The 288,358-nt window shown below is 40.7% G+C and overlaps 2 protein-coding genes across 2 annotated transcripts; one reads left to right on the top strand and one right to left on the bottom strand.

The window, feature by feature from the left end:
- Positions 1 to 72,581: 72,581 nt before the first annotated feature.
- On the bottom strand, positions 72,582 to 73,393 carry LOC124711431 (cytochrome b-c1 complex subunit 6, mitochondrial). Its single transcript, XM_047241500.1, has 3 exons — positions 73,241 to 73,393; positions 73,035 to 73,138; positions 72,582 to 72,873 (listed from the first exon to the last, which is right to left on the bottom strand). The coding sequence occupies exons 2-3, from the start codon at positions 73,128 to 73,130 to the stop codon at positions 72,700 to 72,702; spliced, it is 270 nt and encodes an 89-aa protein (XP_047097456.1). The 5' UTR covers positions 73,131 to 73,138; positions 73,241 to 73,393; the 3' UTR covers positions 72,582 to 72,699.
- LOC124711430 (histone-lysine N-methyltransferase SETD1B) lies at positions 73,369 to 247,057 on the top strand. Its single transcript, XM_047241499.1, has 15 exons — positions 73,369 to 73,699; positions 74,041 to 74,291; positions 116,221 to 116,313; positions 144,053 to 144,230; positions 176,653 to 178,004; positions 182,208 to 183,031; positions 184,181 to 184,310; positions 184,492 to 184,659; positions 194,710 to 194,820; positions 197,907 to 198,145; positions 212,606 to 213,345; positions 218,302 to 218,423; positions 218,730 to 218,915; positions 221,942 to 222,199; positions 244,771 to 247,057. Exons 2-15 carry the CDS (start codon positions 74,043 to 74,045, stop codon positions 244,942 to 244,944), a joined length of 4,824 nt encoding a protein of 1,607 aa, XP_047097455.1. The 5' UTR covers positions 73,369 to 73,699; positions 74,041 to 74,042; the 3' UTR covers positions 244,945 to 247,057.
- Positions 247,058 to 288,358: the final 41,301 nt, after the last annotated feature.

Raw genomic sequence — 288,358 nt, 5'->3', positions numbered from 1 at the left:
CCATCATCCATGTATATAAGCTACTGTGCTGTGTATATGTACTTTATGTGTTAAAACAGTTGAAAATCATTTTGTGAAAATAGCAATTCCCACGAAAAAACAGTTGAGGACAGCCATGTGACTTGAGATCACATGACTTGAATCGATTTGAAATGTCGTGATGTGATGGACAGTGTGAACTGACCTTCAACATTTCTCTTCAGAACGAAAATTTCGACATTGATGCTTGTTGGTGAATGGTCTTTCAGCATCTGAACTTTACCTATTTTCATCGCACTTTTTACTCATGTTATAGTTGTAGATATTGCTACTTGCGTCTTCAGACTACTTACTTCATTATTTTACTTTGTTTTGTGACACATTGTAAATGTTCAGCGATGACTGATATTCTTTTCCATGAGTGTTCTTCCACGAGAATACCCAAATATCTGACAGTGAAAAATAATTTAGGAATGGAACCACAGGCAAACTCACTGTCAAATGGAGGTGCGCTGACACGACATTGAATGCCAATACAGGGTCACTTTGCCAGCTTTGCTTTTACTGAATAGTAAAAGCGAAGTTGTGAGACATTATTTTTAACACCTGTTCTAGGCTGCCAGTCCTTCCCTCTTCAAGCATGTTATGTATGCTGTGTGTTATATTGTGGCCTACTGAGTGGCACTATATTATTTTCAAAGCTCCTCTATCATACGAGACGATTCTTGGACAAATAAAGATAAGTAAGTAAATAAAAATCAAAAGCTTGGAATACTGTATCAGTATTAAGGAACCAGCAATGAAAAGATTTATTAATGGCCAGTGAAAACCTCATAACCAAAGTTCTGCTATGTTTTGTGGTAACCTGCTGAGGCGTGAAACAACAGGAAAAGAATCCTCATCACATTTCAAAATATTGACATTTATTTGATAATGAGACTAAAATAATATTTTTAAGGTAACCTATAAATCCAGCTTACCATATTCTCTGTGGTTATTTTTCTAGCGTGGGAAATAACTTCAAGAACAACTGTATTTTTCTCCTTCAAGAGAGCTGACTTTACACATAAAAACTACTTTTTAATATAACTTGCTTCATCAGTTTATATTATTATTTGTGCACAGTGTAGGTATCAACTCGTTTCAGTAATTGTAAAATTCACATCAGTTTACACCTTCTGATAACTGTCCCCTCTTGTGGAAGAACACTCAGTGTAAAAAATATCCAGGCTGTCGTAAAACGTTTGCCATGTCTCACGAAAGCAAAGCAGAACATTAAAAATAAATATCAAGAAGACTCAAAAGTACAATATTCACTACTATCACTCGAGTCAGTGCGACGAAAATAGGTTAACTTCCGGTGTTAGAAGACGACGACACCCTTCTCGCCAATATCAACGTCAAAACTTTCTTCCCAAGAATGCTTGACTTTGAAGTACCGTTCTGTTCCGGTTCGTTCACACCCTGTCAGAATTCCGCTTTTGAAAGTTAATGTGGATTGTTTTGATGATCCTTTCTGTCTAGAATGAATGACATTCATTTGCGTTAAAAGTGAGTCAACTTTAAAGGGGCCAAGTCAGTGTCATGAATTACGATATGAAGGCTGAAAGCGAGTGTTGAAGATTTAATACAAATTGAGAATATAATATTAAGTATATTCTGGATAGAAATTAAGGTGTGAAAGCGTTATAAGGCTGAGGAAACAAGATGCAGTATTTTAAATAAATAAAAACTTAAGTCAGCATAAAAAATACTGTTTCATTTGTTAAAAGATTTGCAGAGAAATCTGTATGACATTTATTCGTCGTCTAAGTAACAATATATGTAAAAATAAACTCACAATTTACACTTTTAATCATTCACTTTTTGTTATTTGATTTCTTAAGTAACTAATCTAAAATAAATCTTAGTTGTGAAGGAGGAACTCACTCTACCTTCGAATCAAGTCTCATACATTCAGTATAACAAAAATGTATGGTATAAATTACAGGACACATTCCTCACATGTAGACAAAGTAATTATCTTATATGAACATGGACCTGGAAATACTTTGTTTCCATGTTACAACTCTTTTTGTCCACCTCATTACTAACGAGAAACACACAAGAACATAACGTTAGAATCATGGGGAACATCCACTCTTGGTAGCATCTGGTTATGTTGTGCAGTGCCAGTGCAGTGCAGTGTCCCTACCTGTTGCTATGCAACGTACGTCATTAATTGTTGACCTGAAAGGTTCGTTTGAGCAGTTGGCTGTGGGCTCCTGCGCATATGCAGAGCTGAATTCACTTATGAGCAGTGCTTTCTCCCATATCTTGCTACTGGAAGTGTGACTTTTTGCTGTATGAGTAGTAGCAGCAAGCAGCCACATGCTCCCCAGAAAAATTTTTCTGCTGCGCCCAAGCTGCCAGATTCCCACATGTGCAGAGCAATCTGAGTTATAGTGGGGGGGTGGGGGGAAGGGAGAGGAAGGGGGTTACTCACCATATGACCAGTGTATGTGTTTCGTTATATTGCTGTTCTCTCTTTGGTAACATCTCCCGCATCACATGAAAACAAAACATTTCTGTGGCCAGGAGCCATCAAGTGAATTAATATACATTCCCATAATCAGGGCAGACTAAAATAAGTAAGTAGATTCAATTTTATGATTTTATATTATTTCCACATTATTAGCAATCAACCATTAATCGTCTTAAGTTATTTTTGTCGGTTTGGTAGAGAAATTAGCTTCTATTAATCTTTTCTGCCAAAGCAGTCAATTTAGTTGAAATGAAGCCTTTCATTCCATACCATTTGCTGGTTTCAACTTCGTCCAATTTCAAGTGCACATTTTCATTTTCTAGCACGAATGGCATTATACCGTAATAAAGAACCAAACATGAGATAATATTGTAGTGGTACTCCAAGACAAATGGTATCCCAAAAACCATACGGAAAAGCTCAATATCATATACTCCAGTGTGAATCTGCGCTTAGAAATGTGCACTTTGAGCCTGGTTAAGCATTTTAGTATGGTTTACGAAATTCACTTGAAGCTCACTAAGCAGGCAAATTTGGTCAGTATTTTTAAATTAAATATTTTGTTTCAAATGTATAGCCAGCTGTAGCAGAAGTTTACAAATCTGCCTTCTGTGAAACACAATGTTTTTCGATCACAAACTCTTGTCTAATACTTCCTCCAGGCTTGACGTTATTTCTTAATTTGTGTTGTTTACATCTTAAATTTATGGAATGCCATTCTATGCTAAATTGTAGAATGGCTGCATACCGTGTTTTATCTTTTTAACTCCCCACATGGCTTTATATTTATTCCTAGAGTAGATTATAAACTGTCAATTACACTATTTCTTTGTCACACAGACCACATTGTTAATTTTTTACACATTTTGCCAGCCATGAAATAATTTATTGTCCTTTATACTGGTATAAGATACACAAGAAACTGTTTGCTTTATTTTTGCAAGAAATTTGTATTACTTTTTACTAGATTTTTGCAGTGCTGTGTAGATGTAGACCTGACTGGAAGTGAAGCATAACAATATTGCAGAGCACAAAAAAGAAAAAAAAAATCTATGGTAATGTCATGTCGTAGAAAAATGTTAGGGAACTTTGAGCTGTAGAGTCCAGTTTTGAAATGAATATTACGCCAGTAAGTGCTTCCTTATTTGCATTCCTTAGCTGGTTAGAATATGGTAAACCAATTGCTCCAGGTACAACTCCCTAGGTCTTCGACGTACAAAAAGCGAATGAGCAGAACAAACACCAAGGACGGGTTGCCTACGTCATAGTATTTGCGCATGCACAGTACGGCCTGTTTTCTGGAGCTCTCTGGCAGCTGCTCAAACCAACCTCAGGTTCATTCGAATGAACCTATCACAACCAAGTGCAACAGTTTTCAAACTGTCTCTACTGCACATGCACAGCTTCGTGGTAGCATTGACCCTCGCTGTGGAGCCGGCCAGTGTGGCCTGCGGTTCTAGGCGCTTCAGTCTAGAACCGTATGACCGCTACTATCGAAGGTTCGAATCCTGCCTTGGTCATGGCCATGTGTGATGTCCTTAGGTTAGTTAGGTTTAAGTAGTTCTAAGTTCTAGGGGACTGATGACCTCAGATGTTAAGTCCCATAGTGCTCAGAGCCATTTGAACTATTTGATACTCACTGTGGGTTTACTCGAGCGCATATTTCGTAGCGCTAGTTGATATCCCTACCACAGTCTAACATAACAGTCGCGACATTTCGCCTCGATTTTGTTGCCTATTGCGCCAGCAACCCGCCAAGCGAATAGTAAGTTAAACTGTTGAGCTCGGCGCGATCGTGAAAGCGAATAGTAGTTGTGTGTTTTGGTACGTAGAATGGTTTTTACAAATGGGAGCGTAGCGCAGCGCAATAAATTGCAGCAATAAAAAGAAGAAGATACCACATCTCTCTTTTTTTAGATTTCCTAAGGACGCTGAGAGGTACATACCACCATGTTACTAAACTACATCGCTTGCAAATTACATGTATATTGATGATTAATGTTTCATTTTAGGAGTAGAAAATGACTAGTGAATAGCAGACGAGAAGATCTTATGGAAAAAGACCCTGTTCACCTTTATAATAACGCTAAGTTTTGTACACATGAGTGCAGACAATAGCGAAATCGTATGGAATGCAGTTAACCACATTGTTTGACATTCCAAATACGCCACCTCAACTGACGATGAAGAGGAAACTGCCACAAATGTTCGACATTCCGTCTAAATCTGTAAAACACACCTAAAGATGCCCTTAGCTTGTTGTCAAACCAGATTAGCATGCCATCTGCAAGATCGAAACACAAAACTAAGCTGTTTTCTCTAAATTTATTATTTTACAGCACTCAGGTATACAGGTTTTGTCAGAATGTTTATATTTCCGTCAGTGTGTACATTACAGAGATATGTGGAAGGCATACAGATAAAATGTGGGGTAAGTGACAATTTGTTCCACCTTTTAAAGCGTAAGGTGAGCATTTCTCTGATACTGATAAACTAGTGCATATTTCATTGGACAAAAAGTCTCTAACGGCAAATTTAACATTTGACAGCATTTCTGTCAGTGTTATTGGCTTTGAGGACTTGGGGATTACACTCACAGTATATTTCTCTCACTATTTGACAGGTGCTTGTCGCACTTAGAATAATATGAAGGTGAAGGTCGTACTTGTGGCAACAAGCGACAATGACTAAAACACTGTAGGTCTGTGGAACTATAAATGGGGCGTCGATCCCTTTCGCATGTAGAGGTTCAAAAATGGTTCAAATGGCTCTGAGCACTATGGGACTTAACTGCTGAGGTCATTAGTCCCCTAGAACTTAGAACTACTTAAACTTAACCAACCTAACGACATCACACACATCCATGCCCGAGGCAGGATTCGAAACTGCGACCGTAGCGGTCGCGCGGGTCCAGACTGTAGCGCCTAGAACCGCTCGGCCACCCCGGCCGGCCATATAGAGGTACATGTCTGTGCTTCTTATGTGTGAATCTATGTCTTTATGTTCCGTTGATATCAACATGGTAAGCTGCAGTTCTATCCAACGTCACAAGTGTTTCTTCACGAATGTATTGTACTTCCCACTGGAATTACGAGTTTTATCCCTACTTGCGCTTATTATATAATCATTTTTAGAAACGTCTATGTCTTCTGACATTACACAAACTCTTGCGCTTTACTTCCAGAATATAACTTAGCGGCTGACAACTGGTCCTTGCTAGTGTAGCGATCTGGCCAAAAGTTTTCTATCAAAATTTCATTTTCTTGGATACACCAAGACGATAATATGTAATGTTTCTCACCCGTTATTCCTGTTAGTCGTTTATTTCCATTCTGGTGGTTTGAATCTATGGATTTCGCTAGTAATTATAACAATGCTGATCATTCGCAAACCCAACGAAACACATAATCAAACAGCAATTGGCATTCATCCGTTCGGCTTTACTCCGCTCAGCTCATATAGCCCTGTCACTTTTTGCCTGTGGAATGTTTATTTCTAGATGCGATGAGGATTCTCATGACAGAGACATCACGTACACTATGCACGCATTCAAAAATCAACTTATGATTCATTCAGAAATCAACTTAACATGTGTTCAAAACTGTTCAAAAACCAACAGGGATCCGTTTCAAAATCGTATCAATAATTGATAGACCAACGTGCACTGGATGCTAGGCCCTTTGTGAAACATGTTTTTTTCCCTAAAAAATATGAATTTGGCGCCCCCTTTTCCCGTTAGCATCTAGCTGCTTGCTGCGACTCCTTGCACAGCCAACAGTTACATTCTTGTAGCCAGAAGCAGGAGAATCTACTACTCAACTGCGCCTGTGCATGAGCCCGCTCGTAACTTCTAAAACGAATCCAATGTAAACAGTTGTGACTTCACGCACATTGGAGGTAATTTGTTGTTATGAAGCATTGCATAGTCTTCCTAAGGCCTTTGACACATTTTGCTGTTGGCACACGCTTGCATGAGCACTGTGTGTCGTCGTTGTATAAGGCGCATTTCCTCTGCAATTTAAGTTATTTTCGTTTTTTTCTCCTGTTTATATTTTATTTTTGAAGTGTTTTTCTGCAGTAGCGGCATACAGTAATATCCATTGTTAGAGTATAGGTTCTTACCAATCAAAATTACAAAAATTTAACAGAAAACTAAAACAATGAACAATTCCCAGAATTCTAAAAAATTCCCGGGTTTTTCCCGGATCTCCCAGTTGTCCCGGGTCGTATACACCCTGAACTTTATATCCACACTTCACTGCTTTCACTGGCATATGTTGTTTGAGTGTTGACTGTCCTTTGAAGGCCACCATACATTCGTCAGCTGCTAAAACAGAAGATGGTTTGTACACTTTACCAAGCTTATTTGATATTGCGCTGATGACAGGTCAAATTTTGTGTAACTTGTCATAACCTGGTTTTTGTATTTTGACACACGTGCTGTTGTCATTGCAATGCAGGTTCTCAACAATTTTTTGTATCGAAGCTTTGTCATGAGTGATGAGATAGCAGTTACTCCAAGAATAGGATCATGCTCTAATAATTTCCGAGTTGTGGAAGCTGATGAACACTCATCAAAATAAGCATTCCCAAAAAAGCTTTTACCTCAGGAATAGTAATGTCCTGTCAGTTGGAAGATACCTTTCCTGCCCTGTATATAAGTTCGTCTGATTGCAAATATGAAGCAACAGCTCTTCTGTAAATATACACTTGAAATATTTAATTTCTTTATCAGACTTCGAGAAATTTGCAATATTTTCTGCGCTTTCTTCTAATTTCAGTGGAAGATTTTCAAAATAAGAAATATTCTCATTCCACATTTTATCAGTAGAAGAAAATGTTGCAACGGCTGTTTCTGTGGTTGAATAAGATACATTTGCCTGACAAGGAGACATGTTTCCAATTTCACTAGTTTCTATTGTCAAATTGAAACAGTTGTCTTCATTTGAAACAATAATGTTATCACTATTTTCGTTCAAAATCTGTGAAGTATTTGGTGACTCAAAATCATCATCAGAGTCAGCATCGATATCTGAATCTTCTACATCTTCTGGTAAAGCGTACAAAATTCTGAAAATCTCTTCTGGCGTCAGTCCAGGCATTCTAACCAATAAGAAACAAACAATAACTACGATGCCGATTGCGCAGCCATATGCATTGCGCTTCACACAAGTTCAGTGGGAAAAATAGTTCCCACCAGCGTATCTTGTAATATTTACGTAATTTTCAGTCAAATCCAGCAAATATACACGAATACTATCTCCCTCGTAAATATAAAAGTAGATACAACACAAATCACTTCACACGCAAAAGGAAAGCACACTATACAAAAAACGCTGTAGCGATCGAAACAGAGTGGCTCATTTTCACGTGGGAACTACGCTTCTGCATTGATTGACTAACAAGGTAGAAAAACAACCGCTTTCGCACACCTGTTGACAATCTACATGTAGTTAACATACTCTAACAGAGATAACAGCACGAGTTAGAATTGGAAACGCGGGTTATTACCACTGAACTTACAGCGAAAACAAACAAGGGGGAAGGTCAGTAAAGGGTTAAATCTGTTACCCTTACGAGGTCAACACAACCAATCACTCACTGGAATTCTGCGTACAATAATGCCAAACGTAAAAAATATACAACAAATTGAAGGCTTGGAGAAATGTAATTTACTCGTTCTCCCACCAAAAAATCGTCCGCCCCGGTAGCTGAGTGGTGAACGCGACAGACTGTCAATCCTAAGGGCCCGGGTTCGATTCCCGGCTGGGTCGAAGATTTTCTCCGCTCAGGGTTTGGGTGTTGTGTTGTCCTAATCATCATCATTTCATCCCCATCGACGCGCAAGTCGCCGAAGTGGCGTCAAATCGGAAGACTTGCACCAGGCGAACGGTCTACCCGACGGGAGGCCGTCGTCACATCACATTATACCAAAAAATCGAGCAGTTTTCCAAACGTATTTTTTCTAATAGCGACCGATAACCTACATACATATAATACGAAACACTAGTAGAAATGTACCGGATAGTTAATTAGATTAGGTTATGGTTCGATTCATACGGCATTCCTGCCACCTACTCGCAGTTATAATGATAACTAAACTGATGGATTCCACCTACTTCGTTATTGAATTGTAATCCCGTCTGAGGTATTCAGTAGTAAAAAATAACTGACAGTTATTTATAACCATTAAAAATAGCGGATATAAAAAAATAACTGTAACCGTAATAATCGTTTGAGCCGCCTCTACTCTGCACATGCGGGTGCTGAACTCTTTGGGCTGGCTTTCGATAGGCTTTGGAGCTATTCAGAAGAATTTCTTCGAATCAGTCGAGACTGGTTGCAACTGTCAATTGGCCGCAACTCGAACAGTTTTCACCCAGTCAGAAACCAACGGAACTGGGAGAACGACCACTCAGAAAGCATACTCGTGGTTGCAACCATCAGGGGGGGGACAAAATAAAGATCACTCTACACAACATAGAAGACTACAACACCATTAAAAAGGCCCTCACAGACAAAAATTTACCGCATTACACGTTCCGCACCACCAAGACAACAAACAAAAACATCGTCATTAGGGACCTCCCCAGACGGCTCTCGGCACAGGCAGTCAAAACAGATCTGACTGCCCAGGGATTTGTGGTCAAAACTGTCGAGCAGATGGGCAAAAATGGGGCAGAGAGTAAGTGGACATTACTTCAAGTCACTCTGCCGGACATACCGCAGAACAGGTGCGAGATCAAAGCTGTTCTGGAAGTCCTAGTCACCACCGAGCCGCTCCGCCGCAAGAACAAGGTGGTGCAATGCTTCAGGTGTCAGGGACTCGATCACATAGCTGCCCACTGCCAGATGCCCGTGCGCTGTAGAAAGTGCGCCGAACCCCACGACACCAGGACTTGCACAATAAAACACATGGACCCGCAGATAAGGTGCGCGTTGTGTGGGAAAAACCCCACGGCATGGTACCAAGCCTGCAAGGTCCACGAAAAACACACAGAAGGCAAGGGGTGCGAAGGCTGTCCCCCACACACGAAAGCAAGACACTGCCACCCGCCGGCCGCAGTGGCCGTGCGGTTCTAGGCGCTACAGTCTAGAGCCGAGCGACCGCTACGGTTGCAGGTTCGAATCCTGCCTCGGGCATGGATGTGTGTGCTTAGGATAGTTAGGTTTAATTAGTTCTAAGTTCTAGGCGACTGATGACCTCAGAAGTTAAGTCGCATAGTGCTCAGAGCCATTTGAACACTGCCACCCCATCAAACCACACAGGGAGACAAAACAGGACAACACACATAGACAAAACTTAACCAAGGCCTGACACTCCAAGGGCAACATATGCAGAAGTGATCTCTCCACCAAAGAGCCACGGAAACGTCGAGATATCGACTCAAGCCCTGTCACCACAACACCAGACACACACACAAGAACAAGACCGGGAAAAAGACAATAACGACTAGGTCCATCAAGACAGAGGAAGCTCTAGGGAACCCCACACTCACTCCACCCCTTCGGATCAGTTGTTAGGCATTATGGTCCATGTGGTGTCACCGCCAGACACCACACTTGCTAGGTGGTAGCCTTTAAATCGGCCGCGGTCTGGTAGTATACGTCGGATCCGCGTGTCGCCACTATCAGTGATTGCAGACCGAGCGCCGCCACACGGGAGGTCTAGAGAGACTTCCTAGCACTCGCCCCAGTTGTACAGCCGACTTTGCTAGCGATGGTTCACTGACAAATTACGCTGTCATTTGCCGAGACGATAGTTAGCATAGCCTTCAGCTACGTCATTTGCTGCGACCTAGCAAGGCGCCATTACCAGTTACTATTGATGCTGTAAAACATGTACCGTCAAGAGCTATGTTCACCAATTATGGATTAAAGTTAAGTATTCCAGCAGCTTCGTACTTTATTTGCTAGTCTCAATTGCTGTTCCAGACCTCACGCCAGCCTGCGTGAGCTTAAACGCGTGCCTTTCGGCTTCCTCATAGTGGCTTGGCTGTCTTGCCAAGCCACAACAGTCCATACCATGAATCTCGTCATGGAAATGATGAAGGATTTCAGGGAGGCCCAGAAGCAGAACACTCAGATCCTTGTTGCCCTTCACACAGCAGTCCAGCACTCACTTCCCTCTGCGACTTCTTCAGTAGTTACAAAACCCCATCATGGATAGACGACCAAATATCCAAGGCCTGACAATGTGCGTCTTTAATGCAGACGACACTGTTAATCAAGAGATCAGAGAACTCATGAAGGAGTTCTCCATCAACGTACGCATGATGGGGGAAACCCATCTAAAACTGGGAATAAAAGCAATAGTTCCCAACTATGTCAGCTAGCGTAAAAATAGGCCAATCCAAGCTGGAGGAGTGGCCGTATACATAAAAAGAGGGATCCCCCACCACTAAGTATTCATACCAGCTACCAATAAAATCGAAGCAGTGGCCTTGGAAGTAACCACTGCCACTGGTTCCCTAACAATCATTGCTATGTACCGACCCCCACAAGACGAGATAGACAAGGGTGACATAGCTGCTCTAGGGAAAATTGAAGACAAACTCATAATAGGGGGTGACTTCAATGCCAAACAACCCCATTGGAACTCTAGAGTAGCCTCCAGAGCAGGTGCCAAACTGCAACAACTAGCACGTGACTACCACTTCGAAACATTCGATCCCACACATTTTCCAAAAAATGGAGGTAGGCCCGACATGTTAGACATAGCCCTCACTAGGAGGATCGTGGGGTTTGTGGCCGCAAGGACAATCAACAGAATGTCCTCCGATCACAACCCAGTGATTCTAGAGGTCGATGTGGAAGAATGGGTGGCACTCCCACGGTACCAGGTGTCCTACAAACGTACAGACTGGGAGCAATACCGAGAAACTGTCACCTCTGATATCGCTCGCCCTCTGCCACCTACTGCCGAAACAGTAGAACAAGCGCTAACAAGACCTAACAGGAAACATCTTGCAGGGAGGGGAAGATGGCACTCCCCCACAAAGGGATGGCCCGCCCCCGCAAGTACAACTCCCATAACATTTACTAGCCCAAATCCCTCCCCACAAAAAAGGCACGAGGGCACAACAATGTCACCAACCAGCTCGTTAAAAACCTCCCACCCTCGGCTATCGAACACCTCGTGAACGTCTTCAGTGAGATTATTCGTACCCTCGAGTTCCCAGCTTACTGGAAATGAGCGGAAGTGGTCGCGATACAGAAACCAGGGAAAGACACTTTATTCCCGCAGCACTACAGGCTGATTAGCCTCTTGCCAACTCTCAGCAATATCTATGAGTACCTGCTTATTCCCATACAAGACTACATCACCAAAGAGCGACTTTTGCTGGATTTCCAACTCGGATTCCGACAGAAGCACTCTTCCCCACAACAGATCATGAGACTGGTGGAAGCAGCCACAGAGGGCTTCAATCCCAGAGGCTACTGCGGGATAGTGCTACTTGATGTAGCCAAAGCCTTCGACTCAGTATGACAAAAAGGGCTACTGTACAAGTTACACACACAAGGTTTTCCTGGGAGCACAGTCATGTTAATCCAAAGCTGTCTCACGAATAGAACCTTCTCTGTAAAAGGTAGAAACAGCCACCTCCACCAAAAGGCGTATTCGTGCTGAGGTGCCACACAGATCAGTCCTGGGGCCCATTTTGTACAGTCTGTACACTGCGGACACTCGCATGGCCCACCTGGTACTCACCGCACAGTTTGCTGACGACACTCGTTTCACACTCGTAATGCGAAGAAGGACCTGGTCATTCATAGGCTACAAAGGGTTTGAGATAAAACAGAAACCTTGGCCCGTTCCTGGCGCATCACCATCAATCCTGAAAAGACACAGGCTATGCTGATCACCCGGAGACTTGGGAGACGTGGACCCCCTCAACGGCCCCCCCTCCCCCCCCCCCCCACTTCACCTGCACCTACATGGGTCCTGACTCCCCTGGTGCAGATCCGCCAAGTTTCTTGGTGTAGCCTTGAACTCAAGACGAACGTGGAAACCCCATATAGATGAGATCCACATGAAGGTCTGCGCCAGAATGTCCATCCTATACCCAGTCCTCAACACAACCAGCTCCCTTCCCTGTTCTGTAGGACTAAACATCTATCAGGCCCTTATACGTCCAGTAATGTAGTATGCGTGCCCTGTCTGGGGATATGTGGCAAAGGAGCACCTGGACAAACTACAGAGGCTGGAAAACTGCGCCCTCAGGAGGGCACTGCACCTACCCATGGGATTCCCCACAAACAATCTGCACGCCACTGCCGAAATCCCACTCCTCAAAGAAAGATTCCAAGATCTGGCAAGGGCTTTCTACAAGAGATCTTCCAGATATGGAAATAATCTCATTCACTCCTGGTATGACATGTCCCGCGATAAGCACAAATGCCCCATGATGATCTTCGACTACTAAGTCAAGAAGAAAAATCCCAAAAATCTCCAAATCCTAATACCAATCCTTAAAATACCCAACATCTTTCCAAGTACTAGACACTACCAGAACACCACCACAATACACAGACAGCCAAAACAGTCACAACACACATTGTGAAGTAAAACCCAACAGGCTATGAACTCCTCCATACACTTCCTCAAGGAGGGGAAAGTAAAAGGTGAGCAAGCAACCGTATCTCGAACGAATCAGTCCTCTGCTCCAACAATCAATACCAAAATCTGGGGTGAATTGATACAATGGGATGCACTGAGACAAAATGCAACATTTGTTATAATATGTCTCTGTATTAGCAACTCAAAGTAAATACTGGCAACAATGATGTTTCTCTGACCATCTAGGTGTGCTCTGAAGTCTGTGACAGTGAACTGTTTTCCTGGAAATTTTTCTGATCAATAGTAATGTTTACTATGTCAGGTTATGAAGTGCTTTTTTTAAGGTACTGGAAACGTTATTCAACTAACTAACACATATCCAACATTTGAATGAAGCCGAATTTCTTGTAAAAGGCAAGGAATATGTCTGACATGATTAATGTGCTATTGTTATTACACATTTAAAAAAGGTTTAAAAAAAAATAAATAAAATAAAGAAAAATCGTCTTGCCAGAAGTAAACATAAATTGTACGGGATTCAATTTTTTTTAATTTTTGGCTAGAAAAAGATGCCTAGGTTTTACAAGAGGCTGCCCAAGACAAAACCTTTGATTCAGTACAATGCTGATCATTTGGATAAAGCTGTAAATGAAGAAAAAGGTGAAAAATCAACCTTCAGAAAATAAGCACATAGACATAATGAAGATATATTGAAAATGTAAGAACATCCACCAAAAGTCTCATGATGGGAAGGCAGCTTTGAGTTCTGTGGAAGAGTCTGTTTTGGGAGGTAGATCCTATGAATTTGCTGCACTAAGGTACAGTAGAGCACCGGTTTCATTCTAAGTTATTAAACAGTTACTGCAGGTAATTAAAGTTCCACTACCAGTACCATAATTATGGATACCATGTTTAGGCAGAACCCATCTAGGCCAAGTGTACTATACTATAATTAAAGTATCTAATAAGACAGACATACCATGTTATTTAAACATTTTTCATTTTCAGATAAAATAATTCTTCTTGGAGAACAAGGTTTTCCATTAACATACATGGATTTGTATGTTGTTATTAAAGGATATCTGGACAAGCAAGGCAGGACTGTAAAGAAGTTGAAAAATAATCTACTAGGTGAAGACTGGGCCATTTCCTTTCTGACAAGGCATTAAGACTAGATTAGCTCAAGAATGAGCCATATATCAAAAGGGCCAGAGCGGGCACTTGAATAAACACTTAGTGGTGTAGAGTCTTGCAGTATTGCAAACTATAATGAGACAAATTTGACAAACAATCCAGGAAGCAAAATAATTATTTGTAGATGGAGTAAAAAGCACCCTGAAAAAGTAAATGACTTTGCAAAACCAGCAACAAGCTTGATGTTTGCTTGCAGCAGTGATGATAAATTGCTACCAATTTACGTTGTTTACAAAGCTGAAAATTTGTATGTCTCATGGCACATTGGAGGGCCTGAGGGCACATGTTATGGGTGTACAAAGAGTGGCTCGTTCGACCAAAAGCATTTTGAGGACTGGTATTTTACAATAACTTTGGCTTATCTGCAGAAACAGCCCAACCAAGAGTTCTCATTGGTGACAGCATCTCAAGCCATTTTTCTGTTACGACATCTTGTGGAGATAATGGAATCACATTTACAATGCATCTCAAACACTCACCTCATGTGACCCAGGCTCTAGTTGTGGCCTTTTTTAAGCCTTTGAAAATTGAGATCACTCATCCAAATGTGGAGAAATCAGGGTAACTGAGGTTCTCTGACTAACAAACATTTTTCACCTATGTTGAAAAAACTCATTGAAGAGCTGAGTGAAAGTTGTGGAGACAACAATAGGAGTGGTTTCAGAAAAACAGGTATTGTTCCATTAGATCACCAGGAAATACTGCATCTGCTGCCCAAAAAAGGAGTGGATGCAAATCCCGTTGGTACTGAAGAAAATGTGGCTGTAACTGCATAAAGGTCTGCTTCAGGAGCTAAGCTATGGGACAAAAACCAAGACAAAGAACCAGGTGGATGGAAAAGCTCCATGTTGAACCAGGGAGAACTGTTGTGAACGTTGGAGGCAATGAACCAGAATCAGAAGAAGAGTTGGAGACGTCACATGACAGCAATGACGAAGATGAGAATTACTATATGGCTGCCTCGGAGAAAGTGAGAAATAAACTGAAGTAGTTGAGCCAACCACAGAAGTTGATTACTTGACCCTCACTGTAGGAAACTTTTTGCTTGTAAAACTAAAAGACTAAATGACAAAAAAGGACAAGGTATATTGTTCACAGGTCTCAGGTGTATCAGAAACAAGCAGTGGTAGTAATAGGGTTATGGAAGTAACTTTTCTAAAACAATACAGATGCCATAGAGACACTTTTGTATGGCCAGAAATCAAGTAGACCCTCATGAAGTTATTACATGTCTTCCAAAGCCTGCGACTCTTCACTATGGTCGCCTTCGATTTCCAAAAAAGTTTTTTAATTTTTTGTGAATAAATAGTTTTTTAAAAACATACTATGTGTTTCAGTTCCCAACACTGATAGAACATGAGACAGCAGCCATTTCATATGTTGTATCATTTACCCCTTTATCTGGGGTGAAATGATAAAAGAGGTCTTTTAAAAAAATAATAAATAAAGAAAATAAAAAATGAAAGAGGATTATATGGGCAGATACTCCTAACATAGATCTAATCAGTGATTGGTATAAATAGATTTAAATTGTTTTTATGTGCGTTAATACGTTTTTGATTTGCAAACTGTATCACTTCACCCAGTTTTATGGTATGACCATTGCAACCACACAGATTACTATGTAGAGTTGATCACAGACTTGAGCTTGTGCAGTGGCAGTGTACACAAATACAGAGATGGCAGATGCCCATTGTATGGCTCAGCTAAAGGCAATGGCGCTTCTGCTCAACATTTGTACCGGGCCAGATTTCCAGGACGAAGGTGCCCCGAAGAAAACATTTGATATGATTGATCATCTCTTAGGGAACATGGGGCATTTAAGCCTGATACAACGGGGGAAGCCCTAGAAGAACAAGGACACAGCAACAGGAGGTGACAATCCTTCAAGAAATTGACAATGACCCTATTATCAGTTAGGACATGTAGCTGAAAGACAGAATGTTGACCACATGACTGTCAGATGAGTGTTTATTTATTTATTTATTCATACGTAAACAAATTTCTTTGTGTGGATGTCGTCATTATACATACATGTGTACAGTATTTTATCATATAAGGTAATGAAATACAAGCTGTATATATTAAATTCATAATATATATATGTATATTACACACACAATTTATCATTGCATTACATAATGCAGGAGAACCTGCTTCAATCAAAATAAATATATCACAAGACTCCTCTAATGCTTGTATGGGTAAATTACAATCTAGAATGTCCACTTTATAATTTTTTAACCTGATTCTTTATTTATGCCAATTTTATGCTGCATGAATTCTCTAATTGAGTAAAAACTATTTTTTAATAAATATTCTTTAAGGAATGCTTTAAATTTACAGAGTTCCTTTATGCTTTTGATTTCTTTTGGCAATTTATTGTATATCTTGACACGTTGGTAAAACATAGTGATTTGGGTTTTAGTTTTATTAATTCTGTCTAGGTACACGCAATTACTGTTTCTGGTTTGGTGATCATGTATGCAGCTGTTTGCTAAGTATTGCTCAATATTTTTGTGAATAAAAACTGTAGTTTGCAAGATATATTCAATTGGGATTGTCAGAATACCCCACTTTTTAAATAGCTCAGTGCAGTGTGCTCTTTTGTGATTCTTGCTCATTATTCTGATAGCTCGTTTTTGCAATCTGAACACATATTTCACATTTTGGGTATTTGCACCTCAGAATATTATGCCGTAACTTATTATAGGATGTATGTGTTGTGACTCGCCGATGATTCAAAGCGCCGCCGCGCAATTACGCGCGTCCTCTACGTGTGGCGCTGTCTGCCAGCCATGCAGCAGCTGCGCCACCTAAGCGGCCAGCCGAGCAGCGGCCACTAGACTGGGACTCAGTGCTCATTCGAACGTTAATGTGCACGTCTTGCTTGTCAACTTACTCTGTGACTTATATGTGTTGTGTCGTTCTAAATATACACTCCTGGAAATGGAAAAAAGAACACATTGACACCCGTGTGTCAGACCCACCATACTTGCTCCGGACACTGCGAGAGGGCTGTACAAGCAATGATCACACGCACGGCACAGCGGACACACCAGGAACCGCGGTGTTGGCCGTCGAATGGCGCTAGCTGCGCAGCATTTGTGCACCGCCGCCGTCAGTGTCAGCCAGTTTGCCGTGGCATACGGAGCTCCATCGCAGTCTTTAACACTGGTAGCATGCCGCGACAGTGTGGACGTGAACCGTACGTGCAATTGACGGACTTTGAGCGAGGGCGTATAGTGGGCATGCGGGAGGCCGGGTGGACGTACCGCCGAATTGCTCAACACGTGGGGCGTGAGGTCTCCACAGTACATCGATGTTGTCGCCAGTGGTCGGCGGAAGGTGCACGTGCCCGTCGACCTGTCACCGGACCGCAGCGACGCACGGATGCACGCCAAGACCGTAGGATCCTACGCAGTGCCGTAGGGGACCGCACCGCCACTTCCTAGCAAATTAGGGACACTGTTGCTCCTGGGGTATCGGCGAGGACCATTCGCAACCGTCTCCATGAAGCTGGGCTACGGTCCCGCACACCGTTAGGCCGTCTTCCGCTCACGCCCCAACATCGTGCAGCCCGCCTCCAGTGGTGTAGCGACAGGCGTGAATGGAGGGATGAATGGAGACGTGTCGTGTTCAGCGATGAGAGTCGCTTCTGCCTTGGTGCCAATGATGGTCGTATGCGTGTTTGGCGCCGTGCAGGTGAGCGCCACAATCAGGACTGCATACGACCGAGGCACACAGGGCCAACGCCCGGCATCATGGTGTGGGGAGCGATCTCCTACACTGGCCGTACACCACTGGTGATCGTCGAGGGGACACTGAATAGTGCACGGTACATCCAAACCGTCATCGAACCCATCGTTCTACCATTCCTAGACTGGCAAGGGAACTTGCTGTTCCAACAGGACAATGCACGTCCGCATGTATCCCGTGCCACCCAACGTGCTCTAGAAGGTGTAAGTCAACTACCCTGGCCAGCAAGATCTCCGGATCTGTCCCCCATTGAGCATGTTTGGGACTGGATAAAGCGTCGTCTCACGCGGTCTGCACGTCCAGCACGAACGCTGGTCCAACTGAGGCGCCAGGTGGAAATGGCATGGCAAGCCGTTCCACAGGACTACATCCAGCATCTCTATGATCGTCTCCATGGGAAAATAGCAGCCTGCATTGCTGCGAAAGGTGGATATACACTGTACTAGTGCCGACATTGTGCATGCTCTGTTGCCTGTGTCTATGTGCCTGTGGTTCTGTCAGTGTGATCATGTGATGTATCTGACCCCAGGAATGTGTCAATAAAGTTTCCTCTTCCTGGGACAATGAATTCACGGTGTTCTTATTTCAATTTCCAGGAGTGTATGTGTTAAACTTGACGTTATAACAATTGGCGACGAGGTATAACAATTGGCGACGAGGTAGTGGATTTTTCCTTTTCACCGTTGACCCACAGGTTTCCATGGCTACTGTCGAGCAACTATTGCAAAGTCTCCTTGAACAGCAAACGCTTCTAACGGCGGCGATTCGCGATTTCGTCGCGGCGTCAAATGCGGGGCGTTTCTCGTCGTGGGCTATACCTCCTTTTCCTCCTTACAACGAGACGACGGAAGACTGGTCTGATTATGAAAAACGTCTTCGACAGCACTTCTTGGCATTTCATGTCACGGACGAACAACCATGTAAGTCTCTGTTCCTTTCCTGGATTTCACCTCAAATGTATCGGTTGTTGTCGCAATTGGCTCCTTTGAAGGATCCTGCGTCTTTGTCCTTTGCTGAAATGTGCTCACTTCTGTCTATTTTCAAAAGCAAACGCATGTGGTAGCCTCTCGTGTTGCCTTTTATCGTTGTCAAAAACAGCCGCATCAATCCTATCGCGCTTGGGCTGCTGAACTTCACGGCCTCAGTCGAAAGTGTCAATTTGTTACTGACGTTCACAAAGAATCCTATGCCGATTCCATGGTACGGGATGCTATTATCCGGTCGGCGCCCGACAAAGGAGTTCGGCAACGCGCCCTTCAGTTGGCAAATCCGACTCTAGATGAAGTTCTCTCCATTGCGCAGTCTTTTGAAATTTCTCGCGCCGCTGGGGCGCAAATAGAGGCGTGGGGTGGTGTCGGGGAAATAAAACCTCTGTGCGCTGTTGAGGACGCGTGCGGCGCGTCCCCGCCGGCCGACGTGGCCGCAGTGCGCTCCCACGCGCAGCCTCGGCCTAGCCGTAAACAACCCGCTAAGAAACTGCAGCAAAACCCCCGGCAACTTCCTTCATGTCCGCGGTGTTTTACGAAACATTCACGCGAGGATTGTCCCCAACGTTGGGCTGTGTGTCACAATTGCAAAAAGAAAGGTCATGGGTCTTCCGTTTGCAAATCCGACCACATACATGATGTTCATGAACCTGACGCTGATTCTGATTCTGTGTTGTCTGTCAATTGCACTTCTTCCCTTTCAGAGAAGTTATTCCTCAATGTCCAAATCCTTGGTCGAGATGTCCGTATGCAGGTGGATACCGGTTCTGCTGCCACTATAATTAATTCTCAGACGCATCTTCAATTGGGTTCTCCAGTCCTGTCACCTGTCACTCGGCAATTACGGACGTACAATAAGCAGAAGATTTCTCTCTTGGGACAATTTAATGCTGAGATATCTTACAAATCCGTCGTTCACACTGTTCCCATATTTGTGATCGACCAGAGTAACGCAGAGAATCTTTTTGGTTTCGATGCCTTTCGTGTTTTTTGGGTTCTCCACAGATGACTCTGTCAATATCGACGCTGATGCTATTCCTTATGCTGAATTGGATACCTTGTCGACGACATTTTCGTCCCTTTTTTCTCCTGGGTTAGGCCGTGCAAACGACTTTGAAGCTCATATCACGCTCAAACCCACTGCTCGGCCTAAGTTTTTTCGGGCTCGGCCCATTCCTGTGGCCCTTCGTGATCGGGTAAAACGGGAGCTGGATCGTCTCACTACTTCAGGGGTCTTGCTTCCTGTCACTTCCAGTGAGTGGTCCTCCCCTGTCGTTGTCGTTGCTAAGCCAAATGGTGATATTCCTCATCGACACTTACGCTATGTCCCGACCTGAAGAACTGTTCACTAAACTTGCTGGAGGCCAGTATTTTTCTAAAATTGACCTGTCGGAAGCTTATCATCAATTTCCTCTCGACGCTGCTTCCCAGCAGTTTCTGGTCCTTAACACGCCTTTCGGCCTCTATCAATACCAACGCTTGCCTTTCGGGGTTGTTAGCGCCCTTGCTCTCTTTCAGCGATTCTTGGACCAATTATTGCTCCCTATCCCTGGGTTTATTAATTACATGGACGACATTGTTGTCACTGGCCCCACCACTGAAGAACATCTTCAAAATCTCCGCACACTTTTCATGTCTTACAGACTGTCAGTCTTAAGTGTAATCTTCAGAAATCACAATTTTTTCAGGCATCTATCACATACTTGGGGTTTCAACTCTCTTGGGATGGTATTTGTCCGCTTCAGCAAACTGTCGCTGAGATCGGTGCCCTTCCTCGCCCTACATCTGTTAAGGAACTGCAGGCCTTCTTGGGGAAAATAGCATACTATCACAAGTTTTTACCATCTGCGGCTTCGGTGGCTCAGCCGTTGCATCTCCTGTTGCATAAAAACGTGCCTTTTCACTGGTCCGCGTCATGCGATGCAGCTTTCCAGAAATTGAAGACTATGCTGTACAGGTCCCATGCCTGGCTACTTATCGACCTGGCCAACATCTTGTTCTTTCCACAGACGCCTCTCAATACGGGGTCAGTGCAGTCCTTGCGCATCGTTTTTCTGACGGTTCGGAACAACCCATTGCTTATGCCTCCAAAACGCTCATGGATGCCCACCAAAAGTATTCTCAGATTGAAAAAGAAGCTTTGGCCATTATTTATGCTCTTCATAAGTTTGGTGTTTTTCTCTATGGCTCAAAATTTCATCTTGTTACGGATCACAAACCACTTGTTTCCTTGTTTCATCCATCAACGTCCCTTCCCGACAAGGCTGCACACCACCTCCAGCGTTGGGCTCTTTACTTGTCTAGTTTCAATTATGAGATTCATTTCTGGCCAACGGCTCAACATGCAAATGCTGACGCTCTGTATCGCCTTCCCATGGGTCCTGATCTGGCATTCGATAGGGACGAACTTTTGTGTTTCCACCTGGATGTTGCCGAGCAGCAGGTTGTGGACAGGTTCCCCATCGCTGGGGACAGGCTTGTAGCTGTTACAGGTTCAGACCCTACCCTCTTCCGGGTATTATGCTGTATTCAGAAGGGTTGGCCAGATCGCCTGTCCAGTAAGACTTCTGATCCGTTGCAGAACTACTACGCTTTGCGCTACCGCCTCACGGCTAGGGATGGTGTTATCCTCCTTTCCACTGACAATGCTTCGCCACGTGTTGTGGTACCTGCATCTTTGTGTGCTTCGGTCTTGCGCCTTCTTCGCCAAGGGCACTGGGGCATGTCTCGCGCAAAATCTCTGGCGCGCCGTCATGTGTACTGGCCTGGCATAGACTCTGAAATCGCACACATGGTCGCCACCTGCGGCCCTTGTGCGTCACAAGCCGCTGCCCCGAAGTCATCTTTGTCACCGTGGCCTTCGCCTGAGAAGCCCTGGGAGCGCATTCATGCTGACTTTGTGGGACCCTTTTTAGGTACTTACTGGCTCCTTGTAATTGACGCCTACTCTCTTTCCTTTCATTGTCCGTTGCATGTCGCCTACCACTGCGGCAACCACAAGTGCTCTCGCCTGCATTTTTTCTTTGGAAGGCCTCCCCTCTACTCTTGTTACTGATAATGGTTCGCAATTTGCCTCTTCCGAATTTGCGGATTTTTGTGCTCATCACGGTGTTATGCATGTAATGGCCCTGCCATTCCATCCACAATCAAACGGTGAGGCTGAACGACTGGTCCGCACATTTAAGGCTCAAATGCGGAAACTTCTGACTTCTTCTGCTGCTGATGTGGCGCTTCTCCAGTTCCTGGCGTCTTACCGTTTCACCCCCATGGGCGACCACAGCCCGACGGAGCTCTTACATGGCCGACAGCCCCGCACACTACTTCATCTTCTGCGGCTTCCCACCTCATGGCCGCGGGTGCCTTCTCTTGGCCGGTTCACCGCCGATGACCTCGTCTGGGTACGGAGATATGGCAGGCGGCCATAATGGAGCCCGGGCCGCATCTTAAGACACCGTGGCCGATGCCTGTATGAAATCCAGACGGACACGGGTGTCGCAGTGCATCATTCGGACCAGCTTCGGCCTCGTGTGCCAGCAACGCCTGTTCCGAATGCCACTACACCACCTTCGGCTCTACCTGACGCTCGGGATCTTGGCATCTCTCAATACCCACAACGCAGCCCTCTGTCATCGCGATGCCAGCACAAGAACGGATGCCACCAGGAGACGTGCCCATGCAGGAACCAGATGACCATCCTCTGTCAGAGCCAATCTATTCGCCTCCTCCTCCTCCTCCTCCTCCTCCTCCAACGGACACAGACACATCGCCCATGTCTCCTGTTATATCAACTGGACTTGCCGCAATGGGCAGGTTGGTGCATGGGGCCCCAGCAGATTCGACCCCTACGTCTCCTGTCATTTTGACCCGTTATCATCGGGGACACTGCCATCTGTACAGGAAGCCTCCTCCTCGAGACTTCACGGCGAGTCAAACAACGCCTGTGGACGTTAGCCATCTCCAGGACACCTCCATCAGGACCAGTGCAACAATTTCAAAGGGGGAAAAGTGTTGGGACTCGCCGATGATTCAAAGCACCGCCGCGCAATTACGTGCATCCTCTACGCGCGGCGCTGTCTGCCAGCCATGCAGCAGCTGCGCCACCTAAGCGGCCAGCCGAGCAGCGGCCGCTAGACTGGGACTCAGTGCTCATTTGAATGTTAACGTGTGCACATGTCTTGCTTGTCAACTTAATCTGTGACTTATATGTGTTGTCGTTCTGAATATGTGTGTTAAACTTGACGTTATAACAGTATGTGTGCAAAGTATGTCATTCTCTGGCATGAACTATTGCACACAGTGACTAATATTTGTAAGGCATAGCATGCTGTGCTATTTTTTTCCCAATCATCCTAATATGTTCATCCCATTTTAATTGTTGATCAACATACATATCCAAGAATTTTGTGCTGGCTACACACTCTACAGTTTCATTTTGAACTTTAAGTTTTGCCATATTCGGTTTTTTCTTTATATAGAAGTTTGTTATTAGTCTTCTACATATTAAGGGTTATTTTGTTGTTATTTGACCAGTTATGAACTTCCATAAGTGCCTTTTCAGCTTTTACATTTAACTTTTCTGGTGTCCTGTCTGTAATTATTATATTGCTGTCATCAGCAAACAACACTGTTTCTCCTTGTGTTACCCACTGTGGGAAGTAATTAATATAAATAAGAAATAGTATTGGGCCTAACACACTCCCTTGAGGTACTCCAGTGTTCAAATATTCTTCATCTGAAAGATGTTTCACTAAATAATTTGAGCTACTTGAAATTTAAGATATCTACACCCTCTGCATTCTGTCTGCAAGGTAAGATCGAAACCATTTATTTACAACCCCCTATTCCTAGTGCTTGAAGTTTACCTAGTAGTATTTCGTGGTCAACTGTATCAAATGCTTTGCTGAGATCTAGGAAAATGCCTCTTACTTGTTCTCCTTTATCTAGGGCTTCTAGAACTACTCTTGTAAATTTATCTATAGCTGCTTCTGTTCCCTTTCCAGTCCTGAAACCAAACTGTTCTTTGCATAGGAGTTGGTATTTATTTAAGTAGTCCGTAAGTAAGCTGCATCAAACCAGTTTCAGGACTGAAGACCACAACAACAACAACAACAGTCTGTAATTCTGTTTTTCATAATAGTTTCCATTATTTTTTAAAAAGAAGACAACAATGAAACTGGTCTGTAATTCTCTATATTTTCTGTATCACCTTTTGTGTATGGGAAGAATTTCTGCGTGCTTTAGATAATTAGGGAAGCAACCTGATGAGAATGACTCATTTATAATGTCTGCTAAGGGTTCTTTTATGCTGCTAATGCACTCTTTTAGTATACACATTGGAACTTCATCTAGACCTGTGGATGATTTACTCTTGAATTTATGTACAATGCTACTGATTTCTTGTAACTTTGTAGATATTTTAAGTTTTGCACTTTGACCAAAGTGGTCTGATATCCCAAGATTTTTAACAGTTACCTCACAGCATTTGCAGTTAATATCTGTTAGAATATGGTCAATTACTGAAGATGAGTGTTTGGTTACTCTTGTGGCATTTGTCACCTGTTGTGAGATACCATAACTGTAAAATATATTCAAGAACCTGGCGCTGACTTAACCCATTTTCAGCATATTGATATTTAAATCTCCACATCCAACACTTGTATTAATTTAGTGAAAAAGGTTTCGACGTGAGGAACAGTTGTATCCATATTATTTACGGTGTGTGCAGGCACTATCAGCAGCTGATATTCCTGCACAGATACTCTTCTGAAAATAGTTTTTCAGTTAAGTGTCAACCCTAATTTTAGTACAACGGCGTCATTTCAGTGAGACCAGACTGTAAATTTTCACAATCGGCATGTATGGGCAGTTGTCAATCTCACAACTGTTGAAACGAGTCATCAACAAAGATATTCTGTCAATAGTCCATGTTTGAGCTGCCATTGTGAGTGGTAGGGCATCATTTTCTTCCACTGAGACTCAGTGGACAAAGTTATCATAATTTCATAAGAATGTTCTACCTGATCTGTTAGCAGATGTGCCTCTTTGCGACAAAACACGTACTTCATGCACAATGAGCACATTCTCATTTTAGTATTAATGCCTGTTGGCTTCTAAATAACAGATTCGGTGACAGATTGATAGAGGTGAACCAATTGCCTGGCCTCTATGCTTTCCAGACCTAAACCCACTGGTCTTTTGTTTGTGAGTCATTTGAAAGCTCTTGTGTATGGAACCCCAGTACAAGATGTTCAGAGTTCCATGCCCATATTATGGGAGGCTGCAAAACCATACTGGTATGCACTATGCCAGGGATACATCAGCTCATCCAAGATCCATTACAACGGTGTGCTGATGCATGTAACAGTACCCACAGAGGGAATATTGAACATCTCCTATTAGAAACAGTTGCATGTGGTATGGTCATGGATTCTGTTCGTGTTTGTTTCCCATGATTAATGAGTTGGAGGAAATGATTTGTAACATGGAAACAAATCATTTCCAGACCCTTGTTCATGTTGTTGTTGTGGTCTTCAGTTCTGAGACTGGTTTGGTGCAGCTCTCCATGCTACACTGTCCTGTGCAAGCTTCTTCATCTCCCAGTGCTTACTGCAGCCTACATCCTTCTGAATCTGGTTAGTGTCTCCCTCTATGATTTTTACCCTCCACGCTGCCCTACAATGCTAAATTTGTGATCCCTTGATGCCTCAGAACATGTCCTACCAACCAGTCACTTCTTCTTGTCAAGTTGTGCCACAAACTCTTCTTCTCCCCAATTCTATTCGATACCTCCTCAGTAGTTGTTGATCTACCCGTCTAATCTTCAGCATTCTTCTGTAGCACCACATTTCAAAAGCTTCTATACTCTTGTTGTCCAAACTATTTATCATCCATGTTTCACTTCCATACATGCCTACACTCCATACAGAAACGACTTCCTGACACTTAAATCTATACTTCATGTTAACAAATTTCTCTTCTTCAGAAACGATTTCCTTGCCATTGCCAGTCTAAATTTTGTATCCTCTCTACTTCAACCATCATCAGTTATTTTGCTCCCCAAATAGCAAAACTCCTTTATTATTGTAAGTGTCTCATTTCCTAATCTAATTCCCTCAGTATCACCTGACTTAATTTGACTAATTCCATTATCCTCGTTTTGATTTTGTTGATGTTCATCTTATATCCTCCTCTCAAGACACTGTCCATTCCGTTTAACTGCTCTTCCAAGTCCTTTGCTATCTCTGACAGAATTACAATGTCATCGGCAAACCTCAAAGTTTTTTTCTTCTTCATGGATTTTAATGCCTACTCTGAATTTTTCTTTTGTTTCCTTTACTGCTTGCTCAATATACAGATTGAATAACATTGGGGAGCGGCTACAACCCTGTCTCACTCCCTTCCCAACCACTACTTCCCTTTTATGCCCCTCGACTCTTATAACTGTGATCTGGTTTCTGCACAAATTGTAAATAGCCTTTCGCTCCCTGTATTTTACCCCTGCCACCTTTAGAATTTGAAAGAGAGTATTCCAGACAACATTGTCAAATGCTTTCTCTAAGTCTACAAATGCTAGAAATGTAGATTTGCCTTTCCTTAACCTTTCTTCTAAAATATGTCATAAGGTCAGTATTGCCTCATGTGTTCCAACATTTCTACAGAATCCAAACTGACCTTCCCCAAGGTCGGCTTCTACCAGTTTTTCCATTCACCTGCAAAAAATTCACGTTAGTATTTTGCAGCTGTGACTTATTAAACTGATAGTTCGGTAATTTTCACATCTGTCAACACCTGCTTTCTTTGGGATTGGAATTATTATATTCTTCTTGAAGTCTGAGGGTATTTCACCTGTCTCATACATCTTGCTCATCAGATGGTAGAGTTTTGTGAGGACTGGCTCTCCTGACAAAACTCTACCCCTCCCATGATCCATGGACCTTGCTGTTGGTGGGGAGGCAGCAGCCTTTTCAGTAGTTGCCGGGGCAACAGTCTGGATGATTGACTCATCTGGCCTTGTAACAGTAACCAAAACAGCCTTGCTGTGCTGGTACTGCGAACAGCTGAAAGCAAGGGGAAACTACAGCAGTAATTTTTCCCGAGGGCATGCAGCTTTACTGTATGGTTAAATGATGATGGCATCCTCTTGGGTAAAATATTCCAGAGGTAAAATAGTTCCCCATTCCAATCTCTGGGCGGGGACTACTTAAGAGGATGCCGTTATCAGGAGAAAGAAAACTGGCATTCTATGGATTGGAGCGTGGAATGTCAGATCCCTTAATCTGACCCTTGGTCATGTAACATATTTCATCACCTCCATGTGAGGAATGTGTTCTGCGAATTGTGCTGTACTTTTGTTACACCTTGTATAATTAAATTAGTTATAAACAAGTCATATTGCTGTTTACTGCTTTTTCCTTAAGAAAAAATTACCATTATGTATATTCACTTGTTATGAATGAAGAATTAAAGAAAGGACATTGTATCACTCAATGTTGAATAATATTAATATTACTACTACTGTTATTATTATTATTTCATTACTTTTATCATCATGTCTCAACCATTGACTCTTTTAGGCCTATTTGGCAGGACAAATTATTCTAATTTCTGTTGTCTGCATCCACTGAAATATGATTATGTACTAAGTTTGGACTCCACTCTCAAGGCAATGCACTATTTTAAGTGTTAATCGATCAGAATTATACATTTTGACATGAGAGGCCCATGAACACAAGCCTTGAAGGGATAAAAAAAACCAGATGGTGCACTAGATGCCTAAAAGTGTCATAGTTGCTCATTCATGCAAAAAAAGTGCTTAACATAACAAAGTGAATGATCTATGGAGATAAGCTAAAAGCTTACAAGTTGATTTACCCATAATCTTTTGTTTGCATTTTGCTTTAATATTTATGAAGCCTATTAAAGGATAATGTCCAAGTTTCAACTAATGATAATGATTTCAGGAGGAAATACTGTACTTTGGAAATTCACTCTTTGTAACATATTTTCATTCAGATCTGTAACTTCTCTCTAAATGTACATCAGTTACTAGAAGTGTCAGTGAGTGTCAGTGAGTGAGTGAGTGTCAGTGAGTGAGTGAGTGTCAGTGAGTGAGTGAGTGTCAGTGAGTGAGTGAGTGTCAGTGAGTGAGTGAGTGTCAGTGAGTGAGTGAGTGTCAGTGAGTGAGTGAGTGTCAGTGAGTGAGTGAGTGTCAGTGAGTGAGTGAGTGTCAGTGAGTGAGTGAGTGAGTGTCAGTGAGTGAGTGAGTGAGTGAGTGTCAGTGAGTGAGTGAGTGAGTGAGTGTCAGTGAGTGAGTGAGTGAGTGAGTGTCAGTGAGTGAGTGAGTGAGTGAGTGTCAGTGAGTGAGTGAGTGAGTGTCAGTGAGTGAGTGAGTGAGTGTCAGTGAGTGAGTGAGTGTCAGTGAGTGAGTGAGTGAGTGAGTGTCAGTGAGTGAGTGAGTGTCAGTGAGTGAGTGAGTGTCAGTGAGTGAGTGAGTGTCAGTGAGTGAGTGAGTGAGTGTCAGTGAGTGAGTGAGTGAGTGTCAGTGAGTGAGTGAGTGAGTGAGTGTCAGTGAGTGAGTGAGTGAGTGAGTGAGTGTCAGTGAGTGAGTGAGTGAGTGTCAGTGAGTGAGTGAGTGAGTGTCAGTGAGTGAGTGAGTGAGTGAGTGTCAGTGAGTGAGTGAGTGAGTGAGTGAGTGTCAGTGAGTGAGTGAGTGAGTGTCAGTGAGTGAGTGAGTGTCAGTGAGTGAGTGAGTGAGTGAGTGTCAGTGAGTGAGTGAGTGAGTGAGTGTCAGTGAGTGAGTGAGTGAGTGAGTGTCAGTGAGTGAGTGAGTGAGTGTCAGTGAGTGAGTGAGTGAGTGTCAGTGAGTGAGTGAGTGAGTGTCAGTGAGTGAGTGAGTGAGTGAGTGTCAGTGAGTGAGTGAGTGAGTGTCAGTGAGTGAGTGAGTGAGTGAGTGTCAGTGAGTGAGTGTCAGTGAGTGAGTGTCAGTGAGTGAGTGTCAGTGAGTGAGTGAGTGAGTGAGTGAGTGTCAGTGAGTGAGTGAGTGAGTGAGTGTCAGTGAGTGAGTGAGTGAGTGAGTGTCAGTGAGTGAGTGAGTGAGTGAGTGTCAGTGAGTGAGTGAGTGAGTGAGTGAGTGTCAGTGAGTGAGTGAGTGAGTGTCAGTGAGTGAGTGAGTGAGTGTCAGTGAGTGAGTGAGTGAGTGTCAGTGAGTGAGTGAGTGAGTGTCAGTGAGTGAGTGAGTGAGTGTCAGTGAGTGAGTGAGTGAGTGAGTGTCAGTGAGTGTCAGTGAGTGTCAGTGAGTGAGTGTCAGTGAGTGAGTGTCAGTGAGTGAGTGTCAGTGAGTGAGTGTCAGTGAGTGAGTGTCAGTGAGTGAGTGAGTGTCAGTGAGTGAGTGAGTGTCAGTGAGTGAGTGAGTGTCAGTGAGTGAGTGAGTGTCAGTGAGTGAGTGAGTGTCAGTGAGTGAGTGAGTGTCAGTGAGTGAGTGAGTGTCAGTGAGTGAGTGAGTGAGTGAGTGTCAGTGAGTGAGTGAGTGAGTGAGTGTCAGTGAGTGAGTGAGTGAGTGAGTGTCAGTGAGTGAGTGTCAGCTCAATTGAGTATCATTCCTGTCTTTCTTGTCCCTTTTCAGAATTAGAAAGAAAGGAAAAAGGCATAACAGAAGACAAAGATTAGAGTCCTCATTACCAGTGACAAACAGCTTCAAAATTTGTGTAATCATATTAAGTAAAATGGCAGTTTGGGAGTGTGTAATGTTACAGATTTCATGCAAAACATTCCAGAACAGTGTATGCATTAAAAGTTAAAGGAAGAAACTGAATATAGGAGAAATAGTACAAGAAACAATCAGAATGGACACAGTGAAACTGCTCGATGGAACTACATGAACAAGACAAGATAGATTGTACAAGAATGATACAGTGAAAAAAATTCCCGGCAACTCTGTTTTGGCTCCAAATACTAATAATAACTGCAAAACAACAAAATGCAGGTTATACATGCTTGCAGGATGAGACTGCTTGTAGTGAGATCATATTTGGAGTTATTACTATTCATTAAAAGGTACTATTGGTGTTTTGAATTGTGCATTGAGATAGATTTATGTGGCATTCAGTAAGCTTATTCCTTAGTGAGCATGGATACTAGACCCTTATTGTGACCATTCAACAGTACAAATTGAATTTAGCATAACAGAAATTAGATGAACCTTCAAATACCACCTATTGAGTGATTGGTTAATTGTTATTTGGTCCTATTTGATTACACTGTGCACAGACTATGTACTTGTAATACAGGATAGGACAACATAACCTAATACTTTAAAGTATTTAGTCTACATATTATGGTATAAAACAACATACTGTGCTTCAAATTATTTACATACATCATACTACAATATTTTCATCTGATTACTATATGCACAAAAATGTAATAGCATTTCTCATTCTTTATATACAGGGTGTTACAAAAAGGTACGGCCAAACTTTCAGGAAACATTCCTCACACACAAAGAAAAGATGTTATGTGGACATGTGTCCGGAAAAGCTTAATTTCCATGTTAGAGCTCATTTTAGTTTCGTCAGTATGTACTGTACTTCCTCGATTCACCACCATGACTTCATACTGGATACTCTACCTGTGCTGTAGAGCATGTGCCTTTACAAGTACGACACAACATGTGGTTCATGCACAATGGAGCTCCTGCACATTTCAGTCGAAGTGTTCGTACGCTTCTCAACAACAGATTTGGTGACCGATGGATTGGTAGAGGCGGACCAATTCCATGGCCTCCACGCTCTCCTGACCTCAACCCTCTTTACTTTCATTTTTGGGGGCATTTGAAAGCTCTTGTCTATGCAGCCCTGGTACCAAGTTTAGACTCTTCGTGCTCGTATTGTGGATGGCTGTGATACAATACGCCATTCTCCAGGGCTTCATCAGGAATTCCATGCGACGGAGGGTGGATGCATGTATCCTCACTAACGGAGGACATTTTGAACATTTCCTGTAACAAAGTGTTTGAAGTCACGCTGGTACATTCTGTAGCTGTGTGTTTCCATTCCATGATTAATGTGATTTGAAGAGAAGTAATAAAATGAGCTCTAACATGGAAAGTAAGCGTTTCTGGACACATGTCCACATAACATATTTTCTTTCTTTGTGTGTGAGAAATGTTTCCGGAAAGTTTGGCCATACCTTTTTGTAACACCCTGTATATATATCCTGTACTTCTATACACTATAAACTTCTTTTTTTATCAAGTAATTCTTTAGGAGTTTCTGATGTGTCCTTTCACTCATACTGTCCTGTAGACCTTCAGAAATTGTACATCTGAGTATCAGGGACCTTTTGCAGCAGCTTTTAGTCTGGGAGGTGTACTTCTCAGCTGGCTGTATTTCTTGTGGCATATAAAAGAATATCTGGATTTTTTTCTAGTGATGTACTGCCATTTATTAATAAAATTATTGTTTTGTATATGCACATGGGTGGAAAAATCTAGTATCTGATGGTGATTCGGATTCACCACTTAGCTGGAGTGTTGATGGAGAGAAAAAGTCAGAGGTACTTGGGCTCCAGGCAACAGCCACAGCTCACACCCACATGGGATGCAGCCACTGTAATGAGCATGTGAGGTGGGGCTGCCCTTTGATGAGTATTTACCAATATACTGCAGCCCAGTAATTGCAGCCAGACTCTTGCTAGTCACTGGATAGCAGATTACACTGATCTTGACTGATTAATGTTTTGTGATTTGGACTTTTCCCTGGATTGTGGTAAATGCTTAGATGACTCAGTTATGCTCTGGTCTTACATTGCTTGTTAATTCAACTTGTTATTTCTACTGTCAGTCATCACTGGAACCACTTGTTTTGTCCCAGCAACCTCCTCATTAGCACCAGTGTGAGTAATCATAAATTGTTTCTACCTATGCAGACTAAGATGGAAAATTGGCAGTGAGATCTTTCTCACTGAGCATCTATTTCAGTGTGGCATGGATCCCAAGTTTCTCAAGTTGTGGCAGCAGCAGTTGCAACTGCTACAAAAATGGCAACAGCGCCTGCAGCAACAGCAAAACAGGGATTGAGAACTGCACACACATCTGTTACACCTTCAGGAAAACCAACATCAGTTGGTGGCTGCAATGGGCTCACCTCCCTCTCTTCCCTTTGCTTGTTTTGACAAGGCAAACGAGAGTTGGGAGGGCTATTTGCATTATTTTGTTCTTCACTGTAAACTAAATGGTACAAATTTTTGTTCCACTTTGACATATTATCAAGATCTGGCTGAATATATACTGCAGCTTTACCTCTGATAGTATTTCAATATAGATAACTGCTTCTTTTACAAACTATTCATATTGTCTGCAGGCCATTAACATGTAAAAGGAACAGCAAGGGTCCCATGAACTTCCATGAGACACATCTGAAGCTACTTCTATGTTTGTAAATGACTCACCATCCAAGATAACATCCTGCATCCTCCTTACCAAAAAAATCCTCAATCTGGTTACAAATTTTGTTTGATATCATACATGACGTAATCATGTATTTGTTGATAAGGATTGGTATGGAAATGAGTCAAATGCTTTTGGAAGTCAAGAAATATTGGATCCACCTGATTGCTTTTATCCATTGCTTTCAGGATGTCATGTGATTTTTAAGAGTGTGAGTTGAATTTCGTGTAAGCAGTTTTTCAGAATCCTTAGTGATCGGCAAGGAGGTCACTCTGTTTCAGATACCTCATTATGTTTCAGCACAGAATATAGTCTATGAATCTACAGTAGATGGACATCAATGATATTGGTCAGTAGTATTGTGGACCACTTCAATTACCCTTCTTGAAACTTATTTACTACCTCTCCATTTGAGTTTCATAAAATATTGACTATAGATAAGCTATAAAGATCTTACAAATGAAGTCCTGGCAAGCACATTAATCAAAGGCTAAAACTCAAATAAACTGCAGACAACCCTGCTTGTAGCTGAACAGACCTGCAACTGTTTTCTAGCAAACACCATTAAGTCTTAATGCCACAAAGATTTATATTATGTAGTTTCAAAAAATAAAAGATGTGCTTGTACCACAAACTGGCATTAAGTCATGTGAGGTCTGTCAAAAATTCTGAAACTTTGTCAACTAACTTTTTCTGCACTTATCTTTTACTCATTTTGAAATACTCACCTCCACCATTGATACACTGCTCCCAATGCCATTTCCACTTCCTGCAGCAGTCTTGGTATGCCTGTAGCTGGATTGTGTGAAGTGCCACCTAAAAATTTTCTTTTATCATTGCAAATCTTCATCCTTTCAGTAGGGTTTTCATCTTTGGGGGGGGGGGGGGGAGGGGAGGGGAAGGAAGTACACAGGGTACAGATCTGGAGAGTACAGAGGATGAGGCAGCACAGTGATTTCGTTTTTTGTGCAATAGTCATGCACCAATAGGTATGAATGTGCAGGTACATTATTGTTATGCAAGAGTGATGAATTGTCTCGCCACATTTCAGGCTATTTTCTTCTCACATTTTCTTGCAGGTGTCACAACATGTCCTGATAGTACCATCGATTAACAGTTTGTCGCTGAGACACGAATTCATGATGAACTAATCCTTCAAAGTCAAAGAAAATTATCAGCATGGCTTTGACATTTGACCCGACCTGACAACTTTTCTTTGGTTTTGGTGCAACAAGTTTTCTTTAGTCTATGAGCACCCTTCCCGACCCATTGTGAAGACTGAACTTTTGGTCATGACATCATAACCATAGACCCACATCTCATTATCAGTTATGATTTTCTTAAGGAACATCTCGTTCTCATTTGCATGAAATATAAGCTCTTCACAGATAGTGAGGCAAAGGTCTTTCTGGTCTTGACTCATGAGCTGTGTGATGAACATGCCAGCAACACAATGCATTCCAAGATGCTGTGTCAGAATTTCATGACGTTACATTTTTCTGCAATGTCTCATATTGTCAGCCTTTGATTGGCCTGCACAATTTCATTGATGTTTTGACATGAACATTGTGGGTAGATGTCGAAGGGTGTCCTGAACAAGCGCCATTTTTAATGCTCATTTGGCCATTCTTAACTATTTCCGGAAGGCTTTTGGTGCTGTACCACACAAGCGGCTCGTAGTGGAATTACGTGTTTATGGAATATCGTCTCAGTTATGTGACTGGATTTGTGACTTCATGTCAGAGAGGTCACAGATCGTAGTAACTGATGGAAAACCATTGAGTAAAACAGAAGTGATTTTTGGCATTCCACATGGTAGTGTTATAGGCCCTTTGCTGTTCCTTATCCATAGAAATGACTTGGGAGACAATCTGTGCAGTCGTCTTAGGTTGTTTGCAAATGATGCTGTCATTTATTGACTAATAAAGTCATCAGAAGATCAAGACAAACTTCAAAACGATTTAGAAAAGATATCTGAATTGTGCGAAAATTGGCAGTTGACCCTAAATAACAAAGTGTGAGGTCATCCACATAAGTGCTAAAAGGAATCTATTAAACTTTGGTTTCATGATAAATCAGTCAAATCTAAAGGCCATAAAGTCAACTAAATACCTAGGAATTACAATTATGAACAACTTAAATTGGTAGGAACACATAGAAAATGTTGTGGGGAAGGGTAACCAAAGAGTGTGTTTTATTGGCAGGACACTTAGAAAATGCGACATATCTGCTAAGGAGACTGCCTACACTATGCTTGTCCATCCTCTTTTAGAATAATGCTGTGTGATGTGGGATCCTTGCCAGGTAGGACTGCTGGAGTACATCGAGAAAGTTCAAAGACGGGCAGTACATTTTGTATTATCATGAAATATGGGAGAGAGAGTGTCACTGAAATGATACAGGACATGGGCTGGAGCTCGTTAAAAGAAAGATGTTTTTCATTGTGATGGAATCTTCTCATGAAATTCCAATCACATAGGAAGAAATGATCACCACGATAAAATAAGAGAAATCAGAACTCATACGGAAAGATAGAGGTGTTCATTCTTTCCGTGTGCTGTATGAGATTGGAATAATAGAGAACTGTGAAGGTGGTTTGATGAACCCCCTGCCAGGCACTTAAATGTGATTTGCAGAGTATCCATGTAGATGTAGATGTACATGCCAACCATTCATAACACTGAGTACAGTTTAAGCACTCATCTCTGTAGGCTTCCTGCAACACTTGGTGTGTCTCTGTCAAGGTTTCCTCGAGTTTCATGCTAAATTTAATGCAGAAGTGTTGCTCCTATAACGCTGCCACCTCAAAATTCACAAACTGTGCAACACAACATTCTACTCAATACAGCACTGAACAATAAGTAACAGACTTACAACAATGTAACTTCCAACAGTTATACAATAAACATAGGCACATGTGGGGATGCCAATTGCATTTGTCTCCAACGCACCTTTGGTGTGAAATTATGAATGTACTGGAATTTTTTGAGCAGACTGTATACACTAAATGAAACACTGTGAAATGTTGCATCCCTCTTATCTTCAGAGCTTTTATGGAGCCATAAGTGTCACTCATGGTCATGTCAGAAGCCACATTCTCATTAGGATATGTGATGAGCTGGGTAAATTACACAACACACTGTTCTGCAGAATTACTTGGACATGTTCTGTGAAGTGGCTGGTTTAATCCACAGCACTGCAGTACTATTAAACCAGTCGAAATAAAGTGACTGCTTAATTTTGACCTGTAAGACAGGATTAACATTATCACAACTCTAATACCACTAACAAATGCCCTACATTAGTTCAACTGTTTGCAAAACAGATCATTACACAGGGAAAAGAGCACACAAACAGTCACTACACTGCCTCCAGCTGTTTGTTTAGGAAATCCTGCTAATAATATCCTTGATAAAACATATCCGGATAACAAAATGTCAAAAAGGAGAAGGTTGGTTGGTTGGTTGGTTGGTTGGTTGTTTCGGCGAAGGAGACCAGGCAGCGAGGTCATCGGTCTCATCGGATTAGGGAAGGATGGGGAAGGAAGTCGGCCGTTGCCCTTTGAAAGGAACCATCCCGGCATTTGCTTGGAGCGATTTAGGGAAATCACGGAAAACCTAAATCAGGATGGCCGGATGCAGGATTGAACCGTCGCCCTCCCGAATGCAAGTCCAATGTCTATAAAGGAGAAGGACGCACACAAAATATCACACTTCAAGTTTCCACAGAAACCACTGGAAATTACAAGGGGTGGACAAGAATATGGAAACATGAGAAACACAACACATTGCCATGTCTAGTGCAGTGTAGGAAAATGGTTTGCTCTGAAAGTGGCTTCCAGTCATCTTGGAAAGTATAATCACAGATCCTGCAAAACTGGCAAAATCAGGTAATGATGAAAAGTGATGCTTGCAAAATATTAAGAACATTGCACAGCTGTCATTCATGGTCAGGTACAACAGTGCAACCTGCAAGCTTGGATAGCATTGCATTTATGTTTTAGCATGAATTTCTTATGGTGCTTCCATATTTATGTCCACCCCTTGTACATTTGGAAATACTATCTCAATTTCAGACAGCATAAAACTGATCTCCTACACCTCATGAGGTATGCTGGCTGACACCCAGTTTCTACTAATTGCATTATATTTCACAAAATTATTTTAAGTCCAGGCTCTCCCGCTAATCAGCTTCAGCGACTGAATGCAGGCATTTACATTGGACCATTTCCTGTTCCTATGTGTGCTGCTTCCTACCAGGCCTTTTGGAAGTGTCTTTCAGAAGAGTGCTCCTTTCTCCCCACATACATGACGATTCTTGTATCACATGCACTGCCCAGTGACATTAATGTAGCCACCTGTCAAAACCCTGAATAACCATCTTTTGCATCACAGACCACCATGAGACATGCAGGAAGAGAGTCAATGAGGTTCTCAGAGGTACTGACAGAGATTTGGAGCCACGCTAACTCCCATGCCATGGCCAGTTGCGCTAGGTTTCGCACCTGAGGATCAAGTCCGATCGAGGTGGTCCCACAGATCCTCAATTGCTTTCAAATCTGGGGAGTTTGGTGGTCAAAGGAGCATGGTAAACTCATCCTGGTGTTCTCTGAACTGCATGCATACAGTTCAAGCTGTGTGACATGTTGCATTCTCCTGCCAGTAGGTGCCATCATGCCACGGAAAAACAAACATCATGTATGGGTGGACACGGTTCCCAAGGATAGAAGCATACTTCTGTTAATCCACTGTGCCTTCCAGAATGATGAGATCACCCAGTGAATGCCACAAAAAATACTACCCAAGCCACAGCACTCCCTCCTCTTGCCTGGATCTTTCTGACAATTGTTGCAGGGTGTTTGCTTTCAGATGGCCAACTGTCCAATGGAGCATAAAACATGATTCGTCTGAAAAGGCCAACTATCACCACTCAGTAGACATCCAGTTGCAGTACTGGTATGCAAATTCCAGGCTTCATTGCTGCTGAACAACAGTCAGCATGGATGTGTGGGAGGCCCACACAGCAACATTCACTGAACGGTCATTGAGAAGACACTTTTGGTAGCCCGTTGGTTCATCTGGATGCTCACTTGCTCAACAGTTGCACATCTATTCATCCATACACATCTTTGCAGCCATCATTCAGCCCTGTCATCTATGGCTCATGGTGCTACAGTTGCCTTGGCATTGTTTTGGATAGTGCCATTTAGCCATGCACAATATATTTAAACTGCTGCAACACATAGCAGTTTACAAATTTAGCTATTTCAGAAATATTTCCACCTTTGGCCCAAAAGTCTATGATAATGCTCTTTTGAATGTTGGCTAGATTGCTCCATTTCCATGTTAAACAATGACTGAATTGTTTTCTGCAGCCCCCTCCCCCCCCCCCCCACCCCCCTGCCCCCACTGATATGCTTTATATACCTGCCTCTCCTAGTGCTTCCACCTGCTGTCTGTGAGTGGTTATATCACATTGATATTGAACATAAGCAATGATCACATTAATGTAGTGGGACCATGTATATCATTATACAGATCAAAATTAGATTAAATGAAATATGCATGACATCCCAATCCAGTCGTGTATGCAGCATATGAAGGGTGACAGCTTCAATACCTCGGTATATATTGTTGTCAGCCTGATCTCGTCTTTGCATTATCCATGGTGGGAATATTTAGGAGGCTGAAGAATTTTTCTACTTTCTCCACTTAGTGAGGGATCTTGAAACTTTGTAAGTGGCCTTGCTAGGGATAAATGGTGTGCACCTTCAAGTGTCTGTGAATTCATGTTTTTCAGCATTTCCATGATGCTCCCCCTTGGGTCTAACAAATATGTGACCATTTGTTCTGCTCTTCTTGGCAGACTTTCAATATCCCCAGTTAGCCATGTTTAGTATGTGTCCCACACACTTGAGCATCTTTTAAATGTGGCACACACAAGTGGTATGTAAGATCACTCCTCTGTAGACTCTTTATACTTTCCCAGTTTCCACCAATGGATCAAAATCTGTCACCTGCTTTACCTTTGACTGAGCATATGCGATGATTCAATTTCATATTCATTCAAACTGTTAAACTCAGATATTTTTATGAGTTGACTGATTCCACCTGTGACATTGTTAGTCATAGGATACAACTTTTCTGTCTTTTGTGACATGCAAAATTTTAAATTTCTGTACATTTAAAGCAAGTTGCTAGTCTTTGCAACACTATGAAATCTTATCAGCTTCTGACGGGATATTTATGGAAAAAGAAAGGGGGAATGGTTATATATTCCAAAAATTAAGTTACGTTCCATGCCCTTCAGGCAAAGAAATATTGTGCTGAACAGCTTTTCAAATGCTGTGCCACAATAGTGGACTAGGAAACACACAAGCTCATAGTAGTGACAGCTTACAGACCACTGGCAGTTAAGTACCTTAAGCTTCATTAAAATCATTGTTTGTGGTGACTTTAATGTTGATCTTCTGTTAGTACTGATCCAGGGCACCTAGAGTTGTTAAAGTCCAATTTGGGTTACTCTTTGTGGTAAAATTTCCTACGGGGCTTGAAGGACATCATGCAAAAGGTATTAATAGTTATTTCTAGACCCAACAACCTGCAGTGATTTTGCTGTAAAACCAACAGTCAATGGTTTATCTGACCATAAAGGTCAATTGTTAGCATAAAATTTACTGAACAGTTATGTACAGATCTTAGGAGCAAAGTATTATATTCTAGAACCATGAACAATGACTCAATCATGTGTTTTGTGTGAAATTATGGAGAGAATGCAGCAGATAAATTTTCTTTCACATATTCTTACAACATGCTGAGCCTAGTTTTTCCCAAAAACAAATAAGGACAAATTTGATTAAAAGTGAGGGTAAGGGGCAATTAACTCCTGGGATTAAAGTATCCTGTGCTAGGAAGAGAGAGCTCTACATAATTCAGAGAACAAGCTGTAAGCAAAATTTCAAACTCCATAACTGCCAGTATAGTTGAAACCTCCATTCAGTCATTCAAAAACTTAAATGCTGCAAGAACAAAACTAAACTATTTGGAGTATTGTTAAACAAGAAACAAACAAAACTAGTGATACCAGATGTACAAATGAAATTCTGACCAAACAAAACAGCACTAGCAGAAATGTTGACACTTTCAAATCGGTGGTTCACACATTCAATGATTACTTTCTTACAGTGGTTGCAAACACTGCATCAGTAATAAACAACCAAATAAAGGTGTGTTAGATTTACATGTGCAGACGCTGCAAGCACTACTAACAGACATTAGTTTCAAAAATACAACTCTTAAGGAGCTTACAGAATTCATAAAGTCATCAACTTCCAGTAAAAATCTGTGGAGAGTATCCAAGCAGGGACACTGATAGAGAATAATGTAGACAGCATGTGCAGATAATGCACACTTTATTTTCTGATGTCCCAGTACCCTGGAGAGTGTGTCTGCACAAAGCTACTATTCAGACCAATCAATTAAGGATAGTGCCACAGTGGAGCTCTGCCCCACTGACCAAAGAGTTTGCTGAGGCAGTCAAAGCTTGAGTCACCATAAAGCCCATAAGGAGGGGGGGGGAGGGGCACTGTCAGGAGGAGGTAGCCTTAGGTTGCTGCAGATGACATCTTCATGCAAGCATGGGGGACTAGCTGTGCCATGACAGGCTGCTTCTGAAAGGCATGGTTGGACTATTTCTCAGTGTGGCGGTGTAGAGGGCACTACATATCTGTCTGTGTCGTGTATTAATACAGATGGTATTGTGTGAGGTGAGAAGAGAGATGATGCGGTCATTCATAGCATGTTAGTTGGTCTGCATTGGAGAGGTGTGGGAGAGGCAGGGAGCTGGGCTTTGGGGACAAAGAAGTCATAGTTGGAGTTGTATCGCACACTGTTTGTGTATACTGAAGTGGAAGTTGTTTCCTTGCCGCCATGGTGGTAAGGGTTCCATCAGAAGATAACCATGATGTAATCATGTCTGGCCCAAGGTCATAGTGGAGCTTGTAGCTGTGAGGGAACTGTTTAGGAACAGATCCTTAATTAGCCTGCCATTCCCCAAACTGTCCTTTGGTGATGAGGAAGTCAGTGATTAGTTTCACCAAGACATCCTCTTGTTGAAACTGCTGCATATTAAGTTGCACTACAAAGGTGTCACTCTCATCTGAGGCATCCAAATAACTGATGATGTCTTGGCCAGGTGGTTGATGTGTTTTGTCTGAGGACAAGGCACTTGGCTGCCTTAAGATAGCAGACTTAGCCTCTGGCACGGCCTGGGTGGTGCGGTTCCTCTAGAACCTTAGCTAGTAAGCCTGCACTCTCTGCTATACTCCACAGCTTCCACACCAAAATGTCTGCATCAGGGAAAGCTTCAAGGCCACCACAATCTGCATGCTTAGCCCATACAACAGGCAAGGTCAACCATGTACTGCCTCCAAAGACAGCTGATACCTCACACATGAACCGCATTCTTATTTTAGTTCACAAAAGACATTTGGACAACCAATAAGCCACACTTGTGTTAACGTACCACTGCAACACCTGTGCAACGTTGTTATCATCACCATTGGCCCAAAGTGTTCCTGTGTATAAGTCATTGAAGGCAATGGACATTGATCTTTCTGGCCAATTCAATAAGCAGCAACTTATTGGTGGTCCAAATGTCTTTTGTGGACTAAGAATGCAGTTCACGTGTGATGTATCAGCTGTCTTTGGAGGCAGTACATGGTTGACCTTGGCTGTTGTGTGGGGTAACCGTGGTCACCTTGAAGCTTCCCCTGATACAAACATTTTGGCTTGGAAGACGTGTAGCGGGGAGTACTGGCCTACTAACTAAGGTTGCCTATGGTACTTTGGTTCCAGACAAGACCTTTACATTCTCTACAAAAAGAAAGAAGAAGCTGAATGCAGATGAATATCTGTTTATATAGGTCAAAGCAGGCAACAACAATTGTAAAATAAAGATTACTGGTGACTGTATGTTGTATTACAGACAATAAAAATTCCTTATCTCCTTCCCTAATTAAAAAAAATAAATCATTCACTTATGTATGCTTTTAGTGTATGGTTACGTGCTAGGCGTAGTGTGACCTTGAGGCAGCTGATATGTTTTGTCTGGTGACGATACACTTGGCTACCTTAAGAGAGCGATGTTAGCCTCTGGCGTGGCATGGGTGGCAGGGTCCCTCTAGTATTACTAGGGATGGTATGCGCTATTGCTCCATGACTGGAAGTTGATAAGCAGGCAGGAGCTCTGATCTCACAGTGTGCTCTTGCTTCTGATGTCACACTTCCGGCCTGCCAGTACTGGCTTGCGCCACAGCACATGGTGTCATTTGCTCCGTGACTGTTGACGTGTGCGGATGCTTTGATCTCAGGTGTCACTGGGTATTGTTTGCTCCTGGTAGCTGAGTGGTCAATGCAACAGAATGTCAATCCTAAGGGCCCAAGTTCGATTCCTGGCAGGGTCAGAGATTTTCTCCACTTAGGGATTGGGTGTTGTGTTGTCCTAATCATCATTGGGTGTTGTGTTGTCCTAATCATCATTATTTCATCCCCATCGACATGCAAGTCACTGAAGTGGCATCAAATTAAAAGTCTTGCACCCGGCAAGCAGTTTACCCAACGGGAGGCCCTAGTCACACTGGGTGTTGGCTTGCAACATTCACTTGTGTTAACATACCACTGCAATGCCTGTGCAACATGGTTATCGTTGCCATTGGCGGTGCAGTGTTCCTGTGTATAAGTCATTGAAGGCAATAGACATTGACCTTGCTGGCCAATTCAATAAGCAGCTCCAAATGTCTTTTGTGGACTAAGAATGTAGTTCACGTGTGATGTATCAGCTGTCTTTGGAAGCAGTACATGGTTGACCTTGGCTGTTGTATGGGGTAACCATGGTCACCTTGAAGCTTTCCCTGATTCAAACATTTTGGCTTGGAAGATGTGTAGCGGGGAGTACAGTCCTACTAACTAAGGTTGCCTATGGTACTTTGGTTCCAGACAAGCCCTTTACTTTGTCTACAAGAAGAAAGAAGAAGCTGAATGCAGATGAGTATCTGATGGTATCATGCTGGATCCACAAAGACTTGAGATGATTCACTGTTCTGTTGTTAGTTTTCCATGCAGTAGATAATCAAAGGTGCTGTAGCTTTGTTTTATCATTCTGTGGGGGCTGGAATAAGGTGGTTGCAAGGCAAGATGGAGTGTGTCATCCCCCAGTATGGTGTTGTCACAGTCTTTTAGGGCTTCATGAAGAAAGATTTTGTGTGATTCATGTGTCTGCAAGGGTGGTATCCCGAGATGCTTAATCTGCTGCTTGACCTTCCGGACAATCAGAGGGAGTTCTTGTTTGTTGGCAGTTGTGTTTGTGATACAAAGTCCACCAGAAGTATGAGAAGTTCACCATATTGGATTTCCACTAGGGAGGTGTGGAGGTCTTCCTTATATGTTGAACACATGCCTAAGAGCACTCACGGCAGGGATTCCACCCCATCACCTCTGGGACACATGAGCACTGTTTTAAGCTGTACCAACTCTCCACTACAACACTGCTTTGAAGGTGACATGCTATGGTTTGGAGCACTAAATGCAGTACAAGTTGCAGAGTTGAATGAAGAGTGCCAGTCTGGGTTGGTGGCCTTAATCAGTCATGATAGAGGTAGGGCAGCCAAAAGAGTAAATCCACAATGGAACAAATGTGCTTACTGTGAATTCTGCAATGATATCAGAGAGTGGCATAGCTTCCACCCAGAGAGTAACTCAATTGATAGCTGAGAGAATATAATGAAAGCCTCCGGATTGAGGAAGGAGTCCAATGAAATCCAGGTGAACAAGCTGGAAGCAGCCCCTGGGTATCGAATAGCAGCCATTTGTGGCTGTGTGTGCCAGACTATTTTAGAGCATTGGCAAGATTTACAAGTTTGGACCAATGTTTACAATCACGTTTCATGTTTAGACATACAAAATGGTCCATGACTAGTCTAGTTGTTGGACAGACAACAGGACGTGACATTCCATGCAGTCAGTCACAAATAACCTTCCATATACTGAGTGTGATGACGAGTTTAAGGTGGTTCTGTGACACATTGCACAAAACTTTTGCTTATGAACCAGGAATGGTGGGATGTTGGATTTGGATCTCAGCTGTGGTGTCACATATGAGGTCAAGTAAATGTGTGTCCTGTAGTTGTGCCTTTTCCAGCTCTTGGTAATCAGTATTCATTGGAAAAGCAATGATCCAGGAGAGATAGTCTGTGATGATGTTGTCTGCCCTGTGAAGATGTTGGACATTGATAAGAAATTGTGCAATATAATCTAGATGTTGAAAACACTGAGGACAGCAATCTTTTGACAAGTTGTTTTGAAAATTCAAGTGCAATTGCCCATTGTCAGTTACTATTGTCTGCTATTGGAATGGTTGGCGATCAGTGTAGATGTTAAGTTACCTGCCTTCACTATCATCTTTCAAATGACACACTGTATCATACACTGTGAATAGTTCCCTATTGTATGCTGACCACATGAGCTGAGAATCAGTAGGTTTGTGGCCATGGTAGCTGGTGGATTAATAGTGTACATTGTGTCGGGGGCCATATGCTATCACTGTTAACAAACAGAATGACCAACAAAGGTAACTTCAGATTTCTGCAGCTGAGACTTGTTGTCACAGATCACAACACCAATATGTTGCAGTGTTTTGAAACTGAATTGAAGATGCTCCTCATAATCATGTGGGAAAGAGTAAGGTATAATTGAGGTATGCATAGCAGAAGGTGAATTTGAAGATAACATTGTTTCTGGATCTCTGTCTAGTCTGCTCCACATTTTTCAGGCCATAGGGCATGTACAGAGTCCAAATGTAATGATAGTCACAGTCTTGAGTATGTCCTCCTTGTCCATGGGGATCTGCAAGTAAGCCTATGATCTAAGACACTGACTACAGAGGCATCTGTTAGGGTATAGGTGAAGCCCTGAATGTTCAAGATTGGATAGCTGTCTGGAATCACACAGGTGGTTAGAGCCTGGTAATCACTGGACAAGCTTTATGTGCCATATTTTTTTGGGAGAAGATGGGTGGGTGAAGCCCAGACACTATTAGACTGACTGCTGATTCCAGCTTTTGATAATTTGTCTACAGCTGACTTGGCAGCATGAAATATATCCAGGGCCAGTTGCCAAGCTTTGTGGCAAACCAGGGGGCCCAGCACAGTAGTAATCTTATGTACAGTTCCATTTCAGATAGGACTCTGTCATAACATCACATGTAAGTCCTGAGGGGTGGGGGAGTCGCACCACATGTGAAGTGTTGCAGGTAAGAATGGGCAGTGTTAAGTTCTTCTGCAATTGAATGAAATTTGACTCACAGGATGTGGTCCTCTTCACGTGAGTGAGTGTCTCTCATCTGTTGCCATCATGATGCTGGGTGATCTGTCATAATTCCAACTCTATCTCCTGGCAGGCTTGGAGGATCTGTCAGTGGTTACAAGGTGTCCTGCAAGGTTCAATATTAGGACCACTATTTTTGTATTACATTATGATATGTCATGCCAGGTCAAGTCAGATACCATACTTTATGCAGAGAACTCAACAGTGATAGTCTTCTGCAAAACTGATGAAGACTTAATCCACTGTACTGAGTAGCCACTTGGAGAAGTGGAGGCATGGGTAAAAAATAATATTTTGATATTAACCATTGAAAAAACTGAAATTGTTCACATCACTGCAAAACTATCAGCACAATGTATAAGTGAAATAAGCTATAGGGATAAAAAATTGGACACTACAAGCTGTATTAAATTCCTTGATGTATTAATAAATAAAAATATCTTGAGAGTGATTATGTAGACAGTATTCTTTGTTGGCCATACAGTCTTGTGTGTTTTATGATTGTCTTATCTAATATCACTGATTCAGCAGTTAAAAAAACTGTATATTACACATATTTTGTTTATATAGTTTAGTATAGCACAATTTTATGGGGGTCTGAGAGAACTAATCTGCTCAAAGCTTTAGATTACAAAAAAGATAATCCAAGCCATGGTGGGAGCTAATAAGTGTCACCGCTGCAACCCTCTATTTGAAAAGTAGATCTTATGTCCATTCCAAGCATATATATATAATAGAGGGAAACATTCCATGTTTCCCATTTGTAAAGGCAAAGAGTTTGGGCAGAGATGTCAGTCGAGGTGGAAGTACAGAGGCAAAGATGTTGTTGAAAGACAGGTGAGGTATGAGCGGTGGCAACTTGAAATGAGCGGAGGTTGAGGCCTGGTGGGTAACGGGAAGAGAGTATATATTGAAGCGCAAGTTCCCATCTGCAGAGTTCTGACAGGTTGGTGTTAGTGGGAAGTATCCAGATAACCCGGATGGTGTAACACTGTGCCAAGATGTGCTGGCTGTGCACTAAGGCATGTTTAGCCACAGGGTGATCCTCATTACCAACAAACACTGTCTGCCTGTGTCCATTCATGCGAATGGACAGTTTGTTTCTGGTCATTCCCACGTAGAAAGCTTCACAGTGTAGGCAGGTCAGTTGGTAAATCATGTGGGTGCTTTCACACATGGCTCTGCCTTTGATTGTGTACACCTTTCGGGTTACAGGACTGGAGTAGGTGGTGGTGGGAGGGTGCATGGGACAGGTTTTACACTGGGGGCCCCCCAAACCACCTTCCCTACCCTCTGGCTCCTACCCTTGTAACCGCCCCCTGTGTAAAACCAGTCCCATGCGCCCTCCCACCACCACCTACTCCAGTTCTGTAACCCAAAAGGTGTACACAATCAAAGGCAGAGCCACGTGTGAAAGCACCCACGTGATTTACCAACTGACCTGCATACACTGTGAAGCTTTCTATGTGGGAATGACCAGCAACAAACTGTCCATTCACATGAATGTACACAGGCAGACAGTGTTTGCTGGTAATGAGGATCACCCTGTGCCTAAACATGCCTTGGTGCACAGTCAGCACATCTTGGCACAGTGTTACACTGTCCGGGTTATCTGGATACTTCCCACTAACACCAACCTGTTAAAACTCCGGAGATGGGAACTTGTGCTTCAGTATATACTCTCTTCCCGTTACCCACCAGGCCTCAACCTCTGCTCATTTCAAGTTGCCACCACTCATACCTCACCTGTCATTCAACAACATCTTTGCCTCTGTACTTCCACCTCGACCAACGTCTCTGCCCAAACAAAAACTATGAGATTCCGGAGGTGCTGTGCAACAGTGTAACTAACGAAATAGTCAAGTATTTAATGCAACAGTGTAACTAACAAAATAGTCAAGTATTTTAATGAAAGCCATCTAAATGTAAGTGCTTCAAAGACTGCAATGATGGAATTTAACACAAGGAAACAAACAGAATTTGACATGAAATTATCCATAGGAAATGACATTGTAAAAAAGCAAAAATGGACAAAGTTCTTGGGAATTAGAATCCAGGACAGCCTCAAATGGGACATGCATATCGATTCCTTAGCATGTAAGCTGTCGAAGAATGTGTTTGCTATAAATATGATTAGCAAATATTGTAAGGACATGTGTGTACTAAAAACTGCTTAGCATACCCTATTCTCATCAAATGTAAACTATGCTGTAGAAATATGGGGTGCAGCAACTCAAGCCAACCTAAGCACATTATTAATACTACAGAAAAAAGTTATCGGAATTATTTGTGGTGCCAAACCTCGAGAATCATGTTGGAATCTGTTCCCAAAATTAGGTGTGCTTACCATTATAGGTGTATACATATTGAAAATTATATTGCTTGTGAAAACAATAAATCCAAATTTCAACTGTGACCTGCACCAGTACAATACAAGGCAGAAGTTCAGATACCATGTAAATAGCCACAGAACAGCTTTATATGAAAAAAATGCACTTCATGCTGGGCTGAAGCTAGCCAATGCCCTACCAAAAAGCCTCACAACGCTTCCTACTAACAAATTAAAAGATCAGCTTAAAAAATTGTAATTGAAAACCCTTTTTATTCCCTAGATGTATTATATCTGTATTAAAAGTGCTTCATAAGTATGTCAAGCTCATAGTTTTAAGTAACCTACAACTAATATAATGTTGATAACAACAATATTTGTAATATTGTAATTGTATACTACCAAATATAAAATGCATCAAAATGTAAAATTTATTAATACAAACAAATCTTTGGTTTTTAATTTAAACTGACATATTTAGAAGAATAATCTGTATGATGTCCTGAAACCGTATTTTTTATTGGGATTGTATTTGATTATTTGATGTTGAATAAATATTATTATTATTATTTCTATTTTTCTCAGACCTTAGGTCTGGTTAAAAATGGAAAGTGATGCTGACCTTCATCAAGCGTGACTTCCTTTTAACTGTATGGTATATGTTACATTGTATTTAGAAACTTTCGGGTTATTGAACACGGATCAATAATTACGGATTTCTGTAGTTGTATATATACGTCTGGATGTAGCTGTATTGCATTGATGTACTGGTGGATATATTATTATTATTATTATTATTATTATTATTATTATTATTATATGTGAGAGAGTCTCATTTTCACAAAGAGGGCTTCAAACTATATGAAAAAGCTCCACACTACTGGGCAAGAAATTTGTAAACAACTCTGTAAACAGAAAAGTGATCCAGATCTAAAAAATATGGAAGGTGACCTGGAAAAATATTTTAAAAGTAAATGGTACTATAGTGTAGAAGATTTCTTGAATCTGTAATGTAATATGTCTCTTAAGAATGACACCATATATATTATGACCATAGATTTAAAAAATGATAACCATGTAAAGTAATACATTTGTATTGTCACCTTAGGTTACTTTTACTAGCTCATATGCTAGTCTTAAAATTGAAAAGTCACGTATGTCACAATCTTTGATTGTGTGAGGCATGTTATGTGATAATAAAAAATTTAATTTGATTTGATTTGCAGCGACGGGGTGAGATGTCTGCATGTCAGTAGCTGTCAAAAGCAACTGTGTGAATGGTGGTGGTACATCAAAGTTACTGGAAACAGGTTTTCTGCTACTGTGGTGTAGGAGAATTCCCCATACCAAGTCAGGAGAAAGATGGATATGTTGGAGGAAATCTGCTCATAGTACAGGCTCTCTGATGTTGGTACTGAAAACTGCCTGAGGTCCACAGTTTAAGAGGCAGTTCCATAAATTGCACTGGATTAATTGTTTGCATGAAGCTGGATGGTCATTATACTCTGCTCCATCAATGGTTCCTCACATAGAGTAGACTCACCCCTGCCCCCATGCCATGTCAATAAGAAAGTATTGGTTGTGCAAATGATCTAACATGCAGAGTCTTGCAACACATTGTGTAATTGGAGTGAAACTAGTTTGGTCCACGTGTATGGTTTTAATTGACTTGTACTAGTGCAGTGATCCTGGGCACCTATTGCAGATCACCTTTATTGTCTGTATGATCACAAGGTGTTGCACAGTTTGCTTTGTCATTGAAGCATGTGTGAATCCAGCTGAGGTGTGACCGAGTCTGTCTGCTGGGTCCATGCTCACTCAGTTCAGCTTGGTTGCCTGTGCCACAATGTGATCCCTGGCCAGGTTGTAGGCAATAATTGTTGTCTGAGAAATCCATGTAGAGTTGATGCTGTAACACAACAGCCTATCACTGAAAAATAATTTCCATTCAATCATTTCATTCTCATGTGAGATCATGGCCATTTGTACCTATGGTAGTAACTCGATGATCCACAGTGTCCATAATGAGTGGTCCAGCAATAGGGATGAGTCAATTAGGATTTGTAGTCACCTCCAAAGTTGAGAGCGCAACATGGTGCCTAGATGCTCATAAATGACTTGGCATACTGTTGCTCTGGCATCCTGCCTATCCAATGAAGCAAAGCTTCCATCACCATGTTGTGTCTGATCATAATCGCAGGTATCTCAATGATGTCACTGATGATGTTGAGGTGCTCAGCTATAAAGCTTGCTAGTGTGACAGACTTGGAGCTGTTGTCAAAAATGCCATAGATAGGCAGAAAACATGTGATAATAGCAAACCATGCTCTGATTGTTCATGGTTTAATAGTTACCTATATAGAATCTTCAGCTCTTGTATCTAGATGTAAGAAGTCTGGAGAAGTGACTAGTATTTATATTAAAATGTGGGAAAGAACCAGCCACTATTTTTGCAAACATTGTTCAATTCAACTGGCAGGCTGTGCAGTTCTGTTTTACATATGATCACCAGAACAACCTGTGGACCTACAGAGCTATTATACTGATAATAATTTAAAATTGTTGATTGTTTTGTGCTCAAATATGATAATTTATCCAGGAGATGAACAACTCGTCTTTAAGAACAAGTATGAACTCCTCATGAAAACCACATGCGAAAGTCATCTCATTATATAGGTTGTCTCCTTTATCCATGTTTTAAATCTACAATTCTATGCTAATTTTAATTTTAATTTGTTAGGTTCTGCGGGACCATGTGAACCAGAGATACTTTACCATGGAATGAGTTACTATATAACTCACAGAAAGATGAAAAGAAAATTCAAAAATCAAAAAAGAAGACAAAAATTTAAAAAAAAGTAGAAAGAAATAATATACAATAAGTAATATAAAACATAACTGCACGTGGAAGACACATTGCACAGATGACTGAGTACTGTGCACAGATCCTCAAGTCTTCTTTATACTTCACCACTGTCCTGTGAGTCATTACTCTTATTTCATTTAAAAATTGAATCAATGTCCTGGCTTGTTAAAAAACTGATTGAGATTTCCAGCTGTTAACAGAAAACAGTTATTATATATTTTGCACAACTCTGGTGGATCACTAATAGTATCAATCTCTCCACAAGTTATTCCCACATATTAGCTTTATATTACTTTAAATATTACCAAATAGTTTTAATTTTGATCTGAGAGATCACTGTCCTACTGATGTAATGCTTTGTTTCAGCCCCCTCTGATGACTTTATTCAGCACTTCGAATTTTTTTGTGTAGTGTAATTCTGTAACTGCATTGTATTTGTTCTTTATATGACAAATACATAATAGATGGTGTCTCTGGAAAGTAATTCAAAAATTTTTTCCCCTGCTTTTATTGGCCTAGGCTAGTCCGAGCTGTGCTGCAGGAATATCGAGACCAAGGAGTGTGTAAATCTTGTGATAATGATGTGCCATGACACTTAATCTAATCAATACTCAAACAATTGTATGTGATCAAGTTCTGTGCTTAACTCCACATAAGCTTGCTGACATCAATGAAACGATTCTTAACATCAAAGGGGACTCTGATTTGACCTGTCGTTAAATGTCATCATGGGTGAAGTTAGTTAAGGTTGATCAGGACAAGATAGACAAAGACTCCTGCTCACTTAGAAAATGCATCTCTCACCCAAGTATGGACAGTCAATGGTGCTTGCTATGTGGATATGCTCAAGAGATTGAGGAAAAGGGTTTTCTGAATGTGAAAGGAAATTGTCAATATCTAGCAGCTGTACCTTGATGACATTCCAAGCAAATCTCTCTGTGTGTCTGGGAGTTCCTGACCATACACAATTTGGCAATGGTGCCCCAGCCTTCTCACACCCAGGCTTGGATCTAAGGGGCATAATGAACCACAAAAGAAAAAGCTATGTACTAATGACAGATGTAAACAATTTATTATGATTATGTTAAAACATTTACTATATTTTAATTTTTGTTATTAAAATCCCTAAACCCTGGAACCACACTTTCCTACAGTCCTGACTGGGCTCTGGCAAACTTTGTCCTGTTCCTGAGACTGAATATTAGTTTGAAAGCAGTCTGCTTTGGGACCATAAAAGCTTATATGACCATTGATTATCACAAGATTGATTGTTGCATAGTGGTGTTACAGGCATATGGGATGGTAAGGAAAGTATATGAGTGGAGCAGAGACAGCAAATGGGGAGTCGTTCTAGTAATAATATGGGCTGCATATGGGGAAATCCACTGACCTATTATTATGGCCTGATGCCTGGTAATAAACACCTCAGAAATGATGAAGCTGGTTGGCTGCTCTCTTGACACTGTTATGAGCATCTATGGAAAATGGACTATGGATGGGGAATCCATGAGTAAATGACAAGGTGGTGGACATTCCTGTCTCATCACAGAAAGTGGACATTGGAGAATTGTCCAGTCTTAAAGCATAATAGGCAGCAATCTCTGGGAGGTCTGATTGGCACAGTACAATTGTGGTGCTGGCACTGGTCTTTCACACCACACAATTTAGTTGAACATGAGGCTCTTCACAGATGACCTCTTTTTATTCCCTTATTAACCCAACACCACTGTCAGTTATGATTGCAGTGGCTATGGGATTATTGAAGTCAGACAGTAGACCAATGGAAAGATGTTGCCCGTTCAGATGAATCACTTTTCCTGTACACCAGATCAATGGTCATTTCCGGACATGTTGTCATCCACATGAACATGTACTGCACAGTGGGCAGAGGCTGATGGGAGTAGTATTATGCTATGAGGGGACATTCATCTAGAATTTCATGGCACCTATGATAGTAATCAAAAGCATCAAGACAGCTGTAGACTTCGTGAACGTTACTGCAAACCACCCACATACCTTCATTCTTGTTGCCTTCTCTGACTGTGATGGAATTTTCCAGCAGGATAACAGTCCATGTCACAAGGCCAAAATCATGCTCCAGTGGCTTAAGGAGCACAATAGTGAATTTATGTTATTGGTCACCAAATTCACAAAGTGGGTTATTATTGGTACTGGATTTCTGTTTACAACTTCTTAATAGAAAACTAATTGTATAAGAAAATAATGAAGAATTGTTGTATGTACAGCAAAGTGAACCTTTTGAGATTGGGTTTTAATGTATTTAGTACAAGTGGACCTGCATATTTAAATGATTTGTGTACATCCCTGGGGTGAACTCTTCCTTGATAAGTCTAAGTGTTACTATTTGTGCATCATGATATGACAGATCTTCTCCTCCCCTCCTGTCTGACGATCTGTCTATGAATATATTTTCTGTTATTTTCTGTAGCTGTTTCCACATACTCTAATAGGAAAATACACTGTTTGTATCTGACTGTATCGCTCAAGGAAGTAAATTAACAAACTTTTACCTGTACGGCCATTCAGCAACTTAATATTGAAATCCCCAACTGATATTACATTGATGAGTTCCTTAAGAACTAGTTTAGCACATACCAGCATGGCCAGGAAGTTGAACCTTGAATATTACACACCACAATATAACATCTTTTGCAGTCAACCTTTGATCTTAAATAAAGTATCCTAATGGTACCTCTATTTCTTTTTCACCTCTTCACAATGTCCCGCTCTCTATAAGTTTTTGAATTGTCACTAAATCTACTGTATTCCCTCTGTCAAAGACTAGTATATATTCTTGTTACATATAGAAATCTTCACGTCTCTGGCACATCTTGTGTGTCGGAGAACTTATGTGCAGCAAATGACATTTCTGATAACAAACATTAGACTGGGTTTTCATATCACACTATAAGGACTCAAGAAAACAGCTAAAATGGCCATCTGCACACTATAATGAATACCATCAAGGCAAATCACAACAAATTATCCACATTACACAAGAAGTATCAATATAAAACAAATGAGTGGAGTCAGACAAATAAATATAATGTCACATATATATTTAAAAGTTCTTTGCAGACTATGGATACAGATTATAACTCAAAAGCGAGTTTCAGAGCATTTTCACTGTCTACCTTTTGGGGCAATAATCAGTTCTATGAAAAATAATTTATATGGCACATAGAGGGTAAAAACTCCTATATTTAATTGTTTCTGTTGGGAAACAAATATGAAACTTCTAAGAGATACACTATGTGATCAAAAGCATCCGGGCACCTGGCTGACAATGACTTAAAAGTTTGTGGCGCCCTCCATCGGTAATGGTGGAATTCAATATATGTTGGCCCACCCTTAGCCTTATGACAGCTTCCAATCTCACAGGCATACATTCAATCAGGTTCTGGAAGGTTCCTTGGGGAATGGCAACCCATTCTTCACAGAGTGCTGCACTGAGGAGAGGTATCGATGTTGGTCAGTGAGGCATGGTACGAAGTCGGCATTCCAAAACATCCCAAAGTTGTTCTATAGGGTTCAGGTCAGGACTCCATGCAGGCCAGTCCATTTCAGGGATCTTATTGTCATGTAACCACTCTGCCACAGGCTGTGCATTATGAACAGGTGCTCAATCATGTTGAAAGATGCAATCCCATCCCCGAATTGCTCTTCAACAATGGGTACCAAGAACATGCTTAAAACAAAAATGTAGGCCTATGCTGTGATAGTGCCACGCAAAACAAGGGGTGCAAGCCCCCTCCACAAAAAATACGACCACACCATGACACCACCATCTCCGAATTTTACTGTTGGCACTACACATGCTGGCAGATGACTTTCACTGGGCATTCACCATGCCCACACCCTGCCATCAGATCGCCACATTATGTACGGTGATTCATCACTCCAAACAATGTTTTTCCACTGTTCAATCAGCCAATGTTTACACTACTTACACCAAGAGTTGTACCCGTGGTCAAGGGGTAGTGTCTTTGATTCATAATCAAAACGTCTTCGGTCCCGGGTTCGATCCCCGCCACTGCCTAAATTTTGATAAATAATCAGCATTGGCGGCCGAAGACTTCCGGCATAAGAAGTCAGCCTCATTCTGCCAATGGCCTTGTCAATGAGGGCGGAGGAGCGGATAGAGTTTCAGGGCACTCTCTTGTCCTAAGGGTGGGAAATTGCCCCTAAAGGCAGAAGACATGAAGATGCAGAAGGCAATGGAAACCACTGCATTAAAGACACGTAACGTGTATCCACAGGACATGTGGCCTGTAATTGAAGAAGTGTCATGATGATCTCTCCAATCTCTCCATTGGCAAAAGATTCCGGAATAGTCTCCCGTTCGGATCTCCGGGAGGGGACTGCCAAGGGGGAGGTTACCATGAGAAAAAGATTGAATAATCAACGAAAGGATAACGTTCTACGAGTTGGGGCATGGAATGTCAGAAGCTTGAATGTGGTAGGGAAACTAGAAAATCTGAAAAGGGAAATGCAAAGGCACAATCTAGATATAGTAGGGGTCAGTGAAGTGAAGTGGAAGGAAGACAGGGATTTCTGGTCAGATGAGTATCGGGTAATATCAACAGCAGCAGAAAATGGTATAACAGGTGTAGGATTCATTATGAATAGGAAGGTAGGGCAGAGGGTGTGTTACTGTGAACAGTTCAGTGACCGAGTTGTTCTAATCAGAATCGACAGCAGACAAACACCGACAACGTAAGTTCAGGTATACATGCCGACGTCGCAAGCTGAAGATGAACAGATAGAGAAAGTGTATGAGGATATTGTTAGAGTAATGCAGTATGTAAAGGGAGACGAAAATCTAATAGTCATGGGCGACTGTAATGCAGTTGTAGGGGAAGGAGTAGAAGAAAAGGTTACAGGAGAATATGGGCTTGGGACAAGGAATGAAAGAGGAGAAAGACTAATTGAGTTCTGTAACAAGTTTTAGCTAGTAATAGCGAATACCCTGTTGAAGAATCACAAGAGGAGGAGGTATACTTGGAAAAGGCCGGAAGATACGGCAAGATTTCAATTAGATTACATCATGGTTAAACAGAGATTCCGAAATCAGATACTGGATTGTAAGGCATACCCAGGAGCAGATATAGACTCAGATCACAATATAGTAGTGATGAAGAGTAGGCTGAAGTTCAAGACATTAGTCAGGAAGAATCAATACGCAAGGAAGTGGGATATGGAAGTACTAAGGAATGACGAGATACGTTTGAAGTTCTCTAACGCTATAGATACAGCAATAAGGAATAGCGAAGTAGGCAGTACAGTTGAAGAGGAATGGACATCTCTAAAAAGGGCCATCACAGAAGTTGGGAAGGAAAACATAGGTACAAAGAAGGTAGCTGCAAAGAAACCATGGGTAACAGAAGAAATACTTCAGTTGATTGATGAAAGGAGGGAGTACAAACATGTTCCGGGAAAATCAGGAATACAGAAATACAAGTCGCTGAGGAATGAAATAAATAGGAAGTGCAGGGAAGCTAAGACGAAATGGCTGCAGGAAAAATGTGAAGACATCGAAAAAGATATGAATGTCGGAAGGACAGACTCAGCATACAGGAAAGTCAAAACAACCTTTGGTGACATTAAAAGCAACGGTGGTAACATTAAGAGTGCAACGGGAATTCCACTGTTAAATGCAGAGGAGAGAGCAGATAGATGGAAAGAATACAGTGAAAGCCTCTATGAGGGTGAAGATTTGTCTGATGTGATAGATGAAGAAACAGGAGTCGATTTAGAAGAGATAGGTGATCCAGTATTAGAATCGGAATTTAAAAGAGCTTTGGAGGACTTACGGACAAATAAGGCAGGAGGGATAGATAACATTCCATCAGAATTTCTAAAATCATTGGGGGAAGTGGCAACAAAACGACTATTCACGTTGGTGTGTAGAATATATGAGTCTGGCGATATACCATCTGACTTTCGGAAAAGCATCATCCACACAATTCCGAAGACGGCAAGAGCTGACAAGTGCGAGAATTATCGCACAATCAGCTTAACAGCTCATGCATTGAAGCTGCTTACAAGAATAATATACAGAAGAATGGAAAATAAAATTGAGAATGTGCTAGGTGACGATCAGTTTGGCTTTAGGAAAAGTAAAGGGACGAGAGAGGCAATTCTGACGTTACGGCTAATAATGGAAGCAAGGCTAAAGAAAAATCAAGACACTTTCATAGGATTTGTCGACCTGGAAAAAGTGTTCGACAATATAAAATGGTGCAAGTTGTTCGAGATTCTGAAAAAAGTAGGGGTAAGCTATAGGGAGAGACGGGTCTTAAATAAGGAGATAATTCAGAGGCTTCCTTTACCAGGATACAGGTTGGCTGGCAGCTTTTCTAGGAGCTCTTTGCGGTGTGGGGGAGTAGCCATGTATGTGAGAAACGGTATCCCATTTGAGTCAATTGATGTTTCAAAGTACTGCACTGAAAAGGTGTTTGAATGTTGTGCAGGTGTGGTTAAATTTAGTGGAGCTAAACTTCTTACTGTTGTTATTTATAGATCCCCAGACTCCGATTTCACAACATTTTTGCTAAAGCTAGAGGAGGTTCTTGGTTCACTTTATAGGAAATACAAAAAGTTAGTTATATGTGGTGACTTCAATATTAATTGTATAAGTGATTGTGCAAGGAAAAGGATGCTGGTAGACCTCCTTAATTCATATAATCTTATGCAAACCGTATTCTTTCCAACGAGAGTGCAAGGGAACAGTAGAACAACCATAGACAATATTTTTGTTCATTCGTCATTATTAGAAGGGCATTCTGTTAGCAAAAAGGTGAATGGCCTTTCAGATCATGATGCACAAATTTTAAGTCTAAAAGATTTTTGTGCTTCAACACATGTTAAATATAGTTACCAACTTTTTAGGAAAGCTGATCCAGTTGCTGTACAGACTTTTGTAAACCTTATCAGGGAACAAGATTGGCAAGATGTTTATAGTGCTGATACAGTAGACGATAAATATAATGCTTTCCTCAAGACTTTTCTCGTGCTCTTTGAAAGTTGCTTTCCGTTAGAACGTTTAAAACAGGGTACTAGCACAAACAGGCAGCCTGGGTGGCTGACTAAAGGGATAAGAATATCTTGTAGAACAAAGTGGCAATTATATCAAAACGTTAGAAACAGTCAAAATCTAAATGCAGCAGCCCATTACAAACAGTATTGTAAGGTGCTTAAAAAAGTTATTAGGAAGGCAAAAAGTATGTGGTATGCAGATAGAATAGCTAAGTCTCAGGATAAAATTAAAACCATATGGTCAGTCGTAAAGGAAGTGGCTGGTCTGCAGAGACAGGTCGAGGATATAGAATCAGTGCGTAGTGGGGATGTCCGTGTTGCTGATAAGTCGCATATATGTACAGTACTTAATAATCACTTTCTGAATATAGCAGGTGAACTAAATAGAAACCTAGTCCCAACAGGGAATCATATAGCGCTCTTAGAAAAAAGTGTTCCGAGACTGTTACCTGAAATGCTCCTCCATGATACTGACAAGAGGGAGATTGAGTTAATAATTAAATCACTAAAGACCAAGAACTCTCATGGATATGACGGGGTATCTAGCAGAATACTGAAGTATTGTTCCACGTATATTAGCTCAGTACTTAGCCATATCTGTAACTTTTCCTTTAGCAGTGGTCGGTTTCCTGACCGATTAAAGTACTCGGTAGTGAAGCCACTTTATAAAAAGGGAGACAGGGATAATGTTGACAATTATAGACCTATTTCTATGCCATCGGTGTTTGCTAAAGTTATCGAGAGGCTTGTATATACAAGGTTACTGCAGCATTTAAATTCACATAATTTGCTGTCAAATGTACAGTTTGGTTTTAGAAATGGCTTAACAACTGAAAATGCTATATTCTCTTTTCTCTGTGAGGTTTTGGACGGATTAAATAAAAGGTTGAGAGCGTTAGGTGTTTTCTTTGATTTAACGAAGGCTTTTGACTGTGTTGACCACAAAATATTACTGCAGAAGTTGGAACATTATGGAGTAAGGGGAGTAGCTTACAATTGGTTCGCCTCCTACTTTAAGAACAGAAAGCAGAAGGTAATCCTCCGCAATATTGAGAGTGGTAATGATGTTCAGTCCCAATGGGGCACTGTTAAATGGGGCGTTCCCCAAGGGTCGGTGCTGGGGCCACTGCTGTTCCTTATTTATGTAAATGATATGCCTTCTAGTATTACAGGTGATTCAAAAATATTTCTGTTTGCTGATGACACCACCTTGGTAGTGAAGGATCTTGTGTGTAATATTGAAACATTATCAAATAATGTAGTTCATGAAGTAAGTTCGTGGCTTGTGGAAAATAATTTGATGCTAAATCACAGTAAGACTCAGTTTTTACAGTTTCTAACCCACAATTCAACAAGAACTGACATTTTAATCAGACAGAATGGGCATGTTATAAGCGAGACGGAACAGTTCAAGTTCCTAGGCGTACGGATAGATAGTAAGCTGTTGTGGAAAGCCCATGTTCAGGATCTTGTTCAGAAACTAAATGCCGCTTTATTTACCATTAGAACAGTATCTGAAATAAGTGACATTTCAACACGAAAAGTAGTATACTTCGCATATTTTCATACGCTTATGTCATATGGTATTATTTTTTGGGGTAATTCTTCTGATTCAAAAAGGGTATTTTTGGCTCAAAAACGGGCTGTTCGAGCTATGTATGGTGTAAGTTCGAAAACCTCTTGTCGACGCCTATTCAATAGTCTGGGAATTTTGACATTGCCCTCACAGTATGTATTTTCTTTAATGTCGTTTGTTGTTAGCAATATTAGCTTATTCCCAAGAGTTAGCAGCTTTCACTCAGTTAATACTAGGCAGAAATCAAATCTGCATGTGGAATGCACTTCCTTGACTCTTGTGCAGAAAGGAGTGCAGTATTCTGCTGCATCCATTTTCAATAAGCTACCACAAGAACTCAAAAATCTTAGCAGTAGCCCAAACACTTTTAAGTCTAAACTGAAGAGTTTCCTCATGGCTCACTCCTTCTATTCTGTCGAGGAGCTCCTGGAAGAGATAAAAAATTAAGCAAATTCCAGTGTTACATTCTTGATTTTCTTTATTTAAACTAACGACTTGTTTCATTTTATGTGTTTCTACAATCGTGTTATAATTTCATGTATTGACTCGTTCCATGACCATGGAGACTTCTCCTAAATGTGGTCCCACGGAACAATAAATAAATAAATAAAAATAAATAATATGTACAACAACCAAGAGGGAATAATAAGAGTGGACGATCAAGAATGAAGTGCTCGTATTAAGAAGGGTGTAAGACAAGGCTGTAGCCTTTTGCCCCTACTCTTCAATCTGCACATCGAGGAAGCAATGATAGAAATAAAAGAAAGGTTCAGGAGTGGAATTAAAATACAAGGTGAAAGGATATCAATGATACGATTTGCTGATGACATTGCTATCCTGAGTGAAAGTGAAGAAGAATTAAATGATCTGCTGAACGGAATGAACAGTCTAATGAGTACACAGTATGGTTTGAGAGTAAATCAGAGAAAGACGAACGTAATGAGAAGTAGTAGAAATGAGAACAGCGAGAAACTTAACATCAGGATTGATGGTCACGAAGTCAATGAAGTTAAGGAATTCTGCTACCTAGGCAGTAAAATAACCAATGACAGACGGAGCAAGGAGGACATCAAAAGCAGACTCGCTATGGCAAAAAAGGCATTTCTGGCCAAGAGAAGTCTACTAATATCAAATACCGGCCTTAATTTGAGGAAGAAATTCCTGAGGATGTACGTCTGGAGTACAGCATTGTATGGTAGTGAAACATGGACTGTGAGAAAACCGGAACAGAAGAGAATCGAAGCATTTGAGATGTGGTGCTATAGACGAATGTTGAAAATTAGGTGGACTGATAAGGTAAGGAATGAGGAGGTTCTACGCAGAATCGGAGAGGAAAGGAATATGAGGAAAACACTGATAAGGAGAAGGGACAGGATGATAGGACATCTGCTAAGACATGAGGGAATGACTTCCATGGTACTAGAGGGAGCTGTAGAGGGCAAAAACTGTAGAGGAAGACAGAGATTGGAATACGTCAAGCAAATAATTGAGGATGTAGGTTGCAAGTGCTACTCTGAGATGAAGAGGTTAGCACAGGAAAGGAATTTGTGGTGGGCCGCATCAAACCAGTCAGTAGACTGATGACCAAAAAAATCGTTTGACATTTATTGGTGTGATGTGTGAGTTATGAGCAGCCACTCAACCATGAAATCCAAGTTTTCTCACCTGCCTAACTTTCATAGTACTTGTAGTGGATCCTGATGCAGTTTGGAATTCCTGTGTGATATTCTGGATAGATGTCTGCCTATCACAGCCTCTTCGACTGTCAGTGATCTCTGTCAGTCAATGGACAAGGTCAGTCTACTACGCTTTTGTGCTGTACATATCCCTTCATGTTTCCACTTCAGTATCACATCGGAAACAGTGGACCTAGGGATGTTTAGGAGTGTGGAAATCTCGTATATAGACATATGAAACAATTATATCTAAAAACAAAGATGATGTGACTTACCAAACAAAAGCGCTGGCAGGTCGATGGACACACAAACATACACACAAAATTCAAACTTTCACAAGCAACTTTGCTAGACTTGTCTAAGGCAGAACAATTTTTTTCACAAATTCATTTTTATTGTGTCTATTGTGTTTTTGCCTTTCTGAAAGCCATATTGATTATCTGACAGTATGTTTGATTTTTCTATAAATTCTTTGATTCGCATTACTACCACTTTTTCAGATATTTTGAGGATATTGGGAAAATAGAGATTGGGCGGTGGTTTCCCATACCTTCTCTTGAGCCTTTTATGAACAAAGGTTTTACCTCTGAATGCCAATGGCATCTGGAAAATGGCCTTCTACAAGTGATTTATTGATTATTGAGCAAAGGGGGTGAGCTATTATCCTGACAGCTGATTAACTACTTTAGTAGGTATGCCATCCCACCCTGTGGAATCTTCTTTTTTGAGCTGTAATATACTGTTCTTCCGCCTTCTGACCTAATTGTACTTTTTCAGTATAACCATTTATATCTGCAACTGATTTTGATACATTTATAAAAAAAATTGTTTAAAGCTTCTGAAATCAGAGCAGGATTTGTTCTAGTTTTATTTCCCACCTTAATTTTGGAGATAACTTTGCTGTTAGTTCTCATCCCCAGTTGTGATTTTACGACAGACCAGACTGCCTTTGATTTGTTTTGATGAGCCAAGATGTATTTATTACTTACCATTTCTTTTGCAGCTTTCACTACCATTTTAAATAAGTCTTTATACCGTTTGACATAATTTATGAAAACAGGATCTTTGTTCATTCCAACTCCTTGTGCAGTTGTATGTTCTTCCAACTGGATATTTTTATTCCGGCAGTGTACCAATTTAGTTTATTTGACACCTTTGTGTGGAATATTCTAAGTGGAAATATTTCATTAAATACATGTAAGAAACTTTCTAGAAACCTGTTAAATTGCGCAGAGATTGGGAGTATCATCTTAAACTTGCCACTCCACCTCTTCTAATTTAGAGCAGAACTGTTTTAAATTTTCAGCAGTAAAATGTCTTTTCCTATAAGTATTTTTAGTGCTTGGTTCATTTGCATTTCCTATTTCAATGAACAGAACATTGTGGTCTTAGTGTCCTAATTCCACACATAACTTCTGTGCACCATCAAATGTATAATTTGTTAAAATGTTATCAATACAGCTTCCTGCAGCATCAGTGCATAATATGTCTTCAAGTTGGTGAGAGTGACCTGCTTCTGCTAACAAGGTTGTAGCTTTTGGTTTAAACCAATCTGTAATTCATGTTTTTCTGGCGATTTTTAAGCTTAGTGTGTGTGTCCTCATAACACAGGTACTGGTAATTAGTTTTTCTGCTAGAAGTTCTTTTCCTAATTTATTTAAATGGAGTCCATGAGCTGTGAAAAACCTTCGACCTAAGCCATGTATGTCAATAACTTCTACATTCTGACAGTCAGAACATATTTCAGAGATTTGTTTGCTAACAGCACAAATTTCATGGTTTACACACGACCAGATAGGCAAGTCATAACAAAGTGGTATGTTTACTACGCGAATAGTGGTGTGTATTAATTTGTTTGAACAGTTCTTTTATTAACTTGTGCCTTTCACTCCGATAAACATCATTTGAGCTACCTAAAATTACGACAAAATCATCTTTATTTAAGTGGGATATCTGAGCAGAATTTGTTTGTCCTGCTATCTCACGAAACAGTGCTCCTGGTTTGACAAATCCTGATACCTTTAAATTACATTTTTCTGTCAACAGTGCAGAAATTTGACATCTGTGGCTGTCACCTAACACACAAAGATCATTTTTTACTTTTCTTGCACTCGATGTTATGGAAACATGTATTTGCCTAGAAGTCATGTTATGTTTCTGCACATTTCCTACAGGTTATATCTTCCCTACTTTAGCCTCCATATTAGATATTATTACACATTGTCCACTGTTGTTTACACTGGTAGGTATGTCTATTTGATATGTTTTGGCCGTTATTTTCACTCAGAAGTGCGAGTGCTTTTTTTACGCACTTTTGACTATAATTTCCCACTGACTCACTCTCAGGAGCAAAGGTTTGCATTTTCATTGCTGCACCCTTGGATTGCTTTCCTTTTTGAACTGCATTCTGTGTTGTGGTATGCATGCTGTGTTGTGAATCGTGTTTTATGTTGGATGCCTCAAATCTGTTAATGATATGCCCACAGAACACAACAGCAAGATACTTAACTATGCGGATGATACAACCGTTGTTAACTGGGGAACCAATGAGAATGATTTGGCCCAAAATTGTTCCGGTGACTTATTTGGATTGAAGAATTACTTCCAAAACAATAACTTAAGCTTGTTGTTGTTGTTGTGGTCTTCAGTCCTGAGACTGGTTTGATGCAGCTCTCCATGCTACTCTATCCTGTGCAAGCTTCTTCATCTCCCAGTACCTACTGCAACCTACATCCTTCTGAATCTGCTTAGTCACTTAAGCTTAAACATCAATAAAGCAAATCTAATGGAATTTCAAATACACCACAAACATGATTAAATGCAATGTAGTGTTGTGTCTGGTGATGGTTCAGAAATAAAATTGAAAGATAAAACTTCCTTCCTTGGTGTAATGTTAGATCAGCATCTCTCTTGGGAGCATCATATCGATTTCTTATGCCAAAAACTAAGCAAATCAATTTATGCAATGTGGACAATGTCACAATTTCTTAAATATGAGCAAATGAGTATAATCTACTATGCTTTAGTGTATCCATACCTCACATATGGAACTGAAGACTGGGGATGTGCTGCTGCCGAGCATGTAAATAGGGTATTTATTCTTCAAAAAAAAGGCAGTTAGGATCATGTGTAAGTTTAGATATAATGAGTCCTGCAAAGCGATTTTCAAAATTAAGAAACTACTAACACTTCCATCGCTATATATTTATAAAACTGTTCAACTGATGCTAAAATACAAACAGTACAATCATCTGAATAGAGAAGTGCACATGTACAATACTAGGAGGGATGATGATTATCACCAGGAAAGAAATAATACAAGAAGTGCAGACAAGAGCTTCTATTACATGGGAATCAAATTTTATAACAAACTCCCAAAAAAATTAAAAAGCTTAAGTGGAAGCTGCTTTGAAATTGCCTTGAAGGAGTTCCTCAGCAATACATGTTTCTATAGTATTGAGGAATTCCTCTCAGAGGAGTAGAATACTTTCATTTGTATAAATAGTATTTACATGTTTAAAAAAAAAAAAAGTTATCTGTAGGCCTATTGTATATAATTGTTTCCCACAATGTTATAACGGGAAATGATCAATATGTAAAAAATCCAAAACAAATCCTTATATTTGTCCATGGAGGATAAATAAATAAATCAGTGTGAAGAATGATTGTTTGAATGCTATTGAACCAGTTATTCGGGTTTCTTCTCATTTCGCTCATGTGTGGAGTGCAGGAAGAATGATTGTTTGAATGCTTCTATGCACGCTGTAATTATTCTAATCTTATCCTCACGACCACTATATGAGTGATACATAGGAGGTTAGAGCATATTTGTAGACTTAAACTTTGTTAGTTCACTTTTTGAGCATAGTTTCTCTGTCTTCAGGAGTCTGCTAGACAGTTTCTTCTGTATCTCTGTGACATCTCCCACAGATCAAACAAACATGTGATCATTTGTGCTGCCCTTCTAGGTATACATTAAATAACACCCCCTGTTAGTCCTCTTTGACATGGGTCTTGCACACTTGAGCAATGTTCTAGAACTGGTCATGTAATGATTTGCAAGCGATCTCATTTGCAGATTGACTGAACTTCCCCAGTATTCTACTAACAAACTGAAATTTGCCGCCTGCTTTACCCACAACTGAGCCCCTAGGTGATCATTCCATTTCATATCCCTAAAAAAGTGTTACACCCAGGTATGAGTTGGGCGATTCCAGCTGTGACTCATGGATATTATAGTCACAGAATACTATGTTTTTTTTCCATTTTGTGAAGTGCACAGTTTTACATTTTTGAGCATTTAAAGCAAGTTGCCAATCTTTGCACCATTTTGAAATCTTATCAGGATCTGATGGAATATTTATGCAACTTCTGTCACACAATATTTCATTACAGATAACTCCACCATCTGCAAAAAGTCTGGGGTTGACCTTGTCTGCAAAGTCATTAACATACAACATGAGTAGCAAGGGTCCCAATACACTTCCCCCAGGGTACACCTGAAGTTACTTCTACATGGCTACGATGACTCTCCATCCAAAATAACTAACTTCAGGATTGTGCTATCGATGGCAATAACCTTAACTTTATGCATTTATTTATTTATCAGGTTCTGTGCGAACATGTGAGGCAGAGCTATTAGCTCATACAACAAGTTGGTACATAATTTACAGAACACCAATTTGAAAATTTATAAACAAAACATTTCAAAAATTAATAAAACATAAAAAATTGGGAGAGTTTAATAAATAAAAGAACATTACAGATAAAAGTTTTGAACTTGGAATAGTGGAATTCCTGTATGGCTTAGGTGTGTGCTACTTTTCAACTTACATTCAGATACTCAGCATTTGTCATCCAATTTTTTTCAGTCTTTCTGGAAGCCTGCTGAAAATGAAATCTATTGGATACCATACACGTTTCTGTGCAATGCTTAAAGAAGTTTTATCCAAGTGCATATCGTTTTTCCATATAGTATTCACTGAATGAATATTGTTCGATCTTCTGAATAAGTCACTATAGTCACCATCAAATCCCATGAAGGAATGTACAGATTATATGAGAATGCAGGCTTTCTCAGCAAATATCGATGATAAAATCTTCTTGGGTTGACAGCCGAGTCAATGCTTTGTTCTCCGGCAATGTTTCAGCACGTTTCTTACTAGCCATCTTCACCTGGAGATGGCAAGTAAGAAACTTGCTGAAACAGTGCCAGAGAATGAAGCACTGACTCGGCTGTTGACCCGAGAAGATTTTATCATCAGTATTCAGATTGTTTCACAATTCCTATTACACCTTCTAGGGGAATGAATAATCATTCGGAAATGTACCATTTGGATATAAAATAAGTCTGAAGATCAGATTGCTTTCATATCTTCTGCTTCATGGTACCACACAAAATGAGAAGATGGTGCCATCATCAGTACCTGTTGTAATAATGACATCACATACCATTTTCATCTGACTACAACAAAAGTTTCAAGAAGCTGCTATGTCCACAACTCCTTCATCACATACAAGAGAACCTGACGATGAGTACTCAAAACATTACCCATACCATGGGTTCCTGAAAAGCACAGGGGTCAGAGCTCATTTTCCCTGTCGTGTGTATCGTGAAGTGGGAAATCTGAAAATCCAATCTTCAGATTTATTCTATATCAAAATATTGCATTTCCAGACAGGGGTTCTTTATCGAAACATCATATTTCTGACAATGTCCTACATAAAGTTCATGAACTGACATTGCAGATCAGTCTGACAGCCTTTTTCTGGGCTAAGACTATTCTTAGTTAATGCCCAGAGTTGCACAACATGTACCATCATATGAGGTAACACAATTAAAATAAGCAAAGCTTTTGCATTTCAGTGTCAGTAACAATGCAGAATATTTTTATAGCAAAGACAGCAACATTCAGTTTCAGCACATAGCCTTCAATGTAATGCTTCCAAAAAAGGGTGGCATTTATCATCAGTCCTATGATTCAAAAATCGTCAGCTTCACACGTGAAACACAAACTGTGTCCAACAATCTGTGATTTAATTATGTGAGGCTATCAGCGCAACAGATATTCACACAGAACATCTCTTTATGCCCTACCATTACGTCCTACAATCGCTGGATCTGTATTCGGACACCATGGACAATGTGGCAGTGTCAGATGTTGTTTATGCACCATGCAGTGCCATACAAAACAGGGCACAATAGTGACCTATGCTACATAGGCATAGCTCACAATTGCACCATGTATGCATAGCGAGTAGGCCGGTGGGACAGTGTATCATACGCCATACAGCACATGACAGCTGGCCGAGGACACAACTGCAGTATAGACTCTCAGTACTGTGGTCGACACACTACTGAACGGTCATTAGTGCATGTGTACTACAGAACGACATGTGCAGCAGCCCTGGTGACGATGTCGAAGCCGCATTGCGAGGTAAGGTCGATGTTATGTTCCCTTGTTGGACTCATATGATTTGATACGGACACCAGTGCAGGTAAGGAACATTTCCATTTCAGACCTATTTGGATCGGACACTACTATCGATGCCTCAGACGTGGAATGTGCACCTGGCCAATTCAGCCAGCATGCAAGTGGTACGGCAGATGAGTTATGTGTCATGGTAGCAAAGCCCGATCTACCCAGTACATCAAAGGGTACCACACCCACTGTGTCAACCATGGAGGGGATTGTAGTCCTGGTACTGTAATTGCACCGCAATGAGGAAGAAAACAGATCTGGAGTGCACCCCTGTGAGCACAGAACATTCGAAAAGAAAAGTGATCGAAAGGTGAAGAATACATTAACGTGAAGGGAAATGTAGTGCCAAGGAAATGTCCCACCCCCAGAGCATGCGCGTTTCAGAAGGAATGTGGTCAACATTTTTCACCTGAACACCAGCAACATCTATTTGACTCTTTCTATGCATTAGGTGCACAGGATAGAGTAGCATGGAGAGCTGCATCAAACCAGTCTCTGGACTGAAGACCACAACAACAACATGCATTAGGTAGTTTTGACTTGCAGTCAGCATACATTTTTGCTATGGTGAAGGTAGTCCCTATGGCATGCACATATTCCTCTGGTACTACAGAGTCACGACAAGTAACAACACGCCTACACCATTTCCAGAATGAAGAGGGAGTGGACGTAAAGGTGCGTAAAACATTCTTTAAGAACAATTTGCAGACATCAGACAGTAGGATTACATGGGTTCTTTCACACAAAGTGCAGCACCAGACCCCATCCATCGATAAGCAAGGCACATGCCCTGCTAAAAACAAAACAGCAATAGCAAAGACGGTTGCGGTAGAGAACTTCATAAAACGGTTTCCAGTATATTGGAGCCATTATGCATGAATGAATGAAACAGTGGATCAGAAGTATTTGGCACCAGACCAGAGAATGGGGAAGTTATACAATTTATATAAAGCTGAGCATGATGATCAGGTCTGATACTACATGTTTGGTCAGGTATTTAATACAAGATTTAATCCGTCCTTTCATCCCCCTGTAAATGTGACCTCTATAACATCAAACACGCTGCAGCTGACTTTGCGCAAGAGAAAGGTAAATGGGAATGTGAAAGAGAGTTTCATTAACGAAAGGCCGAGAGCGCACGGACGGGAATGCATCACGATGCAGCATAAGAGTGTCATCAGGACAACGATAGGACTGTGATTTGATGAGGACTTTACTGACACCAGTACTTATGACAGATATCTGTTACTACAAGCGGCAGTTGTGGACATACTGCCTTGGAATACACGACCTATGTACCAAGAAAGCTACCACATGTGTATGGAGCGAGGGCGAAGCATCCCGAGGACCACAAGAAATTGGATCGTGTCTTATGCATTTCATTAAACATAACGCCCAAACAAAGCCACTGATTTACTCAGATCAATGTGGCAGGCAAAATCAGAATATAAAAATGGCCTTACTTTGTCAATTCATGGTTCTGCATGTAGACTTCACACCGGAAGTAATCCACCATAATTTCCTAGTCAGTGGGCATTCATACCTACCATGTGACCAGGACTTTGGTATAATTGCGAAGAACAGGAAATTTCACCCGAAGATTACACACCCTCTGACTGGATGAATGTCATTATCACTGCACAAAAACGGCAACCCTTCACCGCTATACTGAACACAAGGAATGATTTCATGTCCACAGTACGTTTAGAGAGAATAATTCGTGCCTGTAAAGTGTCGACACAAAATACCAGGGTGCAATGGTTCCATATTCAGTGGTTTCAGTATAAAGCATCCTCTCCCCATATGATGTTTTGTAAGTACTCCAATGAGCCAGATGTCCCGTTTGGCGACGTGTTTTGCTAAACGAGGGTCGAAAATAATTGAGACTCTGGACCTATTATACCCCAATGAACACACTATTAGCACGTTGAAAAAGACCGATTTAATGACCTTGCTGCAACTCATACCCGTGGTGTACCATGGTTATTACTGTAAGTTGAAGACATTTGCACAGCTGTGTGGCAACACCATCCCTGTAAATGATGATGAACATTTAACGCCTCTTGTGTATCTTGTCCAATGTTTGACTACAGTGTGTAAAGCAATAAACAGCCTATCCCACACATTTCGTGTATTACGGCAAAGTGTGCCGAAACAATAGTGGCCTAACCCACACAAAAAATAGTCTAAAAACACTATTACGGTTAACTCCACGTATAGCCGATTAATGGACACCATACGTCATGTATACCACAATCATTACTATATGCTGCAATTATTACCTTACACATCAATTCTGCAAATGCCAGTATCTTCCAGTGGCCATTCCCACAAACCAGTGTGCTGTGGGTTAGGCCACTATAGTGCTGATAGCCTCATTTGAGCTATTTAAACAGAAGTACAACTAGACAAAATACATTATAATTGTAGTAATTATTCTAAGTAGTAATTACTCTAATCTTATCTTCATGATCCCTCTGTGAGTGGTACTTAGTGGGTTGTAGTACATAACTAGAGTAATCATTTATAGCCAGTTCTTGAAACTTGGTCAATAGATTTGCACGGGATAGTTTACGCTTATCTTCAAGAGTTTCCCAGTTCAATTCCTTCAGTATCTTTGACACTCTCCCAGGGATTAAACATACCTGTGATCACTCGTGCTGTCCTTCTCTGTATACGTTCAATATCACCTGTCAGTCCTGTACCAGTACATGTTTGACGTGCTTGAGAAATATTCTGGAACAATCACCTGAGTGATTTGTAAACAGTCTCCCTTGTGGAATGATTGCACTTCCCTGGTATTCTACCAATAAACTGAAGTCTACCTCCTGCTTCACCAACGACTGAACCTAAGTGATTATACCATTTCGTATCCATACAAAACGATACATCCAGGTATTTGTATGAGTCGACCAATTCCAAAAGTGATTCATTGATTTTTTTGTGAAGTGCACAATTTTACATTTCTGAATGTTTAGAGCAAGTTGGCAATCTCTGCACCAAGCTGAAATCTTATCAAGATCTAACTGAATACTTATACAGCTTATTTCAAATAGTACTTCATTATAGATAACCGCATCATCTACGAAGTGCCTGATTTTACTGTTAATATTGTCTCCAAGGCCATTAATATGCAACATGAATAGCAAGGGTCCCAACACATTTCCTGTGGGCACACCAGAAGTTACTTCTACATCTGACGATGACTTCCCATCGAAGATAATGTGTGTCCTCCCTACCAACAAGTCCTCAATCCAGTCACAAATTTCACTTGATACCTCATACACGCAATTTTTGAAAATAAGCTTAGATGCAGTGATGAGTCAAATGCTTTTTGGAAATCACAAAATGCTGCATCTGCCTGGTTGTCTCGATCCAAAGCTTTCAGTGCATCATGGGAGGAAAGTATGAGCCAGGTTTCATATGATCGATGTTTTCGAAATCCATGCTGGCTGGCATGTAGTGGCAAGTACTTGTTAATACAGTGTAGGTATTTACATCCTCTTTTGTTATTATAATGTATGTCGAGATTTATTCCATATCTCTAAAGCTTCTATTTCACAAATGAAATTGCAAGACATGATGAATGAATTAGTCATGCACAGCTTGCACAGTAAGCTGTTAACATTTATTTGCCATTAAATAAGTTAAAACTTTTGATTAGGAAACACCGCCTTCTGTCTTCTTACTGCTGTTTCTTTTACTCTCACTTAGCTTGTAAAATTGTCCTATAAAACAATGCTCCAGAGATTTACAGTATCTTCCTTTCATATTGAAACCTGTTTTTTTTTTTTCAGTGAAAAGCAAAGTAGAAACTTTACCTTGAAGTTGTCCGTACAACTGCAAATGAACAAAAAATTTAGTCTGAACCCATTAGAACAAAAAACTCCCAAAACAGCTTCAAACATACTGCAATGAAGGCCTGTAACAAATTACCACTGACAGCTAAGCAGTTTTCTGACAAACATTTTCAGATTTAAGTAAACTTACTTGCTCCTCATAATTTTGAATCATTCCAAGGTACTGCCTACTAAAAGGTACCTCTTCACTTGCAATATTTAATTTAAGAATTATGACTGAAAAACTTACATTTGTAATACAGATAATGTTCTAAAAATACGTGGACCTCAAAGTGTTTCACTAGACTCATATAAAAAAAATGTCTCAATCTTGATAATGCCTTCACTTCATAACCTTGGTTAAGACAAACTGATCTACTGCATGACTCGATGACTACGTTTACTCCATGCTGAACACACTTTTCTCTATAAACGTCTGAAACTATAAGGTAAGTTCAGAAAAGCCGTATTACGTAACAGACAAATCGCTGACAAGTTTGTTGGGGGATAATGTTTAATTACAAAATATCAGGTATGAAAAATTGAGATGGGACACTATGTAATACTTATCCAAAAATTAACTCATTTCAGATACTATACATTGAAAACTGACTCCAGATAACTCTATAGTAACAGAGAAAGTCGTCAAAAGTTCAATAATACATAACAATCTGACGTGACAAGAAATCCCTAACTTACCTAAAAGAACCTGTATTTTTGTCTCTCTACTGTTGTCCACCAACCAGTATGTGCAGCCATAGTGTTGGTTTAATAGCCCAAGTGATTCAATGCTCCACAAAAGAAAACATTTTTAGTTTCATATCTACTTCATGTTTTGTAAGCTTAGTTGCTTTTAGCTCTATTATGACACCTATATTGCACTACACTTGCTATTTCGCGATTAGTTATTCACCACAGGATTAGAACAGCAACTGCTACAAATAAAGACCTCAAAGCAAATACTGTATTAACTGTCGGTCCAGTACCCACCTTAATGAGGTGAAATTCCAGTATGGCACACACACACACACACACACACACACACACACACACACACACAAACAGTAAAAACTAATCTATTAGTTCCATCTTCAGGTAGAAAAGATGGATATGCTGAGGAAAGAGAAGCAGGTTACTCACACCCCTGGGTTAGAGGTAAAAAGTTGATTCATTTTCTATAACTGATGAGCACTTTCACATTAAATGTTATTTATACTAATAATGTAACAGCTTTGTTCAGTGTGTTGCTTCTACTGATACTTTATAATTAGGCAACAGCAGGAGAATTAGTATACTTTCATCATATACTCTGTTTTTCAATAGAATATGGGACTTTTTCTATTAATCACATATTGAAAACAACACCCATTTTGCAAATAAGCAACATTTACCAACATAGATAAATTAATCTAATGCTCAATCACAGTTCACCACTGTTAACAGCTATTAAAACTTGTACACTATTTTCTTGTGGGGAAAGATATTGCTGTTCTTCCTCATCCTACATGTATCCTTCTCACCTTTTCTTGATTACATATCTCAGAAAGAATAGAAAAGAGACTGATAAATGTTTTGTTCTCAACTACTAATCTATCTCTATCTCACTTTGGCGCTTTTAACTCTCTTCTTACTCAGAGGCAATGCATGAATATATAATACTCCATATACCCACATTAAGTGAAACATCTTCAAAGCAATAAGAGAACAATGTATGGTTATTTCCAAATACTGTTAAAGTATGCTACCACAAATTATCATACTGAATGTTGCGTTGATTGATACAACAAGTGATATGACTTTAAAGTAGATTGAGGAAAGGTGTTGGAGTACATATCGTTAACAACTCCCAATAAAAAATAATTATTCTGTTTCACTGCCATTCATAACTCTTACGAACACAGAATCATAGTGGATTATAATACATAAATTAGCCTTGGCACCAATATGTACACTTTTATTTCTATATTTGTACAGAAGCCAGTAGATGCTTCACTATACACAATGCTCTACAGCAGAAATTGAATTACATTCTTCCTCAGGAATTCTCATTTAAGGAATTTAAATAACTGTTTGCTGACACAGACATCCACACAATGAAGGTAATCGAACAGTTCTTCAGTGCAAGTCTCCGTCGTTTTACTTCTTGAATTTACTCTATCATTGCAAGCTTGATATCTCTCATACATTGCAGCACACTTCTTCTCTTCTCCACACTGTTCCTGTAACACAAGTAATTAAAATACAGTGAGAACTGCTCCAACTGTGGTCATTATTTTTGCCGTAACGCCGATGGCGTGGCAAAGTCCTAACTTAAAACTTCCTTTAACGCTATTATATGCAAAAATGTATGTTACTGCTCGCATGATATATATATATATACCTTTAGTGACTGTTGAGGATCTACTAGCTCCTGCTCTTCCTCCTCTTCGGCTTCTTCCTGGGCTTTAACATTTGGTACAGCTACTTTCAGCGACATGGTGGTGCCTGGGACAAGTATGTGGATTTAATTGAACAGGAACACGAAATAATTTCCCAAACACTGGGTTAATATACAACAAAATTGCTTAAATATTACAAACAATTCACCTGATGACCGCAGAACCACCTCAACGATTCCACTCGAAGGCAAAGTGAGAATACTTTCGTTGCTTTGTACGTAAGTTGATGATTGGAGCGAATGCCTGTCTCGAATGTGTTTCGACCAATGGTCGACTGGTTTACTCAACAATAACAAATCTAGTCACGAAAACATTTAAAACCCTGACAGTGAAGCTGTAATAAAATATAGTGATAAGTGTTTCATAAATGCTGTAAATTGCAAAAATCTAATATATTTATTTTCCGGAGGGGATTTTACACGAGTGATGTCGAAAGTATTTCGTATGAAATAATGCTGTAACCATGGAGTTGATGGAGGTTAGGAGTGAATGATGATGGAGAGACTGATGTCGTGCTCTTGTTAAAAAGCTAAATGAAACCTTAGAAGATATGTATAAACAGTCAGAAATAAGTTGTCACGTACAGGACACCTCCATTCTCATGCAGGTAAGTAAACTTCGCTGAAGATACAGATATTACCTACCAAATTCTCCTTAACAAATATCGCACCGCTTGATGTCTTAAAAAATGAACATCGTGACCAGTTTACGGTTGTTTACCAATATTTTTCTGCCGTGACAGGGTTTAAGGTGAAAGCCCAGGTTTCGAGTGTGTTAGCGATGTGTATTGTCTGAGTAAATAGTTGTATGTCTCAAGTTTCTAGTGTCATTCGTACATTTCTGTAGTTATTGGAGGTTTATTTTTGTATTCATTGTGGTGCATGCTCTAGTTTGCCGTCTGAAGAGCCTGAGAAATTTGTTTATAACATTAAAGTTTTTCTATTACAGATATGAGTGTGATAATGGAGCAAACGCATTCGAATGCACGACCAAGTTCACATAACCCTAACAAACTAAGAAACTACAAGCTCGTTGTTGATCCCTGTCTTGTGAAAGGTGCGTCAAAGTTGTATAGGTACGATGGTACGGTGCTCAATGATCCTACGTACCCTCCTGTCCAGGTTCGAGATCCGAGATCGCAAATTACAAGAATATGGACAAGACTAGAGCCACTAGACATCCCAGTTCCCAGATTCAAGGTTCGTATGTGCACCAGTTATTTAGCAGTGCTTAAATATTGAGCTGTTCTGTGTTGAATTTGTAACTTTTATATTCTTTCCGTTGACAGTAGATAGACTCTCTTTTGACACTCAGTAGGTAAACCTTTTTAGCATTAGTGCATTCGAAATAGTAAACAGTTCTGTCATTATACTTCTGCAGTTGTTATGCGAAACACATGCTTTGCATACGATTGCCGTAAAGGAACCTGACAGCTGTTTACAAGGAGCAAAACTGTTCTAACAACATAAACACCTTGTTGACAAATGAATCGTAGGAAACTCGCCCACTAACATCAGTGTCGGTGGTCTCTTGCTTGATGTTCATTCTGACAGCGAAATTTTGGTGAATATGAAGTCGTAGACACTTCAATATATACTTGTCAACTTTGATTATCTAATAAACAATGACTGAATGCAAAACGTTGTCAACTAACAGGACGAGATTGGCTCAATTTTCGACAGCAGTTGACTTTCTTCCTGAATTCTAAGTTAAGAGTATGTTATCCTCTACAAAAAATATCAAAACAGTTATAAATTTTTGCACCGTGTTTGGGTTTATGCAAGTTAAAAAGCATTTTCGATAGTTTTCTCGTTTTCATTTCCGTTCTGCCTCCTAATATTAATTGGTGGCCCATATTATGACGCCAGACTCTTACATTAGTAGCATGTTGTTGCAAATTCTCAGTCTTTTGCTTTCCAATGTCAGTCACAAATTTAGATAAGGAAGTAATACACCATTAATGTGATTGCTGTTGTTGTACTACTGAGAACTTTGAAATCATGGGAGCTTTTCAGAAAAATTTAATACTGTATATTTGTAGAATATGTGATTTAAATTTCTACTTTCTGTTAAGAGGATATGGTGTGTGTAACTTCATAGCTGACATTTTGAGGTTATGTTGACTTGTTTGCAACTCAAAATTTTGTGAAACATGGGTAGTAAGTTGGTCTTTTCCTTTTTAAATTGGAAGAAAATTGTGGAAGAATACAGGTTACTAATCTGATCATCATATATATAATGAAGTCACATAGCTATTATTAAAACTGTAAACTAGTAGCTGTGATTATATTGTGGTACAGTGATATTGGATTGTGAGTGCAGTAAATATTTTTAGATAATGTCAGTTGAGTAACATTCTAAAGCTGGCAATGGCATTAAAACTAATAAATAAGAAATGAAATATTAAACTTGAATGTATTATCATACATGCAGTTTAAGATCAGCTTACTCTGGGGGAAAAAAGAAATGATCAACCAAAAAGACTGTGTGTTACACGTAAAATTTAAATTAAATTAGGTAACGGTGGGAAGGAGGAGGGTGAACCTTACAGTACACATAGTGCATCTGTTAAATAAATTTGTGGTAGTAAGGCTCCAGTATAAACAGAAAGTGATTTTGGTAATTTCTGGGCACACACTATGTTTACAAATCTGTGGGTTTACCGTAAGGTCCTAGTAATAAGTCTTACGACTAATACGTATGACTGTTACATTAATTGACATAGTTGTGAAACAGAAGCAGAAGTAGAGTTGTAATAGTAGGCATATAATGGTGGACCTACAGATTTTGAAAGGCACTGATTGCACGACCACAAAATATGATTTGCTACCAGTATTTTTCCCTTTCACCGTGTCTGTTTCAAAATTCATATTGTGTTCTTCCATGGTATAGGAAAATGTTAAAAATATGATTTTTCTGACACCAATGAAATTAGGCCTCAACTGAAACATGCAGAACTTGCTGTAAGTTTGGACTCGCATCATGAGTGCTATGTTACGTGGTGTCATGGTTGTTCAGTGCATTTGAAATTGATCATGTTTATAAAGGATATTTTGTTGTGTGTGTTGGCACCCTCTAGAGTTACATGTCAATATTTTGGAGGTGGTTTTGTTTGAAGAGGGCATTTTGTACCAAGTGGTGGCTCTCTCTTTAGTGTTGAATGTCGATGGTACACAATTGAATATTGTTAGTGACTGGACAGGTGCAGTGTTATCTTTTAGGTGTATTATATTACTTGTCTGCTTCATGTTACTTTTGCGTTTGTTAGTAGTTATTGGCATCAAATTTGTGGCAAGCTAATTGGAATTGGTAGTTTAGTGTATTACTAATATTTGGATTTTTAATTTTTGCTTTGCATTTGTTATTAGTTACAAATTTGAATAGATAATTCCATATTAGATTGTCACATGATGAAATGAGTGGTGGTATGGTGACAATGATAAACTTCTTAAAGTTGTATGGTTTGCTTGCCAAGTATGTGTGGTGGCAGGAAAAGGGGGGGAAAGAGAGAGAGAGAGAGAGAGAGAGAGAGAGAGAGAGAGAGAGAGATGTTGATTTCTGCTTTGTTGTCTTCATTGTATACTGAATTTCATGTTAAAGAAATTTTTAATGACTTTGTGGGTTTGATTATTACTTGCAGTTAATAATGGTAAAGACTAATGAATATTGTAGAGTTTGTTCTAGGTATTTAGGTCCGGTGTGGTTTTCAGTAACAGATAGATCAAAGAGTTTTGGTTTTTTGGTATCACTGCTTTTGCTCTAGTAGCCATTTTGGTTAAACGAGGTTTTCGATGACAGAGCAATATGTTTTGGTTCTTCAAACAATGAATGGAAAATCCAGGATGCAATGTAACAATATTAAAAACAGGAAAGTTGCCACTCACTATTTAGTGGAGATGCTGAATCGTAGATAGGCACAACAAGAAGACGGTCACAAATAATCTTTCAGCCAACAAGGCCTTTCTCAGAAAATACACACACACACACAAATGCTGATGCGAACGCTACTCGCACACACATGAATGCAGTTTCTGGCAGTTGAAGCCACACTGCGAGCACCAGGAGCAGTGCATGATGGGAGTGGCAACTGGGTGAGGGTAAGGAGGAGGCTGAGGCAGGGAGGGGGAGGGATAGTAGGGTAGGGGTGAGGGGCAGTGGTCTGCTTGGCAGGGGAAAGGTGGGTGGGGTAAGGGGAAAGGTGGGGTGGGGGTAGTGGAAAAGGAGAGAAGCAAAAAGACTGTGTGTTGGTGGAATGAGGACTGTGTAGTGTTGAATGGGAACAGGGAAGGGGCTGGATGGGTACATCTACATTTATACTCTGCAAGACACCCAATGGTGTGTGGCAGAGGGCACTTTACGTGTCACTGTCATTACCTCCCTTTCCTGTTCCAGTCGCATATGGTTCGCGGGAAGAATGACTGCCGGAAAGCCTCCGTGTGCACTCGAATCTCTCTAATTTTACATTTGTGATCTTCTCGGGAGGTATAAGTAGGGGGAAGCAATATATTAGATACCTCATCCAGAAACACACACTCTCGAAACCTGGACAGCAAGCTACGCTGTGATGCAGAGCGCCTCTCTTGCAGAGTCTGCCACTTGAGTTTGCTAAACATCTCCATAACGCTATCACGCTTACCAAATAACCCTGTGACGAAACGCACCGCTCTTCTTTGGATCTTTTCTATCTCTTCTGTCAACCCGACTGGTACAGATCTCACACTGTTGAGCAATACTCAAGTATAGGTCAAACGAGTGTTTTGTAAGCCACCTCCTTTGTTGATGCACTAAATTTTCTAAGGACTCTCCCAATGGATCTCCACCTGGCACCAGCCTTACCAACAATTAATTTTATATGATCATTCCACTTCAAATCGTTCCGTACGCATACTCCCAGATATTTTACAGAAGTAACTGCTACCATTGTTTGTTCCGCTATCATATAATCATACAATAAAGGATCCTTCTGTCTATGTATTCGCAATACATTACGACAATGGCTAACGTAGGTTGAGCCCAGGAAGGTTACAAGAATGTAGGATATATTACAGGGAGAGTTCCCACCTGTGCAATTCAGAAAAGCTGGTGTTAGTGGGAAGAATCCATATGGAACAGGCTATGAAGCTGTTATTGCATTAAAGGATGTTGTGTTGGGCAGTGTGCTCAGCAACATGGTGGTCCACTTGTTTCTTTCTTGGCTGCAGTTTGTCAGTGGCCATTCATGAGGACAGACAGCTTGTTGGTTGTCGTGCCCACATAGAATGCAGTGCAGTGGTTGCAGCTTAGCTCATAGATTACATGACTGGTTTCATACGTAGCCCTAGCTTTGGTGGGATAGGTGATGTTTGTGACCGGACTGGGGTTGGTGGCAGTGGGACGATGTATGGATCAGGTCTTGCATTTAGGTCTATTACACAGATATGACCCATGAGGTAAGGGGTTGGTTGCAGGGGTTGTGTAAGGATGGACGAGTATATTGTGTTCGATGGACAGCGGAATACCCGTGTAGGACGTGTGGCAAGGATAGTGGGCAGGACGTTTCTCATATCAGGACACGACGAGAGGTAGTCGAACCTCGGCGGAGGATGTAATTTAGTTGCTCCAGTCCTGGGTGGTATGATTATGAGGGAATGCTCCTCTGCGGCCGGACAGTGAGACTTTGGGATATTTTGGGAGACTGGAAAGATAAGGCACAGGAGATCTGTTTTTGTACAAGGTTGAGAGGATAATTATGGTCTGTGAAGGCTTCAGTGCAATCACATCAGTGTATTTCGAGAGGGACCGCTTGTTACTGCAGATGCGACAACCACGGGTTGCTAGGCTGTGTGGAAGGGACTTCTTGGTATGGAATGGGTGTCAGCTGTCCAAGTGTAGGTATTGCTGGTGGTTAGTAGGTTTGATATGGAGTAGACTTGGCCATTGTTTCTATGTTTTGATACAGTGTATCGATACGTGGAACTGTTTCAGTGTTTCGGAACGACTGTGGTTCACTGTTTCGAAACAGTCGTGTTTTATTCCGCCCCTGTCTCGGATAACCGGACCAGATTCGATCTCGAGCTAGACACAGAAACTGTATCGTTGTCTCAAAATAAGGCTGTTTCAGTCCACCTGTGCTTGAAACTGACTAATTGTATCGAAACAGTGATGTTTCATTCCACTCTGTGTCAGACGAGATTCGGCCTCGGCACTGGTACTGAAACACAACATCCCACTTCATGAAACACTTTCAAGAGTGTCGAAATCTTTTTGACAAGCAATAGCGTGAAGCTTACGATATCCGAAAATAAAGCTTCGTTTCTAGCTGACTGTCATATTCCGAAATGGCATAACATCTGCTTTATAAACACTAACCAAACAATAAAACAATGCATACTATTCACATTCATAATAGTAAATATGTGAGAATCATTCAGTTAAATTACACTTTTTTTATAACATACGCTTCTCTGTTCATGTGCAGTAATCATATTAAGAAACGCATATTTTGAATAAAAAAAGGCGTAGAGTGACAGTTATTATATGATGTAGGTATAATTGCAAGCAATATGTTTGACATATCACTGATAGTGTTATGGTGAACTGGAAGGGCTGGGATGTATGGTGAATTTATAGTAATGGTTTGAAACACCTTGAAAGACAAAATTTTTTTCTGTTGTATTCTGTTATTTATTCGAATTATTTGGCGTTATTTGTGAGTCTATATTCACTGTGCCTATTATCCACAATGATTCCCTTTGTGTGCAGGGAAATTAGCAAGATGGGTATATTACCCATACTAACGGAATGTAGGAATCCCAGTAGCAAATCCGTTGTTTCTGCAGTTTGCTCCCACCTCCAGTAACGTTCGTGGTGGTTCTTCTGTCTTCAGCTATGGCTGTCCTCAGCCAATTGAAAAGTATGAAAGTCACACGACACGAAAGGAGTGCATTTGCTGCAGGAAATACGAAACTGCTAAGACACCTAAGTGATAGTTTCATACTTCCTGCAATATGATTAGCGCTCTCGCACCTCATGTGTGTTTATATGGACATACGTATACAGTAGACATTCAAGATGATAAAATGTGTAGATTTATTAAATTACAAAACACACACTGTTTCACTGTTTCGAAACAGCGTATCGAAACATTACATTGTACTGTTTCATTTGTTTTGAAACAGTTACTTGTTTCAGTTTGCCCATCTCTAATATGGACAGAGGTACTGATGTAGCCATCTTAGAGGTGGAGGTCAATGTCTAGGAAGGTGACATTTTGGGTTGAGTAGAAACAGGTGAAGCAAATGGAGGAGAAGCTATTGAGTCCTGGAGGAATGTGGATAGGGTATCCTCACTCTCGACAGAGTTTGCAGAGATGCCATCAGTTAATCTGAACTTGGTGAGGGTTTTAGAATTCTGGGTGATTTGGAAGGTTTCCTCTAATTGGCCCATGAATAAGTTGGCATAAATGGTGCCCTGCAGGTCCCCTAGCTGTACTCCGGATTTGTTTTTAGGTAATGCCTTCAAAGGAGAAGTAATTGTGGTTGAGGATGTAGTTGGCCATGGTGACAAGGAAGGAGGTTGTTGGTTTGGAATTCATCAGGTATTTGGAAAGGTAGTGTTCGATAGTGGTAAGGCCATGGGCATTAGAGATATTAGTGTTAAGAGAGGTGGCATCAGTAGTGATGAGCTGGGTAACATGTGGTAAAGGGATACGATCTGTAGAGAGTTGGTGGAGGAAATGGTTGGTATCTTTTATATAGGAGGGTAGGTTCCGGGTAATAGGTTGAAGATGTTGGTCTATGAGAGCAGAGATTCTCTCAGTGGGGGCACAGTAACCGGCCACAATGGACCATTCTGAGTGGTTCATTTTATGGACTTTAGGAAACATATAGAAGGTAGGAGTGTGGGAAGTGGTAGGGGTGAGCAGGAAGATGGATCCCAGGAAGAGGTTCTGGGATGAGCCTAAGGATTTGAGGAGTGACTGGAGATCATGCTGGATTTCTGGGATGGGATTACTGTGGAAGGTTTGTAGGTGGATGTATGTGGCGGAGTCCTTGTGCCATGTAATCCTTGCAGTTCAAAACAACAGTGTTGGAGCCTTTATCTGCAGGTAGGATTATAAGGTCGGCATCAGTTTTTAGATAGTGGACTGCAGTTCTTTCTGCAAATGTAGGGTTAGTTTGCATGTTGAGGGATTTGGGGAATGATGGTGAGGCAAGGTTGGAGGTAAAGAAATTCTAGAAAGTTAACAGTGGGAGTGGATCACTGTTGGATGGAGGAGTGAATTGAGTCAGGCAGGGATCTTTGGTTGAGTCTGATTGATAAGGTTAGTGGCAGAAAAGTTTTTCCACTGTAGGGACTGGGAGGAGGAGAGAAGGTCTTTAACAAGTCCTGCATGGGTGAATGTGGGAGTGCGGCAAAAGGTGAGGCCTTTTTGAAAAGAGTGATATTTCTGTGGGGCTAAGGCTTCTGAAGGTTCATGACTATGTTTCTGATGTGTTTAGGTTCTGGATCCTGTGTGGTGGTGGGAGGGAGTTTTGGAGGGGTGGGGTAAATGTAGTAGGTCCACAACACAGGCTCTGTCAGCTATGAGGGAACATGAGGAAGGTTTGGAGGTTGTAATGGTGGTGGACTGTGGTAATCCAAAGCGGGAGTAGGAAGTAAGCAGGATGGAGAGTTTTTTGAGGTGGCATTGTGCATGTTGCTCTGGTTCCTGGAGGGAAAGAGTTTCAGTGTGTGTTATAGGTTCCAGGAATTTGGGATTGCATAGCAGGTGAATTTTGCAGATGGAGAGAAAGTACTGCAATGAGGTTGGGGCTTGGTTGATATGGTTTTGCAGGGCTATGTTGGTGAGGGCTAAGGATTGGTAGAATCTGAACAGATGGGGGTCATTGTGGAAGTAGAATTGGCAGCCAGAGATGGATAATTTGATGGTAAGGCCATTTGGAAGGATTCCTTGAGCCAAGCAGCAATGCAGGACCAGTATGTGGGGCAGGGTTCTGGATAGGGATAAGGAATCTCTTCTGTATTGATGCAGCTGGAAGGAGGAAGGATCCATGGTGGTGGAAAAAAACATGTAAAATTGTGTAAATAATCTAGAATTCTGTCCAAAAAAATTCACAAAAATACATTCAAATACGTGGTGAAAATCACGAGAAGGGTGAAAAAGCAGGAAACAAGATGAAATCTGGAGGAGTTGGTGATAGTGAAAGGCAAAAACTCATTAAAATTGGCGTGAAGTCATTATGAGATCAAAGCAAAGATATAAATAATAAAAAAAAATATGTTACTGTGGGTAGCAGGTCTGAGAATGAATAAGTGTGAAGAAAGGGGGCAGCAGATGTACCTGGATGAGGTGTAATTAGTGGGTGCAACAGCTGCCATCAGTTCCATACCAAGAAGTCCCTTCCATACAGCGTAGCCACCGGTGGTCACTGTATCTGCAGTGACAAGAGGTCCCTCTCGAAATATACCGAGGGTCTCACTGAAGCCTTCACAGACCATATTTATCCTCCCAAACAGATCTCCCATGCCTTATCTTTCCAGTGTCCCACCATCTCCCAAAGTCTCACCGTCTGGCCACAGAGAAGCATTCCCCTCATTACTCAGTACCACGCAGGACTGAAGCAACTGAATTACCTTCTCTGCCAGGGTTCGACTACCTCTCGTCGTGTCCTGATATGAGAAATGTCCTGCCCACTGTCGTTTCCACCACTCCCACAATGGTTTTCCGCAGTCCACCGAACCTACACAATAGTCTCATTCATTCTTACACAACCCCTGCTCCCAACCCCTTACCTCATGGCTCATATCCTTGTAATAGACCTAAATGCAAGACCTGTTCCATACATTCTCCCACCACCACATACTCCAGTTCGGTCACAAGCATCACCTATTCCATCAAAGGCAGAGCTACCTGTGAAACCAGTCATGTGATCTACATGCTAAGCTGCAACCACTGTGCTGCATTCTATGTGTGGATGTTAAGCAACAAGCTGTCTGTCCGCATGAATGGCTACTGACAAACTGTGGCCAAGAAAGAAGTGGACAAACCTGTTACTGAGCACGTTGCCTGAAACATCATCCTTCATTTCAGTGACAGCTTCACAGCCAGTGCCATATGGATCCTTCTCACCAACACCAGCTTTTCTGAATAGCGCAGGTGGCAACTCTCCCTCCAATATATCCTACATTCCCGTAACCCTCCTGATCTCAACTGTCATTAGTCATTGTCTTTAACCATCCAGGCCCTTCCCTGTTCCCATTCCAGCACTACACAGCCATCATTCCACCAACACACACAGTCTTTTTACATCCCTCCTTTACTGAAACCCCTACCACCTCTCCCCTGCCCTCCATCTAACCTCTTGATTGCAGTTAGCTGCCCTACCCTCTCTCCACATTGTCTCTGTGTGCTCCCCAGCAGCACACCACTGCCCCCCACCCCTACCCTACTATCCCTCCCCGCTCCAGCCTCCTCCTTACCCTCACCCAGTTGCCACTCCCATCATGCACTGCTGCTGCTGCTGCTTGCAGTGTAGCTTCAGCTGCCAGAGACTGCAGTCGCGTGTGTGTGTGTGTCGTTTTTTTTTTTTTTTTTTTTTTTTTTTTCTCTCTATTTTTCGCAAAGGCGTTGTTGGCCAAAAGCTTATTTGTGATAGTCTTTTTGTTGTGCCTGTCTGGTACGTAGCATCTCCACCGTATAATGAATGGCAACTTTCCCTTTCATAATATTGTTATGGTTTTTTGGTATTGTAGCGTTTGTTCTAGATACATGGGTGAAGTTTTCAGTACCAGTTTTTAGAATAATTTGTGCTTTCGCAGATTTATTTGTGTGTTGGTATCATAGAGCTCAGTTTATTTATCTAGATTTACTGAAGTTGACAGTATCAATTTTGTGGATTTCATGTAATCTAGTCTTTCCGGATTTGTTTGGAATGTCGGTATATGTTTGTAGATGAGGCTCAGTGGTTCGGTAATATAATGTCACACTACAAATCCAAAGGTCTTGGGTTCGATCCCCCATTAGTCCTAAGATTTGTATTTGGCTTTTGCCCTTTCTTTTACTCTGGCAGTATTTGTTGATGTGAAAAATGGAGAGTTGCACCAGGGTTCAGATTCCATGTTAAACTGTAGGCCCACCTATAACTGGCTGGTTAAGTCATTTTGAAGGTTGGAGGAAGGCAACAGCATATCACCTCCAACAGGGCCATGCCTAGTAAAGTACTGTGGTGGTCAAAATAATCTTAGGATTGATGACTTTTTTTTACTTAGAACATCATATGTTTTTTTTTGTCCTTGCACAATACCCCCTAATTTCCATGATTGTCTCAATAGCTTCATGTTGCTCTTCAAATTACTTGGTTCGATTTTGTATAATGAAATTGTTTTTGTCTTTCCACATCTAGAATGTTTTACAGCATGGTCCATTATGTTTGATGGTGTCACAAGTCAGAGCTAACGGCTTGTATTTAATGTTTTGGTATTTCTGAAATTAAGGGTTTGTTATTGCGATAAGCCTTAAAGAGATTAATTCACCCCATCTTGGTATATGTGACAAGAAAGCTGTTGATCTAAACCTTTCTATAGCTTCTATGTCCACCATAGGTGTTCCTTATATCCACCATACATGTTCCTGGTTTGTATTGTGAATATGTTGTTGATAGTATCAGTTTGCTTTAAAAGATCATTTCAAGTAAAAGTGTTCTGTCTGTAGGCTATTCTTATTATCAGCAGTATTAAATGCCCTGTGCACCAGAGTTTTAAGGTTGCCCGTGGTGTAGAAAGTGGTGAAATACATTTACTTTGAAATTTGGGTATGTGCACATCATTTTACTGTATACTGACTGCTAAAAGGTGTCATCATTTCAATTATAAACAATCAAGGCTGAGTGATCTGTTGCCCTTCACTTCATATGTCAGTTCTAATGTTTCTGCCAACTATAAAATGATTTTCTGTTCAGAGGAAACTTATGAGTCACAGCTGCCCCTTCCCCACCCCCACCCTTTCTCTCAAATATTCCTTGTCAGAAGTTAAGTACAGGACATGAATTACTTATCAAGAGTGTGCTGGTCATCAGTGGTAAACTTACCCCATACAGTCTGATAAATTCTCTGTGACTGAGTGTTGGTTCAGTACTGGCTCTTACGTAATCTATAGCATCAAGATCTTTTCTTCATTTCAACTTAGTTTTGTGAGTGGTCAGCATGGCTGACTGCCATCTCTTTGATTCTCACAAGGGAACCTCCCCATCACACCCCCCTCAGATTTAGTTATAAGTTGACACAGTGGATAGGCCTTGAAAAACTGAACACAGATCAATTGAGAAAACAGGAAGAAGTTGTGTGGAACTGTGAAAAAATAACCAAAAATACAAACTGAGTAGTTCATGGGAAGATAGGCAACATCAAGGACGCCGGAAACGCATGAGCGCCGTGGTCTCGTGGTAACGTGAGCAGCTGCGGAACGAAAGGTCCTTGGTTCAAATCTTCCATCGAGTGAAAAGTTTAAATTTTTATTTTCAGTTTGTGCGACAAACTCTTATGTTTTCATCACTTTTTTGGGAGTGATTATCAAATTCACAAGAAAACCTAAATCGGGCGAGGTAGAAGAATCTTTTTACCCATTCGCCAAGTGTACAAGTTAGGTGGGTCGACAACATATTCCTGTCATGTGACGCACATGCCGTCACCAGTGTCGTATAGAATATATCAGATGTGTTTTCCTGTGGAGGAATCGGTTGACCTATGACCTTGCGATCAAATGTTTTCGGTTGCCATTGGAGAGGCACGTCCTTTCGTCTACTAATCGCACGGTTTTGCGATGCGGTCGCAAAACACAGACACTAAACTTATTACAGTGAACAGAGACGTCAATGAACGAACGGACAGATAATAACTATGCAAAAATAAAGAAAGTAAAATTTTCACTTGATGGGGAGACTTGAACCAAGGACCTCTCCTTCTGCAGCTCCTCACGCTACCACGAGACCACGGCGCTCGTGTGCTAACTGTCTCCATGATATTGCCTATGTCGCCCATGGGCTACTCAGTTTGTATATTTTGCTTATTTTTTCACAGTTCCACACAACTTCTTCCTGTTTTCTCAATTGATCTGTGTTCAGTTTATCAAGGCCTATCCACTGTGCGAACTTATAACTAAATCTGAGGGGGGTGCGATGGGGAGGTTCCCTTGTCAGTACTGCCTGGGATTTTTCCTTGGCAGAAGAACTGGTACAGATGCAGTCAGCTTTGTGAGGCCAACTGAGGAGCTACCCGACCGATTAGTAGCGGTTGAAGGATGAAGAGGTTAAGAAATTCAACAACAACCAGGAGAGCAGTGTGTTGACTGCATGCTCCTCCGCTCTGCGTCTGATGGCACTATTGGCAGAGGATGACATACATGTTGGTCCAACAGGCCAGGCCTCATTGGCTCATCAGGTTCAGATGTGGAACTTTACCTTCTACCTTTGTAATGGTGGGAAATTTGTTTTGTTAATGGCCTTGTGAATTGAGATAATGGTTTCAGTATTGATAAATGTTGGAATTAGGCCCTTGCTCTGATTAGCTCACAAAGATATCATTGCAGTGCCATTTCCATCAGTATTTCTACATAACAGCACAACTCGTGTTCTGAATGTGAACTCTGTTGTTCATCCTGTTACAAGAGAGAGGTAATGAATGGTCGTGGTTGTAGTTCAGCAGTGCTTTGGGCAGTGTGTGCTGAGTTTGGTAACTATTTTATATAGTTGTGAGTTCGCTAGTTTTTGTCAGTTGGCTCACTCAGAAGACGGCTGGAATGTCATTGGAGGAATTAGAGACAGAATGGAAATTCATGTTATGAAGGCCTACTTGCGAGAGTACTGAAATGAGCCGTTACCAAGTATTGGTCCAAAATCTCTCATTTATGTATCTTTCCAGAAGAGCCCAGCTTGCTTCCAAGGGTAGCCATGTACGCAAGGCATTATGTGCTGGACATCTATCGTGTTGATACCACATAAGCATTCTGGTTCTTAGCGGCACTTCATCCAGTAGAGGGGGAAGAATTCATCTGAGGAAGTTGGTATACGCTGTGCCATTTAGATTACCATTGATGAAATAAGGGACAATAATTGTAGTACCAAGCATTCCACACCAGCTGTTAACTCTCCATTGACACTGATGTTCCACGTGTGTAAGCCATCATGGGTTGACATTGGACCAATAATGCATGTTCCTTGTATTTACCTGTCCTTTGTTAGAGAAGGAACATTCATCGGTAAATAGAACATTGGAGAAGAAGTTCGGGTTGGTGAGAATTTGCTGCTGTGCCCACTGACAGAACTGTACACGATTCTGGAAGTCATTCCCATGCAATTCTTGATGTAGGTGTACACGGTAAGAATGGAACTGGTGACTTGTAAGAATACGATGTACACTGGTTTTAGGAATGCCAATCTCGTGTTCAAGCTGTGTGTGCTCACTTGTGAATTCATAGCAATGGAAGCGAGAACAGTAACTTTGGCAGCTCCATCTGTGCGAGTGCTACAACGATTGTGTTGTCATGGGTTGAAACTTCCCATTTCCTGAAGCATCGCAACAAGATGAGAAAACATCCGTCGGGAAGGTGGGTTCTTGTCAGTATATCGCTCTCTGTACAGTTCCGATGCCTGCATAGCATTTCGCCTACCTTCAGCAACAACAATAAAAGAAATGTTATGTCGATGCAGTTTGTAGGAAGGACAGCTTTTTCTGTATGCCTACTCTACACAACAGTATTTAAAATGACTACACTACTGTACTAAATGTACCCGTACATAAGAAAACAGTATTGCAATTACTGTTCTGCCAACTTACATTCCCCATAGATGAGTAGCATTTCTACCTTCTCTTCATTGGTGTTCATTCTACTCACAGAACTCTTCAACTGATGATGGTTGACGGAATGACTGTTGTGCATTCTACTTACGTTTAAATTTGCCCTCTGTCAACGTCAGCATGTGGATATGTTCCATTACCCCGATTATTTGCATTAAGTGCTGGGAGCGTCAACGTCAATTGTGTGTTATGTAATTAATAACATTATGTTCCAGTGAATGTTTCACTGTGATACATTTTTGAATAGGTCTTTAGGAGAGGAAATCAATTACTGAATAAAATATGCAGGGTGCCATTTAAAAAAGTCATACCATTGTTCATATCTTTGTACAGAACAAAGCTACAATGAAGGCAATCATGCTGATTGATGTCCCCCTGATGGCATGCGGAACTTGCTGTAAGTTTGGACTCGCATCATGAGTGCTGTGTTACATGGTGTCATGGTTGTTCAGTGCATTTGAAATTGATCATGTTTATAAAGGATATTTTGTTGTGTGTGTTGGCACCCTCTAGAGTTGCATGTCAATATTTTGGAGGTGGTTTTGTTTGAAGAGGGCATTTTGTAATTTGCATCTGAACAAACAGCAAGATAAATGAAACACCCTGTATATGCTGATGTTGGTCTTTTGCAGAACTTTGGACTGTGTGTTATACCTGTCTATTATGAACTTTCTGAAGGCCAAAAATCTCCTTTGTAGGAATCCACACATAATTGTGTGAAACTCAGATTCCTCTATTCATCCATGAGTATTAGAAGGCAATAGATAACAGTGCCCATTTTGATACCATGTTCTTCGAAGTACGGATGGCATTCAGTAAAGTTCTGCACTTCTGCATAATGAGCAACATATAAGCGTGCTTGATATGGAACCAGCGTTATTGGATTAAAGAGTTTATAACAAATACACACATCAAAAAAAGTTTTGCGTCACGTCGGTTCCGAGAGTTCCGGAACCTGTACAGAAAATTGGAATAGAGATGAACATAAACATCATTTCCACCCTCTTTATTGCTCATGAAAGCCACACATTGCATGTTGTACCACCATACAGTGAGACCATCAGAGGTGGTGGTCCCAGATTGCTGAACTCACCGGTACTTCTAATTTCTAGTAGCACGTCCTCTTGCATTGATGCATGCCTGTATTCATCGTGGCATACTATCCACAAGTTCATCAAGGCACTGTTGGCCCAGTTTGTCCCACTCCTCAACAGTAATTCGGTGTAGATCCCTCGAATTGGTTGGTGGGTCAAGTCATCCATAACTAGCGCTTTTCAATCTATCCAAGGCACGATCGATAGGGTTCAAGTCTGGAGAACATGCTGGCCACTCTAGTCAAGCGATGTCGTAATCCTGAAGGAAGTCATTCACAAGATGTGCGTGATGGGGCCACGAATTGTTGCCCATGAAGATGAATGCCTCGCCAATATGCTGCCAATAGGGTTCCACTATCGGTTGGGGGATGACATTCATGTATCATACAGCCGTTACGGTGCCTTCCATGACCATCCGCGACATATGTCAGCCCCACGTAATGCCACCCCAAAACAGCAGGGAACCTCCACCTTGCTACCCTCACTGAACAGTGTGTCTAAGATGTTCAGCCTGATCGGGTTTACTCCAAACACGTCTCCGACGATTGTCTGGTTGAAGGCATATGTGACACCCATTGGTGAAGAAAACTTGATGCGAATCCTGAGTGGTCAATTTGGCATTTTGTTGGGCCCATCTGTACCATGCTGCATGGTGTCGTGGTTGCAAAGATGGACCTCGCCATTGATGTCGGGAGTGAAGTTGCACATCATGCAGTCTGTTGCGCACAGTTAGAGTCGTAACACGACGTGCTGTGGCTGCACGAAAAGCATTATTCAACATGGTGGCATTGCTGTTAGTGTTCCTCTGAGCTATAATCCATAGGTAGCGGTCATCCACTGCAGTAGTAGCCCTTGTGCGGCCTGAGCGAGGCATGTCATCGACAGTTCCTGTCTCTGTATCTCCTCCATGTCCAAACAACATCACTTTGGTTCACTCCAAGACGACTGGACACTTCCCTTGTTGAAAGACCTCCCTGGTGCAAAGCAACAATACAGGTGCGATCGAACTGCAGTGTTAACGGTCTAGGCATGGTTGAACTACAGACAACATGAGTCGTGTACCTCCTTTCCGGTGGAATGACTGGCTGTCGGTGGGGCATGGAGAGGGGGGGGAGGGTGGGGTGACACTTGAAGTACATCTAACGTGCTCCATAAGATGGCTTTCAGAGTGCAAATGTAGGTATAGATTGAAAACAACAGGAGATTATGAAAAGTTCCTGAATACAATTAATCATTGTAGTAATCTGTCCATATGGGAGACCATGAAGAGTATTTTAGGGAAAGATGAGAGTATCCCCATTAATGTTATAATAAAGAGAACAACACCAAGGAAACTTTGCCCAGAGTGTGGTGGAGTATTTTACATAAATTGCTGATACCATCAGGTGGTATCCAGCATTCCATTGTCATCGAACAATTGCTAACAGTAGTGGTTTAGAGTTTGCTGGGGAGTGTGTGCTAATATGAAACTTCCTGACAGATAAAAACTGTGTGCCAGACTGAGACTTAAACTTGGGACTTTTTTCTTTCACGGGACAACTCACAACCTGTCCTCACAGCTTTACTTCCATTACTACCTCGCCTCCAACCTATCAGACTTCAAAGAAGCTATCCTGCAAACCTTGCAATACTAACACTCCTGGAAGAAAGGATATTGCAGAGACATGGCTTAGCCACAGCCTGGGGGGATGTTTCGAGAATGAAATTTTCACTGTGCAGCAAAGTGTGCACTAATATGAAGTTTGGATGGTAGGAGAGGAGGTACTGACAGAAGTAAAGCTGTGAGGTGGGGCATGAATCATGCTTGGGTATCTCAGTCGGTAGATCACTTGCCCACAAAGGCAAAGGTCCCGAATGTGAATCTCGGTTCAGCACATAGTTTTAATCTATCAGGAAGTTTAAAGTATACAACTACCTCTTCCTCTTGTGGGAAAGTTATTCAACAGTAACTGCACCTAATGACTTGTGCTCTGGTATGTGACACTTCTCTGGGAATAACCCCTTCATGGGACTTCAGGACTCCTTTGTGAGGATGCAAGTGGCGAACTATTGCAGCAGCTCCTTCCTTTCCTGTGCTGCACTCTCTTATCTCTGACTATTCACATATCTTACATTCATACCCATGGTGGAAGTCTTTGATGTTGGCCTGGCTATTTCTCTAGTAGGTTTTGCCCTCTACATTTTCCTATGAGTTGTGATAAAAAAAATCCTTTATTTTCATGGGCTTCAAGCATCAGATTTTCATATATTTTTTTAAAATCTTGTTGGTACACATGTATGTTTGCGTAGTCAGCTGTTTTGAATATTTAGTTTATTGTTGGCAGGCGAAAAGGTTATATGTCCTTGCGAGTGCTCAGCAAATTTCGATTTTCGAGAAAGGTGGATCAAAGAATTTACACTAAATGTTGCTTGAAAAATAGAATAAAGTGCAGCACTGCATTTGAAATGTTGACTGTGGCTTTTGGCAAATGTTCTATGAATAGGACGAGAGTTTACTAGTCATATAATCGTTTCAAAGAGGGTCAAGAAGACCTTGAAGATGACGACTCTCACCCTGGATGCCCTAGCACGTCAGTCACTGATGACGCTGTGGAAGAAGTAAAGGAAATAGTTATGGAAAATTGCCGAATCACCATCAAAGATGTTGTGCATGCCAAGCAATGTTTGTGGATATTTTGGGCATGAAACACGTAGTGCCAAAGTTTGTTCCGAAATGGTTGAATTTAAGCGAAAAATGATGTCTTATAGACTTTGCTCAGTAATTGCTGATTGAAGTCGACAATGATCCACAACTTCTAAAGAAGATTATAACAGATGATGAAACAAGGCTGTATGGGTATGATGTCGAAATCAAGGCCCAATCGCCCCATCGGAAACTGCCTGAAGAACTAAAGGGGGAGGGGGGGGGGGGAATCAACAAATTTGATCACATTTTAAGGTTCTTCTCACTGTTGTCTTTGATTACAGTGTGAGAGTGCATTGTGAGTTCCTGCCTTATGGTTGTATGGTCAGTAAGGAATACGACCAGGAAGTTATGTGCCATTTGCACTTGGAAGAAAATGACCAGTATTGTGGCTAAACCACTTGTGAAAATTGTGTCACGGTAATGCTCACACTCATTCGTTGACACTCGTTAGTGATCTTCCGGCAAGAAGCAAAACTGTTATGTTGCCTCAGCCTCTGTGTTTATTGGGCATGACCCCCTGTGATTTCTTTTTACTCCCGAGGCTGAAGAGAACCATGAAAGGACATTGTTTTGGCACCATGGATGAGATAAAAACGGAATTTCTGAAGGTGTTGAATGCCATAATGAGAAGTGAGTTCCAGGAATGCTTCCAAGATTGGAAAAGGCTGGCCTAAGTGTATTATATCTGAGGGTGATTACATCTCTAAAATATTTCCGTTTTTGGGGAAAGTGTTCATAACTGCTTCACAAGACTGACTGTTGTACCACCTGCAATGTTCCATATAGTCTGTACTCGGCAGATTAAAAAGTTGTCTCCAACTAATATTGCATGATTGGGATATTTCCACACTACTGAGTGTAGACTTCCCTTGAATCGTTCAACAACTGTTATGGACAATGGGTTAGCCTGTAGAGACATCCCATGATTAACTTGTTTTCACCTATTCTCTCTAATGAGGTTGAAATTGAGTCTAACCGTGAAGTTATCGTGTTCCGATAGAGAGAGAATATTTCTGTTGACTGCAATGATGTTCCATGCCTTGTTAAATATTTCAGAGCTTTCTACTTTGGGTTTTATCCAGCCCTCAGTTTCAAGAATTTTGTGGACAGGAACTTTCTTGGAGCATGGTAATTCAGGAATTTTGTTGCGAATGCTTCTGTTATGTACTATTATGATTTGACAACTGAATCTGATTTTGCTATCTGGATAAAAATTAGAGAACCTGAGACTATTGCATAGTCTAAAAAATACTTGTATTATGTGCACTCCACAAGTACTCTGCTACCTAGGTAGCTGCTTTTTATGCTTACTGCACTTCTGACCTATGAAGGGAACCGTACAATCCTTAACCCCTTAACATGAGTCCAGAAATCTGCAGCTATGAGTGTCACAGACTCGACGGAGCCTCTGGTTGAGACCCTCCACTCAGCTCCAAAGCAAAGAACCCCAATCAGTTCTGAGTATGATACTGCAGATTGTGAGCTCTGCTCGCATCTTGCGAGATAGGCTAGCACTACTCTGTGTACCCTCAATAGCCACAAGCAGGGCCTCCTCCAGATCTTGGGTGAGGCCCACTGGCGAACATATCGAGCACACACTGGATTTCATTCCAGTGCTGCTTGCTGTTTACCTAAGGGGCTCCATAATACACTTAACATTGGAGCTTTTGGCCTTGAGTGATATGAATGTGTTATAAACTGCCACTCACCATTTGGTGAGGGTACATCCTCCCCATGTCCAGTATGCTGTAAGGTGAGCTGGTACCAGAGCCTGTGGGTGAAACACATGAGATGTGCGATGCAATGTGCCAGATTCCCCACTGTCATTACTTCTCGAGACAGTGGTCTGGAGATGGCTGATTGTGGCCATTACCATCTTTGTGACAAAACCAATACTTTTTGTGGAACAAATGTGAGATAATTTGGAGAAGTGTATTCATCAGGAAAATTGCAAAATGGCTCACTTTTGATTAAAGGATATTGTGCTACACAATCTCAAGCGCTTCAGGCATGTGAAATGCTGGGTTACATAAAAGTGACTTGTTCCACGTAAAACTTTGATTATGGTATAGGAAATTACCTTTCACAAAGACTTTACACTCCAGACAGCTCAGTAACTATGAGGTGATTTGGAATGCCAAAGTGTACATACAAAAAGACCTGAAAGGTAACCGAGTAGATACAGGTGTTTCCATGTTAGCTTTTGAAGGAAGTGCCCTCCCAGAGAAAGTTAAAGTTATGGTGTATAGATGTGATGTGAAACCTTAACAGCTGACTATCCATGAGATGGTTCTAATTTTTATGCTTTGGTCAAATGTCCTTCCTGCTACAAAGCAGACCCAAAATGAGGAAATTGTGGAGGATCACAGTATGAAGGTCATCCTTGTTAAAAACCTCCATGTTCATGAGATGGCCCAGTATTTAAAAAAGAAAATAAAAACAAGAATATATATCAATTGGTCACCTGTCATATACTGAGGCAAGGAAAAAATATGAAGGTGTGCATCTAGTCAACATGATGACAAATTATGAAAAAGTTATGGCTATCAACCTTCCTACATCAACTTTTTCAAAATTAAATCTACTATCGCCTTCTCCTCGTGTGGTTCCTGAGGCACCACATTCAGGAACCATACCCTGTACCTGGCTGGAGAAGCAGCTTCCTCCTCTGGCATCTACTGGTGACAGGGCTTCCATTTCGGACCCCTCTCCATGGAAATCTACAGATCGGACACCCAACACCAGCCTGTGGCTGAAGGACTCATAGACTGTGGATCCCAAGGCAGCTTGCTCTTTCTTCGTTCCTATACCTACAGGGATAGTGATCTCATGGCCAAAAGTTGCGAAAGAGGAGTAGGAGGATGAAGAGGCGATTCTGGTGATCCTGGAGGCACCAGATTCTCCCCACACTGTCAGATTCATTGATGTTGTTCCACCCATCTCATGGCCAAAAGTTGCGAAAGAGGAGTAGGAGGATGAAGAGGCGATTCTGGTGATCCTGGAGGCACCAGATTCTCCCCACACTGTCAGATTCATTGATGTTGTTCCACCCCCGCCAGCGAAAGACAATAGTCCTGGGACCTGACTTGTCCTCCTTGGCCCCTTCATGCTTAACCAGGACACCCTCAACATAATAATCCAATGAAACTGTAATGAATATTAATATCAGCTGCTGGAACTACAATAACTAATTTCCTCTTGTTCTGCGATCTGTGTTGCTTCCAAGAAACAAACTTCACTGATGGCCATTCCCCAATGCTTAAAGGTTGCTGTGCATCGTATCAGAACCATACTAGCCCCGATAGGGCATCTGGAGGGGTCTGTTCTTTGGTTCACACAGATATCATCAGTGAGTGGATTGCCCTCTGTACAACATTGGGAACTTCATCGATGCAAGTGCGGATGACCCCAGCGATCACCACTTGTAATATTTATTTACCTGATTTAGAGATGACCACCTTAATACAACAACTCTACCCCTTCCGCTGTTTCTTTTACATGAGGATTTCAGTGTGCACCATGCCCTGTGGAGAAGTACCACTTTGTTTGGTAGGTGCTTTCTGATTGACCAGCTTCATTTTGAACTTGATCTGTCTCTCCTCAATGAGGGTACTCCTACCCACTTCACTGCTGCCAATGTCACCTTTTTGCAATCAGCTTTATGATCTCTTCCCCTTATCTTGTGGCTTCACTCAGTGGCTGTTACGCTGATTGTGAACAGTTTCTGGTGGTCCTGTCACTTCCTTGTGATTGTGCGGTGGACCAATTACCACATAGGACGCTTCAAAGAGCCAGCTGGCAGTAGTTTATCTCTGCTGTTATTTTCACCCCCTCTGGTTCAGATTGTTTAACAAGGTTGTGGGAAATGCACTCACCTGCACTTCTGGAGCTGCTATTCCCCTTTCTGCAGACACTCCCACTACCATTTGGTGTCTTGGTGGATATTGCAACAGTTATTAAGGATTCCGGAAGAGCCCCATAGTTTTTCAAGTGACAACCTCCACAGACCCCAACCTCACTTTTAACCGATTTGATGCTATGACTCACAATCTAATAAAACACAGTAAGAAGGAATGCTATGATTTCTACATGTCCTCACTGAGGACATGTGTCATCCCAGGCATGGGAAAAGTTACACCGTCTTCTGGGCCACCGTAGATCGACATCTATTCCAGGTCTTGTCCTTCAGGGTTGTCTTTATTCCGATGCGTTGGTTCTTGCTGAACATCTTGTGAGCCACTTTGCAACACTGTCTTCCTGGCTACCTTTTTAATGCATAAACAGCAAGTTGAAGATACCTATCTATTCTTCAACCCCCCCCCCCTCCCCTCCCCTGCCACGTCAAATTATATAATGAACCTTACGCTGACTTGGAACTACTTCAGGCTCTTGGCTCTTCACATGATATGTTTGAGGGCCCTGATTGGATATATAATCAGATGATCTCATATCTGAAATGTACTCAAAGGCTCCGTCTAGTCAGGTCTCCAACTGTATTTAGCTCAAAGATGTCTTCCCTTCATGTTGCCTTCATGTTGGACAGACGATATCATCATACCTATCCTTAAGCCAGCAAAAAACCCACTGTCTGTCAATGGATATTGTATGATTAGCCTCTCCATCATGTTTTGCAAACTGCTTGAATGGATTGTTGCCCAGCGACTATGCTGGGTTTTCAAATTTTGGGTCCTTTTGACCCCCTATCGGTGTGGTTTCTGGGAGGGACAGTCAGTCAACAGCCAACCCTCTAGTTAGGTTGGAATTTGCAGTCTGACAAATTTTTGCTAAATACCAATACTTCATTGCAGTCTTATTTTGACCTACAAAAGGTTCTTTACTGATTCTATTCACCAGTTTTTATTTAACCAGTTATTTTGGGTTGAAGATGGTGCTTCACTCAGCTTCCCAAGAGTTCAAGGGAACGAGCCTGCAGGACTCTGTGCTGAGTGTTGTACTCTTCCTCATTGCCATCAGTGACCTAGCCACTAGTCACGTCTGCACTTGTATGTTGATGACTTTTGCATTTGGTTGGCCTATAGCTCCCACAACCTCCATGGAGTCATCTGAAGGGCCTCTGCTTGGACCCTGTCCAATATATCCCGTTTCTCCTGCAGAAACATATTGCACATTTCTGTTACCATATCATTGTCCGTCCAGCCCCCAGTGCTCTGTTTGGGTTCCTAGCACTTGAATCTTTTTGCAAAGTGGCAATTTTTGGGACTTGTTTTGATAAAAAGTTGGCTTGGATGCCTCACGTAGGTCAGCTGAAGACCAGCTGCGTATGACAGCTACACACACTCTGCTTCTTCACTCATACCTTTTGGGATGCAGATAGTACTTCTCTTCTCCATATTTACCAGGCTGTGGTCTCATACCAAATGGACTATGGAGCCAGATTGGCCCCTGGTGCCTTCCGGATTAGTGCAAGAGACACGTCTCCTTATGAAAGTGAGGTACTTATTTACTTACGCAGTAACTGTTTGGCAGTTTCCAGATCCTCTAGCTTATCACATTATTTATGGATACTATATGCATCATAACTGTCCTCGAGCTGGGTCACCAGTTGGAACACACTCAAGGTCCTCTGCCAGGAACTCCACGTAACCTCCTCCAGGTTTGCTCCCTGTGTTTTCCCACACTCCTTTGGTTAGTCCTAGTCCATTAACTACAACTAATCTTTTTCAAGATCTAAAATTTCGGTTGCTTCCATGACCTTCTGGCATCTGTTCCTTTCAGTTCTTTGAGAGTATCAGGGTGCTACTGTCATTTACACTGGCGGCTCTAAAACCATGGGTAGGGTGAGATATGCTTTCACATTTCCAGCCAGTCAGGTACAACATTTGTTGCCAGGAAAGTTTAGTGTTTTTACAGTAGAGCTGATAGTCATTAGCGAGTTCTATGTTTTATTCAACAGGCCTCTCACGGCTGTGTTTTAATTTGTAGTGAATCATGTGCAGTCTCCAGACGTTTGGTCATAGTTGCCATGTGATATCTGCTATTCGTGAATTTCTCTCTGACCTTAGTGTGGTACTGCCAGCTCAGGTGTCTTTCTCTGGGTCCCAAGTCATTTGGGTATCCCAGAGTATGTATTGGCCAACCATTTGAGTAGAGAGGTGACTACTTGCTCAACACTCACTTTGACAATCCCATTTGTGGATGCAAATAAGACCATATTCATACTTGAAGATGGTACAACATCTGGTGGACTACTGAATACCCTCTGTTAAGCTCTGCCTAGGAATCCATTAAGGAGCAAACATTAAAATAATTGGAATTAAAAAATGTTTATTTGATCTAATTGTACACTAATATAGACATAAATATATAAAAAAGAAATATGCAGGTTCCCATTAAAGTATGGAAAAATGTTGCATTTACACAACCTTGGGACTATGAGGAGTCTTAATCTGTTATCTTACAAAATTCTTCGAAACAATTTGAATGAAGATGCACATTACATTTTTTTTATGTTTGTAAAGTGTTGTACTTTTACACAACCTACAGCTTCTTCATGCTTTGTTTTCCTCCTACTGTTGTAATGTGCACTGAATAATAACAGCATATTTCCTTCAGAAGAGAGCTTTTGGAAGGTGACCATAAGCGCATTTTTGTGTGCTGAGGGTTAGATGGTGACCATAAGTGCATTGTTGTGTGCTGAGGGTTGCAGTTTCTTTATTTGCTTTATTTTGTGCTACAGTATGTTCTGATTTCATTAAGGTCATATGTAAGTATAATCGAAATTAGAGTTGTGACAGAGTTTCATCATTTGCAAGAGTTTGTATTTTCCATGACTTGACAATTACACTGTCTATCATGTTGTTGAAGAGAGATCTCTATCATTTCTGGTCTCTTATTTGAGTTCTGTAATTAGCATTATTGCATAAACTGACATCCTACTAGATGTAGATTGTACTGAGATATTACCAAGGACTGTGGCAGAGAAATGCTTTCATTTTCTTTCCCTCTTCGCATTCGCTAAAGGCTGGACAGTGCCATTGTTGGCAATTTCTGTCACAATCTAATTGTCATTCCACTTTACCACCATGACTTCAGCTTTATCATTAAAAAGAAAATCAAACACACCATCACTTTTTTTCTTCTTGGTTTTTGTAGATTCCAAAGGGCACTTTGCAGCATGATTCTCATGAATAGTACCAGTGGCAAAAATGCTTTTCATTTTAAAGTACAAAAGAATAAGAAGGAAATAAATTATCAAAATATATATGATGACAAGATGGAGCTTCAACAACTGAAAGCAAATTTATAAGTATTTGCTCACCCAAAGAAAATTAATATGTTTCACTGTGTACCATCTCTCCACTGTGAGGAATGAATTTGTACAATCAGCCACTTGAACTGTGTGAACACCATAGTTTGAAGCTGAATCTGACAGATTTTCCTTTGATGAACATTTCGCAGGAATGTCTCACAGTATAAGGGATAATTTCTTTGGCAGTAGACAAATTGTATAAAAATGTTCTAAATTGAAGATATTTTTCATTGATTATATCAGAGATCGACCTCCCTATAGAAAAATTGTCATTTTTATCCAGTTTATCATTATCAGATGGATGGATGGTTTGATTGACAAGAATTCGTTAGGACTCATACATTTTCTAACAATAGGTAGTCCTTTGACTTTATCTTTAAAACAATATAGTTTCATTGCAGGTAATGTGTGATATCCTGAAAGAATAGTTATTCCTATAAATTACTTTAACGATGGAACTGTTACTTTTAATCAATTTCGATTATTACCCTGTGCATTATTTGTTTATTTGTTTATTTTAATTCCATAATTTTTGAAAACACTTCTGAATCAAAGTAAATTGAACAAATCCATAAGGCGATAGACTTTCTGCTCTTTTCTTTATATATCTTCTGTCTTGGTTAGCTCCTTTCTTATTGGTGAAGGAGTAAAAGTTGGTTGAACTTCTTCCATTCCAGAACATCTTCATTCGTTTTTGTTACATTCACAGCTGTATTTTTTTCTTTTCTTATCAGATGCTCTTGTAATGTTGTACAGACACAATGTCAGACGTAACACCAATAAAGTTTTACTCTGCTTTCACATGAAGATCCACAATAATGCTGAAAAAAAAATAGAACAGCACAAAGTCTGGTAACATCAATACACAATCTTGTAGGTGAGCATACAATAAATAAGTAAACATAAGTGACACTGAGAGCCCAGTGCGCCAGGCTTATAATGTGCTGTTGCGGACTGAGCACAGTACTTCCTGTGCTGTCTGTCCAAGTTGTGAGACGGCCTCTCTAGGCCTGCCTTGGAGACACTTGTATTGTGTGCTGTTTGAGTATGTCCACTCACAGTATAAGGTTACAACACTCCTTCGCCCTCAAAAATGTTCACTGTGGAGATGTCTGTGCCTTTATTGGTAGTTGACGGCTACTGGAGCAAATGTGCTGTCACAGGAGAAATGGAGCAGGTGTGGAAATGCATGGTGCTCACTCCCCTGCTAGAGGCTGACGGGAGCACTGGTGATGATGGTGCTGTATTCATGTTCACATCCAGCAGGCACTTGGCAATGAATGCAGCAGAGAAGATGGCAGTGACGGGGGATTTGGAGATGGTGGCAGCCCAGCACTAACTACTCCGCCCAGCGGTGGCAGCACCCAGAGTGAAGGCAGTGCCAGAGCTTTAGGACGTATGGGCTGCACTGTTTTGGACAGCACAGAATGGTGGAGGCAGCGATAAGGATGGAGGACTTTCTGGTATGTGGTTGGTCACGTGTGGACAGAGCCGGCAGTAGTGTTGCGACACTGAGCCATTGAAGGTGCACTCAATGCAGAGGTGGCAGCCTCGGCAGTAATGCATGACCCCAGGTATCCACTTAGGGCACTGCCAAAACCTATGGGCCCACATGGTTGGGCGCGAATGGAATCAGTGTGAGGCAGATGCCGACGGGTGGCCGGGCGTTGGCCAATGCAGATGAGCAGTGTATAGGGCTGGAGGCCGTGAAGCAGCCCTGCTGGGGTACTGTTGCCAACTAGAGCAAATCTATATGAACTCAAGAACCTATTGAGGGCTCCCTTGGAAGAAGATTGAGTGATATATTTTCTCATCTGACAGGGGGACCATCAGAAGTGTAAATAACGGATTTTGATTGGTCTTGGATGTGTTGTAGAGGGACATGCCCTGAGTATGAGGCTATCCACTTTCTTAGCCACGGGCCTTGGTTTTCGAGAAAATTGATTTTGAAGTTCACTGTGTGCTGTAATATGTGTAACGTTAGCCATGTTCCAACTAAGTGAGTGTGGCGCAATGGTTAAGGTTACAGGTACCATGCTGGAGGTACCGTGTGTTCGGGTCCTTTTTGTGATTTTGTTTTCTTTTTTAATTATATTAGTGTGGCACTTTTCCATTTTATTTTACAGAATATCAACAAACGGTGTACATTGTGTGAAATTATTAAGAACCATTCAATTTTGCTATAGTAATTTAATTTTCACACCATTATTACAAAATCTTACTCGCTATTGTCTACATCGCTTGCTATGCTACAACAGAAATCTGGATGATATTTGTCATAAAAGCAACCGTCTTTTTTTACTGTACCAAGCACATTTCATAAAAGCTATTGCATTGTAGGTACACAGAGTTCTTAAGAGAGATACCGGGAAACATTGTTCATTTACATTCAAAAAGGTTTCTCTTTCATCTGTTAATCAAATTGGGAGCATTCTGAATTTTCGTAGTGAAAATTTTAACCTGTCGGTCACAAGGCTAGCAAAGTGGAGTACAATGTGATGGAATAACTTTCATGGTGCAGTTGTATGCTTTCCTCTCATCCACGAAGATGTGATTGTATACGATCAGATCAGTTTGCCCTCCCCACGTATCAGTGATATGTAGAAATTTTTCCTGTCCCATGTACGGAAGAATCACAGATTTTTAAAAAGTCTTTGTACACCAGTTTTGTGAACTTCCCTGTTTTGTGTAGGACACAGTTACCTTTTTAAATTTGAGGGTTAATTCATCCAGTCTTTTCTGACACTAGGGCCAAATTTTCCGATGGTTCCTGCATACATTTAAAAAAAAAAAAGTTCGGGATCATCTTTCCTGACGCAGTTAGAGTGTACTGTGCTGTGTATGAGTGACTTGTGACTTATCTTGTTTAAATCTCTTGCATGCACGAGAACGGTTCTCGCCCCATTCTCCGAGAGGGATCTATTGTACGTTGATTGATATTGACAGCCCATTTGATCGGTGTTGATTATGTAGTAGAGGTTAATTACCAATGAGTAGTTTTGTTTGTAGTGGAATTCTTCTGCAGCGACTAATACTTCTTCCATCACTGCACACTTTTTGGAACTGATGAACTTCGTAATATTCCTTTGCCCGATTTTATGCTTTTGTTTAAATCGTTCGACCCAAGTCGAACTGGCCTTGAAATTAAAGATATCCGATAAAAGCGGAACAGCAGCATTCATCGTCCATTGCTGTAAAGTTCTAGTTGTCACCTGCTTGCCGAAGAAATTATGTTATTTTCACAAGCCAGTTTCTTTTTACAATGTATTTTACATATATTTTGATATGATTTACCTGTTCCAAATTCTGTCTCGCTTCGACAAACCGTTCATACGTTTCGCTATCGATAGTGTTCCATTTGTCACAGCGAGCTCCATCTCGTTTCACACCCTCTTTACATCGATACAGCATTGATTTATGTTTTAATTGAGAGACTGCAAACTCTTTAGGCTCCATTTCAGATGAGCTACTGCAATAGCGACTGCTCGTTCTTTGTAGGATAGAGGCACATAGTCTGCTGGTTCATGTATGAATTTGTCACCGATGAAATCATCATCTCCGTCTACTCCCATATACTGCAAAGTAAATAGCTTTATATTTTGTCAATTGGTCTGCAAGAAAGAGAACATCCACACAAAGGTGAAACTTACTGTCTTAAAGTTGACCACCTTGTCTTCTTCGTTGATGTTTATTAATTTGTCGCCATTGATGATCCGTCTATCGACCAACAGATCTTGTATTGTGATACATATCTCATTGCCAGTTGCTATTGAATTAGCAGAGATTGTGCTGAGCGGTGTATTTGTTAGAAGATTTAAATCTCGAATCAACTTTTCGACGTATTTGTTGTTGTGGTCTTCAGTCCTGAGACTGGTTTGATGTAGCTCTCCATGCTACCCTATCCTGTGCAAGTTTCTTCATATCTCAGTACCTACTGCAACCTACATACTTCTGAATCTACTTAGTGTATTCATCTCTTGGTCTCCCTCTATGATTTTTACCCTCCACGCTGCCCTCCAATGCTAAATTTGTGATCCCTTGATGCCTCAGAACATGTCCTACTAACCAGTCCCTTCTTCTCATCAAGTTGTGCCACAAACTCCTCTTCTCCCCAATTCTATTCAATACCTCCACAGACCGAGCGAGGTGGCGCAGTGGTTAGACACTGGACTCGCATTCGGGAGGACGACGGTTCAATCCCGCGTCCGGCCATCCCGATTTAGGTTTTCCGTGATTTCCCTAAATCGCTCCAGGCAAATGCCGGGATGGTTCCTTTCAAAGGGCACGGCCGACTTCCTTCCCCGTCCTTCCCTAATCCGATGAGACCGATGACCTCGCTGTCTCGTCTCCTTCCCCGAAACAACCAACCAACCAATACCTCCACATTAGTTATGTGATCTACCCGTCTAATCTTCAGCATTCTTCTGTAGCACCACATTTCGAAAGCTTCTGTTCTCTTCCTGTCCACACTATTTATCGTCCATGTTTCACTTCCATACACGGGTACACTCCATACAAATACTTTCAGAAACGACTTTCTGACACTTAAATCTATACTCGATGTTAACAAATTTCTCTTCTTCAGAATCGCTTTCCTTGCCATTGCCAGTCTACATTTTATATCTTCTCTACTACGACTATCATCAGTTATTTTGCTCCCCAAATAGCAAAACTCCTTTACTACTTTGAGTGTCTCACTTCCTAATCTAATTCCCTCAGCATCACCCGACTTAATTCGACTACATTCCATTATCCTCGTTTTGCTTTTGTTGATGTTCATCTTATATCCTCCTTTCAAGACAATGTCCAATCCGTTCAACTGCTCTTCCAAGTCCTTTGGTGTCTCTGACAGAATTACAATGTCATCGGCGAACCTCAAAGTTTTTATTTCTTCTCCATGGATTTTAATACCTACTCCGAATTTTTCTTTTGTTTCCTTTACTGCATGCTCAATATACAGATTGAATAACATTGGGGAGAGGCTACAACCCTGTCTCACTCCCTTCCCAACCACTGCTTCCCTTTCATGTCCTTCGACTCTTGTAACTGCCATCTGGTTTCTGTACAAATTGTAAATAGCCTTTCGCTCCCTGTATTTTACCCCTGCCACCTTTAGAATTTGAAAGAGAGTATTCCAGTCAACATTGTCAAAAGCTTTCTCTAAGTCTACAAATGCTAGAAATGTAGGTTTACCTTTCTTAAGGTCAGTATTGCCTCACGTGTTCCAATATTTCTACGGAATCCAAACTGATCTTCCCTGATGTCGGCTTCTACCAGTTTTTCCATTCGTCTGTAAAGAATTCGTGTTAGTATTTTGCAGCTGTGACTTATTAAACTGATAATTCGGTAATTTTCACGTCTGTCAACACCTGCTTTCTTTGGGATTGGAATTATTATATTCTTCTTGAAGTCTGAGGGTACTTCGCCTGTCTCATACATCTTGCTCACCAGATGGTAGAGTTTTGTCAGGACTGGTTCTCCCAAGGCCGTCAGTAGTTCTAATGGAATGTTGTCTATTCCCGGGGCCTTGTTTCAGCTCAGGTCTTTCTGTGCTCTGTCAAACTCTTCACGCAGTATCGTATCTCCCATTTCATCTTCATCTACATTCTCTTCCATTTCCATAATATTGTCCTCAAGTACATCGCCCTTGTATAGACCCTCGATATACTCCTTCCATCTTTCTGCTTTCCCTTCTTTGGTTAGAACTGGGTTTCCATCTGAGCTCTTGATATTCATGCAAGTGGTTCTCTTTTCTCCAAAGGTCTCTTTTAATTTTCCTGTAGGCAGTATCTATCTTACCCCTAGTGAGATAAGCCTCTACATCCTTACATTTGTCCTCTAGCCATCCCTGCTTAGCCATTTTGCACTTCCTGTCGATCTCATTTTTGAGACGTTTGTATTCCTTTTTGCCTGCTTCATTTACTGCATTTTTATATTTTCTCCTTTCATCAATTAAATTCTATATTTCTTCTGTCACCCAAGGATTTCTACTAGCCCTCGTCTTTTTACCTACTTGATCCTCTGCTGCCTTCACTACTTCATCCCTCTGAGCTACCCATTCTTCTTCTACTGTACTTCTTTCCCCCACTGCTGCTAGTTGTTCCATTATGCTCTCCCTGAAACTCTGTACAACCTCTGGCTTAGTCAGTTGATCCAGGTCCCATCTCCTTAAATTCCCACCTTTTTGCAGTTTCTTCAATTTTAATCTGCAGTTCATAACCAATAGATTGTGGTCAGAGTCCACATCTACCCCTGGAAATGTCTTACAATTCAAAACCTGGTTCCTAAATCTCTGTCTTACCGTTATATAATCTATCTGATACCTTTTAGTATCTCCGGGATTCTTCCATGTATACAACCTTCTTTTATGATTCTTGAACCAAGTGTTAGCTATGATTAAGTTATGCTCTGTGCAAAATTCTACCAGACGGCTCCCTCTTTCATTTCTTAGCCCCAATCCATATTCACCTACTATGTTTCCTTCTCTTCCTTTTCCTACACTCGAATTCCAGTTACCCATGATTATTAAATTTTCGTCTCCCTTCACTATCTGAATAATTTCTTTTATCTCATCATACATTTCATCAATTTCTTCATCATCTGCAGAGCTAGTTGGCATATAAACTTGTACTACTGTAGTAGGCATGGGCTTCGTGTCGTATCTTGGCCACAATAATGCGTTCACTATGCTGTTTGTAGTAGCTTACCCGCACGCTTATTTTTTATTCATTATTAAACCTACTCCTGCATTACCTCTATTTGATGGCGTCAGTGATTTCACTTCTTGATTGTTCATTCAGCTCCTCTATCTCTGATGTATCTTCTTCTGGCTGCACTTCTATAGACACACTTGGCTCGCCCATTTCACTGTATTCTTTGAGCACGCACGGCACTAACAACACGTTGCAAGTGACGGACCCTGAAGACAATTGCAAACTAGCAGTTTAGGAGCTAGGTCACTGCCGTGTGTTTGACAATGGAGATCATGTTCATAATACACAGAGGACTGTCCGTGCGAACTCTGTATATTGTGAAATTATATCACTGTAGCCAAATAAAAGGCATGACCTGGGCGATACACTGTCACAACACACAGAGTCCACTTTCTGTTTGACTGAGCCTATACATAATTTAAACTTCTTAATAATTTCACACTATTTACACTGTTTGTTGATATTCTGTAAAATAAAATGGAAAATATCGGACGATTCAGATTTTTTTTTTAAAAAAAAAAAAAAAAAAAAAAAAAAAAAACCACACAGAAAGGATCCGAACACGGTACCTCCAGTGTGGTAGCTGTAGACCTTAACTTCTGCTCCATGCTCACTTGGTTGTATCATGGCTAACATTATGCGTATTACAGCACACAGTGAACTTCAAAATCAATTTTTTCAAGAAGCAAGGCCCGTCACTAAAGAAGCGGATCGCCTCATACTCAGGGCATGTCTCTCTGCAACATATCAGAGACCCTTCAAAATCCGTTATTTACTCTTTTGATGGTCCCCTTGTGAGTTCTGAATGTACGGACCAGCCTCTTCATCTCTCGATTGGAGTGGGGATGAAAGGGAGAGGCTGTAACATGCCAGATAGCACTCTTAGTATAAAAATCTTCAAATCTTGAGACACAATATGTGGACCATTTTCTGTTGCAAGCGTATACTGCAGTCCTTGTAAGGAAAAGCGCTTGAGAGGGCTGTGACCATTGATGCCATGGATGGGCAACAATCCACATAATGAAATTTGGAGAAAACATCAACTATTACAAGGCAAAAGGAGATAAGGAATAGTCCTGCAAAAATCTGCATTAATACGCTCCCAGGGGTGCTGAGGGGCAGGCTACAGGGAAAGAGTGACCCATGGTGCAGCTCGATGGATGGCGCACTGTGGGCAGACTGTTACCATGCACGTGATCTCATTGTCAATACATGGGCAAAACACGTGGCGGTGGGCCAGCAATTTTGTACGAAAAATATGTAGATATAGAAACAGCACAGTGGCCCAAGTATGGCGCATGATGTACTGCCGCCATGTGGATGTCATCACAACCCTGGCTGCCAACTCTTCAGTAGCCACCATTAACAAAGCATCAAGAAACGAGAGGTTGTGACACAGAGTATAATAATTATGCAAGGCATCCGACAAACTGATGTAAGACAGGATTGGCTGCCACAGCCACAGAAATTCAAGAACTGCTAATGGGAGGGCCATTATGATGTTTTTGTCTTTGGCGTTTAAATGGAAACATAACAGTTCATTCTCATCAAATGCTGGATCAGGACCAGTTGGCATTGGAGAAAGAGTATCTGCATTAGTGTGGGTCGCAAATGAATCTCATAGTTATAGCATGACAAAACAGAGCCCACCATTGCAGGCAGTGGTTTGCTTTGCATAGTAAAGATGCCAAAGGATTGAAAACAGAAATCAGAGTTTATGATCAGTGATCAAATGAAACTTAGAACCACATAAGAAAATGTGAAATTTTTGGAGCATGTATACAATAGCAAGGGCCTTTTTTTTTCCCTCTCTGTAACTAGTGCTGTTGTGCTTGATTCAGAGCTTTGGGAGCATACACAATAGGGCGTTCAGAACTGTCCTCATATTTGTGCATGAGAATGGCTCCAAGACCATATTGGAAGGCGTCTGTGTCCAACACAAGATGTTAGCCTGGTTGGAATATAATCAAGCAAGGTGTCGAATGTAATTTTGACCTTAATAGAGTAAAAGCACACTCACAGGCAGGCAACCAGTAAGAAGGAATGTCTTTCTGTAAGAAAGAATGAAATGGCTTGGCCAATTTGGATACACCAGAAAGATATTCATGGTAGTATGCAGCCTTTCTGAAAAAGGCTTGCAATTTTTTGACTTTGCTAGGACATGGCAGCCATATAATGACATCGACTTGCTGGCGTAAGGGGTTGACGCCAGCAAGAGACTTCAAAACCGAGATAGATGATACAAAAAAAATTTTTTATTTATCCAAGTTTAATTTTAAACAGATGGCCTGTAGTCCCATGAACAAGGCATTAAAGTTTTGCCGATATTCATCTGTTGAGGAACATCAGACCACAATATTATCCAGGTAGTTAGTGCACCCCGACATGGAGGTCATGAGTTGCTCCAGAGATTATTGGAAAGTGGCAGGGGCACTCGAGATGACAAATGGCAGGTGCTAGTGTTGATATAACCCAAAGTGGGTATTCACTACAAGGACACATTTGGAATAGTCAGCAGAGGCAGTTATGAGTAGGCTCCTGAGAAGTCTATTTTGGAAGAATGGTGGTCCCCAGAAAGCTGTACTAAGAGTTCGTCCAGATGGTGTGTGGGGTAGGTATCAATAATAGACTGTGAATTTACAGACAATTTAAAATCACCACAGATCCGAAAGTTGCTGTCAGGTTTTTTGAGAGTTACCAATGGAATTGACCATTCCCTAGAGGAGACAGGTGTGATAACATCCATAGGTATAAGTTGATGTAGTTCCAAGCAAACTTGCTCTCGTAAAGCTACTGGGCTGTGTTGTCTTCATTGTGATGTGAGCCTTAAAATCAGTAACACACCCTAAACCTTCCAAAAACAGGGAGAAATGTTCCAAGCAGAGCATGGCCAGTTGTTGGTATGGAGCTTGATCCAATACCAGATGCACTTCATCAGAAATAGAGAACCTAAAAATTTTGAAGGCATCTAACCCAAATAAGTTTTCAGTGTTGGCATCATCCACTGCTAGAAAGGTCAAAGGCTAAACTATTTATTTGTACATTACAGAAGTAGAAGACTGTACAGTATGGGTATTTGTTGTTTATTGTAACTCACTAACTGACAGGATACAGGGGACAACATCAGTGATCCAAGATCCACATAGGTTTGAGAATTTAACAAAGTCACTGCTGCATCAGTGTCCACTTGCATTTTTAATAACTTCTCCATTATTTCAATGTAGACTTTGTTTAGGGCTACCGTCACTTAGGAAACACTATTCACACCCATATTCATCCCATCCCCTCCCCCACCCCCCTCCCATCACCAATGAGCTAACTGATGGCAGCTGAGGAGGAGGATAAGCAACAGCGGCTATTTCGCCCCATGCTTCTACCTGATTTTCTTTTGCCCTAGGCAGTTTGAAAGACAGAGCAATGCTTAGAACAAGTATGAGTTAGGGATTTTCAGATTGTAAAGCACATTCACGAACTTCTCTGTCATGGGCCAGGCATGTTATAGCATCACAAACCATCGGATCCGTATATGATTCCTGATAGGCCTCTGTGCAAACTGGCAGTGACAGGTAAGCCTATGAAGTTCTGCTGCCTTTCCTACTTTTGGGAGATTTTAATGCCCATAACCCTTGTGGGGTGGCACCATGCTTACTGGCCGAGGCAGAGATGTCGCAACTTTACTGTCTCAGTTCGAACTCTGCCACTTAAATACTGGGGCCACCACACATTTCAGTGTGGCTCATGGTAGTTACTCGGCCATTTTCAGCCCAGGACTTCTCCCACCTATCCACTGGAGAGCACATGATGACCTGGGTGGTAGTGACCATTTCCCCATCTTCTTGTCACTGCCCTGGCGTCAGGCCCATGGACGCCTACCCAGATGGGGTTTAAACAAGATGGACTGGGAAACTTTCACCTCTGCTGTCACCGTTGAATCTCCCCCACATGGGAACATCGATGTCAGGGTTAAGCAGGTGACTATAACAATCCTTTCTGCGGCAGAAAACATGATCCCTTGCTCTTTAGGGTGCCCCATGCGAAAGGCAGATCCTTGGTGGTCGCTGGAAGTTGCTGAAGCAATTAGGAGCGTCAGTGAGCTCTACAGTGGGATAAGCAGCACCCTTCCCTGGAGCACCTCATAGCCTTTAAACGGCTCCGTGCCCGCGTTCGCCAATGGAAGCAGGAGTGTTGGGAGAGATACGTTTTGACCATTGGGTTCCATACGTCACCTTATGTGTGGGCAAGGATCAAACATGTTTTCGGGTACCAGGCCCCAACAGGTGTTAACATAAATGGCATGTTATGTACCAATGCAGTTGCGATTGTCAAGCACTTTGCTGAGCACTATGCTTGAGCTGCTGCATCGGAGAATTACCCATCCAGCCTTTCGCACTCTCAAATGGCGGCTGGAAGGGAAAGTCCTCTCGTTCACTACACACCACAGTGAATCCTATAATGTCCCATTTACAGAGTGGGAGCTCCTCAGTGCCTTGGCACATTTTCCCGACACTGCTCCTGGGCCAGGTGGGATCCACAGATCTCTTATCTGACTACAAGCGACATCTCCTCATCATCTTCAACTGGATCTGGTGCGATGGCGTCTTTCCATCGCAATGGCAGGAGAGCACCATCATTCCGGTGCTCAAACGTGGTAAAAACCTGCTTGATGTTGATAGCTATCGGCCCAGCTACCTCACTAACGTTCTAAAGGTGCTGGAACGTATGGTGTGTCGGTGGTTGGGTTGGGTTTGGAGTCATGTGGCCTACTGGTTCCATGTCAGGGTGGCTTTGCACATGTTCATAGTTCTCCTGCGCATCCGAATTACCGTCTCCGTTTCCCACCCACGGCGGTTCATCTGCCACATTGGCAGCCCAGACCAGGGCTTGCAATTGCAGTTTATGTCCGATCCCTTCTTTCCAAACTGGAGTACTTTCCTTTACAACCTATATTTGAGGTCCATTCACGTACACTTCCATGGTGTACACCTAGGCCATGGCTTTGCCTGGACCTTTCACATGGCCCTAAGGACTCAGTTAACCCCGTGGCTCTCTGCTGCCACTTTCTCTTGATTCTTTACATGTACCATGGCCATGAAGTGCTTTTCACCGATGGCTCAATGGCTGATGATCATGTCTGCTTCGCGTATGTCCATGATGGACGTACTGAACAGCATTCCTTGCCTGATGGCTGCAGTGTTTTGACTGACGAGCTGGGGTTATATCTTGTGCTCTTGAGCACATCCGTTCATGCTGTGGGGAGTCATTTCTTCTGTGTACTGACTCCTTGAGCAGCCTACAAGCTATCAACCTGTGCTACCCTCGTCATCCTTTGGTAGCGACCATCCAGGAGTCCATCTATGCCCTGGAATGGTCCAGTCGTTCACTGGTGTTTGTCTGGACCCCAGGTCACGTCTGAATCCCAGGCAACGAAATTGTAGACAGGCTGGCCAAACAGGCTACGCAGAAACCGCTTATGGGGATTGTCTCCTCTGCAACTGACCTGCATTCAGTACTACGCCGCAAGGTTTTGCAACTTTGGGAGACGGAATAGCATAATCCCAGTACGCACAACAAACTGCGTGCCCTTAAGAAGACTACGAATGTGTGAAAGACCTCCACGTAAGCCTACCACAGGAACTATGAGGTTCTCTATTGGCTCCACATTGGCCACACTTGGGTGACACACAGCTACCTCCTGCGCCGTGATGACCCACCTCAGTGTCGTTGCAGCGCCTGTATCTTGGTGAGCTGTCCTTCTTTGGCTCCCCTGTGATGTATTCTTCAGTTACCGGACTCTTTGCCATTAATGTTAGCTGACAATGCCTCATTGGCTAATTTAGTTTTACGTTTTATATGTGACGGTGGGTTTTATTATTCTATTTAAGTTTTCGCGCATGTCGTTTGTCCCTCTGTGCTCTCCACTTTAATGCTTTTAGGCTGGATGTTTTAATGTGTCGCAGAGTGATTGGCTTTTCCTTTTTATTCTTGTGGCCGGCTAGCCATGGTCATCTTCTCTCTTGTTTTTATCCCGAAACGTGTTTCTTGCTTCTCTCTGTGGTTTTCTTTTCCCAGTTTGGTCTCCCCCCCCCCCCCTCCCCCCCCCCCCCTTAAACCAACCAACCAACCAAATTCATGACAAAAATAAAGTTTTACACAAGTTGGGGCCCAGTGACTCCAGAAGCTTGAAAATGTTCCTGAAGGTGTTTTTCATGTGTGTCCCAATATTCAGTAGAATCATTGTGTGGAGGAAATGGTCAGTGTTGCGTGAATGGTAGTGGAACCTGGCGCATCAACTGGGCTGCCAAAGCCAAATTGTTTAGTGCAATGGAGAGAGGTTCGTTAGAGCTTGCTGTTCTGTTGGAACTTTGTGTAGTACCCTTTATTGATTGTCTGACTTATTGGCAAGAGCTCATAGTGCACTGTGCTCTTAAAGTTGAACGAAACAATGAGCATGGCCCTCACATGTGCCCATACTTGGACAGAAACTGTGGGTGGTGGAAGCAGTGATCCTACTGTGATATTCCTCCTTCCTGTCACAGATATGCGAATAAATCAGGTTTGGCTGTCTACGTACAAGATATAGTCCACATACAAATGACTTTCAACTGTGGCATAAAGACCTGTGGTTTCAATTTGTCTGTTTAGGTGCACCTTTTCGAGTATAAATGGCTATTACTTTCCTTCATACTCCAGCTACGTTAAGTGCACAGTGATTACTGTTGACAGTGTAGATACTGGTGAGACTGGCTAAGATAGTCCCATGGTTTTGGATTCGCCTGCAACACAACACAAGAACCAAAAGCAATCTGCACACTGATTTGAAAATCTTATTGTGGTTCAAAAATGGGTTTCTTACCCCATCATTAATCTGTTTCATGCTCTACCACCACATATCAAGTGTCTTCTTAAACAGTTATTGAAATTGAAACAAATTCTCAAAGATTACTTAGTCGAGAAATATTTTTATGCAATTGGTGAATTCTTGAGAGGAAATGAATATTGTTACTAATCTTTCAGTTGTTTTAGAAATAGTTTTAATTAATTTTATTTTGAGCATTGTCATAGATGATCCTGTATATGTAACTCATCCTTCCACAGTGTACAATTTTCTGTAGACTTGATATATGTTTTTAGCTGAGATCTTGTTTACATTGTATCTTTTATTGCATTTATGTAAGTTATATATAAACTGTATACAAACTGACACATTTCATATCCTTGAGGTTCACTCGCTACCTAGATTTATGGAATAAGAAATAAATGAATAACTAAATAAATAAACAAACAAATAAATAAATGAGGAATAGTCAAGCATTTGACTGAAATGTTTATGAAAACTATGAACATCAGAATCTGTTATAAAAAGGAAGGGCTTTAATTTTGTAGGCACAGGAAAGGACATTGATAAATATGTTAGCAGTAATTGTGCACCTGAAGAGCTCAGTTTGGAAACTAATCCCAATACAAGGATTTTGGAAGTCCCTGACGTGATGGATTGTGAACTGATAAATTAAAGTTTCAGTGTGCAAACCGATTGTGAAATTACAGATACATGTAATTACATAGTATTTCCCTTAGAAAATGTCCAGTATTTCATAAGAAATTTGCAGTTCAGCCAAGGTCGTATGTCATAAAGCTCACATTGGCTTGAACAATGCACTGAATTGTAAGGTGATATTTTCAAACTATTTCAGTTTCACCAGTAACAATGTCAATGTCTTGAAGTAACGGAATAAATGTTCTTGGTTTACTTGCCATGTTAAATGTGGATAAAATCCCAGCCTTTTGATAATGCCTGTTTCATCATCATCATAATCAGGGGCTAAGCCTGACAGTTGAGAAACTGGAGGGTCTCCAACTTTCATACCCAGGGGTTAGCATCTGATTGGCTGGATTACATCGTGATGCCAACATGGAAATGGCGTGTTCGAGGTGATGCCATCTATGACCATGGATTTTGTTTGCGCTTATCTGTCTGGCGTAGCTTGGTGTGCCATTCCTCGCATCAGGTGGTAAACAGCAAGAAGTCTTCCTCTGTGCTCTTTCTTTATCAAGTGCATGCTTCCATGCATAGCTGGCGTCTTTATTGAAGTTTTTTCACATAATCTAAATTCCACAACTTCCTAATCACGGGGTCCAAATTGTTTGACGCATGAGCAAGTATTCTTGTTTGTTCAAACAGAATGTTGTGTTTATTTAACAGGCTATGCTCAGCCACTGCTGATTTTTTGAAATACCTGTACTTGAGGTGATGCTGATGCTCGATGCAATGATCGGAATCAGTCTATATAGACTGGCCCACACCGGGCGAGATGGCGCAGTGGTTAGCACACTGGACTCGCATTCGGGAGGACGACGGTTCAATCCCGTGTCCGGCCATCCTGATTTAGGTTTTCCGTGATTTCCCTAGATCATTTCAGGCAAATGCCTGGGTGATTCCTTTCAAAGGGCACGGCTGATTTCCTTCCCTAATCCGAGCTTGTGCTCCGTCTCTAATGACCTCGTTGTCGACGGGACGTTAAACACTAATCTCCCCTAGACTGGCCCACATAATTGTTGCCACACTCGCAAGGGATATTATAAACTCCTGGCACTCTCAGACCGAGATTATCTTTAATGGGTTGCAACAGTTCTTTAATCTTCCTGGGTAGTTAGAAGACTAGTCTGAGTCCTTGCTTATTTAGGACTCTACCTATTTTACTAGTTGCTACACTGCAGAATGGAAGCTGTGCAGTGTGTTGGTCCTCTTGGCTTGTTTGAACAGCATTGTGTCTTGGTTTCCTTGACACCATTGACCTAATATCATGGACGGAATACCCTTTCCTTCTGAACAATGTCATCAGATGGTTAATCTGGAAGCCAAGGCAGTCATTGTCCGACGAAATAATCCTGGCTCTGTGTGCTAAGGTGTTTGGTATACTTCTCTTGTGAGCTGAATGGTGAAAGCTACATCCATTGAGATGCAGGTCGGTATGCATTGGTTTTTGGGACACAGAATGATCATGTCATCCATCTGATTTCTGTTGGACCAACACATCTAGGAAAGGTACCTTCCTGTTCTTCTCCCCCTCCACTGTACCTTACCTTATGTTACCATGTATACCACTGAAGTGAGCAATGAACTGCTGCAATCCCTCTCTGCTATGTGAGCAGATTAAAAATTTGTGATGAACATATTTGAAGAAGCAGGATGTGGACAGAAGGGAGCACTTGTTCTTGATAACCCTCCATGAAAAGATTAGCTATGGCTGCCCGTGCTGTGCTGTCCCTTCAGTCATTTCGTAATTTCATAATAATTCCCACCATACAAAATGTAAGTGGTTGTCAAAGTGTGCTGAAATAATTTTAAAATATTGCAGGAGAAATGAGGGACCAATAGTTTTATTGTCTCTTCCACTGGTACCTTCATGAACAGGGAGACCACATTGAGGCTGACAGTTACTTTACTCAGATCTATGTTCATCAGCTGTATGATGTCAACAAACATTTTTAAATTCTTAATATATTTGCTACAGTGTCTGTGGGAGCCAATAATTTAGTTGAGGGCTTTGCCAGTCTTTATGTAGGAGAGTCAACAACACTAACAGTCAGTCTCAGTGGAATGCCATCCTTGCATGTTTTAGGCAAGCCATTAAATCTGACTGGCCTACATGCTATCGGCCTTAAATTAATTTCAAGTTTGTCAGAGAGGCCAGAGTTCTTTAGTAGCTCCCCTTTCCTCTTGCTAATTGCTGATGTGGGATCCCATTTGAGAATGTAGTATGTGTTGTCTTCCAATAACTACCCACTTTCTTATGACAATCTGTAGCATTGAGGATAACGGTAAATTTTCATTCGCAGAAAGTAAGACAGCAATCTTTTCATCCTTCTCGAACAATTTCAGTCCTTATTTCCCCACTTAGTAATATTGGACTCAGGAGGAGGGGGGTCGGGGGGAGGGGGGGGGGGGGGGGGGGGGGGGGGGGGGGCGGGGGCGGGGGTGTTGGCTCTCTCTAAAATCAGGCAATTAGCAAATCTTACATTATTTTTAGTTTTTTGAGGAAGATACTGCATTGCTTTTCCTACTCTACTAATAATCTCAGTCACTGGTAGCTTTTGTGGAGCTGGGGCAACAAAATTCAGTCCTTTACAGAGAACTGTGGTGGTGCCTTTGTTAAGCTCCTTGTTGGAGAAGTTGATGGCAGTTCCTTGTTCATGTTTAAGGTGCTCAAATTTGTCGGCCAGCTTGACCATTGTCTTGCTTAAATTAACTTGTTGATGTGCGTTCAAAGTCATGTCTACCCATTCCCAGTCCTATGGTTAGAGAGCTGCAGACAGAAATAGCTGAAAACTAAATAAGGTGCAAGCAACATTTTTAGTTACAAAAAATTCTTTGTTACATCATAATTGCGAAGTTTGGAGTCTGTGTATCATTAACTTATATTTGTATCTGTATGTAGTGAGTAAGAAATTTTTGTTTTAAATTTTATGGTAGTACTTGATGTAGCTTCATGTCATTGTGATTTGTTATGTACTCACAACAAAACCTATCTACAGATTGATGCAAATTATGTTGGTGAGCCACCACCCTTGGAGGTCACAATCTGTAACCTTAATGACAACATAGACAAGGCATTTCTTACAGATATGGTAAGTGTTAACATTTTTTTACAGAGCTATTACTGACAAAATATTGTGGAAATTATTTTCAGATTGTTTCTTACACATTTAGATAGTCCTTTTCTTGTGAAAGAGAGAATGTTGATTCATGCATGAAGGTCAGTAGTGTATTGACATTTACAACTTGAAAATAGGGTTTAAACAAATGGACTCATCAAGGGAAGTAACATTTAATTTAGATCCATATCTTTTCAAGAGATTCAAAAAAATAAAAAGACTGACAAGCAGTCATCTGCAAATGAATGATGGATAGCACAGAAGCACACTTAAAGATGCCTGCAAACTGACGGTTTTTGTGTGTTCTGGGGGCTGCAGGAGGAAAGAATTGCACAGCATGAACAGAGAGAAACATGTAGGACAAACTATAGTGAATAAGAGTTTTGTGATCATATTTTCGTTCATATCTTAAGTCAAAGAATCTTAATGTGGTGCCTTTTTTGAGGTAGTTACACTTTTGGTAGAATTCATCATTTGTTTATGTAGAACTGTATCTAAAACAGATGATATCTCTTCAGAAGGAGTTGCATGCCTTGAATGCTCTGTGGGTGGTATAATTAAAGCTAACGTAGAACACAGTTTCCTTCTGTCAGTTCTGATTACTACTTTTTTCTCTGATAATATCATAATGGCCTTAATAAGTACTCATTTATCTATGGCAATATCAATACAAGAACATTGAACTTGTCAAATTGAGTTTATTATTATTATTATTATTATTATTATTATTGTGGCTGTTGCTGTTCCCCCTTTTATGCTGAGTTGTACAATTTTAGGAAAAAACTGTTTGTTGGCTTCTCTAATTTCTATTTTCTTTGAAGTCTATATAACGACTGGAACATTGTCCCTTCCAGTGCTGGTAAATATTAACATCTACACAAGATACGGCTGACATATTTACATGCAATTTCACCCAATTTCCATTGTGATCAACAGTGTGTGTGTGTGGTGTGTGTGTGTGTGTGTGTGTGTGTGTGTGTGTGTGTGTGTGTGTGTGTAAGGGGGGAGGGGGGCAGAAGTCAGATGGAAAAATAGCACAAGTGTCCAAGTGTGGTGTCTTAATGATGGGTTTATCTTTTGTACAGATAACATTAACAATGATAGAGATAGAAAAACTATCTACTTTCCAATCACTGAAGCAAGAACATTTGGAGTGAGAGCATCCATCCCCCCCCCCCCCCCCCCCCCCCCCTTTTCCAACAAACACACACACACACACACACACACACACACACACACACACACCAATTTCAATGAGATTTGGTATACTAGTTTGAGGCCTGTCAAAAGTAATTCCTATGAAAGGATTTACATCACATTGCTTCAGTTTTTGAAATAATTGAGGTCAAACGTTATGAAACAGGATGTTTTGGATCTGTGGTGTCATCAGAACACTCAAAAAGATGGAAATTTTGGCAGACCCACAACCTAATATTTTCTGAGAAATCTAGGAATTTGTGACTTTGTTCCATGGCAGATGTAATCAAAGAGGTAAGATCATGCTAACTGATCCAGTGGCAAAGAAATGTAGAGTGCACCCATGAGTTTTAACAATATTTATTGCAGTCTTTTTTTACTCTTTGACAGGAGAATGTAATCCCACAAAATTTATATATTATTATTTTATATAAAATATGTTTTATTATGAACAAGGTCATTATTGCCAGCACCCATATCCGGGTTAATGACAGATGTGCAACAGACTGTTCTTCTCACAGTATGATGTAAAAGCAGACTCAATTTACAGGTATGAAGACTTTTTTTGGCAGTCAGTGTCAATGCATACCATACTTAATGCATTATGATAACATCATCTGAAATATTGGGACTGTCATCTAGTTATATACAAAGCTATGGATCTTCGATTTCAGTTTGATGATGCAGTTCCTGATGTGTTTTGATAAGTTTGTGATAATTTTTCAACTTCATACCAAAATTCTAAACTTATCAAAGGAAATAAGTCAGACAAGTGCAGGCACAGTGCAATGGTAATTTTTGCCCGTTGTTCACAACAAAAATGATATTAATTAAAACAACAATGTATAAATTTTGTGACAGCCTTCGTTGTCTTGCTAAAGAGTAAAAAGTAGAAGAGGCGGTCATGAGGTTTCAACTACCATAACAATGAAATTATACATTTTTTTTTTTTAATGCATTCCTGTAGTCGTGGTACACATTTAAATTCCTGTGCCACAATGCGATAGCACTGCTCTTGCAAAGCCAAAACAAAATGGCACAGCCCATAGGTAAAGTGGATTATCTTGAAGCAATTTGTTGCCCACATTTGAAGGGAACAATGCTACAACAATCCATGTTGAGGTGATGTGGGAACAGTGCACCAACAAATGATGCAAACACTTCGAGTGATTCAACAAGTCTCAGTGACAAACTGTGATGTAACAGATGATCTCTGTGTCAAGGTCCTGGGTCCCTGAGACTGGTGTACAGTAATTGAGACAATAGCTGAGAAAGGGGAAATCAACCGTGGAACAGTTTTCAGTATCTTTCATGAACTTCTAAACATGACTGATGTTGCTGACCACTGGCTGCTGTGACTTCTCAAACGCATTCAAAAAACAGAACGTCACAGCAGTGGAAGTATTGCAGCTTTTTCAGGCCTGTCCAGATGACTGCTTTAGCTGCCTAGTCACTGTGGACAAGTGCTGGGAATATCCGTGTGACCCCGAGAAAATGGAGTGAAACAACCAGTCGTAACATGTGCATTCACCACTGCCGAAAAAGGTGAAGGCCCAACTGTATTTGGTTAAGGAAACACTTAGTGTTACTTTGGGACTGCTGTGATAATGACTGATAACATTCATTATGAGCAAACTGTCACATGAGCGTTGCAGGAGACTGTCAAGATGAGGCATCCCAGGAAGGTGCGCAAGTGGCTGTTTCTTCTCCATGACACTGAAACAGCTTGTTCGGCACAGAACATCATCACATGTGCTATTTCATTGGAACAGCTAAAACACAGATTTCTGCAACCAAGAACTGCACCAAGTCATCCATTGTGGGGGGGAAAATGTTTCACATTGGAGGGTGGTTAGGTAGAAAAAGACCAACACCATGACCAAGTTTCTTTATTGCAGCTTGATTTTTTTTTTTTTTTGAGGTGATAACTAAGGTTTAATGACAACTCTTGTATTGCAAGAAATGCAAGATGAATCCTTTGTGCAAGGAAGCTGATGTTGATCCCCTGTACCAGTTGAACATTGTGCCAGTTAGTGAGGATGTAGTTCATCAAGTGGATCCATAAAGGATCACACTCACTTAATTCTTCAGTTCATTGGGAACAATTAGGTTGTGTGCCTGGTTTGTGTAATGAAGTTTACTTATTTTGAATGCTCTAAGAATGTCATTCGGTCTGAATGGATTCTGTGCCATAAACCTTGATCTCTCTCTCTCTCTTTTTTCAAAAAACTGGAGTGTAGTGAACCAAACTGTTAAACAGGAATTATTTTCAAGTTGCACGTAGATAGTTTGCCTAAGCTCATCAAAATTGGTGAGCCACGGGGTTTGGTGCCTTCATGTAAGATAGTTACAGAAATGCTAAAGGGAAAAGATAGCCTGATCACTCCTCTACCTCTCTCCCTTGATCAAGCTATATAGAATGTGTCAAAAGGTATAATAGGAAAAATTAATTAAGTAACTTGGTTCAAAGACAAAATGAAAACAGAGACAAAATGTGAGAAACTGATTGAATTAAAGGGCTTCATGATATGGAAGAAAGATAAGCTAGGGTACAGTATAAAGACATTGGTCATAGACATTGGTCATAGACATAGACATTGGTCGAGAGACAGAACATAGGATGTATGTAGAGGATTGAAGCAAGTGTGCCTAAAAGAATGTGGAACCAAAGGGTTGAGAAACCGGTTTAAATTAAACCCAGGTAGATGGTGAGAATAAAGTATGTTTTGGTGAGCCAGTTCCAGTTTCCACACTTCAAACATTTGTTATACAAACAGTAACATCCCTATCACCTGAGTGATGAAAAAAGAACCCAGACCCCTGCATTTTTATTCCACAGAAAGATGGCAACAGAGTATTGATTGTTGTTTAAAAACAAGTTATGTGTGGAGAGGTTCCTGTGGAGAGGATAGCCAGTCCTGTGGTTCCTGAAGAGTGGCAGCACTATTTTCAGTACTTGCAGAGGAAATACTCAGGGTGATAGATTAATCTACCCCTGTAACATTAACCAATATGGTTTTGCCTTGTTGATAGTGGAAATGGCTGAAAGCAAGGGAAAACAACAGCTGTTATATTTTCTGAAGTCTTGCAGTGCTACTGTATGACTTGACAATGGTGGCATCATCTTGAGTAAAATATTCCAGAGGAAACATAGTTTCCCATTTAGATCTCGGGGCCGGGACTACTCAGGAGAATGTTGGCATAAGGAAAAACAAAACTGGCACTCTGTGTGTCAGAGCATGGGATGTTAGATTCATTAAGGGGACCTGGATATCACAAGGGTCCAAAAAAAAAAAGTGAATTATTATTTATTTAATAAAATTGTAAAAGTATATACATTGTGTGTGGACCTCATCATTTCCGTGTCTTTCTAAAGCAGATGCGGCGCATGAATGCCTAGCTGGGACACTACTTATTCAAAAAGATTTCGGGCTTGCAGCCGGTCGTCGTTAGCTTCCATGGATGGAAGAACATATCAACTGTACTATGAGCAGGCATTTACTGCAATGTAGATTACTTGAGTTTACGTCCCCCCTTTTTCTTTTTTTTTTTTTTTTTTTTTGACTGGGTATGTCAACCATTTTACATTGTAAAATGCCGAAAACAAAAATGTTTAATTACAGTTGTAAATATTATGGTAATCAACACGTGTGTTGTTGGAAATTGTAAAAATGAAGAAATTGTTACACCACAGCGAAGTCAGGTTAGGTCTAAAAGATTGGCAGGCAATGCTTCGAAACTCAAGTTCAAATATCTTGCTGAAAATAGACAAGGTGTTGGGTTTGTAAAAAGTGAAAATAATGCTTACTTTTTAATTAGGAACTGCAAGCTTTTGGAATTACTTTTGTCTGTTGCTAAATGTAATACTGTAAAATCCCTTATGTGTAGAGAGGACATAAGTAAGAGAAGAGGTGTATTCAGCAGAGTTTTAGGGGAATGCCAAGTGTGTAAAGTAACGAAATGTACAATGACATCTCCTGTAATATGCACAAAATATAATTATATGAATATTTACCTTGTGTATGCCTTGAAGTTAAGTGTATTGGGAAAGAAAGAAAAGTAACCCAGATATTGTGTGCTATGATGGATCTCCCACTGCCACCTGTCAATTTTAGAAGTATTATAAATGTTTGCATAATGCCGTAACAGAAGTCGGTGAAATATCTGTACAGATGGCAGTGAAAGTAACTGTAGATATTTGTCAATCTTGTTGTAGTGGCCCCTTATTGTTGGAGGGCCCCACAACTGACATGCAAGATGGGTTGCCGATATCATTTCAGGAGCGCAGACAGAAACATTGCCAGCGGATAGAAACAATAACAGACTTTCTAGATAAACATGGAACTACTTCGCCAGATAACATGTGAGAGTGTTCCACCAATCGGAACTCACATGCCTCATGTAGCACTTCGCCGACCTGGCTTTATAAGCACACCTAGACCGTCAGACCAGCAATGTTGACCAACCGATAGGAACAGCTCCGGCCAGTATTTACACCGGCCCTAGCATTGTATTCACTGGCCGTAGCATTATAGTATCACATTGTATTTTGTAGCATAGATTTTGGTCAGTATTTTCTTCCATTGTCTTTTTTCCTTATCTGATTTGCCACCACAAGAGTCGTGAGGTTTTTTTCTGTTTGTTCTTACATTTAACACTTAGCGTATGCCAAGAAGGCGTTTTTCTTTAATTATAACAAAGTGTGTTCAAATTGACTGTTAGTTCTTTCCTGCTGACCGCAGGACAGTACAGTTATCGGTGACAATGATGAAACTTTCATTTTCAAACAGAATGGCCTCCTCCGAGGAGCTTCTTGCCGTTGGTGGAACCTCTACAGCAGATTCAGGCGATGCTCACACGTTCAGAAATTCGCTCTCACTCGTCAGCATTGCAAGAGGTAGTTCATATAGTTGATTCCATCGCAAGTAAATTGAACACTTTGTGCGTGGCTCCACCGACATTTCCGGCTTTCGATAGGTCCTTCGAATCATGGTCGAACTATGTCAAATGAAACTCCCTGGCAGATTAAAACCGTGTGCCGGACCGAGACTCGGACTTGGGATCTTTGCCTTTCACGGGCAAGTGCTCTACCATCTGAGCTACCCAAGCACGACTTACGCCCCATCCTTACAGCTTTACTTCTGCCGGTACCTCGTCTCCTACCTTCCAAACTTTACAGACGCTCTCCTGTGAATGGTTGGAACAACATTTACTGGCACATGGGATCCACAATGAAAATCGAAGTCAGCCCTTTTTTTTTTAACGATTGAACCCTGAGCAGTCCCCTCGAAATCTCTTTTACTCATATTAAGGGGTGCCTTTCTGAGTAATTTGATGCACAAATACATGTCACCTCCGCCCATCAGACTTTCTTTTCTTGTTGGAAGTCCCCAGGTCAGACTTATCGGGAATGGATTATGATGCTCCAGGGTCTCTCCCATGATTGTAAATTCTGGTGCACCAACGTTGCCTGCAAGCAGTTTATGCCTCTTCATTGATTCACAATATGGTGGTGTTTCATGCATGAGACAAGGGCCTTTGGGCTGATATTTTGAAGTTAAAGGATCCGTCCCTCGACACCTGTCTGTGGATTATTTGTGTGTCTGAACAGTCTCACCGGCTACAACCACCACATCTTGATCCAGCTGTTTTTGCGGCTCGCCAGTTGCCTAGTGCCGAGCAGGAGCCTCGTCGGACCATTGATCCACTCCATGACAGGAAGTCTTTTACTCGGTTTCCGTCTTCTCCAGACTCACCAACGGTAGGAGTGCCCCCAGCAGTGAGCGAGATGTACGGCTTGCAGCCGAGCAGGCCATATCACCATGGTGTGTCAGGCTTCGCAGAAACATCCCGTAGATGCCACACCTCCTGTGGACTCACAGGCTCATCACAAATTGTCCCTTCAGGACCTGGAAGCCTTGCATTCCGTTGACGGCCAAGTATTCTCCATCATTCCCCAGTCGGGTGCCCATTTCTTCCTTATCTTAGAGGTCATGCACATTCAGGTGATCTTCCAAATTGACACAATTCCAAATCAGTCAACAGTATTTTTTCCACACGAATCTCTTACAGCAGTCGTTCCTTCACTGCTGTTTTTGGTGGTCGGATCACCCGGTGCTACTAATCGTCTGGGTGTGGACATTTTTGGTTGCCTGCATTTATCAGTGCCGGATGTGGTACAGGTGGTGTCGATTTCCTCAACAGATGCCATTCTCGCCCCATTACTCAGCAAATGCGAAACGTTCTCATCCTCTACACCAGGGGTGAAAGGTTTCACCATGCATGTTCAGCTTCTTCCCTCTGCTGTTCATCACTTTTTGTAAGGCCTGCCTGGTCCCTTTTGCTGTCAGAGACAGGCTCCAGGTGGAACCTCGCCGCTTACAAGACAGAGGCATCCTTTCTCCCGTTGCATGCAGTCGCTGGGTGACACCTATCATGTCAGTCTAGAAGCCGATTGGTGCTTTACGCATCTGTGGCGATTTTAAGGTCACAGTCAATTCTTAGTCCATCATCGGTCCCTATGCTGTCCCATTGGTGGATGATGTACTCTCACGCTTTGCGGTCTTGACTGTTTTTGCTAAAATTGGTTTGTGCAATGCTTATTTGCAACTGCTGTTGGAGGAGGAATCGTAGCAGATCCTAGTCATCAATACCCCGTGTGGCCTTTTCCGGTACAGCTGCCTCCCATGTGGCATTGCCAGTGCCTTCGCCATTTTCCAATGTTGTTTGGAACACCTCATATGCCAGGTGCCCAGGACGGCCAATTATGTGGACGATGTCATTGTCGGTGGCCAGTCTGTGGTGGACCTCGTGGACAGGGTGGATTGGCTGTTTCAGGTTTTTTCCAAGACTAACTTGCGTTCCCGGGAAGAAAAGTGTGACTCTTTTTTGCGCGAGAGGTCAGCTATCCCGGTTTCACGATTGATGCCTGCGGCCTACACGCCTCTAAGGAGTATGTCGAGGTGATTCAAAACCTGCCTCCTCCCACCAACATGAAACAACTGCAATCCATCCTCGGTCAAATCAACTATTATCAGCATTTCATATTCCATGCCGCTGAGATGTTGCCATCCCTGACCGGGTTATTGCGCAAGGATGCACGTTGGGTTAGGAGCAGGCTTTCACAGGTCTCAAGTCAGCTCTCTCTTGTCCTCCTTGTCTGGCTGCTTACTATCCTCCCTTGCCCCTCACTGTCACCACTGATGCCTCGGACTATGGCCTGAGTGTGGTCCTCCTGCAAGTGGTAGATGCCATTTAGAGGCCGGTGGCTTTTGCATCCAAACAATTGACCGATGCTCAAAACAAGTATAGTAAAATTGGAAAGGAAACTTTAGCGGTGGTTTTCGCCCTGATGAAATTCTACAATTTCGTGTATGATCATCATTTCAAGCTGCAGACTGACCACAAACCTTTGGTTTCTTTGTTGCACCTGGGTGCTACTGTGCCCACACTGACGGCATGCTACCTCCAGCGTTGGGCGTTCTTCCTGGCGACGTTCGACTTTGGTATTGTGTGTTGCACTCCTCATGGCACGCAAATGCCAATTTTCTGTCCCGGCTGCCTGCTGGGGTGGAATGTGAGATTGACGCCTCCCTCTTGATTTGGTTCCTCCATGTGGAACTGGACGTGGACGCAGCTCTGGATGTGCTTCCATGGGATGCCGCTGCATTCTGGTGGGCCACCACTCAGGATCAGACGCTGCAAGCTCTCTGCCGCCAAATCACTGCGGGTTGGCCAACTAGCCGTCGTAATGTCCACATTGCAGAGGTCCAGCATTTTTGGGATCCTTGGCATAGTCTCCTTTTCTGCAGTGGCATCATCCTTTTGCATAGTGATTCTGACGTTCCCTGGGTGGTCATACCACATGTGTTGCACTGCCGTGCTCTCGACCTTTTCTATGCAGGCCATTGGGGCATTGTCCTCACCAACAGCTTTATTGGCGTGATTTGGATAGAGACATTGTGCCCCTCGTGTCAGCCTACACCATGTGCCAAACACGTCAGGCAGCGTCCCCACACCAGTATTTTTCATGGTGAATGCAGCTGCTCCATGGGAACATCTCCATTTGGATTTTGCAGGGCCGTTCCATGGTTCCCAGTGGCTCAGACTGATAGACTCTGGGTCAGAATAACCTTATGTCTCCCGCATGATGAAGACCACTTCTTCAGAGACTATCAAAATTATCCGGAGCCTCTTTGCTGTTGAGACCCTGCCCAACACGATTGTTATGGATAATAGTCCACAATTTACTTTGACCGAGTTGAAGCAATTCTGTGCTGCCAATGGAATTTCCCTCGTCCATACTGCCCCATTTCACCTTGCATCAAATGGCTGGGCGGAATGTTTTTTGCGGACGTTCAAGGCCCAGCTCGATAAGCTGCTGAACCATTACCTGCTGGAGGAGGCTGTGTTTCTTTTTTTGGCTATATACCGCGCCGCCCCCATGCTCGTAAAAATCCACAGGAGATACTTCATGGTTCACCTTTCCAATCTCCCTTATCTGTCCTGGTTCCTGAGGCTTCTCACCCTCCCACCCAGACGCCTGCACACTCCTTTCGCGTCGGGCAGGAGGTCTGGACCTTCTCTCATCCACGGGTGCGCTGGGCGCCTGCGATCATCACAGAGCTCTGTGACCAAGCGATGGCATGTCTCCTACGGGCCAAAGGTTCTGCCGCCTGCCGGCACCTCAACCAGCTCCGCCCCTGTCTGGTGGGCCAGGATGGTCAGGGGAAGCTGCCAGTGCTTGTTGCTGACCGCCATGTGGTGGAACCTCCGTTTCCGCCTCTGCCTCAGCTGCTGTCTCCACCGCCAGCTGCCCGTGCTGCATTTCCGCTGCCCGCCCCTGCCAGTCACAAATCCATGGTCATCGACCAGGATGCCCCCGTACTCCTACGGATTTTTGTAGTGCTGTGCATTTTTTTTTCCCAGGGGGAGAAATGTCGTAGCGACCCCTTGTTGTTAGAGGGCCCGCACAACTGACACCCAAGATGGCTTGCCGACCCCCTTCAGGAGCACCGAGAGAAACATCACCAGTGGGCAGAAACAATAACAGACTTTCCAAATAAACATGGAACTACTTTGCTAGACAACATGTGAGAGTGTTCCACCAATTGGAACTCGTATGACTCGTGTAGCACTCCGCCGACCTGGCTTTATTAAGACGCCTAGACTGTCAGAACAGCAGTGTTGACCAACCTATAGGAACAGCTCCGGCCAGTACTTATGTCAGCCCTAGCGTTGTATTCACTAGCTTTAGCATTGTAGTATCACATTGTATTTTGTAGTGTAGATTTTGGTCAGTATTTTCTTCCATTGTCTTGTATCTTGTCTGGTTTGCCACCACAAGAGTTGTGAGGTTTTTTTCTGTTTGTTCCTGCGTTTAACACTTAATGTATGCCAAGAAGGTGTTTTCTTTGATTATAATGAAGTGTGTTCAAATTGATTGGTAGTTCTTTCCTGCCAACTGCAGGACACTACAAATCTAGTGATATTGTTGCTACACTGGACTGTTCCTGGTAAAAAAAGAGGCTATACATTGCTGAATGGAGTTGCACTGTTTCCTCTATAGATACAGGCAAGGTACTGGACTATAAATGTCTGACAAAACAGCTGCCATGGTTGTGCCGGTAAGGTAAATAAACACAAATGTGACAAAAATATCGAAGGTTTCAATGGTTGTATGGAAAGCAAGGGAGCATTCTCTGTTTTAAATAGGTTAATAGCTAGAGGTGCTGTGTGATACACTCAGTACTTCAGTGATGGTAACTCTAAAGACTTCAATAGTTTTGTGGTTGTAAACCATTTGGTGAAACAGAAATTTAAAAGATGGAATTTGTGGGACATGTGCAGAAGAGGATGGGCTAAGACTCAAGAAACTCTCCCATCAGACTGTTTTTTTCTTGTCATGTTCTTGCAGAGTAATTGATGGAGGAGGCAGATTCACCAAAACAGAAATAGGAAACCTCACAGAATATTATGTGCTAGTTGTTAGGAGACACAGTGAAAATGTCAGTGCGATGAGAAAAGCAACTTGGCCGACATTTTTTCACAGAAATCCACTGATGAGCATCCACAGTGTGGCCCTTGCCCAAAAGGAAACACTTCTAATGCAAGTATAATAGATGTGAAACAAATGAACAAAAACCTACACATGTGCAACCCATGCCAGAAACTGTTGCGTTGGACCCAATATATTGAAATCTGATTATAAACTCCTTGAAAAATGTTTTCCTGGCATAACAGAGAATCTGAGTGAAAACTTTAGTAGTTCCATTTGGGAACACTTGCCAAAATCTGTTTTTATTGGCGTGTGAGCTTTGCAGATTTGTGTCATGATTACCATAATATGTTTTAGTGATGGAGTAACAAGCAGATTAAAAACCATGAGAAGGCTAAGTGTCAAAACTTCGGACAACATACACTAATGCGGAAAAAATATCTCAGCACCAAGGAAGAGTAGTGCAACGTAAACAAAAGTTGGTAGGCATATTTCTACATCTGAAACATGATGTCTGTTCAAAATTCACACCTGTTGCATAAGAGTAGCACGAGTAGTGACACTGTGAGGATGCAAATCAAGCTTCCTTTAAATACGTGCTGTAACAGTCGTGAGCATTAGTTACCTTTTGAGTTTGGATGTGGTGATTTGAAGTTAACCAAGAATACCTTTAAGTTACAAAGACACCATTATCAACACCTCACTGAGGTGAACGAGGTCATGTAGTAGGGCTATGAGAACCTGGATGTTCCTTCTGCGATCTTGCGGAAAAATTCTGAAGGAGTGTAACTTCTGTCCATGATTGTTGGCAGCGCTGGTCATGAACACGTACAGTTGCAAGAAGACTGGGCTCCAGACGGCTACATGGCACTACCGAAAGGGAAGACCATTGCGTTCAGTGTGCTCCTACTACAGGAGCAATATGAACAGCAGTTGGCACCACAGTGACCCAACAAACTGTTACAAATTGTTTACTTCAAGGATGGCTCCGAGCCAGATGCCCTGTAGCATGCATTTCACTGACTCGACACCATCTGCAACTGCGACTTCAGTTGTGTCAAGCGGGAGATCATCGGAAGGCAGGGTGGTGGTCTGTTGTGTTTTCTGATGCAAGCTGGTCCTTCCTTGGTGCCAGTGATGGCCATGTGTTGGTCAGGAGGAGGCAAGTCGAGGGCCTGCTGGTTGCAGTGTGCTAGACAATGCTATCAGTGTGCTAGACACACTGGAGCTGCTACACCTGGAAGTATTGTCTGGGATGTGATTTTTTTTATGATGGCAGGAGCTCTCCCGTGGTTATCCCATGTACCCTGATGGCAAATTTGTATGTCAATCTGGTGATTTGGCCTTTTGTACTGCCGTTTGTGAAAAACACTGCAGGGGGTGTTTCCCAACAGGATAGCATTTGCCCAGAGACCACTGTTGTAACCAGTCGTGCTCTACAGGGTGTTGACATGTTGGCTTGAACTGCTCGATCATCAGATCTGTCTCCAGTGAAGCATATATGGGACACCATCGGACAATAATTCCAACATAATCCACGAACAGCATTAGTTGTCCCTGTATTGAGTGACCAGGTGCAACAGGCATGGAACTCCATCCCACAAAGTAACATGTGGCAACTGCGCAACACAATGCATACACATTTGCATGCTTGCATTCAACATTCTTGTGGTTACACAGCCTATTAATGTAGCAGCATTTTACATTCGCAGTGGCTTATCTCACACTTACATTAACCTTTAATCTTGCAATGTTACCTAGACAAATGTGTTCCCAAAATTTCATTAGACTACATTAATTATTTTGTGGTGTTGCAGTTCTTTTTCTATCAGTGTATATAGTGGGCCTCTACAAGTGCACAGACAACATGTCACTGAAGCTGAAAAAGCTGCTAGAAGCTTAACAAAGGAGGCCAGAATGAAAAAGAAAAGGAAGAAAACTAACGAAGATGAATAGGTCACTCAGAATCAGCGCAATTATGGAGCTGGAATGTTTTGACTTACTATCATTCAGAAGAAAATAACATGCAAATCTTTAGTTTCAATTTTCTCTAATCAAAGTTTTTGCATATGTAGGTATCATTATCTCATCCAGTATTAAAGCTACAAAAACAAAATTTTACAGAATAATAATACAGTGCTTGCCTACACAGTGAACCACATCATTCAACAGTGTATTAAATATTTTGAGATGGAGCATGTCATATGTTCTTAAATTATTTGAAAAAAAAAATTGACTTCTAAAAAACAATTTTCAAAAAATCACAAAACAACAAATTGTTAAATATTTGAGGTTTACTGTTTCAACAAGCTAATAACTAAAAGAATAAAATTTGTATTGACTTATTATTTTCAATAGTGTGGAAGTGGAGTGCACCTAAAGTAAAAAATTACACGTAATTCAGTATGTAAAATAAAAATCTATATTCACTTCACCATATATTCCACAGTTTTTTAATTTTTGCATGTAGAGGTCACAGTATATTAATTATTTGATTAAAGTTTCATTCTAGTATTTATTAAAGTTTTTGAGTTATTAAATTTCAAAATACTAGTAAAAACTACAAACCATAATGTCCAAAGTCCCCTTAAATGGGTTAGCAAATAGAGAATTTGAAAATAGAAATGGGTAGGTTGAATAGAAATGTAGTGAGTGTGTGTGAAATGTGGTAGCAAGAAGAACAGGACCTGTGGTCCATTGAGTACAGGGCTACAAATACAAAATCAAATAGCAGTAATGTGGGAATAGGTCTAATAAAGAATAATAAAATATGTTAACTGAATCTTCCATCGTTTGTTGGTAGAACAACATTATAATAAATGGAACACTAGTTTTGCTTTTGTTCTACTGTTAGTTTTCAATAGCAAAGATAAGACCCAGTTATTAGCTAGCATAGAGTATACAAAATTATCTGTTCTGATTGTGATATGTTCTACATTGGTCAGTCAGGTGGAGACGTACAACTAGGCTGGCTGAACATGAACACATCTGGAGGTTGCAGAGCTCTGACTACACATTTGCTGAGCACGTACTGCGTGAGGGCCACAACTACCAGCCAGAGTCCCGTGTCCTCCACTTAGCATAGGCCTTGGAAACTAACAAGCATTTAGCTCACAGTCCAGATCTAATATTAAATGACCAGAAATAGCTAAATAATTCCCCTCTTCTAAACTTCACATAATCCTCTCAAGTTTTCTATACTTCCCACATTGTCTATTCATAGAGTTCTTTTATTTTACAAACTGCCTGTTAGCTTCTGTCTCAAGTTTTCTATACTTCCCACATTGTCTATTCATAGAGTTCTTTTATTTTACAAACTGCCTGTTAGCTTCTGTCTTGGGTTCTTTGGCTGACGTTTGAATGGCTAGCATTGCTAAGGATTCACTCTCTGTTGCTTGTGGTGGAGTGGAGCTGAGCTTGTGGCCACAGACTATATGTACCTGGTGTGCCAACATCCAAGGGCTTCTCCACAGTCATTTCCAGTGCGGTTCTCTTGCTACTTGCAAAGGTCATTCACTGCAGCATGGGAAGCCCGGATCAGTTTAACTTGAGGCATTCTTCTTTCTTGTTGAATCTACTATAGTGTTCATGTATTTCTATAACTCATCTGAACAAGCAAGTATGATAGTTCTTCTCTACGACCATAACTTCCGTGTCATTGAATTTTATTATGGGGTCGGTTTTGTACAGTGTGTGCTCTGCCATAGCCGATTTCTACACCTGCCCCAACCTGCAATGTCACTTATTTTCTGTGATCCTGGTGTTGATTGATTGTCCTGTCATTCCAACATAAACTTTTCTGCATTTGCATGGTATGCAGTATATTTGTGATGTTGCAAATGCAGACCCTTTTGTCCTTTGCTGATCTGAGACACTCTTTGATCATCTTTGTTGGTTTGTAAATACGCAATATATGGCCGATTCTGTCTGTCGCTCGGGAATGTATGGCAGGAAGGCCGTACCTGAAATTTCTTTTTCTGATTCGTCACTTTGCTGAGTGTTTGGCTGTGTTACACTTCAATATAACTTGTGGGGTACTGATTGCTCTTCAAAACACGTGTTGTATTTTGTGTCTGAGGTGCTGCGGCTCACATATTTGTCTTGCTGGCATTATGACTGTATTATTCATGCTTCTTTTCTGGCTTGGGTGGTGATATCATAGTTTGTGTAGGTATCAGTCCGTGTGTGTTGGTTTTCGGTACACAATGTGTCCCAGGTTTTCACCATCCCTTGTGCTTCAGTCTAAGGCTGTAACTTCTTTTCCAATCTCGTTTATAAACATTGTAGCTTCTTTAGCAACAATAGCCAGTAAATGTCTGACAAAGATCTTGTAAGACAAAAACTGGCTGTCACAATAAACTAATACTGTAGAACAAAAGCAAACTAGCACCTTTCATTTATTAGTAATAAAATAGCAATGTGGGTAAACTACTAGAACAGCACACTTATCACATTGAGGCAGACACACCAAGAGTATTTCAGATTTATAAGTTTGCTCCACTACAGGTGACAAAGAGATTGAAAGACTGTTTGATGAGTTTAAAGGTATGATGAGTTACAATAAAGTATTCACTTCATTAAGGTAGATAAAAGTTTAATTGTGGTGAGTAACAGGCATTCAGTAGAAAATGAAGAGAAGAAAAAGTATCAGGAGAACATGGACTGTGGGAAGCAATGAAAGGGAAAGCTGCTGGGCAGAATTTTGCACAGTGCATAATTTAGTCATTGGGAACATTAGGTTTAAGAATGATGAAAGGACATGCTGGAGCGATCTAGAGACACCCGGTGGTAAGACAAAGATGTCAAAACTAAACTTTAAACTGCAAAATATTACCAAGTGCAGATGTGGACTGTGACCATAACTTATTGATTGTGAAAAAAGGATTAAAACTAAAGAAACTGCAGAAAGCTGGGAAACTAAGGCTGTAAGAACTGGATGAATTGTAAGAATAATCGGTTGTGAAGAATTTTGAAGACAGCATTAGTTAATGGCTGAAATGGGGGAAATGAGTACAATGGAAGATACAGTGAGATGAAATGGTGAATTTAACAAAGGATCAAATAAGCAAAAAGAGAATGCCCAGTAGAAATCCTTGGATAAGGGATATTTTGAGTTTAATTGTCGAAAGGGGGGAAATATAAAAACACACCAAATGAAGCAGGTAAAAGGGAATACAGATGTTTAAATAAAAAAAAAAAAAAAAAAAAAAAATCAGATTTAACAAGAAGTACAACATGGCAAAGCAGGTTTGACTAAAGGCTAAATGTAAGACTGTAGAAGCATGTACATTTAGGGGGAAAGATAGATGCCACCTATAGGAAAATTAAGACACATTTGGAGAAAAGAAAAGCAATTGTGTGACTATCAACAGCTCAGGTGGCAAGCCAGTACTAAGCGAAGAAGAAAGAATTAAAAGGTGGCTATGCAAGGGAAATGAACTTGAAGATAACATTATAGAAAGGGAAGAGGAAGCAAATAAAGATGAGATGGAAGGTAAGGTATTGCTAGATGAAATTGATAGAGCACTTGAAGACTGGAGTCGAAATACACCCAGGATAGAAATTGTTTTCTCAAAATCATTGCAATTGTTGGAAGAGCCAACCATGACAAATGCACCTCACGTAGGAGATATGTTATGCATATACCTCTACATCTGTACTCTGCAAACTAATGTGAAATGCATGGCTGAGGTACTTTTCAATTTGACTAGTTATTAGGGCTTCTTCCTGTTCCATTCAACCATGGAATGTGGGAAGAGTAGTTTCTTAAATGCCTCTGTGCAAGCTCTGATTAGTTTAATGTTATCTTTGCGACTCTTACGAGTGTGATACATATGTGTGTTGTATAATCTGTCATTTCTCAATTAAATCTGATTCTTGAAACTTGGTAAGTACACTTTCACAGTGTAATTTAGGTCTACTTTTAAGCGTTGCCAGTTCAGGTTTTTCAACGTCTCCACGATGCACACCTATGGATCAAAGAAACCTGTTACTGTTCACAATGCTCTTCATCATGTACTTTCAATATCCATTGTTTGCTCCATCCAGTGCCAAGTGTCTTGTACGCAATCTCATTTGTAAACTGATTTCATTTTCTTAGTATTCTACCAATGAATTGAAGCTAATAGTATTCTACCAATGAATTGAAGCTAACACTTACTTTACTATGAGGACTGAGCCTATTTGATCTTACCATTCCATATCCCTACAAAATGTTTCATTCAGATATCTGTATGAAATGACTGATTTTAGTTGTGACAATTCAACCTTTTCTCCATTTGTGAGATGCACAACTTTACATTTCTGCATATATAAAGCAAATTACCAACCTTTGCACCACTTTGAAATCTAATCTATATCTAACTGAATATTATGTGCAGTTTTGTAAGACAGTACTTCATTATAGATAACTGCACCATCTTTGAGAAGTCTGAGGTTATATGAAAAGTCTTCAAGGTCATTAATATACGAAATGAGCACTAAAGATCACAACACATTTCCCATTGTCATGCCTTAAGTTACATCTACATTTAGCAATGCCTCTGCATCCAAGAGAACATGCCGAGTTCTCCCTACCAAAAAATCCTTAATCCAGTCACAAACTTCACCTCACTTCCTGTGTAATTGTACTTTTGTTAATAAGTGTAGGTGTGGTACCAAGTCAAATACTCCTTGGAAACTGAGAAATACTGCATCCACCTAAAGCCTGGATCCATGGCTTTCAGACTGGCATGTGTGAAAAGCAAGAGTGAGGTTTGCATGACTGATGTTTTCGGGATGTGCAGTGACTGGTAAAGAAGAGTTCATTCTGCTTGAGGCACGTTGCTGCATTTGGACTTGGAATATGTTCTGAGATTCTTTAACAAGTTAATGTCAAGGCTGTTGGATGATGGCTTAGTGAATCACTCTTACTTTACTTTTTTTAGGTGGTAGCAGCCTGTGCTTCCTATTAAATAGGGGGTGCAGTTTTTGTGTGAGGGATCTACAGCATATTTTGGTTAAAAGAAGAGCTAACTCAGCTGCAAATTCTTTACAGAATCTCAAAGGTGTTCTGCCACACTCTGAATCTTTGTTCTGTGTAATCAGTTTCAGCAGTTTCACAACCCCACTGCCACTAAAATCATTCGTATTTGCAATGGTGCTGGAATTAAATTGAGCTATACCCTAGATATTCCCATCTGCTTTTCCTTTGCTATCCTTTGTTTCAATTCATGTGTTATCCATGAGTGTCTGTATACCAATTTTGTAACTACTAACAGCCTTTACTGATGACCAGAATTTTTTTTAGAGCTTATGAGAAATCTGTTGATAGTATTCTGCTACAGTAATCATTAAATTCCGCCTCTGTAGCTCAGTGGTCAGCATATCTGTCATTATACAGAGAACCTGGGTTCGATTCCCAGTACTGCCAGGGATTGTTTCTTAAGACGGGAATGGAACGGGGTGCACTCAGAGAAATAGTGGCTCCAAGATCAAGAAAGCTGACAACTACTGGAAGAGTGGTGTGCTGACCACGCCCCTCCAAACGCAGGCAAATGCCGCTATTGGTAGAGGATGACACGGTGGTTTATCGGGCCCGATTGGCCCATCTGGAACAGAACACGGAGATTCCGTTTACTTTACAGTAGTTACTGAAGGCTTATGTCTTGCCCTCTCAACTGCCAAATGTATCTTTCAGTGTCTCTCTGTCTATACTCCTTTGCTTTGTTTTGCACATATTATACAATATTGTCTTTTTCCTTGGAAGTTTCATTTTAGTGATTTATACTGTGGACGGTCCTTGCATCATAAACTCTTATACTAGGTACATATCTGCACAGTGAATGATACCTATACTTCTAAATTTGAGCCATAGTTCTTCTATTTACTCCTATGCAGAGCCAACTGTTTCAAGTTCCTCATTGAAATATGACACTACTGCCTTATCTAGTTCACTGAAAATATATCTCTTTCTATTGTTTTAGATGCCCTTTGTACTGTGTAATCATTGTTGCTATATCTACCTCATTGTCACTGACAGCAGTTTCAGCATAGGCATCCTCAAAGAGGTCATGTCTATTTGTTGTCATTAGATCAAATATATCTTCGTCATCAGTGGGCTTCCGAACTATTTGTTCTAGATAGTTTTCAGAGAACTCATTTAGAACTATTTTGCAAGGTGTCTTGTCACACCCAACACTTACAAAATTGTAATTATTCCAATTGATTATTTGATGATTAAAGTCTTGATAATGAAACTATGATAGGGGAACATATATACTATTGAATTGAGGTTTACTCTAATGTTTTCAGTTATGCGTGGGGGTGAGTCTGATGTTTGATAGAAGAATTCAGTTATAAGTTTTTGCCCACCCTTGATACTGAGTCTTGCCCAAACAGTCTTGCATGCAGCTTCAAATTCTGTGCTGGTTGATTTAAATCTAATGTCAGCCACAACAAATGCACCATTTCTGTTTCCCTTTAGCCTGTCCTTCTGAAATAAACTTAAATTTTCTATAAAAATCTCACTGCCACCAATTTGTGGTTTTAGCCAACTTTCTATGCCTCGTATTGTAAGAGCTCCATTACTTTTTAAGGGAACTTCAAACACTGGCACTTTGTTGTGAGTGTTTTGACAGTTGATCACTTGGACTGTAATACTCTTACCTACGGGATGCATTTCTTTGGATCTTGGGGTCTCTTTAAACTATTGTTACTTGGGCTGGCTGGAGAGTTGCCCAACCTATGTGCCCTCACACACAGTCAGCTACCTGGTGAACAGCATCTGATGTGTAGTACATATTTGACCCATTCAGAGGACCCTACAATTCTCCACCCTGTGGAGCTTGTCACTGAATCTTCGAAGTCTTTGATTCAGGCTTCCTCTTGACTCTGAACTAGATGACCAGTTCTGGGGTTATTGCTGTAAGCTATGAGCTTTGTTTGAACTGCATTATCAAGATTGATCTTTTCAATTTTTTCTGCTAGTCACTGAAATCAGTCAAGTATGATCTTGAAGCCCAGATGACAGGCATCATTTGTTCCAGTGTGTACCACATTCTTTAGCTGACTGGCAACATGTTCTGTCAGTGGCTGCTGGAACAGCCACTTCAACCTGCTGACTGAGGCCTCCTGATACACATATTGAGTGGACATGGTGATCCTTCGTATTACTTGCTGCCACTTCTGTAAGGGATACTATTATTTGCCTTATGTTTGAACTGCTGGCGATTAATAGACACCTTGCCTTTTGTGTTTGCCTCTCTTTGATGTGGAAGAAAGCATGTTTCCTGACAGGTGAAATGAGTATCATTGGCTCAGATTCAGTTATGAAATCATTGATTGGAGGATTGGGTGTAACCTTGAGTTTGCCTTTGTTGTTGTTTCCCCTCTACAGGACCTCTATACGTGCCACTGATGTCCTACTCACAGTCAAGTTGTCGAGTGTTAAGGAGAGTATATATGAGAGAGGATATTACTTGAGGTACTTTAGGTACCTGCGGTACTTGTGTCTTGATAGCCCTCACAATGCACTCAGTCAAACCAGCTTCTAGTTGTGTGGTAATAGTTAGGAAGATTTCCAGCTGTTTTCGAACAGCAAATAACTCGTCCCATTCCTGAGAAAAGCATTCATAGTGAGGCTGCGTTGTTGTAGAGAACAGTAAACAAATAACTTTAAACTAAGTTTGATTATTCTCTCTTAATTTTCTAGATCTATTTTTCCACATGTATTATGAGTTTCCTTTAAGAACTGAAGTCATTAATGCCTAACAAAGACATTTCTATTATGATAACAGAAAAACCTGATATAAGAGACTGATTTCCTGAAACTATTTGAGTTGTGTTTTCCTTCGATTCATGGTCACTAAAATTCGCATAACAAAGTCAGATAGCAAAAATATACAATAAATGGTGAGAGTATGAACTCCCATTGATCGGTATAATATACGCTACAGTAACTAATTCACAACCACCTATTTACTGTGATATATGTTATGTGCAACACTTGTAACTTAAAGCCTAAGAAAATATACACTTATTCTACAATGGAAATGAATAGATTGCTACTCCCTAAGGATTTTCCAGTGTTTGATTTTGTGTACATGTATTCACATAGATATACACTGAAATTTGGTATGATCAACCCTCTCTTTTTTTCCACAGTGACACTGCTACCCAAATTATATAAATCACAGATGTAGATTAAAACTTAGCTGGTTTTGTGACAACTGTACTAGTGCACCAAAGATTAACACCATAGCATCAGTGTATCTCAGTAAGAACAACAAATATTGTGGACCACAACAAAGCACACGTACCACATGTTGTGACAAACAATGCAATATGATAATATGCTATATGCCAGGCTTTACTAGAGGAACATTGACAAAAATAGAACAATGGTAATTGTAGTCAAATAAAATTGGGCAATGCTGAGGTAGTTATAAATGATACACTAAAAGTAGCAGATGGGTTTCGACATTTGGGCAGCAAAATAAATAATGGTGGCTGAAATAAAAAGGATATATAATATGCAATGTGGCAGTAGCAAGAAAAGCATTACTGGAAAACAGAAATTTATTAACACTGAATATAAATTTAAATGTTCAGAGGTCTTTTGTGAAGGTATTTGTCTGGAGTGTAGCCTTGTACGGAAGTGAAACATAGATGGTAACTGTTCAGACAAAAAGCTTTTGAAATGGGGCGCTTCACAGAAATGTAGAAGATTAGATAAAATAGCTAAAGAGGAGATACTGAATTGAATTGAGTTGTGAGGCACACTAAAAGAAGGCTTTGGTTGACAGGACACATTCTGAAGCATTAGGGAAGAGTCAGTGTGATAATGGAGGAAAGAGAGAATATGGATGGATGGAGGGGGGGGGGGGGTGTCAGGTTTTCGGGAGTCGGGGCGGTGGGCTTAGTAGAGGGAGATCATGGTTTGATCTCAGTTAACAAGTGCAAATAGATGTTGGTTGCAGTAATTGTGCAGAGACGAAGAAACTGGCACAGGATAGTCTAGTGTGGATAGCTGCAGCCTTTGGACTGGGGACTACAAAATCGCTGTGACCATTCAGCCAGATAAAGATACTGTTATCGGCTTTGCCAGACTTACATACTGAACAGAATGTACGGTTCAGTTAGTGAGGCTGCGGTATGTTCTACTGCCATTGTATGTTTTTCATAGAATAAAAAATATGGAGAAAAGGGACAAAGTAGGGATTCCATAGAGGCTAAAAAGTATGTCATATCTGTTATTATTACTGTTATCGTTATTATTGGTGTTATTTTCTGGCTAGATTAGTATTCTTCTAATTTCTGTGCTATTAGCCAAACACAAATTTTTGAGTGTTTGGAAGATGAAAAGAAAATTATTAAGCAGAATTTTTTCTTGTTAAGTTACATTTGGTAATTAAAGCAATTATTTAATAAACTGAAATATCATGTATGCATATAACACTTATTTATATTTCACAAAACAGTTTAATTTACATCTACATCGATACTCTGCAAGCCATGGAATGGTGCATGGCAAAGGGTTCTCTGTACCACTAGTAGTCTTTTCCCTTCCTGATCTATTTGTAAATAGAATGAGGGAAAAACAACTGTCTGTATGCATCCATATGAGCCCTAATTTTTTATATCTTATCTTTTATGGTCCTTAGGCACAACGTATGTCGTAGAATCGTTCAGCAGTCAGCTTCAAATGCTAGATCTCTAAATTTTCTCAATAGTGTTTCTCGAAAAGAATGCCCCCTGCCTTCAGGGATTCCCATTAGAGTTCCCTAAGCATCTCTATAACACATTGTTCAAACCTACAGTAACAAATCTAGCAGCCCACCTCTGAACTGCTTCGATGTCTTCCTTCAATCCAATCTGGTATGGATCCCAAACACTTCAGCAGTACCAGTGTCCTATATGCAGTTCCCTTTACAGGTGAAACACTCTTTCTTAAAATTTTCCCAGTAAACGGAAGTCGACCATTCACCTTCCCTACCACTGTTCTCACATGCTCGTTCCATTTCGTACCACTTTGCAGTGTTATGCCCAGATATTTAAATAACTTGACTATGTCAAGCAGGACACTAGTATTACACTATCTGAACATTACAGTTTGTTCTTCCTACTCATCCTCATCATTGTCCGCAGCTTGTGGTATTCCTCTGGATCACAGGGTCCTGGGTTCGATTCCAGGCCGGGTTGAGGATTTTTCTCTGTCAGAGGAGTGGGTGTTTATGTTGTCGTCGTCGTCATCATCATCATCATCATCATCATCATCATTATTCGTGACAGTGGCTAGATTGGACTGTGTAAAATTTGGACTGCGTCAAAATTGGGAGTTTGTATGGGTGCTGATAACCGCACAGTTGAGCGCCCCACAAACCGATCATCATCGTCATCATCATCATCATCATCATCATCATCCTCATCTACTTACATTTTTCCTCATTTAGAGCTAGCTGCCATTCATCACACCATTTTGTCTAAATTGTTTTGTACCTTCCTGCAGTTACTCACCTTCGACACCTTACCATACACCACAGGACAATCAGCAAATACTGTGGTGCTAATAGCCGTAGGACTTATTTCCTAAGAATGATTTAAGTGGCCAAAATTGTGAGCAGTATTAAAACAGTAACTCAAATTAATTACAATCTTTAGAAAGTAAGATGAAGGAAGCAAGGGGCATTATGGCAAAGCTGTACACATGATGAGAATTGCTCATTTTTGCATTTTTATATATCTGCTGTTCTCATTTCCTACCAATATTGGTCTCCATCTTTTATAATAACGTGACCAATATTGACATCAAGCCTTTTCTTTTGCACTGACCTGCTTGCTGTTGTAGTGTTGTTTTGTAAATTTCTATTGATTAGCAGAAGAAAACAATGCAATTGAACACAATATTCAGAATTACGTTACATTTGGGACCCCCATCAGATCAGGTTAAAGAAAGTCATTGAGGAAATTTAGAGGTGAATCACTTGATTTGTTACTGGTAGGTTCGATCAACATGCAAGTATTATGGAGATGCTTTGTGGACTGAAATGGGAAACCCTGGAGGGAAGGCGGCATTCTCGTTGGGAAACACAGTTGAGAAAGTTTATGGAACAATCATTTAAAGCTGACTGCAGAACGTTTTTACTGCCATTAGTGTACATTTTGCTTAAGGGCCACGAAGATAAGAGAATTTAGAGCTCGTATGGAAGCATATGGACTTCCCTCTCTCTGTTTGTGGGAAGAACAGGAAAGGAAATGACTAGTAGTGGGCACCAGGTACCCTCTGCCATGCAACATAATGTGAAAATAAAATAAGGGATGATTTCACTTCAAATTGTCCAACATATAATCGACAGAGCTATGGGATCCACTGCCAGTAAATGCTGAACACCTGGTTGACCATTTTCCTCTTTTAAAGGAATGATTTCTGAAGCACAATAAAGACTAGTTATAGATACTGAAATGACTTACAATTAAGTGTAATGTCTGCGCACTGGAGTCAGTCTGCACCACTTTTCAGTCAGGGACAGCTAAGCAAAAAAATGTGCATTTAGTGACGTGCTTTTTTTATGCGCTTTAGGGAGTGCCAGTTGTCAGACACATTGGTGTGTAGTGTGTGGATAGTTGTGTGTTGTTAATTGGCTGTAAGCTGTGTGCCAACTATATTTTGAATTTTAATAGTAAGTGAGAAACATTCTCGATATATCTGGACAGCAGCTTTTGGACATATATAATATCCTCATAATGCAAAGATATTTAACCTTTATGAAAAATGAAAAAGATGGAAAGGGCAAAGAACAAGTCTTCCTCGAGGTATATTTATGCTGTAGCCTTGCTGCTCGCTGTGAGTAATTACCATGCGGCTGTTGACATAGCGAGCAGAATGGCAGTAGAGTGAAACATGGCATTGCTGGAGTGGCCTTGAAGCAGGCAATCACAGATAAAGTTTCAGGACATGTGGCGATGTCGCAGTGCGAAACACAATCTAGCTTGATATCACTCTGTCGCGAGGATCATAGCAAGTAGTGGGGAAAGCAGTGATGGTGCAGGTTAAATGAGCTGATATGGTCATGTCAGTGAGCAGTGAGGTGGTAGCATAAACACATCCTTTCTGCAGGTTTCATGATAGAAAAAGCTACATAAAAATTGCTGCATTCATATGTTTCTGTTGTCTTGGGCATGCGTTTTGGAAGTATTTATATTGTGCTATTCTTTTTACCAGAAGACACACCACACTGGTACTAAATTCCTGTATTTCAAAATTAAAGGTTTGTTTTGATCCTCCAGTTAAAAAAATAACCAGTTTCAGGAACTATTTTCTCTTGGATTTGGTTATAATAAATGCTGTCTTGGTTTCCAGACTTTGTCTTAAAATATGTATTCAGTTGACACAATGGGAATATAAACACATGGTATGCAGTTGCTTTAGTAATAGGATGATTCTTATATCTATTCGTAAATACACTCCTGGAAATTGAAATAAGAACACCGTGAATTCATTGTCCCAGGAAGGGGAAACTTTATTGACACATTCCTGGGGTCAGATACATCACATGATCACACTGACAGAACCACAGGCACATAGACACAGGCAACAGAGCATGCACAATGTCGGCACTAGTACAGTGTATATCCACCTTTCGCAGCAATGCAGGCTGCTATTCTCCCATGGAGACGATCGTAGAGATGCTGGATGTAGTCCTGTGGAACGGCTTGCCATGCCATTTCCACCTGGCGCCTCAGTTGGACCAGCGTTCGTGCTGGAAGTGCAGACCGCGTGAGACGACGCTTCATCCAGTCCCAAACACGCTCAATGGGGGACAGATCCGGAGATCTTGCTGGCCAGGGTAGTTGACTTACACCTTCTAGAGCACGTTGGGTGGCACGGGATACATGCGGACGTGCATTGTCCTGTTGGAACAGCAAGTTCCCTTGCCGGTCTAGGAATGGTAGAACGATGGGTTCGATGACGGTTTGGATGTACCGTGCACTATTCAGTGTCCCCTCGACGATCACCAGTGGTGTACGGCCAGTGTAGGAGATTGCTCCCCACACCATGATGCCGGGTGTTGGCCCTGTGTGCCTCGGTCGTATGCAGTCCTGATTGTGGCGCTCACCTGCACGGCGCCAAACACGCATACGACCATCGTTGGCACCAAGGCAGAAGCGACTCTCATCACTGAAGACGACACGTCTCCATTCGTCCCTCCATTCATGCCTGTCGCGACACCACTGGAGGCGGGCTGCACGATGTTGGGGCGTGAGCGGAAGACGGCCTAACGGTGTGCGGGACCGTAGCCCAGCTTCATGGAGACGGTTGCGAATGGTCCTCGCCGATACCCCAGGAGCAACAGTGTCCCTAATTTGCTGGGAAGTGGCGGTGCGGTCCCCTATGGCACTGCGTAGGATCCTACGGTCTTGGCGTGCATCCGTGCGTCGCTGCAGTCCGGTCCCAGGTCGACGGGCACGTGCACCTTCCGCCGACCACTGGCGACAACATCGATGTACTGTGGAGACCTCACGCCCCACGTGTTGAGCAATTCGGCGGTACGTCCACCCGGCCTCCCGCATGCCCACTATACGCCCTCGCTCAAAGTCTGTCAACTGCACATACGGTTCGCGTCCACGCTGTCGCGGCATGCTACCAGTGTTAAAGACTGCGATGGAGCTCCGTATGCCACGGCAAACTGGCTGACACTGACGGCGGCGGTGCACAAATGCTGCGCAGCTAGCGCCATTCGATGGCCAACACCGCGGTTCCTGGTGTGTCCGCTGTGCCGTGCATGTGATCATTGCTTGTACAGCCCTCTCGCAGTGTCCGGAGCAAGTATGGTGGGTCTGACACACCGTTGTCAATGTGTTCTTTTTTCCATTTCCAGGAGTGTAATTGTAGCATTGGAAAACATGGGAAATGTTACAAATAGTGCTTGTTCAGTCTGTGCACTTTTTCCTCTGCCGCCTGTCTAGCCATGAATTGATGGAAGTCTGTGGGAAATAGTGTATCTGCATCGGTGCCACATATCCCTGGGGCCAAATAAAATGACAGCATAATATCAGCCACAACCTCATTGTTGAATATCAGAGTGTATGATTGCAGATGTATACATTCTAGCTCATTGTAAATTGACTTTCATTTTTAACGTAAATCAGCTTTTATTTCACCAGAGGAGAGTTTAAATTTTGTGTGTATAAAGTTAAAAACTCTGGTAACATTTTACTTATTGGCAGCTGTGTGTAAACAAGGTGCAGGCTACACATCCATTACTATTTCCCCTGTCATATTGTCAGCGTGGTAGAAAACTCGATCTCTCTAGTACCTGCATCCCCTGCCTCCAACCATAAATAAAGTAGGAGAAAAGTCGGTTTCGAATAATGTTAAAAATGGAAGAAAGACCTCTAAAATAGGAGATAAATGTTTCAACTGTCCTTGTATCTACTCGCAAATTGATTACTTAATTTCTTTAAGGAGAAACATTTTTCTATTTATATTTGTTTTGTATGATTGCATCAACATGCCTTCTTTCATTGTGTTTAATGCAGGTGCAGAAATTTGGCGTTGTGGAAGAATTGTTCATCTACTACCACCCTGTCACGAACAAACACCTTGGTTTAGCACGTGTCGTGTTTGAGTCTGTTAAGTCAGCAAAGAGTTGTGTAGAGAAGCTGAACAATACTTCAGTGATGGGAAAAGTTCTTAGGGTGTTCCTTGATGCATTTGGTAAGTTCAAAATATGCTACTTTGAACAAAACTGTTTTTAGATGTACTCACAAATTATTTACATGTGTTTAGTGTTGTGTCATATGTCAAGGAGTAACAATGGCTCCTCTCTCTCTCTCTCTCTCTCTCTCTCTCTCTCTCTCTCTCTGGCACGGGGGAGTGTTAGAATAGTATTATGCATTCTTAAAGAGCAGCTGTAAATTAAGTGCAAAGTGACCAATGAAAATCACCCATTTAAATATTAGTTTGTATGGTCAGAAGTAAAAAATGAGGTGTGGATGGAAACAGTGGTAAGTGAATGATATCAAATGTGAAACTTCCACAGTGTACAGGTTCTTTCAGCAAACTATTGGATTTCTGCAACTTGCTGCCATGGTATTGCAGTGCAGAGTCTTCTGATGATCTTCACATGAATACAGATGAAAATGCAGTGAACTCTCATTTTGAAGACACTGCCAGCACATGCTTGACGTACACAGTTGTCATAGCACATGGGCTGTGTGAGTGTATATGCTACGTGACCTCCATGTTGAAAGCTTTCCTCACTGAAATTGGATCAGTCATCTTCACATGGTAAAATCACAGAATGATGCCAACTACGAAGAGCATGAAGTTCTCTTTCACAGGATTACATGTAGAATTTAACTGAAAGCCACTACCTCAATTGAGAAGAGGCTCAGACAGTCATATACCCACTGATTCGTTAATAACGGAACTCCGAAAGTTTGATGTATGGGCAGTAATTTTTGTTTCATTGTATTCTATCAAATGACCATAATAATACAGTGTTTGGTGATAGTGAACTCACTTTCTTGGAAGAGGTGTCTATGCTGTTGATGTTCCACAATGCAATCCTGTACAGTGTACTCATATGTGTCGTGTGCCCTACTTATGATGTAGTGTGTTCGCATGGAATCCTGTGAATACCTGCCTTGTTCAGTTCGGTTGCATTTCAGAGATCCCAAAAGTGTCGAGAGTTTGGAAGGAGGACGAAAGATTGCTTTAATCTTATTTCTTCTTGATAGTCTGCCTATTTTTGTGGAAACATACGTAGTAGACAGTAGATACGTGGGGGAAGGCAGGCATTCAGAATGTGGTGGTCAAGCATTTCCCTTATATGTAGGTCTGCAAACTGAAGTCAGGTGAGGTCCCTCTCTCTTTGCTCATTCTGTTAAAAGAAGAAACTACAGAGTGCTTAACATAGTTATACTGAACATTTCACAGCATGCGTTACGAATCACTAGCAACACAGTGCGCAGGCATGCCAGTGTGTGTTGCTTTTCCACAAAGTGGTTTAACACTGTGTGGAATACAGGTATGTATCACTAACAATGCTATTGCAAGAAACAACATGGGCAAATTCTGTGGAAATCTCAGTATACTGTTCTACACTGATAGAGAGTGAAATTGATTTTTAGTCATCCTGTATGGCAGCTGTAGCATTCTTCTGGAAGAGGCACCTTCCTCTACGAGTGCTGCTCCCTTTTGCAGTTTACAGACAGACTATACATAGCCAGTATTTCCTGTACAAACCTCTTATGTGAGTAGACAAAATAACTTTACTGCGTTTGTGTTTGTATAGGACAGTGGTCACCAAACTTACGAAGCTTCTGAGCTACCATACCATTTTTAAGTCCTGTTGTGAGTATATATAAGACAGAAATAAAAACTTCTTTAAAAAAATATTACATTTGTATATTGCCTTTAAACTTATATTTCTAGTAAATATGAAATGATTTTTAATTAAACTGTATATAATAAAAAGAAATTGAAATTCAGTCGTATATAAAAAAGAAATTGAAGTGCAGATAGTAATAAATTACAAACGTAAGAATAGATTCTTTTATCAGCCTTACCAACTTCAGTTCCAGCTTCACTGCAGCATTGTCTTCTTGAAAATGGAAATACTCCATGAGACGAGTAAAGAACTCTTCAGCATCAGCGTCTACAAAAGCCAATTTGATAAACTGTGCAATAGCTGAAATGCTTTTTATATCTTGGAATGGTTTGTTGAGTTGGCTTCTCAAATCTGAAAGAATTTCAACATATTGTTTGCATTTATAAGAAGGCTTGAAAGTGTCTTGCTTGTCAAGGGTTTGTCTCAAACATGCAAAATGTTTGTATTCACGTCGGCTGAGATCCCCTCCCGCATCAGATGAGCAGTCCTCAACAATCAGTCTTTCCTTCTCACGCTGTGTGGCGAGTCTCCCCTGACTCGCAGCTCTGGGTGACTTTCCTGAAATCTACCACTTTTCCTAGACGTCTCCAGTCCTTTTCCTTCATCCCTCTTACTTCCCCTTCAACCCTTCTGCCTGAAAAAGGAGCCACTTGCTCCGAAAGCTTACCAATCACAACTGTCTTTTATGAGTATATTCTGCCGCTACTTGGTGAGTAGATTGTTTATCTATTCATTGAAATTATTTTGTCAATAATTGATTGTTTTCATTGTGGTATTAGCCCATGTGGCCATCATTCCTTCTTACGTAACCCTCTTGTCAGTCTTTGTTATCATGTGTCCTGTTCAAACTGTCATCTGTTTTCTGCTGTACGTGCTGATCTGCTCTTTTTTCTTCACCAAGATTAATCAACACTTTGTCCTTACATCTTTCTTAGTATTGATTTCCATGCTCGTAGATGGGTCCATTTTTATTTGCATATAACAATTCTGTTATTTACGAATTTGCCTGTAACAGTTTACAGTCCAATATCTGCGTGGTCTTCTCCCGATTGTCTTTCACTAATTTATTCCCAAATTTGACAGCTATTTTCTTTTCCACCATCCACTTATTTTGTTTATACATAATTCTTTCACATTTTTGTACATTCATTTTTCAGCAAAACACTCTGATCAACCTTTGTTGCCATCTCTTACCTCACTTTAATCACCAAACTAAGTAGTTTACATTTTCTCCTATGACTATCACTTTCTATTTACCCAGTTTTTTAAAATTTTGTCAGATTTCATGACTTTTCCAGTCGATTTTTTTCATTTTATTTTCCAATCATTTTTTTCTTATCATATAGATCACCCACTCATTACTTCTTGTTAATGATTTTCATACAATTCTTTTGATTTTTCAGAATTTTTCCTTATTTTTTTCCTTGATTTTCTTATGTTTTTCTGTTTTTTCCATCCTCAGCTTATTTATTATTTTTTGTGCCACTCCCAAGATTTCTAACTCTCCAAGCTGTCCTCTATTGCCATGATGAATTCCATCTCGTATTACATCTGTTCTTTTTGAAAACATGCTTTTGCACTATCAAAACTAAGTTCCCACATTCTGTTTCTTGAAACCTGCTTGTCCCTTGGAGTTACTCCAAAATGTCTAACATTGAAAGTCCCTGTTTCTGGATGTAATCCTAACTACACCAGGCTCTTTTTATAGTTTCAAATACAGCAATCTCTTACTCTTACCCAGCTAATCTGTGACCTGTATGCCTCATCAGCCAATTTACACTCTACCAGACTTCTCTCCTACAAAATCCTGCAGTTATCTGCCCCTCACGTTTCCTTGAATGGCATCATCCACTAAGCCAACTTCAAACTGCAACAACGTGCCAGACTTCACCTCCAAAAGCAAACTGCCTGAACAGTGGCATTGCCCTTCCTGTCCCTCTGCAACTTCCGAAAGAGCCACACCCTCAACCATCAGTCCTCTCCTACAGACAGAGCTTGGCCAACCTCCTTAACATCCAATAGTCTTCACCACTGCCTCCCAGACCAAGAATAACCCATAATCACAAGAACCAGTTAAAACAGTTTAGTGTCCTTAACCTCTCATCTAAAGCACTCTCTCCCACTGAATTATCTGTACTATCTAAGCATCTCACTTTCACCCTAAACCTGCATTTGACCATGCTGCTTTGGTGAAGGACCTACTTTCCTTCACATGTAATATCCATTGGAAATATCACTTTGCAACCACATTCCAAAACCTTTCCAACAGGAAACCTGACATTGGACCCTGCCTTGAACAGTTCAGACCATGCTCTCAACTTGATCTGCCACCATTATCACAAAAGTGTCCCTTACAAGCTTTCCAAGAGTCCCTGACATCCAGCATTGCTGTGCAACCCTTTCTCAGATCCCTTCAACATGCCCCTAACCTGTCCTCTGCAGAACCCCAGGCTCTATAATCATTTAAAGCTGATAACTCTATATTCTCCTCCCAGCAGACAAAGGATCTACCTCTGTAGCACTTGAAAGGAATATGTTAGTGAAGGTCTATGCCAGCTGTCTGACACCTCTACATACAGCTACTGCCATCAAGATCCCGTCTCTGTAATTCAAACTGCCCTGCAGTCCCTCCATAAAACCTCAGGTCCTTCACAAGGACTAATGCCTCAGTCCATGGAACTTCTCACCCCATCCAAACCACACACCACCACCTTTTAGTTTCTTCCTAAGATCCACAAACCTAATCATCCGGGCCGTCCTATTGTTGCTGGCTTCAAAGCACCCACCGAATGTATATCTGCCTTTGTTGATCAGCACCTGAAACCCATAGTACAAAGACGCTTGTTACCATTGATGCCACCTCCATCTGTACCAATATATCCCCCACGTACATGGTCTATCTGCTGCTGAACGTTTCCTCAGTCAGTGCCCACCTGATTCCAAACCTCTGACATCCTTCCTAGTCATGTTAATCAACTTTTTACTTACCGACAACTACTTCACCTTTAAGGGAGTAGTCATACAGACAGATCAGGGGTGTGGCCATGGGAACCATGATGGCTTCTTCCTGTGCAAATCTTTTCATGGGTCGCTTGGAGAGCATATCTCTGGGATGCAGAAGTCTTCAGCCCCTGGTTTGGTTTAGATACGTTGATGACATCTTTACCATATGGTCCAAGGATGAGGATCACCTGCTAAAATTCCTTGAATCTCTGAATATCTTCTCCAAATTAAATTACACATGGTCCATTTCTGAATCCCATGCCACTTTCCTTGATGTTTATCTCATCCTCACCGAAGGCTAGCTACACACTTCCGTCCACATTAAACCTACCAACAAACAACAGTACTTACATTTTGACAGTTGCCATCCGTTCCATGTCAAAAGTTCCCTCCCATACAGACTTGGCATCCGAGGGAAACGTATTTGTTTGGATGCAGACTCTTTATAGCAATACACCACCATTCTCACCTTAACATTCACTGCATGTAATTACCCTACCAGCCTAGCTAAGAAGTAGATTTCCCAGGTCATCACATCCAATCCTGGTACTGCTGATCCCTCCAAATGGTTCAAATGGCCCTGAGCACTATGGGACTTAACTTCTGAGGTCATCAGTCCCCTAGAACTTAGAACTACTTAAAACTAACTAACCTAAGGGCATCACACACATCCATGCCCGAGGCAGGATTCAAACCTGCGACCGTAGCAGTCGCGCGGTTCCAGACTGTAGCGCCTAGAACCGCTCGGCCACCCCGGCCGGCGATCCCTCCAAAAAACAGCTTCAGAGCACACCACTGTTGACTCACTATTATCCTGGTCTTGAATGTGTTAATCAGCTACTTTGACAAGGCCATGACTACCTGAAATCATGCCCGAAATGAGATCCATTCCGCCTGAAATTTTTCCCACCACACCTAGAATAGTAGGCAGTCTTCCTTCCAATACCCGCAGTACTCTTGTCAAACCCTATGTTCTTCTGCACCCATCTCCCTACCCTATGGCTCCTTCCCCTCTGACCGACCCCAATGCAAGTCTTGGACTATGCATCCTCCTACTGCCACCTATAGCAGCCCTGTATCTGGCAAAATATATACTATCAAGGGGAGAGCCACCTGTGAAACAACACACGTCATATGCTGTTATGTTAACACTGTTCGGCCTACATCGGTATGACTACCACCAAATTATCCGTTAGGATGAATGGGCATAGGCAGTGGTGTATGCTGGCAACTCGCAATCTCCTGTTGCAGAGCGTCTCTATAACATGACGATCGTGACCTTGGCATCTGTTTCACTAAGTGTGCCTCCTGGATTCATCCCCCAGGCACCAGTTTCTCAGAACTCCGCAGGTGGGAACTAGCACTACAACATGTCCTTGGTTCTCGCCACCCACCTGGCCTTAATTTACGTTAATTTTTTCTGTCTCGGCAGTGGTTCACAGTAACTACTCTTTGCTACTCTCCTTTTTAGTTTCCTATGTCTTTTCATTGTCTTACCTGTCTATTTTTCATTGCCGCCCTCCCACCTCTGTTACATGCAATGCACTTAGCTTTTCACTCTTATTAACTCGTGTATGATGTTTAAACACCATCTCTGTCTGCATATTACCCTGTCTTTCACCGTTAAGCTCTCAGGTTTTCAAATCTTGTCCAGTGCAGTCCCCAACAGTCAGTCTTTCCTTCTCATCCCGTGGCGTAAGCCTCCCCTGACCTGCAGTTCTGAGTGACTGTACCAAAATCTACGCCTTTTTATAGACCTCTCCGGTCCTTTTCCTTCACCCTTCTTCCTTTCCCTTCAGCCCTCCTTTCTGCCAGAAGAAGGAGCCACTGGCCACGAAAGCTTGCCAATTTCAGCTATCTTTTATGTGTGTGTTCTGCCACCACTTGGTGAGTAGATTTTTTTATCTATCCAATTAAACTAGCTTAATATCAGTGTGTTAGCAAATGCCATACGTGAAAACATAACATGCATCATCTCACACATATACAATCAACTATGAGGCCAACAATGTAGTATTCTTGATTGACAGTAGCAGTTGTGTGGAAGAGGTAAGCAGTTGTCATGAGCATGAGCACAATGGAGCAATTCAGGTTAGCCAGTCTGAGCGCTAACAAAAGCTACCAAACATGTCCCTCAAGCTACTAGTATCTCGTGAGCAACGTTTTGACGATCACTGATATAGGGGCTACTGTCGGTTTGTGAAGTTTTTACGTGTTGTGAAGTGAGCTTTTATGTAAAATATGTTCCTATAAGCAATGGCTTAGGACAGGATCTTCACTTTAGTAGACAGATGACCACTCTAGCTGTTGAGCTTTCGACCTAATAGCTCACTTAACAATTGTAAAAATTACTCACTTAATTATCTGAAAATAACTTAACTGTATAAACACAATCTCAGTGAAGATGCTCATGTAAGAGAAGTGCACAGGAAAGAGAATGTAGCGGAGATATAGCCAGTCTGTTAACTGAAAAGTGAGCTGCACTCTTAGTGCGGAAGAACTCTACAGTTGCCGTATAGGACGATGAAGACTCAATTTTCCCCTCTATCTGTGCGGAACAGTGTACAGAAATTTACGTGAAGTCTGTCCATATGAATTTTATCTGTTATTGTTATTAGTGACTCATCTGTATTTCATTTCGTGTTAACGCACGTCATGGAAAATTACTGGGCACCTGTCTTCCTCATGTGTCTAATCCCCACTGTGCCTGCCTCCCACCCGTCACACTCACAGAAAACAATTTAATACACCTTTCCAGCACTTAGATGTGGTATACACAGTTAATATTTATTCTTAACCCCCCTCATTTAACAGTAAACATTAATTTTATACCATTAAAACACCATTTTTGATAATGTGATTTTTTTCCCTGTCTTGCATAGTGAAAACTGTTAATCCTAGGTGAAGAAATGAATAGCACATTTTTTTTATATAGAAAAGTAATGTAATTTCATTTTTTATTGAGAAAATTTCTTGTTATAACCCACTGTTGTCGAGTTATCCAAGAAAAATATTAAAAAGTGACCTTGAAACTAACCCTCAACAGTATACTCACCTCCTCCAAGCCATTAAGTTTGTTATCACTGAACACTATAATTCTGCTGATCATGTGATGAAATTCATTGAAACAAAAGTTGTGGCCCATACATCAAACTTCAGGAGCTCCAGCATCAATGAACCAATGGAAACAAGTCTGTCTAAATCCCTTATCAATTGGGACGGTAGTTTCCATTTAAATTCTGCATGGAATTCTGTCATAGAAAAACTTTGTGCTCTATGTAACTGGCATCATTCTGTGATTTTACCTTGTGTAAATGATTGATATCGATGAGGTAAATGCAAATGTCGTGTGGCTAGGGCCTCCCGTCGGGTAGACCGTTCGCCTGGTGCAGGTCTTTCGATTTGACGCCACTTCGGCGACCTGCGCGTCGATGGGGATGAAATGATGATGATTAGGACAACACAACACCCAGTCCCTGAGCGGAGAAAATTTCCGACCCAGCCGGGAATCGAACCCGGGCCCTTAGGATTGACAGTCTGTCACGCTGACCACTCAGCTACCGGGGCGGACATCGATGAGGTGAACTTTGACCACAGAGGGCATGTTGCACTTGCAGCAGAAACGTTCAGTCAACACCACTTGGCAATGTCAACTGGGTACACCAAGCACGTGCTGGCAGGTCTTAAAAATGGGAGCTCAGTGCAATTTCGTCTGTATTCATGTGACGGACCAAAAGTCTCTGTACCAAAATATCATGGCAGCAAGTTGCAGATGTCTGACAGTTCGCACGATATTTCATGGAAGAAGTGAATGATAGTTTGAAGGGTATGGAGACGACTTGAAGTACCTACTTGTTCTGTACTCTTCACTGATTTATGGATCATTATTGCTCCCAAATTCTTCTGTCATTGTCTTCCATCTATGTGGGCTGTTAATTACTAAACATTTCCCCATCAACTGCCACCAGATTCCAAATTGAAGATTATATAACCTTATAGTAAATTTTGGATTCAGAATGTAGAAAGGGATGAAGGGTATTGAGAATGAATTCCTGTATGCCAAAGTTATCTCTCTGGTTTTATGAGCACAATTGATTAATGGTGTACTTCTGGACATGCAGTTGAATTGTTGCAATTTATGTACAATATTTTGAGGACTGACCCAGTTGTTTTCTTTAGTTCTGATTGGAGTCCAGGCAGTGAGTACAAATAACGTCATAACTCACAGCATCCAGAAAAGATTTCTGGGTCTGTCATCTAAATATTGTACAAAAATGGAAATAACGACTTGGCTGTATACCCAGAAGTAAGCCATCGACCATATAGGTCAACTTTCCCACATGCTGTTGTGAAGGCAAGGAAAAACATTCTCAGCCTTGAGGTGGAAGAATGAGTTTTTAAGATAAAATGCAGTTATATTCCCCTTTATGTCATCACAGTGTATCTTATGTTTTTCTAGTAGGCAGATCCAGTACTTGAAGTGTGACTGCTGAAGATCTCACATGTATTAAAATGTTCCTGCTGTTATGCTGTAGTTGGATGGGTTTCTTGCCACATATGGTCACAACAAAGTCCTCATGTAATTGGCAATCCAATGGGTGAGTGAATCAATGGCACTTACTATAGGTCCCAGTGGAACATTTTCTTAATGAACTTTCAGCAATCTATAAAGTCTAGGTGATAGCAGAATTGAATTGAACATATCTGTCAGCGTGCTGTGCTCGAACAGAACCCACAACAAAAGTGACATGTTTTAAAAATGTTGGCAGGTAGAGCAAAGAACATAGTGAACTAGAGCTGCGAGATGCAGAACTGGAATATCTTGCCTATGTTTTGCAAAACAATGGATATTTAGGAGTATTGAGATAAAAAGAGTGTTATGACATCCTTGAAAGGAAGTACTTCTAACAGGATGGCTAAAAAATAAGAACACAAGAACAACCATAGAAAGGGAGAAAGTGACAGATCAGCTGGTGCAGAACATGCTTTGCCATCAGGGGACCACCAGATTCAATTAGATAAGATTCCAATACTGGGAGCCACAAGAGGAAACTATGAAAGGCTGTACAGAGAAGCCATAGAGATTACTAAACAGAATAAAAATTTTAAGTGAATGGAGGGGGGCTGTGGAACTAAATGGTATGTGGATTCCGATGCTTAAGATAATGTGTACCAATCTTCCACCATGGGGTGATAGCAATAGTAGACAACAGTAATTGACAGCGGGCAATTGCACTTGTACTCAAAACACAAGACATCACACCTCTGTGCAAGAGCATGTGGTAATGGAATTTTACTTCAGTAAGTAATGAGCCAGGGTGTGTATCGAACCTTTGAAAAAGCTATGAACCCCTCCTTGCAGATGTCCACCACAGAAGGGGCAAAACATTGGGTCTCAACAGTGAATCCATATGACCACAGCATAGTAGCTAGGAATATTTTAATAAGTGCCTTTTTCCAGTCATGGAAGTTACATTTTACAATCCAGAAAATATGCAAAATACTACTCTACAGCTGCCATAGCCTCTACATTGGACTTGAAAAGTTTTTCAGCCACTAATTTCCTTGGTTGTGGTAATAGTAGAAATCGGAGGGCACTTGCCATAGCTGGTAAATAGGGTGAATATTCCAACAATTCATACTGCAGATCTTTCAGGTTTCCTATTGCCATAGCATCCTTGTGGGAGGTGTTGTGTGTTGGTGAAATATCATTTGTTTGCTTTTTTAATACAGCTCTCTTACAGATTTTTATGTCCAGTTAGTCCACTCTCTTTCCTGATATTTGTCAGTTACATTATTATGCCCCGTGAGATAATTAGTAGAAAGAATACCCTTTACATTGCGGGAACACTGAGCTTTTTTCCTGTGGCAAATGAAATGAACTTGTACTTTTTTCATGCATGGCCAGACCTTCCACCTACCATATCTCACCCCCTGCCCCATTTTAGGGAGGACTGAAAGTGCTGATGCAACTGTGCAAAATGTGAGACAGATCAGAAAACACGCCATTGAAATTAATACCGCAGAAAAATGTAATATCTGCTGCTCAACTTGCCACTAGTTGGGTGGACTCTGTCTACCCCCCCACCCCCCTTTCTACCCCCCCTCCCTCCCACCCTCGATCTGTGTACAGGCTCCTAAAGATGTTAAGTGGTTTAAGAGCTGAGTACCTGACTTTGCCTGAGCATGTTTTTATTCCAGTCTTCTGTTAGTCCTCTTCTCCACCCCATCTCCTCTGCCACCTCCTCTCTCTCCTCTCCTCTATCCATCTCCTCTCCCATTCTAATTCCACCTGCCTTTCTCCTTGTAAATTTCCTCCTCACTTCTCTTTGTCAGTTTCATTCTTCCTCCTCTGTCCATCTCCTCCCTGCCCCCCTCTCTGTCCATCTCCTCCCCTCTCTCTCTCTGTCTATCTTCTCCTCCCCCCTCTCTCTATCTATCTTCTCTTCCCCCCTCTCTCTGCCCATCTCCTCCCCCCTCTCTCTGTTCATCTCCTCTCTCCTCTCTCTGTCCTTTCTATGTCCATCTCCTCCTCTTCCTTTTCTCTGTCCTTTCTATGTACATCTCCTCCTCTTCCTTTTCTCTGTCCTTTCTATGTACATCTCCTCCTCTTCCTTTTCTCTGTCCATTTCTTCCTTGCCCTCTATCTGTTAATCTTCACCTCCCCCCCTCTCTCTTCCTCCCTCTGTCTCTGCCCATCTCTTCCTTTTTCTTTTCTCTGTCTATGTCATCCTGTCCCCAGTCAATGTCCATATACTCATCTCCTATCGTCCATCTCCTCCTCTTCCTGCTATCTGTGCCCATCTCCCTCCCTCTTGCTGTCTGTCCATGTTATCACAGTCACCCCAATAGGAGGCTGGTGGTTTTTACCCCGACATTATTTCTTTCCAGATTGGAACCAACGTTTGTACCAAATTTGATAGAAATTGTTCCAGGGTAGGATGAGCTTTTTACATGTGTCTTGACAGCTTCACATATATTTAACACGTTTCACACACATGTGTTCGCATGTTTGACCTGTATGTCCAGGGAATTTTGTCCTGCAGTTCCATTTCGAACAAACTCAATATTTATCACATCAATCTTCTGAGCTATGTGCCGTACAATGATACAATTTTACAGGTACATTCTTTGTTATGTTTGGCTAATGTCTGTGAAATGTGCTGTGAGGAGAATTAGTAGTAAAGAAGTAAGAAATTAAAATGTTATGCATGCTGCGGCAGTTTCTCACACATATCAGCATTTGACATCATATCTCCTGAACTTGAGTTGTACAGTGATATATTTTTGTAGGCACGTACAGTGGTAGATGTGGATACTGTCTGCAAATAGTGTTGGAATAGACTTAGTAGCAACAAAGTAATAAATTTAAACATCTTGCATGATGTGCTAGTTTTTCATGCATCTCAGTATTAATAACAATGTATCTCCTGAACTACATGTTGTACAGTGATGTACTTTTTCTGGTACATTCAGTAGTATATGTGAATACTGTCTTCAACATGTGTCAAGAAAACAATTAATAGTAAAGAAGTGATACATTAAAACCGCATGTATATAGTGAAAATGTAATAAGTGATAAACTTGTTTTCTTTCATTTTTTCATTGGTTGTCGGTGAGAAAAACATCCTTAAAGGTTTGAAATTATGCCTAAAAGTTTGTTGCAAGTCTCTTAAGTGCTCCCATTCTCAAGTACAGGATGACTAAAGTATGGGTTTTCATGTGTTGTGAGCTGCATTGCCTTTTCATCCCCACTCCTTTAATAAGTGGGTGGTTTTAAACCCCACAGTGATTCTGCTCAGATAGTAATTTGTGTACCAAGTTTGATTGAAATTGGTCCAGTGGTTGAGGTGGAGACTTGGTACATACATACATTTTTAAAATTTATGTGGAGATAAGCAGTTTATAATCAAATGTGATGGCCTGACATTGGGTTTGTTCAGTGAAAGGATTACAGAATCATCCTCCCACAGTTGCACTTCGGTTTTCCACCGGTATATGACCCTGTGAAAGGGATTAGGATTGGCTTCAGGATGGACAAGGGTGTTGTGTAAGTTGAGTGGGTAGCAGAATACCTCTTTAGGAAAGTTGGGAAGGTTTACGGGTTGGACGCCCCTTATTTAAGGACATGATGGTAGTCAAAGCCCTGGCGAAGGGCATAATTCAGTTGCTTCAGTCAGAGATGATATTGGGTGATAAGGTGTGTGCTGCTCTGTAGCTGTTTCGTGGGGGTAGTGAGAGAATTAGAGGTGTGGAGGATATGAAATGGGAAATCTAAGTTTGGCTGGTAGTGCCTGTATCTGAAGCACTTAGCGAGTCCTTCAGTAGACAGACAAGGGACTTCTTGTCACTACAGACACACAAGGCTAAATGAGAGAATTATTTTGTTGTAGAAAGGGTAACAGCTATCAAAATGCAGGTACTGTTGGTAGTTTGGGAGGCTAGAAAGATTTCCACTAGATGGCCTATAAACAGGTTGGCATAGAAGAATGCCAAGTGGGTACCCATGGCTGTGCCATAGATTCATTTTTATATCTTCCTTTCAAGGGAGAATTACTTGTGTGTAATGATTGATGAGGCATATGAGGAATGAGGTATATCAGATTTGAAGTCAGAAGGATGTTGGAATGGATGCCGCTAGGAAAATGTGAAATAGATGAGAGAAATGATGAATGAAAGTGGCAGAACAAACCACTATGTGCAGTACACTTGAGTTCAATGACTGCTTCAGAACCAGTGCTATCTGGACCCTACCTCCCTCCACTAGCTTTTCTGAACTAAACAGATGGGAGTTATCCTTGCGACACATCCATTGCCCCCATTATGCTCCTAACTTCAATCTCTGCTGACCCACTGTATCCACACGCTGTACCCAAAAGTCTCCCCCTCATCTGTTCTCTCACACCTTCCCAGTCCATGCCTTGGCATCATTATCATTGCTCACTAAATAAACTCATTGGCTCCAATGCCTGTGTGTTGCACCCTTATCCCATACAGTTGCTACCTCTCCCTCCTGCATTCCTGTCTCTCAACTTGGTGCCTCCCTTAGCAAAGTTTTCATTTTTTCTTGTGTTTGTGGTGATGCCTCAACTCTCAGAGAGTTCCCTCCTTCACTCCTAAATTATCTACGTTCTGACACAACTTTACTGACCATGTTTACATTGAGGATAAGAGATGATGATGTTTTTGCTGTTACCTTCTGTCTTGCTGGGGATTATTCAACATATATTATGGTTCAAAGGTACACAATACATGTAAATAGTGAACTATTTTTCTACATAATTGTAAAAATGTAGAGTTTTCTGTACACCACCTGATTTCTGGACGGCAACGTTAAGATACATAATGTATTTTTAGAAGCTGCTGAAGAGTCTCAGATACAAAATTATTTTATGATTGTGATATTACAGCTCTAACTCCTTAATACTGTGGCTTAAAACTGAGAGATTGACAAGCTATATGAAAAAAGCCTCTGCCTTTTTAGTTAACATAGAAGTAAAGCTGTGAGTAATGATTCAGTTGACTTTTTCAAATGCTGTTCTTTGTTTGTATTTCTGCCTGCCCTTGGGGGATGGACACTTAGGGGATGTAGCCCATTCATGTATTCTAATTATTGTTGAGTGTGTTGGTACAAAAGGTGTGATATTAGACACACATTTGAGAGAAGTGGTGTTAAATCCCTGTCCTACCATCCTAACATAGGTTTTGAGGTATTTCACTGTACCAATGAATGCTTATGCTGCGATAACTCCTTTGATAATGTTGTGGTTGAATGGTTCTGACATTCTTATTCAGCTGTGCCAGTGGATTTTATTGAATGATTACAGTGATGACGGGATGTTCAGCTCTATAAAATCTCATCTTCTTCTACCTACGTCATACATGTTGCTTCTCAATACCATTAAAAAGGTGGTTGTACCATTTAGCAGGATCTTTCATTGCCTTGAAAATGTCGATGTTGAATGAGTTAATGTTGACTGACTGGAAAGTAACATCCCTTTTCATGAAGGATAAGATGATTTGTGTGTGTGTGTGTGTGTGTGTGTGTGTGTGTGTGTGTGTAGGGGGGGGGGGGAGGCAGTGGAAGAATGGTTTCTACACTGACTCGTATCTCACAGTAAATCAGCGCACATAGAGCTGTTATAGCAAGAAAACTATGTTGCTTCTGATCTGCTGAAATAACCATTTAAAATGAGAGTTGTAATTGAAAATCCTGCCAAATGTGAGATCTGGTCCATAATGCGATTTCTAGTGGCAAAAAATCTCAAAGCTGTTGACATTTATCACCAAGTTTTATACTGTTTTCGGGTCAGATGTAGTGAGTGAAGGTGTTGTGCATCAGTGGTATGGATAGTGATGGACTTGATTACCCTTTTGTAGTCAGCAGTGAACAGGTATAAAAATTGAAGAAAAAATTTATAAAAGGTGGCTGACAGCTTTCTGTGAATTTCTCAGTGTCTTTCACAGTAATCATGACTATACAGTTAGTTCCAAAACTCCCTTCTGACAACCAGAAAACTCAATGGATGACTGCTTCCCTAAATTTTATTTTTGGTTAATTGTCACAAGGAGAAGGACTAATGGACAGAGTTTGGTTTCCTTAACACACAAACGGAACAGTAGTCAATGGTGTGGTGTCACCCTACCTTTTCCAACAAAACAGAAAAGACTTGCCAAACTCTGTTATTCATTAAGATTGTGTCTACCATGGTTTTGGATACTAAAGGAATCTGCATGTGGGTTTATGAAACATGGGAGGACAACCAGTTGTGAAACCTAAGATCTTAAGGAAACTGAGGAGAGCCGTGCAGAACAAGCAATGTGGTGTCTTGATTGCTGGTGCCGTGATGTTGCATGACAGTTCTGGATGACACTGTGCCCAGCAAACCCAGGAATGGTTGTGTCAGTTTTTGAACATCTGCTCTAGAGTTCAGAATTGGATCTGTGTGATTTCCACTTCTTCGTACTCACAGAAGAGTGGTTTAGCTCCCAATGCCATCACCCTGGTGAAGAACTTCTAGATTCTGTCATGGCTGTTTTCATCTCGGGTACAGAATTTTATGAAAAGTGTATTTGTCAATGCATTAAAAGAGACAATCGATGCTTAAATGGGTTGTGGTTATACAGATAAATAATGAAATGGTATAGTTCTAAAATTTTGCTAATTAATTTCCTTTAATTGTTCCAGTATTTTATTTGTAGCCTAATGGATGTCACTTTATGGCTAACTCTTCTACGGTGATAGTGATAAAACTTGCATCACTGAGGAAGACGGGCAAAATGAATTCGAACACTTTATGTATTTGTAACTTTGTATCAGCAAAACAACTTCAAGGGTTCCAGAGAGATGGGGTACTGATGTGCCTCGTGTATACTCTCTTGTGTGATGGGGAAGGTCACTGTTATACCTGGCTCAGTGCAGAGCCATTGTAAGAAGTGAAAACTTAAGAAGATCCAGTATGCTTCATCCTTATCAAAAGACACAGTATAACTTTTGAGTGAGTTCAAATGAAACAGAATGATTGGTATTTGGCAAATGGAGTTACCATTGAGTGACAATTTGATTTGTATATGGCCTGTTGCTGCAACAATGTACGAAACTAGCAGATAAAATATTTATATGTAACAATGAGCCAGTACTGAACCTCAGATGTTATGACAGCACTGAATTGCACCAAAATCGTGTACAAGACCGTAGCAACTGTCATACCCAGTGCTGACATTGTGTTAGAGCGCTACACTAGGTGTCAACATGCCTGCGTGAATAGTCTGATGCCATCTAATACATGTGGACCTGGTGGCACACAAGTCATTACATCAGCTTTCATTGGCCAGAAATCACAAATGCCTCAGACTGCAGTGGGCGTGTGGACATCATCACTTATGTGCTGAGTGGCAAGAAGTTGCTGTCAGCATTCTTTGAAAGCCTACAGTGATGGCCACCCTGCTGTGGAGACAGCAACCTGCTTGGTGTAGTGCAGGCTGTTCCAACATGTGTCCCATGGACAGGAATGCTCATGGCCACAGCTGCGGTGGAGAGAGAGCAGACATGATGTGCTAGCACTCTGCGGGCACAAGTAAACAGATGCGCCTCCTCCTCTTTAGTATTCATTATGGATGTGTAGTAGTGACTGCAACAACAATGTCTAGTCATGGAAGCCCACGGCTTGCTTCATTAGGAGATACACCTCTCCAGTGTGTCACAAAATACTTGTTTCTGCAAATAAATACAATTTACAGCGTCATTACACTCATCTTCAAACAATACATTATTGTCAGATTGAAGGGAATGCTCACAAGGAATTGGTTTCCCATTTGAAAATCAACATACAGGGAGTTAAAAAAATTGTGGTTGTTGGTTTTCTAGAACTGTAAAAAATACTTGAACTACTGCAATATGTTAATTCATTTCAGCTTTACACTGTGGCAGGAAACCCAAATGAAATTGTAGTTTGTGCAAATTACGAAGTAGTTTATAGCACTGGCTGGCAAACTGTTCTCTTTGTGACCTCTCATTAAATTATGTCTGGCAGCAATAGCAGAATGCTTGGTTCCAAGGGAATTAGCCACTGTTAAGAGCATTTGTCTCTCAAAGCAAATGGTGTTCCATTGAATCTTCGACACAGAAACTGATTTGGAGGCACAGCTCAGGTGTAAAGCTCTGAGTTTCACAGCTTTTTCTCTTCCACTTCATAAGAGCAAAGATATATCCAATTGTATTCAACTTGCTGTTTTGTACATGGTGTTGACATTCAGCTGTAAGTTACGGAGGAGCTACTAGATATGGCTCCAATGTATTACATGAGAACGGGGCTCAATATTTTTGAAGCTGCATGTGAGTCTGTAGAAACTTGAGTGTGGTGCTGTGGAGGATGGGGTGCGGGTGTGGGAGGGGGGGGGGGGGGGGAGGAGGCATGCATTCTGTAGCAAAGACGGCGTGCCACAAATGGTTGAGTGCCAGCAGGGTTTTGTCTCATGTTTAAAAATTAAAGTGAAGAGTGACTTTGTAAAGGACATCTGCAGTATGCATTGTTTCGTTTGTCAGGAGGGGTTGTGTCCTGAAATTGTGGAACTTTGTCACCTTAGCACTGCACTATTCAGTGGACCAGCAGAACTAAGATTCTTGATTTTTTTCCAGTTTGTATGGAAAATGGTATGTTTCTAGATGTGAAAGGAGAAGAAATTCTGTGGCTCAGAGACTGAAATGAATATCCATCCTTGATTTTCAGGCTGATATAACTATGCCTCTTAAATACATGGAATGTATCACTGCAGAGGAAGGTTGTGTTGATATTACACATGCATGACGAAATTAGGGTATTCAGAAATCAACTCCATTTATTTGAGAGGCAGAGGGGGATGGAAATCTCGCATTCTTAACTCATTTTGGTTCTCTACATTTTTCTGCTGATTTCTTCTTTGTAAATTGTAAATAGATAATTAGTCACATAATAAATAATTTTGAGTTATGGTCCACAGAAACCGAACTTCTGAGAGAAGTAATTGCACGTATTCAGTACTCCTTTTTCAGCTGTACCTCATGGTGTACCACCTCTAATAGAATTGCAAATAACTATCTTAGGAATTTCAGTGTTGTTAAAGGACAGGTATTACAGTTGTTCGGCTTTGTTTCAGTGCTACAGACAGAAACATACCCCAGGCTACATAGGAATGCAGCTGGGATTAAGTGCATGTTTGAATCAGTATGTTGTTGTGAACAACTGTTGTCTGCAATGAGGAGGATAAATAGAAACAGTATTTCTTCAGGACCCTACAATGGAGAGTATGCTGTGCATAACGGCAGCAAATATGATATAAGAGCAATTATCTTGAAAAAAATCTGTTGAAAAAAATAAAAAGGAATCATTTGTTAGCTGTGCACAGGTTACTTGTTACTTTGTTCTGCTGGACGCTTCCACACAGCTGGCTCATCCCTTACCAGGTGTTGCATTTTGATGGCCTTCAGTTCATAATTCTGACTAATTTCATATAGATTAAATTAAAATTAAATTAAAAACAGTTGTGAAGAGGGCAGAGTTTGATGTGCAGTTGCAGTTCCTTGGGGTGTCATGCCCGACTGGCTCCTTTACTTGTACACCACTGCCCCTCAGCTGAGAGATGGTGCCTCCATGTGCAAGTGAGCACTCCCCAGCTCATCAGATGAATGCATGAGCTGGAACAGCTTGGTGTAGTGGATAAATATGTAATGAGATGAGATGTTTTGAGACACCATTGGATACATATTATCATCTCTCTTTAGTTGTTGAGACAATCTGTACCTCAGCAGCAATAAGATGGAGATTGTTAAAAGTTGGAGATACTACCTTTTCGTTAGACAACTCTGCATGCATTAGTTCAGGAGGACATTACTCTGGCACATGTCATTAGGAATGTACAAATCTTCTAAGAATGATAAGTACTATTGCTTCTCTGGCTTGCAGTGTGGCGTGTTACTTTATCAGTGTGGCCAGTTGGTTACTAGTTTCTCGTGGGGTTACAGCTATAACGCTCCTGTCGGTATTCCTCTTGGCCCGCTGTATTTCGTCACAGTCTCTCCTTACTTTTCCAACAGACTTTCCGTACAGCTAATCTCATTAAATATTTTGTCCAGGGCTACTGTGATGACTGTTTAAAGTGAGAACATCAATTGTTAAGGGGTCATGAATTAGAATTTATTCAAACACTCAGTAAACATTAACATGTTTCATAACATTCAGCATTTCAATATACTAGCCACAATTTGCTACTGATCGCTTCCACACTGAAACTTCAGCAATGACCAATTGCTTCCGAGCAGTGCTGACAATTGCACTATCCAAGCTTGGCTAATTCTGTTCAGGCCGAGAGCCCAACTGAAACTAATTCACACCACAAAAGTAACTGATCTCCAGCGTATTGTCAACAAGCAAAGATTAACTTATACTGGTAACCTCAGCTACGACACTCTCAAAGGAGAACTTCTGCAATATACTCTCTCTCTCTCTCTCTCTCTCTCTCTCTCTCTCTCTCTCTCTGCCAAGTGAGGACACTGTACCCCCGCATATCCCTGGATCCCAAGAAATTATGGCGACTTAAAGTTTCAGTTTGAAACTGATCATGAAAGATGAGCCCTAGTTAACAGGAAAGAGCAGAAGAGAATTAAATGTAACCTTAATTAAAGAAATGTTGAAGTTACTGAGAGTCTAAGACTGTTACTACACCACAACATTACCAAGAGAAAGTAATTTTATCATCATCAAAACAATCCACTTTGTGTCCAAAAAGATTGATAAATAAGATAAAAACATTAGGTCGTAAACAGTCATTTCCTGTATTCACAACATACATTATGTTTTCAGCATGATGAAATCCAAATTATTTTTTACCATTAAGTTTTTCTAATTCAACAGAGGTGGGTTTTACTATTCTCCGAATTATAAATGATCCCAAATAGTAATGTAAAAATTAATTAATTTCTTCCTTTGATACTGATGATTTAAAATGGGAGTGTATTAATACATTATCTCTAATCTTATACGCAACAGGTTTCACTAAATGGCCGTGTCTAATTGCCAATGCCATGTTCCTCCTTTGCTTCGGGACTATCTGTTGTTTTTCTTCTGCAGCCAATTCACTTTGCGATGGAAAATCAGTAATTACATCCTCTTATTAGTTCTGCAGACATGTCAACTCTCCCGATTTAAGTGGGAGACTCCTGATTTTTCCTTCTTCCTCCCGATTTCCCGACAGTGAAGACCGATCTCCCGATTTTCAGAGCAATTTCAATACTTTCTTTACTATTTGAAAATTCTGCACCTTCGATATATTGGTGGATGACAAGGTATGGCTGCTACTTGTCTATGTTGACTTGGAAGATTCGTGTGGTGGCTGTCGGGAGCGGCAGTAGGCGTAGCTCGCACTTCATATCTACAAGGAATTAAGGAACTTATCGTTGGCAGCGTTCAGAAACAAATGAATATCTTTCAACTAGTGCCAATTTCCTCCGCTTCTGGTAGTGCCAGCGCAATCGTAAAGTTATCGTGGACAAGGAGTAGTCAATAGTTGTTCCAAGCGAAGTGATTAGCATTGTTGTGTCTAAAAGGCAGTGTTGCCAAGTTAGGGGATGCCCCTTAAATTTGAATGTGTGTGAATCCAAATAAACCTGTAGAGCTCATCATTCATATTGTTCAGCATGTTGAATGATAAATTATACAGTCCGAAGGCTCAGGTATGTCCATTATTTAATATTTAAATGTAAATAATAAAGCAAATGTAATTGAATTGTTACAGAATTGTTGGAGATGTGTTGTAATTCACAATAGTACGCCACTAAAATTCTCCTGATTTTTCAATTTTGAAAGTTGGCATGTCTGGTTCTGGTTTGCTTGAAAATTCTTTGGCATGCTTATGTAAAACTTCTTGTAATTCTTTTGCATAAGAAGCAGGGAAGTCACTTGTCATCTATTTTCTCCCTAATTTTTGACATGAAATCTCAAACTATTTCTTCCTTTTCTCTGGACACATTGTCTTTCATATATACTTGTGATTCAGTCACCTCATTTGTTTTCTTCTCAATCATTCTAATCCAATTCTCCTTTTCTTCTACTAAACTGATGAAATTTACCTCCAACTCCGCATCCCCATCACAAACACACACAAACATTCTCTTCCGTAATCAGTTTTACATCTTCTTTCTGCCAGCCAATCATTGCCAAAAATCCAATCCACATTCAAAGAATCAAGAATCAGTATGACCATGTCGAAATATCTGTCTACAATCTTGCATGTAATGAGTGCTGGTCCAGTAACAGCACAACTTCCGAACCCAGTTGCCATAATGAGATGTTCACTGTTGACAGTGGAAACAGGTACATCTTCTATTTTATGAAGCTGTTCATACAAGCTTTTAGAGATCATTGTAGTATTACTACCAGAATCTAAAATTGTTGTAATTTTCCAACCACTTACACTAAGTTCAATCACTGGATTCAACACTTCATTTATACTGTGTGTATCTTCTCTCAATAGTTCAGCCCTAATATCTTCACTTTTTAACTTCTCTCCCACTGTGACAGTTGAAGTTAAAATTTATGTAACTGAATAATGTGTAAGTACTTAAATAGAAACTTTTGGGCAAGAGAAGTTGCTTCCCCAATATTTTTATACAATTATCTTCCACTCTTCCAGGTATAAAATTAATTACTCCACCTGGAGTAACATCTCTGTGGCTCTGCAGAGCTCTGGTGATTGTTGACTCTGAAAATTCTTGAAATAATCGGAGGTACAGTCCTACAGTATGAGGAAACTGTCATGGGTGCAATGACGTACTCGGAGACAATCCATCTCTTGCAGTTGTGAGGGTTCCTTGAGCCATACAAATCACTTGCTCGGTTATACATAAACATTTGTGCTATTTGATAAAATGTTATACAGCAAATGCCCCTCTTGGGAGCAACAAACTTTAAACGCCAATTAAGTGTGGTTGCTACCAATTAAACAAAGATTGTCCAATATTATTAACTTACTAAGAATGAATAATTATTAACCATGTTCATTTGCAAACAGATGAAATTTTGGAACCTTAGCAAATTTTTTACAAACTTCCTTTATTTTAGCACAGGTTTACAAAACTACATCATTTGGTTCAAGGTTGCTGACTTTCATATGTGGAGAGATGTAGGTCTCATTCCACCACACAACAATGGAAGATCATAATAAATTCAGGTCTACCTATTAGGGAGGTTTATTCCAGAGGGAAACCACAGAAAACTCAGGAATATAGACCTACAACCTTGACCTATACAAAATATTTAGATAAGATGGATATTAAAATTTTGAAAACTACACACAGAAAGGAGAGAACTAAAATAACATGTACAAATCACTTTGGACATTTTAAAATGTTAATTAATTTCTTTGCAAAGTGTTTGAATGTTCAGATTATTGATGGGGAATAAACTACAGTTTGTGTGTTTAAAACAACACTAACAATCTGTTGTCTTCAATAGACAGATTCAGTGAAGGTTGATGAACCTGGATAGAGTCAATCGACAGATGGATGGCTGGATTCTGGAGGCTGACTGAAACTGTTGGAGGTTGATGTAGGATGAATCTTGTGGGAATCAGCAACCAGGTTGTAGGGAAGATGGATGATCTCAAACCTCACAGCACCAGACCAGACTGATAGGACATGAAACAATTTCAAACACTGGATCAGTTGGAGCTCTTTACTTTGCGCATAGCAAAAGAATGGATTAGTAGCACATTTCTCCATCGGATCCTTCATGAATTCAGTAGCTGTGGAAGAGGTATGAGCCACTGCGTTGTCCACTGCATAGCAATAGATTTTATCTATTTTAAATAAGTCCTTCCAAAAAGTAAATCACTGCTCATGATCAATTCATTACATTCAGGTGTTCTTTGACTATATGAAGTTTCAGATCATCCGCTACCTTTTCTAACCACATAACTCGACATATATAAAGTTTTCTTATGAGCTGATATTCAAGAAAGATCATTCTTCATTTTAGGAATCCTCTCTGTGCATCAGTATCGCATTATCATCCTTCATAGTAAGACAAGAAAAATTTTTTGTGTACCCAAAGTGAATATTCCACCTACGATATGCTTGCTACGAAGATTATAAATCACCTTGCCTTCGCAACATTTCTAGGCTCTTATCTTATATTTCTTTCTTAAACTCCTATGCCTTGTTGTGCATTATCAATTTATTTTCAGACCACGTCTGAATCTGAATTCACTTTAGAGCAGATAGCTAAATTAATTGCTCTTACATTCATGGTCATTTGAAACCAAATAAATCACACAAACATATATAAAAAATGATTTCATCTTCCTGAAATTAAAATTCATTAGGGCCAGGAACCATCAAACCAATCCCAAGCTACACCTTACATACAAACCAGTTTGCAACTACACCAAGTGCCAAGAAGGTAGCAAAATTTAACATTTTGTTATCGATGATTCCTGCAAGTCCCTAAAATGTCGTTCGGGTAAGTTCAGTCAGTTCAAGTACATTTCCTTGCACACCCAAGAGTAACTTATAATGCATGAAACTGAGTGGATAAAACACATAGACACAACCTAAATCATAACTTAAATGATTAAAATTCAACATCACACAACCCTAAAAATGTAGATGTGCGCGCACACACACACACACACACACACACACACACACACACACACACACACACACATTCTTCCTAAAAATAAAGAATTAATTTGATTCACTAGGTAAACACTATCATTACTTCTCTGAACTACTCACTGTGCAGTGCATAATTTAATCATAATCCATCACTCCTTACGATGAAATTCTTAATCACTATGATTTTAGTCATATCAGTCCTTTTCACATGGTTAGTCACTTCACATGATATTTCTTAATATCTTGATGGGGATAAAGTCCTTTAAGTCATAAACTTTTTGGATACACCAGTAAATACGCACCGTGGTTTGGAATCTTCACAATTATGAATGATCCAGTGTGCAATAAGTGCTATTTCCAATTCCTTTTTGGAAAGCAATAAGAATCGTGGATGTTGTTGCAGCAATACCTTTCTGCCAATTCTAAATGTCTGCATCCGTTTGACATTGCTGTCATATTCCCTTTTTCTAACCCAGGCCTTTTCAGTGAGATTAACCGGAGCTTGTCTAATTTTCTCTTCCCAAGGTACGTCAGTATCTTCTGTCTTGAATTTTATCTACCCATCCATTTCTTTTATTTCTTCTGAACATCAGTTAAGCAGGCGTGAATTTGGTTGCTGTGTGAAGCAAGTTGTTCATATTTTCTTCTTCTACAGGTTTCTTAAGACACCAGGGAACTGGGTAGAAGCTATGACCATATGTCTTATGTGGCATAACATTAAGACGACACTACATCCTTTGATAATTCCATGTTTTTCCTCAAAAACAACCAAATGAGGTAATGAGGAGCTTGGTAATTTATGCTTCTGCTCATAAGTGAGGTGCATAGGTTCCTTTAATTTCTCGCTTATTTGATCTGAAAATGTAGATACTTTATTGTGCTCAGGGAAAACATTATTATTTGCGATGATCAAGCTTAAGCGAGCTGCACTCCTTCTTTCTGTATTAAATCAACCTCCATTAAAAAACCGTCAATCCAAAATTTTGCTTTCCCCGATGAGAAGTTGATGCTTCCATTCCTTTCTCATATGCTACTAGGGTCTAGGATACAATCCACTATCAATTTTTCAACAATTCGAATTGCGCTTGTAATTGCTGCATTTCCCGAATTCACTTTCATTTGTGTCTACATCCTGACACTTGTGGATCTTGTGTTTAGTGCTCCTATGATTCTACAGTTCCCTACTGGCAAAACTGATATTTTTGCTTTTCGCGATAGCTTGTGGAACAAAGCACTTTATATTACATTAGCCGAAGCTCCTGTGTGTAATGTTACGGCAACTGGAATTCCTTAGATTGTAACAAAGATTTTCAGACACAGGCATGAAAGGATAAACCTTGTCACATTGATAAATATCCTCTCACAATTCGTCTGATAATTCCTTTTTATCACTATACCATAGCATCTGCAATTGCTGGTCGTAGCTCCTATTTGAATCCCTGGGAACATATGTGGGACTCGTGGTGGTCACAGTTAGCTTTTTGGACACACGTCACTGCCACTATTTGTGCCATCTGTTACCTCCATAATTATTGGTGTCTGCATGTGCCAAACTCCTGGCATAGACTGCAGCTGATTGTTTTGTTGCTGTTGCGAAAAGCTAATTGTTCCAAAACTGGTTTGTTGATGGTTGTTGGTTATTAGATTGGACTGGATTGTACATCCGATCACCTCTATTAAATTTGTTTCTGACTGGTCGGAAGCCACTACCATTTCCACTGTTGTTTTTCCAACGAGTATTTGGATTACCATTTGGTACATTGCTTGCATTTGTTTTATCCATTTGGTTGGTTCTTGGTGCATTACTGCTATTTCCACAGCCACTTAGTGAGTGATACACACCAGTTTTCACATTATTATACCCGTTATTCGATCCTAACATGGACTTCAGGTCTTCTTGAATCAGGTTGATTGAATCTAACCCAGATAAAAATTCCTCCAAATTTTCATCCGACACATTAACTAGCTGGTTTCTGACACTGAATGGTAATCTAGCTTTTAATGTTGCCATTATATCCTATTGTGGTAACGGATTGTTCATGTAGTGACATTTATTGATATTTTTTGAAGTATTTTCTTAAATGTCCCTTGCTTGAATGACAATTGTTCAGTGTAAAATACTTCTTAGTGCAACATTTGTTGGATTCCACATGATCAGTACCTGTTAAAATTCATCATAAGTCATATAAGATTTGCATGTGTCAGTTGCTCATAGTGCACCTTCTCCTTGAATGTAGACTGATATGGAGCTAGTCTTCTGTGTATCAGGACCAGTTCCTTGACATAGCTCCCCTGAAGGTTTGCATGAAACCGTGGGATGTATCATCCTCTTATCAGAATGAAATAACTGAAATTGTCGATACTTGAGCATTTTCTCCTTGATATTAGGTGTGGAATACATCTACTAGCCTGTAGTGGTTTTATGTGGGCAATATGAGGGACAATAGTATGGCAAATATACATTTGGATTTCCATAACTGGATGTGTTGCCCGAAGTTTGTGGTTGTGGAGCTTGATATACCTTGCTGTGCACATTTAGTCATTTGTATTCTCCTATTTGACCCTTTAGACTGCTCAGGTGTTCTGGAGCGGATCTCATCTAAAACTACTTCTAGTTTACCGGAGATAGTGTGTGTTGTTGCTGTCTGTCATCTGTATCTATGAGTGACGAATGATCCCAAACTCTTCCATCATCTACTGTCTGCCGGTTATGCCTGCCAAAATTATTTTCTCTCCACTCATTGTTTCGAATTTGGTCAACATTATGCTAGTAATTTTTCGAATGTACATCTCCTCACATATCATTACGTTACTGTTAATTGCCACATTGTTGGCCCCACAATTGATATCCGTAATTATCTTGCCATGGTACATCATATCACTGAAACTGTTGATTGTGATGAGTAGAATTTCGATCTGAGCCCCTCAACATTCCCTCATTATCTATTTCTTCTAAACAATCAACAACTCGTCACAACTCATCAAAATCATGGAATGTTTGCGATATCAGCTGTTTCCTTACTTTCCTCGGTAAATGCGTTATCAAACATATGATCTAATCGTCATCATTAATAGGATCATCCAGAAAACTATTGTGCTCCCAGTGTTTTTGAAGAAAGTCACGCATGGACACGTCGTGTCAGTCATAATTATACGTGGCAAATAACTTCCCCTCTCTATTTCGTTGTTTCTCACACGGCCAGTATTTGCGAAGAAACGTACTTTAGAGGTCTGGAAGTGTAGTCTAATGATCGGATACATGGTTTCCCCATGTTCTAGCACCCACATTCATGTGTCTTACATGAATATAGATTTTTTTTCTGATTCATTCTGAATTCATGCAGGTACAACTTAAAATTGTTTCATTAAATCCACGGGCTGTAATTGTTTATATGCGTTAAATTCTTTAAACTGCCTTTGACCAAGCACACTGATAACAAAGTTTTTACAACAACCTGTACCAAGATTCTCTTGCATTAACATTTCTGTTTCTTGTTGGATAGTGTTTGTATCTACTGGGGCACAGGATATTCTTACTTTCTTCATTCTGTCTTCCAGTGTCTGTATTTTTGATTCTAAATTGAATCATTGTTGTTGCCCAGCTGATACTACTTTAATGACTGATTTATTCTTTTCCTCACACACAGTTTGAGCTCAAACTATCTCATTATTGTAACAGCACTGCTCAGTAAAGCTTGTTTTGCACTGTAGTCTGTGAGTTGAGTTGTTTCTTCAGCTCAGTTACATCTGCTTCGATCTTTTGCCACTGTGTTATAACCTTGTACATGACCTCCGATTGTTCCTCATCAAGTAATTTCTTACATCCCAGAGCAAAATTATTAAACTGATTCTGAAACTCGTTACAGAAGCTCACTAGCTTTTGATCTAAGATTTTTTACTTTATTGTTTGAATTTTTTGTTCTGCTTCCACTCATGATCATCAAGTTTTTTTTGTTCAAACCAGTGTTCATTTTTTATAAAAAGTGCATCAGTACATCTCTCTCTTCCTATTAGCTCAGCCCTATTATTATCTATTACTGCCTCGTGTGATTGAACATTTACATTCAGATTTGTATTTTCACATTCTGGAGCATCTACATTTTGAATTCTACCACATAGCTCTGATTCATTAACAATATCCATATCACCACTGTCCTGATTAACACTGTCCTCTCCATCAATTATGTTAACATTGTCTGTCTGAATAGATATTGTTGTTCAATTGTATACTGCACATGCAAATTATAATTAAAATGGAATTATTCACTGCCTATCATTCAACATTGAAAATCTTGTTCAATGTTGCTTGGAAGTTGAGCCGCTGCTAAAAATGTCTAATTCACTCACCATACGTAGATGCTGGTAATCAGGCATTGGATCTGAAGATTGTTGCACGTTGCGACTTCATCGTCCTCAGTCTCCTTGTATAAAGACTCTGTCAGTATTCCTCCAGGTTTGCTATATTAGGTTGTAGTCTCTGCTTACTTTTCCAAGAAACTTTCCGTGCAGCTAATCTCATTAAATGATTCCTCCAGGGATACTATTATGACTTGTTTCAAGTGAGAACATCGATTGTTAAGGGGTGATGAATTATAATTTATTCAAACACTCAGTAAACATCAACTTGTTTCATAACATTCAGCATTTCAGTCTACAGCCCACAATTTGCTACTGACTGATTCCACACTGAAACTTCACCAACAACCGATCGCTACCGAGCTGTACTAACAAATGCACTATCCGAGCTCGTCTCACTCTATTCAGGCCGAGAGCACAACTGCAACTAACTCACACCACAACAATAACCGCTCCCCAGCGTACCGAACAAGCAAAGATTAACTTATACTGGTAACCACGGCTACAACACACTCAATGGAGAACTTCATCAATAACTAACATTATTAATATACAGCATATGCATTGCCTTGTGAGGACACTGTACCATCACACAGCAATTGTTGTTACTTTACTGAATTTCATACAAACCATCAGGAGGGACCTTCCACAGAAATGTAGGCCTTTTCGATTTTGCGAGATGACATCCAGAGACGGTTATTTCGAAATATGGTGGTCTTTATCATATAGAATTCTTGAAATTAGAGATCATGTATAATTCTGTAATTTTAATAATTTCAGTGTTATGAAGAAGGTCTTGTGTTGTATTTCAGTTGCATCTATCTTCTTTAATGTTGCAGTTTTCACAAATGTTGCCGTAAGTTATGGTTCTCAAGCCAGTACTCTAGATACATTAAGACAAGAGTTAATTTCACATTTAGCTTTTCTTCAACAATTGCTGTAGGTTTTCTCCACAAATATGTTATACACTACTGGCCATTAAAAGTGCTACACCATGAAGATGACATGCTATAGACATGAAAATTAACCGACAGGAAGAAGATGCTGTGATATGCAAATGATTTGCTTTTCAGAACATTCACACAACGTTGTTGCCGGTGGCGACACCTACAACGTGCTGACATGAGGAAAGTTTCCAACCGATTTCTCATACACAAACAGCAGTTGACCGGCGTTGCCTGGTGAAACGTTGTTGTGATGCCTTCAGTAAGGAGGAGAAATGCGTACCATCACATTTCCGACTTTGATAAAGGTCGGATTGTAGCCTATAGTGATTGCGGTTTATCGTATCGCGACATTGCTGCTTGTGTTGGTCGAGATCCAATTACTGTTGGCAGAATATGGAATCGGTGGGTTCAGGAGGGTAATACGGAATGCCGTGCTGGATCCCAACGGCCTCGTATCACTAGCAGTCGAGATGACAGGCATCTTATCCACATGGCTGTAATGGATCGTGCAGCCACGTCTCGGTCCCTGAGTCAACAGATGGGGATGTTTGCAAGACAATAATCATTTTCGCGAACAGTTCGACGACGTTTGCAGCAGCATGGACTATCAGTTCGGAGACCATGGCTGCGGTTACCCTTGACGCTGCATCACAGACAGGAGCTCTTGCGATGGTGTACTCAACGACGAACCTGGGTGCACAAATGGCAAAACGACATTTTTTTGGATGAATTCAGGTTCTGTTTACAGCATCATGATGGTCACATCCGTGTTTGGCGACATCGTGGTGAACGCACATTGGAAGCGTGTATTCGTCATCGCCATACTGGCGTATCACCCGGCGTGATGGTATGGGGTGCCATTGCTTACACGTCTTGGTCACCTCTTGTTGGCATTGACGGCACTTTGAACAGTGGACGTTACATTTCAGATGTGTTATGACCCGTTGCTGTACCCTTCATTCGATCCCTGCGAAACCCTACATTTCAGCAGATAATGCACAACCGCATGTTGCAGGTTCTGTGCGGGCGTTTCTGGATACAGAAAATGTTCGACTGCTGCCCCGGCCAGCACATTCTCCAGATCTCTCACCAATTGAAAACATCTGGTCAATGGTGGCCGAGCAACTGGCTCGTCATAATAAGCCAGTCACTACTCTTGATGAACTGTGGTATCGTGTTGAAGCTGCATGGGCAGCTGTACCTGTACGTGCCATCCAAGCTCTGTTTGACTCAATGCCCAGGCGTATCAAGGCCGTTATTATGGCTAGAGTTGGTTGTTCTGGGTACTGATTTCTCAGGATCTATGCACCCAAATTGCGTGAAAATGTAATCACATGTCAGTTCTAGTATAATATATTTGTCAAATGAATACCTGTTTATCATCTGCATTTCTTCTTGGTGTAGCAGTTTTAATGGCCAGTAGTGTAGTTTGGAGATCTGATGTTCTCTTCTGTAGAAATAAACATTTCAGGTATGGCTGTACGGTGAACACAGAATTTTTTTGTGACTGTATGGTGTTGTGCTAATATGATACTACATGGCGAAACATACTGTGTACATTATCCACAGCTGCAGTTTATTTCTGTCTTCGTGTTTGGAATTTGAGTGAAGTGGGGTGTAGATGGAAGGCTATATAAATGTATTCTTTGGCAGTGCTTTTGGCTCCATACTGTGTATCATGTTTGTAGATTTCCTGTCAGGGAAGAAGTAGACTTAATGTAATAATCGGATGGGTAAATTGTTGAGAAATTGAAGATGGCATAAGGCATTTTTAATGGAGCATAAATTTTCACTTCTTATACTACTTGTGTATTGTTTCCTTGCATCATTCTCTCCATGCTCATTGGCATTTAATCTTTCTGCATTGTTGTTGTGTCAGACAATAACTAGGCATTTTACCTCTGCCTATGATCTTTCAAGCCATTAACTTTCCCATTGACGTTTATCCTTTGGGGGCAGCATATAATTCTTCAAATTCTGACGTTTGCACGTCAATCTGCTGAGATTATTATTATTATTATTATTTCTCTTTCCTGTCTCAGACGTTACGTCTGGTTAAAAATGGAAGGTGACGCGGACCTTGATCAAGCGTGACTTCCTTTTAACTGTACGGTATATGTTACATTGCATTTAGGAACTTTCGGGTAATTGAACGTGTATCAATAATTGCAGATTCCTGTAGTTATATATATAAGTTTGGATGTAACTGTATTGCGTTGATGTACTGGTGGATATTGTGTCGTATGACTCCTGTAGTTGATAGTATAATTGGTATAATGTCAACTTTATCCTGATGCCACATGTTCTTGACTTCCTCAGCCAGTTGTATGTATTTTTCAATTTTTTCTCCTGTTTTCTTCTGTATATTTGTTGTATTGAGTATGGATATTTCGATTAGTTGTGTTAATTTCTTCTTTTTATTGGTGAGTATGATGTCAGGTTTGTTACGTGGTGTTGTTTTACCTGTTATAATGGCTCTGTTCCAGTATAATTTGTATTCATCATTCTCCAGTACATTTTGTGGTGCATACATGTATGTTAGTTTATGTTGTATGGCAAGTTGTTGATGTATTATTTTTGCTACATTGTCGTGTCTTCTGGTGTATTCTGCATTTGCTAGTATTGTGCATCCACTTGTGATGTGATCTACTGTTTCTATTTGTTGTTTGCAAAGTCTACATTTATCTGTTGTGGTATTGGGATCTTTAATAATATGCTTGCTGTGATATCTGATGTTTATTGTTTGATCCTGTGTTGCAATCATGAATCCTAATTATTATTATTATTATTACTATTTTCTTCTTCTGGTGTGTTTTGCTTATACCTTAAACTACTATAAAGCTCTCACAATTTACACTTTTGTATTGTTACTAGTTGCACATTTCATTCCAAGAGCGTGCCTTGTCAGATTCATGCTAACTCCCCTCTCCCGTCCCCTGTGTGTGATATACTATCTTCCCGGTAGCCTCATTTTTTTCTTTATTATGTGATAGCTCACTTGCCGTAAAGAACTGATATTATGACGTACTGTGATATTTGTGTTTTACAACTCTCTCTTGTTAAAAGTTCATGTTGCATAAATTGTGTATTTAATCCAAGTTATCTGGATCCTGTACTTGAAGTGGCGCATTACATAAATTTCTTGTTTAGAGTTATTTAATACATCAATTTGTGTGTTGGTTAAACATTAATGCTGTCATACATGTCATACGTATTTACACAGACTATACAAATGTGAATGGTTCTCTCCTAAAACTTTCTGTACATGTGAATGACTTTGGTTTTCAGGAGAAGAGTGCCGAAAGCTGTTTGATGAGAAGACAACGGAAAAGAAGCCAGAGAAAGAACCAAATACTGATTTGGATGAGTCTTCATGTGGCGCAACGGACAAGGATGATATCTTAATCAAGAACAAACTAATTAAAAAGGGAAGTTTGGGTCGTGACCTATCTTCAGAGGATCATGAGAGACCGTGGCCTGATAAGGAAGAAATTTTGGGGTTGAAAAAGGAGCTAACTTCTGTTTACACTCGCAGTGATTACAGCATCGAAAATCATACATATAGGCATAGAGATTATTCGACTCCTGGTTCAAGCACTAGTGACTATGGGACTGGTCAGAGTGACACTTACTCTGAGAGAAGCTACAGCAGTGCTAGTTATCACAATAGCTCTGGTGTTGTACAAGGTTCTAACCATTCAACACCATCTGCAATAGCAGGAACAACTTACGACTATCACAATCATCGTTATTCCTCAGCAGCTCCACCTCCAAGTTCTGGTGCGTCACATTACCCAGCATATCATCCACAGATTCCTCCACCAACTGCACGACAGCCACCTCCGCCATTTGTTCCACCACCACTTCACCAGCCCCCTCCACCCATACCGCCACCTCCTACACATGTTCCCCCTCCACCTATTCATCATTTACCACCGCCACCTACACAACCACAAACACAGTGGCAGGGGACGTGGAGTGACGTACATCCTCGGTGGGAACATCCCCCACCATCTTCTTCAGCTCTGCGACAGGTTCCAGTGCACGGTGCAGGCAATGGTGCCACAGTGACTACCCTCCCTCCTGCCAACGCAACACCAACCTGGACTCCAGTGACTGGTGATGTTCGTGGTGTAGTGTTTTCACCTGATAGGCTACCGGTGCCTAAAACCAAGGGGCCTGGTAAGGTGCATAGGCATAGTGACAACAAAAGCCCAGAAGCGCCGAAAGTGTTGGATTTGGATACCAGAATTGAAATGCTTCTGAAGGGAAAAGGTGCAGGTGGCATGGCTCCATCTTTTTTGAGGATAGGTATAGGATCTGACTCTGAAGAAGAAACAAAACCTGGAGCAAAAGTCACATCTCGGCGTTCTTCTGGTAGTTCTTCCAAACATGGCAGTTCTAGACAAAGGAGACAGAGTATGTCTCAAAGACTGAGTGGTTCATCCCTTGTACCGTCTTCCAGCAATTCAGACTCTGATGATTGTGCACCAGTACCGAGGCCATCCTCTTCTTCTCGAGCTTCAAATGATAATCATTTACCGTCTGCAGAAGAAGCAGAGGAGCCATTGTCAGTTCCTCCATCACCTTTTTTGTCGGAGGAAATATATCTGAAGTGGCATCGGATTGGCATTGACCAGGTAAAAACTGTATTGTTAATGATGGATAAGTTTCTTTTGTTGAAGTATTTTGTAATACCCTAGGTATTCAGTCATTAGTATTTACTACTTTTTTAAATCAGTTATTATATTGTATTTTTAACTTTTCTTCTTCTTTGTAACTGCGAAGGGAGTAGAGAAACGTGTATCTATATTTGACATCATCAGTCAAAATATCGGCACAACACACTGGAAAAAGGAAAAGATGCAAACATCTGTTACTCTTGCCTTTCCAAATGATTGTTTTCAGATAGCAATTTGATACTGTAGGCATACCATTTACATGAGGTTATTCCTTTCATGTAACATAATTGTTAATTTTAGAAATTTCAATATCCCTGATATCACACTCAGTTGCTACAAGGCAATGTTCCATTTCTAAATAAAGGAGGAACTGATCTGTTTTCACATGAGATTATTCACCAGTTTGCGTAGATACTCATAAATTTTGATAACTGTGATGCCAGGTCACATACTGAGAGCAAAATTGTTCACATTTTTAATAGCCTTTTCACATCTTTGCAGAGTGAATGGAAGACAGTCTTTTGTAGGCTAATGTATGGTGCACATAGATGATAGAAGCAGATTTAGTTGTGCTATTTCTACAAAAGTAGAAAAGGCAAAACAAATTAGTCTGTCTAGTAGCAGCCACAATCTTTTTCATGCTCTCTTATAACTCCTACATCTTCTATAATGTATTGTAGCAGAGTTTGATGATTAGAATAATATCAGAAAGGGATGATGCAATTGTGTAGCAGGTAATGCAAACACTGTAGCTTTCTTTTTCTGTCAGCATATTTTGGCCCTGTTATGTTTGTAGATTGTGGAAGGGTTGTGTTTCTACAACTTGTTCTGTTCCTGTTTTTTCCGTTAATGATGACAATGCACAAGTTCTGTTATTTTTCATAGACTAGTGGGCAGATGGCTGTTTAAATTGCTCTGTATGCAGCTTGTAGCTTCCAGCCATCTCTTTGGCTACTTCAAGTTCTGTTATCATTGTTACATTGTTTGGAGCTGGATACAGGGAGCAAATCTTACCCAGTGCTGCCCTTTATATGCTCCATTAGGTAGAGTTTAGGTGAACTGCAATGTGGATTGGATAGAGTAGCTTTTTCTATGTTCAGTGTTGAAAACAAAAATGTCTAGTAAACATAAGCTCTGAAATGAATATCTTAGAGCTATGAGGACTTCACTATCTTTGATACTGTTAATCAAGTCTATTCTGTAGCAAGTCCTTTGCTTTCCATGTTTTGAGAGAAAGCCGTATGGAGCAAAACAAGGAAAAACAAAAATTTGTAGTAAATGAGGGCTCTAAAGCGCGTACCTTAAGAGCTGTGAACAATAGAAGAGATGTGCTTCACATTAGCGTAGATGAGAAAGTGCACATAGCCCTTAACGTACACAGTTTAGAGCTTATGTTTTTGGACTTCTTTTCCTAGGTTTGGTCCATACTAGCACCTCTTAAAATATGGAAAACAGAGCTAATCAGTAGAAGATGAAGAACTGCTCATAGCTCTTACATTATGCATTTTAGAACCCATGTTTACTGGAGTTTTGTGCTTCCAGTCACTTTTCCTGTCATATCCCTGAACATTGACCATTCCTCCTGGTACACCTTGTTTACAGCAAAGGTCTGATGATGCAAACTGTGTTGATTTTCCACTAAACAAAGGAACAGGAAGTGTTACAGACATAACGAAACCTTCAGTTTTCATGGAGTGACCCTTGAATGACGGATAAACACTCTTCCAATGTGGGATGAACCAACCAAATGAAATCTGGAGCATGAACAATAAGCACATCCCAGACCTCACTGTATAGACATAAGAAAGATTACAATCCTGATTTTTACACTTGAATTTACAGTTCGAAGTAAGACTGTGCAACATAGTGACCCATTCCGTAAATGGTTGTCCTAGTGTCTTACACGTCCTATAAAATTTATGTTCCAGAGTTCAGAATAAAATGATCTTAATGTCCACTGCAATGAAAGCAACACTGTGGGTATGAAAACATAGAAACTACACTGCACCATGCACTCCTGAAACTTGGAATACCTTAACTGTGTGATCCACTTTATTTCCACCAAATTATGCCCTCTTCAGTGACTCCTTGTGCAGGCCTTTTGCCATTTCCAGTATCTGCTTGATTGTGTGTGTTGCATAGGCCTGGTAATTGCTATGACTGCACCATTGAAGTATGAGCAGTTTTCTTTTCTTTGTCACAACTGTTACCTGAGACAGTGACATGCTGTCAAATGTGCTAATGTATGTGTGTGGTCACCTCTGTTGTAATTGGGTTCTGAAACACTGCTGCACAAATTAAGTAGTATAACATAATTGTACACTGATTTACTGCAACACACATGTAAACCTTAAAATTCAGCTCAGGGCAGGCACATATGCGAATCAGTCAATGCAAAGAACTAAAAAGAACTAGATCCCATAAGAAAACACTCACTTCCAGGAGTAAACACCCGGCTATAGATTAAGTCTGTTACCAGTGTTGCTGCACTAAAGGCTACAGTGCTTCCAATTCTCGTGGGCTGTTTACTGTAGGTGATGATTCCAGACTGACAGCTACTCTCAATGAACTTCACACGAATGTTGCTGCTGCCTTCCGAAGAACTGCCGTTATCTCGCTGGACTGTGACTAACATAGCCACAACGATTAATGTACTTCGTCTGTGTGATTGGCTGAGGCCACCGGCAGTAGTCCGTGTCCCACTTGTTGGCCACCCAGGCGGAGCAATATTATTGTCTTGCCCAATTAGTGCATGTGACGAGTCGTGGCAAAATAGTGTGGCTGCTGTTGGCGACCTCTGTGGACAACTGCTGAAGTGCTTGCCACTCTCAGCCTCGACTAGATGCAGGCTATGCTGATGTGGGACAGAAAAGTGGATTATATGTCAGGGATAGTGGTATGAAGCCCAACAGCATACCTTCGATTTGGACAAAATCTTACTGCTATCTCTATTTGCCCATTTTGTGCTTGTCATGCTGACAGCTAGTTTATATTGGTTGGTGTGTGGTGTGTGTGTGAGTGAGAGAGAGAGAGAGAGAGAGAGAGAGAGAGAGAGAGAGAGAGAGAGAGAATAAAACATTTTATTTAAAAACATACATATTTTAGTTATTATCGCCCTCAATATACTCCCCTCCTCTATTCCTAAAAAGCTCTGTGTCTGTGTATGTGCGGATGGATATGTGTGTGTATGTGAGTGTATACCTGTCCTTTTTCCCCCTAAGGTAAGTCTTTCCACTCCTGGGATTGGAATGACTCCTTACCCTCTCCCTTAAAACCCACATCCTTTCGTCTTTCCCTCTCCTTCCCTCTTTCCTGACGAAGCAACCATTGGTTGCGAAAGCTAGAATTTTGTGTGTATGTATGTGTCTGTTTGTGTTTCTATCGACCTGTCAGCGCTTTCGTATGGTAAGTCACATCATCTTTGTTTTTAAATATATTTTTCCCGCGTGGAATGTTTCCCTATTATATATATTAATGGCCTAGTCTATTCTCATGGTCATTCTTTATGGACAAAAAATAATATAATGTTTCCACATTGAATACTGTGTCATTTTCTGAATAGTCTAGACTGTATTATACCATTATCCACTTACATTGTTTCCTGTAAAACAAATTAGGAAAAGTTTCAGATCTTTAACACCAAAAATAATGTTCATTGCATTTCTGGTTTGTTCCTCTTTTTGTTGTTGTTGTTGTTGTTGTTGATGATGATGATGATGATGATGATGATGATGATGATTATAATGTAGGATTCCCGCAGTGTTCCTACTCCCTGCACATTGTCACTGTATGCATTCCAGAACCGTCATAGCTTATTTGAACAGTTTGTTTCCACGGTAAGATTATTATAAATACGTGCTTATCAAGTGGAGTTGTTTTCCATAAATTTCCAGTACTCTGGAATATGTAATTCAGTGTTGTAGCCATAATATTCTAAGAAATGTGTGCTTGTTCTGCTGTTTTACCTTTGTTGCCAGTGCAAGATTCTTTAAAGTCTCACTGTTCAATGAAAGGAAACTAGCGAAACTATGATAATTGTATGAATCCTTGAAAAAAAGTTACATTACATTGCTACTTTTGTGGTGACACAGCAGAGACAAGGCAAACAGGCTTGTAGTAGATTATAATAGTGAAATATCAGATTATTTTTAAATATTTCAGAGACGAGCAGCCCGTGAACGTGAACAAGCAGAAACTACAGAACTGTTGGAGAGTGCACGAAGGCCGGTGCCACTTCCAGGCCAAGATGATCTGGGCAGTCTTATCAGCAGTAGTGAAGATGAGACTTTGACTGGTGGACCAGAAATTATTTCGAGTGTCATTACGGGTACATTAGATGAACGGTTGCATACGTCACTGTCAATGTTACCGGATCGTACTGCATGTCCTGACACGGAAGATAGGCGATCTACTCCACTACAGGACGAAAATGACGATCGCATGTCATTATCTAGCCTGAGTTCTGGAGATGAGAAGATAGAAGTCTCACAGCCGCAGCAACCTCAAGCGCTTCCACCTCCCCCTCCTCCAGTACCTGCATACCCACCGCCACCACCTTTCACACCAACACCAGCTGCGGCTCCTGCTCCTCCACCTCCTTACCCACCAGTTCCGACTGCATATCCACCCACACCTGCCTTTTTTACTGCTGCTCATCGAATAGCAGCACCACCTCCTCCTACAGTTGCAAGTTTTCCGCCTGCACCAGTATCAGTGACTACAGGAAATCCCTTTGTGGTGTGGGCCAAGCCCCCAGCTGGCCTGGGTGGCTTCCACTTCCCTCCTTTGTACCTGCCCCCTCCTGGATTTACAGCAGGTGCTCCATGCCCACCGACAGTTGCCGTTCCATTTCCAGCTGGAGCAACACTTGCGAGGCATGGTCCATATGGGTATCCCCCTGGGTATCCTGCTTTTCCTAGCAGGTTACCTCCAATGGCTAGTCATGTTCAGGTGGAAAGCTCAGATCCTCAAGCTCCTACTATCAAGTAAGTTGAGCATTTGTGTTTATTTTTTTAAAAAAATGGTGCAGCTGGCATCTTTGTTACTAATCTCACTGTGTAATAAACCCTCAAATCACTAAATTATTTGATAATTGTGTTTTATAGACCACAAATACATTGTAATGATGTGAGGGACATTGATAAATTTACAAAGGCTATTCAGTCATAGTTATTCTATATTTCTCTTCAGTTCTTTGCACAAATAGCTGCATATTTGTATGGTTTCCGTGAAATTCATGTACAGCAAGGCTTAATCTCTGGTAAGGATTAAACTGAATATGTTGCTTAAGTTTAAGACTGATGATCCAGTTTCCACAGAATTCTTGTTACACTTCATTCCTTCCTGAAGTTTCCATTTGCCTTCGTTGTGCTAAGCACATTTGCATAATTGTCTCATGAAGAATTATGCTCAGTTATACTGAGATGCTATAAGAGTTCAAATGTAGTTCAAACAAGTGCTTATGTAAACACAACATAAAATCAAATCAATAGGTGAACAAATAATATGTGTACAATTAACATAACTTACTGGAAAGAGCAAGTAATGGAACAAATTTGGAGATAGCTTCTGTGAAAGACTGAAGAAAGTTTCTGTTCTGTAGTCTGAAATTATAGTTTTCTTTTAATTTTTATTTTTTTTAAAAAATAGATTCTTGTATGTATGTATCACACAATAATTGCGCACATGTGTATCAATTCTCAAGTTTTTTTTAGCGAGTCATGCCACCTACTTCTTCTGTGGTCAAAATACAAGAGGAGTAACACATTGAAATGATTATTATATAATTACATTCTCTGTTTGAAGTGGTATTCATATCACTTTCATTTCAAAAAGGCGATTCTAACTGCAATTCATGTCGCTTTTATTTCAAAGACCACTGTTTTTTCATGTATTTCCAACAGTTCAGATTTTAAACAGTAAATAAATAAATAAATAAATTGCAATTCAGAGAATCAAAACTTTCAGATTAATTTTCAGTGAGGAACTCCCACTTTTGATTCATGTGTAAATGACCTGTTGTTGTTGTTTTTTGAAATGTTTCAGTACAAGTGTGTTGCATATTTGTTTCCTTATTTTGTTTTCAAACTTGTTTGTAATTATGTTTGGAGATAACGTTTTGCGTCTACTTACAGTGCAGTTCTAGAGAGGGTTATTGCTGAACTAAAACAGATTTTAAAGCGTGATTTTGACAAGAAAATGGTCGAGAACACTGCATTCAAATCGTTTGAAAGCTGGTGGGATGAACATGAAAGGAAATCTAAGGTTAGTTGGGTCCAAGAGTTGTGATTTAAATTAAATTTATTGGAAAATATAACTGTGAGTTGATGTGGAGAATTTACTTAAAATGTAAAAACACTGATTTTTGGCCAGAGTTCTTTGTGCATAACCACTCTGGAGGCAACCATAACAAGCATTTTTAAAACTTCTGTTTATCCATTTGCAGGTCCAGACAAACCAGCTGGATACAAGGGATAATGCAGGAGAGACTGTCTCTGAGAAACTCAACTCATTCCTGGATACTGGCCGTGAAAGTTTGGGCCTTGATGTGGGATTAGGGGGCTTCAGTGGTTTGGGTTTTCGAGCTTCCATACCAAAACTGCCATCTTTCCGGGTAAGTACAACAAAATTATATTTAAACCCTTTGCTATGTTGTTAACTATCTCCAGCCACTCCTCAGTTCTTTATGTGTGTACTGCAAGATGCACCCTTGTTCAATGCATATAAATGCAAGTATTTTTTCCATTTGTCATTAAAGAAATGGTAACTTAATGAATGTCTTTTTTTATTATTCATTGTGCCCAATTGAGGAGCACATTTGAACTTGGGATCATTCTGTTTACTATACAAGGTATCACATTTTCTAAATACTCTGTAAAGCTCAGCTCTGTATCTCATGGGTATGACTTGCAGTAAACCACAGGTTCTCAGATTTGTTTTGCATGCTTTGGTTTGTGCATATTGCACAATGTGTGTATGATTTTTTTTTTGTAGGGGGGGGGGGGGGGGGAGCTGGAAGGTATTGACTCATGTTCCTCAGCGAATCTCCATTTTCTCAACACAATACACAACGCGTAATTCTTCATGCCTTATTTGAATTTGGTTAATAAGTGCCTTTTGTCTTCTGTGCAGAACAATAATAAACTTTACGTATTTACGTTGACGCTTCAGAATGAGCGTTAGATTGCCTGACAGATTACAGTGAGAAAATCTTCGCACAATGGAATCACAAAAGAGAAAAGTGTCATCCCATGTCAGTTCAACCAGGGGCTCCAGCTCATAGTCTCAGATTTGATTGAAATTCAGTACACTAATTCTACCATGTGTGGAACACTCGTGGCAAAGTATTAGCTTCCCGTGCCAATTAGTTCCATAATTATGACTTGTGAAAGAAGGTAGCATGACCCGGATATTGCAACCCGCATCTGGCAATCTATCTTCAGACCCAACTTCAGGTCTTAATAACTTTGGAACTATTCCACACAGTCCAGTGAAATTTTTACAACCCAGTAACATCCATTTAGAGAACACACTCCATGAATCAAAACACCAACAACATATATCTGAGGGAAAATAAAAAATTCCTAAATGTGACTAAAAAAATGTAATACGTTAAAAAGTACATATTGTAGGTGCCCTCTATGCCAAATATAATTCACTCAAAAAGGGTATACATTTTTTTGTGGTAAGCTTAATGTGGCCTAAACACACACAGAACTCATGATGCCCATATCAGTCACAAAAAACTAAGTTACATGCACACGAAAATACAAAAATTTGAAAAATTACCTGAAAAACAGGGATTTTCTAAGTGTGGTAGCACAAAAGAGACAAGTGGTATCCAAGCCAAATTTCACACACTGCATGAGTAGACCATAATGATATATATCTCAAAATTTCAGCATGTTATTGCAAGACGTTTGTGTACAATGGAAGTTGACAGATGCATTTGGTGATGTGGCCATTGTTCCACAACACAATTTTGTAAAAACATATCGTAAACTGTTCTGTCTCGACCTATCCTCTCCCACAACTGTTTAATCACTAAGCAACAACATATAGACAGATTGACACAAACTATCATTAATGTTTACTGCACCTTAACTGCTAAAAGCCAGTTGATTGTGCTTCAAACGGAAGTTCTCCCACACTTTAGCTACTGTACTCTGTATATTGAGTGGCAAATTGTACTGTCTTCCTGACACTGTGGTAGGGACTGGAACTGTCATAAGAATATGTTCAGAAAGAATCCAACACCTTTCTGCCAAACGTGGCCAATGAAATGATGTTGCTGGTCCTGCTGGTGCCATGAAGTTCACAAATACATCAGCTTCTGCTTCATAGCACTCTGCAACACATCCTAAGTACCATTTGTCATCATAAACAGCAATAACATAGCAACCTGGTTGTATGTCACTGCTTTTGCTTCTGAATCCTGAGTCAGACACACTGTGAAGACACATGTTGTGCATGAACCTATAGTTATAACCGGACAGTCTGCTCATCTGCACATTGTCAGAGTCCACTGGGGAGAAGTGATGATGGCTCCTTGTGCCTGCAACAGTTTTATCATGTTCTAGTCTGCTTTTTAGCAACTCTTCGACTGATTTCACATCTTTCGAAACATAGAATGATTGTATGCCAGAGATATTTTTCTGTACCCAAGTAAATAATTGAAGAGGTGTTAGAATGTGACCTTCTGTAGGGTGCTGCAGACTAGGTCATGATGCCATGCGTTTAATGGTAGCACCAGTACCATCACATACATTTTTACCATGACTTGTTGCGAAAAAATTCCATTCTGCCTGAATCTGAAAATCTTGGTAATGCATGCATAAATTTTTGAGATTTTAACAGGTTTTGTACTGACTAGCTGCCCCATCACTGAAGTATTTCGCAAATTGTATGTGAGGCAGCTTGTTTTGCACATATGCCATGACAGCGCAAATGTGGGCATGAACTGCAATGGCATCAAGAATTAAACAGTCACTAAAAATGCACAGGTTCATGACAGACACATCACCTGATTCACCTTTATAGTAAATCGCAAATGGGTGGAGAGTTCCTTGACTGTTGTCCCAATGATATCCTTGGATGCCATCTTGAACTATAAATGCATAATTTTCAGAAAAGTCTAGTATTACTATAATTTCATCTTGTTTCAAACTATCCTTACAAATCTGGAGATAAGCGGATTGTGCTATTGCTGTGAAGCTGTGTGTGGTCAGTTTGTCCGTTATTTGGACAACACATTTCAACAAAATCTTCCACTGCACTTTGCTTTGTTTCAAGACTTGTGTGATGCATGTGTGTCCATTGTTATAAGAAACAAGTTCATTGTCATCCATAAGGAGTTCACCATACAATTTGTTATTCATGTGTTCTGCAAGATTTGCCTTACCAGGACACTTTTTGCACCTGTGTATCATGCACTGGTAGGAACTGATGTCACACACTAACAGCTTCATTGCACCATTGTAATGCAGACCAGAATCCTTTATAGCAGCAAACATCAGCTTAGCATTTTGATGGGTCTCACATACACAAACATTGTGTGTGCCCCTTGCACTTGCAGGCACAACCCATTTTGGCCGAAAATTGAAAAATTATGATAAACCTACTTTGGTATTGGGATACTTTTCCTTGAATTCTACATATAGTTGTGATATGCTGCATAGCAACAGTCTTTTTTGTGTCTGTACATGTACATTTCCCATTTTCACCGTTACATAGTCTTTTTTTCGAGGCATTATTCGGCTGTAGTCATTATTTTCATAAAACTCCGACACTAGCACCTTTATTTCTGAACTTGATTGCTTACCGTGAGCCTGCTGAAGTTGTGGAAGCACTCCCTGGGTTGCTTTTATTTTCCTAGCTTGCTTTACCATATATGTAGAAACATTGAATTCCTTTGCAGTGTAGTCAATGGACCAGCTGGAAGGTGCAAGGATAAGAATAGCTACCTTTTTTCTGGCATGTGGATACGGCACATTTTTCTTTCAAATCATGCACAGTTTTGTCCAAATCAGAGCATTTCTGGCATGATTTCTGTTGCTTTGGAGCAGATATCTCTTCCTCTTCCACCATTAGTGAGTCGACTATTTTGTGTTTTAATTCCATTTGAGCTTCTTGTAGTTTTCTTCTACCATAGCTGGGCCTGTCTCTTTTCCCAACTTTGTGTGACTTCATGGGAGACAAACCAAGAGCAGTCACTGAAGTATTTAATTGCTCATCCGCTGTGGTTGTAGGTGGCTGATACTCTTCGTCACTGTCATGTAAATTATCAGAATATTCTTCATTTTTTAGCAGTGTAACAAACCTGGAACATAACTTTTGTCCTCGTTTCATGTTAAGTCCCATGCACTGATTCACTTTCAATAGTGATTTTATCAATTTCTCTGAAGCTGCATGCTGTAGCCACCAGAAAGATTGCGGGAGGCACACATTGGCACGGCGCGTCACGGACGGCAGTTGCTGCAAGTAGAGTCCCGTCCACCAGAGGGCACGCGAGAATTCGGATGCGACCTCTTCCGGCATAACAACAACAACAACAACAACAACTCCGGCAGCACGGGCCGGGCCCAGTCAGTTCACATCGGGCAGGTCTAGCAGACAGTCCCCGATCTACACTAGGTGAAGTGTGACGGAAACGTGAATCGTGTTACTACACAATTGGCGACGAGTAGGGTCGTTCTTTCGCGTGTTGCGTCGTTGTTCCGGTTTCGCAGCTTCTCCACGGCATGGAGGATTTGGTGCGGGTTTTGGTTGCGCAGCAGACGGAGCTCATGGCCACCATGAAACAAGTGCTTCCGGCGTTGCTCTCCACGCCGTCTGCTCCAGCGCAGTTCCCTCCTCCCTTTCCCCCGTATGACGAGATGGCGGAGGATTGGGACGCATATGATCATCGCCTTCGGCAGCATTTCCAGGCGTTTCATGTTGCCGATGCGGAGGTATGTCGTGCTCTCTTCTTGTCTTGGATATCTCCCCCTGTATCACGTTTTGCGGCAGCTAGCGCCGTTGCAGGAACCCTCATCCTTGTCTTTTGATGCATTGTGTTCCTTGCTGTCTTCATATTATCGCCGCCGCACACATGTTGTGGCGGCTAGGGTCGAGTTCTATCAATGCAAGAAACAGCCCCATCAGTCTTACCGGGCGTGGGCAGCTACCCTGCACGGTCTTAGTCGCAAGTGTCATTTTGTCACGCAGCAGTTGCGAGAGTCGTATGCCCACGTTATGGTACGCGACGTCATTGTTCGTTCGGCCCCTGATAGGGAGGTCCGGCAACGGTCCCTGCAGTTAGAAGACCCTTCCCTCGAGGAAGTCCTGTCCATTGCTCAATCGTATGAAGTCTCTCACGCAGCAGGTCAACAGCTGGAAGCGTGGTGCGACGTCGCGGAGGTTCAGGGCGGTGCGGCTGCGTCCACTGTGTCCGGGGTCGACGACGTGCGAGCGGTACAGTCCGGCCGTTACGGCCACTCCCGCACGGCGCGTAAACAAAATTCCGGCTGCCGGCCCCTGTTGCTGTCCTGTGCATCGTGCTGTATACATCATGATCGGTCAGAGTGCCCCCAGCGTTGGGCCGTTTGTCGCAAATGTAATAAAAAAGGTCACATTGGTAAAGTTTGCCGCTCAGCCTCAAAAGAATCGAAGGAAGCAGGTACAGCGGATATGGACTTTGACATTCAGGAAGTTTCATCGGGCCAGGCTCCCGACGCATCGGCACGCAAACTCTTTATCGAGGTGTCGGTTCGGTCGCGCCGGTTACAACTGCAAGTAGATACGGGCGCGGCAGTTTCGTTGTCGAATGCACAAACTTATTCCGACCTTGGATCACCCCCGTTGGCGCCAGTTTACCGGCATCTACGCGGTTATGGTAAACAGTTCATTCCCCTGTTGGGTCAATTCACTACCGACGTGACTTACAAATCAGTCACTCGGCCTATTACTTTTATTGTTGTCAGTGATGCGAGCTCCGCTAACCTTTTTGGCCTGGATGCCTTTCAAGCTTTCGGTTTTTCTATCGCTGACACCATACAGTTGGTCTCCGAAGACGTTCCCTATCAATCATTGGAATCTTTGATCTCAGACTTTACAGATATTTTTGAGGAGGGCCTGGGGCGTGTTTCAGATTTTGAAGCTCACTTAACGTTGAAGGCGTCGGCTCGCCCGCGTTTTCTACGCGCGAGGCAGATCCCCTTGGCTCTCCGACCTCAAGTAAAGGAAGAGCTCGACCGGCTGACAGCCCTAGGGGTCGTTCTTCCCATTTCTTCCAGTGAGTGGGCTTCGCCCCTCGTTATTGTAAGGAAGCCCTCGGGAAAATTACGTCTTTGTGGCGATTTCAAGGCCACCATTAATTCACAATTGGTGGTGGACACCTATCCTTTGCCTCGTGCTGATGAATTGTTCTCCACTGTGGCCGGAGGCCAATATTTTTCGAAAATCGATCTGTCGGAGGCTTATCATCAGATACCACTTGATGAGGACTCCAAACGGCTGGCGGTCGTCAACACTCCGTTTGGCCTTTACCAATACCAGCGATTGGCCTTTGGAATATCCAGTGCCCCGGCGATATTCCAGCGTTATCTTGAGCATGTCACGTCAACAATCCCTCATTGAATTAATTACCTGGATGACATAATTGTCACAGGCTGAAGCACGAAGGAACACTTGCTCAACCTTCGCACCCTCTTTCTCGAATTCAGGTCTGTGGGCTTGTGTTGCAACCTGCATAAGTCAATCTTCTTCCAACCGTCCATTGAGTATGTGGGCTACACCATATCTTGGCACGGCATCCAGCCACTATTGGTCCATGGTATCGTCAACCTTCGATGAAAGAGTTACAAGCTTTTTTAGGCAAGATAGCCTATTACCACCGGTTCCTTCCCAGGGCTTCCACTATAGCCCACCCCCTGTACTGCCTTCTGCACAAGGGTGTTCCTTTTGATTGGTCGCCTGCATGCGAGCGAGCGTTCACCTCATTGAAGGGCCTCCTCACGTCAGCCCCTTGTTTGGCTACTTTTGATCCCCATAAGCCGTTGGTCCTGGCTACAGACGCTTCGCAGTATGGGGTGGGGGCGGTCCTGGCCCATCGCAACGCAGATGGTTCCGAGCAACCACTGGCGTTTGCGTCTACAATGCTTAGTCCCGCGCAGGCCCATTACTCCCAGGTGGAAAAGGAGGCTTTGGCCATTGTTTACGCTGTTACCAAGTTTCATCCTTTCTTGTATGGCACGAAGTTTCAGTTAATCACTGACCATAAGCCGTTAATATCGTTATTTGGCCCCGCCTCTCAGATTCCGGATAGGGCGGCCCACAGACTACAGCGCTGGGCCTTGTTCCTCTCTAAGTACCATTATGACATTCATTTTCGCTGTACGGGACAGCATGCCAACGCCGACGCTCTTTCCCGTCTTCCGGTGGGCCCGGATCCTACGTTCGATCGAGAGGAGGTTATGTGTTTTCATTTGGATGTGGCGTCCTGCCAAGCGGTTGATGGCTTCCCGATCACTAGTTCTCGAGTCGCCAGGGAAACGGCGGCTGACCCGGTTCTCCGGCAAGTAGTTCGCCTCATTCAGCAGGGTTGGTCTTCCCGCCCTACGAGCCGGGCCTCGGACCCTCTTCGTAATTATTTTCTTCTATGAGACCGCCTCTCGGTCTTGGAAGGGGTTCTCCTTCTGGCTACCGACGATACAGCTCCTCGCGTGGTTGTTCCTGCAGGTTTACGAAGGGAGGTCCTCACGTTATTACATGCGGGGCACTGGGGTGTTTCCCGTACTAAAACCTTGGCTCGCAGACATGTGTACTGGCCCGGTATTAACAGAGAAATTGAGCACTTGGTGGCCGCCTGTTCCCAGTGTGCGAGCCAACAAGCATCTCCCAGGGCAGCGTTCTCTTCATGGCCGCCGGCAACCCAAGCATGGGAACGTGTTCACATCGATTTTGCGGGCCCGTTTCTCAATGGCTTTTGGCTCATTGTCATTGATGCTTATTCCCGATTCCCATATGTGGTTCGCTGCTCCTCAACCACTTCAGAAGTTGCAATCCAGGCACTAGCAAAAATCTTTTCTGTGGAAGGTCTGCCAAATACCCTGGTCTCGGACAATGGACCGCAGACCTTCCAGGATTTTTGTAGGCGCTTCGGTATTCGACACGTTTGCTCTCCCCCCTTCCATCCACAATCGAATGGGGAAGCCGAGCGTATGTGCGCACATTTAAGACGCAGATGAAAAAGTATGTGCACGAATTTCCTGCGGAGGAAGCATTGACGTTTTTCTTGACGGCATACCGGACCACACCAATGGGAGAACGCAGCCCCGCAGAGCTCCTCCATGGGCGTCAACCTCGGACTCTGCTGCACCTCCCCCAGCCTAGTCCTCGCCAGTCTTCACAAAACGGAGTGCCTGGCTTTCCACTGGGTATGTCAGTCTGGGCCCGTGGGTTTGGTCGCAATCCACGTTGGATACTGGCAGTGGTCCTGCGCCGACATGGCCGCCGGCTCTATACCTTGCAGGCGGGGGACTGGGTGGTACGTCATCACCAAAATCAGCTACGTCCACATTCGGGCACCCACCCTCCGACCTCTCGGACAACGGCTTCCCCATTGCCGGCACCTGTGTTGGTTTCACAGGGGATGTTACCTCCTCTCCCCGCTGTGACTCTGCCGCACTGCGATGGTTCTCAGCCTTGGCAGCCTCCAGTAGCTCCAGCACCGGCATCACCATCGTTCGAGACGCCACAGCAAGAGCCGGCCCCCCGATGACGGGGGCCTCTTCGTGCGAGTCACTTCCAGCCCTATTCGAAGGTTCCGGCTCGAGGGTTGGCAGATCCCCTCGACTCCGGCCATCCAATGGATGTGGAGGTCATCGCTCTGGCCCGACGCTCCACCTTCCGACGCAGTGGATCACAGTGGCTGCACCCCCCGAAGGAGGAGGAGTGCTGTAGCCACCAGAAAGATCGCGGGAGGCGCACATTGGCACGGCGCGTCACGGACGGTAGTTGCTGCAAGTAGAGTCCCGTCCACCAGAGGGCACGCGAGAATTCGGACACAACCTCTGCCGGCATAACAACAACAACAACAACAACAACAACAACAACTCCGGCAGCACGGGCCGGGCCCAGTCAGTTCACATCGGGCAGGTCTAGCAGACAGTTCCCGATCTACACTAGGTGAAGTGCGACGGAAACGTGAATCGTGTTACTACACTACACTTCACTGTCTTCATATGAATCCGAAATGGATCAAAACAACTTCTTTGTAGGAAAGAATACTTATCCAGAAACACTTTCATATGATAACAAACACTAAAGTTTCCTGTAACTGTACTTCTTGTGTCCACAGGGTGTATCCCAGATCTCCATAGCAGTAAATCTTGGTCCGATTCATCCAGATCATACAGTACAAAGCGAATCCACATTTTGTTCCATATGTTGTTTTATGACATTCAGATGCTTGTGCTCTACCAGTACTGCAACTTGTTTGAACAAAAGCACCACTAGTACACTCTTATGCCTCCATACTGACTTTCCGCAACAGTACTGACCAATCTGAACTAGAATCTTAAAAACGTGAGGAACCTGTAATTGTTGCTTGTTTCATTTTTTGTTCCTGCCTAACAATGACTCTTTCTGTCCCTGAAAACTACCATTGTTTAACTTTCTGTTGCCTAATGGTTCCCAACAAACAATTGCTGCAGCTTTATCTGAAACAAGCTGTTTGCATCATCAATATTACTTGCTAAATCGTGTTAAAAGAAACGTAACCAATTACATCTCTGTCAACTTTTATTGTACACAAATGCCTTGCAATGACAAGTTGAAGTTTTGCCACATATTATATTGTGCTCTACTTATTCAGTGTTTGAAATTTGGCTTGGATATCACTTGTCCCTTTTGTGCCACCACACTTAGAAAATCCATGTTTTTCAGGTAATTTTTCAAATTTTTGTGTTTTCGTGTGCATGTAACTCTGTTTATGTGACTGATAAGGGCAAGAGGAGTTTTGTGTGTTTTTAGGCCACATTAAGCTTACCACAAAAAAAATTTATACCATTTTTGAGTGAATTATATTTGGCATATAGGGCACCTACAATATGTACCTTTTAATGTATTATATTTTTTAAATCACCTTTTGGAATTTTTTATTTTCCCTCAGAAATATGTTGTTGGTGTTTTGATTCATAGGGTGTGTTCTCTAAGTTGATGTTACTGGGTTGTAAAAATTCCACTGGACTGTGTGGAATAGTTCCAAAGACCTGAAGTTGGGTCTGAAGATAGATTGCCAGATGCGGGTTGCAATTTCCGGGTCACTCCACCTTTCACAAGCCATAATTCTGGAACTAATTGGCAGGGGAACTTAAAATTTTGTACATGAGTGTTCCACACTTGGTAGCATTAGTGTGCTAAATTTCAGCCAAATCTGAGACTATCAGCTGGAACATTTTCTCAAATTGGTTGAACTGACATCGAATGACCCAAAAGGCTTCTCTGTGTGGGTGTTGATAACTTTAATACTGAATGACTAGGAAAACTTTGTTGGCCTTGCTTCTGGAGTGCTAAAAATACGTATATTGACAGCATGGAGAGTAATAGTAGGGTTTAGAATACATCATTTCACTGAGTTCCATTCTTTTTTGATGATATACTACATTTAACATATGATTTTCAGCGGAAAGTTAAGCCTCCGTCACCATCACCAATGGAAGAAGAAGAGAGGAGGCAGGAATTGGTTGAGAGTGACCAAGATGAAATTGTTCAGCCTTCAGATACAGAAACACAGGTAAATTCTTTCTACTCCTTTCCCTATCACTTTTGAAGACTTTTGCAAGGAAATAAACAAACTATGCTTTACACATCAATAAAGTCTTGTAAAAAAAATACTTCTTACCTATGCACATTGAAAATTTGCTGAAGTCATTTAAACTCTAAACACTCGTTGTTATGCTTTAAGGGAAAAAAATTGAATAAACTGTTTAATTTTTTTGAATTATCTTTTTAATTTTCTTTTATTGCTTTGTGCATGCATTCTGGATGACTTACTCTTCTTTTTGACAAAGGAACGTGGCACTGCTCTTGTATTCAGCAGCAATGGGTTTCAGATTCCCTTTGTGGCATCCATATTTCATTTCTCTTTTCCGTGTGGCCTTTTTTCGTATTTCTTAGATCACATCAAGTTACTGCCCGGATGTTTCTTTCCTTTCCCCTCTCCTGATGAGAGTTCATAAAAAGCATGATAATCTTGCTTTATTTTAAATATTTTTTTGTTGGATTCTATACAAATCAGTGTAGTAATTTGGATTCACGTGTAGTTTACATAAAGAAAATGTTGAACACAGATTGCTACTTACCACTCTGTGAATGTTTTGTTTACCACATGAATTTATGGGAGTAAAGTGGTTCTAGCACACTTTATTGAGCAACATTTCAATATTTTCTCAGTTCACTGAAAGATACAACCATCCTAATACAGTTAAAATTATTGTTAAACACTGGGAACTGCAGGTTGGAATATCAGCAGTAAAAGGAAAAGATAGAATGGTATTTACTGTAAAGATAGCACATTAAATTGCCGACAGGCACAACGAAAAGACAGTTACACATTACCTTTTCGCCAGAGCCTTCATTATAAAAGGAAACATACATTCACAAGCAAGCACACCTCATCCGCACATGACCGCCATCTGTGGCAGTTCAGACAGGAATGCAAAGGCTTTGGCCAAAAGCTAATCCGTAAGTGTCTTTTTGTTGTGCCTGTCTGCAACTGAATGTGTGATCTTTACGGTAAGTAGCAGGTATCTTTTCATTTTATTGTTCAGGTATTGTTAAATATACAGAGAGACAGGTGGACTGATTAGTACTTCCTTTCAGTAAACACAGCTCCCATTAGACCCAATGGACAGACAGAAACATGCACACGCACGCCTAGACCTACCCCCCCCCCCCCCAACACACACACACACACAATAATTGGAGAAAATAACATTCTGTTCATGAAGAAAAGTGAGTGACGTATTATGCACAGATTCCATAACTGTATAATCTGAAGATGACCAATGTATGACCAAAAACAATTATGCTTATTCTAATATGATATGTTTTTAAAATAAAAAGAATAAAAATGATTAATATATTTTTTGCACATTAATATTGGTTGTACTGTGAGTTTGATCTTTTAAATTACTGAATCTTTTGTACACTAATGATCTACATTATATACGTTTCATCTGTTTAATATCAAAAGTCTGCATACCAAAACATTTTGAGGTAATTAAGATATAAACAACAAGGGAAGAGCAGGTGTTCTAATGGTAAACAGAAAAGTTATCACGGACTTTGCCACTATGAATAATAAAGTGATGCAATTATTATTCTAACATTTGATACTAAACTAATGTCAGTACCTATCACATAGTCACATTCCCATTTTGTAAGTATATTATGAAAAATTTGAAGGATTTGGTGAATAAATTGACAACATTATGAATTACATAAAAGTGCGTGAACATTTAACATCTGAAAAACTTTCATTATGGAAGAGGTAAAAAAGGAAATTATTGCATGCGTAGAGTATGGAGCAGAAAATAATCTCAGTGTTTCGTGGAAGGTCTCACTGAGCCAAGAATAAACAACAAAAAATAACTTTTTTTCATGAGGAGAAAATATAAAAACTACAAGCAATATGTGCTGCTTAAAAAAAAGGTCAGTAAGTAGTTCAAGAAGATGAGATCAAAATAACTGACATAAAAATGAAAAATAGTTAAAAAAAGTGTGATGACTTAAGCAATGAAGCATTGTTTTGGAAAGTTGTGCACATCGTGTTGAACTGGAAATTGAGTTACGGTGCAAAGAAGATACTGAAATATTCGGTAGCTTTTATATGAATACTGATATGGATTAAATAAAAGAGTTATAACGGTATACTAAAACTGTCAGTTTTACAGGAAATTGACTTAAACAAAGTAGAGGTGCTTTGTTTACTATCTTAGATAGACAGGGGCATCTGATGATTATCTTGTAGAGCTAATCCTGTCACAAACAAAGGAAAAAAGGTTTTTCAGTCAAAGGCTCCAATCAGTTCCACAAATCAGAGATCACTGAAAAGTTCTATAAAATATCTGAGGCATGCAGAAAGTAGGTACATTGTTCAAGACCAGTGAAACATAGTAACCCTCTGTTTAGCAATTAATAAGAAAGTTTTTAAAATAACAACAACAATTGTTGTTATGATAGTTAATCTTGGGTAGTTAGTAGCTTTGCAAAGCCAAAGGACACATTAACAACCATGGAAAAGGAAATCTGCACTGGATGGCTAGCTTTAATTTATATTTCTAAAGATATATTTCACAGATTTTCTGTATCAAAAATCGTTGAATCACGTGAAACATTCTCCTTGGTGTATCGAAGAAATTTTTACTCTCTGATATGTGACTGTATGAAATACTGACTGTAGGAAAGCATGACAAGAGAATTCAAAGCATTTACTATGTGATTGCAGAAGAATGTTAAAATTGAGTGGGTCAACAAAAATGTGAAGCATTGTGTGGTAGAAAAAAATATGTTGGAAATTTGACGAAGAGGAATAAGCACTTACTATTGAGAATCTAACGGGAAAATTTGACATTAATTTGTGACCGACTAAAACAGTTTTTACACTTTTGACAAAGAAATAATCTGCTTTTCACAATAATCTTAAAGCTGATATTTTGAAGTTAAATTCAGTCAGATGTGTACCTTATTTTTTCATTCCTAAAAATAAAAAAAATCATTGCTAGTTTTAAATTTCGGATGAAGTAAATGATTGTTGTTATTGTATTTTTAGACTTCAGAGCATATACTAACAATAATAAACTGGACTTGTTGTGACAGGGAGATGTCAGCGAAGATCTCTTCCAGAGGCACTCTGAGAAACCACCCACTATGCAGAGTGAAAGTGAAAAGTCATCAAGTTCCTCCTCATCCAGTTCGTCTTCAGAAAGTTCCGACACTTCATCAACAGAGAGTGACAGTGAGGATGAGGATGAAGATGGAGAGGAAGAGGAAGAAAGACCTCTTATGTACAGGCGGCGCCTCTTGGAGCTTGATATTGAAGAGTTGGAGAGTTTCAGGTAATTTACTCTAACTGTTACTGATCGAAGCTACAGTCTGTACTTACAGAACTTCAGTCACATATAATACACACTTATTTTAAAACAAGAAAAACAAATGCCTTGATGAATGCAGACCATGTAGAATAGTTTAACACAATCTGTGATTTATGATTGCAGAATAATATCGGGCAATCTGAGAACAGAAAAGTTGTGGATTCTGCCTTGTTCTTGAGTATTGATGACCAGTATTCAAATATGGTATCTAAGAATGAGCCCTTATTTCATTTGTTTGTCGCTTTCAGCAACAGTTGTTGGTTGAACTCAGAAAAGTTCTTGCTTCTTAGATATGCAGTCATTGCATTGACGTGTGTTTCCAGCTGCCTCTTGCTATGGGAATTTTTGCAGTCACTTTCAGTTTTTTGCTTCTTGTATAAAAAACAGTGTTGCATTGAAATACGTATTGAAAACAGTATTGGAAGGTGCTTTCTTTATATTTGAATTAACGTAAGAATTTCACTATGGATTGTTCCATTACTTAAATAAAAAAACGGTGAAAACGCATTAAATTAAGTTCTAAAATTTCTTTACCCTGTGCGTGTGCTCCAGCGCGCGCGCGCTCTCTCTCTCTCTCTCTCTCTCTCACACACACACACACACACACACACACACACACACACACACACACACAAATCCCAGATGGACACATGTGCCTCATCTGTGTCAGCACAGAAAGGTATCCGATACATATGTAAAGCTCAGTCACACAGTCTGTTCCTTAAATGCTCCTCAAGGCTGGACTCCCAATAGCCTTACCATAAAAATTCCTTGCTCTGGATCCCATCCTTCCTTTCACAATGACCTTCATATTTTAAAATTCCGCCAGTTCCTATTCCATGTAAACACGGCACTATAGAAGAAAATCTGCATGGCACAGACATCTCAGAACCACCTCTACTCCCTCCTGAAGGTACTGTTACTGTGCAGTCCCAATTACTTATGTCAGATCCTAAATTGTAACCCGTGCCTCTTCAACTCCTGGCATAGCTCTCCAGACACCAACTCCACGAATGACCGAACTTGTTGACATCCTGCTCCCAACTTGGATCATCTCTGCTGATCAGTACTTATCCTATCCCCATTGCATCCCCTCATCAACTGCTCATTGTACCTAGGCCCTGCCTTGCTAATTTTTTCCACATCCTCCAATACTCCTTTGTAACATTCAACTGAACTCAAAACCTAAAGAAACCCAAGAACACTGTTGTCATTCTGTCCAACAAAAACCTCAATCCTACTGTCCTATCCAGAGGCCTCACCTTATCCCTGCATCAAAGTTCAACCATGCTGGACTCATCAGAGATCTGTTGTCTTCCTCCCAATTCCTACAGTGGAAAAACTTCCTTGCTACCAATCTCTCCACCCAGGCCACCCTAGTTCAACACTGAACCTTGCCTGTTCCAGTTCTTACTCCCATCCAGCCACACTCCTCACCCCCTCCCATTTAACTGCTTCCTGCTTACCGCCTAGGCATTTCTTACCTCCTGTTTGTCTGCACCATTCTTCCCCAGGTCCTTTCCCAAGATCACAAACCTCTCAAAAGAAGAAAGAAAACCACTCGCAGCCTCAAGACAGGCCAAGATTTAATCATTCTCCCTGCAGACAAACACTCCATCAGTGTTGTGAAGATGTGCAGTGACTACCTAATAGAAGTCATCTGTGAACTGTGTGGCTGCTCCACCTACAAGTTCATCAATAGTAATCTCATCCCAGAACTCCAACATTATCTCCAGTCCCTTTTCAAATTCTTAGGACTTTCCCAGAATCTCCCTCTTGACTTCATCTTCCTCCTTACCTCAACGACCTGTCACACACCTCCATTCTACAGGCTTCCCAAAATCTGCAAACCAAATAATCCTGGATGCTCCATTGTAGCTGTTTGCTGTGCTCCCACCTGAAAGAATCTCCACTCTCGTCGACCGACACTTCCAACCAGCTGCCTGTAGTGTGGCCCACTATCTAGTATTTCCCAGGGTTTGGAAATATCGTAGGTCCGGGACATACACAGAGCAGTCTCAGTTGTAGTGGGGAGATGGGTAGTTTCCACATGACCCTTGTTCATGTTTAGTGGTTTTGGTGTTTCCTCTTTGTTTATTGCTCTCACATCAAACAAAAACAAAATGAATTTCTGTGGCCAGGAGCTATGAAGTGAATTAAAATACATTCACATAATTATGGAAGGCTCAAATATGTTCTTGATTTCAGATTTTATTTTATTTCCATCTTTCTAACAGTCAAGCATTAATCACCTTGAAGAACAATGAAGTTATTTTTGTCGGTTTGCTAAAGAAATTTGGCTTTTATTAATCTTTCCCACTGAGGCAGTCAATTTATTTGAAATGAATTATTGAAGTTCACAGTATTGGCTAGTTTCAACTGTTCGTTACATTTCAAGTGCACATTTTCATCTTCTAGCACGTATGGCATTATGCCATAATAAAGAACCAAACGTAAGATAATACGGTACTGGCACTCCGAGAAAATTTACATCTGAATTTGGACATACAAATAAGCCAAATTATGGATTTTAGTATGGTTCACGAAATTTTGATGTTTTTGGAGTGAAATTTTGATGCTCTTAGAGTATACTCTGATGTCTTGTTTCTTCTAAGGCATAAAAAAGATCTTTTAATGTTTTACACATATGAACATACGGGCTTCCTGCACCATCGTAGCTGAGCGAGCGCGGTGGCACGCATTATCTGGCACTCTCTGGCAACTGATCAAACGAACCTGTTCATAACAAATCACAGGAAAATATTGCGAATCGTGGTTTGAGAAGCGTTACTTTCAGAGTAAATTTCCTTTTATGCAAGATGAACTATGTGCGAGAATGTATGATGAATTTCTTAAATCACAGAGCGTCTGACTCTCATTTAAAAATCAACTCTTTGAGGACGACCATTTAGAAGAATTTCGAGTCAAGATGATCAGCTATTTATGTCATTATTAAAACTTTTACTGGCACATTTGTGTGATGTATGTTAAAGCGTAACGTGCTCAAAAAAGATCAATATTGTATGTGAAAGCTTACCTTCTCTTGCAGCTTAGTTATCTTAGAGACCAATGTTATATGTGGAAGTTTTTCTTTTCTTGTAGCAGCACTATGTATATTAATTTAAACCATTAACTTTTCCTATTTGTGTGTTCGCTCTACTTAGCAGTGATGTTGCTGTTGGCTGACTACATCATGTATCCTATGCTCTGAATGCTCGCAATCATCGGCTGGCTAGACTAGCTTACAAAAGCGCATCGCAATATCGATTTCAATGCTTTGGAAAGTAACATGCACTATTTGGTGGAATTTGAATTTATACTTTCATAATACGAAAACATGAAGTGTACATGTTGGTGCACATTAAAAATCTTTCCAAAACATGTTTTTTTTCCGGAGTTTAGTTTTCTAAAATGCCTGGAAATTCTATGCCAGTGTATAAAACCATAACGATTCAAAGGATTGATAAGTTTTGCAGTTTTGAGGAAAAGTATACTGTCACTTAACATGGAAAAAGTGTATTTTCGTGTGGGAGAAAGTGTATTTTTAACCGGGAAAAATACAGGAATTTTTTTTCCGTGTCCATGTATACATCTTAGTTTAGCATCTCCGTAATGCTCTCTCACCAGCTAAAGGATTCCGTGATGAAATGCACCACTCTTCGTTGGGTCTTATTTATCTCCTCTATCATTACTACCTCATAGGAACCCCAGATAGATGAACAATACTCAAGAATTGGGTGAACAAGCACCTTATAAGCCACTTCTTTTGTGGATGAGTTACATTTCCTTAAGATTCTTCCGATTAGTATGAGTTTGGTGTGTGCTTTTCCCACTATCTGTTTTATGTGGTCATTCCACTTAAGGTTGCTCTATATAGTTAAAACTAGATGTTTTATGGCAGATGCTGTGTCCAGCTGTTTGTCATCAATTGTGTAGCCGTACAGTAATGGATTTCTCTTCCTATTTGTGCGCTATATGTTATGTGTACCTGACTTTCTTGCGAAAATGTACTGGATGTGTGTGTTGTGTTGTTATTTGTCTGCAGTGTTGCTGTTTGTGTAGTTATTTTGGTCTAAGAGTGAACAGACTGCCTCGCATTTGTTGACGTTTAACTTAAAACACTGCTGTTCCAACAAAGACTCAGCAGTTCTGAGTGTTGTCTGAAATCATGAATTGATGTTTGATGTTTTCCACTCCTGCACTAGGATGGCGTTTCATCCGTGTAGATGGCAACCATTTTGTTTTCTTTAGTTCAGATATCATTAATGTAGAGATTAAACAAGGCAGCTCCCAGGATGCTGCCTTGGGATACTCCAGCTCGTATATCATGTAATGTTGATTGTTTGCCCAGACTGAGGCCATCTTTTGGTTGGGTATAAATGTATGAGGTATACAAGTCCATCGAGGAAACTAATTTCGATGAGTTTTCAAATGAGGCTGTTATGCCAGAGATGATCAAAAGTCTTTTTGATGTGTAGGCATACAGCCCCCTTTGCTTTCTTGGTGTTGTAGCCATTTGTTATATGATAAGCTACGGAAAGGAGGAGTTATTGCTCTGGCCTCAGGGTGTCATTAGTGTCAGTGCCTAGTGGGTTGTTGTAGGATTACCTTTTCAACAGTCATGCTGAGTGAGTGCAGTTTTGTAGGAGGGAGTGATCTTTCCCTGGCTTCCTGAACATCAGGACTGTGACTGCTCTCCAAAAGACAAGGATGTGTTGGTGTCATGGGATGCCATTGGTGATGTGTGTTAGGTATTCTGTGGCTTTATCCTTGAACTTTGGAGGTTTCAGTTTTGAATGCCATTGGGACTAGGAGCTTTCCTAGCAATGGTGTGCTTAATAGCCCATGTGATTTTGAGTGTACCAGCACACCTAATTTCATCATGCAAGGGCGGGCTACAAGGTGTGTAACCTCCTGATCAGTTTCAGGTGTGAATACAGGGTTCGATGGAACCAGATTTGGTGTGAATGATGCTGCAAGTGTTACGGTCATAAGCTCTGCCTTCTCCTCTGTGGATTATGCAGGGCTGTTTGGCCATGTAGTGTTTCTCCTTGGTGAAGTGACAAGTAAATTTCCACATTTCTGGTTGAGTGCTGTCCAGCCCAGGGAGTTTTTGATGGCACTCGGTGACTTTAAATGTTTGTATTTTCTCCTATATAATACAGTGGAGCCTGTGAACGAGCAGTTTGTATGACGAGTGCCTGGTGCGCTGCCAGTATGCACTGCCCGTATCTCGTGAGACAGTTTCTCATTGAGATAAGGCCCAGGATTTAATGGGACAGGGCCGTTGAGTGGTGGTGTGGTGTGGTGTAAAGACTGGAATGGTGTCGATCATTGCATCCTGGACAGCAGCTATGAGTGCTTTGACATCTGCATCAGTTTGAGCTGTGCACGCAAGTTTGTGTGTCTGGAATACGACTATCAAGTGTTTCTTTGAACAGAGCCCCATTCATGTGCTTGCAGTTTTGTATCCGGCATTGTTCTATGCTGTGCAGTGTTTCTTCCATGTGCAGTATTACAGGCATGTGGTTTGAGGGTATATCATTTACTACCTCAATGTTGAGTGTAACTGCAATGCCCCTGATGAGTGCCATGTCTACCACATCTGGCCTCTGTCCACTGTGATAGGGTACGTACATTGGATCAACAGGCACTAGTGTAATGTAGTTTCAGCCTAGTGTATGTTCAAATAGTTTTTTGCCATTGGAGTTTCACCTCCAAGAATTCCAGTCAGGGTGTTTTGCATTATGATCTCCTGCAGTGATACCCATGATGCAGTGTTATATATTGTGCTGATATCCCATGTTATGATGTGGCTAGGTGGATTGTATAGCGATATCATTAGTATAGGCCTGAAGGGCATGGCCTCCAAAATTTTGAGTTCAGGGAGTTCTTTTCCTAGTGCATAATGCTTGCTGTTCTACCTCCTTCCTTGCCGTCCTGTCGGCGAGTACGATAGCTGCAGGAGCCTGATTAATGAAGTTGTTTGTGCAGTTTAAGCTTCATTTTGTTCATGAGCAATACAGATACCCTTCCTCTCTATGAATGTGACTAATTCAATAGCGTTGTTCGAATGTTGGTGATCCCATCTGCGTTCCAGAACAGGGTCTGTGTCAGTGTTAACGTTTTTTGCGTGAGGGGCTGTTATCCATGAGAGAGTGAGAGTAGTGTGCTGAAGGAGTTTGTTATGACAGCTCAGTGCTGGTCGGATGTGGCCACAATGAGCTGTGTGCTGAGTGTGATGATGAAACCAAAGACCTTCATGGACCTGAGTCAATGTGTGGTTGAGAAATAATTTCTCGATTATTCCTCCAATACCATGTTCCTGTTGGCCATTGTGTTAGTGGATGTGTTATTGGCTGCTTGTTTGTTTTGGCGTGATGTATGGGCAGGCTTCGGTGTTGGTTTTTTGGGTTCATTTTGTTGGCACCCATGTTATAGTTGTGGTGAGGGTGAGTGTAGTGTGCATTGGGGTTTGACTCTCTGAGCTGTGTGCCTGCATTTTGTTGGTGTGGTTGTTGTGGGGTAGGAATGTTCCCACATTTGATAGGATATTGTTTGACTCCTTTCTTCTGCTTCTCTGAGGTAGTGGTTGCCCATGTGTAACATGTAATATTTTTGTGTATTGTGTAGTCCGAAATTCCGGGGCAGGGCTGTGTTGTTGTGCTCTGGTTCTAGTCTCATGATTGGTGTGGTTGCAGTGGCTTGTGTTGTCTGTACAGGCTGTATGTCTGTTGCTGTATTGGCTGTGAGTCTGCAGGGCCCTGAAAGTGTTCTGCCCCTCACTTGCCACTGGTAGAGTTCTCGCAACAATACCAGTGAAAAGGAGACTCAGCTCCTCAATCATTGTGGTGTGTGTGTGTGGGGGGGGGGGGGGGGGGGGCACTTTGGAGCTGTTATGATGATTGCTTTGTTATCTTTAGTGTTTTTGCATCTCAGGCCTCTATGCAGACAATGCACCCTGCGTTACTGGCCCTGTGTGGCCCACCACAGTTGGCTCATTTGTGTTCATCTGTTTATCACTGTATGCACTTCTGGGATCTAATGGCTGCCAGTGTATTTACAGCAGCGAGGTGCCAGACCTCCGTGTGTGGCCAGATTTCCAAAATTCTGAGAGCAGTGGCATTATTGGGGGACTTGTGGTGGGTTGTGTATTTCTACAGTCATGACCATGTGAGGGAAGAGCTGTACCTTCAGCAGGTCACAGCATCTGGCCATGTCAGATAGCTCCACCTATTAGTTGAATGTGTTTCTGTGTGTTCAGAACCGTGTCATGCGGCTTGCACTTACACATTCTCAGCCAAGAGTGACAAGTTCTCCTTGTACTGTTTCATTATGAGTTCGTGAATCCATTCCCATCATTATGTACTGTTGAGTTTGTCATCAGCAGTTCTGTACATGGTTTATTCAACATTGCATTGCTCTAGAAAGCTTATTGGGTTTGTGTACCCAGCCTTGGTAGATATACGTAGCGCAGCATGATCCACTGATAGTTTTGAGTAAGATGTTGTTGGTCTGTATCTCTCCATGAATGCTTTGTTTTGAAGACTCAGGTCTCAATATTTGTGTATGATGACTGGTGCAAATCCAGTCTGTGTAGGTGTGCTCTGCATAGCTGTTGCTGTGTTGTTGTTTGGGGCTGCTGCAGGGCTGTTTCTGTTGTCCCTTGTGTTGTTGTCATTGTTGCTGCTGCTACTAATGATAGGTGTAGTAGGTGTTAGCAACAATGCCCCACCATTGCCAAAGGCGTTAGTGGCTCTCTTGTTTGTGTGTTTATTTTTGTTTGCATCTGGGACCTCCCAGCTGCAGTGATCCATCACTGTGGTACTGTTCCTTGACGTAATTCCGGCTGTGGTAACTCCGGTTCCATTACCTTCAGCTCTTGTAATTCTAGCCCCCAGAAATTCTACTGGGTCAAGATAGAACATGTCTCACATTCCCGAATGATATTTTCACTCTGCAGCGAAGTGTGCGCCAATATGAAACTTCCTGGCAGATTAAAACTGTGTGCCAGACCGAGACTCAAACTCAGGACCTTTGCCTTTTGCAGGCAAGTGAAGGCAAAGGTCCCGAGTTCGAGTCTTGGTCCGGCACACAGTTTTAATCTGCCAGGAAGTTCCACGTCTCATATTACTGGTATTGTGACTGTATGTTCTGTTGATGTTTTCGTAGTGTCACTGCCACTTGTCAGTTGATACTGATGGGATGCCTCTTGTGCTCCCTTCGTCATGCTGCAGGTTGTACGGTAAAGTTTGCGATGCTTTGGTTTACCGTCTCTCCAGTGTAAGGATTCTGTATTTAGGGAGTCATGACATGTTTGCTTTTCTTTGGAAAGGGAAAAAAAAATTGTGAACCTACAGAAGTGGGAAGTGTTAAACCTATTGATGCAAGGGAGTGCGGGAAGAAGAAAAAAGCCTACAGTGCACAGGGTGATGCGATGTGAATGTTCCCCTGACACTGAAGTCCCCGAACAAAGAATGGGTGATTCCTGCTGGAAATTTGCAACTGAAGTTGTGGGAGCTTTGAGTCAAAGACTTTTTCATCTGAACAGTGGAGAGCATCAATGGATTAATTACAAGTTCTCTCGTGACTAGTGCCTCTTCGGCCTCTTCGGTTTATTTGCAACACTTACAGCATCCTCTGGCAGCTACGCCTCAGAGCAGTGATAAACACATGTTGGCTGCTTCATACCGACTCAACTTCAATGCCTTCTACCCAATCACCTTAACCTCATCCTCCTCAACCCAACTTGCTTACTTCCTGGATGTTGACCTTCACCTCTCTGATGGATCCATCCTTACCTTCATCCATATCAAGCCTGCTAACTACCAACACTACCTGCATTTCAACAGCAGTCACCCATTCCACACCAAAAAATTGCCCCCATTTAGCCTGGTGACGCATGTATGGAGTATCTGCAGTGACTAATTCCCTTGGAAACTAGACTGAAGGTCACTAAGGCCTCCACAGGCAGGCACTACCCTTCAAACTTAGTCTGCAAACAGATTTCTTGTTCCATATCCTCACACCCCCAAGAAACAACTGCAAAGGAATGCACCCTCATTGCCTAATATCAACCCAAACTGGAACGGTTGAGTCATGTCCTTTCACAGGGATTATCTTTCAGGATGCCCAGAAATGGGGGACGTCCTACTCACAATCCTTTGCCCCACTCCTAAAGTGGCACCCTCCTGCCTACCCAACTTCCATGGTGTCCTGGTCTATTCCTATGCCACTCTCACTCCCAACCTCTTGCCATGGGGTCATATCATTGTGGAAGACCCAGGGGCAGGACCTGCCTGATTCACTCTTTCAGCACATAAATTACATTCCTATCACAGGCTTATTCTGTTTCATCAGAGGAAGGGCTATATGTGGAAGCAGTCACATCAGATACTATGTACTACTTTCTGCACAGGATTTCATGGGGGCATGATCAAGAATGGATGGCCACTGACAAAATGTGGCCAAGCACACAGTTGACCATGCACTGGCAGAACACACTGCTAAGCACAGCATGCTCAAGTTCTGTGGCCGCTTCACAAACAGTGCCACATGGATCTTTCCTCCAGCCCCATCTTTTCTTAACTATGCAAATGGGAATTATCCTTTCAAAACTCCCATAATCCTCAAGGTGTCAATCTCTGCTAACACACTGACCCATATGCTGTACCCAAAAGTCTTCCTTTCCTGTCCTGTCACCACCTCCCAATCCATGCCTTCATGTTATCATCATAGTGCACCGCATGAACTCATCTGGTATGGTACCTGTGTGTTGTGTTACTATCCCGCACACGTCAGTGCCTCCTCTCGCATTTCTACCTTACACGCTGGTTGCCTCCCCTTGAGCTGCCAGCTACCCCTCCCCAATCCCTCCTTCTGCTTCCACCTCTTTCTCCTTCTCCCCACCTCAACTAATACAATCCCTTACAAAACTCTACCTTTCAAACTGTAATCCTGGTATTGTGTGGTCAGCTGACACACTGTAACTAAAAAGGCATCTCTCTCTCTCTCTCTCTCTCTCTCTCTCTCTCTCTCTGCCTGTCTGTCTGTATGTGTGTACGCGCATGCACGCACATGTGCGCACTCGGGTATATATGCTCTACATCATTAAAGGATTCAACTGAAGGCTAGCATGTTTTCATTCTTTTTTGTGTGCCTATCGATAACTACAGAGTTGTTCTAAGTGATGGACCCATTTCCAAAAATTCACGTGTATTAAATTATTAATCCAAAATGAACAAGCTTTATGCCAATGAAAAGAGGAAGTTTCAGAGTTTTTGGTGGGCAGGCAGTGATGGTTTCAGAAGCGGCCAGTAGAGTTCACGTGTCAGTAGGCCCATCATTCCATTTCCCTGTCAGTTTTGAGTGAGATGGAGACTGTGGAGCATGTTCTTGAGTTTGCAAAAAGTGAGTCACAAATTGCAGTGCAGCAGGCATTTCATATATAATTTGGTATTCATCCACCGACTCGTAGAAGCATTAACCATTGGTTTAAGCAGTTTAAACAGACTGGGAGTGTGTGCAAAGGAAAAAGCACAGACCGACTGCATGTGTCAGAGGATGGTGTCTGGCGGATTCAAGAAAGTTTTTTGCACAATCCCAGTAAGTCTACCGATAGAGCCAGTCAAGAACTTGGAATACCCCAACCAACTGTATGGAAAGTTCTGAGACGGCGTTTGCTGCACAAACCGTACTGATTACAACTTGTGCAGGCTCTCAATCCCAATGACAAAGAGAAGCGTCTCACATTTTCTGGTAATGTGCTAGCAAAGATGGAGGTTGACGCATTTCTAAAGCATGTAATTGTTAGTGATGAAGCGAAATGTCAACACACACAATGTTCACATATAGGGTTTGGAAAATCCACATTCACCATTGCAACATGAAAGAGACTCACCGAACATCAACGTGTTCTGTGTCGTATCTTGTACAAAGGTTTAATCACCATTTTTCTTTGTGGAAAGGACTGTAACAGGATTCACGTACCTGGACATGTTGGAGTAATGGCTGTTCCCTCAAGTTAGGGGAGATTCCCAGGACTTAATTTCCCAACAGGATGGAGTTCTGTCCCATTGGCACCGTGCAGTATGAGGCTTTTTGAATGATTCAGTTTTGTTGCCATGTTACAATTTGCTTCTTTTGCCAAAATACACCAGATTTTACGCAATGTCACCTCACTAACTTGTTGTGCAGACACAGTTGTTTATTAAGTGAGGAACTGAGGACAAGTAAGGTCAGTAGCCTATGGAGAAAGCACATCTTCGGTACAAAAATAAATGTGTAATGACTTCACTTATGTTGTTCCAAAACTCACGAACTCACGGCAATTCTCATTTCAACAACTATAGATTGGCTTTAAAAATTACATGTTTCACCGAATAAGTCTTTAGTTTGTTGAACAGCATGGTTGATAATGAAGCTTTGTGTATTAACCATATGGCAAAATACTCTCCTCCTTGCATGCTGTCATTTGCCATAATCTTGTTTGAATACGTCAAACTATCTATGAGATCCAGAATGAGATCTCATTCTGGAAACATCCCCCAGGCTGTGGCTAAGCCATGTCTCCGCAATATCCTTTCTTTCAGGAGTGCTAGTTCTGCAAGTTTCGCAGAAGAGCTTCTGTAAAGTTTGGAAGGTAGGAGACGAGGTACTGGCAGAAGTAAAGCTGTGAGTACCGGGCGTGAGTCGTGCTTCGGTAGCTCAGTTGGTAGAGCACTTGCCCGCGAAAGGCAAAAGTCCCGAGTTCGAGTCTCGGTCGGGCACACAGTTTTAATCTGCCAGGAAGTTTCATATCTATGAGATGTCAGGAATGTTACAGATATTTCATTCTGGCTTTTTCACTGCCGTGTGCAATTCCAAATTAGTGCGCTATGTAAAATCAGTTCTTTTAAGATTGGTGACAGGTAGAGACCTCCATCCAAGTCTAAAGAAAAAGTCAAGATGTTAGCTAAATTTCTTATTCAGCAGCACAGGGTGTAATATGTACCAAACACAAAATCATAGCAACCCCTCCTTTTCATTGCAATCTTTTTCAAATTTCGAGCATTGTCTTATTTAAATGCAGATATCTCAATAACTGTGACTGGTAACCAAATGACAGGCACTTCATCGTGAAGCTGACATATGAAGCTACATATAAGTGATATAAAAATGAAAATTTTGTGCTGAATGTTTTCTGTAAAACCATTTGAGAAAGATTGCAGGGTGTATGCTTTGATTTTGCCAGCTCAATGCATCACCAACCAGGTGACCTCCACTACCGAACAAACAATTGAACTTGCCCAGCACTGTGGATGAAAATTCTACACTGCACATGGGCCACCATGTCCTGCACGGGCCTAACAACACATGAAGTTCATTCCTTTGTACTAGGGTAACAGCTACATCAGGAAAGTTTCAGAAGATGCTACATGCCACATTTCAGCAGAACTGTTTCCAATGACATATGTACAAGAATGATAGGACCATTGGTTCTGGGAAGGGCAAGTTTCACTTTCATGTCATCACTTGAAAATGGCTAATATATGATTGATTGGAAACTTTCTTGTCATAGTCCTCTGGCAACTTATTTGTGGTCTGGTATGTGAAATGCATGAATGGATGTTTTCCAAGAGCATCCAAGCCGGTCTTGATTATGTACTACAACATTTAGTGGCTTTGAGCTCAGCTTGATTGAAGTTCATTTTTTGTGTTTATCAAAGATCAGCTGCTTTATACAAACAGCCCTTGAAATTATTATTGATGCTATATCATTTGCTAGGGGTATGTCTGTTCAGCACACTGTTTGTTGACACATTTCTCTATCCTTGTCTCACACAACAATGTGTCAGTCACTACTATGAGGATGATGTAAGAGTGGCCATCACACAGCAGTTTTAAATTTTATTCTGGAAAATGTGTGCGTGATTTTAATGTGCATAATTCTCATATGAGTTCTGTGCAATTTCAATAACACAATTACATTTTTGTAGTGCATTGTTTGAGCAAAATGACATGTCTTCCACACCAAAGAGATGAGATGGGGATTCGTCAGTGGCTGCAGTGTGTATGAAGCATTGATACTCGCCAGCCTGAGGTGGTTGAACTCACCAACGGATTCAGAGAACTTGTTTCTTTCTCATATTCTATGTAGAATCTAGCGATCCAGTTCTGGTCATCCTAAGGAAGCTGCTAAAGATGAGACAGGCACAAACTACTCTTTCATTCTGTTAACAGTGCTCATATTGGTGCAGCACTGGGCTCTGCATTTATCTACAGGCAACAAGACCGTATTGATTAAGGGAAAGTTCAGCTTTGCAATGTTGAGGATTAAACAAGCTCACTTAGTTTGAGAAAGGTCGGATATGATAACCATTTTGGGTTGTTACAAGGTGGAGACTAATATCCATTAATTGTGAGAGGAAAGATTTAGCACTGAGCTGTTGTGTCAAATTAAAACTTGGTGACAGACAAGGATTTAAACTTATGTACTTGGCTTACAAGATTAGTGCCTTTCCAGAAGCGTCATCGAAGCCTCGCAGGCTAACTCAGAGATTCATGTTGCCACTAGATGACCTCTTATTCATGTATTCCAAACAGTACAGGTAGTCTTCTGCTCTGCAGTGTGTTTAGCGCTCCTAGGAGAGAGGATATATCATTTATGGTGTGATTGTACCACAATCTTGTAGCTAATTAAGTGCATCTGGCATTGAACTCTCATAACTAGCTAAAATGGTGTACTGTTAAGCCTCAGTTGGAGGAAGACAAGTGCAAGGGTTTGAGTCCTTGACTGGCGTGAACTTTTATCAGAAAAGTTCACTGCAGCAAATCCTAGTGAAGAAAGAGGTAACTTTGTGTATAATAGTCCAGTTGCCTTATGCGGGTTTTTATTTATTTTGGAATGATTTCATACAAATGCACAAATAACTGTTGTGTTAAGTCCAAAGCAACAGTAGATTCTTCTTTACTGAGACTTCTGCATAAATCTAGCATTTTAACAAAAGCTAAATTTTTTTTACAGGAAGCCAACCCAGTGTGTCAAACTCTGAATAAAATATTCTATGTATATCTTTCGAGCATAGTAAAATGGGGTTTGTTAGCTTAATTCATTTTGTTTCATACAAATGTATTGAATATCTTCTGGTTTAACTTTGTTACAGTTGTGTAATAAAATAGTCAATTAATTATCAGCATACATCAGTTTTGTTGAGAAATAGGTGTGTCTACATCTGTAAAAATCAGAATCTTATTGCTAATGATTCAGAAATCAATTATCAGCAAATTCTTGTATATAATTCTTTACTAACCTTTAAAATTATTTATCTGTGAAATCTTAATGTTTTCATTATGCAGCTAAAAATTTAAACCCAACTATTTTGTGATTATGTAATGTCACTTTTTCATGCATGCCAGTGTAATGAATCTTTCTTAACTTCACAGTAAAGCGAGGACACCTGAGCGCAGTGAAACTCCTATTCCCCCTGAGAGTCTCAGTGATACAGAAAGTGGATTTGGAGTTGCTGGACTTGAGGATGTGAAACCTGCACTTGAAGAAATTCCTTTGCCAGCGAGTGTTGCTGTCCCCACTTCTCTCAGTCCGTTGCACAAAATGGAAATGCACAGCACTGTTGATTCTGCTGCAGCAGAAGCACTCATGGCTCTGGCTGGTGGTGAATCCATCATCCTGAAGACTGCAACAGACACAGGTCCACCTACAGTATTGAATGGAGGTCTTCCACCTGAAGATACATTTGCAGAATTGTCATCACCTCCTGACATCACGGCTGAACACTCTTATAGCTTACCACCCAGGCGTGAACCTTCGGCCTCTCCGCTTAGTAGTGACGAAACACCGAGAGGTGCTAAGCGGCCATTGTCTCGACCTCCGCTTACTAATCATGCCACTTCAGTTGAAAATGAACTGCCTCCAGCTTCCAAAAAAGCTCGAAAATCTAAGTTTGAGGAGCTTATGAACGAGACTGCATATGTTAAACCTGTTACTAAGGCTGTTGTGTTCTCCAAGCGGGACATTATTGGAGAAATGACTGTATTGTACGAGTTTTTAACACGTGGCATTGACAAGGAAGATATACATTATTTGAAACGCAGTTATGAGGCAATGTTGGCTGATGATGCTCAGGGATACTGGCTGAATGATACTCACTGGGTTGATCATCCTGATATCCTTTCTAGACTTTACTATATTTTTATCATTTATTGCATTGTAAATATATTTTCATATTGTTGTTCTTCAGTGTCTTGTAGCATCAAGTATATATCATTCTTCTACACTGGTGTTGTTATGCTCTTGGAAGTATGTCCTATGTATGTACGTATTGGATATCAAGAAATTCTAATGCATTAACAGCCATCAACATTTTTCTTAATAACATTTTAACTATGTGGTTTTTATTTCAAAACTTATGTACAATCTCAATCTCTGTCTCTGTACTGTTGTCCTGTTAACACATAGTATAAAAGTGTCTGAAATCACTTCCTCCTCTGTAGTGAAACATGAGTATGGAACACAATTAAAAAGTGTGTGTGTGTGTGTGTGTGTGTGTGTGTGTGTGTGTGTGTGAGTGTGTGTGTGTGTGTTGGGGGGGGGGGGGGGGGCGGAAACAGGATGTTCTTCTTGTTTTTCACAAGCTTACAGAAAAATATCAGCTTTGAACTTTTCTGAGGAGTTGTGCTTGCTAAAGCTAAGAGGGTTTTGAAAACACAATGCGTAGCTGAATCAGTAGTGTTGTTGAACAGTAATTCATTACAGTCTGTGGATCGAGGGTTCAAATCTCAGTTTGGTCGTTCCTTTTTTACATTCAATTTGGCATACCCATATCTTTTAAATGTAAAATTTGTCACATATATCCTAATTAACACATACCTAATCAATACTTTTAATAAAAAATGCACATCTTCTTGTTTCTACTTATATATTGCACACAAAGTTCCAGTTTTCATAGTAAATATAAACTCTTAATTATCCATATTTTATAATAGGCTGTCTGTAAAGATAGTTCAAATAAAGAACACACAACAAATTAAATTTTTAGGACAAAAATGAAAAACCAAATACTCTTCATTTAGACTTTGTCCGTTGTTTTGTACCACAGATGTCGTCTCTTAAGAGCCACAGTAGGAAGTGTTGTGGAAACATGGACAACAACAATTTTCACAGCAAAATTTCCAAATAAGCAGCAACCAGTCGCAAAATCATGTTTTCTTTATTTACTTTTGCAAATCAATTTCAATGGATTAACAGCCATCATCAGTGCTTTCAACGAATATGTGCCCTTAGTAGTAACACTGTCTTTCGTTGAAAACACCAATGATGACTATTAATCAGTTGAAATCGATTTGCAAAAGTAAATAAAGAAAACACGATTTTGCGACTGGTCGGTGCTTATTTGGTAATTTTATGGTTTACGGTCGCTGCACAACTTGGGAACCACATGGAGCCCACCATTCAGAATTTTCACAGCACCATACAAATGCTGCCTTTTTACAGTTGCCTCTGTACCACTGCAATATGAACCCAACAGAATTGAGCCATGTTACAGGATTTAAGCTGCCAGACATACTGGACCAAATTCCCAAAGCTTCGACACGTGTCGCTGTCAAACGCCGACAAGATGCAGAATGGCACATCATAAGAAAGTAGGAGAAAATGTGGCAGTTGGATGGCTTTGTGGATTCTGTTGTTGATTGACTCGTCATTGATGTAGCACATGAAATTTCCAGTAGTGAAATGTATTTCATGGATTCAGACAGGGAATGGATCATGAGATTACCAGAGGACTGATTGTAAATAATACCTTCAGTGGAGTCAATATTTAACTATACGATGAATTCCCTTTTGCATCACTCATATCTTGTGTAGAGAAATTACCCTTTGTTTAAGTGAAGAATTTTCCTCAATCTTATTTTTAATTACAATACTATGTTAGCTAAGAGCAACAGCATGTTATGTTATCCATCTGGTGCTCTAGGAAGCGGCTGGTAATGCCGGAGTTTTACCGAATATTATTTCATTCTCTTTAAGAATTAAATGACATTTGAAGCTATATTGTTTCTCTGCTCATCTATTTTTGTGCTATAGCTGCAACTGCGCACATCACTGCACATCAGTTGGACCACTGGGCTAGCCAGTGCTGTCTAAGTTAAAAAGTGCCAGTAAAGCTATAGCCCATCTGCCAATGTGCATTACACTCACAGCATAAAACATATCCTTGTTGTAGTTTTTCAGAGTTAAAGAAGAAAGGAATAATCCCAGTGCCAAAAAATGCAGGTACTGATAGGGGTGAATATTACAGAACCATCAACTTGGTAAATCAATGTTGCAGAATATTACAGAACCATCAACTTGGTAAATCAATGTTGCAAAGTGCTGGCACAAGTAATTAACAGAAGAATGGATGGAAAGACTGGTAGAAGCCAACCATGGGTTATGGAGAAATTTTGGAACAGATAAGGCAGTACTGACCTAATGCCTTATCTTAGAAGATAGACTGAAGAAACACAAGCCTAACCCAAGTTCGCGGTATTTGTAGATGTAGGAAAAACTTGTGAAAATGTTCACTGGAGTACACTCAGAAAAAGCTTGTGAAAATGTTCACTGGATTATACTCTTTGTATTCTGAAGATATCAGGGATACAATACAAAGAGTGAAAGGTTATATGCAATTTGACCAAAGATCTGACTGCTGAAGTAAGACTTCGATAATGCATATGAAACAGAAGCAGTAGTTAAGGAGGAAGTGAAACAGGATTGTTTATGTTGTGCAATCTGTGCATGAATCTAGCAGTGAAGGAAACCAAGGAAAAATTTGGAACAGAAATTAAAGCTCAGGGGAGAAGAAATATAAACTTTGAGGATAGCTGATGACATTGTAATTCTGTCAGTGACTGAAAAAGATTTTAAAGAGCAGTTGATGGATTACATAGTGTCTTACAGACAGGTTATAAGATCTACATCAGCTGAAGAAAAACAAGGACAATGGGATACTGTTGAAATGAACCAGGTGGCAGCCAGGGAATTAGATTAGGAAATGATACACTGGAAGTAGTGAAGAGCTTTGCTGTTTGTGCAGTGGAATATGTGAAGATTGCAAAAGTAGAGAGGCTATAAAATGCGTACTGGCAATGACAAGAAAATCATAGTTCAGACAAGAAGAGAGTAGAAGGTTTTAAAATATGGTAGATCTGATAACTAATGAGTAGGTACTGAATGGAATTGGGGGAGTAAAGAAATTTCTAACATAAATTGACTTAAGAGGTGTCGATTGATAAGACCCATACTGTGGCATCGGCATCAAGGAATTGTTGTTTAATAATGTTGTGTGTGTTTTTAGGGGAGCAGGAGGGTTAAAACAGTAGAGTAAGACAGACTTCATGAAATATATGGGTTCTATTGGTTTTAGGCTGCAGTAGTTATGGAGAAAAGCAGCAGACTAGCATGATGAGCAGTGGCATATCTGTCTTTGGAATAAAAACATCTCTTACCTTCAGAAAACACCCATTAACAGTAATTGGTAGCTTATAGTGGCTCTTTTTCTTTTTCCTCCTGAGGTGTTTACAGTCTAATCTCATTTCTGGATTAATTGTTAATTGTGGCTGCAGGTTCAATACCTTTCAATATGAGAGAGGGAAAGATTGTAGGGGGTAATCCGAGGATGATGAAAGTAATGGTCTTCTTCCACAATGCTGTCATCAGTGCAATTAAAGCCTGTCTCTAGTTGGCACAAACTGTATTTATGAGCTATGTTCTGAAAATTCTCAGTAATATTAAAGCATCTCTTCAATTAAAATATGATCAGATTCTTCAGCAAAAATCATTCTTGAAATGGCATCAAAATATTTCACAGCCCTCTTCCAGCTTATAAGCAGGCAAAAATATATGAGAAATCTGCTGCAAATTATTCTAAGATATGTTCAGGTACTCTGGAATGCAACCACTAACTTGTGATCAGTAGGTACATTTATTAATTTCAGTTTAGTTGTGATAAACTTAACAATATTAGATTCAACAAGATAAACCTTTCGATAATAATAAAAATCATAGAATTTCAGTTTTTTAAACAATTCTCAGAACATCCTGGGACGGTGATTAAATAACTTTTAATGCACCTAGGTATGTTTAGTAATAATGTGTTTAATAATGTATTGAAATGCATTACCATTCAGAATGTGAAAATTTTTGGTTTGGATGTTAATGTTGTTTTTGCCACTGAATGTGGTATATTGGGCTGTCACAAGACTGTCATATGTGTGTTTGAAAGTTCTGGTGGAATGTAAATAATGTAAGAGTAAAGGTAAAAACTCACTGAGTAGTAGAGGCATTGCGCCATCGAAAGATGGAGTAGATATTAAGATAGAGAGATAAAACAGTTGAGCCTTTCAGTGACATAATGCTTCTAATATTCTGTTACTTGTAGCCTTAAATCCTAAATTATTTGTATGGATATGTGTCATTGTCGGTTATATGTCATGCTACTTTCTACAAAAAAATTATTTAATTGTTGTTTTTCTGTCTTACATTGAGACCATTCTTCTCTGGTGAGGGTATGCATGCTTGTTGTTTTATTAGGGTCTTCAGTACCCTCTGCCACCAACTGTCAGGTGGCTTGTGGAGGATAGATGTAGATTTAGAATACCAGTAGCAAAATTGTTTACTTATTTTACAAATGGAAGCTTCTTATGTCATAAGGTTGGAATCTGTCAAATCATATTTTTCCTTTTAGAATACAGGAGTAATATTATATGACATTTTTGGCCTTTCGACATTGCTAATTGATGCTAGTGCAAATGTGCATGCACGTTTGTTTACCTGCTGCCTTTTATAACTTTGTATTAGCATTAGTTCAGCCTATATTTTCTAGTTGTTAGTAGGTAATAAATTCCAGTTGCTGCTAATTTATTTGAAAAATGTATAGTGAGCATTCCTTCTGTCAGTTGGTAAAATAGATTCCTATAATCTTATGAAACCTATGTATAATTTTTTTACCATATGTTGTTGATTGATCATAAAGTCTGTAGTGTGATAACAGTACCATCTAAATCTTTACTTAGTTACTAAAATGATTATCATGACTGTCTTGGGTTACATTATCGGGCATATTTCCTTAACTCATTCTCACTTACTGACTTGTCGTCTGCACCAAGAAAGAAAAAGCGTGATGAAGGCCGTGTTCACAAAACAGGATGTGCAAGAACAGAAGGATATTATAAGATTGACGTGAAAGAGAAGTTGAAGCACAAGGTATACTAAATCTTTCTGATTGTGCATCATCTGCCTTGAAGCCTTTATTTACAGGAAGGAACAATTGCAAACATCCATCTCTCTCTCTCTCTCTCTCTCTCTCTCTCTCTCTCTCTCTCTCTCTCTCTCGTGTGTGTGTGTGTGTGTGTGTGTGTGTGTGTGTGTGTGTGTGTGTGAGAGAGAGAGAGAGAGAGAGAGAGAGAGAGAACAAAGGAAAATTTCCAGAAAAAAGAGTAGAATATCTTGTTTTCATAACTGTTTAATTTATTTTCAAGCTCAATAATAGTTTTCTGTTTTTATTTCCAGCATCATTATGGTCAGGTCATACAACAAGCAAGTGAGGAAACAGGTGGTCTGTCTACAGAAATTATAAAATCTGTATCGGGCAAGATGCAGACACTATCACGAGAAGCTCGTAGTAATCAGAGAAGGCTGCTAACAGCGTTTGGCATTGATACTGATAGTGATCTTCTTAAATTCAATCAGTTGAAGGTAAATCATAAAATCCATTCTTTCTTTTATGGTACTGAAAGTTTATATTTGTAGTCATATTACTGACGTCTGTCCTTTCTACAGTAAGACCTTTATAATTAGGCATGCTTGGGAAGCTGTCATTGCTGGATTGTAAAAATTATTTTTTTGAAACATTGTCAAAAATGGGATGTAAACAAAACATTTAGTTTCTGTGCGTTAAAACAAGTAAATATTATTTATTCAACGCAATAGGAGAGATTAAAGTATAAAAATATTACAAGTGTGTGTTTCTTTTCTGAAAAAAAAGAAAGAAAGAAAAAAAACAACAAAATTGAGCTAATAATAGAAAACTATACTGCTCTATTAGATCAGTTTAAGATTCAAGGTCTTAGAAAAGTTCAGTCATTTACAAATTAAAGTAAATGCCTTTGATTTGAAAAGATCAAGAACAAGATAACTAATAAAAGTTGTTATCAAGACTTTGGTGCAGTTTTATTGGAATCACTGTCTTTAGGAATAGGACAGATATCGACTGTTGTTGGGGTGTGGAATATGTTAGACTAGTATTTACCACTGAAGATTTATGTGAAATTGTCTTTTAAGCCCTGTGGAACATAGCATTTCTACAAACTGACTGAGCTCTTTTTTACAAAAATATTTTGTATAATGTGCAAATTCACAACTTCAGAAGTGTCATACTCTCGGCAAATTTCCCTAAAACTGTTAAGGCTTCTGAAACTTCAACCCAAGAGATGTGAGTTCTAGAAGTTTCTTCTTCATTACCTTCAGTTTCTGATACCTCCTTTGACGACTGTACTGCCAGCTGTACTGAGAAAAAACATACAGAAAATTTCTAATGCATGCTGGACTATAGGATCTGCCAGATTATCGAGTGTTGATTTATGACAGTCTTGCTGTATATTGCGTTCCTGGAACAGTCACAAACTTAAGGGATATGAAAAATTTTCATTACAGTGCAAACATACAAGTTTTTTGACAGCACAGATTGGTGAACCGCTAGATGGAAGTGTGGTGGAGGCAAAAATTACCACTCATTAATTGTTTTGTTATCGCTGCCTTTGAAATCCATTGTAACCATTACAACATAATCTCATTAATTGTTTTTGAAGCTCTAATGCTTCTATAAATAACTAGTAAAGTTATTTTATTTTATTTTAAAGAAATGCTCTTGTGTGTTGTTATGGTTGGATATGGGACATGTCATGACTGCAATTTTTATGAATATTATAATTCTCTCTAACAAGAAATAGAGTAGTTACATCTGTAGAATGAAATAAGTCAGTTAAAAATACATGATACTTAAGAAAACATTTAACTTGATTATTTTAGATTCACAATAAGTGAAATAATTGTTCCATCTGTAGAATGAAGTAAATCAGCTATAAACTTCCAGTATGTGATAAGATGTTTAGACTGGCATTCATAAGTTATTCTGCTGTGTAGAAACAGTTCTTCTGAAGTAATGTTTTAACTTTTGTGCTGAATCCTTCTCTATTTGACTTCAAGCTATTGGGTAGCATGTTGTGTAGAACTCCCATTTGCCTTACAGTGCTTTGAAATGACAGATCTGATGATGGTGTTTCTATTTTATGTAAAATATGTAAATTTTTGTGAACAAAACACTCTGTTTTGTGAATGTAAATACAAGGCAAGACAAGAAACTCAGCTCCAGAAGTAGAAGTTGCTCATTATCTTAACTATTCTCTTAACGCAGTAAATGTATTTGTGTAAGATGTCACAAATTTGGAATTCAGTATATGAATACTGAGTGTACAAGTGCAAAGCATGCTCATTTAAGTGTTTCAGTGTCTTGGACTTCACTCAAAACATTAAACGGTTAACACAAACTTCTCAGTCTATTTAATAACTTTTCTATGTGTGTCCCACTGTAGAGTCTGATCCGTCCACACTTTGATGATTTCAGTTGTAATATCTTGATTCATGGCACATTTTCAGATTTGATATCTGTCCTTGATGAAACCACACGTGATAAGCAAAAAATCAACAAAGTTTTGTCTTTGCTGAGTAACTGTGTGTGACAAATTTACCAACTTGGAATTTAGTTGAGCCTAAACAGAAAAGCAAAAAAACTGCACCCATTCCCCAATAACTATTACTACTAAAAGTATTGTATTGTAAATGCTGCAAAACATTTGTTTTCATATGGTAAAACTAAAAATTAAGACACAATGGAGCTGATGTGGTCAGGAAGAACAACTTTTTCGAATAGTGCTATTTTTCAGGCACAGTTTTCTGTCCAAGTTTCTTCTTGCATATTTTGCAGTTAACAGTCCCTCCTCGCTCCTTGAATTCCATGTCATCATTTCCTTGAGCCATTAAAATGTATTTTGACAAGCATTGATGGAAAGGTTTTAAACAGTAAATTCCTGTAATACATGCAGAAATTTAGAGAGAGATTTTTCTATGGAAAGGACAGAGTACAATTTGTGTATGAGAATAGATCATTACTTATCAAATAAAAAGGGCAGTATCTGTGGACAGGCTTGTAGAAAGGATGACAAATTAGCTACTGGATTAAGTATTACGTAAGTGTGTGTGCACCACACACACACAGATACAAATTGTTTTTCGACCATTGAAAATTGGTTGAGAACATATAAACAAATTTTATTATTTATTTTGCATAATATGCACAGCCCATGTAATTAACTCAATTGGATGTAAATTAACAGTTTAGAAAAATAAGTCATTACATTCAACTCTATAAAGTTAATTAGATTTACTTTCATAGCAGTGAAAGCTTTGTCATATGCAGCTAACAGTAATGTTCTACAGTTATGTTAAATTACATTTCAAGGCTATATGAGATACAGGCAGCAACTTTTCGTATTGTCATTTGTACCGGCATATGTGAATGTGATTCAATTTGCCCTTATTTCTTTAATTTACATATTTCTTTTTCATTATCATTGTCTTTCATTTGTGTGTGCTTCATAGCCCATGCTCTAAAATAAGCTCCATTGAAGATTCATATGAGAAACCATTACTTTTTCTGTTTACAGTTCCGAAAGAAGCAGCTAAAATTTGCAAAGTCAGCTATACATGATTGGGGTCTGTTTGCCATGGAGCCAATTGCTGCTGATGAAATGGTTATTGAATATGTGGGACAGATGGTGCGACCTCTTGTAGCTGATCTTCGAGAGCGCCATTATGAAGCAACAGGGATTGGTAGTTCCTACCTCTTTAGGATAGACGTTGATACCATAATAGACGCTACAAAATGTGGAAATTTGGCAAGATTCATCAACCATAGCTGCAATGTAAGTGCACTGTACTACATAGCACTCATTACATTTACCACTGATACTGGCATCATCTGCCACATTATGATGTGTAGTTCATGTTTTGATAGTATATTACTAAGTTTATGCATTAAAACACAAGAATTTCTCCTAGGATGAGTATAAACCATTCATAAATATAACAGGATTGTTCTGTTTCATGGAATTTAGGAACGAGAGAGAATGAAACAAACAAACAGTGAAAGAAGGTGCTGAATCTTGGATCTAGCATAATATTGAGACCTCCCAAACCCATTAACTATGCCATACAGAGAACACAGAATTGACTGTGTCTTCATTTGAGTTGCATGTCTTTATTAATTGGAATTGTCGCTACATATAGTTGTGATCAGTCACTTATGAAATATTACTTTATTTTCATTAATATTATGAAAAGGGTAGATTAATGAAAATTACCAGTTTTTGAAAATAGAATGTAATCAGATAGATAAAAAAATATACTTATGTGGCAAAGGCTGGAGGACACACATATAAAGATATTTAAATCTGCAAGCTTTTGGCACCAATGGCTTCTTCTCCTGGCAGAAGGGTTGAAAGGGAAAGTATAGGGTGAAGGAAAAGGGCTGATGAGGTTTAGGAAGTGGGGAGAGTTTGGAAAAGTCACCCAGAACCCCAGGTCAAGGGAGACTTACCAGAGCATGTTCTGCAACAGGATAAGGCATTGCCAGGGCCATATCCATTAATCCTAAATGGTAACTTGGTGGTAGTCATGCCCCTGTAAAAGGCCAAACAGTGTTTATATAACAACTGGTATATGACTTGTCATTTCCCTTTGATAGTGTATGTGTTGCCAGTTACGAAGCTGGTACAGATGGTGGTAGGAGGGTGCATAGGGCAAGTCTTACAATGGGGACGGTCACAGGGTAGGAGCTATAGGGTAGGGAAATGGGTGCAGAAGAAGCACAGGGTCTAAGAAGGATTCTGTGGAGATAAGAAGGGGGCAATGAAAAGCTATTCTAGGGGTGGAGGCCAAAATGTCAGATGGAAGAACCCCATCTCAGGACATCATTTTAGGAAGTCACAGCCTGATCAAAGTAGCTGATCAATACATTCAAGACAAGTATAATACTGAGTGACAAGTTGTTTGTGGAGGGATCAGTGGTACCAAAATTGGATATGATGGCCTGAGAAATATGCTTCTGACCTAGGCTGGTTGGCGCAATTGTGCCCAGTGAAGGCTGATGTGAGAATGGTGGTGTACAGCTGTAAAGAGTCTGCAACTAAATAAATATCTGCCTTGGATGCCAGGGCTTATGAGAGAGAGTGTTTGACATGGGAAGGATTGTAACTGTCAGACTGTAAGAACTGTTTGTTGTTAGGTTTAATGTGGACATATGGTAAAGCAGATGTTGACAGGTGTGAAAATTACTGATCTATCAGTTTAGTAAGTCACGGCTGCAAAATACTGACACGAATTCTTTACAGATGAATGGAAAAACAGGTAGAAGCTGACCTAGGGGAAGATCAGTTTGGATTCCGTAGAAAATAGGAACACGTGAAGCAATACTGACCCTACAACTTAGCTTAGAAGATAGATTAAGAAAAGGCAAACCCAGGTTTCTAGCATTTGTAGACTTAGAGCAAGCTTTTGACAATGTTGACTGGAATACTCTCTTTCAAATTCTGAAGGTGGCAAGGATAAAATACAGGGAGCCAAAGGCTATTTACAATTTGTACAAAAATCAGATGGCAGTTATAAGAGTCGAGGGGTATGAAAGGGAAGCAGTGGTTGAGAAGGAAATGAGATAGGGTTGTAGCCTATCCCCGATTTATTTAATCTATACACTGAGCAACCAGTAAAGGAAACAAAAGAAGAATGTGGAGTAGGAATTAAAATCCATGGAGAAGAAATAAAACCTTCGAGGTTTGCCGATGACATTGTAAAGGACCTGAAAGAGCAGTTGAACGGAATGTACAGTGTCTTGAAAGGAGGCTATAATATGAATATCAAACAAAAGCAAAACGAGGATAATGGAATGTAGTCCCTAACTAAATCAGGTGACGCTGAGGAATTAGATTAGGAAATGAGACACTTAAAATAGTAGATGAGCTTTGCTATTTGGTGAGCAAAATAACTGATCAGAATGAGATTTTCACTCTGCAGCGGAGTGTGCGCTAATATGAAACTTCCTGGCAGATTAAAACTGTGTGCCAGACCGAGACTTGAACTCGGGACCTTTGCCTTTTGCGGGCAAGTGCTCTACCAACTGAGCTACCCAAGCACGACTCACGCCCCGTCCTCACAGCTGGCAGAAGTAAAGCTGTGAGGACAGGGCGTGAGTCGTGCTTGGGTAGCTCAGTTGGTAGAGCACTTGCCCATGAAAGGCAAAGGTCCAGAGTTCGAGTCTCGGTCCGGCACAGTTTTAATCTGCCAGGAAGTTTCAAAATAACTGATGATGGTCAAAGTAGGGAGGATATAAAATGTAGACTGGTAATGGCAAGAAAAGCATTTCTGAAGAAGTGAAATTTGTTAACATCGAGCGTAGATTTAAGTGTCTGGAAGTCTTTTCTCAAAGTATTTGTATGAAGTGTAGCCATGTACGGATGTGAAACATGGACGATAAATAGTTTGGACAAGAAGAGAATAGAAGCTCTCGAAATGTGGTGCCACAGAAGAATGCTGAAGATTAGATGTGTAGATCACATAAGTAATGAGGAGGTACTGAATATAATTGGGGAGGAGAGGAATTTGTGGTAAAACTTGACTAGAAGAGGGTATCAGTTGGTAGGACATGTTCTGAGGCATCAAGGGATCACCACCTTAGTACTGGAGGGCAACGTGGAGGGTAAAAATTGTAGAGGGAGACCAAGAGATGAATACACTAAGCAGATTCAGAAGGATGTAGGGTGCAGTAGTTGCTTGGAAATGAAGAAGCTTGCACAGGGTAGAGTAGCATGGAGAGCTGCATCAAACCAGTCTCTGGACTGAAGACCACAACAACAAAAATGGCAAAGGTTGTCATCAGTGTATCTAAACCAAACTAGGGACTGAAAGCATACGGACCCCAGGTAAAGCCCCTCCAAGCAGCCCATGAAAAAGTTGGCATACAAAGGAACCATCCTGGTTCCTGTGGCCCTGATATGTTTGTTTGTCTGTCACTCAAAGTTAAAGTAGTTGTTGGTAAGTATAAAGTTGATTAAAGTGAGCAGTAAGGATGCCGTAGATTTGGAATCTGATGGGTGCTGACTGAGGAAATGTTCATCAGCAGACTTGATATTGTACAAGGGGCTTGTTGGTACAGAGGGAGATGGTTATCAGTGGTGACAAGCAAGGTGCATGATGGGAGATTTCAGGCAATCTAGGTAATGGTTGGTGTCCTTAATATAAGTGGGAAGTGTTTGTGCTATAGTTTTTGCAAGTGTCAATTAACTAAAGGAGAAGGTCATGGGGGAGGCAGCAGTTCAAATCCTGCTGACACTTTTTTTTTTAATCTATATTTTTTTCATCACTTGTCACACTATTTAATTTATATGACGCTTGAGAGGGAATATAATGGAAAAAACCCTCATGCATTTTCATGAAGATCTTGTGAATTTCATATGTTATTTGACTATTTACTGTTTTTAATTGAATTTTCAAGGGTGAGGGACAGGCTTGGAAAGCCCAAGTCAAACCTTGATAAATAATTATGCGAATGGTGTTATTCAGTATTATTGTAAGTCACAATGTGCCAGACCACAAGAGTAATGCGCAGTTACTCATCGGATGTGCACTCGACATCACACATTGCAGGATAGTAGTTGTCATACAGACATGGAAAACATAAATTGAAATGTCATCTACTATACCGAATGAATGTAGTTTCCCTGCATTTACAGGGAATGTTCAGAGTTTATGAGAGAAAACTCATTTTGTTGACATTTTGACAGCTTTCTATTCTGATAGTATAGATTAAAAATTATGTTCAAGCAGGAGCCAAACTGTTGCCTCATTCACGTTGACCTTGCAAGGCCTGAATGCTGACCACTTTACCATCATGAACTCTAACTTAGTGGCACCTACACACTGATACATCAGTCATGTAATAGACGCGTGAAACTTCTCTTCCAATTTTCTCAAATTGCCAGAGTAGTGCACCTTACCACTTGCATGTTATGTTGCTTTAATGGCCTACTGAAGATCTACAAAGATTGAAGTAAATCCTTGATCCCAGCGTCGTGGCCTCCCCTTGTTAATAAGAATGTAAAAGGTGGGTCAATTTGTGTCACATGGATGGGATCCTAATAGCAAATATTGTATGTAGAGGTGTCAGAGAACTGGTGTAGACCACACTTCTAGGTCCTTTCTCTGCTGGGTCTTCAGTTTTTAGGGAATGAAGAGCGTGGAGTTCTACAGAGGACAGGTTAGGGTCGTCTTGTAGGGTCTTGAGGAAGAGATGCAGAGCAGTACTGGAAGTGAGGAATTCTTGGAAGGTTTTTAATGGGTTGTTTTGAGGTGGTGGTTGTGGATCAGGTTGGGATTGTGGTCGAAATTATTCAAGCCAGGGTTCAGTGACAGGTTTTCTGTTGGAAAGGTTTTGGGATTGGTTTTCAAAGTGATGTTTGCAGTTGACCAAAACAGCATAATTAAATGCAAGTTTAGGGCTGAAAGTGAGACCTTCAGATAATACAGATAATTCAGGAGGGGAGAGTGCCTTAGATGAAAGGTTGAGAATACTGTACTCTTGTGACTGATTCTTGTGATCCTGAGTTATTGCTCTAAGAGGCAGGTGGTGAAGGCTGGCAGATGTTATGAAGGTTGCCCAAGCTCAGTTTATAGGAGAGGAGTGGTGGCTGAAGGTGTGACTGTTTAGGGAACTGGAGAGGGACTGGAAGGGAAACACCACTGTTGAGGTAGTTTATGAGAAGGTTTGATGGCTTTTTGAGGTGAAGTCTGGCTTGTTGTTGCAGTTTCAAGTTGGCTTGGTGGATGATACCATCCACGGAAAAATGAGATGCAGATAAGTGCAGGATTTTGTAGGAGGAGAGAAGTCTGGTGGAATGGAAATTGGCCAGTGAGGCATATAGGTGACAGATTAGCTGAGGAAGTGCAAGAGATTTCTGTATTTGAAACTGTAAAGGGGTGGTGCATCTCGAAAAAGGGACTTTAAATGTTAGGCCTCTGAGAGTAACTCCTTTGGACTAAAGATTTTAGGAAACAGGAAGTGGGACCTTAGTTTTGATAATGCAAAAGCATGTTTTTGAAAGGAGCGACTGTGGGGACTGGCATTACAACATGTTCTCAGTTCTCGCCGCCCACTTGACCTTAATTTATCTTAATTTCTTCGGTCTCAACATTTCTTCACAGTAACCATTCCTTTCCTCACTCCCTTTTACTTTTCTATATCTTTGATTTTCTGACCTGTCTATTTTTCCCTGCCTTCCACCTCAACCACATAGGATGTACTTAGCTTTACAGTCCTATTAACTCATGCATGATGTTTCGTCAGGAATCTCTGCATTGCATATTAACCGTTTCAAGCTCTCAGCTTTTCAATCTCGTCCGATGCAGTCCCCAACAATTAGTCTTTCTTTCTGATCCTGTCTGGTAAGTCTCCCCTGAGCTAGGTTTCTGGGTGACTTTTCCAAACTCTCCCCAATTAATAAACCTCACCAATCCTTTTCCTTCACCCCTCTTCCTTCTGGCTCAGAAAGCTTGCATATTTAAATATCGTTACCTGTGTTTTCTGCTGCCATCAGTGAGTAGATTTTTTGCTATGCAATTGCGTATATTTTCAGAAAAGGATAGATTGCCATTCAGCATACAGAGGAGATGATGAGTTGCGGACAGGCGCAACAAAAAGACGTGTACATTTGAGCTTTCAGTCGGAAGGCCTTCTTCCAAGGTAAAAACACTCTCTCTCTCTCTCTCTCTCTCTCTCTCTCTCTCTCTCTCTCTCTCTGTGGCTGCTGAAGCCAGACTGCAGCTGATGGGAGAAGAAACTTGTGGGTGGTGTGATAAGGTGGAGGCTGCAGTGTGGAGGGGGAGAGATAGCAGGGTAGAGGTGGAGGAAGGTGTAGTGCTGCTTGTGGGAGCTTGCAGGGATGTGGTGGGGGCAGTGTAGGGCTGCCAGTTGCAGTGGATAGGTGGGTGGAGGACAGAAACTAGCGATGGTTTAAAGCCAGGTGTGTTATGAGAATGTAGGGTATATTGCCGGTAGAGTTTCCACCTGCACAATTCAGAAAAGCTGACCTTGGTAGGAAGGATCCTGATGGCACAACCTGTTAAGCAGTCACTCAAGTGAAGCGCTTAATGTTGGGCAGCATGCTCAGCAACTAGTTGGTCCAGCTGTCCCAGTTTGTTGGTAGCAGACATACAGCTTGTTGCTTGTCATGCCCGTGTAGAAAGTAGCACAGTGGTTGCAGATCAATTCGTAGAGGTAGCCCAGCCTTTGATTTGATAGGTGATGCCTGTGACACGACTGGAATAGGTGGTGGTGAGAGAGTGTATCGGACAGATCTTGCGTCTAGGTCTATTGCAGGGATGTGAGCCATGAGGGAAGGGGTTGGGAGCAGAAGTGGGGTAGGCTTGGATGAGGATATTGTGTAGGTTGGGTGGGCGGCAAAATATCACTATGGGAGGGATGGGAACAGTAGTGGGTAGGACAGTCCTTATTTTAGGGCTTGGCAAGAGGTAGTTGAAACCATGGCAGAGAATTTGATTCAGTTGCTTCAGTCATGGGTGGTACTGAATCGCAGACAGTATGCCTTTGTGGCTCGATGGGAATGTGGGATGTGGTAGGTGACTGGAGAGACAAGGCTCAAGAAATCTTGTTTCTGTACAAGGTTGGAAGGACAATTTTGGTCTGTGATTGCCTCATTGAGACCATTGGTATATTTGGAGAGGAACTGCTCGTCAGTGCAGATGAGACGGCCATTGGTGGGTAGGCTGTATGGAATAGACCTAGATGCAAGAATTGTTCCATACATCCTCCCACCACTACCTACTCCAATCATGTCACAGGCATCACGGATCACATCAAAGGCAGGACCGCTTGTGAAAGCAGTCATGTGATGTACAAGCTAAGCTGCAACCACCGCCCTGTGTTCTACGTGGTCATTACAACCAAGTCGTCTGCCTGCATGAATGAGCACCAAAAAACTGTGACCAAGAGACAGAGGGACAACCCAGATGTGGAACATTGTACCCAACACTACATGCTTTACTTCAGTGACAGATTCACAGCCTGCATCATCTGGATCTTCCTAAGAACACCAGCTTTTCTGAACTGTGCAGGTGGAAACTCCCCCTGCAATATAGCCTATGTTCTCATAACCCTTCTGACCTCAACTTTCACTAGTCCCTGTCTTACACAGCCTTCTATTCTACCAACACTCTCGCAAGTCTTTTTCCTCACCTCTGCTTCTCTCCCTTTTCCACTCCCCCCCCTCCCCTCCCCCCCCCCCCCCCACCACCACCACATTCCACCCCCAAACCTCCCGACTGCACGCAGCAGCCATACCTTGGCCCCACCACATCCTTGCGTGCTCTCCCACAAGCAGCACTACACCTTGCTTCTCCCAGCAGGTGCAGTCCGGCCTCAGTGGACGGAGAGTGGTTGTGTGTGAGAATTGTGCTTGTGTGAATGTGTGTGTGTGTGTGTTTTCTACTGCAGAAGAAGGTCTTTTCGCCAAAAGCTCAAAATTATAGCAGTCTTTTTGTTGTGCCTGCCTGCGACTTGTTGCGTCCTCTGTATCAGTAGCAATCTGTCCTTTTCATATTGTCATTATTCCATTGTTTTATTTTCATTCTGTACTTATTGAGTCATCACATCTCCAGATGAGGTATACAGAAGTGGCTCTTCAAGCTTTCCTGGCATATATGATGTAAATAGTCTTCACAGTTTTGCCACCGGATCACATTGTGTGAATCCCACAATATTCCCTCAGGACACCTGTCCGACGTCTTCAGATGTTTCAACCTTGCTGGTAGCTTGGTACAACTGACAGTAATCAGCACGTCGATGCCCCATTCCTAGAACATGCGCATGAAGAATTTGCAGGTGCGGAAATCGTGCATACGCAGTGATTTGCAGATAGTTGGTGCCATACTCAAACAGAAAATCGCAGAGTGGCTATCCTGTGCGTGCTCTGCACGCTGCATTTACTAACAGTGCGGCCAGACATTGCTCACCAAAGACAGTACTAGACCAATATTATAATGGGTCTATTACCAAAAAATCTAGCCACCAGCAAGGTTGAACCACCTGAAGATGTCGGACAGTTGCTCTGAGGAAATATTGTGGAATTTGCACCACGTGATCCGATGGCAATTCCGTGAAGACTATTTACAACATATCTGCCAGGAAAGCTTGAAGAGTCACATCTGGTACCTTTACGGGGAGGAGATAGCGAAGAACGTATGTGAGTTTGACAAGTTACGTCAAAAGAGAGGTAGATTGTTAAGCAGCCTTGCATTTTTACTGAGATGCCACAACAAGCACATCATCCCTCTGTTTGCTGAACTTAAACATTATATAAATTCCGCAGCTGCCATTGGAATTAACGATGGACGAGTGTGGTGCTTGTGAGAGAAAGAGTGTGTTTTATGCATCAGGAATTGTGCTTGGTGTCCAGACAATTACTATTACTCCATCTGAAGATTTCAGTGAACATCTTGGAACTGGGTAGACAGTGCCACTTTGGCACTTGCTGACTGGACTGTACGACTAGCTAAGGTTCTTCAAATGACTGAATATGATTGATTCGAAGCCCGAACGCAAGAATACATTGCAAGGAGGCGCACAGTGTTTAATCTCAAGGAGAAGACTTTGGATGAAGCTTCAGTTTTGGTGCTAGAGAAGGGTCGGAATTTTGGACCTACACCAGGGACTATTCCTGTCCGAGGTGTGATTAGTGGAATAGAGCAGGCTGTTTCAAAACTTCCTAAGGATGCTGCCGAAGAGATTAGGCATGACACATGCCGCATCTTGACTCAACCTTCGCCTAAGTAGTCCAACTTTAACATCACTCAACTGTGAGAAATGTTCTATGAGGATTGAGAGAAGACAAAGACATTGTCATCTTACCTGCTGACAAAGGAAGTGCTACTGTGCTTCTCTCACGCACAGAATATAACAGCAAGATATACAAACTGCTTGGCGAACCTGCATACAGTAAATTAAAAAGTGATCTGACAGGTAGGATTCAGAGAAAGACTTTTGAACACATCAAGAAGAGCTCGATTCCAGTGCAAGTCGCTAAGGTTTAGTGTCAACAGGCTGCAAGTTTCTCCTAGACTCTACAGCCTACCCCCATAAGAATGGGGTGCCTCTGCGTCCCATGTAAGTAACATAGGAGCACCTATTTATTTTGTTGCCAAATATCTGGCATCACTACTGGGACCTCTCGTAGGCAAGTGCGATCATCATATTCGCAACCCTAGGTCACCTGAAAACTTTTAGATTGCAACTGTCAGATCTCTTATTAAGTTTCAATGTTGTGTCTTTATTTACAAAGGTGCCCTTGCAGGACTCTTTGGAGCTCATTAGCAACAAGTTTAAGGAAGACATAATAGCATTGTTTAAACACGTGCTTACTTCAACATACTTGTTATTTCATCACCAGTATTTTGAACAATTGGACGGTGTTGCCATGGGAAGCCCTCTGTCTCCTGTGGTGGCCAATTATTTTATGAAGGGTTTTGAAGAAAAAGCATTACAGTCAGCCACCCTCTAACCCTCGTTTTCTGCGGAATGTGGACGATACATTTGTGGTGTGGCCACATGGACTAGATACTCTACCTACGCTTCTTCAGCATCTGAATTTGCTTCATCCAAATATAAACTTCACTGTAGAAGTGGAAAAAGATGGTACTGTACCTTTTCTTGATGTTTTGGTATGAAGGAAAGCAGATGGAACCTTGGCACACGGCATCTACTTCAAGCCAATGCATACAGATCTATATCTGCAGGCCACAAGGTGCCATCATCCTGCACAATGCGGTAGTGAATTACGTACATTGGTTCATGGAGCACATGTGGTATCATGAAATACAACATTTGAAGACAGTGTTCCGACAAAATGGTTATTCTGAGAGACAGATACTAATGCATTCAGGCCCAGGCGAGTTCAATCTACAGAGCAGAATGGAGATACAAAGACACCCACCACTTTGGCCTTTTTGCCATATTTTGGTGCCGTGTCGTCAGGATTTGGAAGAGCCCTCGGAAGATGTGGCGTTTAGTGTGTGTTCCAGCCATCTGCAAAAATAAGAAACCTGTTGCGTTCAGTTAATGGTGGTCTTGGCCTGAGGAAATGTGGTGTGTACAACATTCCTTGTCAGTGTAGGGCAGCATAGTTAACAAAAATAAAGTACTATGTCATGACAATAAGAATACTTCACAGTGTCCAGAAGTATCAGTAATTGAAGACTGGTTAATTTATTTTTTATTCCATTGGACTTCCAATTGTTATGTACCCACAAATACTGTAAAAAAAAAAAGATCAGAATTATCAAAACATTGAAATTAGAGTGCAAAAATATAAATTACAGATTCCATTAAATATCTTGCTCAAGTATTTACTCCGCTAACAAGGCTCAGAATGAATGGTGAATGGATAAAGTATTGGTCATTACCTGTCAGTAGGAACTCTCCATGTATTTGCTGGGAATAACATAGGAGAATGATGGAAAAACAGTCAGACTGATCCACTTGAACAGTTATTTTTCTGTGACTTTTCAGGCCCTCCCAGTGGATCTGCTGCAAATACACTTTCCAGGTTAGCCACAAGATAACATATTTCATTGAAACAACTGTTAGACATTTTTATATGGCAGTTGTTGCTATCTTCACTGCTGCAGGATATGACATGCGATACTTGCATGGAAGCATCAGAATTTATGGGGCCAGGAGCAGGAACTGTGCATGCACAGATACGTGCCCACAGTTGCTTGACGAAAATAGAGTTTATAGTGCCTCCTGCTGGGAGCTGAAGAGAGGCCTTCAGCACAGTGTGCAATGATTGCGATGCTGGACACTGCTGTGGTTAAAATCTGAATTAACTCTATGCAGTGCACTGCATAAGGTCGTAAATCAGAAATACTTTTTCTCCCATTTTAATTTTATGGCAGCCAATGCTGGATTCCAGGCAGTATTGCTTGCAATTGTACATCCCGCTGGACGTGATTGTCTGCCATATGGATGTGTATGGCCTCATGGCCACCTTAAAAATGAACTCTCAGAACAATGAAACTTCAGTTTACTCATGAAACATGCCACATGTTCAGTTTACTCATAAAACGTTCCATGCCCCATGTTCAGGCAATGCTTCACCACTGCAGATTTGTCAGACCGACCCAGATACGAACATCGATAGTGTTCAGCACAATGTTCTTCTGCTGCGTGACATATCTGCCTAATATAAGACTTCCCACACTGGCAAGGGGTATTATGTATGACACATTTTCCAAGGCTGAGATTTTCTTTTACCAGGCATAATAGTTTCTTCATTTTTGCCAATGAATGAAAAACACACTTAATTTTGTATTTCTTGAGGATCTTTTCAGTTATTGAAGGCATGCCGCCAAAATATGACAAGAAGGCCACTGCAATGGCTGCCTCCGCATGTTCATTTCCATCCCTACTTCGAAGGTGCTTGGAGTGGAATGCATTCTGTATCTGTTTACCAGAATTATCATTCTGTTAGAACACTTTTGTTAGATGTTTCAGACCACCTGACAGTCTTTCAGTATCTGAGACATACAGGCTCTGTGTACTAGGGAGCATAAGACCATTGCCCTGTGCAGCCTGATGACAGCATTTGGCCTGCAAAAGTAACTATGTGTGAGTTGGTTCACAGTAGACATTATGTCAAAGGGTCCCATTGTATTTTCCTCAAACTGTGACACCCAGAACTGGTAAGCTGCCATCTTTTTCTACTTCCATGGTGAACTGACTATTCAAACTGAGTGAGGTAGTATGTGTATTCTATGGGGTCGCACCACAAATGTATCATTGACATACAGCCAGAAGTAGTATGACTGGAGAGTTGCTGACCACAGTTCTTTTCCTTCAAAGTTTTCCATAAAATAGTTGGCCACAGTAGTGGAGAGGGGACTTTCCATGGTGTCTCTATCCACTTGTTCTAAATACTGGTTACTAAGTAATAAATAGGTTGAGGAAAGCAGACCTTTAAACAGTGCTACAATGTCTCGCTCAAACTTGCAGCTAAAAAACTCTGATGAGTCCTGCAGAGGTACTTTGATAAATATAGATACTACATCAGCAGTGCAGCTCTCTCGAATAAATATAGATACTACATCAGCAGTGCAGCTCTCTCGATGTTGTACTCAGTTTTTGAGAGGAAGACGGCAATGTTCTTCTTATCAGCAGGTAAAATAATGAGAATCCCTGTCTGCTGTCAAGTCTTCCAGAGCCTTTGTTTCTGACTGAACTTTTTAGGGGAAGCTGAGGTAAAAACTCGGCTGGTGTTCCATCACATTGCTTCTGCAAATCCCACTGGGAAGATTCAAGGTTTCTGCTTCCACCCCAGCTGTCATACCTCAGAAAGGGCTGTCTTAGGTGTTGGTGGAAAGTTCATACTTTTCTCAAGCCCTGAAATATTTGCATCAACCAAAATTTATGCTAAGTACTACCTGGAGTCTAGCATAGTTGCATTAAATTAAAATTGGATAGCCAATTATCTACAGTTTCTGATCCAACACAGCACATTTCAGAGAGTTAATTCAGCTTTTAACCACAGCAGTGTCCAGCAGCACAGTCATTGTCCACTGCGCACATGCGAAAGGCCTCCTTCCACTTCTGATAAGCGGCACTGCTTCTGTCCAACTGTGAACACTTCTCTGCACATGTGTAATTCCTGCTCCTGGCCCTATCAAATTTCAACACCATCACACAATTTCACGAGTCACATCCTGCACCAGTGAACACAACAACAACCACCACCTGAAGATGTCAAACACTTGCGTTGATGAAATGCTGTGTGATTCGCACAATGTTACCCAGCGACAAACCCGAGAAATGTATTTGCAGTTTTTCCTACTGTTCCATTCATTCCAGTGAATAGCATCTAACATTACACACTTAATTCCTGCAGGGAATAGACGCCGCCTTGAATTATTGTTAAAGCGTATTGAAAAAGTATGATGTAGAGCACTGCACGATTTTTTGAACAACACGTAAGAACATTTTTACTACACAGGGATAACTCCTCTTTTATGTTGAGTGACTGGACGCTGCTTTTCTTTTTAAAGTAGTTCATTTGTGGTCAACTCTCAGAAGTGAATGAGAGTACTGCATTGTCTGTGAAAAAATATCCAGCTTATTAGAGACCTATCTGAAGTTCCTGAATTAAAAACTATACAGGCTCTGCAACTACTTACATCCTCAAGCCACCATACAGTGTGTGTACCACTGCTAGGCATTCCCTTTCCTGTTCCATTTGCAAATGAAGTGAGGGAAATGTGACTGTCTATATGCCCCTGTACGAACCCTGACTTATCTTGTCTTCACGGTCCTTATGTTCACTGTACCTTGGCAGCAGTAGATGATTCCACAGTCAGACCCATATGCCATTTCTCTAAATTTTCTCAAAAGTGTTTTGCGAAATCGTCATCATCTTCCCTCCAAGGTTTCCCTTTTACATTCACGGGGCATTTTTGTAATATTTGCAGTGAGTTTCTGAATCTCTTCGGTGTCTTTTTTAATCTAACCTGGGGGGATCTCAGCCACATGAGCAGTACTCTATAATGGGTCACACTAATGTTTCTTATGTGATCTCCTTTATAGATGAGCCATGGTTTCCTAGAATTCTCGACCATTTGCCTTCTCTACTACCAACCATAAGTGCTCATTCCATTTTATATCACCTTGCATTTTTATGCTTAAGTATTTAATAAATGTGACTCTGTCCAGTGGTACACCACTAACACTGTATTCAAACATTATCAGACTGTTTTTGCTCATCTGCATTAACTTACATTTTTCTTTGTTCTAAACAAGTTGTTGTTCTTTACCCCAAATATAAATCCTGTCTAAATCGTCCAGCATCGTCCTACAGTTACTGAATAATGACATTTTTCTGTACACTACAGCGTCATCAGCAAACAGTTTCAGATTGCTGCTCAGCCTTTTTGTGAAAATGTTTATGTATAAAGAGAACACAAGTAGTCCTGTCACACTTCCTTGGGGGCACCCTTGTCTCTTTGAACACATACTGCCCAGAACAACTCACAGGAGCTACTCATATATCTGAGGGCTTATTGCATATACTTGGGTCTTCATTAACAGTCTGTGTCAAGTGCTTTCCAGAAATCTGGGAACATGGAATCTGCTTCTTGCCCTTCTTTCATGGTTTGCAGGATATTGTGAGAGAAAAGGCAAGTTTCACACGAGGGTTGCTTTCTGAATCCGTGCTGATTTGTGGATTGAAATTTTTCTGTGTGAAGGAAATTTATTATATCCGACCATACAATATGTTAATGAATTTTGCAGCAACCAGATGTTAATGGTATTGGCCTGTAATTTTGTAGGTCTGTTCTTTTATCCTTCTTACATTCAGGAGTCACCTGTGTGTAGGACTTGTGTGGTTGATGTTGTATATCAATGACCTTGCAGACAATAGCAACCTGAAACTTTTTGCAGATGATGCAGTTATATATAATGATGTACTATCTGAAAGAAGCTGTATAAATATTCAGTCAGATCTGGATAAGATTTCAAAGTGGTGCAAAGATTGGCAACTTACTCTAAATTTTCAAAAATCTAAAGTTGTGTGTTTCACAAAACAAAAGAGAGAAGTATCTTACGACTATAACATCAATGGGTCACTGTTAGAATTGGCCAACTCCTACAAATTCCTGGGTGTATATGAAATGGAATGATCACATAGGTTCAGTCATGGGTAAAGCAGATGGTAGATTTTGGTTTATTGGTAGAATACTGGGGAAGTGCAATCACTTTATGAAGGAGATTGCTTACACATCACTCGTGCAACTGGTCCTAGAATATTGCTCAAGTGCGTGGGGCCCGCACCACGTAGAACAACAGGGGATATTGAACTTATACACGGAAGGGCAGCACGAATGGTCACAGCTTTGTCTGATCTGTGGGAGAGTGTCAAAGAGATACTGAAGCAACTTAATTGGAAGACTCTTGAAGGAGGACACAAACTATCCCGAGAAAGTCTCATAACAAACTTTCAAGAACTAGGTTTGAAATGATTACTTCAGGAATACACTACAACCCACTATGTATCACTCACATGGAGATCACGAGGATAAGATTAGAATAATTACTGCACCCTCAGAGGGATTCAAACAATCATTCTTCTGCACTTAATACATGAATAGAACAGGAAGAAACCCTCATAAATGGTACAATGGGACATACCCTCTGCTATGCACCTCACAGTGGTTTGCTGAGTATAGATGTAGATGTAGATCTATACTTGATGCGAAAGAGAAAGAAGCTTCTAAATGTTGGCTGTGGTGTGCCAAGCATGGGATGCCAAAAGAAGCAAAATATTCGGGTCACTAATTCCTGAAGAGAATGTGTCTAACAAAGACTTACAACCCAGTCAGTGAAGACCAAAGGAGGTTTTGAGAGGGTGGGGGGAGTGGAGAATTCGTGTAGTCACAAATTTTTGCACAGTAGTAGACAGAATACCAGGAACAACATTCTAAAAATCCTGGCCAGTGGGATATAAGTGCATGGGGGATGAAACGGGTATTACTGCAAGTCCCCATTTTTCATCTGAATGTGTAGTTCAACAACGTGTGCAAGAGCAACACGTTACTGATATGGTGCAGTATAGTCCCACTACTAGCATACTGTCTGTATGTGTCTGTGCCCCAAGAACATATGTATGGTGAATTTTGCATGTGGAAAACTTGTACTCATTTCATGTACAGCATGTCCACAATATTCACATTGGTGACATTGCCACAGAACTTCAATTTTGTGACTGGTTACATGAAAATCATAATTTACTTCCACCAATACTATTTGGTGATGAAACCACGTTGACACAGGATGGAGTCAACAACATGTGTAATAATCATTGGCGATCATTGGAAAACCCACAAGCTACAGCGGAAACCAATTTCCAAGTTTGTTTTTCAACCAGTGTTTGGTGCAGTCATTTTATAAGAGCAAATTCTTGCATTTTTTGGAAAATTTATTTGTGGACGACCTTGAGAACATTCTTTTTAGCATAAGGACTACAATGTAATTCCAGCGTTTGGAGTCCTTTCACGTTTCACTAAACAAACTTACCTTAATCACTGGATTTGTCATGTTAGTACAATTAACAGGCCACCAAGACCACCAGACTTTACACATTTAGGTTTTCACTCACAGGGTTGGATTAAGTGTTGAGATGTACAGGTGAATACTTGAGATGAAATGCTTGGTCGTAGCATGGATGCTGCTGCCCTCAGTAGGGAACGTGCAGAGGCACTCAGACAAGCAGCACACGTTCTCCCAAGAGTGCAAAAATGCACCAAAGTTGATTGTGGGATATTTGAACATTTACTGTGAGCTGTACAACAGCTGTAATGTGACTTGGATGATAATACTTTCATGTGAATATGTTAAAAGTAAGTAGTTTTAATTGATACTTTGTAAAATGCAATTTCTAATGTTTACTAATTGCTGTACATGTGTAAATCTGCAGGCATATTGGATAATACAGAAAATAGCGTGTACATCAAATGATTTGTATCTCAAGAACCATTTGGAATAGGGCATATATATGCCTATTAAGGTTTTTGCTTCAGATGTTTGTTCCTTTAATATCTGTGAATATTGACCATTCCTCCTGGGATGATCTGTATAGTAGAGTTATTTTCAATGTAAATGAATCACTTAACAAGTGGCCTTTAATGTAAAATATGTTTCTATTAACAGTGGCTGAGAAGTGTTTAAATTGTAAGTGTGACATAGTCAGTGATCTATATAGTGTTAGTAGGAAAGGGATTGTTATTGGACTTCTCTCACCATTAATTGTATTACTCAAACAATGGAAAATCCGGGATGGAGTGTAACAGTGTGTGGTTTCAGTTGCCCGAGACTGCAGTCGTGTGTCTGAGTTGTGTGTGTGTGTGTGTGTGTGTGTGTGTGTGTGTGTGTGTGTGTGTCTATCGTTGACAAAGGCCATTGGCCGAAAGCTTCATCGTTGACAAAGGCCATTGGCCGAAAGCTTCAAGTGTGAAAATCTTTTTGTTGTGCCTATCTGCAACTCAGCATCTCCGCTGTATGCTTAATTGTATTACTGGTTGACTGCATAAATCTATTCTATTCTGGAATTGCTGGCCCTTATAGAGAGGGTTGCAGTGAGTGGAGTCACTTATCACGTATCTACAGTGTAACTTGCAAGGTGGACATCAATATGTCTGGTCGAATAAGACAGGTCATAATCTGCTGCAATGCTTTACTTGATGTTTATGTTGAAATATCTGAAGTTCAATAACACCTAGGTGATCTGCTTCCATTCAGTTTCAATTCAAGTCTCTGGGCATCTTTAGATGTTGAGAGAGCTGAGGTTGGGGTGGTGCATTTTGCTACTTGTTGTGTAAAGCACTCTTACCAGTGACGGAGGAGACAAAGAAATCAACATTTTTTTAATAAATATTGACAGCATGTTACACTTGGCAGAATGTGGTAGACAGTTGAAAGCTCCATCTGAAGAGCTCGCTCAACAACTGCAAATAAGTACACTTAATAAACTGAAAATAACTCCAACATATGAACAGGAGCTCAGTAAAGTTATTTTGTCTACTCATATGAGAGAAATGGACAGGAAATGATGGGAAGTATAGTCAGTCTGTAAACTAGAAAGCTGACTAGCAGCGCTGTGGTGAAGAAAGTTACCTTTCCTGGAAGAATGCTACAACTGCCATACAGGATGACCAGGAATCAGTTTCCCTCTAGTGGTGTAGAAGAGTGTGCATAGATTTAGGTAGAATCTGTACATACACCTTTCTTGCATTAATATTATTAACAACTCATTCCTACCTTCCGTGTGGTGATAAAGCAGTTTGTGGAAAACAAAAACCTCATAAGTGGGTCTGTGAACTGCACTGCCAGTGATTCATGAGGAGATCTGTGGAAGGTTTGGCATAACCACACACATCAAAAAAGTTTTGTATCACCTCGTTTCCGAGAATTCTGGAACCTGTACAGAAAATTGTAATAGAGATCATCATAAACATCATTTCCGCCCTTTTTATTGCTCATGAAAACCACACATTGCATGTTGTACCACCATACAGTGAGATCTTCAGAGGTGGTGGTCCAGGTTGCTATACACACCGGTACTTCTGATATCCAGTAGCGCGTCCTCTTGCATTGGCGCATGCCTGTATTCATTGTGGCATACTATCCACAAGTTCGTCAGTCAAGTTGGTTCAGTTTGTCCCACTCCTCAATGGTGATTCGGTGTAGATCCCTCAGAGTGGATGGTGGTTCGCGTCATCCTTAAACAGCCCTTTTTAGTCTATCCCAGGCATGTTCGATAGGGTCCATGTCTGGAGAACATGCTGGCCACTCTAGTCACGTGATGTCAGTACCCTGAAGGAAGTCATTCACAAGATGTGCACGATGGGTATGTGAATTGTCGTCCATCATGAAGACGAATGCTACGCCAATATGCTGCTGATATGGTTGTGCTATCAGTCGGAGGATGGCAAACACGTATAAACACGTATCGTACAGCTGTTATGGTGCCTTCCATGACCACCAGCGGCATATATCGGCCCCACATAATGCCCCCCCCCCCCCCCCCCCCCAAAACAGTAGGGGACCTCCACCTTGCTGCACTCACTGGACTGTGTGTCTAAGGCATTCAGACTGACCGGGTTGCCTCCAAACACGTCTGTGATGAATGTCTGGTTGAAGGCATGTGCGACACTCATTGGCAAAGAGAACATGATGGCAATCCTGAGCAGTCCATTCAGCATGTTGTTGGGCCCATCTGTACTGTGCTGCATGGTGTTGTGGTTGCAAAGATGGACCTCACCGCGGACATCAGGAGTGAAGTTGCATCTCATGCAGCGTATTGCACACAGTTTGAGTTGTAACATGACGTCCTGTGGCTGCACAAAAAGCATTATTCAACATGGTGGCATTGGCGTCAGCATTCCTCCGATCCATAATCCGTAGGTAGCGGTCATCCACTGTAGTAGTAGCCCTTGGGCGGCTTGAGCGAGGCATGTCATTGAAAGTTCATGTCGCTCTGTGTCTCCTCCATATCTGAACAACATCACTTTGGTTCACATCAAGACGCCTGGACACTTCCCTTGTTGAGAGCCATTCCTGGCACAAAGTAACAATGCGGTAGCTATCAAACTGCACTATTGACCATCTAGGCATGGTAGAACTACAGACAACACGAGCTGTGGAATGAGCTGATCAGATGTTGGACATCCCCCACCCGTCTAGTAGGTGCTGCTCATGCATGGTTGTTTACATCTTTGGGCGGTTGTAGTAACATGTCTGAACAGTCAAAGGGACTGTGTCTGTGATACAATATCCACAGTCAATGTCTGTTTTCAGGAGTTCTGGGAACTGGGGTGATGAAAAACTTTTTTTGATGTGTGTCTGTGAACCACCCTGTAATAGCTTCTTGTGAACTAGTGGAGTAGTGAGAATAGGAAACAGCCTGCTCACTTGCCAGCTTGCAGACCTACGAAGGAGGGAATGCATGACCACAATTTGGTGACCTGCCTTCCCTCGTGCTTCTACCCTCCACCCATCCAGTCCCCCCCCCCCCCCCCCCCCCCCTTGCAACCTCTCCTCACCCCCCACATCCCTCCAGCCTGTCAGACCTGCAAACACAACGCGTCCGTTAATATGGCTCTATTGCACTTAGATGTGGTACACACATTTAATACCTATTCTTAAACAAGTTATTATTATTTAACAATAAACATAAATTTTGTAGTGTTAAAACACTGTTTTCAATAATCAGCAATTTTTCCATCCTCTGCAACCCAGAAACCATTACACTTGGAGAAAAAATGAAAAGTACATATTTGGTACAAATTTTAATGGTGTTTAATTTTACTCCGGGAAATATTTTTACTGCATGTCGCAGTTTTAGAGTTACTTAAGAAAAACATAAAAAGTGACCTTTCTGTTTTGGGTTTCAACCAGCTCTCAAATTGGAGTTAATTCTGGAGTGATAGCCTTCGTGGAGGGCTGCAGCAATTTATTGTTAAAATTTTGGCTTTTGAAGTGTCTTTACTTTTTATGTGATCTAATTCCACTCACTGTGTATCAACTGATGAATGTTCATCAGAAGACCTCAAATTATTACCTAGTCTTAAAAAGCATTGTGCACTCCACAAGTACTTTGTTACTCAATCAGCTGTTTCCTCTGCGAAGTGCACCCCTGACCTATCAAGTGCAGTCCAGCAATTTTCCATCCCATAACACAGATCTGGAAATCTGTAGCCAAATGTGTCACAGAATTGACGGAAATTCTGATTGAGACTTTGCACTTGGCTCCGAACCAAAGGATCGTGATTAGTTCTGGGTATGATACTGCAAATTGAAAGTTCTGCTTCCACCCCACAAGTGGGGCTTAGTGTTGACATGGGGCACAACTTGAAGTTGACACTCGATAGCTGCAGGCATGTTCCTCATCCTCCATATTTTGGATGCACATTGGATGTCTGTCCAGCTCTGGACACTATTTTCCCAATGGGCCCTGGACGTTATTTCCCTAATGGGCTCCATAACATGACTAGCTTTGACGCTCCCAATAACTAGCCCTTTCTCTTGTGCGCCTGCTCGTGTTCTGCTGAAGGAGCGACCACTTTTTCATCCATAGGGCGAACAAGCAAGATCATATGACCATTCCCTTCGTTCACCATGTGCCTCAAGCGAAATGAAGGCTGTACAATCTGCCACTCACTCTGCGAGCATGGTTCCCCATGTCATGTAAGCTGGAAGATGTGCTGGCTGGTTGCCACACTGATATGCCCCTACTTCCCGGGCAACAGCCAGCAGACATCTAGCCATGGTCAGTAACATCTTCAGTTGTTCACAAATGGCTGTCAGCTCCTCCTACATCCACACAAAGCAGTTGACTTTTAGACAATGATTTGCACTACCAACTTTGTTAAAAAGTCTAACACAGTCTACAACATCATTGACGCTAGTTCACTGCACATTGTCAGACAAGCAAATGTTGCTAAGGACTTGGTTATGGACTGTAACAATTCATGCCTTAACAGATTTACCTTATATTATTATGCGAGTGATGCTATTTATATATGCACCTATATCTGCATTTACATACATGCTCTGCAAGGCTAGGTATAGTGCATAGCATGTCTCTGTATGAGCCCCAAATTGCTTACTTTGTATTTAGGAGCTCTATGCCTGACAAAATGTTGGAGACTCTATCAGTAAATTGTAGTTGGCTATTTGCCTTCCCTAAAACTTACTTACCTTACGTGCTCATTCATTTCAGGACATTTCATGGTGTTATGCTTAATTATATAATCAATGTGGCTTAGATAAGTGGCATTCCTTTAATACTGAATTCACATATTACAGTAACCATGTCGTGCCCATCCACATTAATTAACATTTAAAGCAAACTGACATTTGTGACACCACCCAAGATGTCCTGAATATCCATTCCCTGTCCAAAAGATAGTTTCTGTATGTAGAGAACCGGAGCATTGTGAATTTTAAAATTTTCCTGGCGAATTGACTGTTCAAACAAATTTCGGGCTTGATTTTAATGCAATAAAATATATTAGCAACCATCTTTTTCTGTTGTGTACATAGGTATGTACACCCTCCTCTCCCCCCCCCCCCCCACCCCCCCCCCCCACCCCCAACACACACACACACACACACACACACACACACACACACACACACACACACACTTAACACCAAACAATACTTAGCATGGAAGCATAAAGCATTCATTTGCAGAGAGTCAACTGACATTAGAGAATAAATTGAATAGCTTGGGGGGGAAAATGGTTTAAATTGTTCTCCATACACGTTATCAAAATTATTGGAATCAATGTTTTTAAACAAAAAATAAATAAATAAATAAATAAATAAAACATAATATGAAAAGGCAAAGTATAAATGTAATTTCTGTCTTCGTGCTACTGGTATAAGATTGGACAAAGGGGGGTGGGGGGCTAGGAAATATTATCATAGGTGCTAGTACCCAATCCATGACAAACAGCTGATGTTACGTCGCTTGTAATTTTTCCCTTCGAATTTATAAAAATGTAAAGATAGAATAATTTAAATACGACTTGGTGCATTGAGGTGAGTTTGTCATGTCCACTTTTAGTTATTTGAGCTGATACAGTATTACAACTCACTCACTGTAAAGATGTGATGAAATATATTCATAAATGGGTTTCACTCCATCTAAATAATGTGTGTATAATTTTTTCTTTCATCTCTACCCTACAATGGTCTTAACATAATGTCTCAAAATATAGGCTACTAATGATGACAAATTTATCTAAAGTCTGTTTATGTGAAATGATATTTACATTTGCTTCAAAAGTTTTAGTAATGATCAATTTTCTCCTTGTTTTGCAGCCGAACTGTTACGCGAAGATCATTACTATCGAAGGCCAGAAGAAAATTGTAATATACTCAAAGCAGCAGATCAATGTTAATGAAGAAATAACTTACGATTACAAGTTTCCTATTGAAGATGTTAAGATTCCATGTTTGTGTGGCAATGTACAGTGCAGAGGAACTCTGAATTAATGTCACTACTCAATGACACTTATGTGTGGAACATCTTTGGACCTGCACATTGGATTTACTTTCTCATTTGCTCACTGGGGTGCAGTGCAACCACAGAACAGGTGCAATGTGTATTGTATCCCCAGTACTGTTTGTGTTCATTTTTTTATAATGCCTCAACTGGTTTGTAAATATAAAAACAACTTTTTACGAAGTACTTTTTTCTTCTGAATCTTTGAAGTGTGTTGAGAATGAATGTCTGAAGAAAGTGCATGTACTTATGTGTCTGTCTGACTTTACCCAGCAGTCTTGTACTTTGTAAGTTTAATGTAGGAATCTGTACTTGCTCTCTGGTTATTCTGTAATGTTGGTTTTAAACCATTCATTTGTAAGCAGAAGTTTCAGCACTTGCTCCTTCTTGAATGCTGTTTCTGTAAACTCTTTTCTTCCCTTTCTAGGCATTAGCCACACATGTGCAGAGCATCTAATTGCAGATACAAATATTATTGCTGCCACTGTTGTTGATGTTTTTAGTATTGTAAATTATGTGGTGTAACATCCTTTATGCTGCAGTATAACAGTATCTGTTTCTGAAATTTACTTTTCTCTATTCTTTTTCTATCAACAAAATTTTAAAACAGAACAAAAAATGCAGATACTCCTTGTGGCAGGCAGAGCCTATAAATCTGAGCTGTACATAAAATATATTTCTTAAAACTGTTTGTGATCTGTGTGTGTCAGTAATAAGATCTCAGGCAGTATTATTTGAAAGGAACGTACTTTGTGGATGTGACAGAACATTCCAAAGATAATTTAGCATGATTGAAAATAAAAAAACTCTGTGGAAATGATTAGCTATACTAGTCACATGTGTAGAAGCTTCTTTCTATATACATTTTTTTAAAAATTTCATTTTCAGAGAGTTTTTTATTTTATTAATGGTCAAGTTGTTTCCATTGCTACCACTGTTGTAATGTTACAGAAAATTATTTAATATTCAAAATTTGTTTTTGGCTGAAAGTGTAGTAATTCCTTATTAAATTGTTTGCATTGCGGATTCTATATTGTGTGAATGATGTTCAGAAAACACATTTTCTTAAAACCAGTTTTCTCAAGAATAATATGGGATGACTGAAGGTTGTGACTTTTACGAATGACCAGCTTCCAAATGATGTGGTGTATATGTGTTGTGTTAGAGTAATTTTTTTTTTTTTTTTAGTTTTAAAACCTGGAAATGCTTAACAAGTTCAGCAGTTTACAACTGTTCATTTTAATTGTGTTGTTGAAATCCAGCCAAGTACTTTCTGGAGCTATTTTCTGGAGAAAGACGTGTTCATACAAATGTGCGCAACTTCATGAATGTATGAGTGTGTGGGGAAGGAGAAAAGTAGTGCTGTTACAAAAGTCTCTTTGTTCACAGTGATGGTGCTTATGTGAGAAAAAGTGGTTAATAGTGTGTTACGCTGAGGATGATAGAATTTATCAGGACTATGACCTATGGATGAAATATGTAAAGGATATTTTTGACCATAGTGTAAGTCAGGAACACACAAATAGTGATCTGTTCAAATCAGTCTATTTTGTTTTTAATTAAGTGGTTATAAGCAATGTAAAGCTATGAGCCATAAGTTTCATTCATGCTTTGTATATAGAGAAAATGATTGATAATTGTAACTTCATCATTTGTTCCCAAATGCTATGGATGTGTTTATTAAACTGATTTCCTTTTTTCTACCTGTAACATATAAGTGTATAAATATCTTCTGTACATGATTTATATTTTAAATCCCATTATTGTTTGCTAACAAACAAAATGAACATTATAAGGTGGCACTCAGCCACATCACTGTGAAATTCACTATGATTGGTGAAAGATTTTTTTTTTTTTATTTATGAATAGAGAGTACTATATGTATTTATAGTAAAGGACATAGCAAAGTGCGAGCTATATTGTATAAATTCATATTTTCTGATGAAACAAAAAATCAAATACATTAAAAAAATCATCATTTTATCTGGAAGTATGACTGCTTTACTTGTAATGTATCAAACAATGTAAATATGGCTGATTTCATGTTGGGAGGCTGAGAGTCAGGTACTGACTTGCACTGAGTAATCTGTTTAATATTAAATGTTTGAAGCCAACTAGTCTTAAAATTTCTCTTCAGTACCCAGCGTTAACATATTAAGCCTATAAAAAAGCAGGGATGGGTAAAATAATCATAGCCACCAGATGTTTGGGAGCTACTGTATCAGCTCGCCAAGGCAAAGAGGCAGCACTGGGTGCTGATGTGGCAGAGGTTCTAAAATATAACTTGCAGCTTAGGCTGTAAAAACAATAAAAGATGACAGACATTCAATGTAAATAAAACTGTTAACTTACCAGATAACTGATACTGGCTCGGAGCAACAAAAAAATTAACGTGGGATGTGTGGAGTAGAAATTTTATAAACACATTTGAGTTAGAAGAAAGAGAACAGGAATGTCTTAATCCTTACCTAGTGCTCACCTTAATATTTTTTCTATCTACATTTCCATCAGCTGTCTCACATGAGCAACTTTTCTACTTACACTCTCACTTGCTGTAGTGACTTTGACAAGCAGTCTTTTGGTCGCAGTTGTAGTTGTTTAAACCATTTTATCTGCCATTTTTGTTATCTTCTCCAGTTTCATATTAGGTATTACTCTGTCTATGCAAAACTATTCCAAAGCCCAAAATTCTTGAGGGCCATGTGTATGTGGTTGTCGCAAAGCAAATTGGCACTTTGATAAAGACACTGGACTCGTATCTGGGAAGCCATGTGCTCAAATCCACATCCAGACATCCAGACATTCAGATACAGGATTTTCATGGTTTCCCTTAGTCATTTGAAATGTACCATGGGCTGGTTCCTGTAAGAAAAAGCATGACCGATTTTCTTTCCTGTTCTTCCCTAATCTGAGTTGTGTTCTGGTTGTAATGACATCATCATTAACTAGACATTAAAACTTACTCTTGATTTCTTCTTGTATGCCTCATATCAAATCCTCTTTAATATGTAGCCTAATGTTCTTACTGATCTGTTCTGCTTTCTGGAGACAATTCATTTCTGCTGTTTTGATTTTACATATTAAGTTCAGTTCACTGAATGTCTGTGATACACATGTATCTTGTGAAAATAGGAATACAGATCTTTATATTTATAATAAGTTTTATATTATCTCTCTTATTTAATGTGTTGATTTTCTTGGTGTCATACATATCCTCATATAACCTTACCAAACTGACTGCCTTCTAATAATCTCACCTGATTTCTGGATAATGAAGTGTTTGTTGTTATTTTTCACCAGGTATCCTGATACGGCAACTGAGATCTCAGGTGCTTCTCTTTTGGCAGATAACTACAAGATGTTAAATATTAGCTTTATATTCCAAACATCCATCAAAAGTTTGAAAGGCAGGCCTTCCACGTTGTTAATCAGTTTCTGTGATGTCATCCTGCAGTGCAATCTGTATTTGGACTTTTTAAATATACATTTTATTTCATTCAAAACTAATCATTTTGACTTCTTTTACTCCTTCCCTTAGCTCTCTTGTGTTCTTCTTTGTCCACTTGTAAGCCACCTACACTGTAATCATTTTCAGTAATTTGTGGAAATATTCCTGCTGTACATTTTGTTAATATTTTCTCTCCCCTGTTGTTCACAATATTCAGAGGACATTATTTTTCTTTGACCGTGATCGTCAAGAAACAGTAGAATAAATTACGACAATAGAATAAATTTTAGCATTTTGTAGTATTGTCTAGATGTGATCAAACTCTTCACAACAAATTAACATTTTGTATTTTACATAGATGTCAAAATTATCAGCTGTAATGTGGGTGTTTTCAATTGTCTTCCATCTTTCTAACCTTCTGTTGCATTCTTTCTTTCCACTGTGACGTAATTTCGCATGGTGTACTCCACTTACTCTGCTTGTAACCTTTTGACTGTTGTCAGAAATGAGTACAGTTTCTCTTTTTTTCTGTTCAATACACTCCTCATCCATTTTCTTTCTATTCTCCTTCCCTCATCTCTCTCTCCTCCCCGTTCCCACCTCTCCCTCATCTTCTTCTTCCTTTTCTTTTAAATGTTGAGTTTCTTCTGTGTTATCTTTTTTGGTTCCCTTCTGTAATGTTTCTAACTGCCAATAGAAAATTGTTGGTTACTGCAGTGAGTTTTGATATGTTCATCATCCAGTTACATTCATGATTTGATCTTTCTTCACAACATGTAATTTCTTATGGGACTTAAACTGTTGTTTAGTTACTCTGTTGTTTGTAAATGAATTGTATTGTATAAGAAATTGTGATAATCGCTACAGTGTTATTGGTCAGACAAAAATCAAGTGTCCTCTCATTGCTGTTATTAATTTCTTCAAAATAGGTAGCAAATTTGCCACTGCTCTCCTCTGGCTGGTTCCTGACTCTGGTATCACCATCTCTTAACATTATAAATTCTTCTGTGAGCTCTCTAATCCACTTATTATTGCAAATGAACATGTTGTCTTTCTAAAATATTATTATTATTATTATTATTATTATTATTATTAGACAACAGAAAATCCAGTATGGAGGAATGACAATTTTATAAAAAATATAGGTTCCTACTTAATATGTATGAGGACATCTGTTAGAAAAGTATATGACCCCCACCCCCTTTCTTTCTTTCTTTCTTTTTTCACCTGATGGATTTGAATCTAGTGCGCTTGCATGGGCAGACCTTTAATCTTTGTTGCATCTGTGAATTTTTTCCCACCTATCAATAGTGTCAGTTGCTGGCAAGCAGCAGTTGAGTGAGGTCGTGTATAGTGCTCGCGTCGCTTTTCGGTTGCAAGGGAAATGACTGGAGCAGTGCTACTGCATCAAATTTTGCCAGAAACTGGGTGTCAGCCAGGTGGAAATCATTCGGAAGATTCGGATGGCTTTCGGTGACAATGCTATGGGCATCACACAGATTAAAGAGTGGTACAACTGGTTTAAAGATGGCTGGACATCAGTGGAGAGCGAGCTGTGTTCCAGTCGGCCATCAACATATCAAAATGATGAGGTCATTGCCAAAGTGAACACTGTGGTGATGTGGGAGTGTTGTGTGACTATCGGAGAAATTGTGAAAGAGGTGGACATAAGCACTTTTTTGGCACATTCCATTGTGACCATAGATTTGACCATGACGAGAGTTTCTATGAAATTCATGCTGAAGCTGCTGACAGCAGAGCAAAAGTAACTTCGTGTTGAAGTCTCTCAGGATGTTATGGACTCCACAAATAGTGACCCCCATTTCGTGAACACCATAGTCACTGGTGATGAGTCGTGGGTGTATGTGTATGACCCCGAAACCAAATCCCAGTCATCACAGTAGAAGCATTCCTCATCACCAAGACCAAAGAAGGCCTGCCAAGTGCACAGGAATATCAAAGTGATGCTGACTGCTTTCTTTGACTCCTGCAGTGTTGTACACTGTGAGTACACACCACAGTGTCAAACAATCACGAAAGAATCCTGTAGGAATGTCCTTCATCGCCTACGTGACACTGTGCAGTGCAAGAGGCCGGACTTGTGGTCCACAGAAAATTGGTGCTTCCATCATGACAATGCTTCAGCACACTCTTCACACTTTATTTAGACCACTTTGGCAAAAAACCAGATCCCTGTGCTTCAACAGGCATGTTACTTCCCTGATATGGCCCCCCGTGACTTGGCTGTTTCCCAAACTCAAGAGGCCATTGAAAAGAATGTGATTTCAGACAAGCGAGGACAGTATGGCAGCAATGACAGTTCCATTCCAAAAGAGGCTTTTTTGGCATGCTTCTAGCAATAGTGGTACTGCAAGAAGTAGTGTGTGGAATCCCAAGGTAACTACTTTGAAGATGGTTAGGTGTGCAACATTTCAGGTAAGCTATTTTTTTTCCCTGGTCAAAGGTTGGATACTTTTCTAACAGACCTCATACAAGAGGTGTTGAATCACAGATAGGCACAACAAAAGAAAAAAGTGAGTCTTTTGGGTGCAGGAATAGTAGGAGGAGCTTGGGGAGGGGAAGGGGGGGGGGGATGAATTGGGCAGGTCTTGCACCTTGGTCTGCCACAGTTTGTAACCCTGTGGCAAGTGGTTGGGAGTAGGAGTGACATAGGAAGGGGCTACAATGTTGTGTAAGTTGGGTGGACGATGAAACACAGCTTAAGGAGCGGTGGGAAGGATCTTGTGTGGAATGCTCCTCATTTCAGGGCAGAATGAGAGATAATCAAAGCCCTGGTGAAAGATATGGTTCAGTTGTTCCAGTCCTGGATGATGATGCAGGCAATCTTTTTTAGCCGATTTGTGTGTGTGTGTGTGTGTGTGTGTGTGTGTGGGGGGGGGGGGGGGGGGTGTAGTTAGAGGAGTGGAAGTTTGTGAGGATATAATAGGAAAAATCTGTTTGTGGCCTAGATTTTTTTTTTTTTTTTTTTTTTGGGGGGGGGGGAGTATTCGAGTATTGTCTGCCTGTGAAGGCCTTAATGAGACCTTCAGCACACTTGCAAGGGAGTTCTTGTCACTGCAGATACATTGAACACAAGCTGTTAGGCTGTATGTGAGGGAATTTTTTTTGTGTGGAAGGGGTGGCAGCTAGTGGTTAGTAGGTTTAATGTGTGAATGGAGCCATCGGGAGGTGGAGGTCAATGTTCCAGAAGTGGCATGTTGGGTAGAGGAGAACCAGGTGAAGAGGACGAGAGAGAAGGTGATGAGATTGTGAAGGAATGTAGATAGGGTGTCTTGGCCCTGAGTCCAGATCATGAAGATATCAACAATGAATCTGAATCAGAGTAGGAGTCGAGAGTTTTGGAAGGCTAGGAAGATTTCCTGTAGATGACCCATAAACAGGATGCTGTAGGAACGTGCCATCCACTTTACGTATTCCTCCTCCAACCAACACACCATCTTCCCTGCCTCCATCCACACCCTGCCCACATTAAACCCACTAATCATCAACAGCATGTGAATTTCGACAGCTGCCGCCCTTTCCACATCAAAAAATCCCTCCCACAAAGCCTAGCCATCTGTGGTTGACAAATTGGCAGAACTGAGAACTCCTTTGCCCAGTATGCTGAAGGCCGCCAAACCCAGTCCACAAACAGAATTCCCATGCCGTATCCTCACACACCCCAATCCTCCCACCATCCCCAGGAATCAGCTTTAAAGGAGTGCCCCTTTAGTTGCCCAGTATCACCCTGGATTGGAACAACTGAACCCTATTCTTCACCAGGGCTTCAATTATCTCTCATCCTGCTCTGAAATGAGGGCTATAGTACTCAAGATCACTCCAAAAGTGGTGTTCTGTCACTCATGCAACCTACAAAACATCATAGTCATGCCTGTGCCACTCCCACTGCCAACCCCTTGTTACAGGGATCATATCTATACCAAGGTACAAGACCTGCCCAACTGACCCACCCAACACCACCTACTCCAGTCCTGTCACAGGCTTATCATACTCAATCAGAGGCGGGGCCACCTGTGAAAGCAACCGTGTAATATACAAGCTCTGTTGCAAACACTGCGGAATTTTTTTTTGTTAGTATGTTTACCAACCAGCTGTCCACTAGAATGAATGACCACCAACAAACTGTGGTAAAGAACAGAGTTGACCACATGGTGGCATAACAAGCATCTGAGCACAACATGCCCAGTTTTAATGGCTGTTTTACAACCCGGTCACCTGGATCCTCCTCTCCATGACCAGCTTCACTGAACTGTGCAGATGGGGGCTGCCGTGAAAACAACTCCTCCGCTCCCGTAATTATCCTGGCATGTGTCACAGTTAACACACTGTCCTCGCACCCTCCAACCAATCGTTTCCACTTCCTCTGCCCTTTCACTCCCCCCCAGTTCACGTCACCACACTGGCTTCGGTATACACTGTTCCACACTGGCCCGTGCAGTCGTGCATTATGTTACATTATCTTACGATCTCATATACATGCCATGACTCCCCTGCCCACATTCCTAGCTGGCAAACCAGTTGCCTCCATCTGAGCAGCTAGCACTTTGTGTCCTTGTCCCAGTCCCTCTCCCTGTCTCCTGATTCCCTCTCCTAACCACATCACCTGACACTCCTCCCCCCCCCCCCCCCTCCTCTTCACAATCAGTCACCTACTAAAATATGGTGTTAGTCCAGCCGACACAATGTAGGTGTGTGTGTGTGTGTGTGTGTGTGTGTGTGTGTGTGTGTGTGTGTGTGTGTGTGTGTGTGTACAGAGTTATTACAAATGATTGAAGCGATTTCACAGCTCTACAATAACTTTATTATTTGAGATATTTTCACAATGCTTTACACACACATACAAAAACTCAAAAAGTTTTTTTAGGCATTCACAAATGTTTGATATGTGCCCCTTTAGTGATTCAGCAGACATCAAGCCGATAATCAAGTCCCCATCAATGAGTTCGAGGCCATCGTTGACGCGAGCTCGCAGTTCTGGCACGTTTCTTGGTAGAGGAGGTTTAAACACTGAATCTTTCACATAACCCCACAGAAAGAAATCGCATGGGGTTAAGTTGGAAGAGCGTGGAGGCCATGACATGAATTGCTGATCATGATCTCCACCAAGACCGATCCATCGGTTTTCCAATCTCCTGTTTAAGAAATGCCGAACATCATGATGGAAGTGCGGTGGAGCACCATCCTGTTGAAAGATGAAGTCGGCGCTGTCGGTCTCCAGTTGTGGCATGAGCCAATTTTCCAGCATGTCCAGATACACGTGTCCTGTAACGTTTTTTTCGCAGAAGAAAAAGGGGCCGTAAACTTTAAACCGTGAGACTGCACAAAACACGTTAACTTTTGATGAATTGCGAATTTGCTGCACGTATGCGTGAGGAATCTCTACCACCCAGATTCGCCCATTGTGTCTGTTCACTTCACCATTAAGAAAAAATGTTGCTTCATCACTGAAAACAAGTTTGGCACTGAACGCATCCTCTTCCATGAGCTGTTGCAACTGCGCCGAAAATTCAAAGCGCTTGACTTTGTCATCGGGTGTCAAGGCTTGTAGCAATTGTAAACGGTAAGGCTTCTGCTTTAGCCTTTTCTGCAAGATTTTCCAAACCATCGGCTGTGGTACGTTTAGCTCCCTGCTTGCTTTATTCGTCAACTTCTGCGGGCTACGCGTGAAACTTGCCCGCACGTGTTCAACCATTTCTTCGCTCACTGCAGGCCGGCCCATTGATTTCCCCTTACAGAGGCATCCAGAAGCTTTAAACTGTGCATACCATCGCCGAATGGAAATAGCAGTTGGTGGATCTTTGTTGAACTTCGCCCTGAAGTGTCGTTGCACTGTTATGACTGACTGATGTGAGTGCATTTCTAGCACGACATACGCTTTCTCGGCTCCTGTCGCCATTTTGTCTCACTGCGCTCTCGAGCGCTCTGGCGGCAGAAACCTGAAGTGCGGCTTCAGCCGAACAAAACTTTATGAGTTTTTCTACGTATCTGAAGTGTTTCATGACCATATGTCAATGAATGGAGCTACAGTGAATTTATGAAATCGCTTAAATCATTTGTAATAGCCCTGTATATTTGATCATCTTTTAATCTGTAAAAGACGGTCATCTGTATCTTACCTAGACTATGTCATAAAACTTGTCTAAATCTGCAAAGGCAAAGCGTAACCCCTTCCGCACTGCTATAAATTTTTATTCTGCCTCATTTTCTCATACATTATTTTACCAAATAAATAGCTCATCATGCATTTCACACTAATGCTTCTGTAGCTGTTATGTCGCTTCCATTCCCCTTCTTGAAAATGGAAATCATAAAAGATCTTTTCAAGTCTGGCGGAATTTTAATCCGTAGACAACAGCTGTTCATAAGGTCATTATTCTTTTCTTCAAATGGTGTTCTCCAGCTTTCAGTAATTTACCTTTTTCCTCTATTGTGTACAGGGTTCTGTCTTCTATTAGAAGGTCTGTACAATGCTTCTTTTATTCCTTAAAGGTGTTAGGTTGTCTACGGCTATATTTGCTGGTGTTTGCTTCACAATAGTAAATGTTTTCCACACTAATGTAGTTTGGGATTCATCCTTTTAAATGATCAAGTTGAATGCATTCCTGTTTCCAATCTTTTATGATTTAAATCCGTTTGTTAGCTCCTCATTTAATGTTTGTTAATTAGACTATCTTGATATAATTTAGTTGATAATCTATTTTGCATTAATTTGTCATACCCTCAATCAACTTCTTAAGGTTAGCCAACATCCACAGATGGTCATGTTTGTCTACACTCTTACTCTCTGTACTTCTGTATCAATTTTTCTAATTGCTTTTTTAATATCCTTAGTGTCTCTTTCACCACTGTTATCTTCTGGCATCATTTTTAGTTCACACTCTAATGTTCGTGGAATTTTTATACTAAATTGATTATGTTTCTGGAAGTGTTTTGGGGTATCATTGCTGATGGTTGTACATATCCAGACATCATTAGGAAATCTCTGGAACTGGAGAATTATTGCGTGTAGAGACTTTTATGTTGATTCCTGTCAGTTAGTACTGGTCAAGGACAGAGAATTTTTTATGTACAACGTTGAATTATTTGCATCAGCCACTGACAATTTGCTTTTGGACCCATTTATCTCCAATGATAGTGGGTTGTGTTCAGATCATAAGGAAAATCATAAACAATGACTCACTCATATGGTTTAGAGAGAAGTTGTGAGATGAGAGGGATACTGGGAAGAGATTTATAAGATGAAAAGTGTATATGTAAAATCCTTGCTGTGTTTATGTATGTGTGTGTGTATGTATGTATGTTCCACATCTCCTCCTAATCCAACAGACCAACTTCAACCAAATGTGGCACACACATCCATTACTGTCATGTAACAATTGCTGTAGGGCTGAGAACCACCTACCTATCATAATTAAAGGGATATGACATCATAAACAATGAGGTGCATTATGCATGACATTTAAATTTATCACTTCTTTGCTACTATTTTCACTGAATCTACCTACAAAAATGTGTGATTATACAACACACAGTTTAAGAGATTTGATGTCATAAACGCTGAGATGTGTGGAAAAATGGCACATTGTGCATGAAGCTAAATCCCCGACACCTGGCACTGCTTCTGATAGCTTTCAACTGTGAGGCGCAAATGACTGTAGGCGAAAACAATAGCTGTTCATAGATCTTTGGAGAGATGTTGCCATAGAGACACTTACAGAATTGTATTGTAGCTTTTGGATATCTAACTAGAAATCTGTACTAGTGTGCAGACAACCAAAAATCTTGAAAAGTACTCCACTGTTTCATTTCAAGTTTTTAGGTTACTACCAAAAATTTCCAAAGAATCTTAATCAATTTGCTTCAGATTTTTATGTGATGCTACAATTAACAATTTGCTTCAGATTTTTATGTGATGCTCCAATTAACATTTGGATGGACCTGACCTACACATTTCTTTATGTACACGGAACATAATTATATAAAAACAAGTCATTGTTTAATGTTGTTACCAAAAATCTCAAAGTTCTTGACAGATTTTCTTCTAATTTTTATCTGATACGAAACTTAAGCTACATTTTTTCAAATATATACAGGGTGATTCAAAAAGAATACCACAACTTTAAAAATGTGTATTTAATGAAAGAAACATAATATAACCTTCTGTTATACATCATTACAAAGAGTATTTAAAAAGGTTTTTTTTCACTCAAAAACAAGTTCAGAGATGTTCAATATGGCCCCCTCCAGACACTTGAGCAACATCAACCCGATACTCCAACTCGTTCCACACTCCCTGTAGCATATCAGGCGTAACAGTTTGGATAGCAGCTGTTATTTCTCGTTTCAAATCATCAATGGTGGCTGGGAGAGGTGGCCGAAACACCATATCCTTAACATACCCCCATAAGAAAAAAATCGCAGGGGGTAAGATCAGGGCTTCTTGGAGGCCAGTGATGAATTGCTCTGTCACGGGCTGCCTGGCGGCCGATCCATCGCCTCGGGTAGTTGACGTTCAGGTAGTTACGGACAGATAAGTGCCAATGTGGTGGTGCTCCATCCTGCTGAAATATGAATTGTTGTGCTTCTTGTTCGAGCTGAGGGAACAGCCAATTCTCTAACATCTCCAGATACTGTAGTCCAGTTACAGTAGCACCTTCGAAGAAAAAGGGACCAAAAACTTTATTGGCTGAAATGGCACAGAAAACGTTCACTTTAGGCGAGTCACGTTCATACTGAGTTGTTTCCCGCAGATTATCAGTGCCCCATATACAGACATTGTGACGGTTGACTTTCCCGTTAGTGTGGAAAGTTGCTTCATCACTAAACACAATCTTTGAAATGAAAGATTCATCTGTTTCCATTTGAGCAAGGATAAAATCACAGAAATCGATTCTTTTAATCTTATCAGCTGCAGACAGTGCTTGAACCAATTTCAGACAATAAGGTTTCATAACTAACCTTTTTCGTAGGACTCTCCATACAGTTGATTGTGGAATTTGCAGCTCTCTGCTAGCTCTGCGAGTTGATTTTCCTGGGCTGCGAACAAATGCTTGCTGGATGCGTGCTACATTTTCATCACTCGTTCTCGGCTGTCCAGAACTGTTTATACCAACGTTTCATACACCACCTATCAGGAGGTTTAACACCATACTTCGTTCGAAATGCACGCTGAACAACTGTCGTCGATTCACTTCTGCCGTACTCAATAACACAAAAAGCTTTCTGTTGAGTGGTCGCCATCTTAGCATCGACTGACGCTGACGCCTAGTCAACAGCGCCTCAAGCGAACAAATGTACAACTGAAGGAAACTTTATAGCTCCCTTAATTCGCCGACAGATAGTGCTTAGCTCTGCCTTTTGTCGTTGCAGAGTTTTAAATTCCTAAAGTTGTGGTATTCTTTTTGAATCACCCTGTATAATGTAAATGGGACACATTGTTACCAAAAATCTTGAAAAGTTGTTGAGTAGGAAAACACACCCATAATATTCGGGTTTTGCTTGACACAGTCACTTCATTTAAATATCTGGATGCAATGCTGCAAAGCGATATGAAATGTTATGAGCATGTGAAGAATTGTGGTAGGGAAGGCAAATGGTTGTGACTGATTTATTAGGAGAATTCTAGGAAAGTGTACTTCATCTGTAAAGGAGACGGCACATAGCATGCTAGTGCAACCTTTTCTTTCAGTTTAAATGAAGACATCAAGGTAATTGGGAGGTTGGCTGCTAGATCTGTTACTGGTAGGTTCGAACAACATGAAAGTGTTGTGTACGTGCTTCAGCTACTCAAATGGGAATCCCTGGAAGGAAGGAGACATTCATTTTGAGGGCCACTATTGAGAAAATTTAGAGAACTGGCAGTTGAAGCTGACTGCAGAATGATTCTGCTGCTTCGAACATACATTACACATGAGAACCTCGAAGATACGAGAAATTAGGGATCATATGGAGGCATATAGACACTCGCTCTGTTTGCGAGTGGAACAGGAAAGGAAATAACTAGTAATGGTACAGGGTACCTTCTGTCATACACTCTATGTTGGACTGCAGAGTATCGACGTAGATGTAGACCAATTTTCTCCAAATTGTTACATGGTACTTTAATGATCGTTCAGTTGCACATGCACTATATATTTTTGTAATATATGGTATATAATATATATTTAATGTAAAAAGAAAGAATGTTATTACCAAAGATCTCGAAAAGACTTAACTGAACTGCGTCAAATTGTTACTCTATACTCAAATGAACATTTGGAAGGACATAAACTATAAAGTGTTTTAAACAACAATGCAAAAGTTTTCTGTTGTAACTGACTGGGAGAAAGAAAATGCTGTGCTGTTTTCTTCTGCGTAAATGTGCAGTTTTGTTTCCTTTCTCACAATCAGTTTTAACTATGATAGAAAGGCATTTCAACCATTAGACAAAAATGTTCCTCTCATAAAGTATATATACATAATTTTAAACAAAAATTGCATATACAATGGTGTGCTGTTTTGTTTTCTTCCTTGCCATCAGTTTTCACAGAAAATAAGAAAGTTTTACATATATCTTATCGTCATATGATTAGAATACTGCTGCTGTATCTTTAATATGTAATAACAATAAACATAGCCTAAGATCAGAGAGAGAGAGAGGGAGGGAGACGTGATGGACCGAGAGGTGCGGGGAAGGAAATAGACGTAGCAGGGCAAGAGGAGATGGAGAGGAGGGGGGGGAGTAGGTGATGGACAGAGAGAGGTGGAGGGTTGAGGAGACGGACAAGGGGGAGGGGGGGGCTACGATGTGTACCCAATTCCCATACATATTCAGTACTTGCAAAGCACTGCCAGGTTTGCTAGTATTGTTTATAACCACATTCAGAGTTAAATGAACATTACAGAGAATTTATATTTTGTAAACTATTTGGATATTGTACTTACACATTTGTACATTATGCATATTCTTTTGTATGATTCTATGATAATTTTAAAGGTGTTTTCATGAATACATGGAAACGAATTTTTTTAAATATTACACTACAAACACAGTTGATTTTTTGTTTTTGTTTCTAATAGAAAATTGGCAAAGTGTGTACCTGGGCAATGCCAAATCTGTCAAGTAGTTTAACAATATTACGAAAAGGGTGTATTGCTATTCACTGTATAAATGATACCCTGAGTTAGACAGGTACAATGAAAAGACTATTACACATTGAGCTTTTGACCAAAGCCTTCTTCAGAAAGGAAAAACTAACTCTCACCATTCAGATAAGTAAGCACACATGAATCGTGCACCATACTATTCTCTGCCAGTCTTTTCCCCTTCTCTGCTACTCTCCTTTTCCATTCCCCTCCCGTGCCTCCTTGCTCCACAGCCTCCCAACACTGTGCCTTTCAGCCTTGTCATGCCACCTTTTACTCACTGCACTCTCTACCAAGCAGTGCTCACTTCTCCCCCGCAACACCCCTCCTCCACTCCATTCACCCACGTACCTTGCTTTCCCTCCACCTTCACCGCACCATTTCGGACTGTTGCTTCCGTTCCACACAGTTGAATTCTGGCTGGAGTGGCCGGAGACAGCAATCGTGCATGCATGAGGTGTGCTTGCTTGTGTGAATGTGTGTTTCCTTTTTGAAGAAGGCTTTGGCGAAATCTCATTTTATAACAGTGTTTTCATTTTTATGGTAAGTAGTAACCTATCCTTTCCATAATATTGCTGATATTCCCACCTGGACGTTCCATTTTTAGATTAAAATTTGACTTTTTAAACATACTGCTGCAGCCAATTTAGTCTGTTTTTCCGTAAAAAAACAAGGGAAAAATTGAACAGAAGCAAGGACAAAGGATGGATAATTCTTGGGATTAAAGTACCTTGTGCTGGGGAGAGGGAGGAGGACAAGGTAGGGTGGAGAGTGGGATTGGGGAGGAGAAAGAAAGAGAGGATAGGGAGAGGCAGGGAGGGGGGGGGGGGGGGGAGAGAGAGAGCACTAGCTCTACGTACAAGATGACATGCTGTAGTCATTATTGAAACTCCATTATCACCAGTACTGTAAAAACCTCTGATCCATTAAAAAAAGCAAAATATGCACACAATGGGCAAAAAGAAAAACAGTATGGAATATTATTAAACCAAGGCACAAATTCAATGTCACCATCATGAATGTGGCCAACTAATAAACAGCCAATTCAGATGGATTACATTTACTTTAGTAGAGGCTTCATCCACTATCAGCAGACATCAGTCACTAAAAAGAAATAATTATGGTGGCTATGATGGTATTTGTAGCATAGAACCAAAATCTTGCATAACTTGGTATACTACATTGTTTACATTCTTAAATATACTGTAATAACATCCACACATAAAACTGGAGATTAACATACCATTGCTAGTTAAATACCCATTTCACTACTTCCTGTCTGTTCAAGCATTTTTGAGAAAGTGACCTTTGATAGAATACTAACAAATTTTTCTGGACAGAACCTGCTAACATCCTCTTGATTTAGCTTCCATAAAGGATTTTGCACAGAACAAGCCGTATAATACCTCACAAATGAACTCCTGGCACAGCTAATAAACTGTTATATGCTGTGACCTTGTCAAGTCCTTTTGTGGTGTGGACAACAAATTTCTATTTTGCCGACTAGAATGCTTTGCCATTGATGATGTCCTCCTTGCATTATTGGAGTCATAGGATTTAAATTAATCAGAGAGTGAGGGAACATAATATTTGGGGTCCACAAAGGTTATTACTTGATGTGCTCTTGTTCTTAATCTATATTGATGATACTCCTGTGACTTTTAAGGATGGCTCAGAAGCAGTAACATTTGTTGATGACACAAGCATACTGAATGGTGCTCCAGACTTAAGAGTTCAGATATAAACTAAGTGGGCCTACAACTAATTCATAGCAAATAGTTCGTCTAATCACTCAAATAGTCATTATCTGCAATTTCAGATACCATAAACACTTGTTAACACCATGTGATATGTGAAGCAATGCGTAAAATTCCACTTGTTCCAACAGGATTATGATTTAAAATGCAATCCACACAACGATAGATTAAGAGTTCCATGCAAGATTAACATGAGAAATCATATAGTGAATAAGAAGAATAAGATGATAATGGACTTCTTTTAGGATTGCAACATAAAAGACAATAGACATTTCCACAATGAACAACCTTGAAAAATAGCAATTCTGGATGTCAACTCCTCCTATTTCTAGCATCGGACTACAAACAGGATAACAATTTCTGATGATGGCCACATAGCAATTAATTTTCATTTGGATGCAGGTTAAAGCAACACTCAGCAGCAGTGACTATGCACACACATAATTTTGCACCTGAAACTCTTGAGGGGGCATTTGAGATACTACATACCATCAATCTGGCAGTAATACAGGCATAGATGTGTGGCTTCTGTGCATGGTCTCCATAAGGAGGCTTCCCGCCTTGGGTGCTGATAACTATCATTTGTCAGCAGCCACGAGCAGCAACCACCTGATGAAACAGCGCAGTTACCTCCATGAAATGTTGAGTTTACGCAATGTAAACTAATGCCACACCAAGAATTATAAATTTAACAGAAAAATTGGGAAAGTCACTTGCTTATAATAATGTGTATGTTCAATGGAAAATGTACTGTAAGTGTCTAACTATTGTCATGAAAGATAACATCAGTTTTACAATTCTGAGAGAAATGTGGCTTCATGTGTATTACAATGACAGAAATTCATACAAAATTTCTCGAGAATTTTATTCTCACTGACTGACAGGCAAGACATGAAATCAGTTTTACATTCTGTCTGGCATTACACCCAATAATAATTATGTAATGAAGTTACAAAATAATGCTCTCAACCTAAAGACTCTCTCTCTCTCTCTCTCTCTCTCTCTTTTTCTTTCTTTTATATCACCTATACAATATTGATATGACGGTAATTGGGTGAGAAATGTACAGTATGTGAGTTTGAGCTTAAAAATAAATGGTATTCTTTCAAGGTGTTTTCAATTGTACTGTTTCTGAAGCAGATTTAATTAACAAAAAATGGCACATATGTGCATAGGACACATGCTTGCAGTATTTTATGAGACTGTTCTTGATGTCAGTGATACAACACACATTATTTTCTGTGGTATGTAGAAAGCATTTTGGATAGACCGTTTACACTGCAGAATGATAGTAATGAACTTAACGTCAAGAGGGTAACCTGATAGTCACTAACTAAAACCTCAGGTGGAATTAAGCTGGTGAAACCCTTCTTGGCACTAATAGTGTTGAATGTCTATCAGTAAGGAAGTCAGAGGTTACTAGAATAACATTCATGTGTGCAGTTTAAGGTTGTGATACATAGTGTGGTGATTCTTTGATCAGTAATACCAGAGCAGTCAATTACACTACCGTTATACAGAAGGCACAGCACTCACCCTGCACAGAAGACAAGTGCCACTGCATGTGAAGAAAAAATCTTTTTGAACAATGTGAAAGTTGCTGACGGATTAAAACTGTGTGCTGGACTTGGACACATTTTCCTTTCACTGGCAATGCTTTTACTATCTGTGTTGTCGAGGCATGGCTTCCCTTTACAGCTTCAGTTGTCTCTTATCTCTCTCCTACTTTTCAAACTTCACAGAAGTTCTCTACATACCTTGATGTACAGACACCATTAGAAGAAAAGGTGTGATGGAGAAATGGCATCCCCACAGGCCACAGTTTATTTCCACAATTAATGTTCATTGTTATGAAACTACCTCACATATTAAAAACTGTATGGCAGTAGTTGTGATAGTTTGTCATGAATTGTGCCTGGATAGCTAGGTTGGCAAGAACACTGAGTGTGAAAGGTAAGTGTGTAGGTTTGAATCCCATTCAGATGCACAGTTGTGATATGTCAGGTAGATACACAACAGCACATATCCAATGCAGATTGAAAGATTCATTCTAGAAACATGATGCCTCATAAGGAAGGCAGATCAGAGTTCAGTGTTCTGCAGAAGATGGAGTCATTAGCCATGCATTTGCCTTTAGTGATTTAGGAAAACCACAAAAAACATAAACGGATGGTTGGACAGGGACTTGTGGCTGCACACTTCCAAATGTGAATTAGGTGTCTTACCACAGTGCTGCCTCGCTTGGTAATCATCAGGAGACTTTAGAATCCTTATATAAGAATTCCAATAAAGAGCTCCATTAGTAATATGGGCGGATAACAATAAGACATACAGTACATGCAATTGTAGATAACGACATCCTCAACCTACAGTGCCAGAACAATATTTTGAACTGTTTCCACATCATGATAAATCCAGTCGAGTCAGAAGGAAATATTTTAACAAGATGCAATTACAGTATGGACTATTTTATATGCTGAGCATCTACCACTGTTGAAAGGCACAATGTTAGGAAGAATTCCCGTAACAGCTGGTAAAATTGTTGTTTATGAAAACACAACTGGTTTTGTAGCCTAAAGCCGCATCATCAGGTGCAACCTAGGCAGGTGTAATCTAGGTGGAAAACTAAGGCACAAGGGAAAAGCTGTGGTAAATAAATATAATTAAGGAGGTGTACAGAGCGTTACATACAATGATTGAAATAAGAAATGTATAGGGCAAACCAGTAGACCATTTTGAATAAGATTTCAGGAACACCTTAACTTAAATAATCCCCCGTCTGCATTAACATAGCACTTATGTGAAGAGGGGCACACTGTCACAGCCCTTCAGAAAATTTAAAAATATTTCATAAAAAATAAAAAAGCCATATTCTGCATATATTAGAGAAAGTAGAAATTTAACAATATACATAAAAAATCCACAGTTCACATTGAATAACAGCTTAGAATTGACATACTATAGCATTCTGAATAATTTTGATTGTTTATATACGTAATTAGGTATTAGCATATATGAAATACTGTATTATTTTCTCATGTAAAGGCCACGACGCTGTGCTCCTGGTCATGAGTATGTGAAGTCTCACTGCCCACATGGGTAGCATCCATTCTGCTAGCTGGCTAGTCTCTGTTTGTCATTTGTGCAGTCTGCTTTTACTTTATGCAACACCTGACTGCCCAGATGTTGTACTAGTAAGACACTGCCAACTAATACATTCCACACAGTAATTTGCATAGTGCTTTGACTGATTGTCTTAGGAGTGACAATTTTTATCGCCAATCTGACTCCTTTAAAAACTTTTGATGTCTTCCCACTACAAAATATTTTTCTTTTTAGATGCAGGCAAATTTTAAAAGGTTATTCTGTAACTGCAAGTTTCAGCTATCAGAAATTTGTCTTAAATGAATGAAGCATATTTTAGTTACCTTTTGTTCTCCATAGTATTGACAATATTCACTGAATAGTAAATTTGGACTAGGAGCAATGTGTATGCCTACAATCTTTTAATGTTTTGAATATATTTTGACATTCCTTTATTAATATTAATATCCAAAAAATGTGGTGACACTGTACTTTGCTTCTACCATGTAGGCTGCATCTGACAATGTGAAATCAGCTGTGGTTTAATAAACAATAATTTTACCAGCTGTTAGTAGAATTCTTCCTAATATCATGCAATTAGAGTAGCTCATTCAAAAAACATTGCTGTTGATGGGATTTTCAATTAATGAGTTTTGACTAGATATATCATTCATCTAAGCAAAATGGGGGAAAAAGTTGATAGAGCAAATGGACTAAAACAAAGAGACATTCTCAAATCTTAGTCACAAGCTCTTTTATTAACATTGTCATGTATCAGCAGTAATACCATCAACACAATGAGAATTACAAATAAGAGGGAAAAAAAGTAGCCAGCCTTTACTTCTGAAGGATTTTTTGTTGCTGTTTAATCTCAAGAAATGATAAGGTAGGTAATTTTCCAAAAATAGACTGTACAGATCCTTTAAAGTTATTATATTAAACAAAGCAGGAAATTCCTGTACTAATGTGAATCATAAGCCGCCTTGCTGTATGGTCTTTCAGTGACAGGGACATACAAGTACAGACACACTGTCCTTGATAACCAGTTCAGTATTTTGTGTGGCCTTCTGTGGTTACAATAGAGACCCACAGTTGTGAATAGTTGTGACAGTAGAGGTGTGACATTTCATCATGGTATGTTCTATGTTACTTCCACTGATTCTTACAACTGGTAGAAAGATGTTGCCAGTAATGTAAACTGGACAAATTGTCCCACATATCCATCACACAGGTAATGGGAAACAAGCCTAGTGCACATGTTGACTAGAAGTGTTGACAAATGCCTTGGAAAGTGCATTGAGTAAATAGAAAAGTGTTAGTATGGGAACTGTGCTGTTGGAATAGTGCATCTCCATGACATCATAGGACAAGTAGAGAACAATCTGGATGACATTCTGGATATATCCTGTACTACTGACTGTTCATCCAACAAACACTGAAGGTATATGACCATGGTAGACCATGGCTCCCACACCATGACTCCAGAACTTGTCCCGTATGTTACTGCTTGCTTGTTACATTTGAGTAGTTACCAGTTTCCTGATTGATGTCAAACTCATAAATAATGATTAATGATACTGAGGTAGAGTTCACTCTCATTACTATATTCATCCCTCTGATAATGTTTTATGCTATACTATCAGAGTCAGGTCACATGATAATGAATGCTGATGGTAGGCCAGGTTCCAGTGAATGGTTCCTGATGATGGCATATCAAGTGAAGCACTGGCTATAACTGCGCAAAAGTGTTGACTGCTCAGTTGGTGTAGTCCTGGTGTGAATCTGTATGCTGCTACCACTGGATCTAGAATAACAAGCATACGCATACTGCCTGGACTGTTGGTACCAACAATTGTGCACCTTTAATGTATCAAATCCCACATGTTAGACCATTTTGCAGAATGTTATTTTAGCCCCTCACATGTCGACTGCATGACCATCAATGAAACTCAATTACTCACACAAATTATGCTTGTCTGATGTCCACCTGGCATCACTATAATATTTATGGGTGTAGTTTGCTCTCCAAGACCATAAAAAGTCTCCAATGTCATTTCTTCTCATAACACCAACACACACATCACACCCACTAACCACACAGTAATTCCTTTATTGCCCAAGCCCTTAAAAACTCAAGTACATCCTTTTTCAGGACTTCAGCTGCTTCTCAAATTTGTATTCTGTAAACCACTCTGTCTATATCGTAGCCCATCCCTATAACACTCACCCACCATCTCCCACTGCAGTTCTGTCACAGAATTTCCTATCTGATCTGAGCTAGGGCTATGAGTAAAATCAGCAATGCCGCCAAAGCGCTGTGCTGCAGCTACTGTGCTGCAGCTACTGTGCACTGATCTACATGGACATGCAAACTAACTAGTTGTCTATTCACATGAATAGTGAATAGCCATTGCCAAATTGTGACTATGTTAAAAATGGACCAACATGTAGATAAACATGCTGCAAACCACAAAACTGATGACATCCATACCCATACCATTTTGATTCTGCTCCCCAGTGCCTGCTTTTCTGAACTGCACAATGGCAAACAATACCTTCAGCACATTGGCAGTGCTCACAATCCTCCTGATCTAAACCTTGAATAAGCCTCAACCTTGGCTAGATCCTGCCCGTTTCCTTACTTCCTCAACACTCCATTCTCTTGTCAAGATTCACCTCAGTCCTCTCCCATCAGAGCATTGTACTTCCTGCTCCCTCGTGTCTTTCTCTCTCAAACTCTGTCCCTTCATTTTTGTGATTATTAATCACATTAATCAACAACATTTCCTCATTGTCCATGAAATACATTTGTTTTCCCTTCCCCTTCCTCTCACATCTGCCCCGTCCACACCTCAGACTAAATGTCTCGTCCCTCCATAGTGTCACAACTCCCTCTTCCCCTTCCTAAGATTAAGGACTGCAATGGCCCATCCACATATCTACATTTCTTAAAACTTATTTAGTTACTTTTCACTATAGCATAAAAAATTAAGTGTTGGGTAGTAAAAAAAAAAAAAAAAAAAAAAAAAAAAAAAAAAAAAAAAAAAAAAAAATTAGTGTAGGAATAAAAGAAATACAATTAATTTCTTATATTTAAATTCTGCTTGGTCTAACATTTAAATAATGTACCTGGCAGTGATTTGCATCAACACTGGTCACCAGCACAATAGATGTAATGAAAAGTTCAGCACTGAACTCTAGTGCTCCAGTTCTAATGACCTCATTTTGGTGGGAAGATAAATCTTAATCTTCCTCAAATAACCTAGAGCCTCAAAGTTTCATATTGTCTCAGCAATGCTTTTTGTTGATTGAAGTTGCCTTACACATTTCATTTACATGTTATTTTTAAAGGCTAAATGGAAAACACATACCTAGTAACAGTAGTTGTGTCATGTGGCTAGGGCCTCCCGTTGGGTAGACTGTTCGCCGCGTGCAAGTCTTTCGATCTGATGCCACTTTGGCAACTTGCGCATCAGTGGGTAAGAGATGATGATGATTAGAACAATACAACACCCAGTCCCTGAGTGGAGAAAATCTTTGACCCAGCCAGGAATCAAACCCGGACCCTTAGGATTGACATTCTGTCGCGCTGACCACTCAGCTAAGTAACATTAGTAAAACAAGTGGTTACACTGAATGTGCAGTAGAACTGGAAAATCTATGAGAAATGTTGCTATATATAAAAACCTCCATATTTAAATTCCCTGCATGTACTATACATATGGGCACATAATACCTAGTCGTCTCCTGTGAGCAACAAAGAAGTGCAAAGTAATTCTGGACACTGCATGTGGTCTTAAGTCAAGGTGGCAAAAAATGGCCATTAGTGTAGCAATGTGTCTACTATTTACATATAGTATTTTACAGACATGTTTAATAAATGACATAAAGTTTAAACATGAACCATGAGCAAAACTAGTACACTGTCGTATTACCTTTGTGCAAACAACTAATTACATTGTTAAACACATATATGCAATACTTAACAGCAAAACTGGTTTTGCTTGTGAAAACAATATCAGTAAATACAAGCCCTGTTCAAAAAATTCTGGAACTTTGTCCACAAAATTTTTCTATATTTACCTGTTACTGAGTGTGCATGGTCTTCTTCAAAATATTCTCCTCCACAATTGATACACCATTCCCAATTCTGTTTCCACTTCCAGGAGCAGTCTTCATAAGCCTCTTGCTGGATCACATAAAGTGCTGTCTTTGAATTTTCTTTTATCTCATCTATTGTTGCAAATCTTCATCCTTTCAATGAGGTTTACAACTGTGGAAATAAAAAAAAAACTCTTCAGGGGCCAGATCAGGAGTGTACAGAGGATGGGGCAGCACAGTGCCTTCATTTTTTGTGCAGTAGTCATGCACCAACAGGAATGAATATGTGGGTGTGTTATAATGATGCGAGAGCCATGAACTGTCTCGCCACATTTCAGGCCATTTCTTTCTCACATTTGCTCCCAGGTGTTGCAACATGTCCTGATAGTACTGTAAATTGTCAATTTGTCTCTGTGGCACAAATTCATGATGAACTAATCCTTCAAAGTTGAAGAAAACTATCAGTATGGTTTTGATATTTGACCAGACCTGATGAGGGACAAGGTTTTTCTGGTCTTGGAGAACCTTTCCTGATCCTTTGTGAAGACTGAACCTTGGTCTCAACATTATAACCATAGATCCACATCTCACACTGGCTATTATTCTCTTAAAGAACATCTCATTCTCATTTATCCAATCCAAAAGTTCTTCACAGATTGTCAGGGAAAGGTCTTTCTGGTATTGACTCACTAGTCGTGGGACAAACTTGTTGGCAACACGATGCATTCCAAGACACTGTGTCAGGATTTCACGACATGATGCAACTGAAATGTTAATTCTCTGCAATCCCTCAGACAGTCAATCTTCGATTGGCATGCATAATTTCATTGGCGTTCCTGACACGAGCATTGTTGGTAGCCGTCAAAGGGTATCCTGAATGAGGGCCAGTTTTAAACTATGTGAGCCACTTGTAACACCAAGTATGGCTTAAGCACTCATCACCAAAGGCTTCCTGCATCATTTGGTGTGTATCTGTAAAGGTTTTCTTGAGTTTCATGCAAAATTTAATGCAGGCAAGTTGTCCCTCTAACTCTATCATCTCAAAATTTGCAAACTGTGTGGCACAACATTCTACTCAATCCAGCACTGAACAATAAACTAACAGACATACAACTATGAAACTTCTGGTAGTTACACATTAAACACGGGCATGTGCAAGGTTGCCAACCACATTTCACTCCAACAAACCACTGGCGCAAAATTGTATAATAAATTACATGAAACTTAAACATGACCCATGAGTAAAACTAGTAAATTGTCATATTATCTTTGTGCAAACAACTAATTACACTGTTAACCATGTATATGCAATACTTAACAGCAAGACTGTCATTGCTTATGAAAACAATTTCAGTATATACGAGATCTGTTCAAAAAATTCCAGAACTTTGTCAACAAAATTTTTCTATGCTTACATTTTACTTATCATGCATGATCTCCTTCAAGATAATCTCTTCCACAATTGATGCATCGCTCCTAGTTCCATTTCCACTTCCAGGAGCAATCTTGGTACGCCTCTTGCTGGAACTGTGTGAAATTTTCTTTTATTTTGTCTACCATTGCAAATCTTCATTCTTTCAGTGGGGTTTACTTACAACTCTGAAAATAAAAATATGTCAGCAGTGATCAGATCTGGAGAATATTGAGGATGAGCAACAAAATGTTTTCGTTTTTTCTGCAATAGTTACACCCCAGCAGGGGTGAATGTGTGGGTATATGTAAGAGTAAACATATCATTTGCTTGCATGTTACATGCTGTAATTTACATGTGTAAATTTAAATGAAGGTACAGTAGATGATAGGAAATGAAACAGCAGTTTATTATGAATGGGAGGGGGGGGGGGGGGCGTGAGGGGGGGGACAGCGATAGGGAAGAAAGCTGAAGATGTTATTGCCACTGAGACAATATTATTTCTGATACAGAAAATAATGCCATGCAAAATCATTTGTGTCTACAGTCACTTAAAAAAAGAGACAATTAAATCGTATTGTTCAGTATACAAATCCAGTAACAGTCTTAAAATTATATGATTACTACAATTGATATGAAAGTGGAGTGGACATTAATAGAGGTGTAAGTTTTTGAAGTAAATAAAAGATTTTGAATTTTTTTCAAAGCTATAATAATGTTCACATCTTCATAGTGGCATCAAAGTAGTAATTGTATAACAAGGACCATCTGTGCTATTACAAGATTTAAAGGAAGCTATAAAACCAAAGTCTGGCTTTCTAGAATTGTAAGTGTTGTGTTCATAAAGTATACAATATATACACCATGATTTTCCTACAACAATTTCAAGTAGAAACTGTGTTATAAGTAACAGTTATAATGTAGACAATTTCTGTGAATATAAAGCTGATTGCTGGGAAAAGCTGCACAAGAAAAACTGGCTGCAACCAAATCACTGTTACATAAAATAATTAAATGGAGGAAAACATTTATTAGCAGTCTCTACACAAAAATGGTATAGGAAAAATGTGTTATATATTGTATACTTTACAAGCATAACATATATCACTGTAGGAAGCCAGAATTTGGCTTTATAGCTTTCTTTAAATCTTATAACAGCACAGATGATTCTTGTTGTAGCATTAATACTTTGATGCCACTATGAGTCTGTAAAAATTATTTTATTTTTTAAACATTTTAAAAATCTTTTATTTAATTCACAAAATTGCACCCTTCACTCCACATCTCCTCACCACAAATTTTTCCATTGCATTATAAATGATGTCACAATGATGCATCATTAATGGACTGTATATCGTAATAACTGTTTATAATACAGCTAAACTGTAATCATTTTTTCACAAGCAATGTCACATAGCTTTGCCAAAAACCTAGGATATTACTTACATGGTTAATTGTATGAGCAGTGTAAAACGACGTTACTTATTTCTTCATCTGTTTAATCCTTTTGTGGTTTATGATATGTATTTGTAAATATTTTTAAATTAATGTAAATGTTGAATATATTAATTAGCCACTGTAAATTTTAATCATTCATACATACTAAAATTGTATTCACAAGTAATTCCATTTATCTTGCTGGTAAGTATCAATATTATGAAAAGGGTAGTTGGTACTCACCATATAGTGGACATGCTGAGTCACAGATAGGCAATAGGCACAACAAAAAGACTGTCACACAATAAGCTTTTGCTTAGCAAGGCCTTTGTCAAAAATATATGAGGGAAACATTCCACATGGGAAAAATATATCTAAAAACAAAGATGATGGAACTTATCAAACGAAAGCGTTGGTATGTTGATAGACACACAAACAAACACAAACATACACATAAAATTCAAGCTTTCACAACCAAAGGTTGCTTCATCAGGAAAGAGGGAAAGACGAAAGGATGTGGGTTTTAAGGGAGAGGGTGCAGAGTCATTCCAATCCCGGGAGCGGAAAGACTTACCCTAGAGGGAAAAAGGGACAGGTATACACTCGCGCGCACACACACATTCCATCCGCACATATACAGACACAAGCACACAAACAAACATTCCACGTGGGAAAAATATATCTAAAAACAAAGATGATGTAACTTACCAAACGAAAGCGTTGGTATGTTGATAGAGACACTAACAAACACTAACACACACACAAAATTCCAGCTTTCGCAACCCACGGTTGCTTTATCAGGAAAGAGGGAAGGAGAGGGAAAGACGAAAGGATGTGGGTTTTAAGGGAGAGGGTAAGGAGTCATTCCAATCCTGGGAGCGAAAAGACTTACCTTAGGGGGAAAGAGGGACAGGTATACACTCGCACACACACACATATCCATCCGCACATATACAGATCTCTGCCCAAACTCTTTGCCTGTACATATGTCTGCTTGTGTCTGTATATGCGCAAAGGAGGAACTAGATAGGTTGAGGAGGGTGAAGGGTGGTGGGGAATGGGAACTGGCAGTTGGCAAGAAGGTAGCTAGGAAGAGGAGGTATTCAGACAGTTTTACTTTGCATACATGCAATAGATACGACCAACTGTCAGAGTTGAGTGGAGAGGAGCCTCGTGTAGCCGTAGATGTAGGTAACTTGCAGCAGTCCTCAGCAATTAGGAGGCCTAGGTTAGTTGCAAAGTCTAGCAGAAAGAAGGTTCTACTGCTAGGTAGTTCCCATGGTAGAGGTGTGGGCCAGCAGTTGCAGGAAGTGTTGGGGAGTGAGTACCAGGTCACCAGTATTGTGAAGCCTAGTGCAGGATTGGCTCAGGTGACTGCAAGCATAGGGGAGTTATGTAAGAATTTTATGAAAGAGGATCAGGTAGTGATAGTGGGTGGAGCAGGGAACAGTCTCGAAAGGGACGGGGAATATGATGTCAGTGGTGACTTGGTTAAGATAGCTACTCAAACTGGTGGTACTAATGTGCATTTCATGCAACTGTTTCAGCGTCATGATCGGCCTCACCTTAATGCGGCTGTTAGGCGTGTTAATGTGGGGCTGCGGAGGGCACTGATGGTGGAGGGCATGGATCACATCTCAGTGGTGCCAGTTGGGTCTATCAGTAGATGGTGTTTCACTAGGCATGGCCTACACCTCAATAGGTATGGGAAGGGGAGGCTGGCTAAGCTTATAGGTGACAGTGTAGTGGGTGGTGGTGGTGGTGGTGGTGGTGGTGGTAGTGGTATCACTCATGGAAAAATTCCTATAGTAGTTGGTGTTAGAGCTGCACCTTTTTTAGACTGAAGTCAGCTGATAGATATACCTGCTTAAAGGAAGTGCCTTTAACCGAGGGCTCACCTCCAGTGGATGTACTGTTTCCAAGTAGAGAAGTAATTAGCATATTTCATCAAAATATAAGAGGTATTAGAGATAAAGTTAGTGAACTGCTAATAGATGTTAACTCTGAAATTATTGGTATATCAGAGCACCACTTAAATAATTTGATAATTCAGAGGCTTCCTTTACCAGGCTACGGATTAGCTGGCTGTTTCTCAAGGAGTTCCTTGCGGGGTGGGGGAGTGGCTCTGTACGTAAAAAACAGTATTTCATTTGAGTACATAGACGTATCACGACACTGCACTGAACAGATATTTGAAAGTTGTGCAGCATTAGTTGAATTTAGTGAAACTAAACTTCTAATTGCTGTTGTTTATAGGTCCCCTAACTCCGACTTCAGAGCATTTTTGCTTAAGCTAGAGAAGGTTCTTGATTCACTTTGTAGGAAGTACCAGAAAGTAGTTATATGTGGTGACTTCAATATTAATTTTGTGCATGATTGTGTGTTTTTTCCAACTAGGGTGCAGGGGAACAGTAGCACAGTCATAGACAATATTTTTATTCATTCTTCATTACTAGATGGGCGTTCTGTTAGTAAAAGGGTCAATGGCCTTTCAGACCATGATGCACAAATTTTAACATTAAAAGGTTTTTGTAGTCAAACCAACATCGTATTTAATTACAAACTACGTAAGAAAGTTAATCCAACAGCAATAGAGAGTTTTTCAAAACTTGTCAAGGAACAAGAGTGGCAAGATGTTTATAGTGCTGATAATACAGATGATAAATACAATGCTTTCCATAACACATTTCTCATGCTCTTTGAGAGTTGCTTTCCATTAGAACATTCTAAACGGGGTACTAGCAGTAATGGATAGCCCGGTTGGCTGACTAGTGGGATAAGGATATCATGTAGAACAAAGCGGGAATTATATCAAAATGTTAGAAGTAGTCACAATCAAGCTACGGTAGCCCATTACAAACAGTATTGTAAGTTGCTTAAAAATGTTATTAGCAAGGCAAAAAGTATGTGGTATGCAAATAGAATAGCTAATTCACAGGATAAAATTAAAGCCATATGGTCAGTTGTGAAGGAAGTGTCTGGTCAGCAGCACAAGGTTGATGATATAAAGTCAGTTCACAGTAATAATATCTGTGTTATTGATAAATCAGATTTTTTTTTTTTTTTTTTGGTCATCAGTCTACTGACTGGTTTGATGTGGCCCGCCACGAATTCCTTTCCTGTGCTAACCTCTTCATCTCAGAGTAGCACTTGCAACCTACGTCCTCAATTATTTGCTTGACGTATTCCAATCTCTGTCTTCCTCTACAGTTTTTGCCCTCTACAGCTCCCTCTAGTACCATGGAAGTCATTCCCTCATGTCTTAGCAGATGACCTATCATCCTGCCCCTTCTCCTCTCCGATTCTGCGTAGAACCTCCTCATTCCTTACCTTATCAGTCCACCTAATTTTCAACATTCGTCTATAGCACCACATCTCAAATGCTTTGATTCTCTTCTGTTCCGGTTTTCCCACAGTCCATGTTTCACTACCATACAATGCTGTACTCCAGACGTACATCCTCAGAAATTTCTTCCTCAAATTAAGGCCGGTATTTGATATTAGTAGTCTTCTTTTGGCCAGAAATGCCTTTTTTGTCATAGCGAGTCTGCTTTTGATGTCCTCCTTGCTCCATCCGTCATTGGTTATTTTACTGCCTAGGTAGCAGAATTCTTTAACTTCATTGACTTTGTGACCATCAATCCTGATGTTAAGTTTCTCGCTGTTCTCATTTCTACTACTTCTCATTACCTTTGTCTTTCTCCAATTTACTCTCAACCCATACTGTGTACTCATTAGACTGTTCATTCCATTCAGCAGATCATTTAATTCTTCTTCACTTTCACTCAGGATAGCAATGTCATCAGCGAATCGTATCATTGATATCCTTTCACCTTGTATTTTAATTCCACTTCTGAACCTTTCTTTTATTTCCATCATTGCTTCCTCAATGTACAGATTGAAGAGTAGGGGTGAAAGGCTACAGCCTTGTCTTACACCCTTCTTAATACGAGCACTTCGTTCTTGATCGTCCACTCTTATTATTCCCTCTTGGTTGTTGTACATATTGTATATGACCCGTCTCTCCCTATAGCTTACCCCTACTTTTTTCAGAATCTCGAACAGCTTGCACCATTTTATATTGTCGAACGCTTTCTCCAGGTCAACAAATCCTATGAAAGTGTCTTGATTTTTCTTTAGCCTTGCTTCCATTATTAGCCGGAACGTCAGAATCGCCTCTCTCATCCCTTTACTTTTCCTAAAGCCAAACTGATCGTCACCTAGCACATTCTCAATTTTCTTTTCCATTCTTCTGTATATTATTCTTGTAAGCAGCTTCGATGCATGAGCTGTTAAGCTGATTGTGCGATAATTCTCGCACTTGTCAGCTCTTGCCGTCTTCGGAATTGTGTGGATGATGCTTTTCCGAAAGTCAGATGGTATATTGCCAGACTCATATATTCTACACACCAACGTGAATAGTCGTTTTGTTGCCACTTCCCCCAATGATTTTAGAAATTCTGATGGAATGTTATCTATCCCTTCTGCCTTATTTGACCGTAAGTCCTCCAAAGCTCTTTTAAATTCCGATTCTAATACTGGATCCCCTATCTCTTCTAAATCGACTCCTGTTTCTTCTTCTATCACATCAGACAAATCTTCACCCTCATAGAGGCTTTCAATGTATTCTTTCCACCTATCCGCTCTCTCCTCTGCATTTAACAGTGAATTCCCATTGCACTCTTAATGTTACCACCGTTGCTTTTAATGTCACCAAAGGTTGTTTTGACTTTCCTGTATGCTGAGTCTGTCCTTCCAACAATCATCTCTTTTTTGATGTCTTCACATTTTTCCTGCAGCCATTTCGTCTTAGCTTCCCTGCACTTCCTATTTATTTCATTCCTCAGCGACTTGTATTCCTGTATTCCTGATTTTCCCAGGACATGTTTGTACTTCCTCCTCAACTGAAGTATTTCTTCTGTTACCCATGGTTTCTTCACAGCTACCTTCTTTGTACCGATGTTTTCCTTCCCAACTTCTGTGATGGCCCTTTTTAGAGATGTCCATTCCTCTTCAACTGTACTGCCTACTGCGCTATTCCTTATTGCTGTATCTATAGCGTTAGAGAACTTCAAACGTATCTTGTCATTCCTTAGTACTTCCGTATCCCACTTCTTTGTGTATTGATTCTTCCTGACTAATGTCTTGAACTTCAGCCTACTTGTCATCACTACTATATAGTGATCTGAGTCTATATCTGCTCCTGGGTACGCCTTACAATCCAGTATCTGATTTCGGAATCTCTGTCTGACCATGATGTAATCTAATTGAAATCTTCCCGTATCTCCCAGCCTTTTCCAAGTATACCTCCTCCTCTTGTGATTCTTGAACAGGGTATTCGCTATTACTAGCTGAAACTTGTTACAGAACTCAATTAGTCTTTCTCCTCTTTCATTCCTTGTCCCAAGCCCATATTCTCCTGTAACCTTTTCTTCTACTCCTTCCCCTACAACTGCATTCCAGTCGTCCATGACTATTAGATTTTCATCCCCCTTTACATACTGCATTACCCTTTCAACATCCTCATACACTTTCTCTATTTGTTCATCTTCAGCTTGCAACGTCGGCATGTATACCTGAACTATCATTGTCGGTGTTGGTCTGCTGTTGATTCTGATTAGAACAACCTGGTCACTGAACTGTTCACAGTAACATACCCTCTGCCCTACCTTCCTATTCATAACAAATCCTACACCTGTTATACCATTTTCTGCTGCTCTTGATATTACCCAATACTCATCTGACCAGAAATCCTTGTCTTCCTTCCACTTCACTTCACTGACCCCTACTATATCTAGATTGAGCCTTTGCATTTCCCTTTTCAGATTTTCTAGTTTCCCTACCACGTTCAAGCTTCTGACATTCCATGCCCCGACTCGTAGAACGTTATCCTTTCGTTGATTATTCAATCTTTTTCTTATGGTAATCTCCCCCTTGGCAGTCCCCTCCCGGAGATCCGAATGGGGGACTATTCTGGAATCTTTTGCCAATGGAGAGATCATCATGACACTTCTTCAATTACAGGCCACATGTCCTGTGGATACATGTTATGTGTCTTTAATGCAGTGGTTTCCATTGCCTTCTGCATCCTCATGTCGTTGATCATTGCTGATTCTTCCGCCTTTAGGGGCAATTTCCCACCCCTAGGACAAGAGAGTGCCCTGAACCTCTATCCGCTCCTCTGCCCTCTTTGACAAGGCCGTTGGCAGAATGAGGCTGACTTCTTATGCTGGAAGTCTTCGGCCGCCAATGCTGATTATTTATCAAAATTTAGGCAGTGGCGGGGATCGAACCCGGGACCAAAGACATTTTGATTATGAATCAAAGACGCTACCCCCAGACCACGGGTACAGTATTTAACAACCATTTTCTGAGCATTGCTGATGAATTAAATAAAAATTTAGTTTCTACAGAAAATCATATAAATTTCTTAGCAAATGCCTTTCCGAGATTGACGTCTGAAATTCTCCTCTGTGATACAGACAAGAGGGAGATTGAGTCAATAATTAAATCACTGAGGACTATGGACTCTCATGGTTATGATGGAGTGTCTAGTAGAATATTAAAGTACTGTGCTGCACATGTTAGCCCTGTATTTAGCCATATTGGTAATTTTTCCTTTAGGAATGGTCAGTTTCCTGAGCGATTAAAGTACTCAGTAGTAAAGCCGCTTTATAAAAAGGGAGAAAGGGATAATGTAGATAATTTTAGACCTATTTCTATGCCATCAGTGTTTGCAAAAGTTATCGTAAAGGCTGTGTATGTAAGATTAATTGATCATTTTATATCACACGATTTGCTATCAAATGTACAGTTTGGCTTTAGAAGTCGTTTGACAACTGAAAATGCTATATTCTCTTTTCTCTGTGAGGCACTGGATGGGCTAAACAAAAAGTTTCAAATGCTTGGCGTATTTTTTGATTTAACAAAGGCATTTGACTGTGTTGATCTCACAATATTGCTCCAGAAGTTGGATCATTACGGAATAAAGGGAGTAGCTCACAATTGGTTCACATCTTACTTTAGCAACAGGTAGCAAAAGGTCATTATTCACAATGCTGATAACAGCTGTGATGTGGGATCTGAGTGGGGTACTGTCAAGTGGGGGGTGCCCCAGGGATCACTGTTGGGGCCGCTCCTGTTCCTTATTTATATAAATGATATGCCCTCTAGTATTATGGGTAACTCTAAAATATTTCTGTTTGCTGATGACACTAGCTTGGTAGTAAAGGATGTTGTGTGCAACATTGATTTGGTTTCAAGTAGTGCAGTACATGACCTCAGTTCATGGCTTGTAGAAAATAAACTAACATTAAATCACAGTAAGACTTAGTTTTTACAGTTCATGGCTTGTAGAAAATCAACTAATGTTAAATCACAGTAAGATTCAGTTTTTACAGTTTCTAACACACAATTCAACAAAACCTGACGTTTTAATCTCACAGAACGGGCATATGATTAGTGAAACTGAACAGTTCAAATTCCTAGGTGTTCAGATAGATAGTAAGCTGTCATGGAAAGCCCACATACAGGATCTTGTTAAAGACTTAATACTGCCATTTTCACTATTCGAACAGTATCGAAAGTGAGTGATACTTCGACACGTAAATTAGTCTACTTTGCTTATTTTCATTCACTTATGTCATATGGTATTATGTTTTTGGGTAACTCTTCCCATTCTACAAGGATATTTTTGGCTCATAAATGGGTGGTTCAGGCAATAAGTGGTGTGAGTTCACGAACCTCTTGTTGACCTCTGTTCACAAGTCTGGGTATTTTGACATTGGCCTCTCAATATGTATATTCCTTATTGTCGTTTCTCATTACCAATATTAGTTTATTTCCAAGAATAAGCAGCTTTCACTCGGTTAATACTTGGCAGAAATCAAACCTCCATTTGGATCGGACTTCCTTAACTCTTGTGCAAAAAGGTGTGCAGTATACTGCTGCATCCATTTTCAATAAGCTGCCACTCGAATTAAAAAATCTTAGCAGTAATCCACGCGCTTTCAAATCGAAACTGAAGAGTTTCCTCATGGGTCACTCCTTCTATTCGGTCGAGGAGTTACTTGAAAAATTAGGCTGATTCTCATTGTGTTGCTGATAGCATTTGCTTAAACTTATGGACTGATTTTCTTTCAGGTTCATGAACATTTATTTTTATCTGTTATTACTTTTATGTTGTAAGTTCATGTACTGACACATTCCATGACCTTGGAGATTTGCTCCTCAATTTGGTCCTATGGAACTTGACATGTAAATAAATAAAAATGTGCTAATGGATGTGTGTGTGTGTGTGTGTGTGTGTGTGTGTGTGTGTGTGTGTGTGTGTGTGTGTGTGTGTGTGTGAGTGTATACCTGTCCCTTTTTCCCCCTAAGGTAAGTCTTTCTGCTCCCGGGATTGGAATGACTCCTTACCCTCTCCCTTAAAACCCACATCCTTTCGTCTTTCCCTCTCCTTCCCTCTTTCCTAATAAGTCTTTCTGCTCCCGGGATTGGGATGACTCCTCACCCTCTCCCTTAAAACCCATATCCCTTCGTCTTTTCCTCTCCTTCCCTCTTTCCTGATGAAGCAACCGTGGGTTGCGAAAGCTTGAAATTTTGTATGTGTGTTTGTGTGTTTTTTTTATTGTGTCTATCTACCACCGCTTTCCCGTTTGGTAAGTCACAGAATCTTTGTTTTTACTAACACTGGTTTAGCTGTTTGGAAAGTAATAAATAGCTTTAGGGATTGTAAGGACCGATCAACTAGTGATTTTACTGTAAACCATAAAGGGCATATCATGAAATGTCAATGCCAGATTGCAAATGTTTTTAATGGGTACTTTTCTTCTGTTGGAAAATCTGTCAATGACCATTTTAAGAATCTTCAGTATAGATATAAGGGCATTCCAATCAAACAAAGCATATACTTGCCCCCAACCAATAGCAAGGAAATCAGAAACATAATAAGGTCATTAAAAAATCCAAAATCAGCAGGCTATGATGGATTGTCTATCAGTACGCTGAAAAGATGCATAGACAACATATCTGATGCCATGGCCACAGCAGTAAATGATGTAATTGCATCATGTTGTTTCCCAGATAGTCTAAAGATAGCACAAGTAACCCAGATTTACAAGAAAGGTGATAAATCTAAAATTGAAATCTACTGCCCCATCCCAATCTTACCTGCATTTTCTAAGGTAGTTGAGAAAGTTACTTATACCAGACTAATGACATTCCTGAGTCAACACAATTTAATATTTGAAAATCAGAATGGCTTTATGAAAAACTAGTCAACTTCAGTAGCTGCAGCACAATTAATAGACAAAATAATATCTGCCATAGAGAACAAGGAGTATGGTAACTGCAGTGTTCCTTGATCTAGAAAAAGCTTTTGTTTGTGTCAACATCACCTTATTAGTTGACAAGATGGGGAACCTGGGTATTAGAGGAACTGGCTATGAGCTAATAAAATTGTATATGAGCAATAGGAAACAATTTGTCTTGCTTAAAACAAACAGTGGGTCTTTCAAATATAAAATTACTGATATCGGATATGGAGGGTCTCAAGGTTCTGCTTGGGACCCCTTCTTTTCTTTATTTATGTTAATGATATACAGTATTGTTCTCCTTACTCTAAAAAAATATTGTATGCAGATGATACATCAATTGTGTGTAAACATGAAGACTATGACAGTATGGAGGTGCTGTGCAACAGTGTAACGAATGAAATAGTCAAGTATTTTAATGAAAGCCATCTAAATGTAAGTGCTTCAAAGACTGCAATGATGGAATTTAACACAAGGAAACAAATAGAATTTGGCATGAAATTATCTATAGGAAATGACATTGTAAAAAAGGAAAAATGGACAAAGATCTCGGGAATTACAATCCAGGACAGCCTCAAATGGTACATGCTCACTGATTCCTTAGCCTGTAAGCTGTGGAAGAATGTATTTGCTATAAATATGATTAGCAAATATTGTAAGGATATGGGTGTGCTAAAAACTGCTCATCATGCCCTATTCTCATCAAATTTAAACTATGCCATAGAAATATGGAGTGCAACAATTCAAGCCAACCTAATCATATTATTAATATTTCAGAAAAAAGTTATCAGAATTATATGTGGTGCCAAACCTAGAGAATCATGTTGGAATCTGTTCCCAAAATTAGGTGTGCTCATTATTATAGGTGTATACATATTGAAACTTATATTGCTCATAAAACAATAAATCCAAATTTCAACTGTGACCTGCACCAGTACGATACAAGCAAAAGTTCAGATACCATGTAAATAGCTATAGAACAGCTTTGTATGAAAACAAAATGCACTTCATGCTGGGTTGAAGCTAGCCAATGTCCCACCAAAAAGTCTCACAGCCCTTCCTACTTAAAAAAATTAAAAGATCAACTAAAAAGAATTCTAATTGAAAGCCCTTTTTATTCCCTAGACGAGTTACTATATCTATATGAAAAGTGCTTCATAAGTATGTCAAGCTCATATTTTAAGTAACCTACAAGTAATATAATGTTGATAACAATAATGTTTGTAATATTGTGATTGTATACTACCAAATGTAAAATGCATCAAAATGTAAAATTTATTAATACAAACAAATTCTTAGTTTGTAATTTATAACCTGACGTATTCAGAAAAATAACCTGTATGCTTTCCTGAAACTGTATTATTTCTAGGGATTGTATTTGATTATTCAATGTTGAATAAATATTATTATTATTATCATTACACACATACACATGCAAACACATCTCACACACACTTGACCACAGTCTCTGACAGTTGAAGCCAGACTGTGGTCATGTGTGTGTCATTTGTGTTTGCATGAGTGTGTGTGTGTGCCTGTTTTTTATTTTTGATGAAGACCTCGATGGCCGAAAGCTTACTGTGTGACAGTCCTTTTGTCATGCAATCTGCGACTCAGCATATCTGCTATATGCTGAGTCATAATATTGTTAGTTTCATCCTGGTCATTCCATTGTTTGCTATTAAATATTGCATATATGTACTTAATTCACTGTGTAAAGAAATGTTTTTGATAGTTTATTAGTTTTACTCTTAGTTCAGGGTTAATGTTTATGTAATTTATTTTACATGTGTATAAAATTACTGCATGTAAATGGTAGACATGTTGCTACCTGAATGCCTTTTTGGTGCCAACTTGACTTAAGAACACACACAGCAAAAGGAATTATATTGCATCTGTCTGTAGGTCATGAAAGATAACAAGGTACTATGTACCCATATGATTAGTATATGTAGAGAATTTAAATATGAAAGCTTTTATATATGGTAAGATTTTTCCACAGATGTTTCAGTTCTATTGTAGATTCAATGTAACCATTTGTTTTGCTAATGTTACTACATGTATGTTTTCCATTTAGCCTTCAAAAATTATGTATAAACAAAATGCATAAGGCAGCAACAATCAATAAACAGTGTGGCTAAGTCAATTTGAAATTCTGAGAGCCACATGGCAACTATATTTCATACTGCATTTTTGCAGATAACCTCGAGTCCCTTGAGAATCATGAATGACAGCTGGCTCCATGCATCGGCAGAATGTGTTTCACACAAAATGTCATTAATGTGTGAAGTACTCTTGAATGTGAGCTTCTGCAAAAGTTCCAAATTGCACCTGTGACCAGTCTTGTCCTCTCATGGTGCATAGCCTGTATGATTTTCAGATCCATAGCTATTGCTGTCTGTATGCCTGATACTCATAATTCAATTGGGACTACATGGAGGCCTTATAAAAGTAGAGCAGAACCACTCTATCTGATCTGTGGTGTTAAAACTTCAAGAGATAGGGTGACTTTATGAACATGGGATAGTCATGTTAGTTTATAATCAAACAGAAGACTATGGACCACACTAAATCTTTCATATTCAGGATGATGTCCCTCAGTTGCAGAGTAAGTTAATGGAAAATTTCAACATCTACTATAGTTTTATACATTGTATATCGTGAACGTCCAAGATGTTGAAATGACTACATCTGCAGCTGATAAAAAGAAGAATACTATAAAATCTGTCGCTGCACACTCGCTACTTGATGGACCATCAGTCTTTTGTGGATGCAGATTAAACTTCAGCATTGATATTAATGATTCCTTCACACATGGCAACGGATGGTTGACAGTTGCTATTGTACAAGGTGGTTCTGGTGTTCCAAATGTAACTGGACTGGAGAGCTTTGTCGACCGTGATATCATCGCATATAGGACTTATCATGTTACTGAAAATGCTAATAAAGACTTTGGAAAATCTACCTATATGTCACCCTCTCCTTTTACTTTATATACACGTGGTAGACGTAAGTTATCAACTAATGAAACTGTATTTGTGTGGATTAAAGGCAAAGGTACATGTGAATATGTAAAGTTTGTTGGTGATTGTACTGTGTATTTTCATAAATAAAACTTATTTACAAGACCCATTGATCTGTAGCGTAGCCCACTTGAGGTTAGGTTGGGAGTTTTTTTTTTGGAATGCTTGACCTTTGACCCCGCCGATAAGGCGGCGCTACGTCATCTTGGCAGCGCGCCAGCCGCGGAGTGCCCGACAAACAGCGAACGCGAGCACCTAGTACGGCTAGTGCTCGCGTATGGGATAACTCTCGGCTGGCACTGTGAAATCGTCTAAGTTCCTTATCTGCTGACACGCTGTTGCGCGTCTACAAAAGCGAGCGCTGCCCGCGCAGCAGATCATTTGCGCTGCTGCTGCTGCACAGGCAACTGCATTGAACGCTGCCAAGATGCCTTATAGAAGATACAGTCGCCGTCGTCGTGCAAGATACACTATATATAAAACAATTGAAGACGTTGAAATGACCACATCTGCTGCCGACAAGAAAAAGAATACCATCAAATCTGTCGCTGCACACTCTCTACTGGACGGACCTGCAGTGTTTTGTGGTTGCAGACTGAACTTCAGCATTGACACGTGTATATAAAGTAAAAGGAGAGGGTGACATATAGGTAGATTTTCCAAAGTCTTTATTAGCATTTTCAGTAACATGATAAGTCCTATATGCGATGATATCACGGTCGACAAAGCTCTCCAGTCCAGTTACATTTGGAACACCAGAACCACCTTGTACAATAGCAACTGTCAACCATCCGTCGCCATGTGTGAAGGAATCATTAATATCAATGCTGAAGTTTAATCTGCATCCACAAAAGACTGATGGTCCATCAAGTAGCGAGTGTGCAGCGACAGATTTTATAGTATTCTTCTTTTTATCAGCTGCAGATGTAGTCATTTCAACATCTTCTATAGTTTTATACATTGTATATCGTGAACGTCGACGATATCTTCTGTGGGGCAACTATATAAGCGAGCGATCTCTGCGCAGCGGATCATTCGCGCTGCTGCTGCTGCACAGGCAACTGCTTTGAACGCTGCCAAGATGCCCTACAGAAGATATCGTCGACGTTCACGATATACAATGTATAAAACTATAGAAGATGTTGAAATGACTACATCTGCAGCTGATAAAAAGAAGAATACTATAAAATCTGTCGCTGCACACTCGCTACTTGATGGACCATCAGTCTTTTGTGGATGCAGATTAAACTTCAGCATTGATATTAATGATTCCTTCACACATGGCAACGGATGGTTGACAGTTGCTATTGTACGAGGTGGTTCTGGTGTTCCAAATGTAACTGGACTGGAGAGCTTTGTCGACCGTGATATCATCGCATATAGGACTTATCATGTTACTGAAAATGCTAATAAAGACTTTGGAAAATCTACCTATATGTCACCCTCTCCTTTTACTTTATATACACGTGGTAGACGTAAGCTATCAACTAATGAAACTGTATTTGTGTGGATTAAAGACAAAGGTACATGTGAATATATATATAAAAAAACAAAGATGATGTGACTTGCCAGGCGGGGGCGCTGGCGGGTTGATGGACACACAAACATGCACACGGGATTCGGGCTTTCGCGGCCAACGGTTGCTTCGCCGGGGGGGAGGGGGGGGGGGGAGGACGAGGGGATGTGGGTTTTGTGGGGGGGAGGGGGGAAGGGGGGAGGAGGGGAGTCGTCCTGGTCCCGGGAGTGGGGGGACTTGCCTTGGGGGGGGGGGGGGGGAGGAACGGGTATGCACTCACACACACACACACACACACACACACACACACACACACACACACACACACACACACACACACACACACACACACGTGTCCATCCGCACATGTGCAGACGGAGGCAAACGTGTTCAAGGGCAAAGAGTTTGAAACTCTTTGCCTTTGAGTGTGTCTGCTTGTGTCTGTGTATGTGTGGATGGATGTGTGTGTGTGTGTGTGTGTGTGTGTGTGTGTGTGTGTGTGTGTGTGTGTGAGTGTACACCCATCCTTTTTTCCCCCTAAGGTAAGTCTTTCCACTCCCGGGATTGGAATGACTCCTTACCCTCTCCCTTAAAACCCACATCCTTTCGTCTTTCCCTCTCCTTCTCTCTTTCCTGACGAAGCAACCGTTGGTTGCGAAAGCTTGAATTTTGTGTGTATGTTTGTGTTTGTTTGTGTGTCTATCCCACGTGGGATGTTTCCCTCTATATATATATATATATATATATATATATATATATATATATATATATAATTTCTCAATGCAGCATATTCTCAGATCTCTACATAAGCAATAATACAGAACATAAAAGCAAATATGTATATATAACAATATAATGAACAGGATAGTTGCTGCTCCAGATATAGTGGAGATGCTCAGACGCAGAAAGGCACAACAAAAACATTGTCAGAAAGTTAGCTTTCAGCCACCAAGGCATTTGTCAAAGACAACACACACACACACACACACACACACACACACACACACACACACACACACACACACATGCAAAAATGAAACTCTCACACACGGGACCACAGTCTCTGGCAGTTGCAGCAAGATTGTGGGAAGCAGCGCATTATGGGAGAGACAGCTGGGTGGAAATAAGGAGGAGGCTGGGGTGGCAAGGGGGAGGGATAGCAGGGTAGGGGTGGGGGAGGGTAAAGTGCTGCCGGGAGTATTCAGGGATAAGCTGGAGAGGAAAGGCAGCTAGGTTCAGTCAGGAGGTTAGACGGAAGATGGGGTGGGGGGGTTAGCGGAAAAGGAGAGGACTAAAAAGACTGGGTGCATTTGTGGAATGAGGGCTGTGTAGTGCTGAACTGGGAACAAGGAAGGGGTAGATGAGTAAAGACAATGACTAATGAGGGTTACGTGAATGTAGGATATACTGCAGGGAGAGTCCCCACCTGTGCAATTGAGAAAACCTGGTGTTGGTGGGAAGGATCCAGATGGCACAGGCTGTGATGCAATCACTGAAATGAAGGAGGTTGTGTTGGGCAGTGTGCTCAGCAACAGGATGGTCCAGTTGTTTCTTGGCCTCAATTTGTTGGTGGCCATTCATGTGGACAGCCAGCTTGTCAGTTGTCATGCCCACATCGAATGCAGCACAGTGACTGCAGCTTAGCTTGTAGATCACATGACTGGTTTCACAGGTAGCCCTGCCCTTGATGAGATAGGTGATATTTGTGACCAGACTGGAGAAAATGGTGATGGGAGGATGTATGGGATGGTCTTGCATCCAGGTCTATTACAGGGATATGAGCAATGAGGCAAGGAGTTGGGAGCAGGGGTTGTGTATGGGTGGATGAGGATACTATGTAGGTTTGGTGGGCAGTGTGGAAGAGGTGGGAATGATACTGGGTAGGACATTTCTCATTTTTGGCCACGAGAGGTAGTCGAAACCCTGGCAGAGAATGTAATTCAGTTGCTCCAGTCCTGGGTGGTACTGAGTCATGAGGGGAATGCTCCTATGTGGCCAGAAAGTAAGACTTTGGGAGGTGTTGGGTGAATGGAAAGATAAGTCATGGGAAATCTGTTTTTGTACAAGGTGGGGAGGGTAATTACGATCTGTAAAGGCCTCTTGCTAACTACGTCTTCTCCCTCAGCTCTAGAAACATTCTTCTATGATGGGACACCAACTAATTGATTGATAATGTAGGCAGGTTTCTTATCATATAAAAATTCAATGGATGAAAACCAGTTGTGGCATGTTGTGAACTGTTTACTACATCTTCAAAGCAACCAATATAATCTTTCTATTCTGAGTGATCTTTGCTACAGTAAGTTCTGCACAGACAGCCTATCTCCCTCATATATCTCTCAGTATGATTACAAAATGGTGAATAAACAGAAATAAGTATGTATTTTATGTTATAATCATCAGTAAAATCCTTCCAGACTTTTGACGTAAATTGACTCCCATTTTCAGAAAGAACAGCATTGGGAATACCAATTGTGTGAAAGCAGTCTTGTGTAATTTTGGTTACTGTTTTTCTACTAGTAGCTTTCTTCAAAGGATAAAGTTTAATAAATTTAGAAAAGAAGTCTACCATGAGAAATAGATAACAGTATCCTCCTTTTGCTCTAGGCAATTTTCCAAATAGATTGACACCAACTAGGTCCATCCATTTGTTAGGAATTACACTTTTCAAATAACCTCTACATGTTAGGTTATTAACTTTGACTCTCTCAAGTGGCAATACATTTCCTGGATATCCTAGTGATATTATGGAAGTAGACACTTCCTTGAATTTTCTGTGTGCATTTCACTGAACCACAGTGAGCAAAGCTTTCATGTGTATACTGACTACATCAATGTAATGTTCAGGTCAACAAACTTTCCATCTGTCAGTATTAGGTCTGTATCTATGGAATAACATTCCTTTGTAAACTTGATAATATAGCTGTATTTACTAATAACCTTTCTTACCCATGTAACTTTTAACTAATTTCCAATGATCATCATGATTTTTATTTCTCCTAAGTTGACTGCACATTCTCGTGATGTCTTTCTCATCCTTCAATCCTGTCATACACATAATGTTGAAATTTCTCTCTTGGTTTCCTTCTCCATGTTCATGATAAACCTGCCCCCTCGCTGCCACTGGTAATATACACAAAGCATCAGCAATAACATTCTCTTTTCCTT

Source organism: Schistocerca piceifrons, chromosome 8, assembly GCF_021461385.2.
Source record: "Schistocerca piceifrons isolate TAMUIC-IGC-003096 chromosome 8, iqSchPice1.1, whole genome shotgun sequence".
NCBI lineage: Eukaryota > Metazoa > Arthropoda > Insecta > Orthoptera > Acrididae > Schistocerca > Schistocerca piceifrons.
Note: the sequence above shows the minus strand (reverse complement) of the source record. Positions and strands in the feature narration are given on the sequence as shown.

Bases quoted from the DNA above. Each gene is read 5' to 3' on its own strand.
- LOC124711431 (XM_047241500.1), bottom strand. From the start codon at position 73,130: ATGTCGCTGAAAGTAGCTGTACCAAATGTTAAAGCCCAGGAAGAAGCC. The intron at 72,874-73,034 runs GTATATATATAT...CTTGTGTTACAG, and splicing joins ATCCTCAACAGTCACTAAAG to GAACAGTGTGGAGAAGAGAA.
- LOC124711430 (XM_047241499.1), top strand. From the start codon at position 74,043: ATGAGTGTGATAATGGAGCAAACGCATTCGAATGCACGACCAAGTTCA. The intron at 184,311-184,491 runs GTTAGTTGGGTC...ATCCATTTGCAG, and splicing joins AACATGAAAGGAAATCTAAG to GTCCAGACAAACCAGCTGGA. The intron at 222,200-244,770 runs GTAAGTGCACTG...CTTGTTTTGCAG, and splicing joins TCATCAACCATAGCTGCAAT to CCGAACTGTTACGCGAAGAT.